Source organism: Apteryx mantelli, chromosome 2 (genome assembly GCF_036417845.1).
Source record: "Apteryx mantelli isolate bAptMan1 chromosome 2, bAptMan1.hap1, whole genome shotgun sequence".
Taxonomy (NCBI): domain Eukaryota; kingdom Metazoa; phylum Chordata; class Aves; order Apterygiformes; family Apterygidae; genus Apteryx; species Apteryx mantelli.
Window position 1 is genome coordinate 66,822,412 of NC_089979.1, and position 262,675 is coordinate 67,085,086.

A 262,675-nucleotide genomic window follows, 5' to 3' on the forward strand; every position below is an offset into this window, starting at 1 on the left:
GTTTATGTTGCTTTTTGTCATCTCTTGCTCTTGATAACTATCCAACTACCCAAAAATCAAAGATTTTGAGTGTGTATTCATTTCCTGCCACCGCTTATGCTGTTTTTATCACTTAGCAATGCTTCTCATGGTTCAAAAATAAGTTTTCATAGTTTGTTTTGCTTTTGGTAAAGTTACTGATCATTGTTTTCCAGGTGTTTTTTGCTAAGACTTGTTACATGTGCTGAGACAAAAGCCATTCCTGAGAATTGCTGCTTCATTTTGTTTCTATAGGGTTTTTGGATTTGTATTGATGTTTTAAAATACTAGTTCACTATTGCTCCTCCAACACTTTGCAAAGACCTAAGGGTTTCCCCTCTGCCCTCACAGGTACTACCACAGTTGCCAGTCTACGAAGCTAGGTTTCCTCTTAAATGGTCTCTCTGACCCCATGAGTGCTGACTCTTTAGACACTATTATGGAGTTAACGAAGAGGGCTGAAGAGCTCTTCTCACTCAGCCAGATGCAGAGCACCCCAACCCAGGACAGGCTGTAGCCTGAGGGGAGGTCAAAGAAGGGAAGTGCAGCCTCCAGAAGCTGCTGCTTCCTTCACTTTCCACAAGGCTGAGAAGTGGAGGAACCACCACATCCTCCTCTTCCTTGAGAGGAAAAGGTGACCCCAGGACAACATGTGGGAGGAACGTGCTCTCCTGCAGGATGGGAGAGGTTTCTGAGGAGGGGTCTGAGGGTCGCTTGGATTCTGGGCAGATGCTGCTTCTGGGCACATGCTGGTCCAAGGTAGCTCTCTGAACAGAGAGCTGGTAAATGTGCATAACTTCTCCCTAAGTACTGTACAATAATCCTATGGATACCTCCCTGGGTGCTGTGCACCTATACTCTTTGTTGAAACTATCCCTGAGTCTTTACTCTTCTATTATATAAAAGCCATTAGTATATGTATTAAATGCTTGGTTTTGCTTATTTCTGCCTGACTACACACATTAACTTTGTCTTCACATTTTAACTTTGTCTTACGTATAACACAAATCTATGCAAACTAACAATAAAACTGCTACCTCTGAACTCAGTTTCTCCCCCAGTGGTATAGTTCATAGGTCTTCCCTTATAGAAATTTTTATTTATCCTTCCATAAAGAACATTTTTACTTTCAACATTTTGTGTGCTTGAAGTGTCTAAATTTTTCATGTAATGTTTGGGAGGAACAGTAGCTATGTACTCTTTTTAAAAATGCCTTTGACAGTCTTCATAAGCTTTCTGATATATTTACTTTGAAGTAATTTTGGATTCTCTGTTTCTTACAAATCAAAGGCAATACAAATCATGTGTTGTATTAAGCACTTGATCTCCACAAAAATTTTTACTCAAGGGACTGTCCAAACAACGAATTAGTTTCTACATTAGCTAGATAACAAAGGCCAGCCACAGCATATTTTTTTCTTTTGAAGTACTCTCTTAAAAAAACAGCTTATGTTCAAACGTTTACTAGTTAAAAAAAAAAAGTTTCCTCTGAGTGAGAACTATCTAGGGAGTTTTCAAAGATTTTATTATTATCACTACTGTAAATTTAGTAACATGCAGAACTAGGAGCCCCAGTAAAACTTTGAAATTAAGAAAACTCAGACAGCAGCATATTCTTCTGTGTGTAATTCTTCATCATTCCCTGAGTTGTTTCATTAAAAAGTGCCTAAAATAATGACCTTGGCTACTAATGAGTGTTAGTGAATGCACATATCAAAGGTTTGGCTCTTTTGATCAGAATTTCAGTTACACAGAGAAACATGCAGAAATTTGTACAGAAATTAATAGAACTAATGTTGTTTTAAATGTAGTTGTAAAAAGTCAGACTCATAGACTTCAATTCTCTATTAATTCTCATAGGTCTATTCATGTACTGAAGTAGGAAGGTTTAATAATAGTACAGTGTATGATTTAAATATTGCCTGCTGTCTAAGGGTTAAAAATGTGCCACAAAAGGCACACTGTCAGTACCATAGTGCCATAGGTAAGCAGCTTGCTGACAAGGGAATACTTTATGTCTTTCTGTATACTTAAAGACTACGAAGATGTAAATGAGAAATAGGAGTTGACTGAATGGGAATGTTATTCCAGAATAAAATAGCATGTTAAAGTGCAACAGATTTTGGGGATATCTGACCTGTGACACACAGTTATGAAATGAGATTTTTTTTTTCTTCTGATTTACTTTAATACACATTCAAAGATTTTCCACTGTATTGTCAGCACGTGTTCAGCCATATCTCTTCCAGAGAATTTCTTTATGTGGGCAGCCCCTGAGCATTCTGAAATGTTCTCAGACCTGGTTTACCTTCCATGTGAAAAGGGATAATGAAAAGATTACCTCTTTTAAGTTGAAAAAGGGAACTGCTAAAGGTATATAAAACAACAAGTGGTACAAAGAAACAAAGTCCAGTGCTTGTGTTTGATCACTCATAACAGAAGAAGAAGAGAACAATTCACAAGATTGAAAGGCAAGAAATTTGAACTGCTAGGAGACTTTGTTTTTAATAAAATACAAAAGTGATATGTTGAAAATACAACCCTAATAATTTGTCTTACGATTGAACTGTGAGACAGATTAGTTATAATGCTTTTAGAGCTGCTCACACCACTTAAAAGCAAAATTAATGGGCTGGGTAAGATACGAGTCAGATATTATCTGTTGAGCCAGTTGGACGGTGGCAAAGGGCTTCAGCAATAATTTCTTAGAAGAAAGACACTGTCTTCTCTTGATAAACTGGCTGAATGAAGGGGGACTGTTGCACCATTGAGGTAGCTGGGACAGAAGCAATGGGTGAGGCGAGCCACCATGGCCCCAGACAGGACAGGGAACAGGCTACAGCATGGCATGTCTCAGTGCTTGCCATATGTATGTCCATACCAGCCTGTAATTTGGTAGGGCGTGACCACACTGCACCAAGGAGCAAGCCAAGGGCAGGCAGGGTCATGGTCACAGATACCCTTACAAAACACAGCACTGAGCCCACGCAAAGAGGCCAGTTTGGCTCGCAAAGGTGGAATCTGGGGCAGTCAGAAAGCTTCCTTTGGACACTACATATCAGTGAGGCAGAAAAAAGGGAACAGCTCTGTCGGCAGCTTGTCCTGACTCCACAGATCTTCGAGTCCTCTTTCTGCCCGCACAGCGATCAGTCAAGGTGTGTCTGTATCCCCTTGAAGGGCTGCTCTGTGGTGAAAGCTCCCATAAGGTGTGGTTTGCGCAATTCATGGTGCCTGCATGGACCTTTCTCCTTCCACAGAAGCAGCTCAGGAAATACAGCTTTTGGAGTCCCAGAAAATTGGAGGTCAAATTGCACTGGACAGACGAGGACCCTCCAAAAATGTAGGGAAGACGTGCTGCCTAATCCACTTTGGAGAGAAGAGGATGTTGTAGCTCTTTTCAGCTCCTTTTGGTTCGGGGGTGATAAAATTTCTGAGACTTATCTCAGTCTTCTCAAATGTTCCTAGGAAAAAACAGACATGCCAAACAAACCTTTATAACAGACTGGAGTAAAAGACATTTTAAAATGAAATTAAAAGAAATAATAATAGCCAAAGATGTATTTTTTACTACTTTCTTTAAAGACCATTTTTGCATGATAGCAAAATCATTTCTGATTTAGAGGATATTTTTTTCAGTATAGAAGTTCCTCTTATCCTAAGTTGAAAAGCTTTTATTTATCAGTGGAATAAAGGACTCCTAACATTTTGCTTTTGCAGTGCTAAGCATAATTCAACTCTGACTTCTTTTAAGAAGCTGCTGCCTTTCTATTTCCTTGTAGGTGTTATTCATTTTGAGGAATTACCCTTAATTTTAGGGAATAACTATGGATTTAACCACAACATAGAGAAATTTTATGTTAAATTCTTCCTTTGTTTGCAGTGGCATAATTTATATTAACCTCAGTTAATGTGGAAAAAAAATTAGGACACCTATTTTAGATCCTAGATCTGAATTTGAGATCTAAGTTTAGTTGGGTAGAAATTTAGTTAGGTGAAGGAATAATGGCTCACCAGGTGTTCAAAAATGAAACAAGATTTGAAACAAGATTTGAATGTTACAAGATATAGATATATAGATATATATAATTAGGAAGTGCACCTTTTCTCTCTTCTGCCTCAGGAGATGAAAGACTACTCCATGTGTGAATGCAAAAGCCAAGATGCTCCTTAATTGCAGTGCTTGGGCAAAACGAATTCCCATCTGTTTTAATGCTATCCCTGATAACAAATACCCTTTTAATGTTAAAAGAGCTACAGCTTATTTTCCATGTTATTCTTTGCATCATGAAACAGCCAGTATGCAAAGGCCTTTCAGAGTCACAGTGAACTTGGTTTTTTTTGTTGCCTGGCAGTTGGTATATTCCTGGATACCTGGGCAGAATAACGGCAAAGAGATGGCTGGTGAGAATGAAGCAGCAATGTCGCCACCAGCAGATGCCGGCCCCGGCCTGATGCCCAGCCAGCCTTGCTGTTCTCCTGAAAACAAGCTCACACTCCATGACTGAGCTGATAATGCCATGATGAAAAGATCCACAAGATGAGTTTAAGAGGGACACTGTCAAGGGTGTGCATCTGTGTGCAAGGTAGTTTCATGCTTTAAAGAGAACCTATTGCAAGCTAAACTGCTAACGTAAACCCACCCAAAGTGTGCAGAGAGGAAGAGAACTGGAGCCCTGGCTTCCATCTCAGCTCTCACCTGGAATAGTGGTTGCGTAGTCCTGGGAGACTCTGCCTGAGCCTTCAAGCCCTCTTATGTGCTTGTGACGCTGGTAGTTTTGGGTTGCCCTCCAAGGTATCTAATACTCTTCCCATGCGGGTGTGCAGCCTAGGTCCAGACCCTGCTTTAGGAGTGGAGCACCTTAAATTAGGTATTGTAGCACTCCGCACGAGACTGCCTAAAATGCTTCTCAGATTTAGCCCTAATATTTTAAATGTCATGAAGTGATAAGAAGTAATGTCAGCTGTGTTTTCTAGTTTTAGAACTTCATTTTTCTTTTCCTTGCCTTCTCAGAAACATTCTTTCCAGGTCTCAACGATGATGTACGTATGGCTTTCTAAGAGAACAGAACATATAAAGCTTCTTCTAGCTGTCTTGTTTTTGATTAACTTTTCTCAGAACTCTGTCTATAGATGTTAGATATTGGTACAGAGAAGCAAGAGGAAAATACAGGGATGTTGTGAGCTCTGCCATCACTGTCTTACGTTTTTCTGTCAGACAGCATTTGTAATAGAGAATCCATTAGTTCAGGTCTCTGATCTTGTAATGCAAATTGGTGTGAAATTTCAAATAGAGACATGTATCTCTGTTGTCCAGGGCCTCATTTACCCTGATGACTTTAAAGTGTCTACAGAGGAGCTGGACATGATGGCTTTCCATTCAAATGCACATCCAAATGCACTCCAATACAGTGATTTGCCTAAGAAGAGTTCCACACAACATCTCCCCCTTCACCACTCTCCACTATGACATCTACTTGAGTATTCATTTCACAGCCATTAGAACTGACAAGCTCTGTCTCCAAGGAAAGCTTTACAGGAGCTGAGCACAACCGGTGTTTTTGTATTGTTGGAATTGTGTCAGTGAGTAAAGCAGCACTGAAATCTGTAAATGTTCTGATTTTCTTAACCACACAATGTTTCTGATCCAGTCTAGCTCTGCTCCAGGCGGGACAGGGGAAGGCCCCTGGGGCTTGCTTGGGCAGGAGGTTCCCCAGCCATGTCTCTTCCAAAAAGCAGAGAGTTAAGAAAGCTGGAGAGGGAAGGAAGAAGCAAAGAAAGAAATCTTTTCCTCTGAGTGTTTTATGTCTTACAATCCCTACCTCTTCTAGGATCTCTTTAAAAAGGGTCATTGTTCAGAATCATCTCATTAAAAAAAGATCAGCATGCAGAAATTGAGGCAGAAACCAGAACAGAGATTCACAGGGCAGGGACAGAGCTATGAATGTGTCCCAGCTGTGTGGTGTCCTCTTTCCTTCCCCTTGTCCCTGGGCACATGGCCTCCTTCACACACAACTGGTTGTGTCTTCCTTGGAGGTAGGCCATCTTCATAATAACAATATTGCTGAGAAAGCCAAGTTTGCATGGTATAAATTGTACCTTTATAACAACTAGCAGTTCTTGGAGACTTGGTAAAGTTCTTCTTATTGCTTGGACTGCGTCTCTGCTGCAAAATAAAACTGGGCCAAAGAGTGTGCTTTAGCACTGACTTGCTGAGCTTCTGTGCTGCTTAATTTTTGCTGCCAAATGGCACTCTCTATGACATTGCCTAGGCATGGCACAGGGAAAGAATAGGGCAGAAATCACTTTCAATTGGGAGTATAGGTAAGACTGAACCAGGTTTGGCTCTTTTTTGTCAAAAGAGACCTCCAAGGCTATCCCAGTTAGCTTTGCACCTTCAAACCTTCCTGAGTCCTCATGCAACATATGCATCTGATTCATACAATGAAAATCCCATTCTGATGGACTCTCACATTACTTCAGGCTCACTGAACTGAAAAAAAAGCACACCAAAGTCATAATTATGTCTTAGGGTCACCTCACACAACAAAAAGGATGAGGGTGGAAGGACCAAGGCCAACCACAGTGGATGTAGCCAGACTTGGCCACTTGGCCTCTGGGCCAGGAAAAATCCGTGGTCCTGTTTTATTTAGCAATACTGACAGAGCCTTAGAATCCAGCACAAATAAGTTCTTCCTCCTTTAAAGTTTTACTCTAATAAGAGTAACTGCTCTTCTTTTATTATCTTATTTCTTTAGACATTTAAAATCCCTCTGTGTCATGACAGCAGACCTTTGTAAAATCTGAAGGAAAATGAACTAGAGTTAACTTAAAAAAGCAATTAACCCCTCCTTTCTTTCCACCCATGCAGAGTAATTTGTGTCAGGTTTTCAATTTTAAGTGCTTGTAATATTTTATTCAATATTAAATATTTTATTAATGTTTTGCTAGTATTTAAGTAATGACAGAGTCAAATTTAATGTCCTGACCTGTAATGATACAATATTCAAAGTCTTTTTAAGTCTCCTTAAGTTTCTCTATCTTTTTTTTTTCCCTTGGCATTATCACAGTGTCTTTAGGATCTCAGTTCAGAAATACATTAAATATATTTCTGAATATATTAAAACCTCAAGAAAGCCTATAGCAATTTCACTCTATTGATATATAATTTAGAAATATCAATCTTCTTTCACCATCCAGGTAAAGAACAGCTTTCATGCCACTGATTTATAGGTCGCAATGGATGTATATCTCATAATAGAAAACCAGCAGTGTTACAGATCTGAGGTGTCCTCCTATTATCCAGAATGCACCTCTAGAAAAGCTGTTTCTGTACTCACAGAATAGCTGTTGATTCCAAGACACATGCTCATCTTTACCCTGTACCAAAAGTTAGAATTGCATCCAGCATGCAAATCGTCCAAAATATTAGTCTGGTAGTATATTCATAGATACTGCCTTCAGAAGCACGTTCATAGGCTTGCTACTTATTGAAACCAGTAAGTTATTCATGTGCATCTGTAGGTAATTGATATTCTTTTCTGTGGGTTAGATCTTGGAAGCTAAAAAAGTTGCATGATCTAACAGGATTTTGTAAAATAGGTTCGTGTTATAGAATTTCCTCATCCTTTTGCCCAAAATAGCCCTATAGCTTCCTGAAACATGTTTTCACCATTTGGGGTTTAAAGACTGCCTTCTGCTTCACTGCTGTGTCAGAACTAATAATACATTAGGTTTAACTTTCTGTTCAATCCTTTGGTGGCCCCAACATCTGGTTCATGAAGCCCTTAGAGAGTGAGTTGCAGACAAATGCTGAGGACTTCATAGACCCAGGTCCAAAGAAATGTTAAAAAGCTGCCTGATCCAGCTGATTTGGGGTATAGTTAGGGGGCTGGTGTTCCCATAAAGAATGTTCCATAGAAACAAAGAACCTTTAATGGAAAAGCTTGGGAAGCCTGATACACTAATCAATTCTAACAATTTATAAGGGAAAAAAAGAAGGGAAAGTTTGGGTCTTAACACCAAAGGTTTTAGTTCCACAGAATTCAGCCTTTGCAGCTTGAAATCATACAAATCTAGTTACTAATGAGACAGACCTATTTGACCCAAATCAGTGTGTAAATTTCAGTTATATTTTTATTAATTCTATTTTTTTATTATTTAATTTTAGTTGTTAATTCTATTTATTATTAGGTTTCAAAATTATTTTTAATATTAATTGTTATGTTTCAAATACGGATACATTTCAGTCCAACAAAGCACAATGGATTTTTTTTTTAACTGTGAATTAATTTTTACATTAATGTCTTTCACATAAAGGGGCACACTTTGGTCAAGATCGTTAAAGCACATTAAGGATTAAAAGCAGTCTAATTTTATAATGAACAATGTTAGTGATCAGAATTTACCATCTGCAGAAAATATGAATCAAAAAGAATTTATTTTCCTCTCAGAGAAAATGTGCAAGAGAATTAATTTGTCTCCAAAATATCTTAGAGATGGAGCAATTTTAAATGAGGAGGAAAATGGCAAAATTTCTGGTTTTGTTTTTTCCTTTTCAATATGAACAGTTGAAAAGAGCAGGTAGAAAGAGTTTGCATGTTTCAAAAAGATCTTGCAATGCTGTCTGGTGCAGTAGGTTTGTTCTCTGTCTATTTACTTTTTAATCTGGTCAATACTAAATGTCACAAATGTGTTGGAGAAAGGAGAAAAGAGAGAGCATTTAGGCTCTTTGGATTCAATAGTACAAAAGTTTTTGTTTCATAGCTGCAGTTCAAGGCAAGCATGTATTTTTTTACAGTGCAATTAAGTACTGCAGTGACTTAAAACTGTATGCTTCACCACAAGATATTATACTTCCTACAAAAAAATGTGGAGTGAAATAGGGCTTCTATTTTGCAGCAAGACAGTGTGGCTGATCATAGCGTTGTTTTCTGGCCACAGAGTTTCAAAGTCTTGAAGGGTTTCAGCTTGATAAGTACAATTTAGACATTTGCACTCATTTCTCTAACCTGGCCTTTTTGTAAATGATGAATTCATGTGTAGGGAAAGAGCTAGGTTAGATTACGGGCCATTCTGTGATTGCAATGTTTTAGTCTGCTATGATGTACTTTTACATTAAGCCCAGATGTTATGTAGGAGATGTAATATAAATAAAATAAATGTGTTTCAGCTTGTCCAGTATTGGATTCCCTAAACTCTGCAAAGATGCCTCTACATAAAGAGCAAAGTCCTTTTTTGTGAAACATGGACACAATGAATGGGATTTTCAGAGTTTAGTCTTAGTTTAGTCTTATTCTGCTGACTCTGAAGTCCACAGAAATCTCCCATCAGCTTCAGTGGAAGCAGAAAGAGTTTCTGGGGACTAATCTTAAAGCAGGAGGTGTTTTTGTAAAGGTCTACCTTTTCTGCCTTTGGTCAGAACTGGTTGTCATACTGTGTTGAGTTGCATGCCTGTGAGCAATCTAAGGGCAGATTATTTGTGGGATATTCTGTGATACTTTGAAATAAAAAGTGCCATATCAACTCCATTGCTTTGCTTCTGTTGTTTTTTAAACAGAAGCTCTGAAAGAATGACTACTGCATATGTGAACAAAGATTTTCCTGGAAGTATTGCCCACTTTTATGGTTTGTTATTATCCATCCACCCATCCTGGTGCCTGTATGGCCATGTTGTTGTTTATTTGGGCACCTCCCAAGTGTTTGAAAATAGGAACAAAGCAGTATTTCTTTAGGTTGTCCCCAAACAGATCCCCAGTCAACAGAGAGTGTAGGTGTGCATGAGGACCAGCTGTTCAGTTGGTAATGTATATACTCAGAGTTCCCTCTGAATTAGAATGGGTGGAAAAATAAATCCATGTTTGAATTCAAATATCATGTAGTGTTAGTGCCACTCCTGAATAGCAGATTCCAATAATTGGACTCTTCCCACAGTTATCAAAATCAGACTTCAGTGATAATGCTCCTTCTTCAAAAAGCAAAGCAAAAAATATAAATAAAATAAAAAATATATACAAAAAGTAAACTATATATAAGATAGATAGATAGATATCTTCTAACCCTATCAACAGGAACCCCAAAAATCAGGGATCCATCCTGAATGGAGGTTGAATGCATTTTTTTATCAGTGCTGTTGGTGCCTACAAAATTGAATGTGTCAAAACTATTTCTGACTGTTTATGTTAGGTTCCCTCTACTTGACTGCATAAGCAGAGCGGCTCTTTTAGCTCCCTGGGTGGAGGTTAGTGTTTTGAAAGCTGAAGGCCATTATGAGCTCTGGTTATATACAGCTAGTTTGTAAATGTGGTGTCTGCTTGTACTATACGTGGCTATGAAGTGAGCCAAGTGCATCTTGCCCAAAGTGTTTTCCAAGCACAGATTATGGAGGCCAAAACATTTTTAGGTTAAAAAATAGAAGGTTAGAATACTTTTCAGAGTTGATTATACACCATACTTCGTAGTCATTCTCAATTTAGATTTTAATCACTCAAAACCTTTTTAAATATTGTGTAGAAACCATCTGAAGGACCAAAAGGTGTCAAGGTCTAGAAACATATCTTTGAAACCCCTCCCCCCACCCTTTTTTTTTCTTTAACTGTGTAATATTTTGATGTCTCTGAAAGGCACTGTTTTAAATTCGTTCTTCTTGCCACTCAGGCTTTCCTTGAAACTCATATGAGTCAGAAAAGTAATTTTGGAAAGTCTGGAAATGTAATCAAAATCTGGAAGAATGGCTACATACAGCATTCTGCTAGGTTAAGTAAGATACGAGACAGAAAATTTTCAGTGTGCCAGTGTGAGGAAAATGTTGAAATAATGAATGGAAGCTATTCTTGTTTTTTTATGATTATTATTTTAGTGTATGCACCTCTAGTTGCTGTTACAAAGGAGGATACATTCAAGATCTCCACAACATCCAGGCCTATATTGATGAAATATGGATCATATATGATATTCTCCAGCCCAACACTTTGCTACTTCACTAAGGGAGCCTTAGCAGAAAGGGCATGTCTTCATGAAACACCAACTTTGTATGCTGAAAAACCATCCTAGAAGTCATGGTGCTTTATAAAAACCTAGCAGTTCAGGAGCTATGATAATAATTTTTAAGGACAGCAGGTCTAAGTATTTTTTCTCTGTTTCTACACATTTCTATGAAATGTCACTGCCTCAGCATCCAGCAAGGACTCCTAGTTCTCTGTGAGCTATGGTCAAGAACTCCTACATCTCATGAACTATAAGGTACTGACTGTCTAGATATTCATGGAAAAGAATTTAGTCAATATTTTTAGTACTACTTTCCTGTATTGTAGGTAAGATAGCTACAACCAAGCACTGCCTTTACTATGCCCTTGTAACTCTCTGAAATGATGCTTAATGCTTATGCCCCATCTCATTTCAGTTCCTACAAAATAGTTTTTAAAGACCCAGGCCATTTCAATTAATGCAAACTGTTCTGGGTGGAATTAAAATAAAATCCTGACTTTTTTTCCACTCTGACATTATCTTTTATTATATATAATCCTATTTGTTAAAGTAAATACAAAGTTAAATTGTTACAGAGAGAAAATTTTCTGCCCAGTTCTTGTTCTGGAGAACTCCTTGCAGTGCCACTGGCAGGCTCTGCTTTCCCATTTTAACAGGGGCTGGGCAGGCAGTTTCATCACACAGTCTAAAAATGAACTTTACTCTGGCTGGTACCACCTGATCAGGGCAGAGGCTTTTGCTACAGACTCTTGTTTCTCTCCTGCCCTTTCCTGTTTCCCCAGTAAATCTGTGATTGCTCCTTGTCGCTGGGCCATTGTTTGCAGTTGTATATGTATTTATGTATTGGTTCTGTTGATATGAACTGTTGAAGTCTGTGTCATAATCTCCCACCTTTACGAAGTCATCTGAAAAGCCAGCACACCAGAATTCACTCCTGTTGCTGGTAATAAGTTTTTCAACCATTTAACACTGTTGCAGGTGGCTATCGAAAGCGCAAAGAACAGGAAAAGAGGGCTTTCTGCTACATTTTAAGTTTGTCTGGGTTCATATGGCTCTTTGTAACTTCTGGATGAAAATTTGTAAGTCCTTTTGCTAGGTCAGTGGTCTTTGCAAAGTCATTCAGCAATCCAGGCTGAGAATCCAGATCTGGTACCATGCCCACCTAGGAGAATTCTTGGAGTTCAGCTTGGGCATCCATCATCAAAGCACTGTTACATGTATTTGGCATTAGGTGCATCCAATTCCCAGCAAAGTACTTCTGCTGAAGTACTGCTGAAGCACATGAGTGAACAGGGAGGAATTATTAAGATTTCAGATGTGGTTAAGAATTTTGTTGAATGAGGTTGTTGCTTTCTATGTATTTTTCCTGTTTTTAAGGAGGAGCATGTAGGTGCCTCCTACTTTGTTCAGTTTGAGGCTAAGAGCCTTTTAGAGCCACTGAGCACTCCTCTTTGCAGATAGATTCAGTAAGAATAGCAAAAGCAAAGCACTTTCAGAAATCAGACCTTTTCCAGCGAACAGCAAAAAAAGTTGGCATTTCTGAAAGCATCTGACTTTAATGTATAAAACAGAAACTGGAAAAAAGAAATCTGACAAACGCCACTCCTAATGTACCAACATAGTATCTCTGATTTCAGCCAGATACAAATAAGCACAGGAGGATACACATTTCCTTGAGGTTGATTGAGGTGACTCGGGATAACAAGTGATTTATCACCATCTTCAAACAAAATGGATCTGAATGAGTTTCCATCAGCCCACTCATCATTTGGGCTTGACTCAGGGCCTGCTTAGCTCAGAGGAAGTCTTACCAACTCTTGCCAGGTCAGGTTCTCCTCCTACTAATGTTAACAGGAATTTTTCCCGGATTTAGCGGGGAGCAGGTTCAGGCACAGCCTTATCACCTATAGAAAAGCTCTCTCACACACATATATATCATACTGTAAATATAATATCAATATCAGTTATTAGTTTAATTTCAGCACATATTTCCCAGCTCTCAAACAATGGTCTCATATGAAATAGAGATAAAAAGTCTTAGTAAGAGACATATGCTTTTGTAAATATATACATATCATGCTAAAGTTATTTTTCAGTCATGCTTTAAGACTTGCCCTTTTTAGCCCTCCGACTTTCCAAGATTGTTTCTCAACTAATTGAAGAGAAGGGTGGGGTACAGCTCCGAAAGCCATTTGTCCACCGTATCCAAGTGCTTTCCACCATTTCAGTGGTAATCATGGGTCCCAGATGTTGAACTGTACTGGGTATGTTTCCCCAACAACAACATCTGGCTGCCTGGCAGAACCTCCCAGACTGTTTTGCTGACAGCTGTTAAGTCCCTTCGAGTTGCTTCATGCTCCAGTAGCAGCAAAGCTTTGCTATTCTTGGTCTGTCTGAGCAACCATGGTCACATGGATTCTGTTTGTCTTTGGTCTTCATGACTTAGTTCTTGGTCATATTCTAGTTCTTTGCAGAAGTACAGATATCTTGTTGGGATTCTTAGGCAGCAGTTTTAAGGCAAAAATGACCCCATCAGTCACCATGTGAGCATACCTTACAGTATGCTCTTTGGTGGGGACTCACACCTCACCCCTACAGCTGGGCTCTTCATACAGTACTGCCCCTTCACCTTTCTGAAGTCCAGATTGCCTGGGTAAAGGCACAGTTCCCTACCATACCGATGGATAGAAAGCGCTGGAGGCTGTCACAGAGGAAGGGTCTCTTCGTTTGGATGCCGGGAAGCAGATGTCAGGTCTGGAAAGGGGCTCCTCTGAGGAACACAACCAGGAGCATTGACAGCAGCAAAGGAGGGAAGACAAATGCGTCACCAACTTTTCTTAAAAAAAAAAAAAAAAAAAGTACACACACACATGCATACATGTATGTATGTATATATTGTTATCTGCTAACTCTGCACATTTTCTCTGGCCTCCCGGAGGTTTTGGATCAGCCATGTTTCCAGATGCTGTTGCCTTGAGCAAAAATGGGAGAGTAGAACTTGTTGAAATTTTCACTGTCTGAGACCTTGACTGAGATTTTCCTTTGACCATTTCGGAGGTACATTTAGAGCTTCTCTTTTCTCATCACGTCCTGGTTGCAACCAGCGATAGTGGGGGGGAGACAACACAAGGAACAGGAGAGGTGCTGGGTGTGGAAGAGAGAGTTAATGGAGTTCGGATCTGTGAGAGAGGGTGTAAGGGACTTGGAAGCATAGCAGCATGGAGAAGGGCCAACTGAGGTCTCCAGTAGAAGAAAAATCTTATTTTTGCCAGTAATGGCTGACTTCGCTTGTATTGCATTTGGAAACGTGGGGATATGGTGTGCAGTAGACAGAATGTGCTCTACCCTCACAGCATTGCTGTGACCAAGTAATTAACATAAGGAAAAAAAACTCTGTTCTTCAACCATTTAGCCACCTCCGAACCCTGTTACAAACCTTGCACACAGGAGCCTTGTCAAAATCTTGCTCTGGCAAAAGTTTCTAGCCTGGCTCTAGTCCTCCAAAACACAGACTCTGCTAACCAATTTTATTTGAAAAGTTCCTCAAGTTCGAGCAATTTCTTATGCAAACAATGATTCCCAATAAAGTTCTGAAGTTTCCCATAAAACACATCTTTCTAAATACTCTGGTCATGTCCCTTGTCTTTGATGGGAAAAAAGTACGATTGTATAAAAAAAAATACATGTCTGACTAGGAATATATTTGAACCAAACCGTGTGCTGGGATTAATCGGCACAACTCACTGAAGTGGCTTAGCCTTTTCTAGGAAAATATAACCTAGAACCTCCTTGCCATCAATCTTACCAAAGACTTATAGCAGTGCTTCAACAATATCAGAGAAATGGAGAGAAGCGGTGTTTCAAAGTTTTGCCTTGTAGCGCATGAGATGTTCATATTTTCTGCAGGGGTCAAGACACCTGAAAGCCACATTCTTCTTTTGGGAATTTGAAAGAAATTATTCACTGCCTTCATTTCTGTAGCTATGCAGTTCGTAAATGTCCACACATGCAATTATATAGACACGTCAAATAGGGAATGACTGTTAAAGAAGTTTAAATTTGCAAATATTACAGTGAGTTGGACATAACTTTTAAAAGTGATGTAGCCCCAACTTTTAATCTTTTAGATTTTTTTACTTAGTGTCATTAGCTTTGAACTCATGCCCAGTTTCAGCAGGTCAGTGTCTGATCCAATTAACCCCCTCTTTACAATGACAATTGCTGTATTGATAGAATTATGACTCTGTGAATTTTCTCCAGTCTTCTGCATGTTGAGAAATTCCAGATATAACATGAGCTGATTCAGGCTTAGACCACAACCATGACTCTTGGGGAAGAAGCAGGAATGTTTCTGAGTTATAGTCATTTTATAAGCACTCATGAACAAAGACAGACCCTGATAATAAAAGATGACCTCCAGATTATCTCCAGCATTGAAGTAAATAGCTCTAAAACAATTACATGGCTGTTTTCCTACTTGAGACAGAATAAAGCTGTAACTGTGCTTTAGATAGATACGATATTGCTTCATCTTGTATATACAAGCAGTACAGTGAACAATATTATGTTCAGAGGTAAGTAGTTATTATAACTGAAAGCAGGGAAGAAGGTTGAATGAGGAAAAGTTCTGTATGTCGCAGATGTCCCATAATATTTACTATCCAGCTGCATTTACTAATAAGAACTGTCTGTGTCAGAGCAGGAGGCAATATACAAATATTCTAAATTATGGTAAAACTTGCACTTAAAATGTTTTTCCAAGCTCAAGCTGTTCTAGAGCTGGTCAGAAAATTAACTGTATTACTGTATTTATTATTCTGATTTTAAAAATTGTTAGAAATGAATCCCTCCTCAAAAATTATTTATGTAATATATTTAAATATGTTTGTGGGTATGCGTATATGCATATATTTTCTTCATATGAAAAAGAAAACCAATGGAATATTAACTAAAATATCCTGATTATTAAAATGCTCTAATTATTACCACAGACACTGGCCCTGATTCAGGAAAATGCTTAAATACATGTGGGTTTATTTTTTTTCAGTCTCAGGGACTTTCCTGGGTTCTAGCATATGCACATAAGCATTCTTCCCAATTTCAGATCCTCTCCTTGAATTAGCATTAGAAAAATCTTGTCTCCACACGCTAAGAAACCCAAATTCATAATGCAGGTTCTGCTACAGTGCACGATTTCTATGTTCTGATTCTGCAGCTTCTAACTTAGAGCATATAAGACCAATATATTTTCATATTATGCAAAGCTGCACGTTTAACTCACTGTTGTTTTAACCCCCCTGGAAGCTTGAGGCTGAAGTCTGTTTCCTCGCTGCTGCAGAGGCTTTTCTTTTCTATTGTGTGAGTGTCCTGGGTTGTTATTATAGGGTTGTGATCTTGGGCTGTTTGGCTAGCTGTGTTTCTTTTTTATTTTTAAGTTCACTGAAGCATTTGATCTGAAACAAAACAAGCTATCTATGAGTTGAGTCAAAAGCAAGCTAAAGTTTGTAGTCTGGTAGCAAACATTTTGTGATACACTTTATCCATAATTTTTGGTTAAATTTTTGGCCATAGAAACACTTTCCCCAAACAATAAAATTACTAGCCAGTGGGTTGCTTTTCCCCCACTCAAATAGCCCAAGTCTCTGGCTAGAACTTGAGGGAAGAAATAGCCTGAAATGTATCATTCAGGGAAGTCTGAAGAAAGAAAGTAAAATCTGCATAGCTTTCTGGATCAGGTTGTAATTACTTTGAGCACAAGCTGAAACCCTTGTCCCAGACCTGGATGCACTCAGCTCATTGATTACTACATAAATGTGGAAAGAAATAAAAAGGAGTTGTGCATGCTCTGTTACGGTGTGTCTAAGTACACAAACGTCTGAGAAATACGTGTCGGAAACATTTACCAAATTTTCAGACTTGGGGGATGGCTGATTAAAACCATTTCAGGCTGAACAAGCCCTGTGCCTGATCTTGCACGGGGGAAGAAGAAATTTCCCTGTTCTCCTTTTATAGAGAGTTCTTGTGTGACCCCTGCTGGCTGCGCTGCTGCGGGCCTTGGGTGAGCCGCGATGCACGGCCCCTACTCTTCCTCGCAGGTGAATTACAGGAGACACTTTGGCATGCTTGCATTCCTGTTATTTTCTATGTTTCGTATGTCTGCTTTTTATATTGCATTTCACAGTCTCTCTCCATTATTTTAAACAATATGAAATCTCGGGCTCACAATTCATGAAAGACGACTTTGGATTCTTGTGTAGTTATTTGTTATTCTGATGGTAATAAAAAAAATTTAATTAAATACTTCTTAAAAAGAAGATTTTTACAAAGTTTTTCTATTTTAACAGGTAGTTTAAATACATACAAAAGTTTTTAATATTAAAAGGAATTTTGTGTCTCTAAACTGTGTCATAGAAGGTAGCAACATAACCTGTGTCTAGTCTTAGTAATTCCATTTATGTAAACTCTATTGTTGCCATTTTTCAGGTTTTCTTTGAAAATGAAGCAAAACTCAACTTCAGCACACCTAACTTTTTTGACTGTCCAAAGCAAATGCTTTTCAGGTTTTCAACAACTTTTTTTTTTTACATAAAAACAAAGGAAACATTGTCAGTAGAAGTAATTCAAGACAAAAAAAGGATTTTTTGAGAAGTCCAAATCACTGCAAGTTTTCTGAGTCAAGCAGACACTTGGTGCACAGGAAAGGAGGCGGCAGAGAGACATTCAGAGCAAGGAAGAAGAAATAAAAGAACTAACTGATACTAAAATTTGCTCTATAGATGTGTTCTGAGCCTTTCTAAAGAAAGACAATTTTATACTCCGAATCTGTCCTTTCTTGCCTGTGTAAATCAGGTATGAATGGAATTACCCTGTATGCTGTATACTGCTGCTATTATGCACATGCTTGCAGATTCAGTGTTGTTTTGGTACCCAAGATCTGAACACATCTTATGTATGTAAGGCTTGGATTTAGTCTAGCAAACACTAGCTTCAGTGAATTTGCCATATAACTTGAACGATGTCTGTATAAATGAAAGGGGAATTAGGTCTTTGGTTTAGTTTTGTTTTTAATAGAGAAAATCTGGGGAACATAACTGAAACCAGTGAAATAACAGTAGATTTGCATTGGTGAATGCAACAGCAGCATATGGCGTGTGCTGTGAAGAGCATTCCCCCTTTCCTTTTGTGTTTTCCATTCCTGATTGCCAGGATACATACAACATGTGTTAGGAAGCCTTGCTCATCTGAATTAGCAACATCAAATTTGTGCTATCAGCATCTCCTTCTACTTTTGAAGGGTCTTGCTGAAAAGGATGTCCCACAACCCTGTCACAAATATGGAGATAAGCAACATTCCTACTGGATTCGTGATCAAAGGGCTCAGTGCAGTTGCATTCCCACATTCTTATTTCTCCTTTCAATGTATTCCAAGATCTTTCTTTTTTTTTTTTTTTTTTTTTTAATCTGGAAGTGTTGTATATTTTTCACAGGACCTTTCTGACCAATTCCCACTAAATCAGGAGGGTGAAGTGAACGTATTTGGCTATGTTACAACCTTCTCCTCATGGGCCATTTGCAAAATCTCTGCATCTTTCATAAGAACCTTCGGATTATGTTAGAACCAGGGCACTACAGTTACCTGATTTCTACACTGACTGCATGCTGCCATAGTTGGCAGAGTTGTCTGGCAGAGCACTGATTATACTAAAGCAGCAACGGGCTCAAGCTGCAGACTGTGATCCAGAACCAAGCTTTCTCATCCTGTGTAAGCCCAAATCAGGTTTCCACTTAAACTGTTGGGCACGTGTTCCCGTATGAAGTGCCACCCACTTCTTAGGTGCTCTCCTGTTCCCTGGCCAGAAGTGCTCTAGGATGCCTTGTATGCACCCTGCAAGACCCACCGAGTACAGCTGCCTGTTACAGCGGTATAGCTGGCTTGAGAGTGAGACTGCCAGCCTTTGGGAGGGGGAGAAGCAGGATTGTGCATGCATTCCCACAGAGAGGTAAAACTGTTCAAGGAAAGAAGCCAAAATATCAGGCAAGGCTTAATTTTTTTTGTATGCAATTCTTCTACTCTTTTAGTCATTCTTCATACACATTCTTCATAGTTTCATGGCATCTGCCTGTCCTTTGAGTTTAAAGAATTATAATCTTTGATTTGAATTGTTGTGATTCAACTTTGGTCTTTAAGGTAAGCTAAAATCCATGACTCATGCCTTTCATTAGTGTAGACACCAGGTCATTTCATACCTGATGCAGACTAGTCTCTCTGTCCTGAGCAAATCTAGAGCTGCATTAGCAGAGGATTTGAGCAGCAGTGGATGTGACTGAATGTAAGTAGAATTAACATCAGGTCTTGTTAGGTTTTACCAAAAATCATGCCTGCTAAAACTCTGCATTGAGAAAAGTAGAATGAAGGACAGAACCAGAAACGACTGAGGTCTTTCTTTTTCTCCTTCTGTGCAGTTCTTCAAATAGTACAAGTGTTTTTCTTGCTTGTAAGTAGCAAAAGTGTTTTGGGACTTTAAAAAAAAAAATCAGATATTATTAGCCAAGGAACTATGATGTACAGTATGCAGAAAGTCAGACTTGGCTGACTAAGGTGATTCCCTCCTGGCCTTAAAAAGTGTAAAAAGCTGACTGCTCATAGTGATCCCTGATGCTGTTGATGAATAAAGTTAATAGAATTTTTAATAAAAGATACAACCACTGGAGCTGAACCCACCACTATTTTAAAAACATGAAAAAGATACTTAGCTTATAAAGTTAGAAAGTGTTTGGTTGGTAGCCATGGCAATTTACAGGTGTTAAATTAGCCACAACGGGGCTGCCTAATTCCCTGATGCAACAGAAATATTTTGAGACCTAAAATGAAAAGAATTAATAAAGCCCTGCAATATAAAGACTATAAAGTTCAAACAAGAATGGGGAGTGCAAACTTAGATCTGTATTTCTATGAAATTTCATAAAATGGGATTTTATACTGCGTAATACAACCTGCTGCTTCAACTGAAATGAAGGATTTGGTTTGATATTTTCATTAAATGCAAAGTATTTGTGGATACTGGCGGCAATTAACGGTTGCAAATGCAGTCATCAGTTTGAAGCTGAGCATATAAAAAGGTATTTTAATAAAAGATACAGTCACCTTGGTACCTGAATTCACCCTTATTGTATTGTATGGCAGACACTCTACCCATTAGACTGCAGTCACAGGTTAACAAGAAGGGGAATTTCAAGGGATAGAATTAGCTACAGAAAAGCTCTCCTATTATTGAATGAATGCAATAAAGACACAGCAAAATTTACAAGGAAAAATTTAATAAAATATTGACTATAAAGGCTACAGTATTCTACGTCTGTTCCATAGCTTATATCCAAATCTGTGCGTGTTCAAAAGCCCATGCAAATTGGACTTAATTTACTTTGCTTTTTCCTTCTTCAGGAATATAAAGCAAGCTCAATAATTTTCCTTTATTTTATCTATAAATGGTTTCCTAAGTGGGAGCTTATTAAAAAGAAGGCAGGGTTAGGCTCTACAGGATGTTAGCGTGATTATGTCTTGGCAGAACCAAAACAGACGGAGTCCAAGGGCCTGAATGTTTGTTAATGTCTAGCCAACACCCTGGATTCCTAATCAGCTTAAGAATCATATGGACAGTGACAAGCGGACTGTTTTCCAGCTTTATTTTTGCTACTGCTGCAACTGGCAGTTTTCAGGAAGTTACTTATCTTTGGCCATGCAGAAGGATATTGGAATTGCCACATCAAACTGTGCCAGGGCCCCCGAATTTCTCTGTCACGCTTCTACATAAAAAGACTTATTCCCACTGCAAATGTTTCTGTTGTAGAATATGAGGGGAAAAAACATTTCTAAGGGAGACTGTACATCCTGTCCATTTCTCTCAAGAAGAACTTGTAAGAGCTAGGGAACAAAAATGGCTCTCTGCAGACAGTTTTTAAGAATGTAAAAGTGCAATCCCCAGACACAAAAAGTAAACCAGTTTCATATTGTCCTTAGACCCATAGTAAATTTATCCAGCTGTAGCTTACAAGTTGGTACCACATTGCTTTTCTAATTGCATGACTATGCATCAGCCATGATTTGGAGTGGAGCTGGTTTTGGAGAAGAGAATTTGTTAACTCCTACCTGTGTGCATGTGCAGAACGGCTCTCTCATGAGCAGCTGTAGTGGCATCTTCTCCTCTCTAATGCTTTTAGGAAAGGATACAACAACACAATAACTAGTAGATTACACTATTACAGACACTCAAACCACAACTCTTTGTAAAGAGCAATATACATACTCCTCTTGAATGTCTGAGAGAATAACTGTAAAGAGTTGCAGATCCACCCAAGCTGTCCCAGAAAGATCTGGACTATCATTCACCTTTTTATTGAAAATTCAGCTCTTTCAGAGGCTCCGTCCAACAGCTCTCAACAGCACAGGAAGCCTTGCGGCATGAACTATTTTGAGGCTGTGCAGGATGAGCCTATACCTTTGGATTTGCAAGCTGTGCATATGCCTTATGGCTTTGAGGATCACAGCCATTTCCTCAAGCCCTTGGTTAGAGGTTGTGCTGTGATCATATTATTTTCTGGAGGCTTTCCACATCAGGGGACCTGCACCTAGTTCATACCAGTATAGACAGAATTTGCCAACTCAAGAGGAAGGATATGTGTCATGGATAGCAGTAGCACAGCACCATTCATGGGCCTAGGCTTTAACATCTTCTTCCAGCAAAACCCCATTGGAAGCCAAAGTGAAATTTTGGCCCAACAGAGGAACTCAGTATGAAGTGGTTTGGTTGGTTTTGTTTCTACGGTAGTTTACAGATGAATGGGGGAATCAGAACGATGACAGGGAAGGTATACTACCTTATCTACTGTTTCCTTGCTTCCTTGTTATCATGCAACCCGTGTGTTCCACATGGGGTTTGCCTATAACCTCAGCCACTAGACAAAGTGACTTCTGTTTACTTTAAAACCTGTGGTGTTGGTGTGCCAGCATTGTCAATGACTCAGGCAGTGATTAAACACAGAAGTATTTTTCCCTGCATTTATGAAACATAAAGATATTTGTTTTGATTTCATCACTGTCACCTCATTAGGCACCAGGAAAGTTAGGTTACACATTGAATCAGTTTTGCACTTGGTTTTGTTTACTTTTCATAAATTAACATGGTAATTCACTGTAATAAAATTCTTCGTTTACACGAAGATATCAAAAGGCATCGTCCATTATTCTCCTTAACGTTACAACTTTAGAATGTGCAGCAAAAAGCTCTGTTTATATTGCAGCTGGATGGAGCACTTACATGGAGCGTCACATCCCAGATACGCTCTGCTTTAAGAAGCAGCAGGGAAATGCCAAAACCGAAAAAGACCAAAACAAAAACCTCACCTCCTCCATTAAAACGTCTCCCATCTTACAGAATTATTTATCCTAAACTCTACCTCATTCCATTTTCTTGGTCCAGCAAGTAGCAATGAGGTACACTCCTGTAGGCAAGAGAGGATTGAGTCCCACTAACTGCAGGGTACAGAGGCCTGTTCACAACCATTACAGCAAGAAAGATCTGGAGTGAAAGCAAAAGAGAATCTGGACCAGCTGTGCACTTTTAACATTCCAAAGAACTGATCCTTTACTATGGCAAGGCATGAAAAGCCCATCAATCCCATCATGGCTTAGCAGGTTTCATATTCTGGGTGCTGTTGCCTACTGATCCAAATTACTTGAGTTCCATGGGAGAGAAAATGGTTTGTGCTGCCTCTCATTTCTGATACTGCTTGACATTTCCCATTATGCTATTTCATTCTGCTATATAATTGGCGCTGGAGTTGCAGGCTGTAGAAGAAATTATCCACCTTACCCACTCCCCGCATGTGGAAAAAGGAGCTACTGAGAGCAAAACAAAGCTCAGCTTAAGTTTCTGCCTCTTTTTTTTTTTTTTTTTCCCCTCTATCTTTCCTCTTTTAGGGCCGTTTTATGTTTGCATGAGCAGCAGGAGGAATGGAAGCGCAATAGCTGATCTAGCAAGGCACAAACCCCCACAAATACCTACATACTTCATTTGTGCCTCCTCTCAACTTTCTTTTGAAAATAAGCAGACAGAAAAAGGGATGTGTCAAAACCTCACTGCAGCGATTTGCACCAGATAACATTCTGCCATACTTGCAACAATCTCAGATAATTTTAATGAATGGAGAACACAGAGAGGCAGAGAATCTAGCCGCACTTTGTTATAGGGTACAACAAAAGCATCTACATAAAGGGATTTTATTCTGTGCAATGAGCCCATGATGATTTTTAACAAAATATTCCTCTCTGGTCATTAAAAAGAGCTTTCAACACTGATGCTTTAACAAGCAGGAGGGACATTTTGAAAGCACATTTTTTGTACAGTTTGGAGCATTTTGCAGAAGTTTTTTAAGCATATATGGAATACATTCAGTTAGGAATATGTCAAAAAATCTTGCAGGTTTAACTTTTAGGATTAAAGGCTAAATATTATCACACTTAAAATAGGCTAATAATTAAACCTCTCATCTAAGGAGGACAAAAAACTTGTAATTTCAGCTTACTGAGGGATGATATGATAATGAACAGTAAATATTATTAACATTAAGATTATCATCCATTCAAGATAAGTAAGTGGCAAAAAATTAGCTATGTTCTGGAAATCAGCAAGTTGTAGAAAGACTTATCTCAGAGTTTCCAACATATGGTTTGTGGAGAACTGGTTGTACATCAATCACTTGCTAGCAGTCTTCACTAAATACACAGGATTACAGTGGCTGCAATGCTAATTCCAGTTTCAAAATATGTGACTGACCTAATGCCTCATGGAGACTATCACTGTAACTGCTGTCTCTCTGCCTACCGTGGAGGTACCTGATTCAAGTGCCAAGGGGAGGTAGTCACTACAGACAGATTTGAGATCATTGGCCAAATTGAGTAAAATACAGAGCAAAGAGTATTGGGTTTTAGGGAAGAACCGTACCCCAAAAAAGCTTTCAGCACGGGAGCAAGGTTTGTGTTTTGGCGACATCCTCAGCAATGCTGCTCATGGAGGGAGTCTCCCTACTGAAGACAAGGATCACATACTTGGGTCAGGCAGAGGCATGTTAGCAGGTGGCTGGGGCTGTCTTCCTCTGCCCACATTGTCCCTTGCTGTACTCCCACTTCCAGAGAGATTCCTCTTGCCATGAAGGCTGAATTTGCTTCTCATTGGCTTTCATCCCAAATCCACAGAGTTTATGGAAAGGTTCCTACTAAGGTCAATGGCTTTGGTCTGAGTCACTGCACAGAGGCACTTGTGGGTTGCAGGAGTTCAGAGCTGGACCCTTTGCCTCCATCAGGTGTCAAGTGTGGTGGGGGGACAGTGACAGAAAGGGCAAAGCCTTTGAGCAGCCAGAGTCACTTGAACTCATTCTCTACCTTTCCCCTCCTGCCTTTTAGGGATTTTTATGGAAAACACATTTGCAAAGTATTCGATTGCATCTAGGCAGGGGAGAACTAGATTGGCATAAAGGTAAACAACTGGCAAATTATTCATAACTCAAAATCTGCCCGATGTTTTCTTGTTCCAAAACTTCAGAAATCAGAGACTGCTCACCAGATGTTATAAAAGAAATTACTAATTTAACTGCTAAACTGCTAAAAGGCTCACTCTGGTAATATTTTCCTGCAGAAAAAGTCTGTGTCTTGTTAAATGTTTATTGAATACTGTAATTATATTACATTTGCTGTTAAATGATATTGACATTTTTGAATAAAAAGTTTTGGTTTTTTTTAACCCAGGCAGGATCTATAATGTGAACATCTGGTTGTAACCTAATGTGTGGCATTGAAACAAGAAAAAAGTCTCCCCACCCTCAAAGAAAAAAGCCTTCTGCCAGTGTTTTTACTCTGTGTATTAATTTTTCAAAGTAGCTCAGGCTTTTGTAGCACTAGCTATGATTAAGTATCAGGACTTTCTCACTATCAGCAAATGTTTAAAGGCAAGTAACCAGCAAAGCTTCAGCAAGCTGATGGCTGGTGAAATAAGGATATATTTAGGAATGAAACAACTGTTTCTTGAGCAATAACCCAGCTGTTTGGCTTGGAGGATACCTGTTAGAGTTATTAATCATATTAAAAAGCAGAAAAAAAAAGCTGACCTTGGAAGGCATTAAACAGACTTTTAAAGTTTTTTTTTTTTTTTTTAAATAAAAAGGTGGCTTTGCCACTATAAGTAGTGTAAGAAAAAGAAACAAAAAAGGTTGGGGGGGGGGGGAGCCTTTCAGTAGTATATAGGTATTTCAGTTGGTACACTTAATATTGCTGCCAGCTACTGATCAAGTTTCCTTTCTTCATTCAGTGGATGTTGCTATCGTAGAACACTTGCAAAATGCTTTGCATCATAGTGTTTTCCATATCCATTCCCTCCCCTAAATCCTTCTGTTGAATTACTGTAAAGGGTTCAGATGTGATGTTGTCTAACTGCACCACTTAGCATACATTTATTTTTTCCCATTTCCCATTGGGTAATGGAAGACAGAAATTTGGCTCTGTTTGGCCTTGGGAACTATCCATAACTCAAAGAATGTGATTTCTACTGGAGGCTGGAATAGGAATACATATAAAATTCTACCATTTAGCTGGAATTTTAAAAGCAACCTTTCTTTTATAGGGTTTCCCTGTCACGCAGTAGATTTAATCAACAGAACCTGTCAGTTACGGTATGTTTGCACTGAACAGACTTGAGACAGAACTCAAGTTTTTAAACTGTAACTAGTAATATTGATAAAGGTGCTGCTGGCTGAGAATATCTTTGAAAGCAAAAGTCTCCTTGTATGTAGATAGGACACAATCCAGACTGCCATATTTGAACAAAGTAATTATAGTGGCTCCGTTGTTATCCCAGGTGGTCCTACGTTGCACAGCTAGAATCTCTACAAAAAAGATCTATATGTGTACAAAGTTTATGGTATTTAGACAATATATTAATTCCCTAAAAAGTGGACAGACCCATTTCTTATGGTTAGGTTTTGGGGATTTTCTGAGTGAAGGTGTTTGGATTTTCTTTTGCTTTATGTCTCTTTAAAGAATAAGAAAGTAGAATAAAATTCAGATATTTTAAATATCTTGGATCTGAGCTATTTTTTCAGCTGAACATTTCGGTGGTTTTTCATCAGAATATAATATTTTGACCTGTCAAAATGAAATGTTTCACTTAGGAGGATCTGAATCAGAAAATAAAGACAGTCTAGGTAAATCATACTTCTTCATGAATATCATCAATTTTCATAAAACCATCCATATGAACAGAAATGTACCTGTCAGCAATGAAAAAAGATCAGACTCCCATCAAAGAATAAATTCATGCATTGCAGACTACATGCAATATCATAGCTAAAATCTGCTCTCGTTTATCATGGATTACATTTTTTGTATCAGAGTAATCTGCTTGTTGTACTGCAGAATGGCTCGAGGGTCTGGCACCACTCCCTCTCAGCCTCATGTGATATAGTACGAACGCACACACTTTTGCCATAGGACTGGATGTACATGCCTTGCCTGACTGGCTATATGCTTACCCTTTTCCATGTGGTCCTGTTATTTGCCCATGTTTGAGAGACTTTTGGGAAGGAGGCAATGAAGACAGTACATCATGAGCCCCTGTTTGGCCACCGCCAGCATAAACCTGTTAACGACTGTATGGCGTGTCATAGATTTATTGTTTTATTAGCTAAGAATATCATAAAAATCTGCCTGGGCTTGGCAAATACTATGCCTAAGTATCATGTACACAGCTCACAGTAAGAGAAATCAGCATTAATACTATAAGCACTTTATAGATCAATGGAATCATTCTTAGCTTTTCAGAAAGTATTAATTTTACCTCAGAACAACATCATGACCTAGCTTGCATTTTTTTTTCAGTTCAGGGTTTTTTTGCAACTCAAATAGAAGGCAAAACTTTCGTTTCAGGCAATGGAAAGGACAACATTAATTCAAGTGCATGTGAATGGAGGTTAAATCTGGTCCTTAAGTTCAGGATGTTAAGGAGTCACTCTTTAACCTGTAGTGATTTATACACATTTGCATAACAGTACCTCACATAAAGCTAACATAAGTCCACCATGGAAAAGGGAGCTATAGAAAAGGAAGCAGTCAGTGAGGAACAAACCTTGTCTCCATCACACACTGTGTCAGTCCCCATCCCGTTTGAGAGATAGATGGTTTCATCTGAGATTTCAGGCTCCCCCTGTAGAGAGAACTGAGCAGGCGAGAAGATGAGCGTTCATGGAAGATACCAGAGCCCTTGCCTGGCCCTGGCAGGCTTACTGTGAGTCTCCCTCTGGCTTCTGGAAAGGGCTTCTGCTCCAGGAATAGCAAAATTGGTCTCAAGGTACCACCAATAACAACAAAGCTGACATGCTGGCTGTTTGTCAGTTTTTTCTCTCTTACTGAAAAATTAAACAGTGGATATAATTCAACACCGTACACTGTGGCTCTGGTGCTTTAAACAGATTATTGGAATGTAAGTGGCTTGGAAATGTGCCATTCATTTCTCCACAGGTAGGTGTCTGTCAGCACTGATGTTACAAAATGTTTTTCCTGGGTCGATATAGGAATTTAAAATGTGGTTTGCAAACTGAAATTTGTCATGCTGAGTGCTAACCAGAGAGATTTTGACAGCCACCTAGAGCTGAATGGTCTTAATAATAAAAGTAACCTCTGAGATATACTAAAGCTTCACAGACTATTCAGCAGCACATTGAACTATGAAGTTTCTATTCATGTGTGATGCCTCCAACAGGGCAAGCATGAGGATGGGTTGTGGTGGGTCTGAAGTAAAACCATGCTGACTGGATCGTTGGTAGCGGCATGCCAACTGAGAGCTGTGAAGCAGAGCACGTCACACTGCTGATGTAGATTTCTGTCCTCTGCATGCTCTGTTTTCATAAAACTAGCAAGAATATCCTTGCGAGATTTTTGAATTGGGTTGAAATCGGCCTGGGAGTTATGGGAATGGGGGAAAGAATGAAGTCCTACGAGATAGCTCATCCCAGAAGCTTCATTTCCTTGGGATCCCACACTAAAAATACCACTCTGAATTCAATGGCATATATTATGTATGTGCATACATCTGCCTGAATGCATGCACCTAAGTATAACTTACACAATTCCATAATTTGTTGGTGGATTTGTACATGTATAGGTTAAGATCACATTTAATTTATATACACATAAATTATTTTCATATATACATATAGATACACCGATACATGCACACTATAGAGATCTATATACTGTATATATATTTTGCAGAAAGAAAAATAGAAAAATCTTGCTAATATTTTCTACCTAAAAATGTACCCCAAAAAATTAATTCCCTAAGTATAATCTTTAATAAAAATTGTTGCTTGTTGTTTCTGAGCCTTCTTCACCAGCCTAGAGCAAGCATAGACATCCATTACTTTGTGGAGACAATACAGAGTGTAAAAAAGAAGTTCTCAAGAACTTTTTAACCAGCAGAATCCTTGCTGAGCAGCCATCCAAGGAAACAAAGTAGAATTAAGATCTCTGCCAGTATATAAAACAAATCTGAGGAATTTCCAGCCAGAGTTTCCCAAGAACCCTTTCCCAAATGTCCTTCAGTCTTTCTCTCCCATACCTCCTTGAAACTCATCTATCATACAGTTGAAGTGCAAGCATATACTGTCAAAAAAATGCGGCTCTTTGCTAGTCTTGCGACAGGTCCAAGAACTAGAGGGGAGTATTTGTTCTCATTGCCCATCCTGCAGCTGGATATTCTGTAATAATCTGCCTACATACTAGTCTAACAGGAGATCCATAGTAAAAAGTGCTAAAAGTTATTGTTATAACATAATTACTGTTTTTTTATCTATAAAATGTCCTCTTTTCTGAATTCTGCATTCCAGCAAATTAGCAATATAGCAGTCCTTGAGAATAATATGAAATGGCTGATTTATTTGTAATTTTAACCCTGTTTTTGTCCATAGATTTCCAGGCTGATTATGGTTGGAATGTTTTTTATAGAATTTTATATTTGCACATTGATTTCAAACGCACAACATGTTGCTATTCACATTCTGTTTTGCTAGGTGTTGCTGGCCAGTTGAGTGCAATGTATCCATTGCCTTGCTGTATTAGTGTGCAAGAATTCCTGGTGAAATACTTGTGAACACATCTTTAAGCACTGTAGTCTGTTAATTGCATTAGAATGGGAACAAAATAGTCTCTAAATTGTGCACATTTATTTTTAAAAGCCTGTATTTTAGTAGCACTTACTAGATCTCTGCCCCTCATCTAAATTCTAACAACATTTCATTAGTGCTTTTATTTATTTATTTACTTTTACTGAGCAAGGATACATAGTTAGGCTTCAGGACCCAAAACTTTATTTTATGTACAGTTCCTAAAGGAAGCTAAATCCAAGGAAAAATATACTAGTAAGTAGAAGGCGCCAACTGTTATGAGCTTTTTTGCTTGGATATTTTCTGTTCAGATATATTTTTCTTTTCATGCAGAGTTCAGATAAGCTTGTTTGATCAATGCCATCTGCAGGCTTTCCAAAGACAGCGATTTTGTTCTTTTGGGTCTTGATTCTTCTTAAAACCATCCTCAATTTTACACATTGAGTTTGGTTTCATTGACTTTGATGGGACTACCTGCCAGTCAAAGAGGTATGTTTGTTCATGAGTCTTCTAGACTGATGCCTCAGCATTTAAAATGTATTATCAAATACAAATATTCTGGACAACCAGCTAAAGACTTTCACAGGTATGCAAACTATTTCTCAGAATAAGGCAAATAATAGGATCCTGCAAGCAGATCCATTCAAAAAATAACTAGCTGCCATATAGAGCTCCAGCACCTAAACCAGAATGCTAGGTGAATATATATTCAATAGCAGGAATGGGGTGGCAGTGAAAAAACAAGTCTCTGTTTACCATCATTTGTCAACAGATGCATTAGGAAGATACAATTTGCCATACAAATGTGTATTGACCAACAAGAAGTCTGCCTGCTTCATATCTTCCAACTGCTGGAGTAAAAATAATGTCAAAAGCAGCCTGCTGCACACAAAACTGTGGAAAGAAAAAAATTCCTGTCCCCTTTGGATGACATATATCTCTGGGGATAGCAAACCCCAAATTTCTTCAGAATCAAAACATAAATGAGAGCTCCTCTTGTATGGTACAGATGCCAGACAAGTTTTCTGCCTCTTTCTTCCAGTAAACCTGCGCAAGGGGGCTAGCAGTTGTAAATTTGAAATACAGTTAAACTCTTTCCACATTTTAGCTTGATGCAAATAAGGACATTTTATTCTCTTTACCTGAAGAGGGATTATGTGCTCTAAACCTTGTCTATTTTTTCAACTATTTTAGTTAGTCTAATAAAAGACAATACCTCTCTCTACAAACCTGACCTTGCTTATATCTTTAGACCATCATAGCTACAACAACACTACTTATAAAACGTAATGCATCTAGAAAATAACACGTCCATTAGAAGACAGAAATAATTTTCTTATAAAGCTGAAGTGAAATGTCAACATTTTTATAATCCGTGAGCAAAAGCAGGAGGTAGAAATGCTGGTGGTCTGATCCCTAATTGTTTTAAAAGGCAATAAAGACAGATTGTTTCTTTTAAGATGCTGCAGTGACTTTTTTTTTCCTAACTCACAGGGGTAATCTCTCATAGCACTGCTGATAGTTCTGTATGGGTCTGATTCCTTGAAAGGGTCCTTATAAGGCTTTGTACCTTCAGAACAGCTTTCTCTTGGTACCTATTTCTTCTTGGAAGCATCTCTTTCATTATGTCATGCAAAGTAAAAGATTAAAGCCAGTTCCTCTTTTCTTCTTAACACTCTCAGCCATTATGTCTGTGAGCTAGGAAGACCAAGGCACGCATAAAGTGAGTATTGGTGGCATTAAAAATCATGACTACTCTCTCCATAATATTAATTGCATTAATACTGCAGTGTTAGAAGAAACATCAGATACACAACAAGGAGAGTTAGATACATAACCCTTGAAGTCAATGGAAAGACCACTGGAAGGCCAAGAAAGAAAGTCAAGTTGTTTAGCCATTTGCAGCTGTTATGTAGGCACTGTGACAGAGGAAGTTTAGAAGAGAACTTATAACAAGTAAGTATCTGAAACGAAATGAAGTTTATGGAATAAACATATGCCAGACATGACACGGGAAAACATGATTGGAAGCAATTCTTTCTGCTACCAAAGCTAGTTCTGGGAGAATGTCCTACTAAAAGTTCACCCTTAAGTTCCTTTAAAATAGAAGTTTCTTTGTTTAACATAGCATTTGCCGGGAAGGCAAAAACAATTCAGTGCTTCTGGTCAGTGATGGAAGTATTAGGATGTAGGTGGAGGATGTTTCTTTGAGGAACAGAATTCCATGAAAACAGGAAGAGAGGTTGACTGAAAGCATTGAGAGCAGGTCAGAAGAAACACTAATCTCTGAAACGCTTTCTGTTTTGGATGCAGTGGATCTAAACGAAGCCTATTGGAGTAAAGGCGATGTCATATCCAGAGTCTCTGGGTCAAAATTTTATCCTCTATTTGAAGCACTGAGAGTAACCTGAGGGTAGAATGTTAACCAAATTCTGTCTGTGTTGGTTAACGAACTTCAGGCACGAACATTAAATCTGCCCTACCATTAGCCTTCTTTGAGCAGAGGTTTGGGCCAGATGACCTCCAAAGTCCCTTCCAATCTAAACCATTCTGTGATTCTAAATATGATCTCCTTATGCTATAGTGCCTTTTGCAATAGCAGTGAGTTATAAAAATTTCCAAGTTACAAACTTTCTACATCATGAGGAATTGTTTTGCTTCATCAGCCTACAGGATCATGGCCTGAGCACTAGCTTCATCAGATCCTATTTTGCTATTTTATTGTGCATGCTTCCTGTTACAGAGTGGTTTTTAAGCCTTGCAATCTTCACTCTTCTCTTACTACTTTTACTGCAGATTGTATATACATATACAAAATGAGCACCACTTGCAGTTCTTCATTGCTAACATCCTCTACACATAGACATCTATCCGCCAGTTATGCCCTTTCTCTTTAAAAGCATAATTGTAGATTTAGAAAGCTAATGTTAAGCCTCATTTCTTTCTTTCAAGACTTGGAAGGACTTATAAATCATCATAATGACAGCTGGTAAAGACTAAATAAAACCAGTATCAGCCTGATGTAAATATTTCTTTGCTAGATCCATCAACCCTCAAACCATTATGTTCACTGCTAATCCTCTAGCCTTGTAAAGCTGTGTTGTCTAGAATATATGGCAAGATGTAGAAGTGCCTTTTACCTGATATTCTGAAATCTTCAGGCTCTTATGTAGAAGAGTAGTCTTGTGGTTACAGCACTGGGCAAGAAGACAGAAGAGCTGTCTTCATTCCCAGCCCTCACCCAGATTTCCTGTAGGACTTTGAACAAGTCATCAGAGCTGGTGGGACTGGACAGACAGTGGAGAGAGATACCCGGAATCCAGTATGCATAAATTCTGCAAGGGTAAGAAATAAGGGAGGCAAGTTTCTCTGCCTAAGGCAGCTACAGTCCTTGCCTTAAAGTAACGTGATGTACTTCTCTGCTTCTCAAGATGGTATTTAACTATCTCATAACTATCTCATATTCTCTAGGTGGTCCTGTATGGGTGGCTTTCTATGGATTTCTGTATATAGTTGTGTGTGCTTTTTCCTTGTCTTTCTTTGTTCCCTCTCCCCACCCCCCACACTTCAGGTTATCCATGAAGCTCTCAAGAATCTTTAGACCTATCTTTTGGACCTAAGCAATGCATTTTATTGTCTGACACCACAGAGACAAAATGGCTGAATCCGTCCAGTTGACACTGAACCACTGACAAAATTAATTGTGCCGGTATCGGAGATTCACATGCTTCATTCAGTGGTAATTCTCTCGTAAATATATAGGTGCCTTTTTGTCAGTGTTTTTATAAACCTCCAGATGAGGTTGATTCCTTTCACTGAGATATAATTGTTGGTGTATGTTTTCCATGTGAATGATGAAAGCCAGTTAGAATTACTGCTGAGTGGACTAGAGCAAACCAGGATTACGATGAATGTGAGCAGTGAATAATCAGTGACTGTTGTAAGTAAAACATTATTGAGCTTGAAGCGCCTATAATTACTGGTACATGACACTTCAGCTGAACATTTTCGCGTCAAACATGGGACAAATATGATATTCATCTTTACGAACTGAAAGCTTTTGAGTGAAAAATTAGTTAATCACAAAACGGTGTGTGGTTCTTACATAGCAAGCTAATTCACCCATTTTATAGTTTCAGTAGAATGGTGCTCATTTACATGAGGGCTGACTTTGGCAAGTGAGAACTAAAACATTGTGAAATGTTCCTAGAGGGCTTCAGTTGACTCTGGTCCCATGAGGTTCCATCCCCTAACAAAGTGTTGACCTTGTTGCTAATCAAGAAGTAACTCTTTTTTTTCCCTACAGATTCTCATACCCGTTAGACTCCTGCACTGATAACACCTCAGGAAACATTACTCTGTGCTCAGGCTGCTGCCTGGAAATAACTTATTTGGCCACTTGATTATAATCAATAGCTTATTTTCTGATTTTTTTGTCTGGTAGAAGCTATGGCTCACATCCTAGAGCTGTTTACATCAGGATATGTCTGGCAGCAGCCGGAAACCTTGCACTGTAGTATTTACAGAGCTGATGGTGACACTTAAAATGATGTGACCTATATACAGGAAATCATGGAGATAAAGGAACCTTGTTTTTCTACTAAAACACATTTCTAGTGAAATCTAAGAGTTTCTGAGGCATAGCTCAAAACTGAATGTGAGCAGACTCCCACATTCCCACAATAATAGAACATCCTTTCTGGAGATGAAACCAAGCAGGTCAAAGTAATTGACTCTAAAGAAAAGAGGTGGAAAGTAGACTGAATAGTGGTTTTTGAAGGCAGAACATCAGGAGTGCAGATCTTTACCTCCTGCACAAAGCAGCATAATCAGAGTACTGGCGGCATAGAGTGGACCTCAGGTTCACCTCAGCCCTCATTTCCTGAGGTTCTTTTGACGCCACTGAAGTGTGTTAAAGACAATCTTCTCTGGCAGTATTTCAAGAGAGAAGGGATTATAAATGCAGCAAGAGTGGAGAAAAACAAACGATCATCAGTAATGTCCTTTTAACATTTTATGTGTGGAGGAGGAGTGTGTGTGTGTGCACACATGTAAGTAATCTGGATCTAAACTGATTTTAGATTAAATGTTGTCAGATGCACTAAATGAACAGAAAAAAAAGTTTCTCTTCTGTCATGCTCACATTTGAGCAAGCTTGAGTGTTGCTGGTACAACTGTAGATAAAGACAAATATTAAAAGAGTGATTTTCATACTGGTGCTGCTCTTTTAGGAGAGGTAACTGATAACCAGTTGCGAGGTTTAATACAAGTTTTGTTTCATCTATTTCCCTTTGTATCTTTAAAGGAAAACAGAACAGGGCCAGCACACTGTATATATTAGCAGGTTAACATATTGGGCTACACTTGCACTTTATTGTAAATGTTTTTGGTACTTCTTCTAAGTCAGTGTTTACCTTGGGTATTTTCTTAGTTCACACATGTGAAATAACAGCTGGAACTTGCCAAAATATAGCAGTCAATGCTGTGTGTGTAGTAGCTTTAAAACTAACACAGGTGTCCTAGACCCCTCACGCAGAGTAAACAGAAGCACACGATCAAGAGTGGGTCTACCTCTCTCTTCTGGAAATGACTTGTCTTGAAATGCTTGATCTAACAATTGCTGTGGTCTCTGAAGAAAGACAGACGCATCACATGGTAAAATACTATTGATTTCTACAGGCATATGCACCATCTACCTTTTTTTAATAGAAATGTAATATCATAACCTGATTCTACTGACTTCCACCCTTTTTCTTTTTTTCAAAGGAAAGGCAAGCACATTTAATGAGTTCAGTTCATCCCTGGGTCACACCAGGAGAAGAAGGACAAGACCTCCATCACTGGAAAGACCACCCAGAGGCAAGGAAGTTGTGCTTGCCCAGGCTGGAGGGTAAGGCAAGAAGTACTCGAGCAGTCTCAGTGGATCCCCTCCAGAGCCCAGGCCATGAGTATCAGCTGCCTTCCTGGCAGAAGTCCAGGGGCCCCAGCCTTGCACAAAGAGCCCATTTCTTTTCAGTGTGAGTATGCCTCATTTCCTTTGTGCTGGCAAGGCTGTATGTAAACAAGAAAATACAAATACAATGAGTTGTTTGTTTTTTATGGCGACTTTTTATTTTGGGGGGAATTTTTCTTTCCATGATTTTACATTGTTCTGCTGTTTCTATATCTGAAAGAGACATAAAATAGGAAATAGTAGAGTAATGACAACTAATATACATGGAGAAGGAACTTGTCATGGGTTTGCACAGCTGTGGCCAACTGGGATTGAGTAAACATTCAAGAATCCCACTGATAATGCACAGGAGGCATGGGAATTCAGGACCTTGTTCTCAGAGCAGTTTTGGCTCCATAAAGATAACATACATAAAAATGGTATTATGCCCTTCGGAACACCTGTGCCATCTCGTTGCCTGTGTAACTGACTGGAAGTAGATAAACAAGCCTAGAGATGTACAAGAAAGAAGAGTAACTGGTTCCTTCTCCAAGGCAGTATTTCTTTGCAAGGATAACATTCAGAGTAGCATCAAAGTATATACGGAATGCACTCACTTGGCAAGTTGGCTCAACAGAAGGATGCATTTTGCATAGTAATTTCATGGATCTACACTTTCTAATGAAAATACTTAATGCATATTGGCTGTAAAGATAGAACTAAAGCTATCAGAAATGAAAACTGTCAATTCTCTGGAATCAATGTGCTCAATTTAAGAATTTGTGAGACTGGACAGAGGTTTCCAATATTAAAAGTATAGCTAATTTTGAAAAATGCATTTGCGTTATTATCTCTAGCAGATGAGATCTAGGGAAGTATCTGGGGCTTTGCTGACATCACAAAAATAAAACCCGGGAACATTTTTCTAATTATACCACGAAAATGTATTCCGTAAAGACTATATAAAATTTATCTTAGAAAGGGTAAGTTATGTAAATGTACAATGCCAAAAGGCTTGTTTTCACTGCAGGGCTAATCTATATTAAACTTCGGATGTTGTCCATAGCTGCACTGGGTCTCTGTGTCTGAAAGCTGGTCTGCCTTTTTCCAGCTGTATCAGTTGATCTGATGAAAGATATTACCTCTCCTTAGAGCTTACCTTGCAGTTTTTGTAGCTATCCCAGCTCCGTAAATCTCATTGAGTGTTTTGTGTTGACCTTTCTGTAAAAGTAAAAGTGTCTTGGATTCAGACCTAGATTCCTGAATACTTTTCTTGTAGATAATGTAATACATAGTTTTCCACACTGCGCCTGGCCAGGACAGGATTAATAAGGCATTAATCCATTGCATGAGGATCAAGGAAATGGATTAGAGCTGCTTCACAACTGAGAAAGTTGCTGATCCTGAAGGTAAACTCCCTACTTGGGGGCATGAGATAAAGAAAGCAAGATTTAATGAACTGCCTTGAGAAAAGGGTAAAGTAAGTCTATGTCTTGGTTTTCCAGTATATTCCAGTTATCCCTTGGGATAATTATGTTTTAATACAATGTCAGCTTTCTTTTTAATATGATCCTTGAAATTTCTTTTGGGCCACCTAAAATGTCATGGCTTTTTCCTTCATCAATCAAAACATATTTTTTTTTAACTACAGGATGTTTGTTCAGTAGAGCTTGCTGTTTTTCTTTCATTGATTTTCTTTTTAACACACAGTTGTTGAAATCTTAATTTTGAGTTTAGTCAGCCCTGTTCAAGATGCATTGCTATTCTGAGTAGAATTTGTGGTATGTTTTTTACTGTCCAATATAAGGGACGTACAGCATGATGGATGATGTTTGGAATGAAAAGTTGAATGAGTACAGGCATTACCAAAGCTGCTCTCTTGATCTGAAAAGAGAAATCTCTTTCTTTGTTACTTCTTGATAAGAAATTTACAGCCACATGTTGTTGGAAAAAATTCCCTCTGAAAAATAAATGCTGCTTTAAACTTAGCAGTAAGATGTTTCTTGGGTTCTGTCTTTTGTACAAATACGTTGTGAATATAAAAACATCTTGAAAGTATTTTTTATTTTGACTTTATGGTTGCTTGTTTTTCTAAGCAAAATTAACACTTTCTTCCCCCAGGAAATTTTGCTCCTATTTATATTTAGTGTTGTCCACCTAATGCTAGTAGCAAGCATTGGTTATTGCTACTTTTTTTACTCCTGCTAGCCTAGGAGAACACATACAGTCCTCTACTACCTGATTGACTCATTTGTTTCCTTAGAAAATTGAATATAGAAATCCAAATGCACAGTACAAGATTTTCAGCAAGGCAAGACTATACCATTACTGTCAAGTAATGTCCTGAAATTCAGCAATTTTGGAATGCTCTCTTACTCTCAGATGGGAAAAGAATGACCAATTTTTCCTACACTAGGGTCTGGGAGAATGTAGTCTGTGAGTAGAAGGGCTCTGTGTTGTGACAAAAACAGATTCTAGATGATACAAGACTTTCATGGGAATATTGTGCCACTAATTCATCCTCTCTGTCTCGTTTGGCTGCTGCATTCTTTTTCCTCTGGGGATAATTTAGACCAGGGAATACAGTTGATTTCCAGAGTGTTCGTTTTAGCAGTGGCAGAGGAACATATACTCCCAAAGACCACTAAAGTGTCTTACATTTGAGGGCTGTTTTCTTTATTTGTGCTGTTGGAAAATAAGCCATCACTGCCTAAACACCATTTCAGTTTGGGTGGGCTTTAAAAAAGAGGAACTGTGGGACCCAAACCACCTCTCGTACCAGCTGAAGAGAGCAAAGTAAAACATTATTTTAAAAGTTTTGCATTCTCTTGATACCCTTAGCAACTGGCATGCTTTGGAGAAGATATAGATTGTATTCTTTAATCACCTGATTTTTGGTCTGTGTTCCTAGATAACTAACAAAGCTAGCCTGGTGTCAGTAAGGCTAATGTCACCGTATCAGAGTCAGTGCATCCAAAGATGTGCCAGTAATGGAAAGGGTTGCAACCCACTGATTGGAAGGAATACAGTTCTGTAACAGTTGGGTGGTGACACATGGGAACCTGTATGCAGAGGTTATTTGGCCATGAAAAAAATTATTCTAATGCTTGAAAATGGAAGATATTAACGAAGAGGTGTCTTTCAACACCACATTGATTTGCATGTTTAATTTAAATACTGCAGTTGTCTGCCCAATGATTAATTAGTGTGGCCTGCAATTAGCATGAAAGGCTGCAAGTCACTGCTGTAAAACAAACAAGCAAGCAAACCATATAGCTCATAAGCGCATTGTGTGTGGCCTTGTCCTCAGCTAATGTTAAACTGTATAGCCACAACTTTCTAGATGTTGTTTTACACCATCTGAGAATCTGACCCTAATAACTTTCTGCTTCTTGCCCTAATAGACAGCACTGCTCTGTAGAGAAGTGATAATAACCTTAAATAAATATAGGCAAAGTTTTAGCCCATAAGGTCTCAGAGTTCCTGGAGCAGAAAACGTAGCCTTTCAAGAAGTTTCAAGGGTACAGAAGTCAAAGCATGCTGGTCCAACTACATAATAGCTAAAATATGGTGAAAATTAGGAGATTTAATTAATAACTTCATTTTAAGTTGGAAATTTAGTTACATACAGGCAGATCTGGCCTGTAGAATAAGTTGTTAGCCCATGTGATTATCTTGCTGATAACACAGAAATCTCCAGAGAACACACTGGGCCAGAACGACCATTCAAATGCGGATGTGTTCCCCCCCAGCCTCCTCGTCACAAGCACATACTCCTCCCCCTGTTTCTTTCCTCAAGTTTTTTGCCTGCTGAGGGGCAGGAACACATTCATTCTCCGTTTCACACAAGTGCCACAAACAGCCAGGAGCTCCTCACAGACCCAGCTTGGCTGTTTTGCTAGAGCACTGCCCCTTGCTGTCAATGATTACACTTTTGTTCTCCAAGTAATATATTTCTAGCTTGCATGCCTGTAGACAACCTTGTCGAAGCAGGGTCAGGGAAGAGGCTTAGCGCCGCTCTTAGCTGAGTGAGCACCAGCGTGATGGAGACCGCACAGACATGGCTGCATGCTCCTGACTGGATGTCATTGGACACGAGAATGGGCTGTTTTCCAGAGGCATTTTTGTCAGTAGATAAGTAAGCCGAATGCCCACATTTCAGAAACAGCTTTTAGGCAGGCTCAGTCATACCCCCAAAGAGGAAAAAGGAAGTTTTGAAAGGTGGGATCTGAGGCAAGGAAGTGACTCATGGGCTCAAAGAGAGATGGGCAGGGAGCAACAGCCAAACGAGGTGGCATCTGTGATCCCCAACTGTGCGGAGTCGTGGGAATGGGGGTGAGGGGAGAGTCCGAGCTGGAGGAGCTGTACTTCAGAAACAGCTACAGCCGCGCGTTTGCCTCCGAGATAGAGGCTTTTTAAAACAGCCCCCCGTAGCCTGCTCCAAGGTTTTCCAACATGCCCAGCTGCACCAGGCGTGTGCATTTGCGTGGGCAGGCGGAGGTGGCCCTACCTGCCTTCCAAGCCAGCAGGGTCCCCGCTGGCCCCGACTGGTGCCGGCGGCCTGGCCGGGAGCCCAGCACGTCTGGCCCAGCAGCGCTGCTTTCCCAGTGGGGCTGGCGCGTGGCCGGCCGGCCCAGGGGGCCGGGGGGGAGCTCCCCAGGCGCACCATCACCCGCCGCAGCGCTCGGGGGGAGAGACAGGTCTGAGGGGGACAAAAGGTGGCTGAGAGAAGGGAAGCCTGGCAGGGATTTGGGTGAAGAATGGGAGATTTTTGTCCTCGTTTTACATTTTGCAAACTGGGGTCTTCTGGCACTTTAAAGCCACGCACAGGAAAGGCTGAAGTGCAGAAAGCAGATGTGGGTTGGGTTTTATGAGCGTTTGTGAGAGACATGTCTGAGACTTTTGCACTGGCTCCTGGCAGAGCTTCTTTGCAAGGATGGACTTTACCTCACCTATGGGATGCCCTTTGTTATCAGACAGAGGCATGAGTTCTTTTCCTGCCTCGTCTTCTGCGCCTAGATACCTGTAAACTGGGAATATAATCTGTGTAGTCTCTGGCAGAATTAGTTTTCTCTCCCAGTGAGGAAGTCCTAATGGTCAGGGCTTTGAGAAAACTAAACGAGGAATTTCCTGGCTTTCAAACAATTTCCCCCGTAATTATGATGTTCTAATAATATCATTTTTTAATTAACTGATCTCTACTTAGTTCTTCATGTGCAGAGTACTCTAATAATAAACTGGCTGCAATTCTGTACTATGTTTCCTAGAAAGGAAGTGAGGACAGAAATAACATGATGTTACCTTTTGTTTCTTTTTTTTTTCTTTAATGAGTCGCCCCATGGACCAAATAAGCTAGATCAGATGGGAGTGATGCTGAATAAGACCCTTTTGTGCTGAGATCAGTAGTGTTGCAGGATTCACTCACCACTATAGCTGAGATTTGCACTGCAAGAATATTACCAGTTCAAGTGCTACAGACTTTTGCTTTGTGGCATTGACTAGGCTATTTGTATTGTGTGTTGGTGTGTGTATACAGATTTATATATTAGTTAAGCACTTCAGGCATTGTTTAAAGCATCTTCTTCCCCAGAGCACAACAGAGCTAGAACTGGGAAAGAACTATTTCCTCCATTGCTGAGGTCACAGCAGTGGAATTAAAACAAATGGTAAGAGATTGCTGTAAAAGCTGAAAATAAAGCTCTGTGATTACATCTGCAAAAGCTGTAGGTAATTACTTTCAATGTCCACCTCCAGAACCAAATTGTCACAAAGACACACAGCTTCTTACAGACAGCCTTAGCCAGTTATAAGCTGAAGCTTGATTTGAATAATGTTGCAATCAACACTTGTGACTATTCAGCAAGGGAAAGATATGTGCAAGATGTCTTTTCATCTGTGCTCAGAAAAAGTAGTGTGTTGTAGAGACTTCCCCAAGAGTTAATAAAAGTCAAGATTCAGTTCTTGGCTACAGCAACTTGAAGCTCATCTAATCTTGATTAATTTTAGTTGGTTATTTAAAAAAGCAGTGTTTTTATGTGCCAGGTTCCTCTATCTAATCTTACCTTTTGTTTGTCTTCCTTTTAGGCTTTTCTTTACCTTAAGCTTTTCAGTTTTGCCCAGATCCATAAAACTAAGACTTGCATCCTAAAGATATTGATCTAAGTGAGAGCAAACAAAATATATGCAGTGTGCAGTATCGTCAGGCCAAACTTCCTGGGCTTTTCCTACAATCTGCTTTTGTTCAATGTAAAGGGAGTCAGGACCTTATTGAACTTCTGCAAGAACCTATAGGTCAGGTAACTATGGTAAGGAATCATGACTTATACTTGGTATTTTTAGCCTTTTCTGGTAAAAGTGCCTAATCATTTGGCCTGTGGTAAGTTCAACTGGGCCATCTGCACAGTTCCTTATTTATCTAGGAGTAAATTCATTCACAATGACATTTAGTTAGATTAATCAATGACCAACTGAAAGCCAAATTGGTAGCAAGCCATGCAGTACGTCAGTCCAGATTTTGAAGTATTTCCCATGATAGTCATTGCAATCACTAACATTTAAGGTGTAGACGCTTGTAGTATTGCCTCAGTGCTTCATGGCACTATGCTCCTCATTCTTTCATCCAAAGAATCAGCCTTTCCCCAGTAATTGCCATAGCCCAGTGTCAGCTGACAAGGGAGCAGACACCGGCAGTTGTATGAAGAACCCCCTGATGCCACATCGTAAATGACAGAATTCATGTTTTTGTGCACTTCATGGTATTACACAGGTGCAATAGTGGAGCTCCAAAATATGTTCTTGAATGATTATGTATCAGATGGCATATGGTTGTGTATGTCATTTCATCCTTATCTCTGAAGTTTCTCTTCTGGCATACCAGAACTATTATTAGCTGTACTGATATACATCAGGACCAAAATTTCAAAGGTTATTCTAAAATAGTTCTATGTGTTAATGCAAACTACCCAAAGTAATTCACATAGATTTGTTTTCCTATTTGCTTGGATGTCATTTCCTAGATCAAACACAATATGTATAGAATTTTTGAAGGTGTGCAAAGTGCAGGAAAACAGCTACAAAGCACAAAAGTTTGCATTCCTTCTCTCTCTTCTCATTGTTTTAGCCGGATAATGCAAATCAAGTGTCACTGTCCAGAATTTTTGCATTTATGTGGATCTTGGTGAATCATGAATTGGTGTATCATTTTTTTGAAACCCAAAGTCAGCCTATTCTGTCTCCATTTTTTCATTGTCAACCTCAACATGTCTTTACTTACATTTATGAGAGGTTATGGGCTCCCTCTGGTGGTTTTTCAAAAGCCATAAAACTTGTAGAGAGGGAAAGTGTGTCTGCATACACAGATATATGTACCATAAATTTAAAAAATCCAGTAGTTTTGTGCATAAGAAATTGTTTAAATTTGTGCAGAAGGTTGCATGCTTAATTTCTTAATTTCTTTTATATCATGCCCTTTTACTGTGATGACTTATCTTGAGAGTGGAAAAATGCATATTGATTATCACAGAGCAATGAGGTAGCTAATTCTGCTAAGGGGCTGTGTTTTCATTAACAGTTTCACCAGTAAAATCTGCATTTGTCTACTGGTTTTTAATCTCCTTCTAGGAGTTCTTGATCTCCTTAATAATACTGCATCAGATTTGAAATGACTCTGTAGCTATTCACTGTAGAAAAATATCACTGAATTATTTTTTTGTGGTAGCTACTATGAAAATTAATGATAACGTAAATGGAGAGTCAGACTCCTCTCTTAAATAGCCATTTTTCTCACTGTAGCATTTATATGTGGAAACTGAAGGAAACCAGAAAATAAAACATTGATGTCAACAATAAGTTTTTCTTTCTCCCCAGAATGAAATATGCCTTTTGCTCAATATGACTCAATATGCCTTTTGCTGGTAAAAAAAGAACTTGTATAGGAATGTTCCACATTAATTCACAGCTAATTACAAACACACAAAACACGCAAGGTGAAAATTGCTCTAATCATGTTCTGCTTCTGCGGAAGTCAGTGCTAGCTTGCAGGCATACTGGCAGCTGGCTAAAATTTCAGTTGAGGTGTACGTATGGGGGGCTGAAGCACGAACTCCACAGTCAATGACACTCAGTTGCTGGTGTGCATTTGCTCCGTGATGCTGCCAGAGTGCTTGGGCAGCCAGGTGAGGATCCGAGCCCAGAAATGTCTGCGGAACAGCCCCCTCACCCTTTGCTGTGATCACATCTCATTTTTCTCCCAGAACTGTTGCATGCCAGACTGAAGAGGAAAATATGGAACTATCTTTCATCTGTAGGAGTCCAGAGACATCGTGATTAAAATTCCTATAGATTTTCTTACCTTCCAAAATAGAAAAGCTTTGTTTCCATTGTATCTGGGATAAACAATATTTGCAGGGAGGGAAGGAAGGGGAGGAGATTTAGAACTGAAAAAGAGTTTTACCTGTGCAGAGAGGGTGTATGGTTGTGCTCAAAATACCTCTGAATTACTGTAATTTTGTGTCTAATTAATTTGATCCTTCAGTCTCATTTGATTAAAATTCAGGAAACACATCAGTTGCATTAAAATAACATGACTTCCACCTTTTCTATTTTGATTGTATTAAGCAGATATTACTGGATAATTTGGTCGCTGGCCATAGGAACTGCCATTTAATTTAATATTAGAGTCAAATTTGGAGTTAGAGGAAGCCTCCAGATCAGGCTATGTTATGCAATAAGGACGAGCAAAATCCTGGCCCCATTACAAATATGGCAATATTTCTGTTTTGTTCCACAAGACGATGATTTTTACCCTAACGACGTAACAAAAGTTCTGTTGCTCAATTTTACACATACAAGTTCATTTCCAAAATCTGAGGGTAGGTCCCACCAGGTGGCCCACTACTTCTGGGAATGAGCATACAGGTGTTATTTACAGACTACAACTGCGGAACGCGTGCCCTTTTTTTTTTTTTTTTTTTTCCAAAATTATAACTTTTACTGCACCTAAGAAATTTGTTCAATATTCAAAGTCTGTAACCTCTGAGTGCCAGCAAAGGGCTCAGTCCTGTAAGGTGCTGAGCATTCTGGCTCCCATCCAGCAAAGTATTTAGGCATGTCCTTAATCCTAAACACAGGCTTTACTGAATAAAGGCTAAAGTGCTCAGCATCCTGCAGATGGGACCCCCAAACCTCTTCTTTGCTGGTCTTCTGCTGAGCTTCCATAGTTTTATTATAGTAATATGGTAAAAATTAAGCCAATGGCATTTAAGGTATTGTTTTAAAAATATTGCACAAAGATAATACATACTGTATTGTAGAAGATCAGTTTTCAAACCAGGAAAATGAATTTTTCTGTGAGCTTCAGCTCCTTTGTTTTACTGTACAATAGGGAACACTCCTGTAGCATCTTATGTGGTTTTGATTATAGTATTTGTGATTCTTTAAATATTTATTCTTCAGCAGTTAAGAAACTTGGTGAAGGGGAACTTTATAAACATTTCTCATGGATCAAGTGTTCACGTGGAAAGGAAATGAGGATTTCTGTTCCTATGGGGAAGAAGTACCTTTTCACAAAAGCTGTGGCCTCAGTTCAGCAGAGCATCTTGATTCAGGACAATGCTTGAGCATGTACCTAGCCTTACACATGTGTCCAGGTTCTGTAAAAGTTGTTCAGACTCATCTAAGCACAAAAATGTTGCCCTGAATTGGTACCTATTCCACTTCACTACCCATGGATTATTTGAGTGATACTAGATGCGCCATTCAGAGTTCACAGCTTACTGTTCCCCAGAAGACAGATGAGTAAACTATCCCTTCCCCATCTGAAGGATGTTTGCTTTGCAGTGATTGGCAGTGGTGTCATGTGAAATACCACGAGGCAAATTCCATTTGATTAAATAATTATCACATATGACCAAAAAATGTATCATTATGTGTGAAAACAAATTAAAACTCCCCCAATTCCCTTCACTTCCTTCCTTGTTCTGTTAATTGCTCTTTCAAAGGCAGTGAAACAATTATTGACTTTAAACTTAAAAGGTTCCAGGGTAGGTAAGGTCCTTGGAACTAGTGCTGATTAAAATTTTTATTAAGCTTATTTAAAACAGCTTCCCCTAGAAGAGGTGGAAAGTGCATCACTCAGCACCCAAAGCATTTTGGACCCAAAGTCGTTTTCAGTACATTCAATCCCATCAAACTTTTCCTAGGGGAGGGGCTGGAACTGGAGGGAGATTGTTTCTGCCTTGTAATGCATAAAATTAGGGTCTCTTTTTGTGGCCCAGTTTTTCCAGGTCCTATCTGGGCAGAATTCCCAGTGACTTTAGTGCAATTAGGACTGTTAAAAAGACTTACAGGAGAGCTTCCAATTATCTGAAGGACAAAAGACAATGAAAATGTTATAAACCTCATAAAGTAAATATGATTAATCAGGTACAGGCACAGCTGTGATTTAAATGGGAGCCTGGGGGCCGGAGCAGCACAGCCACCCACCACTGATTGCTTACCACGACATGGGATCATGCCCATACTGGCTGGCACTAGCAGTGAGTAAAAACATTTTTACCACTGCCTGTTAATATTAACATGTACACACTGAGTGAAATCTTGGCCCCGGAGGGGCTGGTGAAAGCCTCACCGTCTCTCCCCTGCCTTCCCTTCGTGGTTGTACTTATTTTTCTGTTCCTCCTTGGATGCCCCTCTGCAATGCCTGCAGAGGTAGCATGCAGGACTGGGTGGTGAGGACGGGAGCCTCCTGTGATGCTGCAGTGCCACCCTGAGCTGACAGTCGCAAAATCAGTTGGATAGTGTAAAATAGGGGAAGTACAACAGAGAAAGACCTGCTGGATCCTATAGCTAGCTAATTCTTTCTCTCCCTTTAGCTTCCTTTCCTTTTTCGTTTCGTTCTTCTAGTTTTAGACACTTCTTTTCAGAGTTAAGGTCCGATCCAGTTCCTTCTGTGGGCAACAGGACCCCTTCCTTTGACTTGCAGAAAAAGATGTAGTGTCTTCTTATGTGCTTTTTCAGTTTTGCCATTTCTGAAGTGCTTTGTCCAGCTCAGCCCTTAGATATGTTTAAAAAAAATGAGCATGCAGCCTTGTCTCAGGCTGCACTAAAAGTGTTTCATTCCTGGTTCTGTGCATGTCTGCTTGTTTGGGCACTATTTCTGGATTCAGCACAGATTTACTCTGAAAGTACACAGATTTACGCCACGTAACTCCATCTTGGTCAATACCTGTTGATGATGGTCTTACTCCAGTCAAGCCTGACCTGTTGAGGCACAATGTTTCCCATAGTAGTTTCCCAAACTAGTGAGGCTGTTGCTGTTTCAGGTGGCTTAAAAATATGTGCACAGTTTGTACTTTGAATGTTTAATAAGCTTAAAACATGAAATATATAATGCATCTTGAATTTTCTAGTGTTATTTCATCACCAAAAAAGCAAAGTTTTGAGGCTCAGCAATTGCCTTTGTCAGAATGTAAATTCCAGCATGCAATACCCAGGCTGTATGTTTCAGGAAATCAGTATTAACCTATTAGCATGCAGTTTTCCTTGGAGAAGAGCCATCTTCACACTGAGCCTGTATTCCTGCTTCAAACCTTCCTGTCACTGTTCCGTATCCACGACCCAGCCTAAGGCTGCCTTTGACGGTTCTCTAGCCATTTCCTGCATACTGCACTAGCATTAATTGAAAATTTGGGTGGCCTTGCTTATTTATTTTCATGGAATGTAGTGGGTTATATTTTCATGGCACTTTCTCAGCAGTGCAACGTTTCAATTTCAAAACCACTGCAATATGAGGAAAAGTACCCCCCAAAATTAAAAAAAAAACAATAAAAGCCAGCATACCTTTGATTAATTTTTACAGTAGTTCTTTTGTAAAATATATAATGGAAAAAGAATGTAGTGTTGCTTTTGTCTCTCAAGATCAGAGGCAGGAACTGTAATTTAAATGTATGTACAAGATGGTCACATGCAGACACAATGAGGCATAAAAGTTTAAATGTACAGATGCTGTGGGAATGAAAAGATAATATAATGTGTATTCTTTGCAAGTCTTGCAGAGTTCAATAGCTACATAATGTGTGTGAAGGGAAGAGATAAGAAACCCTCCCCCCTGCCCCTGCACCCGCTAGGAAAATTCCAGCTCTCCCTAATATGTGCCATTGGCACTAGCACTGTGCTGTGCCTCTCGGGACTCACTCCTGCAGGAACATCGTTCCACAGCAGCCAGGTTTGGTTGTTACCTTCGTGCATGTAGGTGCACGTGTGTGTGTGTGGAGGCATGTGTGCCTGTGTTAGATTTCAAGTTTGTTCAAATAATTTCCCCAATCCGTCCCCAAAATTTTAGATCTGCATCTTTTTTTTAGTTGTTTTGTTTTATTGCATCTTTAACTTTCATGCAAAAAATTAAGGCTGGTTCAATCAAGTTAACGTTAGCTAATAATGTCATGTTTGTTTTTTCCTAATATACTAAATAGAACTACTGAGGTCTTTTGGGAATCATGTTTTCTTCCCTGAAATACAGACATAAATAAATGTTTAATAACAAATATGCCATTAAGCTGCTGATTTATATCTCAGAAATTATTTGGAGAAAGAGTGAAGTGAAGATGGAATCTGTTCTTACTTAGAGGCACACACCTTAAAGATTATTCAAATATTTGAATTTCTAGATGAGATATTTCTGAATGGAGACAAAACTGGAGACCAAAAAGAAAAGCAGTTTTGAAAAAGTAAATGTCTGTTCCTGTCTCTGAATTTATGAGATACCATTCTGGAGTTTCATCTATAACTCTGAAATCTGGAGTTTTTTCAGTCAAGCACCAAACATTATTTTTCTGTAACATGAATAAGAAAAAACAGAATAAGTACTTTTTTTTTTTAATGGAGACAGTCTTGAACCAAGCCTTCAGCTCTAGCATTTCCCCCCATACGCACAGTTCGATCTCCTTCTTTGAAAAGTCTAAATCTCCGTGCTAGAGAAGTTTGGATTTGGAGTTGACTTCCCCAGGCTATACCAAATGCTATTTCCAAACTGCCTTGCTATCCATTTCCCAAACAGCTGGCTGATTTTGGCATTTAAAAATGCCCCAAGCTAGGTGTAGTGAAGCAACCCATCAAAGTGCATCTTGCTTTACATTCTTGTATCTCATATGTGCATATTGTGTCTTGTTACAATTAACAGTGACTTCTGGTTCAGCTGGATGTTATAGATTCCCTAACGTATAACAGAAGTGATAAAATGAACACTTCTCTTTGTATTTATGGCTGGTTAATTTTGCCTTGTGTGAGCAGTAATGAATTAGGAAAAAAGGAGTTAAAATGGAAGATCAGTGTTGTCCCCAGCCCCATCTCTCCTCACTGACGATTTCTGTCCCCTCACTGAGGATGCAGCCATACTGTCGCGTTGACATTTGGCACCACACTGGATGGGAGGGAACGTGTGGCAGAGGGCTGACAGTGAGCCATTTTAAAAGTGGGTTTGCTTCCCATAGAGAAAATTTATGTTGTATAATCACCAAAGCATAATCTGCTTTAGGGGATCTTTTATCTAGGCTTGTTGCTTACCCTGGTGAAAGCAACACCAAGGGGTGTTGGGTTTTGGTGGTTATGCTCTGGAGGAGAGACTAGAAACCCCATTTGCAGGCTGAACTTCTTAAAACCCCAAACAGTAACTAGCTACTGATTATCACCTTCACAAATGACCATCAGTGCACTTACAATTTCATATTTTTCTGTAAATGAGCCTTTAAAGAAAACAACAGGACTTCCGTTTGTCTGCGATTGATGTTGCCTTTAACTGTAGCTGACAGCTTTGGGAAACTATTCTAACAGAAATGATTCTAGCCCCTGTTTGCGTAACATCTTTTTGCTGTTGTTAAGAACACTCACACAAAACAAAATTACTTCTTCTTGTGATTCATCTAATCCTGCTGTTTGCTCATAACCGAATCATGACACCATTCCTAAGCAGCCAACTGAAAAGGTATCAGAGTAAAAGGGGAGGCAGTAAACAGCAAGAGCCTGGTATAAGTCTCACTGAAATTAATAGTTGCAAAGGGCTACAAGGCACCTTACAAACCCACCTAGTGCATCCTTCCTCCTGAAGGAATGATTGACTATAACATCATTTGTGGTAAGTGTTTACCTAGCCAGTTCTTAAAGGCTTCTCATGAAGGAGGTTCAGTCTGGTTCCTAAGCAGTCTATGCCAGTGCTTCATGGTCCTTAGTGTTATAGTTCTTCCTAATGCCTGACTTGAATGCTCTTTGCTGAAGTGCAAGACTTACTTATTGTCCTGTCCCCCTGTATATGGAAAACTGACTCTTATCCCCTACAATGGGACTTTTATCAGGCCTTCAGAAATGGGCAAATATTGCCCAAAGGCTGGACTTGGATTTGCAAAACACAGTAAATAATTAGTAACAAATAGACAGAATATTTTGTTATAATTATACTGACCAGAATGTGTGTTTTAAAATGTGTATCTCAAATTAGGTTCTGAAAGTGTGTATGATAAGCACTTGCCCCTTTTGAAAAAATAGCCCCGAAATCTGTAATGTGCTTGAGTAATCTTACTGATGTGAGTAATCCCACCACTACAACAGGACAAGTCATGTGAATAAAGTGAGTCAGGGTCTTAACTGTTGGCAGAATGGGAATGGGGGGTTATATAAGGCCTCAATTCAACAGATCACAGAAGTGCATGCTTAAATTTAAGTATCTGAGTTCATTTCTTCTGGTAAAGTGAATAATAGAACTAAATGTGTTTTAAAGTAAATGGGAATGAGTAAGTGCTTTCTTGGATCACAGCCAGAGTGCTCAGCACACTGGAGGGCTAAATACAGATTTAACAGTCTAAATTTAGGCCCTGAAGTTTTAAAACACCAACCAACACTCTTTTCACAAATTTCTGTGGAAATTGCTGTAGATCTGAAGTCAAGGCCAAATACTTCTCTTGCATAAATGTACTTCTCTTGATAGTCTTCTATGTCTAAGAATAAATGACAATAAGAAACATTAAAGTCTTGAGCTGTAATTCATTAAAATCAAATATTGCCACATATTTAATGGACTTCAGAATAAGCTGTCCAATCTGGTACCTTTGATCATACGTTTAAGACATAGATCAAAATTCACATTTTAATGTTAATTGCTTGTCTGGTATTCTAAAATAATTTTTGTCTCCAAAAGAAACATAATTATATCTAGCTAATGTAAAATGTAACCTCCTGCTAATAGTATGTAATTGTAATATTAATTTGAATGTAAATGATCTAAAAAGTTAATTTTTGAAAAAACAATTATACTTGGCCCAGATTGCATACTTTAGCTAACTACTTTTTGCTATTCTTGTTCCCTTTTCTCCAGCTCTATTTTTTCATTCTTCCTCCCCTTTTCACTGTGGGAGAACTGGAGGTCAGGAGGGTGGGAGGAAGGAGAGAAGAAAGGAGGAGACAGACAGACAGGGAAACTTAGGAGCTAAAAAAAAACAATAAAGAAGGGGTTTAGACATAGATGAAATGTGTTTGTTTATACCATTAAGCAAAAAAAAAATCCCTATCATTTCCTGTAAAATAAATGTGGTTTTGCAAGTATGTGTGTATGTTATATACCTACTGTAATTTGATCAGCCTTGATTATTTATTGTTATACATCAGTTGTCAAAAAAACTGTCCCTATTGTACTTCATATTACACAGTTGTAACAGCAAAATGCATCTGGCCCCAAAGTGCTTGAAAAATTAAGCTATGTTCCTGCAAGGAATTGCACGTGCACATGGTATTGCAGACTGATAGGCAGCCTGGCAAGCAAACACTCGTAGTGGCAAAACCCTCGCCAGCCTTGGGCTGCTTGTCACCTCCTCTCTCCACAGAAACGCTGCCGCCGCAGATGTGTCCGCAGAGCCATTTAAATGAGGCAAGTGAGGGAAACAAGTACTTCCCAACTTGGTTCCATCAAAATGAGCCCGGTTATTAAATAACAGAGACATATCAGGAAGCTCTGATTGCTACGAGAGCAGAGGTATGGTCGCTTCCAGTGGAGGAGCAGCAGGGGTGTGTGGGAGGCACTGAACTGTCCTAAATGTACAGTTCAATTCCGTATGGGAGATCTAATCTCTGCCCTAACTCAAAGCAATTTCAGAAGTCAGTGAAAAAATCTGATGAGAAGCTTTTCCCTGCTTATTCCTGAAAGCATGGAAATGAAATCAGTTGTACCAGAGTTTCGAACAGAATTTCACCTGAGATTCCAGCAACAGAAAATGTAAAACAGACTACTGAACTGATATTTTTTCCCTTGAGGGAGAAATGTGCCATAATTTTAAGCAGTTTTAGGTTTCAATATTTTTTCTTTGCATCTACTACTTTAAAATACATGCAGTAGAAGAAGGTTAGTTCCAAGAAGTATTTAAACTGATGCAACTTACTACTGACACCCTTGACAGAGCTGTAGTATACAGCATTCAGTATTTTTAGCTGCACAAAGTAAATTAATAATTTGTTTCATTGGTGCTGTTTAGAGAAACACTGCCTCTGGGTCAGTAGTGCACAGATTCCTTGGATAGGTCTTGAAAGGGAAGAATTAGGGTGGTGCTAGCCAAGAAAGTAAAACAGTGAGAGAATTTTGTGTACTGTTGGAGATGGTTTAAAATGCAAAAGACTATATTTTTTGTTTGATGTGGAAAATCTGACTGTACGTGTTCTGGAAGAAAACTCAAAATGTTGTATGCATTAATTTATATTTTGTTTCTCTTAAAGCATACCAGAAATCATCTGGGGGCAAACACTGATCAGTAAGTTGTTTCTCTCTCTCTCGCCTTCCAGCTAAGATAAATATATTTCACTTCATAATGAGGATTTCTGGCTTAAAATCCTAGATAAAGGTCAAAATGCTGCCAAGGTTAAAATGTCAAAAAGAATTTATTTCTGGACCTATTTATTTTAAAAAGAAATAAAAGCATAAAATTTACGTAGATCACTTCCTGGATGTTGGTTTCAGAACATATATCCAGGTGATTTTCAATTAGGAGGAAGCAGAAAGCAGCTGGTCTTGGGTACAAAATACAACACAGGAAATATGCCTGGACTTTGAAATATCTGTATGAATTTTGCATAAAATACATGACAACTGCTAAAAGCCAACATCTGCAAAAATGTTCCATCTATGGATTAAGGAAAAAAAAAGCAAAGTAGAACCAGTGAAGTGAAGAAACCTTGTGCAATGATTATAGATTTGTTAGAGCAGGCAAGGAAGGGTTGGGCTTCTTGGCTCTGCTCCTGGTTCTACTACTATGACTTTGGCAAGTTACCGATCTCTGATTCAGAAGACACCTCTCACAGGCATAAGACCTGTTGATTTCAATCAGGTTTAAAGTTAAGTACACATAGAAAATAAGGAGGAGCTAGAGAATTATAGATCCGATAGCCTCAGTTTGCAGAAATAATCAAGCAAACAATCTGTTAGCATTAGAAGAAAATGAGACAAGTAACAACCAACACAGATTTGTCAAGAACAACTCCTGTCAAACCAATCTGATTTCCTTTTACAATAAGGTAATAGGTGTTGTACACACAGGAGAAGTAGGAAAATGTCATGTATCTTCATTTTAGTAAGGCATTTGTGAATGTTTCCCAAGAGTAAGAAAAGACAGTATGTTCTCGACTGAAAATCCCACAGGGTTGGAAAAAGATTGGTTGGGGAAGAGTTAGCAAAATGGTGCATTATCAAAATGGAAAGATGTATTGAAAGAGGTTCCTACAGGGTCTATCCTGAATCTGATACTGCTCAGTACTTACTAAACATCTGAATAATGAAGAAGAGAGCAGCCAATAGTGTGTTAGAGAACAGAACTAGAATTAAGAGTGATTTTAGCAAACTAGAGAATTTTTTTAAAGAAAGCCACAGAAGATAGTATTCAATAGGTGCAAGTGTAGTATATTGCACATAGAATCATCCGTTCCTCAGATACAGGAAGGGGAAAAGTAAACAAGGTCGGAGTTGCACAGAAAAAGATGTAGAGTGAATCACAGGCCAAACATAAGTCAACACTGTTACACTGCTGTAAAAAGGCAAATGCCGTACAAGGGCGTAGGAACAGGAAGATAGCCTGCAAAATGTGCAAAGCAACTGTTTTGCTCTGCTGACCAATGGTGAGACTTCAACTGGAGCTAATTCTCCTCTAAATGTTTTTCACCTGTACTGTTTTACACCTTGGTTTTGGGGATTGCACTTACAGAATGACATTGAATGATTGGAGAAGAGTCCAGCAGAGATCAAGCTTGATTACCAATCTAGAAAATGTAAAACATGAGGGGACTAATGGGACTGTTTGGCCTACAGAGGAAAAGAGCACAGAGGCGACAGAGTCTTTAAACATATAAAAGGCTGGTTTAGGGAGGAAGTAAACAATCAGTTCTCTGGGTCAAGTGAAGACAGAACTATCAGTAATGGACTGAAATTGCAATAAGGAATATTCAGATTACACATTAGGAAAAAGACCTTTAATGATAAGGGTAGTAAAGCAGTGGAACGTATTGCCTGAGGAGATGGTAAGCACCATACCGAGAAGACTTTAAGAACAAGACTGAAAAAACATTTATGCTGTAACAAAGGAAAAATTGATCCTATCTTGCGGTAAGGAAAAGGACTAGAAAAGATGATTTCTCAAGATCATTTTCAGTCTTATAAGTCTTAGCTTTTTTTTGTTCCTTAGATTTCACTAGTTATAATATTAAACTCACAAATTCAAATAGAAGTATGGAGAGTTCTGTTTTTGATGTTCCCACATCAAGAAAAGAAGGGCGACAGCTGTAAGTTTGAAAGCATTTGGGAAGGAAAACAACAATTCTGGAATGGCTGTTACACAGTAAGGAATCAAAGCTTAAGCCATATAGTTTATCAAAAGAAGGTGAAGCAGTGAATCCACTGTATTTTACAAATAACTTCAAAAGTAAGATATTTCCATTAACAAGAAGCAAGCTAGGAGTAGAAAAATGCAACAATCAGATGCTAAAGCTAGCATCAAATTTAGCTTTCAAATAAAATTTATATTTGTGTCAGTTATTTTTTACACATTAGGGTAGCTAATCGCTGTTAAATCTTAGGAAGTGCAGTGATGCATTCCCCATTTCTCCCACTCTATAAAATCAAATGGAGATATCTTTCTAAGAAACAACCACACAAAGAGTTTAATGTGGGAATGGCTGGAGGAACATCTACAACTTTCGATATTCAGGTTAGACAAGTTGATCACAATAATTCCTCTTGGCTTTCAAATCTGTTTATCCAACTTTGTAAAGAGATGTAATGTTTACAGATCACTGTCAAATCTGCATAAATGGATTAGAAAAAGGCATAGATGAGCAATTACTCTTGTGACCTCTTTGAGGTATCATACTTACTATTTACCAGGACATTATATTACAACTCGTCATTTCTTTCCTCAATTTTAACAGCACAGATTAATCTCTTTAATGGTGCCTGGAGTTCCACAGAGTAATATATTTATATTAACAGCATTATATATGACAGCATATATATACTACATATTATGATCTAATATATATATGATATATATATATGGATGGATGGATGGATATAATAACAGCACTAATTTTCCTCCATTTGTCCTGAAGACATGTGAGGCAAGGTTTCTTTTCTCCAGTGGGTCCAATCTATAGTCAGTTATTGTCAGCTTTGTTCTGGAGACATCGAAGGGGTAGGTGGTGGTAACCACATGGTCACTGCACATCAGCTGAAAAAAAATACCCACTGTAGATTCAACGAAGTGCTGCACACAGGAAGTTCCTCATCGACAACCTTACCCAGGGCTCCTGGAGATCATAAAAGTCATGGATGCCACTCTTGGCAATAGGAGAATTTGTGTATGTGCATGCTTATGATGAACCTACATATACTATATGTAAGGCTTCTGTTGTTGCTGAGTTTAGTCTGGTTGTGCTGTTCTGACAGGTTCACTAGGACCAAGATCTGAATAAAAACACGACTAAGCAGCAATTCAGAAACAGCTTGTTTAAACCTCTAAAAATGAAGGGAAGAGGGCTACTAAATTCTGGTCTGTTTATTGCAAAATCTTCTGTGCAGACAGCTCCTTTACGGATCCCCACTAAAGTCAACATGCTTTTTTGGGCACAAATATCCACTCTCAGAGAGCATTTGGCAGGGCTGGGACCAAAGTATGTACAGTGCGAGGTGGGGCCATCTGTATTAACCAGACCTTTCAATTTAGTGGTTTTATTTGGCACATCTGCTGACAAGCTTTTAATGAGATAATGCTAACAGACTGTCATGAAGGAAAAGCATCATTTTGAACTGGGTGGCAAACAGTTACTTTTTTTAATGTCATGCCAACTTTACTTTTTGGGCCAACTTTTCCTAATCTCATATTAGCAAAAAAAACCTGCTGAGTCATGAGTAACAATTTTGGAGATTACTAGAGAGAAGAACCAAACACTGTCATTGTTCCCCAGACAGATGCTGTGTGCCGACTTAAGCAGGCTAGAAGAAAGAGTCAGAAAAGCACTGTTTGTTCATGTGCTGAAATATTACAACCTACTAATGTAACTTGGGCAACTCTCACCTCTGGAAAAAAAGTCAGGGAAATGACTTTTTTTGGCCATAATGCTTCTTATGGTGCTTAAGTTCTTTGAGGTTTTATGAAAGTTAATTTATTTTCCCACAAAGTATACATGTTAAGTCAAGTCTGGTGAAATTGAGCAACTGATTCTTCCTTCTGTGTTTCCTTTCTGTTTTTCCTCTCCTTTCCACTTAGATTCTGTCTGAACTGTTTTTTTTTTGCGGCTGAATTCCAAACAATCCCAGCAAAAATGGAAAAAGAGCAATTCTCCTGTCCCTTTCCAAAAAGGAAAAGAGCCTCTGGTGTCTCAAGCAGACAGCAGGTTTGGTAAAAAAAAATTCTAACCTTTTTCATTGGAAAATGAAGATTCATTTGTATTACTGATAGCATTGCCTGCCTGCTCGCATGGCTGCTGGACAGCCCAGGCTTCCCCAGCACCCACGGCAGCTGTATCCTGTTTCTGTCCAGCTCTGCAGAGAGAGTGGTCGTTCCAGAAAGTCGCTGCCTGGGGGGGCAGGTTAGCCTATTAGAGAACAACCTGAAAAAAAACCTGCTGTAAGTCTCCCAAAGCAGAATTTTACATGTGTCCCCCCTTCCGTTCTGAGGGTTTTTTTGTTTTTTGACAGATTGCATGAAAAATCTTGTTATCACTCCCCATGCTGAAATAAAATTTAATGGGAGGGAAATTCCAGCTTGTTGTACAACTCAGGCCATTTAGTGTTTTAGAGACTAAGCAACTTAAAGTGTACTCGGAAGGACCACGCAGCCAGCGCAGTACTGGTGTTAACGAGCTCAGGGCTAGATACGCTCCGCGCTTGGCTATATGCGAAGACCCTAGTCTCACAGAGCTGCGGGCCTAACTTGGCCCATCTGGGGGACAATGGGAGATCGGCCAGGCACAGCGAGGTTAGGCCGGAAACGCCCGCCTCAGCCAAGGCTCAAACACGAAGCAGCCAGGAGAAGCAAGAAACAGGGCCGCCCTGCCCTGCATTGCCACACACCGCCCCACGCCCGCGCCGGCAGCCGCCACGGTCTGCGCCTTTAAGGGGGCGGGGCGCGGGAGCTTCTCCTCGATTGCTCCGGGTGCCATCGATGCTCTCCGGCAGCGGCTGCCTGTGCCTGCCGGACGCGGAGGCACTGCTGGGAGTGGAGCTGCCCCGGGTGCCGGATACAAACGCGGCGGCGGCGGCAGCAGTTGCGGCCGGTGAGTGACAGTCTCTGGCTTCTCGCCTCCCTCTTCCTCCGCTGGGCTCTGTGGAGTCGGTGCTCAGCGGGGCAGCTCCGGCTTCTTCCCCTCCCGGGGCGGAGACCGTTTCCCGGCCGTCGGCCTCCCCCTCGCCTTCCTCCCCTCCCCCGCTTCCCGGCGGGGGGGGGTTGGGCTCGCGCCCGCCGGGCGGGTCTAGTGCGGCGTTCCAAGTTCCGCCCCTGCCGCAGGGACGGAGTTGTCGGTAACGGCCGTTGGGGCCGGGGGGGGGGGGGTCGTTTATTTGCTGCCTCCTCGCGCTTTGAGGCCTCCTCTGCCTCCCTCGAGGCATCTGCTGGCCCCGCTCTACTCCACCCCGGGGCTCCGCCGGTACCTGCCCGCCCCTGCTTGTCTGCCTGAGGCCAGGGGCAGGGGGAGGATGGCGGCCCCACCGAGCCGCCTGGCGAAGGAGGGAGGGAGATGGTGACTTCCCGGCTTCAGCAGCCCCTGTCCCACCCCCAGCCTGCTGACAGGAGACAGGGAGTCTGCCCTGCGGGCCCGCGGTGTCTTACTCGCAGCTCGGTGTTTGCTGGGGGACGGTGCCTGGGAGAGCTTACACTCGAGCCAGGTGGCGCGCTGTCTCGGCCGTGTAGGCGCTTTGTGAGGGAGGCCCTGAAAGCTAGCGGATAGAGGGTAATCCGGAGGGTCTTGCCCTTGTTTCATTCCTGACCCTGGTCTATCGGGAGCACTGTAAGGTGCTTCTGTTCCCACTTGGTTATATGCTGAAGCGAGACTTGTTTAGAACGATCTTAAATCATTATTGCGAGTGTGTTGGCAGGGGGAGTAGAGGAAATAAGCAGGAGAGGGGCAAGGTCTGACTGCTGAAGATCTGGTTATTCGAAGGTCTGATTTCTTAACTCCCCATTCAGTGGTACTGTAAATTTTCAGAAATTACTCACCAAAATAAATGTGCACTTGTGCAAATACAATAAAAAGAAAGTAAGAAAGTTAGAATAAACCAAAATGGCATATAATGATCAAGAGATAATTACTAGCATTGATAACTAACTGGTAGTGATACATCATCTCCACAACTTTATTTTATTTATTTATTTTTTTTGACCTTTCTGCCCAGGTGTAAATTTCTCCCTCACTTGGACTGCATTGCAGTCCAGAAAGGTCCATGAGCTGGTGACCAAGCATTTTCCCTCCCTGTCTCTCCAATATTTTAATTAGGAAGCTGAAAAGGATATATTTTCAAGGGGAGTGGATGTCTGAGCATGGGAACTATCCTATTTCCAAAGGAGAGCTTGTCATTCTGTCCAGCTTCACTGCTTTTCAAAATAGTGGACCGTCTATGTTTGTCAGCTTTTCCCTCTCTCTTATTTTTTCCAGCTTTTTCCATTTCCTGCAGCTTGCTTGCTCTTCGTTGGATTAACAGCTTTTAGCTGTATACTAGAAAGCTTTGAACTGAAAGCCAATGAAGTATTAAGCAATCTTAGCTCTGACAGAGCATCAGATTAAACCTAAACTATGAATATCCACACTTTAAAATTTAGTTTAAAATAGTAATCTCACTCTAACTTCCCTGGCTTTCTGGTTATTCTTAAAATAAGTAAGCATTCTTTTTTTTTTTCTTCAGTTAATGATTTGTGTGTGTTTCAGTACTGTAAACTTCTTGGTTTGGATTTGCTTTTGATAAAGTCATCAAAATAGTTAAAGGGCTTCTTTTTTTTCTGTAAAATGCAGGTAAATAAATTTGTGACTTAGGAAAAAAGGTTTATTTTCTTGCTCACCTGAAAAAGAAAAGCTGTTTGATTCTTGGTGTCTGTCACAACTTGCACTGACCCAGCAAGAAGCAGCAAAAGACATGCCCTGCTGCTGCTTTCTTTCCCATGGATAGCTTAGTTTACAGTTTTTGTGATTTATGCCCACCCTCGGACAATGATGTTTTCACTCAGATAGGATTTTTGTTGTCTTAAAATTCACTTAAAACAGGATGCGATGACTTTCTTTATGCTAGTGTGACTTATCTCAGTGAAAATACCATTAATCTACATTGTAATGGCAAGGTTTTTTTTTTTTTCTGTATGGGAAATTTAGCCTTTTTAGTATGTGTCAGAGGTGAAACTATTTAATTAAAGCATGTTACCCATCAAACTCGTACTGTCTTTTTTTTTTTTTTTCTGGTACAATAATGTAGAGTTGTCTTGTTTTCTTGGTTCAATAAATTACACTTTTTCAGAGACTTGATAATTCTTTTAATTTTGTATTTGCTTTATCAGGAATTAGTAGTAAATAGCAGCTTAAGCTAATGGACATTTTTAGAAATCAGTCAAAAACCTCTTTTAAGTTCGAAGTCATTAACTTAAACAACAAGAAATATTAAAGATATTCAACACCTTGTCCTTTGAGCAGTGTTTTTTTTGTATGGAGAAACTCATTCATTTTCAGTACAAGGGGTAATGTTCACAGAATATTTTTGAATCTGTAGCATTCAGATCTTAATGTTTTGAGTAGTAGGATTTCTTGTGATTCTGAAGCAGCATTTTTTTTGCTAACTGTTGAGACTTTTTGAGGCAAAAACAGACAATAAAGATGTAACATGTAATCTACTGATAGTTTGCCTGAGGTCCCATTAGAGAGGATCTGTATCCACTGATAATTAATGCAGTTTATTCTTATGCTACTCCTCCCAGTGAAGCTGGACTAAAGCAGTTAAGTGGGTAGACTAGAAAGACAGAGGGCATGGCCTCTTTTAGTGAGGAAAATTTTGAGATATGTTATGTTAAGCCTTAATTAATCAATTTATTTCAATGCATTTATTCATTTAGTTGTAAATCGAGTAAGTCTTAAGCATTGCACTTGGAACTAAACATCAATTTTGAGTTGCTTTAATTCTGTTCCTTCTGGCCTTTCTCCATGAATGTACTTCATTAAAAATAAAAAATATAAATTGCAATCGGATGGTAACAGAAAGCTGGATGTAAAAGTTGTTCTTAAAAACATGGGTACTGACACCTATTTAAAGAATACATGAAACAATATGCAGTTTTGTATTACAGCACAAAACAGGCCTGTGAAACTCAGATGGATACTACCTGCACATATTTTGAATGGCTGTATGTCACTATTTAGTTATGCAAACAAAGGTACATTAAAAAAAACTTTCACAGAAGAAATAAGTGGTACTTCATTTCAAAGTGAAGATTTGAAAATAATACTTAGAAGAGTGCAAGTGTAACAGGGAATTTATTTCTACGAGAGCTTTTCAGCAAGAGTGGAAAGTGCTGCTGTACTTAAAAGTAAGCTGGAGGTTCAAAATTTGCTGAAAGAACAGCTAAATTAATATATTTTAGCAGAAGTAAGACATTAGCTCTTCAGCTTTTCTTTAACCTGTCTTAGACTGTGTACTTTCTATAAATCTGTGGTGTGCAACATTGTGTTCCAAGTCGCTTTTCCCAGGGAGAGGTAAAGGGCGCTTGGCAGTGGGGGAGATCTTGTTTGCAAAGGTGCTTGTAGGACAAAGGATGTTCAGATAGTGCATACATAGTCCCTTCAGATATGTATTTCATCTTCCTTTTGCACTGTATACAAAGGCAAAGGTCTGTCTTTACAGCTCATAAAGTATCAATTCAGAGATAAAACTGATCTAAAATTGTACCTTAATCTGAAAATTATTTCCTATTGCTTATGTCTCTGTATTTCAATTCAAAAGCAATTGGTCTGCACCTTGTTCTCCCAATGTCAAAATTCTGTGGAGGAGGAGGAAAGGGCAGGAGGGAGAATCTCATTTTTGTGATCTCCTGAGAAAAGGAACCTGAAGCAGATTAAAAATAATAGTAATAATAATTATATAAACATCTGAAAATAAGGATTAATTGTGTGATTGGTATGTTGCAATTTTGAATAGGAAAAATAATCTTAAGTATTTAATGTTTTGAGCAAAACTAAGTTGAAGATCTCTCTCTCCACTGTATTTTGGATATACGGAGAAATTGTTTTTATGTATACTTTTTATATTATTTAGAAAGCTTTTAGTGCTTTTTCTTCAAAAGGAAATTGATCTGTCTAGCCTTTTTTTTTAAAAAGTGTTTACTAATCAGTGCAGACATTATGTTCAGCATTTTCATTAGAAAATGCTCTGATTACACCCAGAGATGGGTGTGAAATCCTGCATTTCCTTTCTATTTATGTTTGTTTTGTTTTTAAGGAAATCAAAAGTTCTGAGACAACAAGCCCTTAATGGGTCTGTTTTTCTGTTGCCCTTAAGGGGACTACAGATTTTCAGTTTAATTCTTAAAGGCAGACCTTAGGCTGTATTAGCCAGTGGAGGAGGTTCTGGCAATACAAAAATCTCTGTGAATCAGATAACAATATGAATTTTGGTTTATTTAGATTTACATTTTTTCTTTCACTTTGTGCAGAAGCCTAAAGAACGTACCCTGTATTTGAAAGTTCCCATAATGCGTTGAAAAATCTTTAGCAGTTATAAATTTAGTGTTATGTTAAGCAAAAGTTCCTTTTTAAACACCCACTTGTGTATTGAGGACAAACAGAATTTTTAAAGGTAATCCCCAAAATTCTCAATTAAAAAAGCAATAACCTTAAATTTTGTATTTTAGAATTCTGTGAGTCTTGTAACACTTTCAGTCTCGTTGTGTTTTCAACACATGCACCTTGCTTCTTGTTGGAAAAGTGAACAGAAGTTTTTTTGGCAAAAATCTAAGGAGCTACATAGAAAGATGATGTATTTTTGTCATTTTTCCTTTTCATCAGTATGAAAGGCAGTGGAACTTGCATTCCTCACAAGACAGCTTCAGTACTCTGAAAACATGGTAATTCTGTACAGGAGATGGGATTTTAGGTGGATGACTGCAAATGAAGTTTGAGAGTATGCAAGATAGAAACAGTCTGAAATATGTTAGAAAAATACCTGTGCACCCAGGCTGTCGGACAGTGAAATACTTGCATATGTGTTTGATAATATGAATAGAAAAAGATGCTATAGTGTAAGGCTTGAATACTTTCCTGAGCTGAGAAAGAGGTATTTAAGAGAGAACATGAAAAATACAAGTCTCAGTAACACAAGTGCATGTCTCATTCTTCTAAATATTGTTGAAACAAAAGAAGCTGCCAAAAAAATCACACTGCAGAGGTTAAATTTAGTGTTGCAGTCCTACCTACAAGCACAAAAGTTAAAACTCCAACCATGCATACTGTGTAATTACAGTGGTTATATAGTGTCTAATAGTGTTTTTATAAAGAATAATTTGTATAGTTACAGTGCTTAGGAAAAATCTGTGGTGTCTTGTTTTGTTTCTTTTCTGTGGAAAAAAAAAATGCCACCCCATTGGGATTTATTATTATTATTATTTTTTGGTGAACTTCTGGATCTTTCTGAATGCATTTGCATAAGCATATTTGAAAGTTTTTGAGGCTAGAAATGCTGTTCTCTAATTTCTGCCTGTGAATAAGATAGGATAGGGAGGAGGGATGATGAGGGTATTAAAATTCTTTACCATTGTCCTAATAACTAAAAAAAAATACAGAAAGTTATTAATTATTTAGAAGCTCAGAACAGAAGAGAGATGAATGGTTTAAGTGGATGATAGTGAGGGGAATGGCTTCTAGATGAAGCAAACTTTTACTGAATGTCAGAGGTAGAAGTGGGTGTAGGAAAGCATTAGTTTTGTGAGAATTTAGAAGTTAATGGAAGATTTATGACTATCTGCAGTATGTTTTTGTGTAAAGTTGAGGGTTTATATATATATATATATATGTTCATTTGTTTAAGATTTTTCTTCAAAATGCTATTAAATTGTAGTGATGCATCAGCTAATAAATATAAAAGCTCCTAATCAAGTAGGTGACTTAGTTTCCGGAGAGTTACAATGCAATTTATAATCGAAATAGAGGAAATTTTTGGAAGGAACATCTATGTTCAGACTTTCTTTGTTTACATATTCTTCTAAGCTGTTGCTCTTCTCTACCCAACTCAGTGTGACCAGAACAGACCTTCAAAAAACTTAAGTTGGTTTGACTTCAGTCTTGGTAATCAAGAAGGTGCTGTAACATTGAATATGTTAGTTAGTGTTTGATAATCCACTAACTGGTATAAAACGGTATGTAAGTTTAGTTAACCAAGTGGGGAAGTAATTTATTTTCCATATAAAGTTATGAAACTTCTAATCTAACTTTTTGAAAATGTTGTCTTTCATGACATGAAAGTTTGTTTGGAATTTTTTCTTCAGGTTTTCTGCAGCAAAAATATCCTAATCCAAGTTTATAGGGCTAGTATTGACGCTTGGATTATTGCAGTATGGATGATCTTGTTGAATAGTTGGCACATGGAGATTGTTATCTAGGTAAATAAATTTTGAGACATGGTGAAAATGTGACTGTTTGGTTCTGGACTGTTCAATTTTGTATCTGTATTAGGTTAAATAGGGGTGTGTGCTGATGAGTTTGATGGAGGAGGTATGTGTGTTGATGGTGGCAGAGTGGAGGGAAGGGGACACTTACTTTAAAGCAGGCTATGCCTAAAATAATTTTATTAAAGTACTTTTACTGGTTACTTCAGCTTTTTCTGTTTGAACAGGTGATACGATCAGCAGATGAAATGATCTTCGGAAAGAAATCACCCCAAACCTACCCCCTTTAAGAGACTCTATTAATCTATACAATAGATTAATCTCCTTTTTAATCTGTTTTTAGAGTTTGCTATTTTTAGTTCTTGCTGGTGAGTCACAAACTCAGTATTACACATAACCTCATTAATTTGATTGAATTTATTTATAGCGTAAGGTACTAATGGACAAAACTTCATTTTACAATGGAATGTTTTTGGAAAAATTCAATATTTGAATGTCATAATCTCACCTGTAGTTAGTTGTTGTTTGTGGGAATCTTTTCCCTCCCCCAAATAAATAATGTATCAAATTTCCTGGATTAAAAATGTCGATATACAAGTCAATGGTGTGCGTCATATCTGATATGATGCTGTCATTTAATATGTACAATGAAATGGATTTATGCTAATCTCTTTTTATTTTTGACGTGTGATAGATAGAAGGTTAATTGATGTTAAATGGGCTTTGTTAGCCCTTCATCAGCTACTAAACTAGTACAGGAGGAGTGCAAATCATTACTACAGAAGGCCAAGACCAGTATGTTTTCTTAGTGAGGTTTATAGGTCTTTTTGTTATCCCTCCCTTCTTTTCCTCCTTCCCAACCACACAAAACATAGCCAGCTGTAATGATAGGAGGAGAGAACAAGCAGCTTTTCTCCAGGTGCGTGCACACACACACGCACACACACACACGCGTGCATGCGTCCCCCCTGCCCCCCTTTTTCCTCTTCATACCTCAGCAGAGTGACAGCTTCTAGATGTTGCGTGCGAGTGAGTTCAGCTGGTGCTGTGTGGTCTGGGTGTGTGGTCTCCAGCTCAACCGAGAGGCTGCTAACAGGGTGGATGAGAGAGAGCAACACTGTTTACTTAAATTTATTTCGGATGCCGGAACTGTGCCCAGAGTTTCTCCTGAGCTTGATTCCACAGTTAGCGGTGTCAATCCCTCACAGCTGCAGTGCAGTCTGAAATATGCACTGAACTCCTCTACCAAGTGCTTTCACAGCATCTGCTTCGGGTCCAGCCTTTTAATCCCTTGTGACTCAGAAATGTTAATGATATTGCTGAGTGCTGTGATTATTTTGCTTTCACTATGTCAAGATATATGGCCATGAAGATGTCCTGCTTTACTTAATCCAGCAAGGTACATCTAAGATATTGATGAAATATGCAAGTATAGCCATTGTGAAAACAAAACTTACTCCTTGTCTACCCTAAAATGAAAATCTCTAGTGTAGGTTTCATGGCTGATTGGAATATTCAGTGGCCCTTTTAAACAGAGAAGGGCATCATGTCATTTAATACTCAGTCTTCCCCCTCCGTAGTTTGCCCCCTTCATCTCAAAACTTGTACACCTTCCCAATTTGAAATTGATTTTGGCGTGTAACATTGTTCTGTAGGTTAACATGTTTGACAGTGTTAATATTGGCTTGAATCAACATGCTGGATATGACAGACTAAGACAAATGAGGCTTTGTTTTTTCTGTGCAACAGTGAAATTACTGCCTTTTTTGTGTTTGTTCATCTTTTCATTATAAGTAGCTTAGTGATGTTTTGAAGAGTGTTGTTTTTCTCTAAATGTAAGATTCGTGACCATTTCTTGTTTAAATTGACAAGTCTTCTTTTATTATTTAAATAAACATGTATAGTTTCTTAATATCACTTGGAATTTCAACATTGTTTAGCTTATTCACTTCCCAGTCTTTTCTGGCAGGCTTGCAGGAATGGACTTTGTATTATTAATGCAGTGTTGAAGGCTGTGAAAATTCTAGGGCACTGAAGATCTCCAGAGGGGTTAATAAATGTCAGTTATTTTCACAGTGCTGCTTTTTGGATACTTTTAAATCTTAGTTTATGTAGATTGTCTGTCTGAATTTATATTGTTGGGAAGATGAAACACAGAAAAGATGCAATAGTGTTTTTCATCATTTTTGTAACGGTTTTGAATACAAACATGTAGGAAATTTTTTGCTTTGTCGTCCTTCTCAGGGTCATTTGCCATGTTGCTTCATTGACACTGTTGTAGTGTGTTGTACTCAGGGGACTCTTTGCATTTTCTAGTGAACACAAATTATTGGATTTATTTAGCAGAAGCACAAGTTTGTATAGTTTAAGGTGAAAAGGCCATCATCTAGGTTCTGGAATATGATTATTTATTATTTGTTTAAAAAAGAGTGTTTCATAAATCTGTTCATTCAGAGAACATTTAATGTTCTGATGTTGGTATGATAAGGTTATCTAATGTACTGGTTTCTGGTTTGTTTGCTCTTTAAAGGAAATGACAAGATCTGAGGCATATTGAGATTTGAACATGGAGGATGCTTTGGTAGTTCCAGTTATACCTGCATCATTATTTTGAAAATCATATGTTCTGTCATATATATCATATATGACTGATAACAAAAAATTCTTTGGTACCTGAAGACTTTCATTCTATGTGTATGTTCTTTTTAGATTGCTTATAGCTTAGATTTTCTCAGAAATGACAAATAGGCTTTTTCTTCACTTCCTTCTTCACAATTTACAATTCCCTCTGCCAGATGACTGCGGCACTTTTGTTGACCTTGGTTCTCTCTTCTCTGAATAAATCTTTTAAGTTCAGTGCCTGTGACAAAGTACCGCTGAAAACTAACTTAACTCAGTTTTCAGTCATTGCAACCAACTTACTTTCGTCTTTTAGAAGTTAGGAACTCCTTTTTAAAGCATCTCGACTGCTAATTTTTTCATTGATGAAACTTGTGAGATGCATCTGGTTGTTAATTCTCTTCCAAAGTTCATAATGTTTGTAGTTTTACTTTGTGATATGAAATTACTGGCCAATGTAGTATCCCTAAACCCTGAACTGTTATTCTTTACTTACTTCATATTTTGCTATTTCTTCCAGAGTAGTAAGCAGTACTCTGCTTTACAGAACTGATGTAGTAGGCAGTGGTGATTTCCTTTGTGTTTCCTCTCTACTAGTCATTGAAAGTTGAATGTGAAACCTATTTAAAAATTCTCAATTTAAACCAACTGAAGGCTTACAAAAGTCAGAAGAGCAGCTTGACTAGTATTTTTCCTTATGTTGGGCCTTATTTCATTTCTTCATTGCTTTTTCTTGAAGTGGCTTTTCTTAGGATAAAGAGTGAAGATAGGCCCTCTTTTACAACCTTGTAATGTTCAGAACTGTCTGTGTGACTTTTTGGAACCAAACCTTTGTGATTGGGCAGTTTATTTGAGAAGGTCATGTAAAGGCAAGGATTATGTTTATTAAAGACATTTTTCAAGATGACTTTGTCGTAGGTGGTCTTCACGGAGGCTTTCTAACTCCTTGCGCTTCATAACAAGAATTGTGGCAGAATAATAGAATAATATGGGCAAGATCATGGGAGCAAACAGATGTCATTCATGTTAAACTATTGAGGAGACACTGTGAGGAAATGAAGTTTAAAAAAAAAGGGGGGGTGAAGAAAGAAAGAGGCCTCTGTTAGTGGAAAGGAAGATTGTCTATTGCGAAAGAGTAGAGTCTTCTGAACACTTCTTCACTAAGCCTATCTCCTCAGAAAAAATGTCTTGTGTAGAAAGACTGTCTTTATGCAACTTCCCCTACACAATATAAAAACCAGTCTTCAGTAAGAAGAATTTAAGGGAAAAAAAAGTGTAAAATATGTATATTATGTATATGTATAAAAGAATATATATAAATATGTATAAAAGAATAGTAACTGCTGCTGGGAGGAAGCCTTCCTGGATGCTTACCATAATACATATTCTCCAGGACACTGTGTTTTTCAGGGTTTTAAAATTTGGGGTACTTGCAGAGAGGGAGAAAAAGTTGAAGCTCTGAAGACAACATAGGCAGAAAATATTTTCCACTGTCTGGCAGCATAGTTTGGGGAATACTTCCTAAAAAGACTTTTTTCTTTCTTTCAAATTGCATTTATAAAGCTGATGAATAATGAACTGTGTGTAACAGATTTTCAGTTTAGGGCAGTGTATAGAATTGCGACTAGAGTTCATAATTAGACTAGTTAGTATATTTTTTCATAATCGTAAATAATTGTTTTTTTAGAAACTTGATTTTGGGTCATAGTAATATGCTAGTTTATCTTCTTCTCTTTGCAGTACTTAAGGTTAGCAGCAAAATAAAATTGGTTAAGAAATGCTTGTCTGTGATACAAGTGGATGGTCTCAATGTAACTTGTAGTGGGTGTATTTTCCATGTGAGATATTCAAACCACACTCAGCAATCTGCACATACAGGATCTGCTTCCAAATAGGCAGTTCAGTCATTATGACTATTGACATATTTGTCAAAGAGAAGAAGGAGCGGAGATACTTTTTTTTTTTTTTTTCAATAGCAATCAGTTTCTTTCAGCATTCCAGTCATCTATAATAACAGAGCATCTCAGTGCCATAATGCTTTTGTAATGTGTTGAGATTTACTGTGGTCTCCTCATTCCAGTGAAAAGCAATTCTGCAATAAGTATGGGAATACTTCAAAAGAAATATTAGACTTGAGGAGGCTCAACATTTTTATTGAGTTTATTCAGCTCATCATGAAGAACAATCCAGTGCCCATTTCTCAAATCCAGTAAAATATGTTGTAATATTACTTCTGAGTTTTACTATTAATTCAAACCAATTACCTGTATGCCTAGGTATTTTAAAAGAAACAATATTTGCTATGCAAGGGAATCATCACATTGGGGGAGGGAGAGGGGGGAGGAGAGGGAGAAAACCAAATAACACCAAAATAGCTTCTATTTTACTACTTTTCCTCAAGAGTTCTTCCCCTCCATATTATTGATGAATTCCTGAAGTTTACTTTTTTCATCTGTGTTACTGATTAATATTCTATATAAATCTCTGTTAAAACATTGCTCAAAAGTAAGATGCTGTTGAACACCACTTTTGCAACATTTGCTGCTTCCTGCAGAGTGGCTACGTGTGGATATGGGGATGTAACTCCACTGGTTCTCTACAGCTGTTGCGCATCTTCAAGCTCTGCTGAGGATATGTGAGGAAAGCTGCAAAGACTATGTAGTTAAGACTGTGAGGGATACATGTGATTTATCCTTCTTTTCCTTGGCAAATTACGCAACTGATGATTCTTTTCTACTGATCTTTGCACATGATTACAGAGGAAACCTCGAATTCTGGAAGGTCTGAACTTCTGTGTGTATGCACCTTGTAATTGTATAGGAATAAACAAGACTTTCCCTGAGTTTCTGATTGCTCCAGGCAGCATTAGGTTTAGAAAGGGAGCTGGGAAGTTTGTTTGTATCGAGCTGCCCATGTTTTCGTCAGACGAGGTAATGTAGCAAAGGAAGCCGTATAAATCCTGTACAGGGCAGATGAGCTAGGCAAGCCTTGTGGTTCTGGGACTGAGAATCTTGAGCGAAGACTGGCTCCCTAGGTTTTGCCTAAAGAGAGGAAGCAGAGCAATAGGAGTTCAGGTTGTCTGTCTGAACAAGCAGACTGGAGTAAGAAACAGGAGATAAGGGAAAGGAATTATCAAGGTGTCAGGATTTGAAGAGAAAATTGGAAAATATTAGAAAACAAAACAACCCCCCTTGATCTTATGGATGAGAAGTCAGAAGGAAAATCTGGCAGGGTAGGGGCAGGAAAGAGTTCGGCTGCAAAACTAGGACTTGGTCTCAGATTTGAAATGAGGCAGAGAAGCACTGTCTCTGTGCGAGGAGGAAAACAATGCTGGGAAAGCAATAGAAGTAGGGCATAAGGAAGCAGGAGACAGGGAACTGCCTGGCAGAGCCCAACCTTCTCTGCTGTATCTGGATACTACTGCCAGCTCATGTCTTCGTAACCTGCTGGTATTGTCCTCCTCTCCTTCAGTGGTGTTCTGCAAGGTTACAGATTACATCTGTTGATTACTCCTCCAGCTCTGTTAGATATGAAAAGTTCCAGCATTTTACATACTGACTTAAAAGTTGTATGATACTATATTGTGGAATACTTTTTTTTCAGCATTTTGTTTGTGAAAACCTGGGAAATTAATATGATACTGAAAACATAATATACTTCATAATGTTGTGAAGTCAAAGGGTTTGGTAGTTTAAAAACAAAAAACACTGAGATCCAAACACACATCATGAGTATTATCATAGGCTCTTACCAGATTTCCTTTGTGTACTGGGTATTGCTCACATACTACAACTTTTCCAGTTTCTACTGGTTCAGCAGGAATTCACATCTCTTATTAATGGCACACTTTTCAAAGATAATCTCAAAAATTTCTCTGAAGAAATTAATAGTTCTGTGGTGTTCATAGTATCTGAATGCCTCCTCTGTATTAATGGATTTGTCTTCAAAATACCTTTTGAGATGTGTAGTAGCATTCCTATTTTAAACATGAAACTGAAAAACAGACTGTTAAGATTGACTGTGTTTATGTATCTGAGATCATTATTTAGGACTGGAGTGTTTTAGAGCATTGTATAGCACTTCCTATGTTCAGAGTACATTTCCCACTGACTTTAGCTGTGGCTGTGAGCTCTCAGCTCCTCTGATCTGAAGTTGGACACCCAGAAACTGAGAAGAAAAAATTGTTACTGGAGCATTTTATCATAAGCAACCCACTGCATCTGTGGTATAGACAGAGATAGAATCCTGTTCAGGGACAATCCTGTTCGGGGGGACGGTGTGGAGATTTTCCTTCTTATTCCTGCCTTTCCCATTTCCACCTTCATTTTCAGTGTGCCTTCTAACTTCAGAAGATGAATCAAGAGTCCTGTTGGTAACAGCCTCTTTCATCCTCACAGCAGGTCTATAGTACACTGAAAAAGGTGAAGAGGTTCTGTAGAAGCATAGTGTTTGATTCTACAACTGCTGTATTCTAGATATGCAGAAGAGGCTGAAACAAAGATAACTTGCTCTCTTAATTCTGGCATTTCCTAATGCAAGTGCTTCGAAACTGTGATTTTACTGTAGCATTTTGTTAGGGATACTTTACAGAGTTTCGTGGACTTGGTTATTTGCAGGTAGAAATAGAAAATATACCTTGATCCACAGGTAAAAAAATAAAATATGTTAGAGGTAGCTATGGTGCTTGGCTTATATTCCACATGTTTTGGACCAACTTTTAAAATTGTATACACTGAAGTGTTCTATTTATGCATTTCTGATTTTTGAATACTAAACTCTTCCATCATACTTTGGGGGGGGGGGGTTTAGGGTTAAGAAACATTTTTTTTCCATAGGTTATGTTTGATTATTACCTTTTCATGGCAGATAAATTCCTATCAGAAACTGTTTGTAGATCACTTTGCACGGTTCCGCATGAGATTTTTACTTAGAGTTCTAAAGTTGCTGTTGTGTCTCAGTAGAAGAATTCAGCCGTGGAATTACCATGCAAGTCCTTGAAAGAAATTTTATTTTGTGTCTGTCTTATGATTTCTGTAGTACCTGTGTCCCTATGGGCAGGCTCTATGTGCTAGAAGTATTATAAATGTGGAGAAGCTGGTGGGAGCTAATGTGCTTCAGGCTGTACTCCTCTGCTTCATCTGCTTGCAGAGCTGTACAAAGGAGACTGCTAATACGCAGCTGGAATTCATGATCAATTGCATAGTGAATTGAATGTAGGGCAGTGGGACGTGGGTACCATATTGGTGTTTCTATTGTAGAGATAAACTGTTTTGAATTGCCTTCTAGCTTCATATGCAAAAGGGAACTCTTGGAAATGCTTCTCTAGTAACTTTGTGTACATTTATGTTGACCTGTTGGGATATTATTTGTTTTATTAATATTCTTTGTTAGTGTAGTGTCTCTAAGTAATGTTTTACTTTTTTCAGCTTATATAAACATAATGATGCTTTATACAAACTAGTGCTGGGGACTCCCTCACTTGAGAATGTGTGTGCCAGTCAGTCCCCTTTTGATGTGGAGATAGTCCAAATGTGTAATCAGTCTCAGCTTAGCAATTCTAAATTTTCTAAGCAATACAATAGTAACTTTCTAATAGAGGACTGAATAACAGGCCCATTTGAGTTCTGATATCAGTTATTTGGAATATGTATATTGTTTCCTTAAGGATTGTGAAAGTTTAGGATTTTTTTTTAATTTTACAGGTCAGAATTAGAGATGTATATATTTTTAAAAAAAATAAGTGGAAAAAAAGGTGTAGTTATTATATTGTTTGGTGAATATGTGGGAAAAAGAGCTTTGAGAGTATTGCTTCATATTTACATTCATGTTTTTGCTTTATCATTTTATAAGAGCAGCTTAACATTTTTTATAATTTTTACATAATATATTTATTGTTTTAAATGATTGTATTTGTTTCTTGCTGAACAGGTGAACTAACGATAACTGAAGAAAGACATCATGTCTCGAGCACGGCAGCCCCCGCTTGTAACTGGCATCTCTCCCAATGAGGGCATCTCATGGACAAAAGTGACAATTAGAGGAGAAAACTTGGGAACTGGGCCTACAGACCTCATAGGTAAGTTGGAGAGAGGAGAAAAAAAAAGTGTCTGCTTCTTTTGAGATTGTAGAATGTAACCTTTGGGATGTGGTTACAGTTGTATTTTCTTTGCAAGTAACATTGTAAAATCTATGTTTCATGGTTTGAGAAATGCCCTTTTTCACAAATATGCACTTGAATCCATAAATTCAAGAATGGTCTCCAAAGCATAACAAATTAGAATGGCCATACTCTGTTAGATGGACTTGTCTGACTCAACATCCTGTACTGAACACTAGCTAAGAACAAATGCCTATGTGAGCATACAAGAAGTAGATGTAGTGATATGCTCCTTCATTATATTTTCAGGCATTGAGAATTTGCAGCTTGGCAGCTTTCCAGTCAGAAGTGTTTTCAGTGTATTGAGAAAGTCTCAGAGCATTACTATTACTTGAATTAGTGTAAAATTCAAGCAGCGTATCTGCAACAGTCTAGGATAAGAAGAGTAGCAAAATTTAGCTACAAATTGTGTGAAGAATGGTCTCCTCACTGTGTGATTTTTAACTGGGTAACTTAATTTCAATTGTCATAGTTCTTGCATTGGAAGAGGGAACAAGCAGTTCTCCCCTATTTATCAATGATTCTCATGTCCTTTTAGATCTTGTTCATCACTGCTCTCAGTTGCCTCTTTTCCAGGCTGAAGAATCCCAGTTTACTTTTTTTTTTGTGTGTGTGTGTATTCTGTATGCATCTTCGGGGGGGGGGGGGGCACAGTTGTTTGTTCATTGAATTTCAGCTGCTATTTTGTAGCACCTACACTAGTGCAGAACAGATCTAATGAGACCGAGTGCAGGGAGTTTTTTCCAGCTTTATTGTCTTAACTATCCTGAAAAGATTAATAGCATCAAGCTTTGTAACCTCTTTATTCACCCTCATTTCTAATCATTTATGAATATACTGAATGGCAGAACTCCCAGCACATGCCCTGTGGAAACTTTCCTGCATGAAAACACACCATTTACTCTACCTCTTTTTCCTATCTTTTAAGCAGTTATTTATCTATTTGAGGATCATATTCAATAGCTGCTCAATTTTCTTAAGCCGTTCAAGAAGGACTTTGCAAAACCTTTTGAAATCCAAGTTAACTATAACAACTGGAATTTCCCATATACCTTTTGTAAGTTAAGCATATGTGTACTCATGTTAGAGACAATTTGTCTAATCTGTTGTGGAGTCATGACTCCTCTGGAGAGTCTACTGGAATTTTGTTTGGCTTTGCTAGAAACAACATTTCACCTCATGACTGTAAACCAAGATTCCCAAATTCCATTCTTAGCCACCACAATGAACTTTATGGCCGAGGACAAGCCACTGTAATTTTTTCCTTTCATTTCAGTTTGCTGCATCTAGAAAGAGGAAATAATATTTTCCTCATCTGCTAGATAAGGCTGCTGTAGACTAATTGACCGTTATTTAGAAATATTTGAAAATCTGATGATGTTACAGGTAAGTATATTTCTAAGTATCTGAGTGTTTGATGTGCCTTAATATCTTCATTAGTTCATTGATACGATCCTTCTAGAAGTGGTCAAGTAGGTTCTTGGAAGGAAGATATCTCCTGAACTGTGTCTCGGTGTTACAGCTGGTTGACAACTAATATTTTTTCTCATTATTTTTTTTTCAGAGTAAATCTTACACACATGGCTGCTAATAATCTAGTATTTTGAGGTAAACATAAATAAATATGAATACAAATGCATAGCCTTTTTTTTTTTTCCTGAGCTCACTGAGTTCTTGGCTTTTTCTAGGAAGTGAGTAAGGCCTCAGACATGTAAAGATTTCTTTTCTTGGTTAAATTAGGCATGTAAATAACCCCTGTGCCTTGAATGGAAATACTTGCAAAAGTGACTCTTTGCAGGCATGACACTTGAGCAAGTTTGAGCAAGGGTTCTATAAAGTTTATAATCTGCTATTGAGATGCATTAGAGTAAAATGAAAAGCAAAAAGAGTATTTCTTGTATAAACAGAATATCATATAATAGAAGAATGTACCTTTTCATTTCATCTTGTTAAGAGAGTCGTCTTGTAATCTATGTGTGCCTTTGAAACTAAATAAATTATTTTTATTTGTAACTATAGCTTGTGGTACAAAAAGGCAAATCCAGGAGATACATGCAAAACCTATGCTTTCAACGTTTATTTTGTATTTTAAGGCACCTGCAGCTCTATTTTTTAGATGTTGTAAAATTGTCAATATATAAGCTTGACAAAAATTGTGAAGTTTCATGAGAATGTCTTGTGCCTATTCATTGAAATAGACAGGGGACTAAACCCTCCAAAATACCCTTTAAAAACTAGACCTCCAGTATGGCATTTTCAAAGATCTTTATGCTAAACAACAGATTAAAATAAATCTTTATTTAAAGAAAAATTTTCTCATTTTGTGAGGAAAAAAATATTGTATTGTCAGAGGATCTTTCCCAACATGCCTTTATTTGTTTCAAAAATTGGCCTGTGCCATTACCATAAGTAGTGAGGTATGTAAAATGTTCATGGAGACTTTGTTTCTTTTGTATTTTTAAGATACACAGGAAGGCTGTTTCCCTTCATTTAAGAAGTGTCAAATCTTATGAACTTGTTCTCTTGAGAGCTTTAGGAACCTTCTAATAAATAAAAAATGACTGATACAAGGTTCTTTAAAATGGTTGTTCAGTAACTTCTTTCCTACCAAATTGCTTAAGCTCAAATCTTGGATTTTAAAATATAACTTGATTTAAGCATGAATTCAGACTTCTCAAATTCTAGAGTGAAAATCTGTTTTTATGAATGGTTCAGACAATCTCCTTCTTCAGTTAGTCTCGAAAATTTCTACTGCAATCTTTTTTTCCTTCAGAGAACTTGGTAGCAGAAAACCGAGAGAGACTTGATACTGAAGTCTAAGGTTAAAACCCATGCATCATAAATGCATGTTCTTCCCCCACCCCCAGATAAATAAAAACTCTTGTTCTGGTTAAAGTGTTGCAAAGAAACAACAACCAAAAAAATGCCAACCAAGTATTCTTGATATAAAACTTTTTTTTTTTTGTCCCTTCTTTTTCTTGAGGTGTCTTTTAAGAAACCTACCTACTGCCCTTGCTCATGTAAAATTCCCTTCAGTTATAATGAGATTCATGGCCTTTTGTTTTTTTCTTTTGTTTTCATTTTCAAAATAGGTTTTGGCAGGGAATGAGGCATTATGATGTCTAACAAAACCATGAAAACTGCCAGATTTGTCTGCTGTGTAATGTCAGAGATTTAAATTATGAGGAAAAAGTAACTGTGGAGCTCTGGTACTGAGCCACATATGCTGACCCTTTTCGGTCTCAAAGTGTTTGTTAAATTGGTCAGAGCTTTCTAGAAACTGAAAAGTCAAGCCAATGGAGGAAGAACTGTTGTACCTGCCTAACTTATATTCCAGTACAGCCAACACACTAGTATGGCCTTGTTGTTTCAGATAATATGCCTTATGTTTCTACGTAATGGTGAGAGCGCCTAATTTAACCTAAATTAAGAACCTAATGAAGTTCTACAAATCAAGTCTGTTAGGGACTATTCTCTATTAGTAGTTTAGAAATTAGAATCTTGCTAATTCTTTAGGATAACAAAACTGAAATTAGGAATGTGAGAACTGCCCTTCTAGATCTGCCCATCTATTCCAGCACCCAGAGTCCTGATCTGACCATGATGTAGAAGATGTGTGAAGACCCAGCAAGCCTCATACCTCATATTAAGGTGTATCTTGACTCTAAATGTGAAGAGGTATTCTTAAGCTTGACATAGGTTAATATGCCATAGTCTTGTTCTATGAGAGAGCTTCCTGGCTAAAATATGTTTTATTTTTGTTTCATAGTATGTCATTTGTTCTTCTGTTGTGTGAAAGTTTAGTGGAAGAAACAGGTAAATGCTACATTGCCATTCTTTCATACAACAAGGGGAGTTTATTCAGCAGAATCAGTCTTGCATAACAAATTTTAATACAGGAGAAGGGAACAGAATATTTGTGAAGGAGTACTTCTTTGGCCAAAAGTCTCTTCTCTATCCCTAAAAGTATCGCTAAACAAATAGGCTTGAAGAAACATAGTTTCCTGTGAATGTTTTGCAGGTTTTCTTAATTTTTGATATGTAAAGTCACAAGTGGTGAACCTATCAAAGATTTTGCTTGCAGTTTTGACAGAAGTTTCACATAACTACGTCTTGCAGAGGATCTTTTGTACAACACGAAGTAAAATTGGCCAAGAAGACCAGTGGTATCCTGGGGTGCATTAGGAAGAGTGTTGCCAGCAGGTCAAGGGAGGTGATCCTCCCCCTCTACTCAGCCATAGTGAGGCCACATCTGGAGTGCTGTGTCCAGTTCTGGGCTCCCCACTACAAGAGAGACATGGCACTACTGGAGCAAGTCCAGCGGAGGGCTACAAAGATGATTAGGGGACTGGAACATCTCTCATAGGAAGAAGGGCTGAGAGAGCTGGGCCTGTTTAGCCTCGAGAAGAGAAGACTGAGAGGGGATCTTATCAATGTATACAAATATCTGAAGGGAGGGTATCAGGAGGATGGGGCCAGACTCTTTTCAGTGGTGCCCAGCAACAGGACGCGAGGCAACGGGCACAAACTGAAACACAGGAAGTTCTATCTGAACATGAGGAAAAACTTCTTCACTGTGAGGGTGACAGAGCACTGGAACAGGTTGCCCAGAGAGGTTGTGGAGGCTCCTTCCTTGGAGGTATTTAAAACCCATCTGGACACAATCCTGTGCAACGTGCTCTAGGTGACCCTGCTTGAGCAGGGGGTTTGGACTAGATGATCTCCAGAGGTCCCTTCCAAACTCAACCTTTCTGTGATTCTGTGAAAAGTTGTGGTAGCTGCATAACTGATGGGAGAGATTAAAATAAGCTTCAAGCAACACTGTGTTTGTCTCATGAAATGGCAATAGGACATCAGAGCTGAAGTCACCTAGGGAATATCTGAAAAATGTATCTGTGACTCTTTCATTCCATCTTGGCTGTTAAGGACTGGGGAAGAGTCATATATTAATGTGAAGTGTATGAAACAACATAAGCATAGTTGCCTTACAACACTTTAAAAATATTTTTATTCACAGTCATTCTTTTTTCAGGTTTAACAATCTGTGGGCATAACTGTCTGCTAACTGCTGAATGGATGTCTGCCAGTAAAATTGTGTGTCGAGTGGGACAAGCTAAAAATGATAAGGGGGACATTATCGTCACGACGAAGTCTGGTGGCAAAGGAACTTCAACTGTTTCCTTCAAACTGCTGAAGCCTGAAAAAATAGGTATTTTTCTTGTTCAAACTCATATCTGTTTTTTGCTAAGTATATGACTGAGTGCCTCTTTGAATAAAATGGATATTTAAAATGGGCCCACCTGGGAACAGCCTTTAGTTGTCTAAAAAAGTAGAATATATCAATAAAATATATATAAATTCATACTACATGTAAATTAAATTCCTCTTTCTAATATCCTGATAAACCCTCAATGAGTAATGAAAAGTGGCCCCTTTTATTGTTGGGCAGAAGCATTACATTTTTCAAAAAATTGATGATAGATCCAGTAATTGTTCATCTTACTTTTAAGTGTACTAGATAAATACAAAATATAAAAAAACCTCGTGAGCTTTATACCTAAATCCAGAGCTGACAGTTAGTCTTTTAAAGAAAGCTTAGTCCCGAGTGCCATTTCTTATTTTTAATTTAAACCATCCTGTAAGACAGAAAGTCTGAAGTGTTTTTCTTGTGGTGCTTAATCATTAAAATGATGTTGCCAAGCAGTCTAGGACCTCTGCTTAATCTAGAATCCAGTCTAAATACCTTCTGGATTTAAAATGCCTCTCTCAGAAAAACTCATTGATACAGTTAGATAGGCATCTTTTTTTTTTAACATAAGGGTTCTCACAAAAGGAACTGTTTTAGGCTTTTGTTCTCTCCCTGCAGTTCAGTAACAATTAAATAATGCATAATTTCTCCCAAGCTATATTAAGATCTCTTGCATAATTTTTCCCAAGGTGTTGAATTAGGGATGTTCAAGAATCTGGCTATGATTTCTTCCTGGGGTCCAAAACCATTGTGCCTCACCTTTGCATGTTGTTTGTGCTAAGGCTTTGGAAACAAAGCCAGTCTTATGTTCACTGGGATCTTGAAGGCGTCATCCTTTTGACATGTGGCCAAAGTTGGCTGACTTTGTGCTTAATAAGTGCCATAGAGAAAGGGATCTTTCTTAAAATATGCCCATAGGGAGACCTCAAACTAACTGATGGTTTTGAAAGTAATGGATGACAAAGTGGTGGACAGATATCAAAATACTTGAGGGAATGAAAAATACTGTTACATTGTGATCATAAGCAAGAGGACAATGCTCTTAATTTACATGGAATGGTGTACTCTTAAAGAGGTAGTGTTTGATGCCCAGGCATTAATACCTTTTCAGCAGCTATAATAAAATAATTTAGCATAATTGTATCCAGGTTGTTTTGCCATGTATCTTTCAAAATATTACCTAGGCATGCATTTTATATTTATTGGGATTTTTCAAATTATTTCAGTATGTTAGAAGTTGATAGTGCTGGACAGCCCTTGTTGTTTTAAGGATATGTTCTTTGTTTTCTCTAGGTATCTTGGATCAGTCTGCTGTCTGGGTGGATGAAATGAACTATTATGACATGCGCACTGATAAGAACAAAGGGATTCCCCCCTTGTCCCTACGTCCAGCTAATCCACTTGGTATTGAGATAGACAAGTGAGTACCAAATGTCTTTAATCCACTTTTTTAGTGGTTTTCTCTATATATGCCTCTGTGAATTTCAGAAAAGTTTAACAGTTTATAGGGCGGGGAAGGATTTGAAAATACATACGTATATTAGCTGATGGTATAAAACTTGATGCTTAAAAGAGCTGTTGGTGCATGCTCTGTTCTGCTTCATAATCCTTATTTTTGGAGCGTCAATTAGGACTGTAGATACTGGAAAAGCCTGATATATTGAACCCCTATGATGTTTAGATTTTGAGGAAGGCTTTGGATTTATACTTTGTAGCTATGGAATACTTAACGTTGCATTTGAGTTTCATGGGGCTTTCAAGGTTGTTTAGATAGCTATCGGTTGCTAAAATTGCACTGTAAAATATGATTTATTATACCACAGCAACTAGTTTATTTTATTGAAATCTAAATACTGTTTTCCAATCCACAGAATCCTTTACTTTTGTTCATAAATAGGTAGACTTTGTATCATTTTTTCTGAAATGGGGACTTTATAATAAGCAATAAACAGAATTAGAGGGCTTTAGAAGAGATACTGTTAGGGCTCCAAACCTGACCAACTCCTAGAAATAGTGTCAGAAACAATATTTCTCTTGATCAAGGTATTAGCTCTGCCAGAAACAAAGGCTATTTAAAATTAGACTGTTTCACTAGCGGGCGGTCTCATTCTCTGAATACTTGGTTTATTTGTGAGCAAGAGTACATACATGGTTTCATCTGTCTGTTTTTTAGAACAGTGGAGGCTGTGAATAATTTCAGTATTATTCCTTTTTCACAAGGTTGGGGTATTGTGGTTGTGCACTTCTGTAGTAAGAAACTTCTTGGTCTAATTTTTCATGTCTGAAATTTGCCAATGTCTCTATTAATTGTTGTTTGGGATTTAATTTAATCATTGTCTCTTATTACTTAGCACAATAGGCAAAATCTTCTATTAAATCATTTTTATCTGGACTTAATTATCTCCAGTTTTCTGTAATTCCTGAATTATCATCCTTTTGAAACCCTGACAATTAACAGCTTGGAGTCTGAATCCTTCTGACAAAACATGACAGACTTCAAGAAGTTCCTAAAAACATGAAGTTCTTGCTTTCCATTCATCTGTTCATTTGTATCCAGTGGCTAGAGTCATGTGAAAGGATTCTTTGAACTGAAGGCCAGAAGGAATCATTAGAATATTTGGTCTAAAGTCTTGTCAGCTCAAACTGTTAATTATTATTTTATTTTAAATACAGTTCTTTCCGCATTTATTCCAATGATTTGTGATTATTCTTAGTATGTATTTTCCCAGAAGGTATCCAGTCTTGATTTGGGGGAATCACATTGTAGAAAATCCAGTGTCCATTGTTAGCTTGTTCTGATAGGTAAATGAACATTTCCCAAAACCTATGTGATTTCCACTGCATTTGGCATCAGTTTCCAGCCTCTGGTTATGCATTTCTTTCCTAGTTTGAGTATGTCTTTTTCTTTCTTTTGAAAGTAATTACCCAGTCTTTTTTGTAATAAGCTGAGATTTTTGACTGATCTATATCCCTTCGTGTAAGTATTTTTCTCCAGCCCTTGAAATAACTTCTGATACTCTTCCTTCATTTCCAGTTTTCCAACCCTGTTAAATGCAGACTTTAGAACTGTGGGCAATATCCCAGCATCATACCAGAAGACTTCCTGTCTCTGCTCTTCTCCCTCCCCTGTTTGTACATTCAAAATAGATGATAATCCTTTTTACCCCAGCGTTGCACTGGGAGCTAGCAGTGAGTGTCTTGTTAGCTGATTCTCATCGGTTGCTACTTCTGCTCCTGATGTGGTCACCGATTACTCTGCAGGGATGACCTGGATTCCTTTACCCTAGCTGTGTCACTTTGCATTTGACAGTGTTCAGCTGTATGTTGTTTCCTTGACAAGTTGGTCTTCTCAGTCCGGATGACAGAATTTTTCTTGTTTACTTAATATTTTCTCCAACTATTTATAAAAATTATTGGTGATAAAACTAGTAGATGATTCAATTACTGATTAAATAGTATTGTGGGCTTTAGTAAAGCCTTACCTAAAGATAATCTCAGGTTTGTTTCCCCACTGATTGTTTTTTATTTTTTGCATTTAGTCAGCTGTGTGATATATACTACTGGCACTGCATAGCACTAAGTTTTTAATCAGTCTCATGTACCAAGTTTCCATTAAAAGGACGATATATTAAATTTGCTGGGTTACTTTTTTCAATGAAGCACTTAATCTCAAAGCCAGTAGAATATGTTTTCAAACATTTTATGAAACTTTAAAACTGTCATTAAAACTTTTTCTCTACTTTAATTTTGTATTAGTTGAACCCTGTAAAAGCTTTTCCATTATTTCTCCAGAATTTAAGTCAGAATAACCACTTCAATTTTATCAGACATCTGTGTGTTTCTCACAAGGCTTCTTTCAGTAAATGTGTTGGTTATGTCACAGTTACTTTTAAATTGGTCTTATTTTAAGAGAACTTTTAATATAAGATCTCAACTTCATAACCAAAACTAATAGTTCTTACAGTCAAGGCAGCTTGCATTTGATAGAATAAGAATTACCTTTTGGAAGCCTAAACAGTAGGAATATTTTAATTTGCTGGCATCTGTTTGGATGTTTTGTTAAATAGGAAACCAACAAGGTTATCTTTTAAATATTTTATCTCGAAGCATGAGTAAGTAGCATGTTAATGAACTCGGATTTTGTGTGTAAAAGAAATACAAAGGAAGTCAGAAATATTTAAATGCAGTTAGGAAAGAAGAACCCTTTTGTGAGGGGAAAAAATAGAGAAACATTTGGGGAACTGTCATATCAAGCCTAGGTGTTCATGCTGTAAACACACAGGTTTGCAAATACTTGAAGTATGGAGTGGGTGAGTAAGGAGAAGAATTGTACAAGGTAGTGAAGAAAAATGGCAATTATAAATTAAGAAAGGGAGCGTACAAGCAAGCATTAACCATTACTAGGTACTGGAATAGTTTCGCACTAGAAGTGATAAAAAGTGCTGGAATTCTGGGATGTTTTAAACTAAAAGAAAGCCTAGTGCAATAAAGAACAGTTGTGTGTTACAAAGAGGAGGAACTCTGCAGCATAATGGATCTTTCCTTTGTTAACACGTTGGACTTGTTTAGACAGTTCTTAAATGTTTACAGCTTGGGACATATTTTAGTTCTGAAGCTGAAATGGGCCATAAGCTTGTGGCACTTGGTGGGATTTCCAGCCTTTGTAGCGTGTCTTCCAGCGGTCTGGTGGCAGCTGAGGAAAGGAGTGTTATGCATTGAGCATGCTAACAGTGGTAAACAAAAGAAGCATTTAAAGAGGCATAGTGTGGAGAGAACCAGGGAGAAAATCAGAGAGTTAAACAGATTTGAGAAAATAGGAGTCAGGATAGGAAAAAGCTAGAGGGGAGCACACTGTGGAGAAAACGGGAAATGGGTAGACTAGGGATAGAAGGAGAGGAGAAAGTCATCCTTCTAGAAAGTGCTTGTCAAGCATCAACAAATGATGCAGAAAAGACAGTCTGAAACATGGGAAAGGGTTAGTTCACCTATCCTTTGTGATTTTTTTTTTTCTTTTTAATATAGGTTATTCTTAGTTCTAAAAAGTCGCATTTGTGGGTTTTTAAGATAATTGTTTATGATACTTTGTCCAATTAAAACACATTTAAAAATTAATCATAGCTTGTGAATCATTCAGCTGGGTATTTTCAAGATGTTGCAGATGGGACATTTAAATACTAAAAAAACCCTTTCCATAATGAAATATTGTACTAGAGTATTTCTAGTCTTTAAACTGTTGACATGCATGGAGACTGAGTTTTTTATTTATTCTGACTCAGTAGATGCAAGATTGGAGTTTAATTAGAAATGACTGGGATTTAAGTGAATAAAGCCTTTGAACTGTGAATTAAGGTAAAAAATAGTGGGTCTGATACTTTCTAATAATAATTAGAATACCACACGTAGTTTGACTTATTTTGAGTATATGTATTACACCTATGTGCGTTTAGAAACTGGAATTTTCTTTTCATATTCGGATGTTGCAAGGATGTAAAAGTAAGAACTACGGATATCCACTGTTCCTCCTTATCGCTTTTAGTCAAGACTAAGTTAAGTGTTACAGGTAGACATTGTGTGCAAGCCATCATCTTTCAGCCTGAAAGTTTAACAAGTAATACATACTTGTAACTTCTGGCTGATAAGTCCTTCATATTTTTCAAGACTTAATTGCTGTTCTTGTATCACACAACTTTTTTTTGAAGTAGAGTTCCAATTGTGAAAAAAATAAATCGAAAATAAATCATCCTGTAATGAAACTAGAACATGTTGGCTAAGAATCACTGTTGAAGCATAATAAAGTCACAAATATATTCATAGAAGAATGTTTGTACATGTTTTTCTGCCTTGCTCGTAGTTGTATGTTCATATTTTAAAACAGAACTGCTTCCAATTAGATTAAACTTGTTACATAGTTAAAACTTGGTGCATATTGTGTGTGTGCTATGAAATGTTTCCTTCACACAAGAAAACAGGTATTTAAAATAGGTAATCTTTCTGAGTTCTAACTTATTGATTTTCAGGAAAGAATAGAAATTGAGACGGAGTTTTAGTTTTCTATTGCCATCTTTATAATGCCTTGAAGTGCAAAGCAAGTCTAGTGTCCCCTTCACCCCCAACAAGGGGGGATCAGGGGGGAAGAAGGAATATTCCTGGCTGTGGTATTATGGAGATGCAGCCAGAAACCATTACAGGAGGCTATTATATAGCTTGCAGGAGGAAACGGATTTCCAAATGGTCACCAAATAGAAGCATCGAAAGTTGTTATGAAAATACTAACAGTAACAGTAATGTTATAGTATTTATGTTTATTTTCACATTTTAAAATGGTTACAAGAACAGGTTGGTAAGTGATGTAGTGACTAGAATTTGGAACAGTTCGGGGAGAGAAAAATGTTATTCTTGTTTCATGAGAGCACTGGGCAAAATCTGTTCGTGAAAATTTAGATCCACGTAAAACTTGTTAATCAATTACTTGTTCAGATGTTTCACATATACTTTCTCCCTCCCACGCAACAAGTCAGTGTTTACATCAGGTGTACTCTACCTCCCCTATCTACTCTGTCACACTAAGAAAATCTATTCTCTGCAAAGCAGTAACTGTAGTCAGACCTAGTGGTAGTTAGAAAGTTTTTGAATAGTGTTTGTTGTTTTGCATGTAGCAGAGGTCATTATGGTGGATCAATCTCGTACATGAAAGCAAATGCTGACATGCTAAGTACATTCCACATAGCTCTATATCCACCCACTCAATACAGATTCTGGCCTCTTCCCACGCCAGCTTCCAAAACATTTCAGCTGCGAAGATTTGACAGACTGATCTTACACTGCCACCTAATGGTAACTGTCAGCTTGCTACCGTGAGCTAGGACTTTCTGTTTTTTTTTTTTTTTTTTTTAAACGGCTTGTATGGAAATTCGTTGGGTAATTGCATACTTGAATAAGATAAACTCCTGCAGAATAAGATAAACTCCTGACAGCAGCAGACACTTTATGGCAACTTATATCATAGGGACACCAGAGAAAAAATTGTGAAACCTGCAAGAGAGAGATCCAGTATCTGTGTCCCAGTATTATGATTAAAAATATACTAAAGCTTATGATTAAAAATATACTAACGCTTACTGCTTGTAAGACTGGTATATCAGTTCAGGTGCCTGCTTCTATTTCTTAGTAGATTTCTGTTATCATAATTTTCCATTTATCAGCGATGGTTAATCATTTTGTTGACATATCTCTCATTAGCCCAATGCTACTAGAGAATAATGGCCCAAGTGCATCCTTGTCTTGTTGCTGTTGCAGAGAGCTTTGTTAACGCCTTCCAATTGGTCTTGTTTAGTCTACTCCAGTGTCCTTTATGCTGGTCTTCTTGCATGAATGATTAACAAAGTACAGCTGGTACAAAGCCTGCTTCTAAGAGTCTGACTGGTACCAGACAGCGAGAGAGTATACAGCAACTCTAGTTTTAGCTTGTTTATGCTGGTTGCCATTCAGAATCTGTGTTTATTTAAAGTTGCTCCTTTTGACCTGTAAACTCCTGTGGAATTGAGGTTCAAGTTACCTTTTGGTGGCTGCATCCAGTTTTGGTACCTGACTTTAATCTGTAAATACTGTCACGTATGCTGAAAATCATACTAGGAGATTCTGAAATTTAGGGGGAAAAATAATCTTTACAGAAAAATTATAAATTGCTAAGTTGCTGTCATAGCCAAGCTCTGTTCAGTAGTATCCGCTGCATTCTGTTGCTGTTACTCTAGAATTTTGTCTAATATTAAATTGTAAGTCCTTGGGGGCTGTGATTTATCCATGGAGATCATAGACTAATCTTAAGCCTCTGGCAAATATAAACACTCTGTGTATGCATGAGTTCTGTAGTAGAATTTGTAAGATTGATATGTGCTGTAATGTTAAATTAGAATTATTGAGTACTAGGTTATGTTGTACATAAAGTATGAGGTGGTGGAGTGGTGCAGGAAGGACTTGTATTGCTGGACATGTGGCACAAGTGAATTGATTGTACATTATGTATTTTGGATCTAAAGTAGATGTGCATGCCCTATACGTGAGTGCAAGTACCATTGAGATACTGCACAGTTGTATTAGATATACTTAAAATATATTTGAGGGAAGTGAAAGTTTGTGGTGGTTTGAAACCAAATTTATTTACAGTATATGAGATCTTAATTATTTTTATATTTAAAAATGTTGCGTGATAGTTTTGATGGATAAGACTCTTCAGTAGTTAACCAGAGCTCCAGTACCAGATCTGTTTTTGTTTTAATAAAATAGTCTTGCCTAGCAGAAAGTACTACTTTATCAATTCAATACATTTACCTTTGCTTAGATTGTAAGGGTGGAGAAACACACAGAGTCCTCAAAGATGGTAAACTTGTCTCTTTTTCTGAGGTTCCCTGGATTCCGTTTCTGGTTCCCAATTTCTTTTACAGTGATGGCTTTTTAATCAATGACAGAGTTTTAAGAGTTACTTCTTGCAGTATGTAACTACTCTTACATAACTAGCGAAGCACCAGAAGAATGATGATCAGCAATGTGTAAGTGTGATCTCAGCTTTTGCTACTAGTTCATGTTCAGCCTAAAATTAAAACGAGGAAAACAGAAATACTTTCTCAAATCACATATGTGCCTGTTTACAAGTAAACTGTAAGTCAGTTTTCTTTGTAACAACTTCTAAGCACTTATTTATCTAATTTAATAGTGGAAGTTAACAAAACCCAAGCTTGTATGGATGTGGAGTCAGTCTTTCTTTAGATGCATCTGGCCAGACATTTTAGAAATGCGGTTGCTTTCACTTTGAACTTTTTAGTGAGCAGCTTGTTGTGGAGATAGTTGTAGTAAGTCATTTCAAACTACCTGTATCTATGTTAGTGGAAAAAGTACAGGCAAAATGCATGATAAAAATGAGGATGCTACACCACAGAGTATACCATATTCTTAATGTACCACACACATTCACGTTTGTGTTTCTCTTGTGTTGTGACCATGTGAAATTTCTCCACACAGATAAGAACACCCACAAATGCATTGCTAGCTTAGGGTTCCCCACAAATACGTCTGTTTGGAAAAAAGCTCCCAAGAACTTTTCAAAGCAGCCAAACATTGAACTCAAAACAAAAAGAAAAAACACAACCAAACAAAAAAACCCTTCATTTCTGTCAAACTGTCCATGGGCAAAACTCATTTGCAGGAATTTATTACATCCCTAGCTAAATGATTGGTCTTTATCTCAGTATTTTTTTCTAGGAGTTTTTTGTTTTTGTTTTTTTTTAACTTTTTTTTTTTTTTTAAGCATTAAATAAATGTAGTTGACCACAAAGATGCCACCATGTGTGGATTTAATATAAACTTTTCTGGGCAACCATGGTATATATCATATGTGAGAAACTGTCTGGTAAATTCTTCATGCCTACTACGCACTTTTGAATACTTTAAAAAAAAAAAAACAACAAGATATTATCTTAAAATGTCTTTAAAGAGGGTTAAAATGGGACTGTATCTTATGACTGTCAGCATTTTCTGCTCACTAGCTGGCACTCACAAAATTCAAGATCACTGGTAACTTTGAGTCTCAGTACTGATGTTTATAAATTTTTATATTGCATTCTCACTTTTTTCATCAAGCATAGAGAAATATTGTGACCTTCATTGTTAACTGCTACATTTGTTTCTTGTACTGTTTTCCTTGTCTCTCTCCTTTTCATATCTGTCATTGCTTTTCCTTGCATCTCATTTGATGATTTTTTTTTTTTGCTGTTTTTTAAAAATATTGTTATATACCCCTGCTGTAATCCGGTGCTACTGATGAATGACTTCTGTGCCATGTCATTATGTATGTGGTCCTTTGTACCTGCTTGTGCTAATGGTCCTTCGAATATGAACAGAAACTTGCAGAGGGCAACTTTTGTTGCTGTATAATTGCTTTTATTAATATGTCTGCCTTAAGATTTATTTCATTTAATCTGCTCTTTGCTTTTCAACATTTTATTTAAAAATGTGGAATAAAAACAGCTTTAGTGTCCTTGAAACATCTTTAGATTAAAAAAAAATTAACAAATTATCACTTCCAAGTCCATTTAAAGGGCTTTTTATACATTTTAAATCTCCATTAGCTGGTTCTGGATCATCTCCTCCCACCCCCACCCCCCCCAGTCTGACCTTAAATGCAAGGTACTGCAGATTTGCATCTGTGTATAATGTATTTGGTATAGAAACAGTTTGTCTAGTTTGTGAGCATCAGAGAGGGATTTTATTTTGAATTCTGAGTCAGACTTTGTGGTCCAAAAATGAAGAAATAAGTTTTTAAATTTCTTTATCAAGATTAGTTTCTGTAAATGGGATGTGCCTGGGTCTAGAGACCTGAGTGGTGAGTGCACCTGGTGATGTGCTGGGGGAGCATGGCGGAATGAATATGGCCAAGTGTGAAATGCCTGTCTGGACTGAGAGAAGAATATTGTCATGTTTTCTTTAACAAGTGGATTTAACTGTTTTTAGTATGTTGATTTAAAATAAATGAAATACATTTTCTGTATCAGTATGTTAGGAAATACTTTTTAGTTTTAAAAAATATTGTTGCAAACAATCTGCTTGCACAAGCAATTCACTCGCTTGCTATCTTTATGCAGTGAAAGACTGAATAAAAATAAACAGAGCGTGCTGTTTCCCACTTGGGATATGCCTACTTTTCCTTTGTATTTTGTGTCACTATTGACAGACAGGTCAGTGTATTCTGTTTTGCAGGAAGATGATTTTTAACTCAGGATTTCTTTCTGTGTCTGTCCATAATGGAAGTATGCTCTGCGTTTCTTCCCCCATGTGTTCATGGGACTTCTGCTGCACGTGGAGCAGTAAATAGACAGTGTTGCAAGATCACCTAGAATCTATCAACGTGATGATGTCCTGTAGTCTTAAAGTTGGACTGATATCGATTCAAGGATTAAAAAGAGTATTCTCACTTACCTATTTGGCTTGATGCAGTGGTTTTCCTTTTTAAAGGGTAGAGTTGACTTTGAGTATATTCAATGTCAGTGGCCCTGTATTTGGATATAAGTGGTATCATAGTGAGTCTGTTTAGTCCCATTTTCTGAAGGCAGCACTTCTTTTTATTTAGAAACATTTTGCACAGGCAACGCTTTCTTCCTTGTAAAGTGCATAAAGCCCCCAATAATCTAAGGCCATCAAGCAAAGAAATATCAAACCAAATCATTTAGACTTTTTGCTTTTATAGTGTCAGTCAGATACACTGAAACTTCCTTTTTAACCTTTATTTTTCCCTGGATAAAGATTTGAAACACAAGGCCTGTTTCGTAATATTTTTTTAAAGCCTCCATATTACTTCTTTTGAACAGAGCATTTCAAGCACATTTGCTCTGCTGATGAAATGAGAAGATACTTTAAATAAAATGGTATTGGTGATCTCTGCATGCACATACAGAACTCTTAAGACTGTTGTAAATTCCAAGTATAGAAGTTTATAGAAGTCTGTTTAGGCTTAAAAAGACAAGTCATGGCACTTCCTCTTTATAAAGATATAAAGATCAGTTCTTAAGATTTTAATTTTAAATATGAATTTTCAGTACTGCTGGGGAAGTAAGCTAGAATGTCTGTTTTAGAATAGCAGTGTGCAGTTAGTTTTTCTACCTTCTTTGTGTATGTGAAATGCTGTAGCAACATGTAGCTTGTACAGTATGTACTCAGTTGTAGTTATCTGAGCTCTGTGTAAGTACATATGATGCATAAGAGTGATATGGCAATATTTTCCCAGTCATCACTGTGAATAGTAGCAGACCCTGTGAGAGTGCCTGACAGTGTATATCTAAATGATGGATTCAGCAAAGAAGGCTTAAAGCAAGAGCAACTTTGCTCTTGTTTGTATGAGATCAGCTGTAGGAACTTTACAACTCTTATGTCTTGTGAGCAACAGAAATAAGAAATTGAGTGTTTTTGCATACCTACCTCATAGTTACTCAATGAATGTATTATGCACTAATAAAAATTAAATAACTTAATAGTTTTAAAGACTGTATATTTAATAATGTAGTATTTCAAAGAAAGAGATCCATCTGTCTACATGTTCTGATGCAGTATTATTAAGCTGAAATTTTACGCTTCAAACACTGTGTAAAAATTATCGAAAGGTAGTTAACTCTTATGGAAACATTCACAGTGATACTGTTGACTGTTAAAATTAGTGCTAACATGTTTTATCATTTTATTATATTACTTCACTGTGTAGTACTGAAATCAAAATGATAAAACTATTTTTATTTAGATTAGATTTCTTTTCCAGATACACTAGGTGTGTCTGTAATACCAGATTTAGTTTCATGACAAGTTACAAGTTTATATTTACATTTTGTTGGAACACGAGCTGTTGTGCTATGCAACACTTTTAATTGTAACCTGTTTACTAGAATATGTCTCACTGAAGAAAAGAATATTTATTTTTCAGAGGCAGATTTCCTCAGAAAGATTTAGAGGCACTGTTTCCTGGGATGAGTGCTGATTTCACTAGTGAAAACTTTTCTGCTGCCTGGTACCTGATTGAGAATCATTCAACAACAAGGTTTGTTGCTATTATATTGTATAAATAGTTTTAATAACATCAAATATACTTGCATTTTCATTATACGAGATGTCGGTGATGGTTGACATTGTAGTAACAGATCTATTTTTCTATGTGAGGAGGCAGTTGTCTTGCTTTAGGCTAAAGCCCTACATGAACTGAGAAGTTAGGCAGCATGACCTTAAGCAGGAGCTCCAGACGATAACTTAAGTCATGACTATAGCCTCAGGAAAAGGGCACTGAACAGACTAAAACTGTTATTGGTAACAGTTAGCTTTTAGCCAGCAGTTGTGGCAGATGTTATAGCAGAAAAAGGTTGGACCTGTGAGTAAGATCTTTGGGGTGAATCTCTTAAAATCTTGACCACTAACTTTTAAGTCTGGTTCATAATAATGTGTACTTGCATGGATGCATTACATAAATATATTTTTATGTGTATAATTGAGCATGCTCAGTTCTGAAACTTTAACATGCTTATGTTTGGATAATACTTGACATCATTTTAGTGGAGAGAATAAGTCTTCTTTTGACTGATAACAGTTTGAAGAGAAATACCATTTTGCCAATTTATTTAATATTTTTTTATAATCTAATAGTAGAATCAGCACTTTTGGGTGTGGCAGGGGCTTTTTTGTTTGTTTGTTTGTTTGTTTGTTTGTTTTTGTTTTTGAGACAGAGAGACAGAGAGCATGAGCTCCAGAACATAACCCTTAATCTGCCTGGGAGATGCTTTGATTTTCTCTCAAAGTGCTGGTAGATTGAGGAGCCAGAACAACAGCAAATCAACATTATTACCTAATACACATGTAATGACAGCATCTTTTGAAATAAAGTGACTGGAAGGGAAGTGATTTAAAAAGAATTGTCTTTATCACAAACTGAAAACTACTTTGGGATCAGTAGGTTTTTTAAAAGTCTAGAAGATGATAGAGTGAGAAAGGACAGCTTTCGATTTTTTAAGTTTGTTCTAAGTTTGGCCCTTGGACTGTTACCCATTTGTTGCTCATACACATGGGCATCAGTGACACTGCCAAGAGAGATGCAGAATAAATCAAGAGTGACTGCAGAGCCCTGGAGACAAAGGTGAAGAGCATGGGCGCCCAGGTGGTATTCTTTGACCTACAGGTGAAGGTTCAGGTAGTAGTGGATTCATTCTGTGAGTTCACAGCTGGCTGTATGGCTGGTTTCAAGGGCAGCACTTTTTACTTTTATGACAATGTATCCTTTATTGAAGAATGAGAACTGCCAGTGAGAAATGGGACCACTGAAAAAGTGGGGCAGGAGCATCTTTGCCAGCAGACTTGCAACCTGGTGGCAAGGACTTTAAGAATATCAGAGGATGGTGATAATTGCTTGTAGTTAAGTGAAAGAATAGAGGTCAGATGCTAAGTATATGGTCCAGCGATGGGATTGAGAGAGCCCTTAGGAAAGACAAAACCAGTCAAAAGGGGGCCTACCTCAAGCACCTGTACACACATGCTCACAGCCTGAGAAACAGATAAGGGGAGCATATAATAATCTGCTTGTGGATTTAGAATATAGCACCATTGGAATAAACTGGGATGTGGTAGGATAGCTCGTGTGCTGGAATTCTGTGATGAATGGGAACAGGCTTTTGGGGAAGGACAAGCAGGAAGAGGAAAGGGACTTGCTCTTTGTGTGAAGGAGCAGCTTGAATATATGGAGCTCTCTTATGGAATGGGTAGCAGGATGGTTGAGAGCTTGTGGATCAGGATCAGAGGAGGCCAAAAAGGATGACATTGCAGTGCGATGAGGAAGTGGACGAAGTCATCTTCAAGCAACTCGAGAGAGTTTCCAGATCACAGACCCTGGTTCTTGGAGACTTTAACCTCCCTGACAATTGCTGGAAGGGCAACAGAAAAGGATGCAAGCAATCCAGGAGGCCTTCGGAGTGTGTTAGGAATGACTTCTTAAGATAGATGCTAGACAGGCAACCAGAGGTCATGCTTTCCCGGGTCTGCTTCTCACAACAAGATCAGGGATGTGATAATCAGTGGCAGCCTTGGCTGTAGCAATCATGAAATAGCTGAGTGCAAGGTCATAAGGGGAGCAAGGAAGGCAAGTAGCAGAGTATAGACCCTGGGTTAGGCAACAGTAGTACAGAGGAGGATCAGGTGTTTGTAACATGCCATAAATTTCAGTTGGCAATCTAGTACAAATCATCTTCTGGGATGTATCACCAGAACTGTGTTATGTAAGATATGGGGATAATTATTCTGCTTGGCATTATTAAAGCTGCAGTTGAAGCGCTCTGCCCAGTTTTGGCTACCCTGCTTGAAAAAAGGTACTGAGAGCTGAGCCACTAACATAGGAGTATTTAAATAGCTGGTTCAGTTTGCAACAAGGAAGATTTAGGTTAGATACAGATTTAAAAATGATATTAGATTTCTTAAGCCCTGGAACCAAGTAACTTGGAAAGCTGCAGAATCACCATCGTCGGAGGCTGTTGAGAATTGCTTTGACAGGTATCCATCATAGATGACCTAGGTATGTTTGACAATGCCTTGGATCTAAAAAGTAGATTAAATGACTTCTTAAAACTGATGACTAACCGGTTTATCAAAATTACAGTGGAATATGAACAACAGCATGATGTGATGATTATCTTATATCTCTAATATGACAAGGTGGCAGTAAAAACACTGGTCATCAGCGCTACCAAGCAACTGATAATCTAAGTAACTATATTAGCTTGTATGGACCCTTTTAAACTTGTACTATGCCAGTGCTATGCCATTGGATCAGTGCCTGGAAGTCAATTCTCATGTACATTTGAAGCTTCCTATTAAGAAGATACATTTCTAACATTTTCCTTCCAGTATCAGCTCGCACTCTTTTTCTATTCTTGGAAAAGAAAAGTTCCATTAATTTGTGTCTTTGTGCATCAACAGATTGAAGTCATGGTCCCCTCAGTTCAGTGGAATAAAAAAAGCTGATTTTTGTTCTTAAATGGAAACTGCATGTTTTTGGCATGTTCATATTGATTTAGAAAATCTGAATCTTAAAGCGCTGAAGGTGCAAAAGTTGTGTAAAACTGTCAACAACAAGAATGGCTCAAAGAATAGGACGAATCTGATCATGTTTGGAATCTAATTGTAAAGAGCTTTAAAAAAAAAAAAAGAAAAGTTGTTTCCTTTTTTCGCTCGGAAATGTTTAGTTTTGGAAATAATCTAGAATTGCTATTAATTGTGGAATTATCTTGGCCATATCATTTGAGCTCTTTTTCCAGAAACATACAACTACTGTTCAGTTTTTGTCCTCTGTGTAACCTCAGGTATTAGGAGTGCTAAATATGTGGTGCACTGATGTTTTGGTTAGCTTAGGTATGTTTTTTCCTTGAAGGAAATTCTTTTTAAGCAATCAAAATAATGTCTTTTTTTTGTCCTGACAACAGCATGACAAATATAAATAAACTATTTAGACATACTATTAGTTCATCAGATCAAATGAAACTACTTAAAAAGAGAACAGTACAGATTTTTGTTAGTTTGAAAGTGCTGCTGGTAAGTACTTCTTGTACACCCAAGTAGGTCAATCCAGCCAGTAAATAATGTGATTTCTGACCAGCAGATCGAGAGAGGAAATAAAATGTTGTGGCATTGTGTCTATAACAAGGAAGCTGTCTGTAAGTGCACTAGTATTTTTTGTCTCCCAGCAGGTGGTGATAGCCTTCTTACTGCCTGATGTAAAGTTTGGTTTGTTTTTGTAAAAAATCTTTTCTACCACTAGTTAAAACTGCCAAAGGCTTTTGGTGGAATTGCCTTATGTCTTAATTTCCTTACTTAACTGTTTTCCCTTGCACTTGGAGGTGTGGTGGAATTTTTCATTTGATTTTTCTGTATTAGGGGGAGGGGGCTTGGCCTGCAGGTAGGAGGAAGGACTTTCCTAAGGACAAAAATCATGTGTTATATTTATTATTTCTGAGTTACTTTATGGTAGCTATTTTACAGTGGATCCAGTAACATAACTAATGAGGCCATATTCATCATCAACAACAAAAAATGGTATGCAAGTCAGTCATGAATGCAGTTATCAGATCACTTTTAAAATAATTGCAGCTGACTGCAAAAAAAATATGAAATCAAATATAAACTGGCAGTGATCTAGAAATATTAGGAAACTAACACAAAGAAACCTTCCATAGACATGGTAAGTTGGACATGAGTATTCCACTTTTTTGAAAATAAAAACAATCCAATGGATTGCATTGAATGAAAAGACAAGACTTTCATGAAGTAGGAATCTGTTCAGCTTCTCTTTGTTTTGCTGTAATACTCTGTTTAATTCTGAAACTTATGTCCAAACTAACATAAAAATATTGAAGGAATTCAGAAACTGAAAGTGAAAAAGGATTGTGGGCTAAACTGAAGAATGAAATATTGGAATAGTAGAAATCTCTTTAATACTGACATTTGTTTAATCTAGTGTACTAAATGTAGTGATTTAGCATTGCCTATTTAATGTAGTACAAGCACTTAGCTAAGATTAATATTACATATTTAGAAGAAATTTCTTGATTGATTTAAACTATAACAAAGTCTCTTCCAACACAAGTGATGGGAACTCTCTATATAGGATTTAAAAAAACTCCAAAAATTTAGTTCTCTAGACATGTAATACTAAGAGAAAATCGTCATTATCAGGAAGCAAACTGGATAGCAGTCTCTCTTTAATAGTTCCTGTGACAATTTTGCAAGTATGGGGTTCTGTTTATTCATTAGTTGAACCTATTCATTGTAAGAATGTCAATGGTATTTTTGTTTATTTTCAGTTTTGATCAGCTCAAAATGGCAGTTGTGAATCTGAAGAAACAAGCCAATAAGAAGAATGAGGGGAGTCTAGCTTACGTGAAAGGGGGTCTCAGCACTTTTTTTGAAGCACAAGATGCTCTGTCAGGTAAATTGGACTTACGTTTCTTCTTTTATACTGTATTTAGTATCAGCATGTGTGGTTGACTGCAATATTAAAAATATCCTATTGTTGTTCTATGTAATATTTTCTGGAAGAATCTGATGAACCAGAAATCCATATTATGTTGGTCACAAGCTAGGACTGGCTAGTTGATAGTTGTGGTATATTTGCAAGAGATGACACCAAAAGTATCTGACAGGAATTGAAGGCATTTGATGAAACTGTATAGCCCACAAATTCAGAAAGGAGAGGAAATGTTGAATTGGAGATGATATCAAGATGATCTACAAACCATAGCAACATAAAAACTCCTATGTTATGATACTTTATCCCATAATCAGTCTGTAATATTCATATTCACTACACTCTTATTTAGGAAGTCAGGCAGATTTTTTATTCTGCTTACCAAGGGGAACATGCAAACACAGTTTGTAGTGAGATTACATTGGTTGTCTGTACCATTTGTACATGTACTCAAAGCATAAGATGTGTCTCAGGTAAAAGCTCATCATGGGCCATCAAGGTTCTGTCTGGTTAGATACTGTGCTAGATAAGAAAGTGACTGTGTTGGGCCATTCCCAATAGCTTTGACATTTACTTCTGTGCTGTACTCCATAACTGCTGTATGTTGTAGGATAACCACTCCTGATCACTGATTCTGTGTTACAGGTACCGTGGAGTAAAAGACCATAGCTACTCATAGCCTTAGCCAAGCTAGCGCTTTTGTTGTTTTTAGGAACACAGCCTTGGCACCAAGTGGTGCTCCTAGGTGCTTCCCTTCCAAAGGGAAGTTTGCTGTTGACCCCTTTACAGGCCAATCACTAACTATCTGCTGGTCCCTTCCATGTGGCAGGGAGAAGAGAAAGTAGTGTTGTCTCACCTGGTGCTCCACCTGTACTCCTGCCCCAGGCAGATTAACCTGTGACCTGCCCTCTGCTGCTGTGACAGTATTTTCCAGTGGTTTTGGCTACCTAATTCACTAATTTTTAGTTTAGAGAACTTCTTTTCCAGAAATGTGGACATACATGCTTTGATAGGGAAGACCTCTTTTAAAGACCTGAAGTTCATCCTAGAAAGTAACTGAATTTCTAACTGTATTTCCCTACCCAGAGTTGACCTATTACTGATCAGTTTTGAAAACCTTGGCCTAAATCTGAATAGGACTTCAATACCAGAAAAGAAGGATTGAAAGATTTAGTGGAAATACTGAAGAAAATGATTTTAGTCATATAAAAGATACTATGAAGAATCAGGATCTGACATTCCTTGACTTTTTTTAACTGAGTTTTTATTACATGCCAAGAATGCAAAATGATAGGCTATTTTTCCCGAATAGTCTTAAATATCCTGAAAATCTTGAAATCCTAATTTTATAAATAGTTTGAAATCCTCAGTACTTCTGAACAAATATTGAAAATGTGACTTCTTTTTCACATTCAAATCTGCTCTGCAGGTAGAGCAATTAAGTACTCCCGAAGGTTCATAGTTCTATTCCCTAATTGTTACTGTTATGGATAAAAAGTATTGCTGGTGGGCATAGGTGTTATCTTGTAAAATTATTTTTTGGCCTAGCAAAGGCTTAGTAGGGTTTATAGAAAGCTAATGCAAATCATAAATGTTGTGGCTTTTTGGAAACCCTAAAGGCTTTTGACACTGTCTCCCAAAGCATCCTCATAGGCAAGCTCAGGAAGTGCAGCTGGATGAGTGGACAGTGAGGTGGATTGAAAATTGGCTGAATGGCAGAGCTCAGAGGGTTGTGATCAGCGACGCAGAGTCTAGTTGGAGGCCTGTAGCTAGCGGTGTCCCCCAGGGGTCAGTACTGGGTCCAGTCTTGTTCAACAACTTCATCAATGACCTGGATGAAGGGACAGAGTGCACCCTCAGCAAGTTTGCTGACGATACCAAACTGGGAGGAGTGGCGGATGCACCAGAGGGCTGTGCTGGCATTCAGAGAGACCTGGACAGGCTGGAGAGGTGGGCGGAGAGGAACCTCATGAAGTTCAACAAAAGCAAGTGCACCTGGGGAGGAATAACCCCATGCACCAGTGCAGGTTGGGGGTTGACCTGCTGGAAAGCAGCTCTGCGGAGAAGGACCTGGGAGTGCTGGTGGACACGAAGTTAAGCATGAGGCAGCAATGTGCCCTTGCGGCCAAGAAGGCCAATGGTATCCTGGGGTGCATCAGGAAGAGTGTTGCCAGCAGGTCAAAGGAGGTAATCCTTCCCCTCTACACAGCCCTGGTGAGGCTGCATTTGGAGTACTGCGTCCACTTCTGGGTTCCCCAACACAAGAGAGACATGGAGTTACTAGAGCGAGTCCAGCAAAGGGCTACTGAGATGATGAAGGAACTGGGGCATCTCTCTTATGAGAAAAAAGCGAGAGTGCCAGGATCGTTTAGTCTGAAGAAGAGAAGACTGAGGGGGGATCTTGTCAATGGGTATAAATATCTGAAGAGAGGGTGTCAAGAGAATGGGGCCAGACTCTTTTCAGTGGTGCCCGTGATAGGACGTGAGGCAACGGGCACAAACTGAAACACAGGAAGTTCCATCTGGACACAAGAAAAACTTTTTTACCATGAGGGTGACAGAGCACTGGAACAGGTTGCCCAGAGAGGTTGTGGAGTCTCCTTCTCTGGAGATATTCAAAACATGCCTGGATGCAATCCTGTGCAATGTGCTCTAGGTGACCCTGCTTGAGTAGGGGGTTTGGACGAGATGATCTCCAGAGGTCCTTCCAACCTCAACCATTTTGTGGTTTTGTGAAACACAAAGTGGTGGATTTCTCTTTTTCCTTCTTTTGAAGTGTAAGCTTCTTGCCTTTAGAAACTAATTTCCTGATAAAGGGAGAGGCCAGAGAACTAGTTAGAATGTAAGAAATAAAATAATGACAGGAAAAACCAACTCATTTATTTCACTAAATGTTCTGTTCTGTATGTAAAAAATTAATAATAGCAACAATAGGGTTTTGCATTTCTTATTTGTAAGTGTTAATTTTGCATAAAATTAGAGATTATCTGTGCTATCCTTTAGCTGAATTATGAACTTAAAATTTGGGATGAATGATGTGGGTCTTAGTGACACTTCATGTCTGCAATCAAAATGGCATATTTTTATTTTCCTCCCAGGGATCTCCTGTAAGTATTCAAAAGGAAAAAAATGTGTAGCTTGTGTCATTCTAAATAATGAATTAAAATATTACTGAGAAAGAATGGCCTTGATGTTATTGTCGAAGAAAATTAGAGACTTCAAGTCTTAATCTCTTATACATATAAATCAATAACACTGGAGTTCCAGGGACTTGTAAAATCAATACAGTAGTTTACAATAATTAATACAGTATTTATTTTTAACTTCTGAAACCACACTGTTAATGAGGATGTAGTGCAGGTCACAGCTGCCTTCTGTAGCATTTTGATTTCCTTTTTCCTGATGAAATTTTCTATTAATTGCATATACAGAAGTGCTTTTGATTCTTTTCACTCTAAAAAAAAAAGTATATATACACATTTCAGCTTTATAATGCAGAGCTTCTCATTTGTCCCGTCTTCCCATATATGCAGAATGTTTTTAAGGGAGTCTAGCTGGAAAAAAAAAATGCTTATCTTTTGAAAGACTTGTACCTATAATAGTTGCAAGGAACAGCTAACTTGCAAGGATATGGAGAGAGTTTCGGTAGCAGCAGCAAAAAAGCATATTGAACAAGTCAAGTTTTTTCTCCAAAGCATTTGATTACTACAGTTTCCTCCAAAAAAAAAATGACAAGTATTCAGCATGAGCATTATTAGTATTGTTCTGGAGAAATGGCTCAGATGTCAAAACTTGAAAAAAACAAAAAGCAAAAAAACTCACGTCACACAACACATGAAATCTAGGCATCCAGTTAGGAAATTTAAACTCTTTAACAGAAGAGCTCTCATTAAATTAAAAATCCCATTACACTCTGCTGCTTATACCATGTTTGTACAAGGTGATATAATGCCACTTTTCTATTCATATACAAGTAAAGGGGAACTTGTGTGTCTTATTTTCTCTTTTAGAAAGGTTCAACTAGAACTTGTATGCATTTAAACAAAGTCACATCAAGAACAGTTTGTATTTGAAAGCTGAAATGTGGTTTCAGCACAAATTCTTAGGGACATGGGATTGGTTCTGCAAACTGTTTCATTTATAGTTGCTAAGCACAAGTTGTCACAGGCGAAAAGCAACTTAAGAAAACCATAATGGATCACATCTAGTTTGTTAGTCTTTCAGTACAGTTTAAATGTCCTGAGCTTGTTGAATTTTTTTGCCCACTTCATCTGGGAAGGTGTTCCAAAATCTAATGTGTTCTCCAAAGTCACGTTTTTGTTGATGGAGAAAATTTAGGCTGTCAGTCTTTCCCTCCAAATATCCCAGAACACTTCCTCCAATCCTGATGATTATTCTTTGCAAATCATAGGTCTGTTCCATTTCCATGTTGGCATTTTTTGTTGTTGTAGAGCAGAGCTATCTGTGTATGGTTATTTCTCCTAGCTCTCTCGAAATTGGTGTGGGATATTCTTTTTTGTAGGAAATTCATCCTAAGAGGTATTATCCTTTACCAGGTATTTCATAGCTATTTCTTTAACATGCATGTCTACCTGCTTTTTTAACTCATAAACTTTTAAAAATGTTTCTTTCAACTATATGAACTTGATCTGGGAAACCCTTAATTGCTCATTTTGGTGTTGCTTTTCTCATTAGCAGGGATCGGTAAGATCAGCTTTATTTTGCATGTGTTATCGGACTGTATCACACATTTAAATTAGTTACAATCTTTTCACCCGTAAGCAACTAAAACCATAAGTTATACCAAGATGCTTATTGTATTATGTGATTTAGAAAGTGTTTACTGAGAAAATAAAAGGCCAGATAGGCCAGAACCCTTGCTGCTTGGTTTAATTTCTTGGAAAACAGAATTGCCTTATCAGATCCTCATGTCTCTTTCTCTGTTAGCTTGGCTGACAGTTTTGACAGTGACTTTGCTGCAGAGGAGATGTTCGACAGGAAGTTTGTTTCATCAGCTGAAGGGAGCTGTAAACTGAGCTGAGGGGAACTGGGCTCACCTCAACTTGACCTGCTTGTCAACATCAGGGACTTAAACTGATTTATTTCCCATAATTCTAATTGCAACCTAGAAAGCAGCATTCCCAAAAGGGCTGCTGTTTATAAGATTGCAGAGATGTAATGTTTTATTGTCGTGAGCAAATGATGCCCCACCCAGAAGTCTTTGGAAGGCTAGGAAATAAATTTACTTTGAATATACTTATACTTTTTCTTTTACTATACTTTTACTATATACTTTTTGAATATAATTGTTTTGGAAATGTTAGGCTGCGGAGTTTCTTTTTATTTAATAAAAGGAAAAAAAATAGGGAAATGGCCACTTCACTTGCTCAGTTATGCAAAAACATGCAAATATTTGAGAATCATATTGGCCAGGAAGGAAGATATTGCGTTGTTTTTTGAAACATGGATATGTTGAACAAATTTGAGGTTTGTATTTGATGCTCTGGTTTGTCATGGCAACAGTTCTTCTGGTGCAGTGCAATTAAAAACACCTTTTAAATGATTTTCAGAAAAACTCTATAGGAAAGAGGCACTGCTAGCTACCATAGCTCTGTTCCTTTTCTCCTTTCCACTTGGAAGGCCATATGGTCTTTGTGAAAGCCAGTATAATGGAGTACTTTGACCATAACTGGCCTTTTGTGCAATATCTTGCCTAATACATAAGGTGGGATAATGCTTGCCTGGGTGGGATGATCCTCTGTCTGGCCAATGCATACTTCTGCTTCCTGCAGAGTATTTCTGCATGCCATCCCATAAGGCCAGTTCTAGGATGAGCATGTCAATGATCCAGGGTCTGGTTCAGTATGAGTAAACATGTTGTGCTGGCATTATGTCTGTTTAATGCATTTTCTCTAAAACTAAAACAAAAGAAACCACTGCATCTTTATTCAATTCTGAGTCAGATTAGGAATTTGGGAAACTAAAAGCTGATGTTTGTCTGTGATATAAATGTTCCTTTGCTTCTGTTTCTTGTGTACTTCAAAAACAGTTTTTGATTCGACTTAACATTTTTCTTGAACTCTGGGGTGCAGAGAGGAATGAGAAGTTATGTTTGAATTTAAAGAGAATGCATGCAACTAATTCTTCGTTGGTGATTCTATTTGCAAATAAATTAGCCAATGACGACCAGCTAATTTTAAAGTGCTTTTTTGCATTGTTACTCTTATCTCAGTTCACAGTCTCTTTTATCTTTTTGTCTGTTTGTCCAGCGAAATGTTAGTCCATGACTGTTTCTGCTAGGTACTAAGGTGTCAGACTGTTTTGCCAGCTTTTGTTCCTGTCACGGTTTTGTTTTTTAATATATCTAATTTATATTCGATTGCTCATTTCATTTTCACCTTACTCTACAGTCTCAAATGTATTTTCTCAAATAGTATGAATTTTCATTAATTGTATGGATTTGAGTAAATCAAATTCTGACATATGATTACTACTTACATGTTATACAGCTGACTTGAAATAGCTAGAGTAGTTCTTTGTTGAGTGCTCTCAGTGGTGTGTGTCCATTAATGTTGTCTTTCTCATCCTGCTTCAAGCAGTAGGAAATAGTCGTCTTGGGGTAAAAAAACCAGTGCACTTTTATTGCTAGAAATTTTCATTACAGTAATTCAGAGAGGTCAGAAACAACAGGGCCACAGGAACAAGTTGCCCCAAGATAAATTAGGATACAGCATGTATCTGACATGTATTTTACAGCATGTTAGCCACCTTAAGGTAACAGTTTGTATGCATGTATGTGCCCCACAGTAGATGCAAGGTAGCTTACTTCAGGTTGAGTTAAGATCATGCCTCCAAGTAGTCATGAAGGAATATGCTCTAAGCTCACTGTCCAGCTTTCCAAGTGGATGCTCATGTCTGAAGCCTCAAGATATCTTTGTGCTATATTATACAGAGAAGCTGAATAAGAAGCAACTGCCCCGTTGTAGCTACATATTTTATCCTTATGTTTATTGGCCTTCTCACATATGCACAATGACGAAAGAATAGCCATGCTGATTTAAGTTTGCTTATTGAAAACCTGTGTTCTGATATTGCACTGCTAGATGGCTAGGAGAAAAAGTGTTTGCTACGAGCAATATATGCTGAAAGAGAGATGACCTGGTAAAGACTCTCCAGTGAAGTATGTAACTGGGTGGTAGGTAGTATACTCTCAGGTGGATGCTTCTTCTTCATGCAATGCCTGTGATAGTTTCCATAGCAGACCAATTGTTACTGTAATGCAACTGTAAATAAATAAAATTTATGCTACCCTGATGGACAAAAGACTCAAACTTTTCTTTCATAGATGTTCTAGGATAGCAGTTTCTAATGTTTTTTTTTTCCCAGTGTCTCAAGCAAAAGATGGTCTAATTTGAAAAAGTGGAAAACTTCTCAGTAAAATTGTCTTGGTCCATGGTGAAATTTCTGTGTCCAGGCCTGTATCTGTCCTAATGCTAACTGCTCATGTGGTTTCTTTTAAATCAGTAATCATCTTTACAGATGTCAGCTGGTGACTAACTACTAGCAGCTTTCAGCTACCACATGCCTGTCATGTTTTGTGACTTTGTGTTTTTTCAAATATATTTTATTGGTATTTTACTTGAAAAATACTAAAACATCAAAAAGAAAGATTAGTTTTGGAATTAATTTTCAAATAGCAAATAGTGCAGTTGATGGCAAGTGTGCAAAAAAAGACCTAAGAGTAAACTTGACCCAGATTTGACCTACACACCATCTAAACGGCTTAGTTTCGTGTTGCATCATTCCATTTTGATTTCAATTCCATTTTTAGATTGCATGCAATGTTTAAAAGCTGCTTTTATTCCTACCGTTAGCTTTCACAGATCCAAGAGGTTAGCAGTGTGTAGGTAATAAGGGAATAGCATTTCCCATTCTCTAAAATTCTCGTGTACCCTGGCATAGCCTCAGTCCAACCATGGAATTTTTAGTGGATCCATAAGTGGATCCACTATTTTTATTGTCTATTTCTGAGATATTTCCCTAGAAATGTCACACTTGCTTGTGTGCTCCATGAGAGCAAAGTATTAAGGCCTCACAATTTTTTTAGACTATGATGTTTGGTCTCCTATTTCCATAAAGCCTTCCCTCCCAGTATTGTACTTTAATTTTTTATACATAATTTTAAGTCTCTTTATTTTATTAGGTTTTTGCCACTGTGCTGGGGAAACAAACTTGAAAAAGTAAAAGCTAAAGAAGTAAAACACAAAACAGTGATTAAAGGGAATACAACATTTACTTCAGTATTTTATAATTTTTGCTTAGCTTGGCAACGTTTCACAGAGTAAAGCCACCTTTACCCTGCAGTTCACAAAAATATCCAGAAATCGCTGAAAAATTAATACTTAGCAGTACTGTTTATTGGCCATAGTAACAAACTTTTAGGTCCGTTAGGTTTTTATAGTGTAATGTATTATCAACTCTGATCATGACTAGCTGTCTTTGTGTTGCTTTGCTCATCATAAACAGTTATGCACTCCTGTGGAATTCAGGAAGAATTCTCAAATTCATTGAGAAGAATTCTCAAATTCAGAAGACTTCTCTTCAAATTACAGAAAATATTTAATATTTTTCACCAGGAAAACAAAGGCATTTTCATTCATGCATTTGCTGGAATCCTGGAAGCATGTTAACATGTGTTGTTCTTCCTTCCATTACTATGCTTTAGTGCCAAGTTCTTCATGGTTACCACATTAACATCTTCAGAACTACTTTGCTGAATCAATCTTTCCTTTTTGTCCTTTTTTTCCTCTTGTTTTCTGCATCTGATTAAAAAGGTTTGATATGTTTTGGGTCCCTTTTTTTCTTTAACCATATTTCTGTGCAAATGGATAAGATTTTTAGATATGCTAAATGCATGTCTATCCCTCTTCTCATTAGAAAATGGTAAAAAACTCACATCTGTTTTGCTTTGAGCAGAGTTAGGCAGAGGAAGTTTTGAGAATACCACTCCTTGGTGCTTATCTCAAAATGCATCTAAAAAAAAATCCAATGAGTAAATCAAAATGAAATTTGCAAGTCAAAAATTGCCTGACCCTGACAAGTGTGGTTTAATTTGTTACAGATTTACAGTTGCCCAAGTAGCAAACCATATCCTTCCTTAGAAGAAATCAAATTGTTTTCTACACAAGCAGCAATGAATTTAATTGCAGTTTATTTTACTACGAGCCTATACTTTGGTTTATTTGCCAGATTAAACTATTGCTTGTGTTTTGACAAAATCCTGAAGTATTTGGTCACAGTTTAGAGCTTGTGAGCTCTAAGCTTAGTATCTTGCCTATCAAAAGTTAGTGTTTCACTGAAGCTGTGAAGTTTGCAAGCCTTCAAATACTCTGACTTAGCTGGGAAACTGGAACACCTATTGACAAGGATAGTACAAAAAGCAGTTAATTTTCTGGACATGGTCAAAGTGTGTAGACCCAGACCATCTTCACTTTATTTATTGTATGCTTCTTACCATAAAGCTTCTTGTAATTGTAAATGGGCTCTGCTAGGTTTGGAAATGCTGAGAAGTGACCTCAACTGCTGTTCCAACTTGTATAGTTCATATCAAGTAAGTCCAGGTGACTCACAGTTCAGGAATAAAGTCCTTCCCATCTCTCTCTTTTTCAAGCCTTCAGAGGGAACCCTAAAACTTTCTCCTTGCTCTTCTTACCCTCGGCTCATTAGTGGCTGCCGTGTGAAGCTGCAGCTGAAGTTAATCTAACTACTGGCTGCTGACAGAGATGTAGGCTTGCTTTCCACCTGTCCTTAGCCATACACTCCTTTCTCTTCTGTTGCATTGCAATGGTGCTGCTGTGGCTTGGTTTAGACAAACTCACTGATGAATAAAAAAACCTCTTTTCTTTTGCTGAGTTAGTTTTCCACAAGATCGGCTCACTGCTTCTGCCCTGCATTTGTGTGATTTCTAGATCCAGCACAAGGAAGCATGCAGTTTGGAAATGGTGATGAGAAGGCGAATCATCCAAACTACAGTAGCCCACCATTACATGGTTTTAGTCCAAAATGAAAGAATAACATCAGTCACAGAATCACTGAGGTTGGAAGGGACCTCTGGAGATCATCTCGTCCAAACCCCCTACTCAAGCAGGGTCACCTAGAGCACATTGCACAGGATTGCATCCAGGCATGTTTTGAATATCTCCAGAGAAGGAGACTCCACAACCTCTCTGGGCTATCTGTTCCAGTGCTCAGTCACCCTCATGGTAAAAAAGTTTTTCTTGTGTCCAGATGGAACTTCCTGTGTTTCAGTTTGTGCCCGTTGCCTCACGTCCTATCACGGGCACCACTGAAAAGAGTCTGGCCCCATTCTCTTGACACCCTCTCTTCAGATATTTATACCCATTGACAAGATCCCCCCTCAGTCTTCTCTTCTTCAGACTAAACGATCCTGGCACTCTCGCTTTTTTCTCATAAGAGAGATGCCCCAGTTCCTTCATCATCTCAGTAGCCCTTTGCTGGACTCGCTCTAGTAACTCCATGTCTCTCTTGTGTTGGGGAACCCAGAAGTGGACGCAGTACTCCAAATGCAGCCTCACCAGGGCTGTGTAGAGGGGAAGGATTACCTCCTTTGACCTGCTGGCAACACTCTTCCTGATGCACCCCAGGATACCATTGGCATTCTTGGCCGCAAGGGCACATTGCTGCCTCATGCTTAACTTCGTGTCCACCAGCACTCCCAGGTCCTTCTCCGCAGAGCTGCTTTCCAGCAGGTCAACCCCCAACCTGCACTGGTGCATGGGGTTATTCCTCCCCAGGTGCACTTGCTTTTGTTGAACTTCATGAGGTTCCTCTCCGCCCACCTCTCCAGCCTGTCCAGGTCTCTCTGAATGGCAGCACAGCCCTCTGGTGCATCCGCCACTCCTCCCAGTTTGGTATCGTCAGCAAACTTGCTGAGGGTGCACTCTGTCCCTTCATCCAGGTCATTGATGAAGTTGTTGAACAAGACTGGACCCAGTACTGACCCCTGGGGGACACCGCTAGCTACAGGCCTCCAACTAGACTCTGCGTCGCTGATCACAACCCTCTGAGCTCTGCCATTCAGCCAATTTTCAATCCACCTCACTGTCCACTCATCCAGCTGCACTTCCTGAGCTTGCCTATGAGGATGCTTTGGGAGACAGTGTCAAAAGCCTTGCTGAAGTCAAGGGAGACAACATCCACTGCTCTCCCCTCATCTACCCAGCCAGTCATTCCATCATAGAAGGCTATCAGATTGTTTAAGCATGATTTCCCCTTGGTGAAGCCATGCTGACTACTCCTGATCACTTTCTTGTCCTCCACATGCTTGGAGATGGCCTCCAGGATGAGCTGCTCCATCACCTTTCCAGGGATGCAGCTGAGGCTGACTGGCCTGTAGTTCCCTGGGTCCTCCTTCTTGCCCTTTTTGAAGACTGGGGTGACATTGGCTTTCTTCCAGTCCTTAGGCACCTCTCCTGTTCTCCATGACCTTTCAAAGATGATGGAGAGCGGCTTAGCAATGACATCTGCCAGCTCCCTCAGCACTCGTGGGTGCATCCTATTGGGGCCCATGGATTTGTGGGTGTCAAGTTTGCTTAAATGATCTCTAACCCGATCCTCCTCAACCAAGGGAAAGTCTTCCTTTCTCCAGACTTTTTCTCTTGCCTCCAGGGTCTGGGGTTCCTGAGGGCTGGCCTGAGCAGGAAAGACTGAAGCAAAGAAGGCATTCAGTAACTCTGCCTTCTCTGCATCCTTTGTCACCAGGGCACCCACCCCATTCAGCAAAGGGCCCACATTTTCCCTAGTCTTCCTCTTGCTACTGATGTATTTGAAGAAGCCCTTCTTGTTGTCCTTGATATCTCTTGCCAGATTTTATTCCAAACGGGCCTTAGCCTTCCTCGTCACATCCCTGCATACTCTGACAACGTTCCTATATTCCTCCCAATTGGCCTGTCTCCCTTTCCACTTTCTGTATACTTCCTTTTCCTGGTTGAGTTTTGCCAGGAGCTCCTTGTTCATCCATGCAGGTTTCCTACCTCCTTTGCTTGACTTTCTACTCATAGGGATGCACCGCTCTTGAGCCTGGAGGAGGTGATGTTTGAATATTAACCAGCTCTCTTGAACGCCCCTTCCTTCTAGGGCCTTAACCCATGGGATTCCTCCAAGTAGGTCCCTGAAGAGGCCAAAGTTTGCTCTCCTGAAGTCCAGGGTTGCGATCCTACTTAGTGCCCTGCTGCCTCCTCGCAGCATCCTGAACTCCACCATCTCATGGTCACTGCAGCCAAGGCTGCCCCTGACCTTCACATCTTCCACCAGTCCTTCTTTCTTTGTTAGTACAAGGTCCAGCAGCACCCTTCTCCTTGTTGGCTCCTCCACCACCTGTGTCAAGAAGTTGTCACCAGTGCTCTGCAGGAACCTCCGGGACTGTTTGTGCCTAGCTGTGTTGTCTTTCCAGCAGATATCAGGGTGATTGAAGTCCCCCATGAGAACCAGGGCCTGGGATCGTGAGGCTACTTCCAGCTGTCTGTAGAAGGCCTCATCGACTTCCTCTTCCTGATCAGGTGGCCTGTAGCAAATACCCACAACAGTATCACCCATGCTAGCCTGCCCTTTGATCCTTACCCATAAGCTCTCGACTCGCTCTTCATCCACCCCTAGGCACAGCTCAATACATTCCAGTTGCTCTCTCACGTAAAGAGTATCTCTAAATTCCTTCCCAGCAGATTAGGTCAACAGATATTTTTCTTTACTGCATATAGTTTTATTTGTCTAGACTTATAAGTCAGAGGGTCCTGTGTGGAAGGAACGCTTACTTAACTTTCCAAAAATTATTTCATGCAAACAAAGTTTAGACTTTCTACTAAAAAAAATTTTTCATAACATTTTTCACTCTGAAAACTTAAAATCTTTTTTTCGTAGCCCAACTTTGGCATACATATGCATGCCTTATTGCTATATCTGAATTTAATGGATAGAAGTAGCATCAATACATGAAGAAAGAAAGTAGCTTGTTAAATATGTAGTAAGGAATTCAACAGGTCCTTTTATGTGTATCGAGAGTAATTTAGGTAGGTCTACACTTCTTCATTATGTCCTAAGATACTTTAATTGAGACAGTGGTCCAAAAATTCCTTTTGGTTTACCCTACCTGTTATGTATGTTTAAGATGCCTTTACTTATATCACACAGTGCTTTCCTCCTTCCTGGAACTTAACACCTTATTGAAAAAAAAAAAAAAGCATAAATATTTTCCCCCTTGTAGACATCTTGTTCTCTTCTGGAATACCTGTGCGCTGGCTTAATGTGATAACTCTTCCTGGATTTGCAACAACACTATTTTCAAGCAGAGAATCTCAAACACTTTATGCCAATCCACTACCTTTAAAACCTACCAGCGTGAAAAATGTAATGTTCCATTTCCCAAAAGGAAGAGGAGGGAATAGTATGGCTATTGTATCTTCTTATCTAATGGAGATGATGAAGAGAACTGCTTTGGAGAAGATGCATTTTAAAAATTTCAGGAACTGATTCATGATCATGATACAATTTCTGAATAAGCTGCTTTCAAAATTAAAAAAAATGCATTTCATGGCTTAATGTTATTTAAACTGGTAACATGTTAAATGACAGTCTTTCAGAACTTACTGTTCAGTCCATTAAAGGAAATCTTGATCATGTTTTGCATATATTTTACAATAAAAACTGTTTCTGAGGGAGGTTTAGATGTTATGGTTCAGTTGTGGAAATTTTGAGTTGTCTCCCCTTCAGGAGTAGCATTTTAATTATTTGGTCAGCAATTAATGCTATGTAATTAATACTTACAAAGTATTGCATTTAAAAAATCTTTGAGACAATAAATAACTTATTTTTATCCACAGCCATGTAGAAAATATCTTTTGAAAATACACTTCAGAACATGATTTGAATATATTTAAATTCAAATAGTTACCATTTGACAGTGTTCCAATAATATTTACAACACTTGGTTTAAAAATAACTGCTTATGTTTTGGTTGCTGTTCTGATGAACTTGTTGTTCAGTATGTAACTTAGATTGCAGTACTGTAACTGTGCTACACATGACCAGAACTCATGCATATAAATGGAGTTATATCATTAGAACCTGTAATGTTTTTGTTATAAAATTATGAAGATATATTCTCAGAAGTAAATGATGTCCATGTTATCTATAAAATATGTGCTATGATTCAAGAATACGCAATCTTTAAAATAGTTTTCTATTCCTGAACATATGGAAGAATTTAAATGTGGATTATCTTAAGAAATATGGTGTCCTAAATCAGATTTTTTTTCCTGTAGTGATTTTAATAAAAAAAATAAAGAGGCTCTGTTGCATTTTTGAGAAAACAAAGCTTCCTGAAATTTTGTGTTTAGGCTCCATTTGAAGGGTTGTGTTTGTCTGAGAATAACGGAATTTTCTCTCTTTTCTTTTGCCCTCTCTTTTTTGCCTTTTTTCTTTTTAAATGAAAACTCCTTCTTTGAAAGAGGCTGGATACTATCATAAAGCACCAGCCGGTTTCAGAATAGCCGCCATCTCTCACTCTTTACAGTAGGATTGAGGCCACAGGCTTGCCTTACTAGTTAGTTTGTCTCTGTTTACTTGTTGCTCTTAGGCTGTGTCTGCGTAGCGGGGGCAAATAGGAATAGATTTGTAGAGGAAGACAGTTGGTGATGAGAACCTGATGTACCTGTTATTCACCCTCCAGGGTGCTTCTTCAGACTAGCTTGAGTATCACCCTGTGGACTGAATGCCGAGTACCTGTTGGAGCACTTTAAGTGTGCTCCTGGGGTGCATCTTCTCAGTCACTTTCATCTTAAAAGAATCCAGCTCAAGCACTCCAAGATTGCTCTGTCGTGCAAACCAAGGCAAGATAATTGGGGACAATTGGGAGATTGGTTTCAAGAATGTATTTGTGTTCTGAACTAAAATGTATCATTATTCACTTTCTTAAAAGCACAGAGCACCACTGTCTGCATGGGTAGCTTCACTTCATTCTGAGAACTAGTGGGAAGGAATAGCAATTTTTTAGAAGACCTCTCAGCTGAAACTGATGGGGAAACTTTTTTTTTTTAAGCAACAGAAGCTGATGGTTACTTGATAGAAAATTTTATGTATGTTAATAGATTAAAAATTTTAAAAGAAATCATATGATTTTAAAATAATTATTTTATATATGCAGGATGCAAGTATGCAAGATTACTAGTAATCTTTAAAAAACAAAACAAAAAAATAATGATTTCTGCCAGTTGCACTCAACAGAGAGGAAGAGGAAAGGGAGACTGAATAAGAGACAGGAAGTAGAAGAAAGCAATATCTACACTCCATTTGCTGCCTGTATTTCCAGAGTGGTATAGTGTAGTCAGAGTCTGCTGGTAAATCTGTCCCTTCCTTTCAAAGAAATTATGAGGAAAACAACAAATTAATGCTGATACTAAATTTTTCCACATCCATTAGTAATACCACGTGGAAACAAGAATTTGGACTCTGGGCATTTTAGCACAGGAAAAAATAGCATCTTCTAAAAACAAAGCAACCCCTCCCCCCACCCCCCATTTTCATGTGGTTTTCAGCAAAAGCACCACAGTGCTTTTGTGTAGTGGTTAATGCAGGATGTTGCTACAAGGTACACTGAAATTGCACAAGTGCTTTGTGATTGCATTCTTACAGATGAAAACAACTTATTTGGGGAGGTTTCTAACACTTGATTTTGAGGTCACTTGGATTCCCTATGGCTCTTTTTCTACTCTTTAATTATTGGTAATACCTTTTCTGAGAGATCAGTCTAAAAGGCCAGTTTTGCCCCACAAAGCAAAATTATTTTGTGTTTGAATGATGCTTACTTTTCAAAATACTGGGTAGAATTAATACCTGTACTACACGATAGCTAATCAGGATTATTCTCCCCAGGTTTTATTTTTTTTAAGGGTTGTACGTACAGGAAGTCTGTTAAAGTAATGGTTAAAGTTCTGCAGCATCTGGCTCTCAGCCCTGTGCTCCACTAGACTATGCTGCCATGAAACATGTTTGTATTTTTTATGTCTAACAAGAAAAATAACACTTTATTTTAAATATGAAAAAATGTTTAAAAGTGTCACTTTGATGTAATGTATTCCCACCTATTAAAATGTTCTGCATTTTAACTAGACACTTTATTTCAGCAATTCATCAAAAACTGGAAGCGGATGGAACGGAAAAAGTAGAAGGATCCATGACGCAAAAACTGGAGAATGTACTGAACAGTAAGTTTTGTCTGTCTACCAGCAACTATTTATGGACTTTGGACTTTATAACAAGTTTTAATATATTTCTTGGAATATGGTAGAAAGCAGAAAACAGTACACTCTCTCTTGCCATTTCCCTTTTGATGGTAGTGGTTTTAGGGTGTGATACTACACTTTTTGAAAAAAGTGGCAACTTCTGCCCTGAATTTCAGTGGACAAAGGATTGAGTTTGTGTTAACAAAGAAAATAAAAAGAAGCCTACAGCGTTCAATTTAAATGAATTTTGGTGGCATCTCAATTTTAAATGTACAAAGAAAACAAAAGACATAGATAGAGCTGTAGAAGGATGAGCAAAACTAAATACCAAGATTGTAAAAACTTTTAGCAAAGGAGAAAAATACAAATTCTGTTTGCAGTAACAAGGTCTATTAATAGGATATTTTTCATTTAATGTGCTGTCATTCAGACTACTTGAAATTAGTATTCTTTTAGAAACTTCTGAGAAGCTATCAATACCTTCTTTTCTGTGTTTCTGTGTATTAGTTGTAGGATTTTGTTGAGAAAGATTACTTGAATTTACTGCAGTTTGGTATGTGTTTCATCAGATCAAAAAGTTACTTTTTTTAATTCTGGGAATTTTGCCAAGATAATTTTACTTTGTTTCATTGTGATTTTTTTCACAGAGGAAGGGATGTTTCCCTTAGTGCTGTATCAATAAGCAGGAATGACATCCAGATAGCTGACTCTGTGTTGGAAAGTCTGAGTGTATTTTCTGAAAAAGGGAAAGTGACATGGAAGTTCACTGTTTTTGTTCTCTTGTATGAATAAAGCGGTGACTGTTCGTGTGGAGCAGAAGGAAAGCAGGTTTTTTTGTTTATGTGTTTGTTTTTTGTGAACACCCTTAGTTTTGCTCATTAGTAATACATTAACGTTCACAGCAAAGGTGTAGTTTTGAACATTGTTCTTCCCCATCCTGTTGTCACCTGGAATGCAAAACCTGACGTGCATATATTTGCTGTCTGAATGGCTTGTGTGCCAAAATCTGCTTGATACAAATAGGGTAGAGGAAAAAAGCAATTAATGACATTCGTAGGTGCAGTCCCCAGTACTCTGTATCAATACTAGGCCACGCACCAAGCACAGATCCTTTGGAGAGCACTTTCCCTTTGACAAAAATATGTAACAGATTTTAATGTAAATGAGTGAAGCTATAAAATCTTGCAGGGTCACAGACTAATATGAGACAGACCTACCTGTAATATACAATTACTTTTTCATTTGATAAATGCTGGCTGAAATCTGTATGCAAATGATGAGGATCATCTTTTGCAAGCTGGCCCTTTAGAGGAACTTGTGCCAGCCACTTCAGAGTGGTATTAGGTTTAGCTCGGCTGTGAAAAGAATTGGCTCCTTTTCCTTCTGATACTTTGCAAGTCATGACTGGTGGGAGGCAGGGGGTAGGAATACAGGGATTTAAAAAGAGTAAACAATATTATGCAAAGTAGTTTAGGATGAAAGCCTTGTTTTTTTTCTGGCCATTCAAAAGTGTCCTTAGTTACTATTCTATAAAGAATTGACTTTCAAGTGCTTCTGTAATCCATGAGTTAAAGGGCCTGTTTTCAAAACTGTCCTCAAATCATTAATGAAATTTTGCATTTTATTTACTGTAGGTGCATATTTTGAGAGACGTATTTTGTGAGCCTGATTAGAGAGTCCTAAGACTAAGGATGTTTTCTACAGCATCTGAATACATTAAAATAGTTTGCCAAATTGTTGGATTGAAACTGCATAGGATAGCAGAATCTGGTGTTATAGGTGTAATTATAAGTGTTTGGAGGTGCAATTAAATATGTTAAATAAGATATTAAATAGATATATATGTGTATTTATTTATAAAAATATGTGGTGTGGTGTAATTAATTTCACAAAGAATTGTATCTTAAAGGAGGTCAATTCTCTCCATTATGTGGTGTTTCTATCAGGCTCTATGAAAGACAATGTTGGATAATTAGAGCTTTATTTTGAGGTAAAAAGAAAATTTGTACACAGTACAAATCCTCTATTGTGAAAACACAGTTAATCAACATAGGACTTGCATTATTTATGTTTAGATTATTCATCAGTAATCAAGAGATAAAGGTTGTTAATGTAGAAGGGATTTGGAAGAGAAGAAGGGAGGACATGTTACAATTTTTTTTTTAATCTAAAATGAAAGATCTTTCCTGCAGAGTAATGAATTTGATTAAGATGTTTAGAGATTCAAACAAGTTATTTAAGTAAAACAGAGTCCATAGAAAAATTTGCAAAATCATTTACTTGAACTGAGGATTTATACAGCAAATTATGTCTTAAAGAAATCAAGATGTATTTTCTTTTAAACTAAAGATGGATGTCACTGTGCAATTTCTGCAGTTCTCAATTACCTTTTAAAAAGTTTGTCTTGTATTGAGTAAAGAAAAATGCTTTATGAATATAACTGTAATCACCAAAAATAGTACGTTGCTTGTTACTTGGCTGTTAAAAGTATGGACAAGAAACATATGAATTCAAACAAAACAAATTTTGTTTACTAGAAGGATTTATGAAACAAGCATCTATTATAACCTCAAGAAAAAGAAAATCCAACTTTATCTGTGGTCTGCATTTAAATGTCCAGCTAGCTGTTTCATTGTGTATTTCTACTTAATAGATTAAAGTATTTTACGCTAAATAGTATGTAGTAGAAATAGCAATCCTCACAAAACATTTTTTTACATCAGGGCTTCAAAATTTCAACGAAGTTTAAACATTATTTAGATATAACAATTATTTCACAAAGACTACTTTTAACATGAGCAGGCCACCCACAGTGTTGACTAGAGAAAATGGCATGCACGCCACCCAGTGAGACTGATGTAATTTTTTTCATCTTTGCTTAAAGTATAGTCACTAGACCAGATAATGTAGAAACTTTTACAGGCAGCGATCAAAAAGGCTAAAACAGTTCCACTTTTTGTTTCTTTGACTAATTAAAAATAAGCCACAAGTTGAAAAATGCATTTATTTGCATGCGATGTAAATCTTCTCTACTATAAATGAAATTCTGTTATTCAGAGAAAGGAAATTATGGGGAATCTTTAGTACAAGGTAGTATACTTTGTAGTCTGAATAAAAAAGGTTTTAAGAATGTATTTATTGAAGAATATTCATACATAATGTAGAAACTTTGTTCCATGAAATTGTTGACCAAGAGCTTGATCCTGTATGCAATGAAGCCAGTAAGAGATTTAAAGTAATGTGAAGACAATTTATGTTTATTCTATTACAGTGCCCAGCTAGTTATAGTCTCAATAACATTATTGTCTATGATTTAATCATTGGTACTTTGAATAATGACTCATTTAAATATCAAACAGTTTTAATCATTCTATAGATTTAATTTAAAAACACAAAAAAATTATGTTTACAAAACCCACAGTGATAACTCTTGAAGCTATGACACTAATTAACATTATGAAATTATACTATTCTAAAAAGAAAACTTTGTATGATTTTTCTATATCCTGAAATGCATAATTTAGCTGTAAAATGTAGATCAGGAGCCAAAGCAAACTATAAAATATCTGAAAAGAAGTTAAGCATTTGAAATAGGGGAGTGTGATTGTTTTTAATTGCACAGGGATCTTACCACATTAAAATGCTAAGTGGTTCACTTTGAAATAGTATTTCATAAATTGCAAAATGTTAACACAAAAAAAGAATAAAATGTTAGCAATAATTTTTCACTTGCTCTGAAAAACTTGAATGAATGTGTCAGTCATTAAAATGAGGAAAATTTGTGTCTAATTTGTACTGATTACCTACTTTACTTTTCTTATTTTCATCCTTTTTAAAATAGGAGCCAGTAACACAGCAGATACCTTATTCCAAGAAGTGCTGGGTCGCAAGGACAAAGCTGATTCAACGAGAAATGCACTTAATGTGCTTCAGCGTTTTAAATTTCTTTTCAACCTTCCCTTAAATATCGAAAGGAATATCCAAAAGGTATAATCCTTTAAAATCCTTTAAAACTATGTTTCTGCTTCCTGAAATTAGTCTACATTATCTTTTTCATGACAAATACAAATTTTGTTTGTTTGTTTTTAAGGGTGATTATGACGTGGTCATTAACGATTATGAAAAAGCCAAATCGCTTTTTGGAAAGACAGAGGTTCAAGTATTCAAAAAATGTAAGATATGAGATTATTTACTGACAGTATTTTAACTGCAAGGCTATAAACGCATAATAGTCTAAGGAGCTTTATGTGGGTTTCAGTTTCTGTTTATATGGAGTTCTCTTTAGATTATGAACAATTACTCTAAACAATATTTCTGACAGGTTTCTGACTGAGATATGTACTAGAAAATAATAAGTATAACAGGAGATTGCAGCCAATTTTATTTATTTGTTATTGAGGCTTTGTGTTACTGGACATGTAACAGGTTTCAGTAACTAAAGGATATGGCTTAGAGTGTCCTTCACTGACGTATTTTGGAAAGACTTCAAAGTCAAATTTTCTGTTTTGTAATACTGTTGTATTCCAAATTTTCAGGTGTAACTTGCTATAAAATGAGTTATATCAATTCTGCATTAAGTCCAGAAGGATCCGATGCCCTAGAAAAATAACTTAATTTTCAGTTCCCACTACTGCTCACGGCACACATTGGATTTATTTCCTCTCCCTGCTCCTAGATTACGCTGAAGTTGAAACCAGAATTGAAGCTTTAAGAAAACTTCTGTTGGATAAGCTGCTTGAAACTCCATCAACATTGCATGATCAGAAACGTTATATAAGGTAATCATTTGACTAATATCTTCTTCAGACGTATGATGTTGGATGTATATCTAAATCTGTTTCCTAACAGTGTAGTGAATATTCTTACTATGATTTAAACACAAATGTTTTAAAGCTATAAATATAGTATTTTAAGATTTTTATAAGTATATAAATAATGACAATAGATAGTTCTTGATGGTTTATTGAATAATAAAGAACACTTCTAGAATGAGAGCAATTTAATGAAAGATAACTGGGATTTAATTTGATTTTTTTAGTCTTAAACTCACATTTAGATTCTGATGCTTCCTCCAAACCATCACATTGCAAGTCTAGCCTGAAATGATCACTCATAAGTTACAGATCTCAAAATAGATTCTTTTTTAATGTGTGTTATTTCATTATTTCATCTTGACTTGATGTTGAAATGGAGTCATCGTGAGTCAAGTTATATTAGAAAGGTTTTAATCCAGACTTTCATTCAAATTTGGTTTTGGCTGTTTTACTACTCATTCTAAATAATATAGTTAGTTTATGTTTCTGGAGCATGAACCATTTCCCCAGTTTTCATTGAAATTCCCGGTTTTTCCATCATCCTTAAAGCTGATGTTGCAGTTTGTTTCAGGCATACTAACATGAGTTGTTTGGATCTCCTTATACCAGTAGACCTTAGTCTGCCTTATGATCCCTGGCACCAGACTTGTAAATGCTTTGGAAGATTTGATGGCTTTACTTTCAAAGCCTTTAAGTCTTAGACATTAGTAGGAATCCTGTTGTGGTTCAAGATTCCCAGTGTTTTTTTCAATTATCTTAAAAAATGTCGACCAAATGCAGTACTGTGTGAGGCATTCTTAAAACTCTCTGACACCTGTTTGAAGTCCCTGGTGTTTTGTGTGCTAGCCAGACCCATCCATACAGGACCAACTGCAGTATTGGAGACTCAGGTCCCATTACTTACGAGGCTAGACGATAACCAGCATACGTGCACACAGAGTGTCTCTCATTCTTTTGGGTGCCATAGAAATATCACATAATTATTACAACTGTGTTTTGAGATGAGTAGTTAAGCATTTTGCACCTCTGAAGAATGTGTTACTGTTTGGGGTTTTTTGTTTTTTTTTCCTATATCAATCTATATCAATCTTGAAAACCTTAAAGAAAAGCTTGGACGCAATCCTATACAATGTGCTCTAGGTGACCCTGCTTGAGCAGGGGGGTTGGACTGGATGATCTCCAGAGGTCCCTTCCAACCTCAACCATTCTGCCATTCTGATTTGTTTGAGCCAAGACTTACAAGCTCTTCCAAGAATTCTTTGGAAGAATTGGAGCTGTATCTGTTTAGGATTCTGAGTTTTTTTAGTTTTTCTCCAGCTCCATGCCTGGAGAAGCATTGAATCATTAACAATATCCCAGCCTACATTAAAGCAGTTTGTGCTAATGTAACTCCTTGGTGTATTCCACATCTAGAACACTATAACAAAAGAGAGCAAGGCATGCACAGATCTTGAATAATTTGAGGCTAATGAATTAACAGAAGCCCTGCATACAAAGTGTATACTACTGTAGCTGTTCTAATGGGGTTATGCTTGTGTACATTTCCTGGAGGCAAGGTGTGAAGAAAGCTTTCTTCAGAGCACTTTAGTTAAAAACAAATTAACGAAATCGTCTTTATAAAATAACTTCCATAAAAACTGCAATATTTATAAGTTGTGAGGTTTTTTTCTTCCTCTGTATGTTTGTTTTGTATGTCTACAGTGTCTAAGACTCATCAAGACCTGAAACACCATATCTTTCCACCTCAAAAATTCGGTACATATCTTTATGATTAGGCTTCAATCCATACTCTCCCTTTATTTTATTACACTATTTACACTGGTAATTATATTATACTCTTCAGAAACAGTTTACCATATCACTTAACAGCTAAGGGGATGCATTTTTTCCAAGGCCAGCAGTATTTTTTTTATTATTTTGTGTCTAAACAAAGACTAAAGTCCTCCTGAACTCTGATGAAGGACTTGAGCTCATAATTTATAAATATCACGGTTTCAAAATGGTTGGTTGTGTAATCTCATCATCCATCCAACTGATCGTACTTTGACAAACAGTTTATTTTGCATGTTCAAGTGCTGTAGACAGTTCTCAAGAAAGTCAGAATTTTGCAATACAGTCCTAATTAACTAATTAAGTGAGTATTATAGTAATACAGCTTTTTTAAAGGGGTTATACACTCCCTGCACTGCTTAAGATCATAAATCAGTGTACTTCATCTTGATCATCTTGAATTTTTGAATGTCTTATGTCTAGTTACTGCAGAATGTAATGGAACACATTAAATACTTAAAAAGCAGTAGCTGCTCTACTATTATTTTGAAAGTACTGTTGTTGCATAGTCTTGAATACCACACATTGGACTATACTGCTGGGTTCTCTTAGCAATCACAACAGCTGGCTTCTGAACACACTTCTCTCCCCAAAGACAGAGGGTGTTTTTGCTTCCACTTGTTAGAAATTCCATTAAGAAGAAAAGCCCCAATCTCTTGCCTTATTCTGTATATATATTCACACTATGTGTGTACATCCTAATGCAAAAAACAAACAGGAGCTTCATTTACATTTGTTTGTGCATGTGTGTGCTAAAATGAATGATCATCCAAAAATTAATTCCTTCTATACTTGCCTGTTACAGTTACATGATGATACAATCAGGACATATAAAGTGGGATGAAAAATATGATATTTTACATGCTTGAGATGTTATCACTGATTCCAAATGAAACATGAAGTGCTGAACTGTGACCTTGGCAGATAAAGAACTTGGTTTCTCAAGTACTTAACTAGAGACATAACTGAAAATATATATTAACATGATATTAAGTGTGTATATATATATATTTGTTTATTTCTGCAAGGTGTTTTTAGATGGAACTTTGCTTCACTAAATTAGGAAGGGAGAATGCAAAGCTTGCCTTTGCATTGAGTATGAATGTGTCTTAGCAAGCATTCTTGAATTTTTAAAATGATGTAAAAAGGAGGTATTTCTCGGTACATCTTTGGTCTGTTTTAATGAGGCCTTCAATGTGTCAAGTCAGAGCTGTGATTTTTGGACTGGGTTTTGCAGATATCTTTCTGATCTTCATGCGCCTGGGGACCCTGCTTGGCAGTGCATTGGTGCTCAACATCAGTGGATTCTGCAGCTCATGCACAACTGTAAGGAGAGCTATGTTAAAGAACAAAAAGGCAAGGATATGTTTTTGTTATATATATTTGACACTTAGGAATTTGGCATTGCCTTTTATTTGACAAGTTTTAGTGCACAAATGATATCTGGTTTTTTTTCCCCTCTCGATTTTGATGGCTTTTTACAAAGTTGAATACTGACTTGTATTTTTTTTGTCCACTATATTATAAAAACGAAACAGTGGTTAGAGTTTTCTTTTTGTTTAATTTGTAACTTTTAAACTCTTTACATGGGAAAAGCATTACATTTCAGTCATTCATCCAAAGTTTACTCTCATCTAGAAACATTTCTGTAGGGTCACTTTAAATTGAGATTGTTGTCTGAATCCACCAGTTAGATTTCTTTGTCAGAGGATTTTGCAGTAGTACAAGGATACGCAGGACACTGGAGCATTGTGGAATAATGTGTGTTCATCTCTTGTTATGCAGTGAATGGTCTTTTCTTGTTCTTTATGGTCTTTTCTTGTTCTTTGTTCGTGTGCAGTTTCAAAACTCAGATTACACTGTTCAGGCACAAACCTGTGAGGTTGTCTCAATATCCTGTTTACCCATATGGTATTTAGAGCCATATGAATACATAGTTGTGTTCCATAATTGTTTTTGTCAGTGTTGCTCCTGGAAGAAATGCCCTCATAGTACTGCTTTTAGGTGTTGTAGCAACTTAGCAACCAATTAACAAGGTCCATCACGTTGATGTATTTTCAAAAGGGAATGGATGGGAGGGCTACTAGCCTGACATTTCTAATAGTAAAATCTGAAAACTCAATTTTTAAATTAGACAAGTAGTGCCTTGTTTCTCAAGAAGTCTTCCTGAATTTGCTGATATTTCCAAAATTCAGTAGGCATATTGGAATCTGGCCTCTCTTGGCTTGTAGATAAGTCCCATGTTTAGTGTTACTGCGTGTGTATCCCAAGCCAAATAAGATGATCTCTTTTGAGAAACCACAAGAATTTTACTGAACTGGAGCTGCTGCAGAAACATGCTAAAAAATTGCTGCAGGATTCTTAGACTTTTTTCTTTAGCAAAGGTTATGACATCAGGTATAGAGTTCACTGGGTGCTTAAAATATGACAGTGATGTCAATCCCACATTTTTAAGTTGTAGCCTAAAGGGTGTACAGAATATGTTTGTTTTACAAAATGATGTTGAGTGCTCTGGGACCAGCTGGAATGCCGGGTTGGATTCTTAGAGTCTTGGTCAAAATTCAGAACAGTTCCAAAACCCTCCCATATCCCTCCTTCAAAAAAAACCTGAGTGTCTTCTCCCTCCAACACCAAATAACTGTCATGGAGCAAAACTCACTTGTATAAATGGCCACATTAACAATTCTAAGCTTTCTTTTTCTTCATTCCACTTGCAAAATGGTATATAGACATCTCAGCTTCTTATCAAGAAAAATAAGAGCATGAAGATACTAATTAGTCAATTTTTTTTTGTTGTTGTAATAGTCCATATACTTCTGATAAACATGTTCCAGTAAATTAATAGAAGATGTGTGCCTAAATTCTTTAGCTTGTCTTGAAACTCTCAACCTGTTTGGTGTTTTTCTTGCAACAGTTCTGATTACCTTAGGCTTAATATTAAAAGGACTTACTGTGTTGTCAGCTTTGGTTAGTTCACAGCAAGAGCCAACATAACTTTACATCTTACATAACTTTGCCCTCTACAGTATGTCTGTTAATGCATGTATGAAATAAATGCCAACATAGTGCTATTTTTATTAAAGAGTTATTTCATTTAAATAACTTCCTTTCATCTTTTTTTTTTTTCGGTGCCTACCAATGCAGTTTTTCTACAGATTGCAAAATACTCAAAAATTGATCCTAGTTGATGGAATTTCTCACTTAGTATCCAGTGGAGCAAAGAAAGGTTGCTAAACTCAGTTTCTCCTTTCCAAAGAACCTCAATTTTGGTATACAGCATATGGGAGAAGTAAAAAAGAAAACTTGGAAGAAGTGGTATTAACTGCCAAGTAGAACAATGTTGATTGTGATCAGAGACGTGGAGTGTATTTTAATCTATTTTAGTAGATGTACGCTTTTCAAACAGGAAATGCATGTTTTTTCACTCATAGATATTGAATCGGTTATGCATGACTTAGAGAAATCTAACCAACCTAAAGAAGTCAGAAATGTGGTTTATCTAATTATAAATTCAGAGGCTATTTTTTAAGTGAAGATAGTAATTTTCAAACACTAAACTCCTCCATTTAAAATTTGCTTCTAAAAAAGATTCCTTTATGTATCAAGCATTTGGCAGCAAAGGTGGGTCATAAGGTTGATACTTCCCTGAAAAGTGCATTAGATCTTTTTCTGGGTTTCCCTGTTGAACAGGAATAATATATATTGTTTCTAGCAGATGGAAGTCTTCATATTGAAAGTGCTGGAATATACAGCCGAAGATTACTGTTCTACCTTGAACATCCCGATAATTTCTGGCTAGTCTTAACTGTTCTTCTGCTGACTGTGAGTCCGTAGGTTCAAACTGACTGAGTGAAAACTCTTCAGAGTAGTACATTTAAACCTCTATAGCAGGATCTACAGAGAGTGTGTAGAAGAAAGCTTTTGCATATGCACACAAGCTTTATTTCTCAATTTTCAACTGAGTTTGTGCCAGAAGCATTTTGCTTCCAGCTTATCAATTTCAAAGCAGACCAGTGCTCTGAGCTGTTACACCTGTAACGATTTTAATACCTTAAAATCGTATGAAATGGATTGAAAATTAGACCAAAACCTTTGCTTTTCTTACCTTCCTGGAAAAGTCTTTGGTTAGTCCTCTATTGATATTCCTAGACAGGATTTTGTAGCCAACTGTCAAACAACAAACATTCTCAAAGAATTTATTTGCAGGTTGTGATGCAGATGAGATGGGAGGGCAGTTATTTGCTAAACAATATAAAAAGCAAAACTAAGTGAATGCAAAGAAGTTCCTCCAAATTCAGTTGCTGGCAACAAGCCAAGAGTGTATTCTCAGTGAGACAAAGTTGTTCAAGTTGTGTCTGCACTACTAGAAGGCTGTCTCTTTAGTCATTACAACTTTATTTTCATTTTCTTATACATAAATAAAATCTTCTCCTGTCTTATTTAAGAGGTTCAGTGGTGTACCATCTCTTCCAGACCACTAGCTGTGGTAATCAGGACAAATCTCCAGTATTGACAAAAAGTATATCTACTTTTCTACATCTTCCAAAGGCCCTTTTTCTTTGCCCGATGATGCCCTCTTGTCCATTCAAAGCTTTGTTAATCATAGTTGAAAAAGGGAGTGAGCTGCTATACATTCTGAGGTAATTGGAAGTTCTATACAAAAATTGGAAATTAGATTTTATATATAATATATATATATATTCTTTTTTATATATAAGTATATTTTTGATCGAAATGTGAATCCTTCATAAGCCTGTCCTAGAACTGTGAAGCATCATAGTACAGTACGGTCTCTGATGCAGCTCAAAAGAACAACACAGGGCAAGTTTACAGCGCTGTAATGGTCTTGGAGTTCACTCCTGGAATTTGTTTCTAGGACTAACAGAAGCCCTGTGGGCTTCAAATACTCCTTTTTTTTTTTTTCCTCAGTTTACTCAGCTTGTGTTAGTATTATTTCCAAAAATTGAAAGGTACATGAGGCAGTGCTGAATTTTGTCAAATAATGCGGCAGCCTGAAGTAAAGGCTGACAACTACAACACCAAATTGTTCCATCAGAAGTTTCTTTTGATTTTAATAGATACTAGTCATAAAAAATATGGTAATCTGATTGTTAGCTAATAGATTGTGTTTATTGTCAAACGGTGTCCAGCAGCTACCTCAGGTCACCCACTGGAAGAATTTAAGGTAGGTAGAGCCACTTTGCTGCTGTTATTTAGTTATTTGTTAGGGAGAGGGAGATGCATGAGACTGAATAGACAGGAAAAAGAACATTTTTTGATGGCTATGAACATAAAGCTTAGCATTTGGAAAAGCACTATGTTCACTCAGAAAGGTGTCTCCTAAATCTCTAGCAAGAGATAGCTGAATAATAGATTGTGCTGATATTTTATACCTTGGATTGTCTATACTCTGAGCTGCTGCTTCTGAACTTTGAACTTACAATTTGAAGAAGTCTGGGAACTTTCAAATCTGGTACCTGGATACTAAAGTGTTACCTTCTGTTAAAAATTTATAAATTTTTAATTTTTAACTTTACTTGGCAATTTCCATAGTACATGGGCATCATTTTAGTTTTTCACTATGGTTTAGGTTTCTCAGACTTGTTGGAGTACAGGAAACATGGGGGATATAATGACGTAAAATGGCATGAAAATAAATGTAAATAAATGAGGTTTAGTTTAAAATTTGCCTGGAGCACTGGGCAAAGAGCCAAAATGAATTAAGCAATGGAATTCTTAACATGAGTATGAGGGAAAGAAGCTACAGAGGTTAAGACTATTTTCTGTGTGGCCAGTGATTATTGCTTAGGCTTAATATTAGCTGTGTAGATTTCATAAGGCTGCGAGCTAAAATGGAGATGGCCACTAATCCAGTTATCTTTGAAGTGACTGAAAACTATCTTCATTTATTAACACATCTTTTTGAGATGTTATGTAATACCAGGGCAAATAAGCAATCAATTAATACCCTTTAGAAACTAAAAGTGTAAATGGAAACACTAACAAAGTTGTAGTATGATCTTTCTGCTGCCCTTTGGGATACAAAATATGTAGTACACAGCCTATTAGTGCTCCTGACACTGAAACGGTTCTTGAAACAGGAGTGTACTAGTTTGGTCAGAGTGATTTTTGTTGTAGTTCTAATTACTGAAAAAATCCAAATCCAGCACTCGGACTATGATGCACAGCTCTCCAGATATTGTAGAAAATATGTATTCTTGTGGTGCCAGAGAAACAGCAGCTGTACGTAGTGTGAGGGAAGGAGATGGACGCTTAGACCACAGTGCTCTTTCTTCTGTACCACACTAAGATTCTGTTCACCTTGCAATGAATGATCTATCTTTGTTAGATCAGACAGGCCAGCAAGGCTTGTGTCAAAAGGGCCTTTTCAATTTGTTATCCTAGCAGCTGGTTCTCTTCCATTGCCTTTGCTTACTGTACATCTGGAAGAAGACTTCTTGCAGCTGGGAGCCATTTCATGTCTAAACCACATCCCCTGTCCATAGCAGAAATACTCTCTTGACAGCAAATGTCAAGCAAACCCTTAATGGGCTATTAATTAAGAAAATTAAAATATGAATTAGTACAGAATTTGTCACTGGATTTGTTTTGCACTTTTATCCCCTGTACTTGTTACTTTGCTGTTTATATTTTAGTAGAATCTGACATCTTGGAAAATGCAAGAACCATTGTTCTTTGTATAAGCCTTTAAAAGATATGAACCCATCCCACAGACAGTAAATACTAGTGATTAAAAAGAGAAGCGCAGGTAGCTTAAAACCAAAACTGTAAAGCTGGTACCACTGAAGATAAAGTGAAACTCTCTTCTATGGCCATAATTTTACCTTGGTGTGTACTATAGTCTTTTAAATCCTTTTTCAAGTGATTGAGTAGAAGTGGGTTCTTTTTCAAAGCTGCTGAAAATGTTAATGTCCACTGAAGCTAGTGCTAGTAAAATGAGGTCATTTTTATTTACCAGCTGGACTTGAAGTATTTGGCTTTTGCTTCAGTATGTTTGGCCTGCAGGACTGACGATAAGGTTTATCCTGGTTGTGAAATACTTAGAATACCAGTAGAAATAATAATAGTCGCAATTGTCCTTTTCGTATTAAATGGAAAAATAGTTTCATTCTAAATACATTTGGCATAAGGAAAACTAACTTTAAGATAAAAAGGCCATTCATTTTTAAGTGTATTCCAAAAATGTATTTTCCGTAAGTGCAGCAATTTTAATCTTCTGCACTCATCTTTTTGCTAAAAATATAACCCATTTTCTTATTGATCATTTTAAAATGTCAGTTTCTAAATAAATGTGTATATAAGGTTAGCAAGAAAGATTACTAAAGAAAAAGAATAAAATGCAGCCATTCATCTGTTGAGCAGGTTAATTTTGAGGTAATTTATTCTACTCCCTTAATTTCTTGCCTAGACAAATTGAAATTCTCTATGCGGTGTCCTTGAAAGGAATCTTATCCCAGTTGTGTCAGTGCAGGCTCCAGGCACTGTATGTTTGGTCAACAAGCAACAGTGGGTGGTCAGGCTGTAGCACAGGACAAGAGCCCGCTGTGCACAGGAAAAAATGTTCAAAGGTGTTTAAGGGTGGTAAGGAAGTCTGCCGCCCTTCAGAGAGTCCGGAGGCTATAGATCAGTGTTCTCTCACTATTGTAGCCTGTGAGAAAATTCACTGTAAGATACATAAAGGATGAAAGAATACAGTAACTGTATTCACCTGATTGCACATCTGTAGATTCTTTTTTTGAATCTTGCTCATATACAAGCTGTGTATATACATTTAGTCTGTGTAATGACTGGTGTTTGACTTACCATGGAAAATCTTATTGAAAAGTTACTCAGACTGAAGTTTGTGACTTGTCATTAAAATGTTTTTTTTTTGTCATTCCAAATATATTGGCACTGTATTATCCCCTGTTCAATCAGTATCTTTTGTCAAAAGCCTTTTCAAGACCTTTAGCTGAATGTTACGTAAATGATGTGACAGGCTTATGGAAGGGAGGTGAGATAGGCATGACTCCCAAAAGAAACCTCATTCTGTTAGACTGCGAGGAAGAAAAGAAATAAGCAGAGTGCAGAGCTGTGGAGCAATGGATAGTGCAGAACAATTTGTATGCTCTGTTTCCGAATAGTTTTGAAATTTGAAAGTAATGCTACTTTTAAAGATTTAAATCGTTGACTGGTTTGCAGATCATGGCAAAAATTGTTTTAGACAAATCTCATGTTAGCCTTATTTTTCATTAAGGCTGTAACATGCAGCAGGCCTAGAACATACAGATAACATACACAAAAAATGGGATCAAGGTGAAAATAAAACCTGCAATTAGGAGCCAACACAGGTGACTTTTTTGAGTTATATACTAGCAAGTGAATGCACAAACTGAGTAAATGACCTCCAAACCCATTGCTGGGGGGGCAGGGGAGGGAGGGGGCAGAACTTATTCTGGTGAGATCTTACTGAACTAGAACAGGAGACCTGAACAAAACCACTGTACTATTTATATTTCACATGGTATCATAATGCTTTTATTTCATTCTACACACCTTTAAAATATCTGCGTACAAAGGAAGTTGAAACCCAGTAAAATCCTTTAAAAATTTTTGAAAGCAATGTTAAAGTCCTTAAAACTGCTGCTTATTTGATCTTCTCATGGTTTTACAGTTGTAAATGTAATAAGGATTTAATTATATTTCTGGTTTGTCATGATTGTTTGGTAGATGGGGAGAATGTAGTGCATTTATTTTTCCAGTGTTTCTTTGATTAAATATACACTTGGCCCTAGAGTCACTGAAAGATATGCTCCGTGTAGATGCTGCATTTTGGGAAAAAACACTTCTGTAACATCAAAGATGCACTGCATTTTTAAAAACGAGCTTGTCAGAATGTATTGTTCATACTGTATATAGGGTATTGTAAAACCTGTAAGCACAGTAAGAAGTTAACTTGTTGAAATTTGAGATTGTTGATATCCTATATTCAGATTAAAAATGTAGAAATAGTATGCAAATCAAATCATAAATAAACAGTAAATTATTATTTGTGGTAGTTTATGTACCTTTATAAATATTAGTATGGGCTGTAGGCAATAATATTAATTCATTATATTACATTATGTTGCTAAACGTAAGCTCTTGGCTCTAGAGAGGGAATGAGTTGGGGATGGGAGAAAACTTGTTTGTAAGTTAACTCTCACTTCCCCCTTCCCCTCAAGATTTATGCTTTAGTGTGCAGTCTTCAAGCGCTATCTTCTGGTCAGTTGAGAGCAAGATCAGCTTTGCTAATGTAGTCCAGATGTTTATTAGTCCTGAGGGTATATGTGCTGTTGTAGTTCCCTGCTGCTGTGTTATACTTGCTTGTAATGCTAGACAACCAATTAAGAAATTAGTTCACGTTAAACTTTCTTTTCCTGGTATGGCTGCAAACTGATGATGTGTTTTTTTCTGGTGGAACAAGAGAGTATTCTTTACATGTTTTCTGTTACTGGTGAATATATAAACCATTTGGGCAGCAGGGGGTTAGTATATCATCAGCAATACAGAATTTTCAGGTTTTCAGCTACCTCAGGCAAATGGTTTTAATTGAGCTAATTGACATTAAGATGTTTTTGTAAGTATGTCTGTTTTTCTTAATTCTGAGGTTTAATGGGTACTGTCATTTTTAGAGACCATCTGTTTACAAGAAATTCCTCATATTAACAAGGTGTTTGAAGGGTGAGGGCATAAATTCCATATGTGAACATCAAAGAGGGAAGTTTTGGTGTATCATGGGGTTTTTCTAAATGTAGTTTATGTGAAAACAGCTTTGTTATTTTTTTAATATATGTTTTAACCATCAAATATCTGTGTCTTTTATTTCTTTCAAATTCTGATCTTTATCTTTTTTTTTCCAACCAAATAAAATGCAGATATATTGAATCTCAGAAATAGTTAAATTCTTACGGAAGCCACAGAACTGTGCGAAGAACTTAAAATTTCACAAGGTCTTCTGTAAAATCTGCTTTTTACTTTGGGTGGAATCTCTGTAACATATTTAATGCATGCTTTTTTGTGGGCCTTTTTTTTTTATCCTGAGAGGGAAAAATTTGTTTTGTTTTTACTTCATTCTGTAAGATTTCTGGAATGTTTTTACAGATGTCAATTATTGCAAATTTGCAGCATTTAAGATGTGTCTTAGAAGCCATAGGCATTTAATTTGTAAATGCAGAAGATGCATGCCCTTACACAGATCTCTGTTGAGTGGACAGTTGCATAATACTTGGTCATAATTAACTATCTGCACTTGGAATATGTATGCCTACTTTAAAAATGTTTGTTAGTTTTAGTTTTTTCTTCCTTGTTATTCTATATCTGTTTCATTTATTCAAAAGGAAAGGTCTTTCCCCAAATTCCTATTCAAACTCATTGTAGAACTTGCCCATGATGATGGTGGATAATCTGCCTAAATCACTGCGGCACATTCTATATTGCTGAAAACTTGTCAGTTTTAAGGGTGTCATAAAGATAGGTTTAATAGTTAGGTTTAATAAGTGATGTAGGGATTAAATATTCAACAGACTCTTAATACAGATAAAAGGTAGCGCAGATGAGTTCACCAAGTCAATCAATGTAGTGTTCTGTCACCACTGTTAACTATGTACTAACTGGATCTATTTACGTCAATGTTTTATGGTATGAACAGTAATATGATGAATGTAGGAACTAACAGTTAGCTCTGTAATGGCAATATCTCAGTGAGGCCACAGTGAAAGGCCACAGGAAATTGCTTTAAAAAAACATAGAGGGATTATGGGAGGAAGAACTCCTTTAGAAAAGAACCAAACCCCAACATTGCCACCTTTCAGAAGTTTGCATGTATTCCGTGCACTTGTATAGCATTAAGAAAAAAAGTGGAAACTGAGATGGACCAAAGAATGATGTTTTCCATATGGTACTAGTGGCTTTGGCTTTGCTACAGGAGTCAATAGCAGTGTTATTGAATAGCATTGGCATAGGTGAACAAATACTCTAATTAACCAGGATTAAGAATGTTTTAGCTGGATAACTTGGACTTGAATCACTTCTGAATTAAAATAGAATTCCATATCAATATGCAATTCCTCATCAATTTATATGCAATATCTTTTTTTTTTTCTTCCCCCTAGGCAATTCATTGCTCCACAGCCCAATGTTAGACCTGGATAGTGATGTGCGTCCATCTCCAATTGGCCATCTCAGTCAAACTGCTTCACTGAAAAGGGGCAGCAGCTTTCAGTCTGGCCGCGATGATGGTAGTCACTTGTTTTATTTGGAAAAATAAATATGCAATTCCTTATGTCCAGTCTGTGGTGTAGTCAAAAAACAAACAAACAAACAAACAGAAACCCAGAGTTTCTGTCTGTTTGTTGTTTTGGTGTGTTGGTAGACAGCAAATCTCCAGTCAGCAGCTGGCTAACATTACTCATTGCTGTAGATTGTCTTAGTCTTCTGTAAAGACAAAGTCTTAGAGGTGAATTCTGAAACTTCACTCAGATCTCTTGATAGGATCTTAAATAAAATTCTTTTTTTTTCTCATGCATTATCATTACTTACCAAAGGGATCCTCTGCTTTTTGGAGGTAAAGAGCAGTTTGTAACTGAAATTTGCTTTGTAAAATATAGTCCAGGTAATAAGAGATATTCCTCCTCCCCACCCCCCAGAAAAAAACAAAAACAAAATAATTTTTTTCTCATATATGTAAGCAGCTACTTTTCCTTTGCTGTTATTATATCTTTTGTGTATGCTTTAAAGACACATCTGCTGTTGCTGCTGCTTTGCAGATTCTGTAGCCAGCAGTTAGAACCAAGTTTCAAAGGAAAGCTATAGGATCAGAGCATCATAATCCCTTAGGAGCCTAATCCACTAGCTCCTTTAGAAGTCACAAAGATCCTAGACTCAGGATGAGTTGCCTCTGCCTTGAGTTCGTTGGCCCTTTTGTGCACCTACCCACTTAATGCCTAGAAAGAGTGAGGTCTCCACCGTCTTCACTTTCTCTGGGTGGAACACCAAAATAAATCAACCACTCACAATACCCATGCAGAAGCTTCAATTCCAAATATGCCATGATGTGTTCTCTTTTCAGGCTGCTTGTGCACCGGTTCATTTTTCAGCAAATTTGGGAAGTGAAATCTCCTTCCCCCCCCCCCCCCCACTGTGATTCACCGTGATTGTCCATGAGATCGTTTGAGCAAATAACTTTGAATTCCAAATTGTAGCATTCAAATAACATTCAGCTCTGGCTTGAGCATATGTTCATGAGGAAATGCGAACAATAACTTTAGTTTCATCTTCAAGATGTATGCATTAAGATGTTACAGTACAGATTATAAGAATTTATCATAATGATCTTGGTTATATGGCCTAGCTAGACACTGTAAAGATACCTAAATGATTGATAATCATAGTAATACTAAGCGTGTGGTTGAGGGAAGTTTGACAGTTGTTTGAAATATCCTAGACTGCAACAGAATTTACTTATTGAAGATTGCTTTTCCTGAAAGATTGATCTCTACTCTTCCAGTTTCTTGCCCCCAAAATATACTTCAGATGGTAAAGGGTATCACTGGAATCTTAACAACAGAGAGCAAGTTTCAAACTGGTGAGCATATTTCATAAGTCAGATACCCCCATGAAATTCTCATAGATTTCACAATGATCCAGACTCTCTTTTTCAAGTGACTGGGTGGTTCAACACAGGGAAACACCATGGTGATTATTATCTTTATACCCTCAGTTTACAAATCAGTGGTCTTTTTACCCTGGCTGCTGTTAATTGCTGAAGCAGAACGAGGATTTGTAGATCATTAGGTATAAAATAAAGGAAGCTCTGTGCTGACTACCACGACCAGGGATCAGAACAGTTTAAAAGCCTGTTGCCTTTTGCTTTTCCAGCTGTCAGGTTTCTCACCAGCTTTAATATGGATTGGAGCTTTCTGTAGCTACACAGTCAAAATATCCTGAGGTTATGGCCAGAGTGTCCTTTTGATATGATGTGCAGTAGCTTACTCCACCAAATAACTGCTATCTGCCGACTCAGGATTGAGGCAATCTCTGAAATAAGTCAAAAGTGTGCTTCCTGCAGAATTAAAAGAATTTCATAAGTGAAATAAACCTTGGCAGTGTATTTATAGTTGGGAACGTATGTCCCTTGTTATAACTTTAGGTGGGTGCTGGAGCATGTGGCAAAGATAAGATGTTTTCTAGAAGGAGTTGACGTGTTCTGGTTAGAATTTGGGATTTGTTGGCATTATAGCGCTTCTGTTGCTCTAGCATCATTGGCACAGCTTCCGAGCAAAGTCACAGCCTATGTTAGTAGGAAGAGCTGTTTTACTATGGGGTCTAGACCATTTCTTTAACTGTCAGAAACCAAGCTGGCAAAAGTGTTTCTTGGTCATCCTAGCTGTATCCACACCAGGAATTATACTGATTGAACTTCGAAGTTTTCATGTTTCTCAATTGATGCATCATTGTCAGCAGAGTTACATTTTCATTACGCCAGAGTCTGTCTCCATATTTTAGGCTTTTATTGTGGGGTTGGTGGGTGGTAGTTTCTTTTGTGAGAGAAGAGGGCGTGGGCGGGCACGTGTTGTCCAAAAACTAATCAAGAATTCCCTAGCTTCTTGGGTATGAGAAGAAATTATTTTGGGTAGTGGAGATGTTTATCCATCCAGTAAACAAGTGGACCAGTAATTGAGCTGCAGCTCTATAAACGGATGTCACAGAAAGCATGCTGTGTTTCAGGGAGATTCAAGATTGTCTGCCAACACAACAAAGACACTGCTGAGGTTCTGGTGAAGCAGGCTAACCACCTAATGGTCTATTAAGCAACCACATTTGCCTAGCTGGCGAATTGTGTAGGAGTCGCATGTTTTTAATTTTGTCATTTATAAAAGACCTAAAAAAACAAACAAACAAACCTGGATTCTCTTTACACATTTTGTTCAAAAATCTGTGATTTCTTTTTATCCACATTATAAAGTGGGCTCTAATTTTTAATATGAAATATAACAGTCTTAGACATAGGAATTACTTATATATCCTGTTTTGCTAAAGCATCATAATCATGAAAGGTTTACATGGAGAAGGCAGATGGTTATAGAGCAGTATTTCCCAAAGCTGCTGTTACTTTACGTATTCATCAGCACCTTTCCCCTGCCTCTTTTCAGCTTTCACTTTACTTTTCCCCCAACCTCACTTTTACCCTCAATAAGAAACTGAGAGAAGTTAGCTACTGTCAAAGTTTAAGCTACTTTCCTGATGTGTTTTGATAACCAGTGTACAAGGCGTGGAAGCAGGTTGGTGAAGAGAGAAATGCCACAGTTTTGTATGTTAATCCTGACTGTGTTCTTTGTCCAAGAATCTCAGTGTATACTTGGTACTAAGTTAATTGAGTTTTAACAACAATGTTGCAATCTGCCCTGTTTCTTGGAGAAAAGACTTTACCAAACAAATGGAGATGAAGATGAGAGATTGGCAGCTTGTGTCGCGTGAAAGGGAGGGACAGAAGGCCCTTCCTTATCTTTATAACTTATGTTTGCCTGCCAGAGCCCCCCGTTTGAGGACTTTCCCTGAGACAGTTTCGCAAAGTGAAAAGAATAAGATTTTATTAAAGCGACAGATACAACAGGTTCGGAATTGCCATTGATAAATGCATTTGCTGCTACAAATTTTCTTTCTATGAGCTCAAACTAACAATTAAGCGCTTTCAATAACAATATATTTTCCCGGGTAACGTCCAACGTTTGTCGGAGGCACAAGTCTTACCAAAGAGGCGTCCCTGTTTGGGGGAGGGGAGAAGGAGGCTCGCTCGTCAGCAATCTCCGGTGAACAGGTCGGCGGTTCAATTTTCTTCCCTTCCAAAAACTTTATTGAGCTATCCTCTGTTTTATAGCTGCTGAAGGTGGGATGTGGAAGCGCGGCAGACGTACTTCATTGGTCAGATTGCCATTTGCGCGGTTGTTGGGGGTATGCCCCCCTTATTTACATATCATTATGCAGCAAAGGGCATGATTTTTAATATGGTAAGCAGGGATAATGAGGCTGGGGGTACTATAGGTCAACAGTTAGTCTGTGAGCAGCAATTATTTTTTGGGATGCAACCCTTTGTGGTCAGGGGCGGACCGTGATACCTCCATATCGCTCCCTCCTCCGCTGTGCAGCTGGAACAAACTGTCTGGCCTTCACCAGCTGGTTCGTTGCTCATGTTGCAAAAGGGTGATGTGCTTTGGCTGCCACGTACTGTTTTTCCCGTGTGCCCCCTTATCTTTCTCCTTGAATTCTCTCTTGTTCCCACAGCTTGCCCCAGGCCAGGATGGAAAATTCTATATGAGCTGGAAATAAAGCAGATCTTCCAGTTCCCATTGTTTGCCTTAATCACGAACCTATCCTACTAGGTCTGTTTCTTCAGCATCACCACCTCATCATCTGAAACTTTTAATGTCTTAATTGCTTTCATGTTTCCTTTCCAGTTAGACTGGTTGGAAGACAGAAGAACAGTTGAATGGATTGTTAGGTGGATTGCATTAGATACCCCTGCAGAGAAGGCCTGTTCTATATACTATCATAGTGCTGGCACCTTGTAAGCATATGAGAAAAGATGAAAGAACTTGTGTCTACTAATTGTGTATGTGTATATGGACCAGGCTGTTCAGTTTTTCCACTCCTACCTGAAAGGTTTTGTGTGTATACAGTATAGTCACTCATATGCTACAAAGTGGCAGCAAGCCAGTTGTAGATCTTTTATTATTAATTCAAAGTTACTTACCTTTGCTTCTCCCCCCACCTCTCCTTTTAGCTTGGCGATATAAAGCTCCTCAGCAAGTTGTATTTGTTGAAAAGTTGACAAAACTTGTTGTAAGCCAGCTGCCCAACTTCTGGAAGCTCTGGATTTCTTATGTGAACGGAAGCTTATTCAGTGAGGTATGGGTTCTTGCATATAAATGACTTCTAAAAAACCAAACTCCATAATAATTATCTGTTTGAAGTATTGTATTTCACTGGAAGAAGTGGCTGGACTTTTTTTGATCAGAGAGGCTTATAAAATGATTTGTAGACATGTAGACATTTGAGAGCTGCTAACTTTGGGTTATTACAACATTGACTAGTAACCTGTCTGGCAATACTGACCTTTAGAAGTGAATTCTTAGTTTTATTTTTAAAAGAACAAAATCATACACTGGAATTATTTAGAATTCTGCCAGTGGTCTGTGTGTTCCACACACTGGAATTAAAATCTGTGTAGTTTCACTTCTTACTCATTGCTGGCCAGCTGCCCTTGCTTGGTTGATCTGAAGAAATAACAAACTGCATGAAGGGTAGAAATATGTAAGAGACTGTTGTAGAGAGAAAAAATTTGTTTCGTTTCTTTGGAACCAGAATATTCATTTCTTGAGCTTTAAAAATTTGAAAGTGAAGATAAGTTCAGCACCAGAGTTGCAGAATGACCAAGGCCCAGAGTGGTGCACACAGACACACTCTAGACAGGCCAGTCTGAAAGTAAAACAGATAGTCACCTGTGCTTCTAGTTCTTCTTGTTCAGATGGTCTGAGTTTTACACATTCTGTAAATATAACGCCAATACTCACAGAAGCAGAAAGTATAAAAAAAAACAAATTTAATGATTCATGCCATCATGTGCCATTTTTATGTGCATGGTATTAACAGATTTTAAATGGACACATTTCATAATTAACTCACTACAGGTAATATACAGCCTACTGCCATAATCATTATCAGATGAATACAATAGCTTTTGGTTTTGTCTTACTGCTAGAATTTGGTCACAAAAATACAGTATGTTTTGCAGAGAGGTTACTTCCAGTACTCAAGCCATTTTGTTTCTTCTCCAGAAGAACTGTAGCTGTGGGATATTCCCAAGGAGTCTTACTAGGAAAAACACATGATTTAAATGTGGGGAAAGGTAGCTGTGCATTCCATCAGCAGATTTCAAGGCATTAGTTAACATGCAATCTGCATAGCTATCCCTGAAAATTCTTGCTGACTGAAAGTTGGGGTCATTGTACATCCTATAAAACTGTGAAGACAAGATCTGTAAGGAGAAGTAATGTCAATTGGGATAACAGGAAACACAGATAGAAAGTAAGCAAGCTTTTGGACACACATGTTCTTAAGATCAGCTTCTATTTTGAACCTATAAGTTTGTGCAACTAAAACCTCTCTGTTTAATTGTAGCTGTTTCACTTAATCTGTTAAGATAGTCTTTAATTTGCCATCCTTACTGTAGCCAGCTGTGCTTACATCCTTAAGTCATCACAGCTACATCATCCCACCAGAAAGTCATCCTTAAAGCAAAGCTATAGCCACAATTAACTGCTACTCTTTGCAGCTTTAGTAGAAAATAAAACAAATTCACATTGGGGAAAGGAAATTTAGAAGCTTATTTTGTCATTGTCCTTGTTCTCTGGCTAACTAATGAATTAATTTTTTTAAGCTATCATTCTATTTATTGCTGCTGTCTGTAAATCAATATAATGTTTTCATTTAATGATACTGATAAGTACTATAACCCTGTGTATGTTGAATGCAATATACAGATCCTTATAGCCTCAGTGAATAGATTCTGTTCATTATCCTCATTTTACAAATGATAAAATTGAAAGATACAACATTTATGGATAACATCCAGTGAAACAGGTAGAATCAAGAATAAAACTTGGTACTGTTGATTTTCCCAACAATCCTTCATTTCATAAGGGAAATGACAGCCTTTATGTTTGGTAATAATACTATTGGAAATAAAACTTTATAAATTCACCTGTAAGTTACTGTGATTTTTTTTTCTCTGCAAGTACAATGAAAAAGAAAGCAATTTCTAGAGAAACTAAAAAAGCATTTTGAACTGTAAACAAAGTTGAGAAGTCCTGCTTGTGAACATGAGTGCAAGTGGAAAACAGAGTGATCTTATGTAATGTCTGATCAAAACGTTGTTTCCATGTAAAAAAGTAGGAGCTGATTTTTCTGTTGGTCTCTAAGATACATGTACTCTACTTCTGTTGGGCTAGATTCTGAGCTTTGAAGACATTCACCCCCAGCCACTTGACTTCTTCTGTTCCTTCTGTCGCTATGGAAGACCTAGCCAAAACCTTGGGAAAGGAAGGAAGGGCTGTGCCCTCAGGTCCTTTCAATTGCTCTGCATTCCACAAATCAACTGAGAAAGTGTGGGAGGAGGGGCTGCCATAAACTAGAAAACCTCTTAAAAAGTAGCTAAGAATTTCTGTCATAGCATATTATTCAAGACACAAGGTTTATATGTATTTCTGTAAGAAACCGTACAGATTTTAATTGTCCCTAAAGAAATTCCTTTTAACATTTTTCTTGCTATTTGTTGCCATTCTGGAAGCAAAACAATTGCTACTGTTTTGTGAGAAAAGTCCTGTGAAAATGACTTAGAGGGTCATTTCGGTTAACTTCAAATGTCTTGAGGACTTGAATAAAAAAATGCAGAAAGAAAATCCCCAGTTATAAATAATAAGCTGTATTTATTTTCTTTTGTTCAGGTTGTAGTTTTTTGTTTTCTGGGGATTTTATTTTTACTTCTGAAAGGTTAGCTGTATGCCTTAAAATATTGTCAGTTAAAGATTTACGTGATATTTCCAACAGTTTAAAAAGTTTAGTTCTTTGAATCACTCTAGGTGAAGTAGCATATGCGAATAGTAACCGTTGGTCTTACCACAAAATAGTTTTGGTCTGTCTGTGCAGGAAAGGTTTAAGATTGGTCTTCAACGAAACCACTAAGAAAGAAAAAGAAGATATCAAAGATCTCTGTACTTTTTGTTGTTCTTTAATCCAACTATAAAACAGTGTGAATTTTAAGTTCATACCTTAGGTTTAAAGGAATACAAGCTTTTTTATTTTTTATGGCATTAAAAGAGAGAAGTAGGTATTAGATGCAGCAGTAATTTTCGAGCATTGTTCTGCTTGCCTGAAACTGTACTATTCAGAGCTTTAAAGTACAACAGACAGTTTCATTGCTATGTATTTTCCAAAACTGTTATGCAGTTGTAGTTTTGTTTTTTTCTCTAATTTATGCTTGCTAGAAATTATTAATTTTACCTTAAAAAACAAAATGTTTTAGCTGAAGAAGTAATCGGAAAAATACAGCATTTAGTTAATGACTCCGAAATATATTGGTTCTCTTTGAGGAAAATAAATTTAACTACAGTTATGCTATTGCACCTCTTGTCCAGTAGATGTTGCTGTACATACATAAAATTAGGAGATATTTTAACTATAAAATTTTACATCTGCATGTAAACCAGTATTTTAAACAACTTTTTCGGTATAATTTGCTTTGTGTTCTCAGTAGACTCTGCAAAAGGTTAGAACTACAAACAGGAAGACTATTAGTCAAACCATGTTTTTCTTCAACTGTAACTGTCTTATGCAAAGTTTACTCACGTTCCTCAGTTTTCAAAAATGAGGACTGTCCATCAAGATGCTGGTTAGTTTGCAGTCTCTTTTACAGTTAATTGAATTATTTAAAGAGAATTTTCAGCAAAATGCTGTTCCTTAAAAAACAACTCTCCCACGTACATGTTGTAACTCCAAGTTGCCCTCTTTCCAAGGCATGTCTTTCACTTTACATCAATGTCCTTCTCCAGGCAGCTTCCATGCTGACAGCATAATAGTTTCTTCATACAAACTTGATGCACAATTGAATGATACAGTTTAGATCTCATTAACACTCTAATGAGAATACTTTAACCTCATGAAGTTCCTACTATTTGCACTGCTGTTATGCTTTTCTCTGTCTTAAATGGGTGTTGTTCCTCAGGATTAAGCATTAGCAGACTGACCTGCCATATGTGAAATTTGTTGATGTATATTTTCTTTGCTTATTGAAATGTCATGAGTTTTTGTAAGTACATTGCAAAGTAAGTGATCAGTTTTCACTTCTTCGCTTTGAAACCCCTTTTTTCAGAATTATTTTCAACAGTGGTTATGAGATACTTACACTTTTCAATTTTCTCATTTTCACAAGACTGCTGAAAAATCTGGCCAAATGGAAAGATCAAAGAAAAATGCTAGGCAAAGACAAAATGATTTCAAGGTAAGTTAAGGGGGGAAAACCTTGCTTTCTTTTAGTGGTCCTTCATAGAAAGATTTCCAACTTGAAGATCAGATTTCTTAAATTGTTTCATGCTGGACACCCCAAGTTATGGGTCTTTTCTCAAAAATACTTTTCACCTCTGCCATGAAAAAGCCACAGCCTTCTCTAAATGGTAGCTCTCTTGCAGAGTCAAGTGTATGCCCTTAAACCTCCTTCTCCCCTACTCTCTGTCATGTGGAGCCCCATCTGTTGTGTATAGTAAGTACACAGCTGATCAAGCATATTCATACAGCACTTAATTGATTTTTTTCCCCCTTAATCTGTTGCAGAAAATGATTCAGGAAGTGATGCACTCATTGATAAAACTTATCCGTGGAGCTTTGCTTCCATTTAGCCTCAGAGAAGGAGAATCAAGACAGTATGGTGGCTGGGAGATGAAATCTGAACTTTCCGGCCAGTGGTTAACACATGTTATCCAGACTGTAAGGTAAATGGAGCTGTTTATCTATGGTCAGATTGTCTTAATTACTGCATTAAAAATAGTAAGAATATTAATGCTTTCAAAAGTAGGGTCAGAAAAAATAGCTTATGGCAGATTTGGGATTCTGTGTGCAAGTTTAATTCACGTTAATTCACGTTCTCATGTTGTATCCTTACTACATAATGATCCTTTTTTTTTCAGAACCTCTCAGGAAAGATTTTGAATAAATGATTTGTCTGACATTGCATAGACACTTCATGAATGAGAGGGGATTTGATTCTTTAGGGTAAAATTTAGTGGTCAGCTTTGCAATTGTCTGCTTTCATTTCATTTCTATTGCATCTTCCCATCTCTGCAATAGTGTCATTCTTGAATCATAGTTTAGCTTACAGTTGTCTTATGTAAGGTGATACTCTTGCTTATAATGTCATTCTGCTTATAATTATGTAATTTTGTTCATAAACTTAGTAATATGTACATCACTAATTGCAAAATATCTTAGTAAATGTAAAGAATTGGCTTCCATTTGTCTATTGAGGATATAAAGACTGTCAATATCTTTCAAAAAATTGTATAATAACAGTAATACCTGGATATGGTACAGCACTTTTTATCTGCAGGTTTGAAAGTAGATAACAAGCAAAGCACAGAGAGCAAAGAGAAAGGGGTATAGTCATGTACAGATAATTCCTGTTGCAGATGGAGCTGGCAGTGATACCTCTTAAGTCTGTCTAACATTTTTCTGAACATTTAACTGAACATTAACCATTCAGAAAAAAAAATTCAATGTGAAGTTTCTTACTCTGACTGAGTTTTATGGAAACCTTCCAGTTTAAGAAGGAATGGATTTGCCATTTGATGGAAAGCTGTAAGGGGGAGAGGGAAGAAGCTTTGACATCAGTATTGCCCTTTTATGAAAAGCAATCCAATTTCATTCAGATTACAAAATTCTAAAATTTGCTGCTTGCACCGGTGTGGTGTTGGCTTGGAAGTTTAACCAACAGATTCTTTGAATGTTGGTTCTGCTCTAGAATCCTGCCATCCAAGGTATGAGCCAATTTTAGATGATAGGATATATAAAGGCTTTTTTCCAGAGGTTCCCCACTTGTCCTATGGCCACTGTTCTGGTGACAAATACCAGAACTGAGAGTTGGGGAACTTCTCTCTTCCTTGCACTCTCTTTTCCCACCTCACAGTGTTACTAATGCCTGTGCTGGCACTTTACAGGAATGAGCTATAAATGAAAAGTAGTCAAAAGTAGAGAAGAACAGGGGCAATCTGGAAAGGAGGCACTGAAGACCATGATAGGGTACAGAACAACGATGACAAGGTCTGCAGGTAATAGAGCTCTCCTTTTCAAGCCCTAGTGTTCTTTGACAAGCTAATAAACTCCTGTGACTCCCACTGTCAAAGAAGGTGGACTGTTCTCATGAATCATCTATTTTTTGCAAAGTTATGTAATAGCTCAGGTCTTACCATTATAACTTCCAACATATAGTCATTATGAAGCACATGATAAGATTTTGCTGTTTTCAGTTATCTCACAAATTAATTAGTGTTTTCTGCTTGTATTCAAGAATGCTAAACTTTACAAAATCAGATAACAAAAAATTGGAGTTAGGGCTATACAATATTAATTTCTCTGCTTGTATATATGTATCACACAGCTTTAAGCGGGGCTGCGCTTTCACTTGTACCCCACTGTCATTGTGCAATATGGGTAGGTGCTAGAGGATAATTTAGAGTAATAATATGTAATAAGGTGAAGATGTTATTTGCAAGACCTCTGCTTCATTGTAGGAATAGAAAGACATGTATTTGGTAGGGCAAGTGATATTAGAAAAGGAAAGTCTGAAGGTTGTGAAAGGTGAGTGCTCCCCTGGGAAAGAAATCAACTCTACGTGCAGAACTTTTATGCAGTCTGAAGTCACTTAAACTTCTCACAGGTGGCTGTTGCTTACATCCTGTGTTTCTTGGCTGTCTGAGATAATGCAGATTTATATAATCTACTGATTCAGTAGTTGTGCTGAGCAAACAGCAATCGGGATCAGAATAACATTTTTTGGAGTTATAACATTGCAGAGTTGGAATGCAGTTAGGTGGTTTTTTGATGGTTTATGCCCAACAGCAAGTGTAAAGAACTAGAACCTGCAGGTGGATGACTGAAAACATTCCTACTCCTGTTCTTTGGCAATTTCTAGTACATGTACCTTGCTTGTGTTAGCAGCAGAAGAAACAGCAAAGGCTTGCTTACATATTCAAGTGTTAGATAAAAGCAGTAAACCTCACTTTGTGTCTCTACCTAAAGGCTGAACACAACTGCAGCCTTTTAGTTAAAAGCTCAAATGCTATTCCTTGTAAGCAATGATTGTGTTACTATTCCTGCATGAAAAATAGAAAAGAATGTTTCCATCCTCTGCTACAATAGCCAATGATTGGGATCCAGTCAAAGTTGGGAGCAAAACAGTGAATGAATTCATTTCTCATTCTTCAGGTGATGCAGGGGCTTTATTTCTTTTTAGCACCTTAACTCTGTATACATTTGTGATCTGATGTACCTCCGCATCACTGTTTATTGCAGCTTGATGACTGTTACTGTTCTAGTATAAGTAAACAATACCTTGAAATCCCCATTGTAGACCTAGGATTTGATCTAGGCATTTATATAAATATAGCAAAAAAGCTGCCTCTGCTCCAGAGGGCTTATTCTTAGTTCATAAGAAAGTAGATGGACGCCAGGCAGGCAGGTGCGGAAGGGCAAGAGAGTAATGGGAAAAGTTGACCTGTTTCTATGGTGACATTATTGTAATGTTACAGAAGAAAAAAACCTGTATTTGCATGTTTTCAGCATCTGAATTAAGCAAATAATTTATCTTCTCTTATTAGGATAACAAGTTTTCAAAGGCTTACTGCTGATGCAGCTACTGTATTCACATGCACAGAAGACTTACAAACAAACAAACAAAAAAACCCCCCAAAACTTTATGAAGTCTTATAAGCTTAAAAAAACCCTGCAGATTTACACTTCAGCTTCATTTTATTTGCTTTTCAGGCTTAGTTCTGAGTCTCTTACGGCCCTTGAGATACCCAATGATATGCTTCAGATCATCCAGGATCTTATTTTGGACCTTCGTGTGCGTTGCATTATAGTGACCTTACAACACACAGCTGAAGGTAATAAAGGCTGCAAGTCTCTGTGTTTACTCTTCTGACGGCGGTCTGTATTATGAGTCTTTTCTTCCCTTAATCTGATGCATATGGTAGTTAGATCTGTCTGCTCTGGGTTGAGACAGTTTTAAAATGCAGGTGATTTATCTCCTGATGGAGCTTTTCCATAGTGGAAACATTTTCTTTTTTTGAGTTCTTCTATAAAATGGGGGGGAAAAAAAAACAAAACACAAAAAGTTCATGTAATATTTTAGTTGTGGTTTTCCCAGGGCCTTTTACTAATGATTTGGTCCTGAACTTCCTATCATTACACAGCTCTTGCCATAAATATCTAGATTTTCAAGGCCAATAACACATTCACTAAATCTAATGTAACCTTGTGTGCAACAGAGGCCATGCTTCCATTTATTTTATTATATTTTATTCTCGCCCAAAACTTGAATTGAATGAAGTAAATCTTCCAGAAATAAACACATGTCTAAATTCAGGGCAGAGTAATCCACTAATTCACCTGGTAGGTTTTGGGGTCCCCCACCCCCAAAGCTAATTACCCTGGCCAAAAGATTATGCCTTTTTTTCATATTTGCATGTCTGCAGATTAAATTTCCAGCTATTCATTTTTTTGCTGGAGCCAGTACTTTCATTAGCCAGTGTTTCATTATATACCACAATCAGGTGTCATTTTGCTCCTCCTTTTGACACATCCCAGGGAAATATTCTTTTCCAAGCTGCAACTTACTTCTGTGTACTATTCTTCACCTTCCTCAGTTTTTAGTGTGGTATAAAAGTATCTTTTACATTGTCCAGTATCTGTTTCACCACTAACACCTACCAAGATTATCTTCTTTTACTCCCTTTTCTACATTTAACATTAGCTACCTTGAAACTCTAGTATTTTGTGCTTTACTGTATTTTAAGAATGATCACTAAAACTGGCTAGGTTATAGATTTCCAGGGTACAGTTTTTTGTTCTATAATACGAACCTCATTCTTTGTTTCTGAGTGTACCAAGGCTGGATTATAACATTCTTCGTCTGAATGGACCCAGGTTATATCTCTCTGTGCAAATGCCCTGTACTCCTCATTCCTGATCACTCTGGTAGTCTTTGTCTGCTAAATTTAATTGGGAAAAGCTGGGGAACTTTCACTTCAACTGTTAGCAAAATATTGAATAATATCAGGCTATTCTAATCCCTGTAGAACCTAGTTATAAACTCGCATGTTTCTTGGTCATTCTATATGGACAATTCCTTTTTGGGATCTTTCAATATAATTTTTAATCTATAACATATGATTTATCATTATATTGAAGGGTGACATATAAAGCTAAGTGCTTTACTCAAGCCTTAAGTGTACAGGTGGCTACATTATTTAACCAAACTTTCAATGACAAAACCCACAAGACTGCTATGATTTATTTGATAAAATGGACACATGTTGATTTGAGTTGTATTCTTGTCTCTCTATTTGTCTCTTGTCTCTCCTGCATTAATATCAGGCTAGTTGGCCATAAAAGTACACAGGTTCTCGTCTTTTTAAACTGTAGGGAAAGTCTTACCACTGTCTCAGATTTCACTTGAAGTGTGAGGACACCTATTTTGTCCTTGCTCATCAAGCACACTCGTGATTGGCTTTCTGTTTTTTTGTTTTTTTCTACGTTTTTTTTTTGTTTTTTTTGGCAGGGTAGGGGGAAGAATTGTAAATAGTTGGTGATGAATGTTCATTTTTCGTCCTGTTGGACTGATCTGCCCTCTTTCTAGGAACTGTGAATGGTTCCTCAGTTTCAAGACTGTTTCAGAGAAAGGAAGTATCTAGCTCCAAACCAGTTTGCTGACAATCCTGGTGTATCAGATCCCTGGGTGCTATGCACCTAGCTTCTCCAGTATGGGCCAGAGAGCTCTGGTATGTGATTAGGATGAAGTTCTCAGCCAGAAAGCCTGTTGCCTTTCTAGTTCTGCCTAACTTTTTGTATCATAACTATAGCCCAATTCTTTATTCAGATCCAGAACTTCTGCATCTTATGTCCTGATTGCTGGTCACATTAGTTCTGTGGAGAAAAAACTCTTGTAGTACTCTGTACCTTAGCTTTTTAATAAAGCAAACTTACCAGTGTGAATGTGAATGATTCTCCATTTGGTCTGGATATCTTTACTCACACTTTTCTTTCTTGAATCCAGAAAGATCAGAGCCCTTAGTATGCTGGTATTTTTTGCCTGGATAATGAATATTTCTCATCTAGCCAATATTACCAGCCTTCCTTAACTGCTTCTTCCATTTCCTGTCAGTGAAGCAGTTCTGTGTATTGGCCATACCATCAATCAGGAGAAGAGAAAAGATGCATGCCTATTTGGTGATTCTGACTTCATGTTGTTGCATTGTGTGTATTTATCTGCAGATCTCTTCTTTTGTTCTTCACCAACTAAAGCAAAATTGCATAAGTTGAATGTGTTTAGATTTTTTTTTTTCTGGACAGGGCCATATCAACTGGGTCCTTGGAGAAGCTGTTACTTTTAGGGAACCAGTGAAAGAACAGTTAATGGATATTTTCATGAAGCTACCTAATGGATCGCAAATATAATAACCTGTAATATATTAGTCAAAAAGACTCCTTCTGGGCTTGAATCTCCCTCTACAGTCTCTCTGAAATATGAGCTGCATAGACTGCTGATACAAAGTTCAGTCTCATCTCTTACAGCATGTTATAAGTTGGTAGAGGCATTCAGATCAGTTACAGTTTTTAATAGTACACTCTGCCATTAGCTGCTTAAATAGGACACATCTGCCCACGCACCGGGTTTTCTTGTTGTCTTATGATAAACACTATATACTCATGCTGGCCCTGAGAAGCTATCTATGTTCTTTCCATCTCGGGTATGATCACCAGTCATAAAGGTCATGCAAGCCAAATTATGTGAATGCTAGATTAGGCAGGGGGTTTACGTGAATGTGTTTGACTGGAATTTGGTGAACAGTGACATATGAGAAATAAATGTAATATGTTTCTTTTGTGTTTGTGTTAATTCAGAGAAGGAGGAATGGCAGCAAAAGCATTAAAGGCTGGCCAGTGTAATCTAAAGCCTCACAAAATTATCAGTTGAATAAGAGGTTTACTAAATAGGAAAATGAGCAGAGTAATTGTTCCATGCAACCCTTTTAATGCTTTTTATCCTCACTAAGACTGTACTTACATGGGATGTAGAACTGCAGGATATTACACCTTACCCAAGCTATCCTTAATTTAGCTAATTAAAGTATCTAGAGCAACAAAAATGCCTTTCAGCATGCATTAGTTAGCCTCTTTTCTTGGGCTTGGGGGAGAGATGATAATTCACCCGAATTATTTCATATTTAAAAGGGAATTTCAAGAAGTACATACAGTTCTGATGCGAAATCTGTATGTCAAAGCCCCTGTGAACTATGCACAATTCATCACAGTTCTGTTTAGAAGCTGATTAAGCCAAAACAAGGGATGCTGCAAAATAAGTATGTCCACAAAGGAACTTTGTTAAAGAGCATAAGCTTTGAATTCACATCCTGTCTTAACTCCAGCTAGCTTCAGTGTTTAGGTAAGCCTGTAGAAGTTGGAACTTTTTGTAGAGCAGAAGAGTGCTTTCTGCATATGCTCTTATACCATGACAGGGGCTTTTTAAATATAAATAAATAAATAAAGCTTCCAGTACAGAATAACCAAGTTCAAGGATAAATGAGGATATCCTGAAATATATAGTTAGATACAGAGTTTATATCTTTGATAAGTGCTTCCATCTCACCCTCTTCTTTCATTTTCTTTCTATTTTAAGCCTTTCAGGACAAACTAGTACATACAGTATGCCTTTATGTATTTTTGAAGAAAGTCTAGCATCATGAACCCTTGACTCTGAGTGGGGACTCTAAGCCTCTTTATAGATATTAAATATTAATTATATGCTGTCCTTTTTTTAGTTGCTAAAAGGCTAGGCACTTGTACATCTATTTTTAATTAAGAGCTGCAATAAAATAGTCTAGGAACCAAAAAAACAAAGCCTTTCTCAATAGCCTTCACAATATTTCTTTAACTTAAAGCTTTCCAGTAAAGGTGGGCTTCGTGCAACCCTTGCCCTGATATGCTTCTCTACATGAAGTGACTAGCATGTCGTGTAGATGTTCTGTTCTTAGTCATCTGAGAAGGCTGAAAACTTTGAAGCTATTTGCTTGTATGCCTAGTCATTGCAGTCCCAGTGTCTGTGGTTTATCTTTTCAAGTTCAAGGAGTTTTCAATAATGAAAATGGACATTTCTCTCTCTCTTTCTTTCTCTCTTTCTTTCTCTCTCTCTTTCTCTTTTTCTTTCTCTCTCTTTCTCTCCCTTTCTCTCTCTTTCTCTCTCTCTTTCTCTCTCTTTCTCTTTCTCCCTCCCTCCCTCTCTCTTTCTCTCTCACACACAGATATAAAGAGGTTAGCTGAAAAGGAAGACTGGGTTGTTGACAATGAAGGTTTGACATCTTTGGTGGGTATACTTGCATGTCTTATAGGCACTTTTTTTCACGAGTGTTACAAAAGTGTTTCGTATATTTTCCAAAAACTTGCATTATTTGGGACTTTGTCTCTATGTGTTCTTAGAGGTGGCTGTAGTTTTATTAAAATATGATGAAAATGTAGAAAGATACAATGGTTTTTGTTTAGATAGTTATACGCTTATAGATCCCATCACCGAATGATCAAATGCAAAGTCATTTTTTCTTTCTTCCTCTTTCAAGATTTTTATTTGTACTTCTTAAACTGTTATGCCTGAAGTCATTTTAAAATTGCATGACAATGATATTACTATATAATGTTATTTTCTAAAGTGCAAACAAGAATGTAAAGTTACTGATAAAATAACTCCTTAATTGTGCTAGGATGATCATAGAGAACATTATTTTGAGGTAGATGTGCAGTATTGACATGCTACCAATAAAATGAAAACTCATATCCTACTACGTTTTTACTTCCACAGATGGCACGAACAGGGAACACAGGAAACTTTTGATTTTGGTCTTTGAAATGCATATTGTCTTGTCTTTCAAAAGCAGCACTGTTTTACTTGGGGAATGGCTCTAACAGAATTGTAAAAAGAGTGCTTTTTAGCACTACTTATTGCAAAGAAATTCTCTGAAGTCTATATTCTAACCAGTTCCCATTCATCTGGAGACTTTGCCACTTCCCCTCCTGAGTGGTATCTGTGTTTCTTTTCACACTGATGGTACATACTCTGTGTGTGCAAGGTTCGTATTGAAAAACCCCTTGATGAACTCCATTTTCTATGAGTGAAACTGCCCAAAACAAATAGCAACTACTAATAGAATAAGACAGTCTTTTTAGAAATTGCTTTTTACATAGCAGTTTATTTTCATGTGTTTCATATATGGTACAAAATCTCAATAACCCTCACTTTCCCAAACCTCTCATTTTAATTTTTTAAATTTTTTAGTGTTTTATCCCTACATATCAGAAAATTTTTTAAGCAGACTTCTAGAATGAGGTCTGTATTTGCAATAATTCATTTTTTTAACCAAAATTTATGCAATATATTTCAGTCCATGATGAATTACTGGATCTAAAATACATTATATAAAAAATAGACAAAGTACTTTTTTTTTCCCCTATCCAAGCTCACCTACTCATTGATTTATAGGGGACCCTATTCATATATTAAAAATATATGCAAAAATAAAACCTTTGTGGATTTCTGTCACATATTGAGAGATAAAAAGATTAAATATGGGCATAAAGATATGTACCATGACTTTCTGCCTTAAGTGAGGTTATTTAAATGTGTCAGAACAATTATTGCTAACCTTTAGTATGATTTTGCTGAGATAAACAGTAATAGCTTTCATTGTTAAGCATCTTATTTTAGGGATGGTTTACTGAAGTAAAGAATTTGTTTTTAAGGTCACAACAAGTTCAGTTCACATCTAAAGCTTCATAACTTAGTAGGCACACTACCATGGAATTGGTCTGTAGCTGAATAAATAGGTCACTTATCTGTTATAATGAGAAATTGAACTGAAAAGCAACTAATTTAGGAGATTTCCTACACAAACAACAAATAACTTGAAACCAAATTCAAATAAATTAGTGAGATGCTTTCTGGAAATAAACAGTAATGAGTAATGGCTAAAACACAGCAAGCACATTGTAAGTGTGACTTAAAAACAATCTGCGAAAGCAGAGAGGGCCAGTGGGAGGGAGCACAGCTTTGTGTATATTATCTTAGAGAATGCTCCACAACCTTTTTCTTTTTTTTTTCCTGCTTATTTTTTCTTATTTGCTACTATAAATATATGTTTGAAGTTGAGTAGGAGGGAATGAAACAATCATAATATACATATTGTAGGAAGGAGTGTCGCTGGGTAATTAGAATATTACAACCAGATTCATAACTTGCAGTCTTCATCTCAGTTGCCACTGTCTTGGGCAAGTCCCTTAATCTTTCTGTTTTTCACTTTATTCTTCAGTAAAATGGAAGGGGGGGGAGGGTCTGCCAAGAAAGCTTCTGATTCTTTATGTTTTTGCTGTATCATAACCTATCTTTGCAGAAGGGTGCTTAACAGCCTCTTGTGTATTTGGAAATCACCCATGAATTCCTTGTGTACAGTATTTTAATAGATAACTCTTTTAAGGCACTGCATCAAGTTGCCATGATCAAGGCATGCCAAATTTTGTATGGTGGCAGGTGGTTAAGTTTTGTAGTAACAGTTTTGTAGTCACAAGATTATTATGGCCTACTAGAGCAGAGTTGATTGTAGTAATATTGTAGCAAAAATTAACCAATATAAACAAGGACGAGGGAGTCCCTTTGGAGACATTTTAGGCTTAAGATAGAAACTATATTTTAAGATGCTTAGGAAATACTGGCTGCTAACCTGCTCAGCATTTATATTGCAGGCAACAGAACACTAAGATACAGAACCAACTTTCCTGTAATTCATAGTATCCAAAGTCTAATGTATCTGAACTGCTTCCTTCTCCTGAAGTGTGATGTTTTATTATGTGAAAACAAAAATAAAAGAAGCAGCACTCAACTGTTGGATTTTTTCTTCTTTTAAGCCAGTCCTAAAAGTAATAAATAGAGATTATCTTACTGGGTTTTATTCAAGATTTTCAGGTTGCCCTGCAGGCATCAGTCTTGTGCACCTCCTCCACCCCAGCATTTACAGAAATAAAAGTTTCTCCTTAGCCTCAAATGGATGGCATTCAAACAACATGCCCGAAACTATCTTCTGGATGCAAACCAGGTTGACATCTAGAATGACTTACATGCTTTTTGTCCATCTGTCTGACCCAAATCCAGTAGAATGATGTGCCTTTTTCCTAGAACGGTGACGCCTCTGTGTTTCACATTGCCCTGTTCAACAGCTTCCGGCCTAATACCAACAGACAGTCTCAGAAAAAAGAGTGACTTAACAGGGAAGAGAGGAAGGCAAGGAAAAATTGACTAATGAGTCTAATGCTGTGAACTCATTTGCACTTTCATAGTGAAATTGGTGCATGCATCAAGACCTTTGTACTTTAGGTTTGGAACCTGAAGATAAAAAAAAAGCCTCCCTAAACAGTGCTTTCTCTTCCTCCATGTGAGAGCAATTTTCTTTTGTTTTTCTTAAAAACCTGGTGCTGAAATAAAATGCAGAAATTTCAGATATCCAAGGTGAAATTCTATCCCAACTTAGATTAAAGGGGGGTGTCATGGGTATCTATAATGTAGTTGTCTATAGATGCTACCACAAACAAGCTATAAAAATTTTTCACAGCACTTTTAGAAGAGGCTGTTCAGTGCAGAAGTCTCTCAGAGAAAAATGTGCATTGATCTATTGTAATAATTTGGTTGTTGACTTAAGGATGAAAGTGCATCATTACAGAGGGATCTTCTTGTAATATATGAATCGTGATTTTTCCTTATTTGGAGTAAGCTGAAAATAAATAGCTTACTGTATCGGATGGGAATTTTTATATGTTTGTATAGTATACATTTTACATACCATGCTCATCTAGGAGCTAAAAAGTTGTTTTCTTTCAGCCATCCCAGTTTGAACAGTGTATTATCCATTCCTTACAATCTCTTAAAACTGTGCTGGACTGCAAACCTGGAGAGGCCAGCGTAAGTATTGGTTTATATTTTTATTTTCTTTTTATGTAAATTATTACTAGGTTTCAGAACAAGAACTTTTGCAGAATGATACAGGGTTCCTTCATGTACACTCTTTTCTGTGCTGCTAGCTACCAGAATTATGTTCGTATTTCCTTTGCTTGGGAGGGAATCGTGTGTGTATGGGGCAGATGAGACTATACTTAAATCTTTAAAGCTCTTCTTATAGGAAAATGCTACTCATGTAATTTTCAGATAGCAGTAGATGTGACTTTATTAGAAAAGTTAACTATTCTCAGGAGCCCAGTCTTAACTAAATATTGCATCCAGACCACTTGCAGAACATAAATCTGGATTTTTACTTCTGTAAATTTTATTCTAAATTAGTAGTTTTGGTAGTCTCTATCCACTTAGTACCTTGAGACCCTGATTGTATGCGATACTGACCTTTTCTTTCTGGTTTCAGTGATGTGAGGAAGCTTAACAATTTCCAAAGTCTGTTGGGCCCCTCTGTATGAGTATTGTTTCTCCCTTATTTTAACCTTTTATGACTAGTTTATCCAGTTTCTTGATGAATATTTTTCAAAAGAATCTGCAGTGTGTACTTCATGGTGAATCCTTCCTCTCAGGCTGCAAATATCTTTGAATGCTCTGGGAGCTTTTGCTGTAATTCCATTATCCAACACTGATACTTAACAGGTGTGCTCGGTACTAGGGCTTTTTTCCATTCAGAATTTAATCACCTCATTTATCACCTCATGCTTGTCAAACTGCGCATGTACTCTCTTTCCCTGTTTTCCTTGTTTTTAGGGTAGGGAAAAATCAAAACCGATCAGCTAGGAGGCATCATGTCCCAGCAGTCATTCCCATAACTGTGTCATCTCTTTAGGAATAGGTTGCTCAGGGCTGCTGTAAATTGCTTTTGCATGACTTTTCTGTATGACTGCTCTCCTGATTCCAGGGATTCTGACAGCCAAATTACAAAAGGAAGGAACTAGCTTTAATAATGCTTTTCTTTCCTCATTTCCTTGGAAAGAAAGCCATATGAAGCTGTTCCAATGAAATAATATACTTGCATCTTCAGGTTTTCCAGCAACAGAAAACACAGGAGGATGTGTGTCAGCTAAGCATTGGGATCACGCAGGTAACTCAAACATTTCAAAATATGGAATTGTGAACACAAGTGAGCAACAAAAAAGTGCGTTTTGCACCCTGCCTACCTCCCAAAAGGTAGCTTAAGGTGATGACAGTATGTTGTTCCTCCAATACACCCTTGGATCCGGAGAAATGTTTGACTATAAAAATATGTACATCTTACTAACTGAATCTGATGATATCAAATTGTCAAAGGGGGATAAATCACATGTTAAAGAAGTTTACTGAACTGCAGTCATCATGATTTAGGGACACTTGCTGAGCTGATGTAAACTAACACTGATCCACTGTAGTGAAAGGGACAATGGCAGTTTTCATCTGCTGAGGATCTGGCTTTTAATTTTGGTATTAGAAACCAATGTTTGTTTAAAAAAAAATGAAATGATTTATTTAAATATATTATAAATAAGGTAATAGAATCTTTTAGTTTTATGAACTATTATTATAGTATTGTGAAATTGAGAAGTCACGTTCCAAAGCAAAAAATGGGTTCTAGTGATGCTTCTATGGTGTTTGCTTGGGATCTCTGTTTAGATTGATCACTTGAAATTTGTTAATGATCCATTCTTTGCAAATCAGCAGATTATCACCGCATAATTTTAGCGCTGTGTGATGGAGATCACTTAGCACGATGAAAGATAGTACCAAAACCCCCCCAATTTTTTGCCACATGTAAATGGAGAGTAGCAAAATAAATGCATTTAGTATTTAAAATATGCATTCAAAAGGCATAACTAAAATGTTTCTCTACCAATGTATATAAGCTTTAAGGCAATGAAAGATGATGATGATCATTCTGCTTCTGTTGACTGTAATAAAAGTGAATTTGAGATTTTCATGGGGAGGGTCTTGCAGAAAATGTAGAATGTGTTTTATTGTTTCCTAGGTTTTTATAGACTGTTTGGAACAACTGAGCACGAAACCTGATGGTGACATAGATACAGCACAGTAAGTAAAATAAACATGAGCCAATGGTAGTATTCTGAAATTGTGAATGTCAATCTCAAATTTTTTTGTTGGTAGTGTTTTCCCCCTTTAATACTAAACATTTATTATGAATATTTTTGCCTCTGGCTAGTGATGCTTTGAAATAAGAGTAGATGCTTTTTATGCCAAAATAGAGTGACATCATGTACTAAATATTGCCCAAAATAATGAAATATAGTATTAATTACTCCATTTTGTTCAGTGACAGGAGTTGTAGTATTCTTTAGACGTGGGTATGTTGTTTTTGGCATTAGCTTACATGGAATGAGTTCTCCTTGTCACTAAGTAACGTCTGCTCATGGAGGAACAGCCTCTGCTTTACACCTCTTCCCTGTTGTTTTGACTGGATCTATCAGTAGTTCTGGTAAATTCTTGAAAGTTTAGCTTTGTTCCATAATTGCACATGAACCACTTATTTCAGAGTCAGAAGCAGTCAGAAGAGCCTGAGTTTCCAAGAGCACCAGTCATTTCTTTGTTAAAAGCCAGAGGCTTGGCAAATACTAGTCCCCGCAGCATGCATTAGAGAGAGGCAAATTAACTGTTCCCCTAAGGCCACTTTTATTTTCTGTTTGGATGACTCTCTGTTGGCTGGATAGGTGTAGAAAACAGATCAGAATCTGCAGCAAACCAAAGAAATTAGACAAGGTGAACATACTTTGAGAAGGGAAGGTCTGCAGCTGAAGTAGTACTGTCTGTCCACAAAGCGCCTGATGGCTTTCTGGACATCTTAGAAAAATTGAGCAGCTTGTGCTGCTTTATCATCTGGTGCGAGAGAGTTTGAAACAAGATTCCAGTCTTCTGTTCCAACTGTTAATTCGAATCTACTATGTATCACATAATCAAAATCACTATACTACTCACTTTTTAAACAATATTCCTAGTCTTGCAGTTGATGTTTCATCTCCAGATTTGTTTGGAAGCATTCATGAAGACTCAAGCCTTTCTTCAGTAAGTTTGGCTTCTGTTCTTAAAAGCTGATGTGAAACTTCTCGAAGTTCCTAGAATGTGGTCCGTGTTTTTATTAAGTGTTTGGGGGTTTTGGTTTGTCTTTTTTAGAAATCAATTGTGTATTCCAGAGGCATTTCCTAGATACACTGTGAAAATGTAAATATATAAGGCTTGAATATAAGGCTATTTTAAAAAAACATTGTTTATTTATGGTATCTTAGTATGCTATCTTAAGATAACTAATGAAAACATTTTTTGAAACCAGGTCCCCTCAGAAACTGAAACACCACGACTGAGTTCAGGAAAATAGCACTGATTTTAAAACATAGGAGGATTTGACTTTTGATGTATCACTTAAGTTTTAAATGATAAGACCTGGCCTGATTATTAGTTATTTTTTAAAACACATGAAGATACAGATATTCAGTGTAATGTAGTTTTCATCCAAAACTCACATTATTGATAGAAAGTATTAATTATCTGCATTTTTTAAAGTTATTTTTAGGAAATCAAAAAAAGGTTCTTAATATTCTTAGCACTTTGATTGCTAAATGGTGGTTAGTGTGCTTTCTTCCAACCCAACGACTGATGGAAAAAATGCACTTGTTCCCTGCAAGAAACCTAGTGAGAATCTCTTGTGTGGTTACTTATACAGATTTTAAATCTTGTCAGAAGTCCAGCTTTGCCACATTTACAAAAACAGTTAGCATTTCCACTGCAATAAATAATCACAGATTGCAAAATTAGACCAAGTTTCTGAGTTCCAGATTATAATAGTTTGCACTTTGTGTCATTTTATTCTTACAATACATGAACTTTGAAATTAATTGTTCACAAAGTACCTTTTTGTGGCTATTCCCACCTTTCTCCCTCATCTCTAAAGGTGCAACTTTTTTTAAGTAAAAAAAATCAGCCAGTTAAAAAATATTTAGTTTCTACAGTATCATATTAATTTTCTTCTGTAAATGGCAGAGCGCTTTATATTCAGTTTCCCAGTTGACTAATGAGAAGAGAGGAAGTAAGTGACCCATGTAAGATTTTTCACTGTACTTTTAAAATGCTTATTTTTTGAATACTCTGTATACCAATTGATAATAATTTAAAAACGTAGGCAACACACATCTTTATACTACTCATCCAGTTATATTACTGGAAGACAAAGCTGTCGGGAATGCTTCTGGGTGAAAACAACTTATCATTCTTAATCAGATCTCCACTATGATTATGATTATTTCATTGCCAAATAATTTTGTTTTCAATGTATTTGCTATAGTTGATCCTGAACTGCCATCTGAGGTAAAAAAAAATTTTCCCCATCATGGGGGAAGGAGAGGGAAGAGAGAAGACTGAATCTAAATAGTTTGTGCAAAGGTTCACAGAAAGTCATTATTAAAATTAAGATTGTAGTTTGGGTAGTTCTAACTTTTTATTTGGTTGTTTGTCTCCGGTTTGGAAACTACACCTTGTTGCACCAAAGTCAGGGAAAGGCAGTTCTGGTATCTCAACTCCAAAACATATTGTGAAATACATTGATCTTGTGATTAAAAAAAAAAAAAAAATCAGTGAAGAACAAAGATAAGTTAGAGTAACTTAGAATTTTTCAAATTAACTGCTGAAATTATATCAGTTACTTTTGAACCCTCTAATATTTCAGAATGGGCAAGTACATTTGTTCAGTACCTGTTTTGCTTCCCTTGTTTTAGCCAGTTTCATATGAAAGTGAAGACGGTATTTGGTTTCATTTTATGATGGTCATAATTCTTAGCGTATTTCTAGAAACAAAGTAAAAGCCAGAAACATCTTCCTGGAAAGCCATCCAAACCTTATTTTTGTAAAGGAGTCTTAACCATGGTTCTGTATTAGTCACAGATATTCCAGTGAATACTCCAGATCTCATAAGAAAGAACATACAGGTTTAATCATTATGCCTGATGTTTGCTCAGTTCTTAGAATTTTATTGACAAAAATATTTGTCAGTTCCGCTTTATTTATATGCATGTTTATCATACAACTGCCCCCTGTCCCTCGTCTGCCACCCTGTCAATAAAATTGACACATTTTTGGTATTGGCCATTCTGATAGTTTTTGTAATCATTATACTTTTCTTCTTTTAAAACACACTTTTAGGAACAAAGGCTTTTAATTGCACTCAGTAACTGCCGCTATCTGGAACGTCATACCTTCCTAAATATAGCTGAACATTTTGAGAAACATGGCTTTCAAGGAGTTGAAAAAATAACTCAAGTAAGTAAGAGCACTGAAATAAAGTATCATTACTTGAATGAAACAGTTTTTATTTGTTTTACTTTCTGTGGGAATTAAGTGCAAGTGTTTAAACAGCCAGAATGACTCTTGAGTAAGCCCTCTACAAATGAGTGGGATTCCAAGCATCAGTTGAGGGACACAGCAACAGTGATGATATGGCTGTGTGTGCTCCTGTATGGCTGAAATAGCTAGTACAGAAAATGCAACCTCTTATTCAGGATTTGTATGCTCACTGGCAAAGCTTATCAGATTTCTAAGTAAAGCGGTTTAATGTCACTGTGTTTTCTTGATGCAAAGAATAAAAGATTATTATCTCAAAAATATACATGATAAATTATTTCATCTGGCAATCTGTATTACTGATAGCTGTTGTTCATAAACCAGATCTTTTTTTCTTTTTTTCAAAGAACGAAAATGTCAAAGTGGGCGGCAGTGGCTGTCTCATTTTCCTTCCTTTTTGTAAAGATTAATCATTTTTTATGAGAAATGTTGTGACTTAATCCTTAGGATCAAAACTTAGTTTATTTTCAGAAACTTTTGTTGTTTGGAAGTAAAATGTTACCTCTTCCAGTATAGAATAAATATTTCACTCCAAACTGATGTTTCTACTTTATAGTACATCCTTAGTCTAATTCTGTGTGAATACTGTTTGAATTTCTGTGGCTGAAGTAATTTTGAATAGCATTTAAGTGGAGTTGATAGGATTTGTATTGTTAGTATAGCATACAAAATTATTCTGGATATCAGCATTCCTTGCTGCTGGGCAATGAAGAGCTGAGTTGGGTTAGGTGCAGATAGTATGTTGACTATAAAAGCAAGCGTTGACTGTATAAGCAAATGAGGCATCCGTTATGTATTAAGCACTGTCTCTTGTACAGCAACATCGAAGTATTGCCTTTAAAAGTCTGGTAGGTTTATAAATGACAAAATTCTAATGTTGAAGTTGCAGAATAATTTGTGACTATGTCAAATCTACGTTAACCCTTTGAAAACTGTGACCGATGCACTACTGCCTGTATGGTACATATCAATCAGTGATTCCAGCTGGGAGGATTTGGGTAGCTACACAGTCATCTTAAGATGGCCATTTTTGAATCCTTTGTTAATTTTAAGGGAGGCTAGAACTTCACAGGGATAAATGTAGGATTTAGGGGGGCTGGGTGATTGTTTCACTGTTTCTCCTGTCACGTAAATTTCTGTAAGTTTCCTTATTTAGTTAGTTATTTATCAGATAAAAAATTTTGCAAAAAAGAACTGGCAAATTTTTTGAAAAAAGAGGATTTGCTTTTATCTAACAAGACTGACCCAAAACTATAATTTTAATTCATTAGATTTATAATTTGAATTTTAAGGTGCAACTTCATAGTGTGTGTTGGTCAAAACTATCTTTTGGGGTTTTTTTTCCAAGTTGCATTTGTTAGCAGAGAATTATTCTCTAGATATTCTGGAAATAAAGAAAATGTAAAATGGTAACTAAGAAGATTTTCTTATATTCTAAGTATTTGTTATTACCATCTTTTTCTTAATGTGTCCAAATATTAAGTTACATAAAAATGGCCAAATTATAATACTTATTCAGGATTAGTAATTATGTTTCATTTCTACATTGCTCTTTTTAACATGTTTTTTTGTGGAGATCCTTTAATAAAACTTATCATCACTTTCTTTAGTCAATTAGGAAGTAGAAAAATGCGGGTATCCCATAACATTTATCCTAGGTTGTTGATTAAGCTTCTGGATAAAAATGTCTCCAAAGTTCTGATGTTCAGATTAGGCAGATGTAACATACAGAGTTGTTGCTAAGATAAAGGCTCAAAATGGCTTTAATGCAAAAATGGAAAACCGTAATTACAGGGAAGTTCACAGCAGAAAGATAACAATGAGAAAAGTGATTTTTTTTTTTAGAGTATTTACTCCACTTAGGAGTCAGGAAAATGGGTAAAAATAATGGATGTTGTTGAGGACATGAGGACATATCCCCCCACCCCTCTCCCCAATCCTGGGCTCAAAAGAAGATTCAGATGAATTGTTCATTCTTTCTTGTAATCTTTCCAACAGCTGAAAAACAATGTTACCCACCATTACACAAGTGTGCATTGAACTCAAAACAGTTGAAAGAGGACTAACATGCAAAACAACTGTACTGACTATGCAGATGATCTTTTGTATTGAATGACTGCAAAAGTGGAAGGGAGAATTGATTAATTCTAAAACACTTTGTTCAGGACAGTTGGAGCTGTGGTTTCACAGGTATTCTTCAAACAAGTGTATGTTTGCAGGGATTTCCCAATGGAACTTCCATTTTATTTTTCCCACTAGCTCCAACCTTAAACAGGAATGGTCTAAGGACAGTTATCCTGCCTAATCATAAGAAAATGAACTGAATAATCTCTTGAAATCCATCCCGGTTTACATTTCTGCGATTCTGTGTAAGGAGAAAATGAGGGTTTCATGAGATTTTTGTACATTTTTGGTTGTATCCTTCATTTTCAAATGTGATGTTGGCATGTTGTGAGGTGGAAGGGAAAGGAGAAAAATACAGCCGTGGTCTTTGCCCAGGGCAAATTCTCAGTGCCTCATGAAAATCCCCTCTTTGGGATATAGATACATCTTTGCCAAAAGAGAACAAACTTTAGAGATGTCCCTGTAATGAATATGATTCATCCCTTCTTCTGCGGCTTGTAGAATTAAACCTTTAGTCTTTCTTTCACAGAGAAAGCAATGATAAGGAATTGGTATTCTTTTCTTTTCTTTCTTTCTTTCTTTCTTTCTAGCTCTGGAACTGGTCTAGAACACGGCCTTCTTCCCCCCATTTAAACCACTTTGCTTCTGGAAATTGTCAGACCTTATATATCTGCTTTCTCCCTAGTGTTTGAGAAAAATGAGCAACAGTTTAAAAACTTTACTTGCCTATCTCTTAGTCTCCTACTCATAAACATAAATACACTTAAGCAGAAATTACTTGACATTTTCAGCATATTTAATTTGCATTTCAAATCCGTAACAATATTAAGATACTGACTTTTTACTTGAACATTTTATGATGTGCATTGTGTCCTGCAATTGTTTTAGAAGCTGTAATAATATAGGTAAGCAACATATGTTTAATAAAATAGAACTGTATAAAATTTAAAGTTGTTCAGATATAATGATAAAAATGTTCACATTTCCTCTGGCTTTCAGTGTGTTCAAGTTTTGTGGAGTATTGAAAAATCGTGTTGAGATCTGTTAAATAGACAGCTGTTCATGAGCTGCAGCTTCTGCACCTGTTGTACAGAGAGACCTTAAAGTAGTGTGGGGAAGTTCACATGGACAGTTTCAGAAATCAGAGGTTATTTAATAAATCTATGTATTTTCAAGTATAGAGCAGAAAATGATAAATTGTAGTATCAGAGTTGGTGGACTATAATTATTTTAAGTAAACTGTCATGTTTCATGACAAAATTATTATGGGCATGATCGTATTTAAAGCACTGGCAAAATTCAGTTGTTAAGCTGGTGCAAGATCTATACCTCCTGACAGGCAGAAAAAAATCCTGCCATTAGGCAATTATAATTCTGTCTGCCAACTCTGGCATTTCTTGCACCTTTCCAGAAAATACCTGTAGCTGACCACAAATCGAAAAAGGATTTTGGACTGGCTAGCATGGAGTGATAATATGGAAATGCCTACATTTTTATATATGTTAATTATGAATCGAATGTTTAAGTAATTGCTACTTTTTGCTGAAAATCAAAGAAGAAAAACTAAGTTTTGGGTGTATGATGCAATTCTTATAATTAATGACTATATATTCTGTTCTTTCTTTGGATTTTCTTTTAGGTTAGCATGGAATCCTTGAAAGAGCTGGACCAAAGACTTTTTGAAATGTACATTGAATCCAAGGCAGATCCTATAGTTGGGTCATTAGAACCTGGCATTTACGCAGGATATTTTGATTGGAAAGATTGTCTTGTTCCAGCAGGTAAATATCTGCTTATTAAACTCTGAAACTATTTTAGCCATGATTGCTAGGAGTTAAAATATACTGTACAATTTAAAACTTTTTTCTAGTCTGTGTTTTTAACTTTTGACAAGATCTTATTATAAATTCTTTCTCAGTGATTTTACTTAATTCCTAAATCATTTTTCAAATACCCCAGATGATTAGAGCAGCTTTTATCATTGATAATCTCTTTAATGCTTGTTTTTTGTGATTATTTTGCTTCATTGCTTATATATAATAGGAAGAATTATGAAAGACATCTTTGCTATTTTCTTATGAAATTCATTGAGATTGTTTGGATTTTTTTCCAAAGAATCTGGCCACTTTTGTAATAGATGTAATTACAGTTCTGAAAAGGTAAAATTATGAGAAAATATGCATTATAACAGTGGTTCAGCAACTAATGTTAAACCATCAAAGAAAGGGCAATTATAAAGTACTTAGAATGACTGAGATATTTAGTCATTAACTAGTTGCTTTAAGAGCCTCCATTTTAAAGGTGCTTAATATAAACGAGACTGATTTTTCAGAAGATTAATACTGTGCACATTCTTAACTTTTAGGTCTCTTGAACATGTAATTCATCATATCTAAAACTAATACTGCTAAATCACTTATATTTTGAATATAGTACTTGGAATTTAGAAAGTGATCTTGTATTCATTTCAACAAATCAGTGTTTGACATGACACTTTGTACTTTCTTGGTCTATCGATAACTTCATAGAATTGTATATGGCAAAGTTAGTAGAAATTATGCAGTACTTTAAAATTTGTTAGGAGGTGATTACAAGAAAACACAGATTTGTAATCTGAATCAAGAGCTCCAGTACTTACTCTTGGGGCCCTAAAAACACGAAGACCTTAGGGTTTATTATGCTTGAGAAAAGTGTTTCTTCTGTCTTTCGTTACTACTTTTGTGCTTGGAATATATGCTCTAACACAGTTTATATATAATCTTAATATAATTTATATAAATATTATATATAATTTTATATAATTCCTCATTATGTTTGAAGTATGTTTGTGCTTGGCATGATTGTATTCCTACCAGCTAACAAAGAGACAGAGAAAAAGGTTGTTGTGTCAGCATTTTATACGCTCAGTTCTTGATTTAGTGCACAGGGATCTACTTACTAGGCTCACGTTGTCTTTAGGATTGCTCTGTAGTATCTTTTCATTTAGAGGGAATGCTGAATTTCTATTGGGGAGTGCCTTACTCTGCTTGTTGTCCAGTTTATTGTTGGTTTTACATGTTTTTTCTGCATCTTTTGGACAAAATTCAAAGTGAAGCTGGTGAACGTTAAAGATCAGAGTTACATATCATACTGTTGGCCAACAGGTGTGAATATAAAGTAATAAAAAGTTTCCCTGTTTATCCACAAGCTAGAGGTGTTAAGGGACGTAAAGTCACTTCTTTGCCTCTCCACCATGATGATCTGTCCTTTTGTTGGATAAATCCTGTCAAATGTACCATATTGACTATTAGTATAAAAAGTGTAACTTTGAGTACCTTAGGTTTGTTTGCTTACAGCAATGCTTAGTTAATCCTGAAAATATTTGGGGCTCTGAAGATAAAATTAGTAAGTGACTGGGAAGTTCTCCTTCTTGGAGATGGATGAACTTCATTATTGAAAAGGACTGAAAAAGAAGTACTCTTCATAGGACATGTGAGAATTTGATTTTATCCAGTATTCAACAAGAAAAATCATTCAACAAGCACATTATTGATTTTTTTTCAATAAAATAGAATTCACAAACAAAATTTAAGTGTGCACCAAGAATACAGTTGAGAAAATAATACCCTTAAGTAATCTAAAAGATGCAGTCAATATCTGTAGTGCTGCTACAACATGCTATCTTTTCATTTTTTTCTTAAAAAAAAAAACAAAAAAAAACCCTGCTTTCCAGCTCATCTCCAAGTGTAGTATGAAAAGTGTATACTTTATTAAACTAAAATAACATACAGATGACTGGTAGTAGGTTACACTGTGTCAAGCTATTAGGTTTTATTAAAATGATCAACTCATTGATTTGGTGAGAAAAATGTATTTGTCCAGTTGAAATTAATATCTGTTCTTCAGTAATCTTTGACTGCAAGATTTAAAGATTTGATCTGAGTCTTTTGACTGATGTAGATCTTGAATTTTGTAACCTCGTTTCTATAACAGAAAAAAACTTGAGGGCATTGGCAAGGCAAAACATTTAGTTCTCATTTGTGTTCCTCAGTGATACTATCAATGACATATAATGTTGCATAGTTAAAGTTACTTGATGGTCCTTGATGGAAACTACTTCTGATCGCCAAGCCATAACAGGCTGAAGTTTTTCATCTGGTGTTTCCACATTAGCTTTCAAATAGTGCTAGTGGTAGTAAAAAGGGAAATTTTGGCAATAACGGTTGTTTCAGAAAAGAAGGCTGAGGGAAAAGACATTGATTTACCCATATTTAAAAGACAAAAACAGGTAAATAATTTCATAGATAGTCTGATATTTTCAAGCTTTCCATCTTGAGATAGAGAGCTTGACCAGAGTGGGGTCGTGTTGATATCATGGATATAACTTTCGCAAAGGATAATTTGGAAAAGTGTTAAGTATGAAAACACTCAGGAATTGGTTAGGAATAATATTAAGATTTTCTGATCATTCTGTGCTGCTGCCCAGCCCTGAGCTTCAAGATGGCAACTATTTTGAACAATTGTATTGTGTGAGGTCAGGCGTTAGCAAGTAGACTTTCTCTCCTATTCTTGATGCTCCCCCTGCTGTTTCCTAGAATAATGAAGAGATTGAAAGCTTGAATAAAATGCAGATAATACCAGATCTAGCATATCAGGAATATAGTGCTTTGGGGTAGATGCAATTGTTCATGGGGAGAAATAAAAATGTGAGTAGAAAATAAGGAAACTAGAAGGGAAGGAACAGACTGGAAATGAAAACTTGTGGACAAAGACTGAGATCAAGCAAGGAGCCAAGGTGGGACAAAGCGGGAATCCAGGACTGGCTGAGCAAGGTGGAAAGGTAAATTAGGACAGGGTAGGATTTAGAAATAGAATTAACACAGGAATGGATTGAAAGGTATAATACAAAAGAGAGACAGGCTTGAGTTGAAAATAAAAGGACAGAAAGGACTTGTACTCACTAGACCATTAAGCTTTCCAGAAACTGAAGTAGAACCCTACAAAATCCCTCAGTCTTCTGCTTTCAGCAAGTATTTGCAAAAGGCTTTAGTGAAATGTGTCCCATTCACACTCTAGGGATGACAGCCTGTTAATGTTACTGATTACTTTCTTTGCACAACTCACAGAAGGTTTTATACATACATACTTACATACACACATATATATACACACACACATATAGTATTTTTTATATATATGTGTATGTATGTAAAATATAATAAGTAACACTATCTACAGCCCTAAGTAACATTGATAGTACCACTGAGGAACAGAACACAACCATGGCCTAAATGTTTTGCTGTCAACATTTCTTCTGTTTTAGAATCAAGGCTACAAAAGTCAAGATCTACAGCATCAGTCAAATGACTCAAATAAGTATAAATCTATTATACAGAAGTTATGTATATTACCACCAATCCTGCTGTTGAGCAATATAGACAAATGCAATAGAAGGATTTTCTGGTTTCCATTCTGTATGATTCTGCCTTTAAATAACAGATTTTTTCCCCACAAGGCATCACTTCACTCGCTTCACAAAACGGAGCCTGTTTCGGAGATGAAACTGGGTTTTGTAGTAAATCAAACTGTTACAAGCAAAAATCTGTCCTCAGCAGTTACAGGTTTTGAAAAGTGAGTGAGACATAATCTGGAGGAAGGAAAAAAGGTGAAGGCAGGATTCTGCCCCTGCAGTGTTCTTTATGTCAAGTGTTAGTAACTCACTGAGCATTTCTTTGTCTTCATTTTTAAAGTGCCTGCTTTGAACCCTGCCAATTTTAACATTCATATTTAATTTGACTACCTGAAATCCTATAATATGCAGAATATTCAGAAAAATCTTATCTAAGCACCTTGACTGGCTATACTTTATATCACTGATGCCTTTGCAGTCTGTAAGTACTTGGGGGAGGTACTTCCTCATCTCATATTATTGATGGGAAAATAAATGAATGAGAAGTACTGTAATAAATGATCAGTTCTGAAGAAGAAATCAGAATGAAATTCTTTGAGCAAGACTTGAAAATCATATTATGTTAAGGTTTGGTACCATGCTTCTGTCCATGTGGAAAAAGCATGTGCCCTGTTCGCTTAGGCAGTTGTCCTATTATAAGGATTATTAGATACTTACTTATACATATGTTTTTTGTTACAGTTTTAAATATAAGGAAGGGCAAGCTGTTTGCATTGTGCAAATTTTAATTTAGACTATGTGCTAAAACTTTTATTGCTTAGTTTTTCAACATACGTACTCTTTCAATATGGAAGTTTTGAATGTCATTAAGAACTTGTGCACAATGTAATTATACATTTGCCCTTTTATTTTGATCTAAGGTGTGACTCACTGCTGGTGTTTGAAGGCAGTCTGATTTATAGATTTATTGTTAATAAATGACTTTCATTTGAATGGTTAAGTTGACTTTTGAGTCTTTACAGCAAAGATTTCAATTTTAACATGCAGCAACAATGAAATCTAGTTTATATACTTTTTTCCTGTTCAAAACATTGTTCTCATTTAATCTACCGTACCAACAGAATTAAAAAAGATGAAAGGGATTACAGGAAAACATAGAGTTAATCAGTTACCACATGTTGTTTTTAAATGTTTTTTATTTTGTGTATACTGGTCAATCAGCCAATTCTGCTTAGAAGAGTTTTTTTCCTGTGTTCAGTTCTTCTCTTTTGATAGAGTTGTTTTGCTGTTGTTTTGGTGTTTTATAATATTTTAAATGCTTACCTTTTATCTCGGCCCCCTGACCAGTAATGTTAGGCTCTATTTTCTCCTTTGGATTCCTAGAGTCTTCTGCAGAGTTACTGAAGTGGTGGTGTTGCTTTGAATTTGGATTGAAAAGGTCCTCATGTATTGAAGTTTGTGCAATACAAGCAAAAATAGTAGTAGTATGTGGGCCTTCGGTCTTTTAGATGCTTAATGTGAACTTTTCCATACATATGTCAAATTATTTTTAATAATGTGGCAAGGTTAATTTATATTTTATTTGCTTAGATATACTATAACTAGATCAATCTGAGATTATAGTCAATGTGGATTTGTTTACCTCATAAAAGGGGGGTGTTCATTTATTTTTTGAAGTATTCAGATATGGTGATCTCTCTTCATAAGTTATTTTTGAAATGCCAGCTGCTGTGCAGTCTAGCCAACATTCAAAATTCACAGTATACAGTGTTGCAGAAGTTAGTCTAATAAACTTTTAAAATATGATTCTTCTGTGTTTCACTGGTATTGTTGTCAGATATTGGGTATTTTTTGTAGTATTTAAAATTTCACATTACATTGAAAGTTTCAGGTGTTTTTATGCTTTCAGAGGAAGTTGGTTGTTCGTGTTTTTAGATTTTCTGTACTTGGTATAAGCTTTATATAGTAGAGTTAAATCTGAATTTCTTCTTATTTTGCATGTTAATGGCACATTGTTTAAAACATTTCAAATATAAAATGCCAGCCTTACAGTAAAAGATTAAGTGCGTCAAATCTGCTAAATCAGGTTTGATATACTTGTCACATGTCTTATCTGTTATTTGTCTAATTTAAAAATCTAATAAAAAACTTCTAATGGCAATAGCCTGATGAAAAGGTACTCAACAGTTAAGTATGCCTTTTGATATTCCACTTTTAATTTGTAGTTAGGCAGCGACATACTTGTCAACCCTAACTTGTCTTCTTTTGTTTAATTTGGGGCACCGGCACCCTGCTTACATTTAAGATGACAAGTGCATTTACATCTTAAAAACATTTGGATATAGTAGAAAGAATTTTTTTTTTTTTTGTGAAGTCGGCAATTACTTTGACTGAAATATACAAAATAGTTTGGTTTGAAATCTCTCTAACGCTTTAGACTACTTCTAACTTTTCAAATAGGTTGTTTTAGAAATCTTACTAGGCTTAGATGGTTTTGAATTCCTGTAGATCAAACTATTGATGTCCTGGGTTTAGGAATTTCCTTTCATTTTATGCTTCAGTAAGGCCAAATTCTGCTGTTTTGAATCAGGGGTATAAAGCACCAGTTATACTTCATATTTGTATGTGAAGAGGGAAAAAGTGATGATGCTTTTGCAGTTCTACTGCATATAAAAAATAGATGACTGGTAGAGGACATGTCAGTGCCTGTTGCCTAACTGTTCATGGTCTATTCATGGATATATTCAGTCAGTTATTTTCATCCAGGTAATGGATTCCCCCAAGCAGAGGGTACAGGCTGAAGCCTTACATGGCTCATAGCCTGCACATTTGTGCATTGTATGCCATTATATTTAATTCTGTTGCAGTCTTTCTCCAGCTGCAGTTGAGAACACATGAGGTTCAGAGACAGTGACAGTACTTATATTAACTACTGAAAAGGGATCTTACCTTTAACTGCTAGCAAATGCAGCGGCAGAGTGATTATTTTTTTCAGCTGATAAGTATAGCTGGCTCTTTTTTCCTTCACCCTGGAAAAACTGAGCTGCTGCCAGCTCATCTGAGAAGTGTGAAGGGGAAAAAAGAGGAGACCACATAAAGACAGGGATGCACAAAAAGGAATCAACACTTGAAAAAGCAACTCTGTGTGTGTGTGCACGTGTGCTGTGTACATGTGTATGTGAAGAGCACTGGAATGTTCGTACACACAGTACTCCAGTAAGTATGCTCTTTTTCATTCAGAATAACTGGTTTTGCAACATATGTTAGTAGATTGATGCTTTGTCATTATAGCAAGGAAATATTAACTACGTTCTGTAACAATCAAATTTTTATCAGGATGAGTTGAATTCAAGATTCTTAAGTGACCCATTTAACCAGCAAATGTAACAATCCATACGCTGCGTGACTGCTGTTCCTGCATTTGGTTTACTGTGTGTAATTCTTCACAGGAGAATCACATACTAAACTTTCCAAGTCAGTGATAATCATATGGTAGCTTTTCAGTTAATTTTGTAAAAAAAAAAAAAAAAAAAAAAAGTAAGAATTTGCTCCTTTAAATATAAGCACAAATTTCACTCCATGTGTCAAAATACCTTCATTTGGGTAACTTCTTTTTAATCTCAGTTTTTTTCTTCAATTTCACTTTCAGACTTTCAGGTTTCCTTATGTTTCTAACTTCTGACAGCAGTGAGATTTCTTTAACATATTATGTCTGTCTTCAGTGTCTGAACTATAAATATTAAGGGCCACTCCAGCAGGTGTAGTAGAGTGGACATCCTACCTTCTCATCCGTGGGAACAGACAAGATGAGAACAGGGGAAGGAACTGTTTCTCCGCTTTTCTTTAGCTTCTGCCAGGAGATTATCTTTAATGTCTGACTGTTATAGAAATCCCAATGGAAACTATCCTGGAGAGGCATTGCATTTTCCAGGTCTCTCCCTCCCACATGTTGTGTTGCACTTGTTTGTAGACTGTATTAGGTATCTTCTTGTGCCTCTGCAGACATCTTGCATGCAAGATTTTCTGCTGCTGAAGATTCTGAATTAGGTTTCTGGCTGGCTGGTCGTTTCAGTGGACTGCAGGCCTTACATGTGCAGGAATGCATTAGAAGTTCATCTGCAACTTTATTATTTGTTATGCTGCTGCTTGTTTCACACGTCTGCCTTCACTCACAGTTCTGTTTTTTAATGTTTTCTGCTATTAAACCTACCGGTAGTTATGTCATCCATATCTCTCCCAACTTCTCTTTGGCTTTACCATCAAACCCCTTCCCACAATATCTTATGACATTTCTCTCTGTGCTCTCACAAAGACTGCAAATTGGGAATTAGGCTCCCAAAGCATTTTAACTGTAGCATTTTTCTTTAAAAATTGGAGAACTTGCCTTCTTCTCAAAAAAAAAGTGAAATTAAGTAGTCAGCAAATTGTGTATATCTCATTTTTAAAGCAGGATGTATTTTTAAAAGGAAAATAGTATGGTAAGGAAAAATCTTTTTCATATTTGACTTTGACAACCTTCTGAGGCTGGCTTCCTTTCCTGTACTGGCAGAGTAAGAGAGAACACAAAAGCTTGTATGTCTAAAAAGAAGTCTTGCTGTGATTCCTTGGTCAGACTGTACCCTAGTCTTCATTGTTGTGGCTTGAGAATTCTTTCTGTTCACATACCCTTTCTATCAGCTGGTGGTATTAGAGGTTATTACCGTACCTAAATAAAAGGATTGTTATCCAGATGATTAACTTACCAGCACAGTCTGACAATGCAGAAGCCTGTTTCGTTGTCTGGCCAGTTCTAGGAAATTGTCCCATATTTGTCTCCTCTTTGGCATTTCAAATGCCAGCTTATTTTTACCTGTGTAACTTTCCTCATCATTTCAGTGTTTTCTAGTTCACACAGCGTTAGTTTACAGTAATCCATCTCAGGTAGTTGTGTGTATTAATGTCAACAACCTTTTTATTGTTACAATGAAATCTAAAAATTTTTTTGGACTTCAAGCATGTTCTTTGAGAAACATTTAAGCTATTGTAATATTATTTAATATTTTTGTGGCTGTCTTTGATAATTGCATCTGATTTGTGCATTGCTCAAAGCAGAAAACTAATTCAGGATTTGAATCTGTGATAGTACTACATGCATGCATGAGAGAGATCTGCACAAGGTTTATACTGTCCCAAACCCCTTCAATAGAGCGTAAGTAATACGAAATCACATTGTCAGTAAAGCAATATTCAGAGTGGTCTAACTTGTTGACATAGTGAATGCTTTCATGTGTGCTTTCTGTTTGTCAGGCACAAATACTATCTTAATATTTACTGTAGTTCCCCCTATTCTGTTTCCTTAGCTTACTGTATGCACTAATTGTTGTGTTCTAAGATCTAGTTCAGGCCTTCAATCCTACAGTCACTTAGGTTTTAGTAGAATGTAGGGATAGTTTCATCTCTAAAATTTGGCATGCGCTTTATTGTTTTCAGGATCCAGACACCAGATTATAATCTCTTTGTATCTATTTTCCTATAAAACATCACTGAGTCTTCTCCATTCTACCATTCTGTGAATCGTTACTGTTTATGTAGATCTGCATTTTATCAAACAATGCAAAGGTGTTTTCAATAAGGTGATCTTATTACAAAACATAGTCAGTTACTCATATTTGTGTAGTGGAAACTCTGGAAGGTCTTATAGATCTTTGGTGGGGAGGTTGCGGGGGTTTCTTTTTCCTTTTAGTAGTATTGCAACTGTTTGCAACTAGAAAGCCAATTTTCCATTTTTCCTCCAGATTCAAAAGCCTATTTTTATTATTGACTTGCACATTTTTCTTAAGAGCAACTGTTTGTGATGTTGAGAGCAACTAGATTTGCACTCAATTTATACACCTGCTTTGCCACAAGAATAAAAAGGAAATTTATTGCTGAAAAGCCTTGTCTTTGCATAATATCACACCACACTGGATCTGACTTGGATCTGCTTAGAACACCAAAACATTTGCTGCTGAAAATCCCTCAGGGAAACTGCCTTCTCCAAAGAATGAGGGGTTGTGAAATCAGACAGCTTCTTTAATACTGTCTTTAGGGTATTGTATCTTCCACTTGTTAGACAGTTTAAATGATAGGAGGCCAGTGTAAGAACTCTGATCTTCAGGATATAATATGTAATCGTTTATTTCCCAGAAGACCTTAAACATAATTTAGCTACCTGTGTTCATAAATGCAATATTTGTAAACTTTGGTTTTTAAAGGGATATTTTGTGAATTTTTAAAGGTTCCAATACACTAGGTTGCCATCATAAGAGCATATATTCTTGTCATTTTGAGCCTCTGAAAGTCTGTGAAATATCTATCTAACAAGAGAGGAGGATTGTTTAGAATCATCTCCTTTTAGGGACGTTTACCCATAACTGATTTGTATATGTTAGTTTTAGAAAATATTTAAAATAATTAATCAACTAGAAAATATTTCCCAAAGTTGGAGGTGTCTTCAAGGCTTAGAAAGCATTCTGGGAGCATGAAAAAAAACCTGCTGGAAATGGAGAAGAGGATCTTTTGTTGGAAGGGATGCAATCCAATTGCAGAATGTTTTCTCCAACCCCAGACCTTTGTTCAGATCAGCCTTTCCTGGACGCTTCTCCTACAGATCCTTTGGGTGCCCCAAAGTCACTGGAATGAGGCAGGAAACAATTTTGGGCATGGGCAGGTCAGATTTGCAGGTCTGACAGGTGAGTGGGGGTGGATGGATGGAGTTTGGATAGGTTTGGGAGCCAGAACTGAAGAGCTGGAAAGGTGAGGGAGATAAGGTGAATGCATGCATAAAAAGGCAAAAGCTTAGAACTCCAATCCAATAAGCACTATTACTGTTGTTTTTATTTGATTACTAGTTCGACTATAAACTAAAAAAATTTAAAACCTTGATTTTGAATGAGGTGTTTGAGTGGGCTCAGTAGTAGACTGCTCCTTCAATAGTTACCTTTAGAGACTGGATTTTTATTCACTTCTTGAGAATGTTCAAGGTAGTTTCTGCAGCAAACTCTTACAATCTGAGATGTAATGAAACAAGCAGAGTGGGAAAAGAAAGTCATAAGAAAAGTAAAGAAAATGCATGTAGTCCCTAGCTGTGGTATCAGACTCCTCACTTAGGCATTTTATCTTGAGCTTATTCTCTTCCTGCAAAGATTGTTTACATAGGTGTGCTCACAGTGGATGTTTTGCTCTCTCTCATATAATATCCATTAGGGTAATGCTTGCTGCTAAAAGAGCTTGGGGCTGCTCTCTTCTTGTACCCTAGCACAGTTTTAAAGTCCCTTTGGTAGTCTCTATCCACACTCCATAGGCATTCCTCCTTGCACTGCATAGGCAATCCATTGTTGCACGGCCATGAGATAGCGTACATGCCTTTTGTACTGATGGAACCCATTTTTTACTATATAGAGCTTATCTGTATACCTAATATTACTGAGAGATTGTTTTCTCAAGGTTATCTTTTTATTGCATGTTTAAATATATTTGCTCTTTTAAGCAGCTGCATTTTTCATATTGTATCTGCTAATGCATGCAATTACATTTCCCATTTTGAGGTTGTCACTGCTGCAGGCAAAATCCTGTTGAAATCAAGGCATCCATTTTGAAAGTTGGGTCTAAGATGGATGACATGCTGCATAAACTGTGGAACATTAAACTGAGGAGTGGTTTATTAGGTCATATTGAAGTCATATTCACAATTTTAGAAGAGTGTACACTGGAATACTGAGATGTCATGAATCATTTACAAGTCACAACCCATATTTGGGAAACTTCAATGTGGTATTGTTACTTACTCTTAGGTGACTGTGGCTCTCATTTCTTCTAATGGTTGGTCTGTAGCAGAGGTTTGTGTCTGCTACTGCTTCTAGCTAAGTCATCGTTCTCTAGCTCAGATTATAAGGGTTCAGAGTTTTGTATCTGTTATTTAAATGGTAAGTCCCAAGTTAAAACTTTGCTATTGGCCCAAGTAAGCTCAGCTTTGTCAAAATTACCAGGCCTCTCTTGCAGAGAGCTGCCAGGCAAGTGAATAATGTTTGTCATTATTCTGTCTCCATATATGGCTCTTGTGCTTCACGCTGTTGTGCTGAGAGAAGAGCTTTGTCATTTGAACCTTTGGCATGCAGGTACTAGTTAGAAACAATTCATAACACCATGTGCGTTCTCCCCCAATAAAGATGCTTAGTGTCTTGTAGCAGAGTTTCTTAAAGGGCCTTGCAAATGTTAAGCATTACAGTACCTCTTGTCCCAACCGTGTAGTTGCAGGGAGCCCTATATTAAAAACAGCTGGATTTGCCCCAGACAGCTCTGCAGGGAAGGCCCAAAAGCTTTGATATCCTTAGGAAGCCCACTGGTCAATTCACTTTCCTGGTTACAATTTGAAATGATGCATAAGAGGATTATGGTCAAGCATAAAACAATACTGAATTCAGGACAAAAGAGGCATGATAAAAACAAGTATTTTCAAATCTCTGAATAAGTACAGTAGTTAAGGATGTTGTGATTTTTAATACTTAAAAAAGCTAATGAAAATACAGTCCCTGAAATGTATCTTGCCTCTGCACAGCTAAATAAACTAACAGAGTGGGAAAAAGCTGTCTACTCAATGGTTGGGTAACATTTTCTGATGGGGGGAGGGAAAGTAGGAGGTGGGGGTTTTTTAATTGAAAATTTTAGTGTGAAAGAAGTCTCAGCTTTCTGTACAAAATTTCTATACAAAATTCAGCTTGGAACATATTTTCTCTATTTCCAAGTTATCAAGCCCTTAAACTCTTACTTTTTAAGTGGGAAGATATGATAGACTTCTAAAAGTACAGCAGATCCATTGTAATAACAAGCATTTCATTAACTTAAAATTTCTTTATGCAATGAATGACAATTTAAATTTAATGAAACACTTAAAAATTTTATTGATGTTTGGATGAAATTATAGTGCTGGACTTGTTCACTGGTTGAGAGTAATTCAAAATTATTAAAATCTTCTACTTCGAACTGTGAAAATTCTTAAGCTTTCCAGTTATTGTAGGTCACTCCTGAGTCCAGATAGTTTCCAAATGTTAAATTTGGACTTGAACAATTTTTAAGGATCTATTGTTCAGGTCATGCAAAGGCATTCTTCATTTCAAATCCATACCCTTTTCAAAATACAGTGGGGATTCAGTGAAACTTGGAAGTGAAAAATTATGAAATAGTAACATCGTAACTCAGTGCAAATTCTCGTCTTCACTCTAATAAATAGGAAATATGCAGTCTCACTGAATACTGTGTGTGCCTAGCAACAATTTGTATCACTTTTTTTTCTTTTCCATGTATAGTGGAGGGCAGTAAGCTATCTTTTTACTGCGGTAACCTCTCTAAAAGCTGTAATGGCCTGGTTCCAAGTCCCTGCTTATTTAAACACACAGATAAATAGAATTCTGCAGGAAGTTCAAGTTATGACTTTTTTTGCTATAAAATATAAGGTACACTGTTACAAGTAATTTTTCCTGATTTGCTGGTCTACATGCATTTGACTGCAGAAGACGCTGCATTTTTAAATACGTACATTGGTAGAAATAAGGACTGGCTGAAAGTCAAAATGATGGCTACCTCTTCAAGGTCATCACAGGAGTTACCAAGTTTGTGAAGGAGAAACTAGATTTTACCATAGAACTCAAATTTGAGACTTTAGTGAAATGAAGCAAAGCATAATCTGCTACTGTGTCTGCTGAAAAGAACACCATATCTGTGACCAAGGTCCTTTTCTTCCTTCAGATCTTTCCCATGACTCAGTACTTCCACAGTGTCTACAGAATATTTACTACTAATAAATATTTCCTTGTAAACTAATACTCCTGGCACTGATTTGCTTGCCAGTTTGCTGGATTTAGTTACTAAGGACAAATAAAAATTCCATGTATCTACAAATGGTACACAAAGCCAGTTCAGAAGAGAGTATTTAAAAATATTGAGAGTCAGTTCTGTGGTTTATTTAAGTGTGTTGATTGACTGCTTGTATTTTTGGACCTAAGAACTTTCACAGACCTGTGCAGAATCAGGATCCAAAAGTATGATTGTTTTCTATATCATATCTGTGCAGCATCTTAGAAAAAGTTACTTTAGCCTGCTTGTTATGATTATACCACTAATATCATCCAATAACAATAGTACAACTCATGAAATCATTTTTAAAAGTTGCTAATAAAACTATAGAGTAAAAGACAGAGAAAGCTGTATATCTTATGGCTGCTAGAAATATTTTTGCTTAAAAAGTGATGGTTTCTTATTTTAAAAAAATCTTTTTTAAAAAGTCCATACTGTACTTCCTTTTTCAGTGTTTGCCTTATCTTTTACTGACTTACATATTGTCTTAAGTCACTGTAATAAACATAGAAAATGTTTCAGGTGAGTAAGATTTTTTTTTTTATATAGCTTGAAGGTCAGACAGATGCAGTCATAACTGGACACTAAAAATATTAGTCTCTGTCTTGTTCCAAATACTTTCTTTGTGACATTGGTTTCTTCTGGATCAATTGGCTTCAGTTTCCTGATTTCTTATAATAATATTCATAATGTTTGAGTGACAACCAAAGTAAATTCATAAACATAGTATATCTCTAAACCCATACTTCATTTATGAAATTGCTGTCATTTTAAACATGACAGGCTATTATTACAGTAACAGTGACTTCAGGAATTACGAGAAGAACACACAGTTTCCTGAGTGAGTCTGTGTTTTGAAAGGTTTTAATAATTTTAGGTTTTATAAAATCATGAAAGGACACCTTCAGGGTGCCTTAAGAATGATGTATTTGAAAGAAATAAATGAATATTCTTGTAGACTATGCTTGGTTTGTGCTAATGAAAGGAAATATTGCTTGAGATTTTGGGATTCAACTGTTCTCAGTTTTGATAGAGATGTTGATTTTTAGTATACTTTACGAATAAAGAAATTACTTTTTCCATTGAATTGGTTGTTCTCTGTCTTTATGGTGGATATAGCTAGACTCTTTTATCCATGAAATACACTTTTTTTAACTGACACTTCTTGTCATTGTATAAATCTTCCTGTACTGGGATATTTGGGGGCAGTGTGAGGGGTTATATTGTGTTGCTGACTTTGTTTACTTGTCACTGTCATCACTGGACATGTGACTGTCCTATACAACCTACGCTTCTGTAAAATGTGAGCCACATCTGTAATTGGCAAGAGCCACCAAATTTGATGAATTTACGCATGGATGCTTTTGGAAGCTCGTATCTAAATTAAAGTGAAGGTATACAATGGTTTCTTTTTTTTCTAAATGAATCAGTTTTCAAGAACTTAGGAAATGCTGTAGGTAAATGACAAACAGGTACTGCACTGGAAACTATATTAGTATCATGTTTTTAAAGAACCTAGGTACTAGTTTTACAATATAATACAATATGATAATACACTAATATTGTCCATCACCCACCAGCTGCTCTGTTCCACAGAAGCTGATTCTATATTTTTCTGAACTCTAACTAATCCAAAGAGAGCTTTTAAGCAGCAGAGCAGTTTCCTGATCAGCCAGCTCTAGCTTTATTTCATGAGGAAAGTGTTGATGCAAATTGTGCTTTTGAAAATATGTCCAAAACAGGCATACCTTGGAGATATTGCGGGTTCAGTTCTAGACCACTGCAATAAAACGAATATTGCAATAAAGCGAGTCACATGAATTTTTTTGGTTTCCCAGTGCATATAAAAGTTATGTTTACACTATACTGTAGTCTATCAAGTGTGCAATAGCATTATGTCTGAAAAAAAATGTACATATCTTAAATAAAAAATACTTTATTGCTGAAAAATGCTAACCATCACCTGAGCCTTCAGCGAGTCGTAATCTCTTTGCTGATATAGGGTCTTGCCTCGACGTTGATGGCTGCTGACTGATCAGGGTGGTGGTTGCTGAAGGCTGGGGTGGCTGGGGCAATTTCTTAAAATAAGACAGCAATGAATTTTGCCACATCGATTGACTCTTCCTTTCACGAAGGATTTCTCTGTGGCATGTGATGCTGTTTGATAGCATTTTATCCACAATGGAACTTCTTTCAAAATTGGAGTCAATCCTCTCAAACCCTGCCACTGCTTTATCAACTAAGTTTATGTAATATTCTAAACCCTTTGTTGTCATTTCAACAACGTTCACAGCATCTTCACCAGGAGTAGATTCCATCTCAAGAAACCACTTTCTTTGCTCATCCTTAAGAAGCAACTCCTCCTCCGTTAAAGTTTTATCATGAGATTGTGGCAATTCAGTCACACCTTCAGGCTCCACTTCTAATTCTAGTTCTCTTGCTGTTTCCACCACATCTGCAGTTACTTCCTCCACTGAAGTCTTGAACCCCTCCAAGCCATCCATGAGGGTTGGAATCAGCTTCTTCCAAACTCCTGTTAATGTTGATATTTTGACCTCCTCCCATGAATCATGAATGTTCTTAATGGCACCTAGAATGGCGAATCCTCTCCAGAAGGTTTTCAATTTACTTTGCCCAGATCCATCAGAGGAATCACTATCTATGGCAGCTATAGCCTACGAAATATATTTCTTAAATAATAAGACTTGAAAGTCAAAATTACTCCTTGATCCATGGGCTGCAGAATGGATGTTGTGTTAGCAGGCATGACAACAACATTAATCTCGTTGTACATCTCCATCAGAGCTCTTGGGTGACCAGGTACATTGTCAATGAGCAGTAACATTTTGAAAGGAATCTTTTTTTCTGAGCAGTAGGTCTCAACAGTGGGCTTAAAATATTCAGTAATCCATGCTGTAAACAGATGCGCTGTCATCCAGGCTTTGTTGTTCCATTTATAGAGCACAGGCAAAGTAGATTGAGCATAATTCTTAAGGGGCCTAGGAATTTCAGAATGGTAAATGAGCATTGGCTTCAGCTTAAAGTCACCAGCTGCGTTAGCCCCTAACAAGAGAGTCAGCTTGTCCTTTGAAGCTTTGAAGCCAGACATGGACTTCTCCTCTCTAGCTATGAAAGTCCTAGATGGCATCTTCTTCCAATAGAAGACTGTTTTGTCTACACTGAAAATCAGTTGTTTAGTGTAGCCACCTTCATCAATTATTGTAGCTAGATCTTCTGGATAACTTGCTGCAGCTTCTGCATCAGCACTTGATGCTTCACCTTGCACTTTTATGTTCTGGAGACGGCTTCTTTCCTTAAACCTCCTGAACCAACCTCTGCTAGCTTCAAACTTTTCTTCTGCAGCTTCTTCATCTCTCTCAGCCTTCATAGAGTTGAAGAGAGTTAGGGCCTTGCTCTGGATGAGGCTTTGGCTTAAGGGAATGTTGTGTCTGGTTGGATCTTCTATCCAGACCACTAAAACTTTCTCCATATCAGCAAGAAGGCTGTTTCGCTTTCTTATCATTCGTGTGTTCACAGGAGTAGCACTTTGAATTTCCTTCAAGACCCTTTCCTTTGCATTCACAGCTTGGCTAACTGTTTGGTGCAAGAGACCAAGCTTTCAGCCTATCTTGGCTTTCGACATGCCTTCCTCGCTAAGCTTAATCATTTCTAGCTTTTGATTTAAAGTGAGAGGCATGCGACTCTTCCTTTAACTTGAACACTTAGAGGCCATTGTAGGGTTATTAATTGCCCTAATTTCAATATTGTTGTGTCTCAGGGAATAGCGAGGCCCAAGGAGAGGGAGAGAGACGGGGGATGGAGCAGTCAGAACACACACAGCATTTATCAATTAAGTTCGCCGTCTTATATGGACCCGGTTCATGGTGCCCCAAAACAGTTACAATAGTAACATCACAGATCACCATAACAGATATAATAATAATGAAAAAGTTTGAAATATTGTGAGAATTACCAACATGTGACACAGAGACATGAAGTGAGCACGTGCTGTTGGAAAAATGGCACCAATAGACTTGCTCGACGCAGGGTTGCCACAAACTTTCAATTTGTAAAAAACATAATATCTGCAAAGTGCAATAAAGTGAAGCGCAATAAAATGAGATATGCCTGTATATATCCAATATATATGTACTAACCAGTCTGCCCCCTCTTATGTAGGATACTGTATCTTGCCTGAGTGTTTTTCTTGCTCACATATACTGGAAACTTCAAAATGATCTGCAGCCAGAAAATACCCATTGAGTTCCCACTCTGTCAAATGTTGCTTTCCTGGACACACACAGGAAGAATCACAGTGCTGCCTTACAAATGTCCACTGAAATTAGTGGGAACCTAGTCATACCATGGAAGTGCACCCTCTTGATTTTTCAGCACCTTACTTGTTAACTAATAACACTCCCTGCTTTATCAAAAGAAAATCCTTCAGCATTAACACTTTTTCTTATAGCAGAGATTCAGTGACAATAGAACTTACATACATAATACTTTGACTATTATATGCTGAAAATGATGGGGGCGAGGGGGAGGAAGAAATTTTAAGAATTTAAGAAGCTCTCCATTGGGTATAATGAAGGAGCACTGGAAGAAGGTTAGGAAGCTGTCCTACAGCTTATGGATTGCTAGTAGAAAAAGTTCAGATAATACTGGGGCATGATCAGATGTAATCATTTTCATGCCAAGAAGGAGGGGTTGTTCTGTCTAAGAATCTTATATGTTGATTTTGTTCTTCAGAGGATATGTTTCCCACTTAGGGAGAACAATGGTTTTGTTTTGGGTGGTATATGTCATGTTGTAGCTGAGTGAAATATCTTCTCTCATAGTGCAATTTTTTCATATACCTCAAATCAACTACTTTAAATAAGTTGGGTTTCCACTTGAGTCACACATAACTACTTATATTCACACACACACACACCAAAAAAGACCACAGCCCTAACACTGTTAATGCTGAAGTAGATATAGTAAGTTTTTATGTACTGCTAAATCTGTATGGTAGCACACTATTAGCTGTGAACTGTATGTATTCTTACTCTGTACCAAGGTAGTGTTTATGGATTACAGCCACATGTTGATGGGACGACTGTACATGTAGAGCATTGTTTAGTGGCTGTACCTGCACCAGGCAACATTGTTAGTAGTAAAATGATGACAACAACAAAAAGTCAAGTTTCCATGGGTCATGTATCTCAAGCCCTGTGCTCACCTAAGGAGTGTTGATGTATGTATAGCTGTAAGTTTCAAATTAGGTAGTTTTTTTTTTTTAAATCAGTGCATAGTCTCTTTGTTTGGTGTAGGGTTTTTTTGGTTATTTTTATTTGTCTTTTGCCATTTCTACTTCTTGTTACCAGCTTAACAGATTGAAATTTGGTTTATTCTACAGTATTTGAGTAATTTGAGAGTCTTTTTGGTTCAGTTCTCAATATGGTATGGAGCATCCTTACTCACAACCTTCAGGTCTGGGTTGTTACAATGCCCTTTGAACCTTACCATGTTTGATGAAAGAAATGAAAGTAAATCCACCTCCTAACAAAACTCGCATAATTAAATCCATGCATATTAAATTGGCCTTTAGCAACCTGCACATCTTTCTATTATTAGATGCTAGCAATCATCTCTTCTTCCCAAGTGACAGCACTAAAGGACTCTTCATTTTATATTGTAGCCTTTGGCCTTTACAGGTTTTTCTCCTCAATGATAAAGCAGATTATGTTCTGTCCCAAGAAGCAGAGGATTCTAATGTGAGTGGTAAGGATCTGTGAGCAGGAAGCGTTCTGCATTGCAGACTTCTTCAGCTGTCCCTCAGACACTTTTGGCAGGTTTGAGGGAGTAGCTGATAGCCCAGATCAGCACAGGAGCTTCTTTTTTAAAGACACCTTGGTATGGGCTATGTACAAGGGCAGTGGTGGTGCGTGCTTCCAAAGCGCTCTCTGTGTACCATTCTTGTCGACTTAAGTTCATGCGTAGACAAAGGTATTAATCACAATATTGACAGGCTTTAAAGTACTTGCTGCTCCTAGCTAGCTAAAACACAGAAACTTTCAGGTTCTTCTTTGTACACCATGACATAATTTCTATTGCTGGAATTAAAATAGTACAAAAACTAGAAGTAACAAGTCATGAAAGCCTTCATGTTTTATGCTTTTGGAGGATGGTTTTCTGGCTATTTGTGTCAAGTCTTACAATTAACGTTCACTGTGTTACATGAACACAGTGTCATGGCTAAAAATAAGATCAAGGCAACTAATTCAAAGAAGCAGTGCTGGCTGCAGGTCTCAAAACAGTTGGCTAGGTTCTGCATTCCTGACTCTCAAAGATTAGGCTCTGTCCTCCCTTGCTTCAGAACTGCACTTTTGAAAAGCATTTTCCCAGATAGTCTACCAGTAACTTCTCCTTCATTAAATTTCAGTTATTGGTAGCAACTTTTTAGGTCACTATTAGTTCTTACAACATTTTCTCTCTGATTCCTGAAGGACCATATACTTATAATTACCATGAGTTATGCAGAGAAGGATTTAAAGGAAGCACCAATTCGGTTTGCTATTTAATTAATATGGAGCTAGTATGAACAATAGATTTTTTCAAAACATTTTCAGCCTTACCAAGAAAGAACTGTTAATGTGCTATTTATAGCACGTTTTTATATCTATTTTTGTCAGTAGTCTAAGGACTGACTTAGGACAAACGGGTTAAAAACAGGAAATGTGGTTAAATAAGTGGGTAATCTCTCCAGAGAGTTTCCAGTTTGCCTACACATTCACATTTTCTTCTGAATGTACTCTCAAAACAACAGTGAGTACAGTACCTTGAAATCCATCTCTGTTTAAAGGAGGGAATGTTTCCAGCAATAGCAGGAAGTGGCCGATAGAAAAGTTTTACAGTCTTGGTTAAATTCAAATGATGTTCTGGAGTCACTGTCTGTAAATGTATTTTCTGCTTTAATAACATTGGAACATTTGTACGACATTTTAGTTGATTCAGGTGTGTCATACAAATTCATGTCTATGAACACTGTAATTGTATCTTCAGTTCTAGATCAGTTTTAAGCAACAGCTTTCCTCCAACTTTGCCCTTTCTTTTACACTGGGCTATGTCTATTTGTTAATATATTGTGTGAATATATTTTAAAATATGTGTTACCATGTTTGTAGGTAGCAAAAGTAGTATTATGAATCAGACTGTATAAATCTTACTGTGAAATAACAAATTTATTGAACATGATGATGATTCTCCTTTAATTCTCTAAAATAGTATTGTCCATGAAAATAATACAACAACAGAATTAATCATTGCTTGTTAACTTACTTTGGAGGTAATATAGTCCTGGATCTGTTCTTAAACATAGATTTTGTGAAAAATCAGGTGAGACTTGTAAAAGTTTTTGCCTCAAAAGCGTATAATTTAGAAGCACGAAGTTAAAAGATGTAAGTATGTTCATGTCTTTTTGCCTCAGTAGAAGCAACATTTCCATTTTCTTTTTCATGAGCATTTGTTCCTTAGTGCTTTTTTTTCTCTAATAATTTATAATGGTGTCATATTTGTTCCTTAGCAGAAGTAATACTGTCTAAGTGAAAGTTATTCTTTGCACTGCTCGTTATTTGTTGTTTGCTACTAATTGTTGGCTTTTTAAAATCAAATTTAAAATGTTTTGTGAGTCAAAAGGAGCAGGAAATATAACAAATAAATAAAGCAGCTTTAGTTGTGGTAAAGGTTATGACTTGGTGGAATTCTTGTATTTTTAGAGTTACTGCCAGATATAGATGTTCCACTCTTAGGATCCTACTAAAGTTTTCTAGAAATGTTTTTATCCAGAGTAAACAACAAAATGCAATGACAAATGAGCTTTTAGTAATTAAGATGAAACAGGCTTATCTAGCTACCTTTATTTAGAAAATAGGCCACTGGTAGTACCGGTACGTGAAGCTGATTTCCTATCAGCCGTCTTTGAAGGGAGAAGCCTGTATGCTATTGTAAAGAATAGAGGTGAGCTGCTTTGTTATGTCCATGGGGAATTTCCAAGTCACATTTCTACTTTTTTTTTTTTTTTTTTTAACATCTGCAGGGGTGGTGGGTTAGATGATATCACTGTGTAGGTGGGGACACTTCAGTAAAATAGCATGACATACTCATATACAGGTGCTATAGTTCATGAAAGACTCGTGCCTGTAAACAAGTTTGGTATCTTTCTATTCCACAGTTTGGAGACTATCTTGAAAGGTACAGGCTTCTTGGAAATTAAAATACTACTTTTGTATATGAGGTATTACATTCACTATACTAATTGGAAATAGTACCTACCTTTTAAAATTATTTTCCAGAAGTTTTAAGTAATTAGGGCTTCTCTAATGTGGCAAATAGAGTTTGTTGTTTTAGAAGCATACAAAGTTTTCATTTAATAATGGAATATTGATTTTTTCTGTTAATACCTGCACTTGAATTAAACAGACTGGCAGACACATTAGACTTTCCCTGATTTTAAATATTAGTTTTCTAAATAGTTTAGGTGGACAACACCTTCCTTCCCTGTAGCCTAAGATACTGTTCTTGATCCTCATTGGTGGCACGTGCCACCTTCTTCTTTCACATCATGCTGGACACTTAATTCTTAACCAAATTGTTTCTGTATTTTTTTCAAATCCAAGACAAGTGTTGTGAAAGTCAGTAAATAAACTTAACTATTCCAAATTGTTTCACAAGAGCAACATAATATAAAACAGTTTTTGCTATACGTATTTCATAGCTCTGTAGCCTGCATCTCTGAAATATCTTACATGTAAAGTATGTTATAAATCATGTTTGTTCAAAATGCTACATACTAAATAAAAAAAAGTTTTAGCATTCATTTTTCTTTTCACTTTTAGCATGTCTAACCTCTGGTTCATTTCATAGGATAGCATAGCTAACTACAGTAAGAATTTACTTGCTATTGTAGAGGACACTTATTTACGTATGCACGCATACATATGTACCTATATACATATATATGTACATTCTGTTGATTTAAAAGAATAATGTATAGAATCAAGTGATGTTGGAAAGGATCATTAATGAAACGTGATCTGGTAAGAAAAGATACTTCTCACTCTATCTGCACACAACACACAGAAAAGAAAGATATTTGCCACTAGGTAGGTATACTAATGATGGCAGCAGAGTTTTGTTTTCTTCTGTGTGTTTGTGGGTTTTTGCATAATACTGCAGACAACTGTTAAAAGTGTATCTTTTTTTTCCCCCCAATATTATTTTAACCTATCTTTCTATTTATAGACAGTGCTGGATGAGTTACTTGCCTGTTAATTGTAGTGGGGATCACTTTTATTTAAATGCAAGCTACCACAGTATTAGATTCAGACAGATTTCATACTTCTTTTAAAATGAAGGTTTTTTAATTCTTAAACACACACTCAACTTATTACTATATAAATTGAGTGCATCTGATTTAACTTGATATATATATTTTTTTTCTCATGGGGGATGGAGAAAGACTAAAAACAAATGATCCTTGATCTCTGCACACTGTAGTGTCAAAGAGTTGATAGAGCTTCATTGTTCTGTATGTGTGAGGTGACGAACAAAGTCATCTTTAAGTATGGGAAACTTAGAGTTGTTCTGTAGATCTCCTAAAGTTCATGTACCAGGGTATGTCCACACTGATTTATTTAAAATTCTTCTAGCGACTTCTGCATGCAGGCAGTGCTAACTGCTCTACTGACCTGCTGTGACCTTAGACAATGTTTCACTTTTTGATGCCTCTTCCCCCTCCCACCCACTCTGTTACCTGTTTATATTTTAGTTTTCAAAAAGAGATGGCTTGATTGTAGTCGGAAGTTATGGGTTTGATACTAGAGTTGAAAAGTGAAATTCTGTGGCACGTGTTGGGCAGTGGGGCAGTCTGGCTGATCAGAGTGGTTCCATCTAACCTTAAAATTTTTGAGTGGGCTCCACAGGGCACGATGATTCTCACTCGGTGTATTGCATAGTACAGTAAGGGTTTCCAAGAACTGCAGAAATAAAAATAATATCCTGCCATCCTACGGGGCATCCTGCTAGCCCATAGTACTGTTTTTGTGACATGAGTTTCATGAAGGGAAAAATGCCCTAACCACACGGGAATCCTGCTAGAGTGATTCTAGTAAAAACAGTTGTTAAATATTGCTATTGCTTGAACTGTGATGCAGCCAGAATCTAGAGGAAATTCAACAGTTAAAATCAGACTGTTTAAAGAAGTTACATGGTTTCGTGGACACCATTCATTAGTTTCTTTTTTAATGTGCACTACACGGCACTGATTAACGACTTGCAATAGTTATGTGCAGTTTTTTCCAGCAGTTTCATATAGCACATTAAAAGCTTAGAGCAGAGCTGCAGGAACTTAACTGACATGCTGTTCAAAACACTCTATGTGTGACTTGCTGTAAAGCTATAATATATATCTGAAATTTGGAGGTGAACATTTCCAATGTAGATTCAATTAAATCTGGTAATAGGGCTTAATGTTATAGAAAAGAATATCAAATAATTAAAAAGAACAAATGCTTTCCTTAGAACAGAGCAGATGAAAACATAATTTTTTTCAATTTCTCCTGTTTTGTGGGATAAATATATAAATAAATATATATATACTCTAAATATAAATATACTCTCAGCATAGCAAATGAAACATCCAGGAACAGTCAAGTATCAGCACTGTGCAGCTAGGTATGAGAAATGTTCTCTCTGGATCATCAAACTCTGTTTGTAATTATTTGGGGGGAAAGCTTTTATTAAAAAGTAATTGCGCAAAAAAAATTGCAGACTGATTGACTGTTACTGGCATAATTCACTGAACAGAACAATAAATTGTACGATTTGAAATTTCAGAGTCCCAGGCATCAATTTTCTTAGTTCTACCAAGTCATGTTCAAGCCTCTAGGCCAACAAGTTCAGCGTTCTCTATTCAGAGGCACTGAGCAACATTGCTGCTATCAGCAGCATTGCTTGCCGATGCAAACAGCAGCCTCCTACAGGGGCCAGGATGCTCTCTGTTGTTTCCTAAATTGGTGGCTCTGTGCCTACCCAAGGCTTGTTTCTCTTTCAGTCCCTCAGAGGTTAAGTTCCTAATAAGCAAGTCAACTCAGTCTTGAAACAGGACTGGTAGCTTGGTCAGCATATAAAGAACTGTTCGTTCCTCTTTGGTGAATCCTTACCTTTGCTTTTCAAAAAGAGCCGGAACTGAATGATAGCTATCAAACTGTCGGACTTCCAAAGAATGGCTTTTCTAACTCCTCCACAGATGAGCAGCAGCTGTTAGTACTCCTGTCTGTTTTTATTTGACTCTGAATTTGCCTCACAACTTTTCTCTTTCTTCCCCTCATATCCTCCCATCCTCATAACTGGTGTGGTTTATTGCCAATGAACAGAGCTACCACCTACTTTTTCTGAACAGTTGTATGCTTTAACCCCACAACTCCCCGCTTTTTGCACAACAGGCAAACTGAAAGGCCGGTTCCGCAAGAAACTACCATGAGGTTAGATTCCCGCTCCTGCCAGTGTTGCCCATTTCAAATGAAACTCAAACCTCACAGGGGTTGAAATATATCAAACCCAAACTGCTTGGGTTAAAGTTTCCTGTGTGCTTCTGTTGTCCTAGCTGAACTTCAATTTGTTCTTTGAAATTTTGAGTTTTTAAGGCTGCATAAGCCTTAACATAAAAATGTTTGATGCTCGTATCCTCTTTCTGTGTCAACTTACTTTTGAATGACTGGGGATGTTTGCAGAACCTTGTTGGCTTCTGGCACAGAAAAAGCATCCTGATGAGTTCAGTTGAGTTGTACTGTATGTGCAACTTCTGCTCTATTTGTGCATACAAGTTTGGTGGGGGAGGACATGTCTTAAAATTATGCATATGGTATTGCAGTTCCAAGCTTTTGCATGCTTATTCAGTCACTTTGAAGGTTTCATAGCAGAACGCTGTCATCTGAGTAGTAGGGGGAAACATAGCTCAAAGGGCTACATATGGGACAATTGGTAGCAGTCTGAACCTCTCCTGAATGACCTGCATTGGGAAACTAGAAATTTAGTTTCTGTTTTCTAACAGAAACTCCCTTTTTCCATAGTTCATACAGTTGTCATTGCTACAGCTTTACAGTATTGTTAAAATTGTTTGTAAATATAAACCTTCTGACAGTTTTCATTTATAAAAATATTAATAGGTGACATAAACTGGAAATTAAATTTAATGGATAATCTTGCTAGATGTTTCATCGGTACAAAGTACAGTGGAGGGCCCAAAACTGGAATGTGCTATCTTAAAGTTTCTGTCAGCCATTGTGGTAGTTAATGGATAAAGCTGTCCTTCAGTTTGTGTCTTAAGTCTTCCTGTCTGTTTTTCTTTAGAGCATTACTGGGGCTTTGTTAGTGGAAGCTAGAATTTCAGCAAGTCAGATTCTTCAGTGTTAAGAATAGAGTGGGAGTGGAATGTATTTATGCTGTAACAGAATAATAACATTTTCCTGAGAGAAATTGCAAGGACTTGTTGGGTTTTTCTTTAACACATTTCTGTCAGAAGCTATGGAAAGGTATTGTATTTGTGCTTCAATATGCTAAATAAGAGGTATTTTAAACTTAAGAATGTTACGTTTCACTTGATTAGGCTAATAGTTGCAACCTACAGTTATATGGTGCATTAGCTTTCAGTGCTGTATAATAGGACTGGCAGCATGGTGTCCCAAAAACTGTAATTGCGTGGGCTGCTGAACGGTCATAGAGAAAGCTTCACAAAAATTCTATTCTAGACAGAATTTTTTCATTTTGAAATGGATTTCACAACAAATTCACAGTTGGATGCCACTGCTTATATTTCCAATGAATCGTACTCCAGAAAAGTAATACTTTGCTTCAAGAAAACCCGCCACAAACAGTGCAGCAATATAAATCAGAAATTGGATATTTTTAAATTGTAATTGTTCAAAATATAGTACAATTATTAAATACGCTTGCGGGTCCTGACATTCAGATTTGTTTGGCTTTGTCTTCACATGCAAAAGTAAAAAATCTTTCATATATAAGAGAAAAGAGTGGGGGGAAATACCCTGTTTACTTACGCTTTATTCATGATAGGAAAGTGACTTCTGGACAGCACTGGTTGTCACAATAACACATATTTATTAGCATAGTGAGAGCAAACCTATTACATGGGAACATAGCCTGAAAGGGACCTCCTGGGTCATCAAATTCAGTCCCCTGCTATCTCAAGCTGTCACATAATACTAGGAAACTGGGAGATTTTCATTTTTAGAAGTTTAATCTTTTGCCCCACTTCCCCCACTACAATTCTCGAAAGGCTATTTGGAATCACCAAGTAATTTTCTCATGGTTAGAAACCCACTTTTAATTTCCAGCCTAAGTTTACTGATGGTCACTTCATTTATACCTTCCTTTCTTGTGCCAGTATTGTTCTTAAGCTTAACTAGTTCTCCCTTCTCTCTCTCTCTCTGGCTCCCCTTACTGGCATTTGTGGAGGGCAGTTGCATCCCATCACCAACTTTGGTTTGTTTAGCTTAGCAAAAGAAGGTCTTTTAGACTATTAAATGCTTCAATTAAGGCAACTGCAGTTTCATATACATGGGCTTTCTCCAAACTGCATAACTTGTACTGATGTTTATGGTCTTAAACTGCAAAACCTGTCTAAGAAACTGGATGAATACCTGAATTTGTACTTAGCCCCCAACCTTGCAGTCATAACAAAACCTCAGGTACATATAATTAGTGCTGTTGCAACTGCAGCAAAGAAATAGTCTCCTTTTCTCAGTTCACCCATTTGTCCTTGTATGTGGCACAAGTGCTTTTGGTGTGGTGGGATCTAGTCTGCAGAGTTGCAGTGGCCTAAGGAGTCATGTGTTAGCTGTCATGCTTGCATGCATGTGCATAGTCCTTCAAAGATGCAAGACAAAACATGTCTGCCTATGTCCTTTCACTGAGGTTTAACTTAACCATTTTACCTGACATTTGGGATGGACTAATGATGTATGATACTAAGCTACTCTCACTTCATTTTTACCATAGGTTCCATCTCAACTCCATTCAGTCAATTCACTTTGAATTTTTCAGTTGAAAAATGGTCATTTAAGTCATCTATCTCAGCTGTGCACCCACAGATAATAATGCTTGACAGCTGTTACTGATGTTACTGGCATTAGTATTTCTGTTTGTACGCATTAATGGTACCTGGTTTTAGGCTGTAAAAACACTGTAACTGTATTTTGGATGCTGCCAGCAACAGCAGACAAAATTAGCAGGTCCCATCCCTCAGCCAAGTTGCATAAAAGCACAAAAAGAGGCATGCTACCTCAGGAGCTTAGGTGGATGGGTGGGAAAAGAGGATTCTTCAAACCACATCAGCCTCTTATACAAGCCTCCTGATTCAGTGTCTATAGATTCCAACTTTTCACTCATCTCCTTGATAACACTTCTCAGCTCAGTCAGTTGGCCTCCTCTCTTAAGGACACACACCTGCCCTCCCTGATTTACATAGCAGCTCCCCTCACTATTCCCATTACACCTCCGCAGCTGTACAGGAGTTTGAGTTTGTGAGAGTTGCTGCATTAGAGAAGAACTGGTCTTGGTAAAGAAATGCTGCTCAGTTCACCAGTAAAATTTTCGTTGAATAACATGTAATAAACATGCTCTGGCAGTGCTCAAGTATCCATAGAGAAGGAAGTCTCTGTAAGACCTAATCTTGCCTGGTGTTTGTGCAGCAATAAAAACACAGTTTCCACAGGAAGTATCCTACGAGATCAGTAGACAGCCAAGAGCTGAATACCACATAGGTTTGCAGACTGAAATCGACACTTTGCACCCTGAGGTTAACTGCAAACCAGCTCCCAAATCTGCCCTGTACCTCCTTGATTTGATTTACATACCGCTGTTTGGAAACCTCTGTGCCTTGTCAAGTTGTATTTGACTGGGAGATGATACAAGTTTTGTCCTCTGCAGTATGGAACCTGTGGAAGATTTAAATTGCAGCAAGGTGAAATAGAAGGAAAACAAAGGAGACATGAATAGGAAAAAGAGAGATGGTGTGATTCCACACACACGCCTGTGACCTTTTAGTGCAGCCCAAGTCCTGGTGTGTAACATCCTTATTTTGCTTTGCAGGTTTCACGGGAGGAAAAAAAAATGCCAGTTTCATAAAATTTCTGGTATTGCTCTATTCTTCCCTCCTTTCTTTCTTGTTGCAATAAATCACTAAGATAAACATGAAATTATAAAAACATTTGCGACCTAGTGTATTATGCTCTTTGATTTAGTTAGTTTAGTTTAAATGAAAAAAGTGACTGGAGATTTTTCGAGGAAAAGAATAAAGACAGAGACAAAAAGCTTTAGAGACATTTTGGAATGTGTGAGAAAGACTTGTATTTTTCTTCACCTTTTTCAGTTATTTGCATCTCTTCCAAATAGTGAAAATCGAATGTTCTTTCTAAAATGATGTTGATTGTTTTGTATGTTCAGAAACCAAACTGTTTTTAGTGAGAGCAATAAAATCTTCTTTGGCGCTTCCCACTTGGCTATGAGCCTTGAAAACAGAGACTGTCTCGATACTCAGGTATAGACCGCAGCTACATCCTGCCTGCATGTTGGACCAAGACTCATTGATCAACATCTCTCCCTCTGCTTTCCCCCCTGCCGAACAGCCCAGTTTTCCAACAGGAGAGCTGTGGTGCATTTCAGTAAGCACCCTCCAATCTGAACTGTAGGCTGTGTCACGTCACACAGTGTGAAACACAGGCAATGAAAGTGTTCGTACCTCATGCAAGGGAGTGCTGTTTTCCTTTTGCCCTACTCTTATAAAATGTTTGTCCGTAATAATTATCTAAGTGAAAGAGAACAAGCATCTCCTTTTTAGATCTTGGGGTAAGTTGCAGGACCAGCGATTAGTCTGATTTATATCAGTGAACGCAACTGAGATGGCAGTGATGAGACACTGTATTCTGTTCTCCCAGAGAGTAATTCATTTTAATGAGCTCAAGTAACTCCTTTTAAAGCTGTTTTTCGTAGTAGGGTTAAGTTGCTGCATCTATGTTATCTGCGGGAGGGTAGAGCAAATAAGATGAACTGATGAAAAGTTCACTGATGTAATTTTTATAACAGCAGCATTAATCACATTTCAGTCTCTGAGCTACATGGCCTCACTCATCTCTCTCCAAGATTCTGACTTCTCACTGTAGACAGAATATAAAGAAGGGAGTGGTGGGGTCATTGCACTTTGTCTGATTTACGCTAGAGTAATTGAAATCAGACATTGATCTGTCATGTGGGATGGTAACCCTCTTTCACTACTCTGCTTTGCACTTTAAACATTTATGCATGCTTTAATGAATTAAATGCTTTCTGTATTGCCATCACTCATGAAGTGAGGTCCTCAGAAAAGCAAATGAGGCAATTTTAGATTTTTGCCTGTTTTAGATTTTACACCACTGTAGTCCAGTTCTGTGAAGTTACTCCAGATTCACAGCAGCATAGCTGAAAAAGAGGTTGTTCTAACTGTCAAGATTACACTGCTGAATGTCCTCCTGTTTAGAATTTCCTTTTAGTATAAATTGATAAGCATTTTATGTGCTGGGTAAATAGAATGCTTGCTTTACTTTCCCACCCTCCCCAATAGGAAACTTCTACTAAGGCATGACATCTCCTGTAAGTCGTCATGAGTAATACCCTCTAAACCACATTCAGAGAGACAAGAATCCTTGCTATTTCTATCTATAATAATAATTAACAGAGGGAGAAGCTGATAAAGTACTGAGATATTCTTCCTGAAGACTATTGTACTTAAACCCTTTTTTTCTCTGGCTCCCTAGAATTTATCGAGTTGTAGTGCATGTTCTGTGCTATGGTACATATATTCTAGCAAGACATCCAGGGTGTTTTGGTTTTTTTTATAATGCTAGATTTTTATTAAATTGCAAAGCTGGTGAAATTGGGTTGTCACAGAAGAAGAATACTGAAACAGGAACCTGTTGGCTTTTGCTGTAAGGAAATGTGCCTTTCTCCATTTGATTTGAAAAAGGAAATAGACTGTGGTAGTGTGGCTATGGAACTTTCTCTTTCTGCTTCTGATTGCAAAAGTGCTGGTAAAAGAGATGAAAAAGTACAGTATTTAACAGTAGAATAATTATGGCTTTGTCAAGATAACAGAATGAAAGTGATTAATTATCCTTTTTGTTTTGTTTTAGGTGTCAGAAACTATTTAAAAGAAGCATTAGTGAATATCATTGCTGTGCATGCAGAGGTGAGAAAACTTCAGATTGTTTGATGCTTATATTCTTATGAATAATTTCAGTGTACTTTCTTTGGTAAATGCTGACTTTTATCACACCTGAAAATTGTGCCTCTTTTGAAGTGTCTAATTATGGATGTAAGTGCTTTGGATTAGGTTTAGGCACCCAAGTATGAAACTGCTAACTTTTTTAAAGGCAGAAGGAGATTAACAGTTCCTGTTTATCCTCAGTAACACCCCATTGCACATTTTGGAGTGCTTTTTATTCTTTCCACAATCCGATGAAGAGGAAAGTCAAAGTCTAAAGCTCAATTCTTCCCTTTCCATGAAGATTAAAAATATATATTATGATACTCACTCTCTCTGCTAAACTTTATTTTCCATAGCATATAAAAATGAGTTTGTGCTTTAGAAGAAATGTTCAACATATGCCACTTGGAGTGAAAAGGCAATATATGTCATATCCTTGTATATAGGACAGAAAGTGGAAACCTAAAAGCAGAAAGTTTTACAGTCTATATATAGCACAAAGAGTTTTTGAAATCCTTGGGTAGGCAATGGCTTACAATAGCAAGTGTTTCTTAAAATAAAAGTAACTATTAAAATAATCAGTTTGCAGAGCTACAGTTAGTTGGCCTTTTGTTATTATATGCAGGAATATTCTGCAGTACTTTAGGTTACAGCATCTAGTCTACATATTCTTTCCTCTTAATCACCAAGGGTTTACTAGATTACTATTGCTCTGGTATTAGTGTTAGTAATAGTGTCAGTATTACTTTTACTTATATATTACCAAAGCTACCTTTCAAAATATCACAAATATAACTGTTCTACCTCTTGCATTCATTTAAGACCTTAGAATGTTCACTTGAGACCTTTGTTTATTTCACTGCTCCTTAAATTACTATGATTAGTATAAATTAAACTATTTCAAAAACTTCATCAATCACTTGAAATTTTTTGCTTCAGTTTCAGTATTTGCTTATAGTAGTTTTCACACAAGCATTGCTGCATTTTACACCGAATGCTTCAGACTGAGGAAATAAAATATATACCAACACAATATTCATCTGTCTAATGTTGTTTTTCAGTGTAGTCAAAATTAATAAAAATGAAAATGAGAGTTTTCAATTTAAATGAATTCAAAGGCATTTGTGACTTACTGACCTAATCCTGTAAATGGGTATACTCATTAAAATTCTGCTACAGAAAGGTGCACAGCCTTGCTGATTTCATTGAGACTGATACTGATTTTGGCCCAAATAGTGTTGTCTCATAAATTTCTACATGTGAATTACTGCAAAGATATGAAAACGTGTGTCAAGATGAAACTCCCATTTCCACTGTTTTCTGATGAAATTCTGTAAGCTGGGTCAAATTTAAATTTAGCTAGCAAGGCTGTAAGTTTCTGTAGTTTGAAACAGCAGAAATTAACCATCAGCTGAACGGCCATGGACTGAAGTGGAACGAAAATTGTTTCTCTACCTTAGAATACAAATCTAACTGAAATCAAAATAAGGCTTCTTATTGCAAATTTGTGATGATTCACCATTGCTGAGAATGTTTTTTTCCTGGATTCTGTATAGTAACATCAAGAGTACTCGTTGTGGGTATAAACATTTTCTTCTCAGTAGAAGATTTTTGAGTGTATTCCTGGTATGTTTATGTTGAATTGCTCAGCAATCTTTGCTGCTGAATAAGATGACCCTTCACAGATTTTTGCCGTTTGTTCTTTTTTTCTTACTGCACAGCTAAGTATGTCAGTTACCTAGCTTTTGTGGGTCAAAACAGTTAAAGTAGGCTGCGTGTTTGAATTAGCAATGTGAATGACTGATAGCCAGTATATTATATGTGATCAGTGTACTTAACTTGTGATGCAAATCTGCCTTTTTTAATGGTCAGCTTTATAGGATCCCTGATATGTAATTCATTTCTCAAATAACCAAAAACTGGGTAGGAATCTTGCATTCATATTTGTTTCCCTTAATTCACCTTTACATATTTGTATGAATATATTCTGTTAATTGCTACATTTCCTTGTCAAACCTAAGAGATCTAAACTTCACGTAAAGTAAAGGTCTCCTAGCAAAAAAATCATTCAACTTTTTAATTTTTTAGGTCATTTTAAAGTAGAATTCTGAAAAAAGTGTTTTAAAACTCTATTCAGTTTCATTCTCCTTTCACCACTCCAGTCACATCATCTTCAGTTCCTTGTGTCATCTTCCCCCTGCCCAACCCCATGCAATTTTAGTGCAGCTTTGTCATCACCTTTAAGTCTTGACACAATTTTGATCTGCCTAACCTATAATCTCACTTCCTCTGTATTCCAACCTCTTGGCCTGCATTTTCCCCAGTTCTGTGCAGAACATCATATATATATTTTTTTTTTTAATTCACCAACAATTTTTCGCTTCCTTAAAGCTTACTTTAAGGAAGATTGGTTACTTCATGCTGTTCTTCAGGCGTAGATCTAATGTTTAATTTTGTTTTCTTCTTATGTTGCAGTCACTATTCTGAACCTCTAATGGAAGATCCAAGTACTACTTTAAAAAGTTTTACAAATAAGTAGTTAAAAAGATAGTCTTGATGCATAGGAAAAAGTGAGATGTGATGTTTTTGCCCAGGAACCAATAATTAATAGCAGTGGAAGAATCTAAATGTAAATCCTTTACACCACCATACCCTCAAACCCTTTCAAAGGCTTGTCTCTGCCATAGAGCATAAAAATACTTGCCATTTGACAGTGGTTTGACAAGTGTGCAGCCAAGTCTTTGCCACACGTAAAGAACTCTGAAAGAAATTGCAAAATGCTTGAGTAAAAAGTAGCTGAACATGTAATCAGGGTGGTGTGACTTACTTATCTGAATTAAAGGTGCTATTCACAAAACAGCAGTCTGTGTGTGACAACCTGAGTACCTGTATTCATCAGGAGAGAGTAGATACTTTGGTATCTAGCTGATTTTATGCATTGCAAGAAAAATATCATTATCACACATCACTTAAGTCATGTAGCTAACACTGCTATTAACAGAGGTGATTGGTCAAAGTACAGGACAAGTGTCAAGTCTTCAGATTCCAATTGTTTTGAATTTTTTTGTCCATTGATAAAAACAAAGTGATCCATTCAGTGTTTAATGCTTTTTACTAAAATGTTAATATATAAAATTTTTCTGTTAATAGATGCCATGCTCATGGTTCTTACTTTATAACTATCAGGTATTTACCATTTCCAAAGACTTAGTTCCTCGGGTGATGTCAAGGATTGTAGAAGCAGTCTCTGAAGAATTGAGTCGACTGATGCAATGTGTTTCATCCTTCAGTAAAAATGGAGCTTTACAGGTAGCTGAATACTTTGTACTGTCAAAGATCTGAATTTAGAAAACTGACAGTAACAAAGAGAGAAGTGTAATCTGTATAATTGTTGAATTTATTTTAGCACTGGAAACAAACAAGGAAGTAAAGAGTGTTAGGATACAATGTATTTCTCAGGTATATGAATCAATATCATTTGGGATGCTGGAACTGAATAATAGTAAATACAGTTCCAATTTTGGAGTTTGATTACATTTTAGTGAAGTCTGCATCTGAGTGCATAGAAGGTTACTATATCCCATGAGATAAAAAGCATCATAATGACATTTGTTTGAAATGTTATTAAATACTGTCTTTGGCTTGTCACCAAAACATTTATTTTAAAAGAAAAAACAGTTTTATGATCTTTAGAGAGTTATGACCTTGAAAATGTGATGTGGTAGGATCTTGCAAGTCTTTGCCGAACTTGTAAGTCACTTGTTTAATATGCTAATTCTTTGTTAGCACTCTGCCATTGCATGGGTAGGACAGATACTGTTATACCGCCCTCTTCATTTGTGGTTGGACTGGTTGTATTCACTACTGAATAAGTTTTAAAGGAGTCTGTAAGAAAAAAAAATCAAAAAAAAAAAATCACACTGACTCAATGATTGCTATGACTGTGCTAGGCAGGCAGAACCAGCCACCATTTTTTACTGTCTGTGACAGCACTCTTACATTATGATGGGAAACTAAGTATCTAAATGCAAGCCTTATTTTCCAATTGCTGTTAATAATTGCACTTGACAGAGAATAAGGTAAGAAGATTGCAGCCATAAGACCTCAGCAATAAGATTGACTGGCATTTTAAACCAGTCAATGACCAGCAACAAAATTGGCAGTATATCAATTTTTCTTTGTCTAGACGACCCAGCTTGTAAACTTGCTGCCTAAACCTGTAGTTGAAAGGATCTTCCCTCCCTGCTGTAGATTTCTCACTCATGGTTCTTTTCTGTTCCTCTGAACATAGAAAATCCTGTATAATTTGAGGTAGACAATAGCAGTGTGAGAATGGTCTGGACTGGCCAGACTGATCAACTATACATCCCCTATATGGAGAATCAGACTTTGACGAGGGAAGCCCGAGTCTGTTTTCCTGCATTAGATGATCCATACTTATGCAGGCTTTGCTCTTCCACTGTGTTTGTTTAAGCTGTGGCACTTGAGAATGTAACATTCCCACTGTACTGTTACCTCCTAAAACTTAGAGTCCAAAATCTTATATGTAGGACTTTAAGAAATCATAGACTATTCAGCTTGAAAGTATACAGAGAAAGGTTAAACATTCTGCAACGAGAAAAATATTTCTTATGAGTATAAAATGGGTGGTTAGCTACGTTCTATTTTGTGCCAGAAAGTTCTGTACAAAGAAAAGCATAAATCTCTGCTGGCTTCCTACCTAGGAGAAAGAGAGATGATAGGAAGATATAAAAGCCAAAACCTTTCATTAGTATTGGAATCAAGTTTCTATGTTGCATTATGAAAAGTTTTGTTTTAAAAAATTGTTATGGTATGAATTTTGACTAAATTTATATCAGTTTCTGTAATAACTAGATGGATTAAATTGTATATGGTGAACAAGAGCTGAATCTGAACTGGGGTGAAGTTCGCTTAATATTTGTATGGAATAAGTTATTTAAGTATTGATCACATTCAGAATGTTCTTGTTTCATATAAAACCTGTGATGATAATGATTACATGATGACTGGAGAAAGATATATGAACTTTGTGTAGTCCCTGAGTTCATTCTCCATTATAGTTTGCCTGGGTGGAAATCAATACCTAGACACACAGTACAGTGTAAGGGGTAGAATCCCCAAGCTTGTGTGCCCACCAGGTGACAGACAAGAGAAGTAGAGCACTACTTCCTCATCTGATGGGAAAAAAAAAAAATCAGCAGCAAAACCAAGAATAAAACGTGTATTGACAGATTTTTGTTTGCTTCCTCCCTGGCCAAGCCATGCTGTGAGAAGTTAAGCTTACTGTACTTTAAAAAAAAGCAGGGGGGGGGGGACAGAAAATTTAAGGTAGTGTCTTTCTGTCTTTTTATTGCAGAACAGAAAAGATGGAACAGAGTTCAAGATTTATTACTGTTACTGAGAGACAAACCAATGTTTTTAGACTGCTACATAGTCATAGTGACTGTACAAACAATTTGACTTGAATCAAAAGTATGAAATTGTTCCTTTTAGTGCTTTCCTAACTGACATGGCAGCATGGCAACCAAAAATACATGAAACAAACTGTTAAAGCCAAGGCTGCTTAAAACTGCAGCATGTAGTATTTTCTTCTAAAAACAGGTGAAGCTTTGTGATACTAGTATTCAGTTGACCAAAAGGCACTGTAAGGTTGTTTCAATATTTGTATTTCTGTCTTTAGGCAAGACTTGAAATCTGTGCTTTGAGAGATACAGTGGCCATATACCTAACACCAGAAAGCAAGTAAGATTTGCAGTAATTTATATTGTTTTATTGTAATCTTGGTAAACATGCAAAAGCACATGATATATATTAAGTGTTTTCAAGAAACTGTGCTTCAAATGGAATATGTGATACATTAAGCAAATATATGGGAAGCAGGTTACCATTAAGGTTTTATCAGTTCAAAGAAAATTGTTACTTTCATTTAATTTTTTGTTATTAATTTGAAATTGTTTGCTCATACAAACTAGATATTTTGTACTGTTACCTTAAAAAAACAAAACAAAAAAAAACAGTAGTTCAGCTGCTGAGGAAAATAGTGCTAAAACAAGACAAAGGCAGGTGTCGCTGAGTTTCATCCAGTTTCTCACAGGGGTCCCATGCAGCATACTGCAAAAAGCCTGCCAGACAATTCAGAGAGAATGTAGAACCAGCCACTGGCAGGATCCCCTCACAGGGATGTGGAAAATGAGGGCTCTCCACAAGCTTGCACAGTACACTTCTCCTTTTCCACATGCCTGATCAGGGAAAGTGAGTTCAGCTTCCCTCTGTCTCTTACAAGGAAAGCCTTTAAAAGGCTTTCAGCAATTTAACATCTTTCAGTGGGGTACAAAATTGAAGATAAATATTGTGGGGCACATACAAATATAAAGCGAGAAAGAAAAGCACTAGCAGCATTTGTGGCTGATGAAGTCAAGACATCCAAAAACACAACCTATGATAGCTGTCAGCAGTTTTGAGTAATGTTGACTGATTGATTACAGGTTGTTAGTTGATTATCCTTGGGATTGGATATGAGCATATTCATTCATTAGTTTAGATTAACTACATTTTTGTTAGGCCTGGCGTTACGTTATGTTCCCACCAATTACAGTTCAGTCATGTTACATGATCAACATTTTGTAGGGGAAGTTGTAAGGCCTGAGGCTCTAATGTATCTTCATAATGTCACATGTGATATTCTGTGATATCACTGCATTCAACTTGGAAAGGCTTGCTTCCCTGTTCTGAATGTCTGATGGTGGTGAAGGCCTAGGTGAAAACTACTTGGCACCAGCTCAAATTGGACAAAATTAAGTGCTATTGTTTCCAATCAGCATATGAGCAAAACAGAGTGAACCCCAGAAGCTGAATCTTCTTAGATGCCTTTTTATTCCTAGACTTGTCACTAATAGTTGCTACAAGTAGCCATATTCATCTTTTGCTGACAGAAGATTGTATGCATCTGTGCAGGTCTTGCACCGTTCCCTGCACATGTGCTTCAGGTTGCCAAGAAAGGTGTGGAATCTCCATCCTTGGAAATATTCAAACTTGACTGGACAAGGCCCCAAGCAACCCTCTCTAATTTCAAAGTTGGACCTGCTTTGAGAGGGGGGTTGGACCTGATGATCTCCGGAGGTCCCTTCCAGCCAAAGCTATTCTATGATTCTATGTTACATCAATGCAAACCTGCTGTAATTTTGTCTGTAAGCCTTCTCCTGTAGGAGAAAATGCAGTGACCTGTCTGCTGAGTGCAGAAAGCCAAGATCAATATTTTACCTGTGCTTCATACTCTGATGGTCACTTAGTTCTAGGCAGAAGACAGGCTGGCAATTACTGTAACACCTGAAGAATCCAGGACATCAAGCACTGTCTTAAATGAGCTGCTGATTTAACATTTCCTTTTGGCCTCTTGTGTATATCAGATTAGGACTGTTGAGAGACCTGCCTGAGCCCATGACTACTTTATATACAATTTGCACATAAATGTCAAGTGTTGAGTTGATATTTTGTTAATTTATTGAAATAAGAAGAATGGATAAAATGTATCATGTTTCTATGAACTATATAGAGAGAAACTGTTATTGCTGAAAGGGGAAATAAGTATTTTTGCTTTCCTTATAGTTCGAGCTTTAAGCAAGCTTTGGAAGCCTTGCCTCAGCTCTCAAGTGGAACAGACAAAAAGTGAGTATACTGCACTGTCTCATCTCCTTTCTGGTTTCTAGGGCCATTTCTTTTTACTGTTGTATCAGAACTTTGTTACTAGAGGATTAATCTTCACTGTATTTTACTCTTCTGAGTCACAGAATGAAAGCTTCTTTGAAGAGTGCTGAAAATAAGCTAGACCCTTGCTCAATGTGCCCTATTAAATTATACAGAAGAGCCAATGGCTTTGTGGCACATCTCCCCTTTCCCATCCTAGGCTTACCAGTTCAATATAGCTTTGTTTTTATTTTTTTAATTTCAGTCAATTTTAGCCTTCTACGCTAATCTTAGTTTCAATGAACTCCATTGCTGATTTTAGCAGCAATTAAAAAATGGCCAAGGAGCAAAGTCTGAGTTTTTGCCAGCTGATATTTGGGGAACTTTCAAAACTGACTTGTTTCATTTTAAAAACAAATAAGAAGGGTCTGTGGTTCTTCCTTAACGTCAAGAGGAGGAGTTCTGGGTTCCTCCTTGCACACCATAGGAACCTTTGACAACCAAGCTGCTTTTTGGCATCCAACCTAGCATTTGATAGTCTATGTTATAAGCGTAGCTTCATAAAGTATAGCATGGTAAAAACAGGCATGATTTGTAATGAGTATATTAGTATAAATATGGCTATTTTGAGACTGGTATTATGGTATCTTTAGGAACTGAACTGCATCAAATACTTAACATTCAGAACTCAGAATATTTTGTAGACACATCTAGATCCTGTTTGTACAGTCCATGAAGAAGGCAAACCTTGCCTTCTTCCAGAAGTCCTCTGTCTGTTTATTCAAACCTGTTGTTCACTAGCCCTCCACAGAAAGTGTCAAGTTATCTTCTTGCCTTATCTCATGTTTTATTAAAGATAGGATCAGTTTTGAGTAAGGAGGGTTCTTCAACTCAGACTTTCCAAAACACCTGTTGGATTTTGTTGACTTAGTCACCAGCATCTGAGCTTCATGGGACAGATGAGAATCAAGAACTGCATCGTTTTTACGTCTGTCTCAGAGTTCTGAGCCCCAGACAGTGCCAAACTTTGTTCTATTTCCTGGGTTATTATCACTGCGATTGCCAGCACTCCAAACAGTTCATTATAAAATACACATATTTGTGTTAAATAAAACATATTTATGCACTGATTTAGAGCTGTTCCTTTCTGTTTAACCGCAGTCATTACTACGACATTGAATGATGATTGTGGCTATAGTCATTTTCCAGAGGAATTCCTGAGGAAGCAGATACTGATTTTGTGGTTCAAGTTGTTGTTATTGATTTTTATTTTTATTTTTTACCATACAGTATAATTTCCTTTGTTACTGGCTGTTGAATAATCACAGCTTGCCAAAAGCTTGAGATGATGCATATCTGCCCCATCTAGCTTGCTTTTGAAATAGAGCAAACAGTTCTGAGAACATTTTCTTCCTCAGAATACACATGAAACATACAGGCAAGAATGTAAAATTTAATAATGTGTCTCCACTGTTATGATAAATATCTCCTACAACAAAACCATCAATACACTTGATCCTATACCTGTATTTTGAGGATTATAATAAACATTATCCACCACACCAACTACCCTCTTGGCAGCTATGTAGATGTAACTGAACAATTTTTATGCTAAAGAATGAACTCATACATAGTTTATTATCTGTAAAGGACAAAACTACATAGCTGCAAATGAGTGAATACTTCTTCCAGAACAGTCATTCTACCTCTAATCTCTCAGACATGATCCCAAAGAGATATCCCTGAAATACCTCCCAAAGACAAGTCTGAGAACTAAAATTCGCAATTCAAATAGACACCAAAACCACAGCCTTGATAAGGGATACTGGTTTTATGGCACAGTCTGGCAGTTTCTAGATTTTCTTTACATGATAAGAATCTTATGATCCTTCACCAACAGTCCTGTTGCCATTGTGTTTTGCGTATTTTTTTCTTTCAGGAGATGGTCTTTATATGGAAGGAAAGGGATATAAAGGTGTATTTTATTACCTTGATAAAATCTCTGTGCCTACGTCCTCTTCTGGCCATAGATCATCCCTTTATAAGATACACTTACCATATTTCTAAATGTCTGTAATATTCAGATATCTAAACTAGATCCAATTTTAGGCCCTGTATTTAAACAAACAGCATATTTGAAGTTACATACGGAATAGCTAAAATGTTTGATAATTGTTCCCTTTTCAGAATCTGCCAAAGTTGTAAATATTTACCTTTTACAGGTTACTAGAAGAGCTACTAAACAAATTTAAAAGTAGCATGCACTTGCAGCTGACCTGCTTTCAAGCTTCTTCATCAGCAATGATGAAAACATAGACAGCAACACAATGCAAGGAACTCGAAATGTGAATGCGGATAAGCGTCACCCATTTTCCTGTACTACTTCTACTCCTTTGAGCACTCTGAAAAAAAACAAAAGGAATTTCATTGAAAAAGAAGTGATGAGATACAACTCAGAAAAATGGTATGTGGTATCCTGTTGAATGAGAGTTCCGTTCATATATATCAGGATAAAATGATTTTCTGTCTACTATATTGCATTCTGTGGCGTGGATTAAGCCAGTTTTGTTTACATACACTCTTCTTGGCTGTAAGTGTGTGAGGAAATCTTCATTTATGTGCTGCAATGTCAGTTTCATTTGTTAAAATACATTTAAATATATTTTTAGCAAATGTCACCATAATTTTGTGTAGTTACACATACTGCTCAGTGTATTAATTCTTAACTTCCAGATGTAGAGCAATCCTGATGTAAGTGATTGGAAGAGTCAACTTCTATAAACTATTGAGAAGCATGCAATAAACATTACTACTTAACAAATGACAAATAAATATTCAAATACAATATGCAAAAGGATACTGCTTCTTTTACATTAAAAAATTATCACTTTTTTCTGCTATCATCTACAGTTTTAGTGGTCATAAGTCTGATTTCTTGAGAGGCTTTTATTTGCTTACTTCTTTCTTAATTAAACAGATCTGTCTATATTATTTTTCCTTCTATCTGAATATTGATGTTAACATTCATATCTGAAATAAACTCTCCTTTCACTGGAAATTAACAGAAAAGTGCTCTGAGTTTATAAATGTAAGATTAGTAGAATTTCTTTAAATGTTTAAGTAAAATATTATTTGGTGTTAAGGAGTAGAATAGCAAATAGCCTGTTGCATAGTCAGAGGTAAGTAGAAGGTGTCAGGAGGAGTACGTTGGTTTTACAGCTTTCTTCTCTCTTGTCTTGTCTTGTCTCATTCTTACATACATACTACCACTGTCTTCCTCTTCCCTCTTGTTAGTCAGTCCTCTTTTCACCATCAATTATTGAATTTGTTTGGCGGGGAATAGGTATTCAGGAGGAGAGAAGAAAAATTTTGCTGCCCCTAACATATAATTGCAGTAAGGTCAAGAACTGCCTTCCCAGCTAACAGGTGGGACCAGGTTCAACACTGACTTGCATTCTGGGACTTAATATAAATACAGGAAGCTATAATAGAGAGCAACTAATACAAAATTGTTTTGTTTTGGGGAGCTTTTTAATTTTTTACCCAAAATTGTGACTCACACATTAAATAAATTGTGCAGTAACAATGTATTCTTTCTGTACGTTTCAAATATGACTTTTCAGAAGCTGTGCACTGAGTTTTCATACAATTTTTTTTTAATGTCAGCTTTTTTCTTCAGCCAGTCCATTCAGATGCTTTAAAACATAGTTGTTTTTTTTTTTTTAAAAAGCATACAGTTGTACTAATTATAAAATACTGCAAGAAACATGTTGATGGACATGTATTCATGAAAAATTGTGTGCAAGCAAGTGGTAGTAGCATTTTGAATGGAAGTTTGAAACTTGAAATACATGTCATTATTGGCTTAACAGAATCATTAAACACCTGAAACGATGTTTTGTTCGATGTTACCCATTCTAAGCTGGTTGCAGTCACAGTTTCTGGTATTAACTGAAATCATTGTCCAGTTCAATCTGTAAAGCAGCTGGCTTCAGAATAATAAAGTAATAAAAAAGATGGTCATAAGCTTTTCCCTAATTCCTCGTTTTCCAAGAAATGTGATTTCTTTATGATTTTTGTCGGGGCTTACATTTGTATCAGAAATGTTCATAAGTATCGAAAACTTATTTTATAGTCTATACTGAATTAATATTGATTCAGGTGCTTCTTTATCATAACAGCATTCTCTTAGCCGTCTTGTGTTACAAAAGCTTGTTGCTTATCTTTCAACACTGAAATAAGTAAGTTGTTTGTGTTTAGTTGCCTCTCTGAAGTAATACTTCAGAACACTTCAGTGATGACAAACAAGTGAATAATATGAAAGGGATCAAAATATTGCTTGAATTTAGCCTGATATGAAATAAATATCCGCAATCAAGTCAGAGCACTAAATTTCAAGAAATCAGATTTGGTGGCATTAAGGAAATCAATGAACATCATGCGGCAATGGATTTATTAGAAAACCTTTGTGTGAGAAAGAGACTTGGGACTGCTGAAACTTTATAGCCAAGGTACAGCAGGCTGCAGTTCCTCTGAAAAGAAGATTACAAAAAACAAGAAGTGGTCAGTTTGGCTTTGCAAAATACTGTTCAAAGATACAATGAGGTTTAAAAGATACTATTGGAAGTAGGAAAAGATGGGGAGGCCACACCAAAATACACAACCAGTTAGGGCTTGCAGAGAAAAGAGAGACAGCAAGGAAATCAAATTGAAGTAACAGAAGTGAAAGGCTTTGACATTTAAAGCAAAGATAAGAGCTAAAAACAGTACAAGGGAAAATAAACTGAATTATTACATGAACTTTGAATCTTTAGTAGAACTAAAAGCAATACAGACTGAAGAAAAAAATCAACATTGACAATGAAATAGAAACCTGGAGAGCTTTATTTCTCATTAGGAGAAAAAATTTAGGAAGTAATAAGGTTATAAATTGTGTCTTGCTAAAAATAGGTGAAGGGCTTGCAGGAAAATTCAACCGTAATATGCTGTGTTGAGATAATCAGCCTCTGGAGATGTTGAAGCATTTTCCTATTACTGTATTTCTGAATATTTATTTTGAGTCGTTATGGGTAGTTCAGGAGGTAAGCAAAGAAGAAATAAAAAGCAAATACAATATCAGTGTAATAAGATGTTGGGGGGAACCAAGCAAGAGCAACAGAAAAATTACTTAAATCCACCATTAAAATGGTGAAAAAATAGGGGAACGTTCATTAAGTATCTGGATGGTAACTTAACGAAATAGATAAAATAAGCAATAAAACTAGCAATAGTACATGTGTTTATTGTACCACCTAGGCATATGTATATGTTTAGTAGGACACAAATACATTCTGAAAGTGTCAGGCTTCCAGATACGTTAGAAATGTTTGGGCATAGATTTGTTAAATGTGATGGTAGACTTCAAACAGGACTGTGGTCTGGAGTCTCTTGGCATTTCTGGCCTAGCCATGTACCTGGAGGAGTTTTGCGTGCTGATCCTTATCCTTAAAAAAAAAAAAAGAAAGAAAGAAAGAAAGAAAGAAAGAAAGAAAAAGAAAAAAAAAGTTATGACTTGTAAATTTGTTTAAAATATTTTTAGTAGAGAATCAGTTAATTTACAATCCAAGATAAAAACAACAAAATAAACATAATGCTGGAATACCTCTTGTACGCCTTTCTCGCGGTGTTCAGAAGCCAGTCATTTAAAAGGAAAGATTCCAAGGTGCTGAAAGGCTTAACAGCATTTAATAATTGAATTTAGACTCTTGAACATTTGTCACTAACTTACCTTCCAGCCTGTCCATATACTGATAAAGAGATCGTTCAGTTTACCTTCTATAGCCTCTTCAGCAGTAATCATATTCTTGTGTTTTAGATGTTAGTATTATCAGGATATTCATAGACTTAAGACTGCTTCTGCAGTGTTAACACATCACATGGTTTCTTTTAACATTGCTAAAGGAAACCATCAGAAATGCTACATAGTTACAGGCAAAACAATTTTGAACTAGCTGTGTTACCTGTTGGCGTGTTTTGACTTCATGGCGTTGACAGCTTGTTTTGTGACTTTCCAGTACCTGCTAGTTTTTTTTGGCATGGAATGAAAGGGAAAACTGGGAATAACAGGGTAAACTGTTTCATTAGGCAACATATTAGCCATTTTTGTCTTTAACTTTTCTATTTTCATGTAACGTTGCCATAGGTCAAAGAGAAGATTCCTGCAGTCCAACCCCCTTCCTCTTTGTGCTCTTCGAGCTTCAGAGCTCTAAAAGCTCTGTCTTTAATGAAGCTATTAAGAAAACACGTCCTAAAATGGTATATTTCTTTCAGTACAAGGTGTTTATCATGTAGATTATATACTTCTTTCAATATTACCTGATGGCCTAAGAGGGCTTTCATTTGGAGAAACACCAATGTATCCTTGAAGTCCATTAAAAGAATGTGTGTTGGTGAATAACTTAAATGACACACTTTGCTATTTCTTTCATTGGGAGCAGAGAGGAAAACTTGCTGCTTTTAGAGTAGCAACATTAACAGTTCTGTGGTTTATTTTTGAGATCAAACAGTTGTTGGGGGTCATTTATTGCAGCTAATCTTTTCTAGTCTGAACATCCAAGGAAAAGAAAAGTCTCTGTTCCTTTTCTCTCACGCTCTCATTATTTAAAAGCTTCTAATAGATTTTGTACAGCTTTTCTGCAAGCAGTCCTGCTTGAGGTCAAGACCAAGTAAGGAAAATCTTCAGCCAAATTCCTTTTGAATTGGAAAACTTAAACAACTTGAGGAAAAAGGAGTAAGACAATGGAAAGTGGAATCCAGCCTTATTTGTAACAGATGCTATTAGCACATGCTTAGTTTTATAATCTATTTTGGCACCTTTTCATCTCTTTCTTATGAAATAACTTTAGTATAAAATATTCCTTGCCAGTCCCAGGCAAAAGGGCCTAAATAAAATGCAGTGATAGTCTCGGTGCAGTTCATTAAAATACATTAAACAGAAGATAAGAATTAAACTGAGAAGAAGAATTATCTTCACCTTCATTCCTGAAGTGGGCCTGGGTGTGCAGGTAGGGAGTAGGACAACTTTGGTTAACACTTCCTGTGCTGTCATCTTTCTGTGCGTTGAGGACACATATGCAGTGAAATTAATGCAGTTCTGATGTGAATGCAGAAAACCAGGAGATTCAAACCCAAAGCGCAGCTTACCCAGCTATTTCTAGATGTGTGATGGTCTAGAAACAACCGTGAGTGTCTTCATTTTAGTGGCATGGGAGTTTTTATGCTGCAGTACTAATGTAGAAAAATTTCTGCGGCAAAAGATTCTGCTTCAACCAAGTGGAGTACATCCTTTGGTTTTCTTGGTTCATAAGCAGATTTTTAGCACAGAATGTCAAATCAGATAATTTATAAAGTAAAATTAGCAAAATGAGACAGTCTTCCTCACTGCTCATTACTCACTTTTTCTGATAAATTTCACTCATTTAACTAGATTGTACTTCTGCTCACAGAGGGGGTTCCCCTTCCAGCTTATCTTTTTAGATATTCAGTAGATAATTAAAATTCAGAATGTTAACGGTGCTACTTATTTTTAGAACCCGGCATAAATATGGGTAGACAGAGATTTGAAAATGAATTAATAAAGACCAGAGAGCTCTGAACCATTGTGGTAAAAACGTTGTTAGACACCTGTTGTAACCTCAAAAGTACAGCTGGCACAGGGAAGAAAATGTCCAACCATTGCTCTTCAGACATTTCAGTCCACCAGGACTGGAGAGCAAGAGAAGGTGATACTCTGTACAGAAGGCAAGGTGATTCTCTGAATCAATTAAAATGCTACAAATATATACAAATGTTAAGTGTATATATCTCTATCTGTATATATAGATATAGATATATACACACACACACACACAATATGTGACAAAATAGAACAAACCCCAGCAAAATTTGTTTTGCAAAGATAAAATCTATCCTACATTTCAAAAGTTATGAAGTTAGATAAATTCTCTAAGGAAGACATCTATTGTAGGCATGTTTTACAATTGTGTCCTTTACCAGCTGTGTCCAGATTGTGCTTTTTGAACAGTTATTTAAATAATATGTCCAAATGGAAAGCTGATTTCTAGCTAATGTAATCAGTGTCCACTTTAAAAACCTAAGTGCTTCATGGATTAGTTCTTGAGCAAACTATAATTTTGCTGAGAGTTTCGCATGTGTGAATGTCTAATTTCTTTTTGAAGCTCAATAAACTCCACTCTTCCAGGACCCTTTGTCTAGGGTCCAGTATAATACATTCTCTCTGTATTTTTCTTCTCCTAAAAGTGCTATACAGATCCATCTGAATTGTGTTAATCCCATCATATTCCAGCCCAATGTCCAGAATGTACTTAGGGGCACTATATTCATAGCACATCAGAGTTCATGTGTTTACTTTTCCAGGACCCCTTTCACATAATTTTATATGCTCAGTTTCACAAGCAAATTATGGCACCTGAAATGGGAGGTAGGCAGACAACAGCAGTTGAAGAGCAGAAGTGCAACACCGAAGCTCTTTGCCTGTGCCTGTGACTCCTAAACATAGTAGGCAAGTGCTTTGTTACCATCGTGTTTGCAGCATGCATGTGTGCTTGCCCACAGATGCTCCCAGCTGAGTAGTGCTGATTAGCTACAGGCATCTTTCTCATGCCTAAAGTGTAATTGCAGTCCTACAATCAAACTTTCCTGTGCCCTCCTATAGCCAGGAGCTCCATACGGATGCAGCCATTGGGATCTTCAAGAGAAGACCCTGGGTAGAGTATCCTCTCGGGAAGAGGGACCTGGTTTTGTGTCCTCCCTTGCCTTTCACAACCACATCATAGATTCTCTGCTATAGGCTGTGCTGGTGATGGGGAGTCTTCATCTCTTCTGTTTAAGCTCTGCAGAAAAGAATTCAAGATTCCTTGGGTCAGAAAGAAGGAGCAAAGCAGTATTTGGTTGCCTAAGGTGTTGACTGAGAACAGGGGAAGACCTAAGTTGCAGTTTTGAAGGCTTCTAAAGTGTTGTAGGTAATGAATGTTTAAAGACGAATGCCTGGCTTTTCCTAACAGCTAGTGTAGGTGGCTTTTAATGCAGCTCATGTGCTCTTGAGAAACCTTTTCGAGGTGCTTTGCTCAAGCTGTTAAGTATGAATTCTGCTGCAGGACTGAGATATTATAAAGTTGGGCACAACACTCCAACACCCAGTTCAAAGAAATTTAAACTAAGATTGCTGCCTTGCCACTCTGGCCCTGCCCTCCACCTTTGGATCAAATTCATCACTAATTACTCAAACTGATTGCTGGCTGATCTCCAATTCAGGTTCTTGAAGAGATGGTTGCCAGAACACAAGTCCTGGCGCAAGGAAGAGGGCAGGAACACATGGTCCAGGGCTGGATGGGACCAGAGCAGCCCTGCCTGAAAGTGGGCAGAGTGCCACAGGACTGCACTTCTTGTATAAGTTCAGCCTCAGTGCCTTGCCTGTCTGTGCAAGGCATGCAGTCTATGCCACAGCAGAGACTTGAACCTGGATCCATGAAGTCCATTATTAGGAAAGTGATGATAGTTCTAGACTTAATCTGTGGCAAGCCTATGATGCTTTAGTGAAGTCAGCATTGTGCTAATTTAACTGATACCCTAATGTGAAATCCATTGGTATATTGCAAACTCAGTTTACAAATCCAGAGAAATTTCTAGTAATACACTGGGCCTTTGATATCTGACTCTTGATGCATTTTATACAGGCAAATATCAGAACCCATGGAAGTCAATGCAAAAGCCCCCATTGGCTTCAGTAGTCTCAAAAATCACATGCTTGGTACTTGCTGAATTAAATAACAGAGCTGTCCCACCAGGTATGTTGCAGTCTCCCTAGCAGAGCAAGGTGAGGAAAGCAGAGGCCAGGTGAGTCACCCCCAGCCACCCAGTGAGTCAGTGCCAGTGGCATGGAAGTGAGATATGCAAAGGCTTGAGTCTCTCTTCTACCCATCACACCACGCCTTCCAAAATTTCCTGCCAGAGGTGAATGGTGTCAAATTTTATCTGTGAGGTGTGTTTAAAAGAGGAAAAAAAAACAGGTTCTCATGAATGAAAAATAATACAGACTTCAAAAGCTTTCTCAACGTCTCTGGAAGTCACATATCACTAAAATAATTGAAGAAACATTGTGGGTTCTATCTTATGACCTCAAGTCACACTAACTAGCTTCCACCAAGGGTAGTAACTGAAAACCATATTCACTGTTAAAAAGGCTCAGCCTTTTTGGGGAGCCTTTTTAGTCAAGTTGACCACTTTAGGTTGAACAGCCCGCAGATTTTGGTCTGAGTATGACAGCTCTGGTGTGTCATACAAACGAACGGCTAGTCAAAAGGCCCCCCATATGTGCCTATATTTAAAGAAAAGTAAAACCAACACTAGGGCTGCAATAATCAGACTTGTGCACAATATGGTCAGCCTTAACTGACCACGTGGTAGTAAACACTCATCTGGAAATAGATGTTTGAGGCTTGCTGGGAGGTGTTATCAGTATTCATAATGTTACATTCTATGTAGCAGAGTGTTTTTCCCATCAGTGGGGTCCAAGATGAAGTGTGTTTGCAAGATCAGTCTAGCTGCTTTACCAATGTTGTTCCTTTTTTATTTGAGCTTATACAAGTATGAGTGAATCTCACTAAATGACTCCCCTTTGAAAGTGGCTGGTGGCCAATCTGCAATCAAACATCCTTCCTGTTCTTTTATCAAGCTGCAGAGAGCGGGGAGGGGAACAAAGCTGTGCAGAGCTGGTTGAGAATCCTCTTCAGTGGCTTGCCACACCACAAAATGTTAGGATTTCTGGAACGATGCTCCAGGCATTTCATTTCTTCTGTTTTTCATCTTGGTTTCCCCCCCCACACACACTCCCCCTATTTGAGTTCTGCTTGGGTTTTCATCTACTAAATTCACCACATTCCAGTGAAATCCAATTTCTCTTCTTTTGTGAGAGTTTCGGAGTCGGTTGTATTTTTAGGTTTTTGAGTTTCTTTTGGTTTTGACTTGGTTTGGTTTGCTTGGATTTTTTGGGGAAGGGGTTGTGATGTGTTTTATTTATTTGGGGATTATTACTTGAGGGGGATTTTGCAGTGCCAATGTCTTCTCTTTCTTTCAAATTGCACTTCTCACCAATATATTGTTTCAACCTTAACCTCCATGTAGCAAAGATTTTCTCTTTGGCCAAAGAGACTCTGCTATACACAGTCTGCTACGTGTTATAAGAAAGTGTGCCATTTTGACCCTGGAATAGAAGAGGGCGTGCAATGCTAACACCTTGACAGTGATGCCAGCAGGAGATAGGAGCTAACAGAGAAAGGCTCAGTCTCCTCAAGCCTCTTCCCTGGTAGATCTACCCTGCTCAAAGACACAAACACACACTCTCTTGCTTTTATATTTGCCCCACAGGGTGAAAACTCAGGGAAGGACTGCTCTGCAGAGCATGATCCCACTCTGAGTATGAGGAGGAATAAGTGCTCCAGCTTTAAGTAATATAGCCTGTCCTTCTTGTGTACCTGGTGAGTTCAAGGAGGAATATTTCACTGCTGCTTCCCCTCAGTATTTAATGTCTGTACAAGATTGCATCAAGATGGATTTTTTTTCCTCTGCTGCACTGCTATGCTTTTCCCACAAGCCTTATGGAAGAGCAGGAAGGGGGGTTACATTTCCAAGCTTTTAATTTTTCTGTTGAGTTATTGCCTCAGCAATATCTTGTGGCAGTGAATTCAACAGGTTAATGTTTGAGTGAATGGCTAGGAGTTTTTTCTCCTGTGCTTGTATGTTATTTAAAATATTTATCCTAACACATGCAAAGAGCAATAATTGAAAATAGCACATCACATACAATCACATTGCTCTTTGCTCATGTGGGGGATATTTGGTGCCCACTCTATGAGCTAAGTGTACTGGGGTGCTATAACTCACATACCAGAGCCTCCCTCAGTGGGCATCAGCTATTCCTTGATAAAGCCATGGAGGATCTGGCCTGAAGTCTCCTACATGTGCCTGAAGGTTCCTGTCTGTGTGACTTGGCCATGGAAGTTGTGCATGTTGGGCTGTATTTCTGCAGGCAGTTGTTTTTTCTCACTCCACAGGAAAGAAACTTCTTGTGCTTCCTTACTGCTTTCTAGCCTCCCTGGCAGTGTCCCAGGCAGTAGCAATGAACAAGAAAAGAGAGACTGGGCTACAAAGTAAGGTAATTGAAGGGAAAGAGAGAGAAAAAAAAGGCCTGGAGGAAGGTGATGGAGATGAGTCAGAAAGCGCAGGGGAGAGTAAGAATGCCAGCAGCCCCCAAAGGAAGTCCAGCTCGTCCCTGGTGAGCAGTCTGGGGAGACCTTCCCTGCTCGGGTTCGTGCCAAGTGAGCCATTTAGTGCAGGACAGAGGGCGGACAACATTGGAGGCTGCCCCACTGCACAAGCCTGTCCCAGGGACATGAGGGGGGTGCGCACAGGACCAGATGCTCCTGCAGCACCCAGCTTTTTCCCACCCTCCAGCCAGCACCATCCCCTCCCTAAAAACCCCCCAGCCAAGGCCCATGAGCCGATGCTGGTAGCACATCCACTCTGCCACGTTCACAGATTTGCATCGGCTGCGGGGTTGTTTGCAGCTCCACCGTGCAATGGGGAGGCAATCGTACCACAGCCAGCATCTCCCAGCGTGCGCACTGCTACCCTGGAGAAGGACAGGAGAGGGTCCTTTGACTAAATGCGGGGCAGGCAACGAAAAACGTGGCAAGCAGTTTTCCTAAGGCTGCCTAGAACTTTCTCATAAGCTCTGCAAAGTTGATGAAACTCAGCTCTTCTCACTGCTCAGCCTCCAGACCAGTGACTCACTTTGCCAAGCCAACATGGACAGCCACTTGCTACCCCCCCAGCAAGTTCAGAGATAAGCACTGGAGGTTCTCAGAGGCATTTCATGGAAGCCAGCTCAGAATAAAAGGCTGCCCTTCATTTCAGGAAACCTCATTTTTCGTTTGTAAAACACTTTCATTCAGAAAAGGGGAAAAAAAAAAAAGACAAGCAGAGTGCTACTTCTCTCCAAGCATAGCAAATAAACCTGCAAAGTAGCTTTCATTCTATGAAAAATGTAAAAAACATATTTTAAAGGGACATCACCAGTTCCAACAGTTGCCTGTTGCTTCCTAATTACAATTGCTTGTAACTTTGTCAAATGGCAGCCATTTGGGCTGGAATATTCCAGGTTGGAGTCTGCCTCAGTATATTTTCTCTGCCTGGAAATTTTAAGTGGTTACTGATCATTTAGCTGGAAAATAATATGTTGGTTTTTTCCCCATGTGTCAAGAAATCTGGTGACCTTTTCTTCATGCCCCCAGGCTTTGGAAAAAAGGACTTGAAATGTGGCAAGATTTTGGCCTGTGCGTCAGGAATGTGCCGCCTGCCTGAAAAAAAATCTCCATCCAAATTTTGCCAAGTTATAAGCCTCTGAAGAGATAAATCATCTCGCTCACAAGTGTTTGCTGAAGGGGACAGCAAAAAAAAAAAATTCCTCCGTAACTGCATCCTCAGGGCTCCCTGTGCTTGAAAGTCTGTACCTGCGGCCCTCTGTGGTGCAGCTGGGCGGTGCAGCCCGGGTGGCTGGGCTTCGGGCTCCAGTAGCATCTTGCCTGGAAGGAGGGTCCCTCTGCCATGAGTGCGGATGGGGCCGGGCAGCAGGAGCCAGAGCCCCGGTGGCAAGGGAGAAGGAACTGGAGTCAGAGGGGAGGAAAGACATGGACTGGGGTGAGACCAGGAATGAAAGACGAAGGGAGAAATTGTGCCTTTGAGTTGGTGGGGATGGGACAGGGAAACAAAAGCGGAAATCAGTGAGGGAAATGGCTCCCCAGCCCCTCACCAACTATTTGGGGCTGAGGGTGGGAGGATATGGAGTTGGGCAAGAAAACATCTGAGCAAGAAGTGGAGGAGGGAAGGGGGATATGGGCTCAAAGGAGCCGGGGACCAATGGCAAAGAGAGACAAGGGTGTGAGAGAAGGGAGAGGAAAGAGAAACTGGGAGGAACTAAGGAGCAGTTAAGGAGCAAGTGCCTGGCACATATGAGGGACATGCTGGGTGAGGACTAAGCAGAGAGGATGCCAACCTGCAGTAGCGCTATGAGCTGAAGCAGCAGGTGTCTAACACTACAGCCAAAGGGTCTCAAATAACACTACCACACGTTGTTGCTTAAGTTTGCCGTCTCCCTTCCATTTTTGTCTCCTTAAGCCAAAGAAACTGCACACCCCAGGCACAAAAAAAACCACACAGACAAAGCTAATGCTGGTATTTCTTAACTTTGACTATGTAGCCTCTGTGTGCATAATATTGCACATGAAGTGCAAAAAAAAAAAACACAACACCCCAACCCAAAGCAAATAAGAGATGTGAAACTTGTGTGATTAAAGAAACTTCCTACGAGAGTTCAAGGCAACACACTTTCAGCAACAGGCTTTGTAAATAAGTGGGCTTGTAAAGTGGATAGGTTTGTAAATAAAGAGTTCACTTTCTGACAAGCTGAACACCCACCTCTTTAGTCAGAGCAGCAGAGGTGACCGACACCTCTGAACCACGGGTCGTGAGGCCTTTCTAAATCCTGAGACCTGTGCTGAAACCATCCCTTATCAATGCTCTTCTTTCCCAGCTCTACAGTGATGCAGTTCATGTGCTCCAGTTGCATCCTCCAACTCCTTTTGACCCCTTTTGTACCCACTGAGGTACGGGTTGCAGGCAGGAGATGGTGGGTAATTCTCTCTGTCCAATAAACCCTGATCCTTGCCAAGGATTCTGGGATTTCCTTCCTATTTAGGATAACAGACACAATTGCTCCAAAAAATTGGTTGTTGGGGGGGGTTGGTTGTTTGTCTTACTTTAGATAGGTACATTTTCACCACTGCCACCCTGGTTCCTACATGCGGCCCCATCTCTCCCAAGCCTGGTGCAGAAATCTTCCTCTTATAGCACTGAAAGGATACAAAGGAGCTAGGTTTAATTCCCAGCTTAGCTGCCAGTTTTTCTCTGTGATCATGAGCAAGTTGCTTGCTCCCTTTAAAAGCAACTTCTAAGGTAACTCCAAGCCCAAACCTACCTCTCGCTGCTGCCACGCAGCACACTGCCCACCACTAGGCTCAGTCCCTGCCATCAGTGCATCCACAACACAACAGCCCATGTGAAAGTCCCAGCTTGTGAACTGGCCCCACGGGCTCCCCCATACCGCCCCTGCAGCTTCACATGTTGCGCTGAGGCCTTGCACGAGTGCCGTGGGGCTGCAAGGGAGTCCCAGCAGCCCTGCTGCAGTGGCGCGCTCCCGCTCCTTCCTCCTGCCACCATCGTGGGAAACAGGACCAGTGCCTTGAGATGCTCCCTGAGCTGCCGACATGGACATCCACGCTTGGGTGAGGGCTGTGAGTTCGTGGGGGGAGTTATGGGACCCCTGCACTGGTGCTGCCTGAGACAAAGCACCCAGAGGTGCTGGCCGCAGCAGCCCTGGAAGCCAGCAGAAGGTGACCTTCGGGTGCCTAAGAGTGCAAAGGGGTCCCCAGTGGGACTTCCAGCCACTTCTAGGCATGTGGGTGACTACGTTTGAGGAATGTCATCCACATTTTGAGTTGTTTTCACTTATTTTTTTAATCTAAACTTTGATCTTTCTGTTTTCAACGCTTTCTCTGTGTAATTTTTTTAAAGGTGGCAGTGGAGGAAGGATCTGGCTAGTACTACTTCCATTCTCCTGCCACTTGTCTCTTTGATTGAGACAGGAAGCTTCTGAGGACAAGAAACGTCCCTTATTACATGCTACTGCACTGGGTAACCTCATTTTGGTTTGATGTCTAGACAGTAATGCAGAGGAGCGAATTAATAATAAAAACTAAATACCCAAATGTTTGAAAGTTCTGTCTGACAGCCTCAAGCTTACCTTCACTGAAGGTAAAGCCTAGTCTTTGGGTTTTTTCAGGGTTTTTGGTGGTTTTGTTGCATTTGGCTCTAACATGTAGATAACCTGATTAGTGTGTGTGTGAGTGTCTGTGCGCGCACGCGTGCATGCTGATCATACACTGCTTTTATTAAAATGAAATACGAAACTCTTTGGAAAAAGACAAGCTGTTTTTTCAGAAGTTGCTTGGTACAACTGAAGAAAGAAAAATCAGGTCGATTCTTTAAAGTGACCATAATGGAAAGAGATCCCTCACTTTTAAATTCCCTAACTCTGAACAGAGCAGCCTAAGTGTCTAAAAAGAACAGTTTTGTTTATCCCTACTTAAAACAGTCTGGGCCAAAGATTCGCGCATATGTGTATCTTCTCTAGGAAGACACTTCAGGCTCCTCTAGTGATCTGTGTTGTGGCTGTTATGAGTCTCTATTTACGTTGCCATAGCTTTGTAAAAGTGCCAAGAGAGAAAGAGACTGGCCTCCTATTTGTGTGTGCTTTGAATTGCTTTCATAAGCAGAGACCTTGATTCATCATTTTGGGAATCTCCAAAGTAAATGCAGCTCTAACTGATGTCACTGCGAGGCATATTGAGGAAAGGGGTGATGGGAACACTGCGGTTCCTCGAGAAGTTGAGTTGATGTTTCTGGGGTTCTTCTAACTTGCATGACAAACTGAAAGGAGCCTGTTGTGGCCTCCAAGGTCAAGGTGCTTAAATGTAAGGTCAAACTACCACTGCTCTCTTCCCTTGGTTTTGAGCCAGTTTGGTTCCTGGAGCTGGCCCCGGGCACGTCCCTTGAAAAGGCTTAAGGCTAATCCAAGCATATATTGCAAAAGCTCTGTATCGTCCTACATTGCAGGAAAATAAAGCTCTTGGGTTTGCAGCTTCACTATGCTGCTTTAAAAAAAAAAAAAAACAGGAAGGAAAACAGTAATGAAAAAGTTACTGTTCTATTCTCTGGGGGGAAAAAAAAGAGATTCAGGTTTCATTTGAGATAATATTAATACCCCCCCCCCCCCCCGCCACTGACAACAACCAGTATCAGTTGTTTGATGGATGAAGGCTAATCTTTAAAAAGGCTTTGCAGAGGGAACTACCCAGCCATGACCTCCCTGGATCCATTAAACCAGCAACTTCAGCTCAACAAGTGAACACAAGTTTATCCCAGGTCCCCTCCCCACCTCCACACCACTTCTAAGCTTCAATTCATATATTAACTGCTGAAGTAAAATCAGGAGAAATAGGGACTATATATAAAAGGGCTGGAGTAAAGTCAAGTGGCACCTCTACTCTATTTCTGAGTAAGTGTTCTGTTTTTAGAAAACCGGGTTATGCACATAAACTCTGAACTGTGCTTCAGCCCTCCCAGTGCTGCCGTGCACGCTTGCTGCAGGCTATGAAGAGCCGGGTGCTTGCAAAGCATGTTTTTCCCTGCACATGCAGGGCCTCAAAGCAGTCCAGGCCTTTCAGAGAGTCAACTGAGCACCTAAAACCAAACTCTTGCTGAATAACGAAAGACGAAGCCCAGCTCCTGGTGGGGATGCTCCGCTTGGCTGTCCTCCAGGCAAACATGGGGCAGAGCCCCTCGTCCTGTGGAGCTGGGGCTGTGGAGCTGGACTTTGCATTTGGTCAGCAGGTAGGAGCAATGACAGAGGACCCAGACATCTCACGAGCAGGGTGACCAGAGCCAAAAGGCATGTGCCACCAGGAGAGCCTGGTAGCAGGGATTCAGCCCACGGGTTTAAGCGTAATAGTAGCAAATGTAGGTGGGTGAAAGGAGGTGATCCATCTGGGTTTGAGCCTCTCGTCTTTCACCTTCCCTTGAGAAGCTGCTCCTCTTCCACCACTGGCTCTGCTTCTCTCTCCACTACGCTGCCCTCTCCCACTACCTCTTCCCTCCAGCCTTATTTCCAAAAGAAAAAAAAAAAAAAAAACTGCAGAAATGCAACTTTGGCACAGAGGTGTATTGAGGCAGTCACACAGTACGTTTTCCCAACCCCAGCCCCTCTGCTGAGAGACCCAAGGAAGAGCTTTCACCCCAGCTCCCAGCATGCTCAGCCCTGCCAAGGCCAAGGTCTCTCTGTGACTGCCCAGAAACGCCTCGCGCAAGCCTCAAAGTCGAAGCCTGTGCTGGGCATGGGGGAGGTTTTCCCAGCAGACTTTATTTCCCACTTGGCTCGCCATCACCTGCAGCACATGCTGGATGCGCTCCCACCCGCTGGCTCTGCCTCACAGTCCAGCGGGGCGAGCGGCGGCGCTCACTTTTGGACCTGGCGGCTCATGTCGTACCTAAGTCCTTCCTCTGGGGATGGAGCTCTTTGGGTGTTCAGCTGGTGTCCTCTCACAGCGTCAGTGTTGAACTATCTATACCAATCATAACAGCTTGAACTGAAGGTATTCCTGCCAGATTAGACAGGTGACTGGGGAGATTAGGTTGAGCCAGGACTTACTTCTTTATTTCCAACTTCTGTAGCTGTTAGTAATGCTGTGTGGATTAGTGTCTATAGTTTTTGAGTGACTGTTGTTTGTTTTTTTTCTCAATTTTTCTATTCTTTCTTTTTTTTATTTTTGCTTGTTTGTTGGAGTTTTTCCACGGGAAAATTTTAAAGAAATTCTACTCCCCCCCTCAGAATAAAAAAAACGAAAACAGAAGACCAAACCCCAAATGTCAGAAAACTGATTGCTTTTTTTGCAAAACAGGATTCTTATTGTCCAGCAGCCCCTACTTATTGACAGACAGAAGCAAAGCAGACAGACCTGTGACGGCAGTGGAAAAAAAAAAAATACAAACACCCTCCCACACGGGATGCAGCTCAATTCCCAAGAACGATGCTGCTGTCATGAGCCCAGCTTGAGCCAAGGGGCTGCGACAGCCCCACCTCGCTGTCCCGCCACGAGGCCATGGCACAAGCAGCAGAGGAGGCTGACGGGCAGCTTAGTTTCACTAACCCCCCACAATGCCCCTCTCAAAAAAAAAAAAAATCTCCCCTCCAGAGTCTAATAGCATGCTTTCAGTTTTGCTTCCATCTATTAGTGCCCCTTTGGCAATTTCCTGCCCTTGCGCTCGTGGCAAGCAGAGCGTGAGCCAGGGCTGCATGGTCGTGCCATGCCCCCCTCGCCCCATGCCCCTCCACGCAAGCCTTCCCCTGCCCCACATGCCCTCCCTCAGCGCATCTGCAGCCCCCTTTCCTCCAGGGCTGCAGTGGGCTCGCAGCAATACATCGCTTTTTGCCGTCTCCCTTGCGCTGCCGGCTCTGCCCAGCACGTGTTTTGGCCCAGCCAAAAAATGGGAAAGGGCTGGGAGGGGATGCAAATCAGAAACAAATAATAAACGGGTGGTTATTTCTGCCCTCGCCTTTCTTTGTCTAGGTGCGAGGGTGCCCCTGCTCCCATCTGGCCCAGGACGCACCGTGAGGCAGGCGTCTGCGTGGTGTCATCTGAAAGGTCAAAGCTAAATGTCAGCTCCGGCTCTGCTGCTCCGCTCCCTCAGCACCAGGGCTCGCTGCTGGTGGCCATCGTGCACCTCCTGGCCTTGCGCCTGCTGCCTAGCCACCACCTGCCCCGTGCCAGCCACCGCAGCGTCGCGAGCTTGAGGGCCGCTAGCTGCAGCGCAGCCCGCTCCCGGGTCTTGCCGCAGCCGCCTGGGAACGGCGCCTTCACCCGCGACGTGGTGGGGGGTCTGGTCTCGGTGGCATGTGGCAGCCATTTAAAGTGGCGCGGTGCTGTGGGTACCCAGCTTTCCCTTTTGCATGAAACGCGAGCCCTAGCCAAGCCGGCAAAGGCAGTGACAATGCAAATGCTGCAAGCAAATGAAAGGCAGCAAACCACCTTCCTTCCCTCCGCCTGAGCCCTCCCTCCCTCCCTGCAGCATTTCTCAATTACAAAGAGGCAAAACTGTAGGTGAGAATATAAAAAGGTGGGGGTGGAGCAAGGGGAGGCAGGGAGGCTCGTTCAAACAGGATAAGACAGCAACTTAAAAAAAAATCACTGGCGTGAAGTTCCTGATGCCAACCACAGAACAAAAGGAACTGCCCTTTTACGTAAGTAAATGCAGCCAACTAGCTGCTGTTTTTGTATGGCTGATACACATTAAGCACAAGAGTTTTACCTTGAGGTGAAGTGTGCTGGTCCCTCCTCAGCAATGCCCAGCTCATGTAAACCCTGTTACTGAATTGTGGGAGTGGGAAACTGCAGAAGACCATTTTAGAGACAACTAAAGATTTTGCCATCTGATGCCATCAGTGGCCACCATGGCTTGAGAGCACAGGACTGAAATGTCCTGGGCTAGCTGGAGCTGTGCAGTATGCCTGTGTGTTTGCCAGTGCACACTCTGCTGACTTTGCTTTGTGCATATCCTTGGGTTATAATTCTTCTTTTCTGATTTGAAACCAGCTCAGGGGATCTGGACACTCATTTCAATGGCATTAGGGCATCTGCTAAGGCACAGGAAACTCTCTGCCTCTCCTCTCATCCCATTTTTGGGGGATGCCCCCTGAGACTGAAGGCAGCAGAGGCTCTTTCAGGAAACACTTGGAGGACATCACTTCCAGGGCACCCAGCAAGTCGGTGAGGACTGTGCTCGATGTCACGCCAGCAGGTTTGGGACTGGTAAATTCCAGCAGACCATACTATAGCAATGTTATTTCTTGACTGCATTTGGTATACATACCCTGCCTTCTCATCATGAGTGGCCCTTGTAGCACACATAGTGCCCAGCTGGGCCTATGATTTCATGGCACTTGGTAGTACAGAAACACGCACACACTGTGCCAAAGAGTTCACAGGCTAGATGATTGAACAAAGATGCAAATAACAAACCACTGAAAACAATATGGAAAGAGTGGAGTGGGCAGCAGGGAGACTACAAGTAATGTTAGTTCAAGCCTACGCTTATATATACAGGAACCACTAACTGGCAACGTTCTTTGAGTGTTAAAAACCACTACCAAAAAATCTTTCCCATATAACCTGAGGAGCCATGAAGGGCCAGCTGTGTTTTCTTGGCAACATGGCAGAGACTGTTCTTAAGGAATACAAAGGGGGGAAGCAACCTTACTTAATTTTCCAGATTTACTCCACTGTATTCATCGTTTAAATGACAGAGGTAAGTTCAGAGCTTCTCCCTTCTGTTGAAATTGCCAGAAAACATTAGCTGGGGAGGGGAAATCTATGTAGTTATTTTATTTATTTTTACTGTTACACAGCTGAGGAGAAAAAGAAAAAAAAGTAGTACAAGGCTGAGACTGAACCACAAAGATGCGTTTTGCAGCAGCAGGCAGTGATAGTGTAGGACTAAGCTAAGAGCTGTAAGTGGGAATGCACAGCGGCAGTGCCCCTGCGCTAGTACTAGAGGCATCACACTCTTGTCAAATGATGCCTCATCAAATGTAGGCCAAATTTCTGGGCTGTGAAGCTTCTGTGCCATCCTCTGCATGTACGTTCTCAGTTCTCCGCAGATGTGTGGCGGAGGCAGCTATCTCCCCAAATCCTGTGGGCTATTTCCATAGGGGTCTCCTCTGTAAAAGCCCACAGAGGAGGGGAGGTTTTGCTAGTTCCCACTTGCACTAGCCCTCCTTGCTGCAGGTACCTGAGGAGGAAGGCCCAGACCTCTAGCAAACGAATCAGGACGGTGTCTAGCCCTCCCTCCTGTGCACTTTACACCGCTCCGTCATGGTAAACTTTCATGTAACTCCACGCATCACCAAACCATATCCCTGCCAAACCGAAGTTACCTCTGGAGCTTCCTCCCGGCTCCTGATGGAGTGGGCCAGAGAAACGCCCCACTGAAGGGCCAGGGCTGCTGGCAGCACTTGCTGCCGCCCTGGTGCACGCAGCATGCAGAATCCTTGAAGGGTCCATTTCTATACTTCATTTTAATTCTGTCTTTTTCTCTAGATGCTGATTGAAAGGTCAAGCCCCTGAAATGTTGAAATTAGTTACTTACAGTCTATTTTCTTTTAAAGTGAGTTTTGCTCTTTTTTTTTTTTCCCCCCCTCCTTATGCAAGCTCATCTGGTTACTTGGTGAGGTGGTCAGAAGGGAATTAACATCCTATAGATTATTCAGCAGGCTGCCAATCACCATTGGAGATGGCCTTTTTACCTTAACTGTGAGGTGAAGCCACAGACATACACAAACACACACAGGAACATGATACTACACACTGTTCAGTTACAGTGTCTGATACGGCCATCAGGCAGAGTCTGATTCACTTCTGGAATTACTCTAGTCTGATGCCGCAGTCAGACTGCTGAGTCCATCGCTGCAATGTGGGCCCACAATTGCCGCAAGTCGGGGGTGAATCAGCCATGCCAGGCTGGCCTTTTCCTAGGTATAACGTGCCACTTGGCACCGCGCAGCACAAGGCGTGCTACGGCACAGAGAACAAGAGCAGGAGCAAGTCAGCACTCCTGACAGACAAGGTCTCATCTCCAGTATACTGAGTGCACAATGATGTTTTTTCTGTTTCACCCACAGAGAGTTTATCTGAGCACCTACAACACAAGCGTACGCTTGCAGACAAAGTGCTGTCTGTACAGCAGGGCAGCCAGATGTTCAGAGTTGTTCCCATGGAGGCCACTTATCTTTTCTTGTAAAAGAACAGATTCAAGTAAATTCTGACTCTATATTCCCACCTTTACTTGACAAACATAACAGGGAAATGCCATTAACACGCAAGCGTTCCTCAAACCACCTTGTTTTTGCTAGTCTTTCACTGCCAGTCACAATGGAAACAACACCACTTCCTCCCACATGCTGTCAGTGCCTAGACTGTAACTGTTCGCTTTTAATTGAATTAGCCAGCCCATTGCTTTTCTGTTATCCTAAACAAAGCAACTACGTTCTGCAAACACCTTGTTGAAGTGACTAAATCAGACAATGAGATAATTATTTCCACTGCATAACTTACTTTGGTTACAAATTGGCCATCAAAACACAAGTGGCTTTGCTCACAAACTGTCAGGTTCATGGGATGTCCTCTGCAGTTAAGTAACGTCATAGACTGGCTCCCAAATGACTAAAGTTGGCTCTGTTTTTCAAACAGAGACTTTACTATATGGGATAAAATCTTAGCCCACAAAGTCAGTGGAATCAGGATTTCAAGCCCCCACCCTAAGCCCTGCCCCAGTCCACCTTCTAAGACTATAAAGATTACATGAACACCTCAGTTTCCACTGAAATACTTGCTGCTGTTGTTGTTACTGCTATTACTAACACAACTGACCACAGTTCACAATATTCCCTAGAGAGGAAAGATAATCTTTGCTTTAATCATCACCATAAAAAGTGGTAGCATTTTTACACTGTGAATAAATATTTCCTTTGTGTCCATCTTAAAAATCCCCTGCTTCCAATGTGTTTAAAAGCAGGTCTAAAGAAGCTCTAACAAATAAACACAGGGCCATTTTAGTAGTGGAAGGATGGTTTTGGGTAGTCTTTGATCATGGCTTTATCCTGGACCTACCGGTAGAGTTTTTAACTGCCCCTTGGCAAACCTCACAAACAGGTTTCCCCACCCACACTCCCTTTCTTCTGGCTTGCCGGGCAGAGAACCTTGCCCTGTGCTTACACAAGGCTCAAAAGGCAGGGGTGCAAGCTTGGAGGGGCTTTCTAGGCACTGTCACCAGCCTGAATCCTTCTCCAGCATTGTGTAGACGCCTTTGCCTGGTTCACATGGCCTTTTCCATCCACCCATGCAACAGAGAAGGGGACAGCTGGTTCCTGCAGCCAGACATGCAGTGTGGCTATGAGGGGCTCTGCGGGCCAGGAAGATGCTCCCTGCACAGGGTTGACCACCCGCCTATGGGAAGGGAAGGAGCTGAGATGCAGGAATGGCTGATTCAAAGCAATGCTGTGCACGCTGGGCACACGTGCTTCCTCGCACACCTGCAGCTCACTGACATGCCTTCTGCTGGGAACAAGGTTGTGGCATTGTCAATGCAACAGCCTGACGCTTCCCAGAAGAAAAAAGAAGCATTGACTGGTAATGGGAGGTGGTACCTCTTTATCATTTGTAACAAAATAAATGACTAACTAGGATTAATCACTGCTTAAAGTCAGCCTTGCTGGCCCATTAGATCCTTTACAGTCTTGAGACTCCATAGTATATGCAGCAGGAATTGCAGTCTCCATTCCAAAAATACTACCCTTTCATGTCTCCCTCTGAACATGTAGCTGCAGAGACCTGGCCAGGAGCATGAGCGCGTGGGTAGCTGTGGGAAGACTCTTACATGAAGCCAAGGAAGCTTTGCTTGACTTTGTTGAGGAACTGAGGAATTATTCAACATCCCACTTTCACTAGGGCTTCACCACATCAGGACCACTTGTTAACTTTTGCTCCTCTTAAAAATGTTTTCAGTCTACACACAGCTCCTTATCTGATCTCTGGGCTCTCAGTTCCTTCTCTGTAGACACCTTCTCATCTCCCTCAGCATCATCTTCTTGTCTCTCTGTCTGGCCTTTCCATGACCTCGGCTGTGTTGCCGGCCATGGCTTCTCTGACATTTGTAGCCTCCCCATGTTCCTTCTGCACTGCTGAATTTCTTTGGGACCTCTCCAACAGCCTCTTGCTTTTCTCTCCCTTTAGCATTAAGTCCATCTCAGCAAGATCTATCCCGGTTCAGTATCTGCTTTTTCCCATTCTTTCAGTGTCACTGAAAACCTTCTGGCAAGACCCTCCAATAACCCCCTCCTCCACTCTCCCTCCTCCTGTAGCCTTTGCCACACAGTACTGATTCCCCTATATACAACCAGCTGCACTGCTTATTTCTGACTTTCACCATCATTTTTGTCTTCCCTGACCTCCCTTCCTTCTTCTTTTCAGAGAACCAGTGGCTGCAACATCCTTCTTGTTGTGCCTTCTTTGCTCTTTCCCTCCCTCTCACCTCTTCCTTAGTCTCTCTCTCTCCTAATTCAAGCATGACATATTCTCCAAACTCTCCCTTGACCCCTGCTTATGCCTTTAGTGAGCAACCCTGCTGCCACCTTCCCCTGCAGTTAAAGGGGCAACTTCTGCCCCTTTTGAAGCCCTTTTGCTCCCTGTCCTCTCCTCCACACTCACTTGGTGTTGCCTCCAGGCTTGCTCCTGCACCGCTCCCTTGCTGCTATCCAGCTTGCCTGCTTCCCAGCCTTTTGCCAACCTGCTCCTTAGCCGATGGCTGGGCTGCTGCTGCCCATTCCCCCTGCCAAATAACCTACTTTCCCTGTGCAGCCACAAGCAGCAGCTTATACCTACCCTCCTCTTCCAGCCATTTTTAGCTTCTCTCTTCCTCCTTTTTTGGAGGAGGTGGGGGGGTGTTACACATTGATTATATTTTTCATGCCCTTCCTGCTCCCCCGGTCTGCCTGTGCCGCCTTCTTTCTGAGAAATAGCCGACTTCTCCTCCTGGCCAAAACCCACTTCTCCACTCCAGACCTGCTCCTCCCTTCCCTTATGAAAATCAAGGCAAATTTCAGCTGCCAACCCACCTACCCCAGCATTATGCCCTAAATGGCCATAATAATTCCCAGCTAAAGGACTCCTGGCAAACATATTGTCATCAGCCTGCTTTACTCCTCCACACTTGCTCTCCACCTCCTTCTATCCACTGGGTCCACTCCTGTAGGCCATGGTCTGTCTTGCTTGTCCAAAGATGGAGAGTTTCCTGGGAAAGACATGGTTTGGCCACTACTGGAAAGAACAATGATGTTGATAACCCTCATTTCTTGACAGACTAATTTTTGCATATTTTCGGTACCAGCCTCTTTGTAAGAGCACACCGGCAGCCCTTGGAAAGGCTGAAAGGAAAGATCACACACGACTGCTCAGTTACCCATTTCCACCATCATAAATTGAAACTACCTCCCCAAGCTGGTAGCCAGAGGAAGGGGACGGTGATACGAGAATTACTGCCTTTTTGTTCTGGAAGCACTGAGAATGTGGAAGAAGGAGGAGGAGATAGGAGTGTGCAGTTTGTTTTCCATATGATCTTGCAGGACAAATGGGAATGAAACTGGTCAACTGCAACAAATGTAATTTTGGCAGGATGAGGGTGGCTTGCTAGCTGCGCACACACGTGCACAAACACAAACATTATATGAAAAACCTTCATTTTTCTTAATGATCTAGGTTTTAAAAAGAAGAAAAACTTTTCAAAGAAAACAAGAATCAGTCTTCATAATTAAAATGAAGCCAAGTAGAGATTTTTGTTTTTCTCCTTGCTGAGTATCTGCACCTAGCAATCTGCAGACGGTAAGCAGCACAGAAACCTCTCTTCCAATAAAAAAAAAAGCAAGAAAGAAACCTTTCCCCCTAACTTCCTGCATAAATCCTCTTCACAAACCCTTGTGCACTGAAGCAACCCCCACCAACACCTCCCAGAAATGAACTCATCAGTTCCAGAAAATGCAGTGCCATCCCCTCCGCGAGACAGGGATTGTCAGATACTCAATGTCAAGGACTCATTCAGCTTTTCCGAGCTTAGTGCCCCCACAGCACATGTCTAGACCACTAAATGTGGGCCAGATCCTTGGCAAATATATATAGACATACGTGCAGAGAAGCTGATGATAGTTTCAAACCAAGTGACACCGGCTGAGGAATCAGGACCCGTGGGTTTGATTCAGTTGTTATGTTACTGCTGGAGTGGATCATGAAGGTTAGGCAGGTTCCTTCGGCAGGAGTCAACCAATCAAAGTTTTGGGCTGATTTCAAACTTCCTTTTTGTGGTTTCTGTTGCCTCGATTTATTCATTTCCTTGTAATTTACAGATAGACATCACTGCTTGCTATATTTAAATAGTGCCTGCATCTGTGGGGATTGTAGGTGAGCCATTTTATTTGTAGAAGTGATGATTTTAAAGAAAGTGAGACTTCAGAGTCACCCTTGAGGCTGACATTGCCTTGTGTGCAGATACGGGTGACCTGCATCTACTTCATTGGAGGCCTTTAGGCTGCCAGCCAAATATCCACCCCAGCCCAAGCTAATTCAGACTGAGATCTTGCTCAGGCTGCCCCAGACTTCATCTTCCTTCTCCACTGCTGTGGAATTGATTTGTCCATTTTTTCTCCCCTCCCCTCCAGCCAACAGCAGTTGCAAGCGTTAGATGCACTGATCTGAACTCAGGAAGACCCAACGCACAATGACAATGTGAAGAACAAGCAGGCTGGAGGGGCCATGTCATTACTCTCATTGCGTCCACCTGTCCCAGGCACGCTGCTGCAAACTAGAAGGTCAGAAGATGAACAGTTGGCTGGCAATGCCTTCTCCTGAGACACAGAGCAAAATCCAAAGATAATTCACGTTTATCAGTCAGAATAATAACCATTGTTAAGACAGGGCAATGAAAACTTTCAGCTATTTTGGGAGTGGGGTGGGGGGAAGGTCTGGGAAAAAATGTATTTCATTTAAGAAGAAAAAACATTTTGCACTAATTCCCATGCACATACCTGTCTTCTGTTTCAGTTTTCTTTTGGAAAGTCCATTTCACTTCCTGGTCAGCTCAAGTCTGGCAAAAGCTACCGTGAGCAGTGCTCAAGAATGGAACCGAACAGTAAAAATCACAGAGCAGTAATTCCTCTGGATGGAGGATCTCCACATATTTGGGGAAAAGAAGAGATAAGGGAGAAGAATGGTATGAATTCTTCAGACATGGCTTGGGTTTTTCAGCTGTTTTGTGAAAACCCCTTGCCCTGAACACCTCTGACCTTTCCTATTTCTTGGAGACTGACATCTCTACAGTAGATACATGATGATGTCACTCACACTGTTTTTGAGGTCTTTCTCTCTCACTACTCCTCACATGGGTTTTTCTGTGGGAGGGGACAGTCATGAAGAGGGTTAAACATCTTGATCATGTGTGAAAAGAGGAAATGAAAATGAGTTATTGGAGATGTAACTAGACCTGACCCATAACTTTGGTTTCTGAGGATACAAAAATTTTGAATCCCAGCAGAAGTTTGAAAGGACAAAAGTAAGGGATCTACCTCTAAAAGTGATTTTATCTGAGCCTAGATGCTCTGTGCTAGAAACTGGAAATACTTAGCCTCCACCTTTACAAGAGAATTATGAATAGCTGTAACAGGAGCGTGAGAAACAATTGTTTCAATCACCTCCTTGAGAAAAAGTAATTTGAATGTGGTAGCTCAGGCTGAAATAAGCTTCATATCAGTTTCCTATGGGAAAGCCTAGTATAAATGATTGCCACGATTATATTCTGCTGAGCATTTTATGGGTTCTAGGGTGCAAATCATAACCCATGAGACCCAAGACCATCTTACTCATGATTATGAGAAATGTGGTGCTGTCTAGAGTTTCACCTTCAAAGGCAGTGCCCTACTGTGCTTGGCAATGTAAAAATACATAGTGAGAACTATACCCTGCCTTTAGACCTTGCTGTCAACATAGGGAAAGATTGAGAGAAGACCCAAGGGAGAGATGAAATTTTTAACTATAACCACAAGATACTTAGCAACCCACATGACTAGAGAACTGCAGCCACCAGTAAAGAAGGAAATTTCTTGATGAGCTAAGGCTGGTACCTATATCAGACCAGGAGGAGATTCTGGATCTTGGGGAATGGAAAAAATTAGGGCATTCCTCTAGCTGCCTGATTTTGGGCAGTCAGATTTGAACATCTGCTCTTGGAGAAGAAAGTGAGAAGGAGCAATGTGGACAACATGGTGAGGATGTGGTGAGGTGAGCTTGATGCGCATGGTGATACACATTTTGCACTAATAATACTGGTGTAGCAGAGAGAGTTTGACAAGTGTATTTCAGCCACTAAGGTGCAAGTATCTGTTATAAGCTCCTCACCAGGGTTCACACATGAGGACATTCACAGGACAGCTTGCCCTGGTAGATGGAGTTTCTTTGATGCTACATGGACATCATTTCTGCCTGGCTGGGAAAGAGATTAAAAGCTGGGGTGAGCAGCCAGGCCAACCTCAATCCCCAAGTCTTTGGATTTCATACCTTTCCAGAGCAAGAATGCAGAAGTCAGGCTTGAAACCAAGACAGACCAAGCCCAAGGTCAAAGATGGACCATTTCCAAGGAATATGGTGGAGGACATGCATTATCTGCAGTTTGTTCAAAAGAAGCCACATAAATCTCTCTGTTCTCTTGACTTTAGAGACAGAACTTGTGCATATATATATATATATATATATATATATATATATATTTTTAGGGAGCAAAAAATGATAGCCAGAGCTTGGAAGACTAATTTCAGAAAAAGTGACCAGAGCACAGTCCCAAATCTAGCCTTAATCAATAACATTGTAACTAAACTGGCAGGAGATCACCAGCTGGCGTGCATAGACATCCGAGACAACCATGCTGCGCCAGCACTGCAAAAATGCATTTTCAAAATACAGTCCTGTGTTTCATCTCCATCGTTTTCCAGGTCATGAACCTCCTCACATCTAAGAGCTGAAAAAAATGGACTAGACTCTACCCTTTCTTGACCATTCCCTTTTCACAAAACACCACCCTGTGGAGGGCCACCAGAGCCAGGACCTTCCTCCTTTGATTACTTACACATCAGCTTTTGGGTCACAATCCACCAGTGCAAAACAGAAACCCAAAGCCAAGCTCAGAACCGAGGTATCTGACCTGTTTTTTGGTTCACGTATGATCGTAGGTGATTGCCTTATCCTCTTGCTGATTGCCAAAAGGGCAGGTTCCCATCCTGCAGTGCAACACATCCTATCCTAACCCATTGTATTCTTTGGTTATTTAGCTGTTTAGTCTATAAGGCAGTTCAAGGAATTGTTATTTTAAGACTCCTGTAGTGTCTGTGGATTTGTATGGGGTAGTGAAGGTAACTATCCCACTGGGATTCAAAGATAATGTGCTTCCTAGACACACATTTGAAATATAAATGCATATTAACTTGAGAAGAAGCTGCATACAAACTATGTTTAAACTGGTTCCAAGTTAGAAGGGCCTTTCAGCTTCTCTTTGGAGCTGACCAAACTCACATGCACTTGATATACTCTTTGATATCTACTAGCTAGATCAGATATTGAATTTAGATGAAAACACTCTGGCAATCTTTAAAATCTTGCCCTCCAAGTTCAGCTAAATTTGACATATACTTCTTCCTGGGAAATAAGCTATTATGATTGTTTCAAACTACTTCTTTTTTTAAAAAAAAGTACTCTTTTTCTCTCTCTTTCTCCCTCTATATATGTATAAACAGACAATGATCTAAAAGTGTGCAACAGAGAATGCTTTACTTTTTCCTGAAAGCTCTCACTGAAGGTGGTGTTTCCCCACCTCCACTCTGCTGACAAACGCTGATGTAAACAGCATACATATGCCTGTTTAAAAGGCCACAGGGGTTTTCACGTGAATCCTGTGTTTTTTCCACAAACCGTGTTACGTTGTATTTCAGCTTAAAATATATCTCCTCATTTCTGGTTAACCTACATCCCCTCTAAGACAAACACAGTTTTCAGTAGTAGGCAGAACCACTTAGCAGAACCAAATTTTAAAAATACATATTTCATTTGCAGAACTCTGACACAAAGCCCTTTCAAGAAATAATTCTGATTGTGGCAATATTAACATAAGAGAAACCAATATTGACACAAATGCACACTGAAAATTCATTTTATAAAAACATCAGCCATGCCTTCGGTATTGCCAGGAGTAAAGCATGTCATTTATAACGCCACTGAAATCATAACAGGAAGGAAGTAGACCTCAGAAACTATAAACAGAATTTAACAGAAGTAGGAAGTACCTCAAATGCTGTCACGTAGTGACTGTAAAAAATACTAAAACAAGAAAATGTTTTCAGGGTTTTTCTTTTATTTCTTTTTTCCCCACTTTATGGATCCATTAGTTATTTTGTACAGTAAAAGATTGCCACACAAGTCAAATACACCTTTAAAATCTTCCTTTACAAAATATTCTATTCTATTCAACAGCTTGATTTTTCTTCCACTCTCCCCCCTACACACACTCCCCAGTAGAAATATTTGGACCTCTTTGCTTGTTTAAAATAAACCTTTCACCTGGAGCTAATCTACACTAATACTAAGCAAATTGTGCTTGGCCAGAACTTAGATGATCTTCTTCTTCCCTCTTCATAGTTGCTGACTTTAAATCATGCTTTTTTTTTTTAAGGAAAAGCCAAAAATGATAATGTACCTTTGATACTCAAAAGGAGATGATACCACATAAAGAAAAACATGGCTCCCCATCTTAAGATATTTTACAGATCTCTTAAATAATTTTCAGTTTTCTCTGTCTGCAAACTACTGAACCCTTCCAAGGACCCCCATTTCCAGCGACGGCTGCTCTGCAAAATGAATTCATATAGTTTTAACTTAATTATTTCAGTTACTTTACTATCCTCCCTTTCATCCTCTCCTGGATTTCCTCTCACTTGAAAGCACCCTTAAAACTACAGCTACTCCTGAAAATCACCTCAAGGTCCAGGCCCCAGCTCGGCAAGGGTTGGGCTAGAGCACGTTGCAGCCCAGGGCTGCACGGGAAGGGGCACGAGCCCCTGGAGGCAGCGAGGCACTGGCAGAGCACTGAGGTGCGCGGCAGCATCCCGTCTCCAGCAGCAGGACTTGGCTAAACTACGCACAGCACAGGAACTGAACAGCCGTTGGCAGCCAAGCTGCAATCTCTCCGTTTTCCCTTTTTCTACTAATTGAGCTAATATCGCGGACATTTTTGTAAGTAAAAATCCTTACCTTATGACCTTTCCCTGCACTTTTGACTTAAAACACAGTTCCCCATAGGCTTAGCCAGTGGTCTTGCCCAGGTTAGCTGTGCAGAACTGAACCCGTCAGATGTGCCCCACTACTGAAAACACCACATACGAATCAAATTGGTAGGGAATAAGGATTTTATTCTAAGATGTGAGCTGAAGCAAAGAGCATATGAAGCAATGACCACTAGAAAAAAGTGAAAACCACATCAAATAATTGTATCGTATCAGTGCAGTTTGAACGCAGAATTCCCATTCAGTAAAATGTATGCACAGGCCAAAAGTATACACAGAAGCTCTGAAGGTCACCTACAGCAGTGCTTTTAATGTCTAAGAAAGAGGTCTCCCTTAAGAAAATCTGTAAGCCAAGAAAACATTTCAAGTAACAAAGAACACAAATACAAAAATGATCCATCATTCTGCTTGGCACTGTGGAGAAGGAGTGGGATAATATATCCCAAAAGAGTATGCATCTTTAAGATGTATATATTAAAGGTCCCTAGAACACAAGTCTGCTGCCAGACCAAATACCATTTTTTCTTCCTCATTTAGAAAATCAAGTGAAGTATGTTTGCTAACCATAGGTAGGATCATGTTCTGGAGTTAAAGCTAGTAAGATCACCTGGTCTGATCTCCAGCATAACACAAAGGAAGATTTCACCAAGATACATACCCAACAGACCTCTTCTCTTTATCTTTAAAATGGCATCATAGCTTAAGAACTGTAAATCGCATGAAATTATACTTCTGTAAAACTTTTCAAAACAAAAGTATGAACAAATATTTACTTGACTGTCTTAGTATGGGAGGCCAAATTCTGCTCTCCTTGAATTCTTCCTTCATATTTACTTCAGTATCAATGGAAGGGAGCTCTGAGCATACAGGAAGAACAGAATTTGGCTCTGTACAATGCAGAAGTGGTAGTTATTTTAACTTGGCTCATGCGTGTGACATGAAGAAATGTTAGCAGTACCATTTTTGTGCTGTTTTTTCAAGGTCTATCACTTAATTCTAATGCATATATATATATATAATGCATAGTAGCTTGCAATCATTAGAAAAGTGTAATTTATTTTTAAACCTGCTTTTCGGGACTCTAGAATTTTAGTGGTTAATACACTAAATCCACAGGTAATCTGAGTTAAATGGTCACTTTTCATAACACAGTACCATAAATTCACCACCTTAAAAACTGCTGTTATGGGGCCAATAACAGTGGCAGCAACAAAATCCATTGTAAAGAAAAATGTCAGTCAGGCATTAAAAAAATATGTCTCTGAAGAATTGCATTGTTTTTAAAAAATACATGGAAATTTCTATACAAGAATATAGGCATAAAATGTCTACCACACTTATCAATCTAAATTTGTAACAACTTACATGTATAGCTATTCTCAATAAACCATCTACATTTGCTACCCATCTATAGTAGCTACAGTTTCAAACTGGGAATACCGCAAATTTATGTACCTTCCCTGAGATCATTAATCCAAAATAAATAGCCCTGTAAATGTAACAGTGTAAACTATGAATTTAACTCTTTGATAAGAATCAGTCCTCAAAACCAAAGGAGAACATTAAGCAAACGTAAACATAGCAATCATTTTGTCAGTTTTGAGTTATTCCCAGCAACAGGGAAATCTATGTGGGATGTAGCATCCAAATGTTGAAAACCCATCATTTGTATTGTACAATATTGTTGTTCTAGTTCACTTTCCTATCATTGAACCCTTGATTCCCTGAACGCATCCAGTGGTGATTCAGATCTCCAAATTGCAATGCAGATCTGCTCCTCCATTCTGCATAATCTTTACAGTGCCTTTAAAAACAATCATTCTAAGGATCTTATTCTTGAATAGAGGAATGGCGAATAGATCTGTGATAATCCTCTGGACTAGTCACAAGTTCTGGTAAATCATAGCCTCTCAGAAGATGTCCACTGTTTTGTTGAGCAAAGTAATACAGCTGCCTGGCAAACATTGGTTCAACCTTAAGAACAGACAAAATGTTAATCAGACATATGACAAAATTTCATGCTCTTCATGTTAGTTATTTATGGTGTTTTTAAGTTAAGCACAAGATCAGACAAAACAGTTCTGCTTGCCAGAATGGGAAAATAATTTCTATATCCTCACTAATCGCTGTTTTAAGACGGGGCTTGCCTGTTATGATGACAAGTGCTTTGCTTACTGTATGCATGCCTTACCTGCATGACAGGTATTTAGAAGGACATGTATCAATAACACAAATGATGTATTTGCAATTGCACACCATTAGCCAGTCTGTAGGACTGCACACACCAGGCATGTCTATGGCCAAGCTAGACACATTCAAATGCACACCCAGGGCTTTGAAAGCCTAGCCTTCGCTCTCAGGAACTTTAAGCACTTAACTTGAAATGCTGGAGCCCTCAGCTACACTTAGACGTGTTGCCAAACAACTGTGTTTTAAATTAGACCTCAATATAACTCCAAAGTTACTCATTTCTATTCATTCACACTCTAATAAGAAATCTATTCAGCCACTGACATCGTCAAGAGGGATTCATATGATCTAGCACAGCCTTCACTTCTCTCTACTTAAAAACCACTATTCCCACTCAGGGCTTTAGGCACTGTCTGTAAATATTTAAGTTGCACGCTAAAAAATAGCACCTGAAGCTCTCCTTCGACTTGAGGACTGAGCAGATTTTGAGATTATTCTCCACAACCCTCTCTTCTCAGTCAGCCAGCCTCTCAACATTAGCACATGGGCACCATTTTGGAGGAATAATACATATGCTGTGGATCCTCCTTCCAGAAAGGGACAGATCCAGAAAGACAACACTTTACTGGAGCAGCTCTATCAATCCCCCTTCCCTTCCTCACATCAGCTTTCGGAGGCAGCTGAGCATCTCACATCCTGCAGCAAGGAAGACGGGAGGGCAGTGCGGCCAGCAAGCCAGCCAGCTCTGGGACACCCGCTGCATCCCCACACCACCCAACCCTGGCATCACTGTGTGCCACTCCACAGCAGAGCCCAGTAAGAAGTTGAGCAGATTGAGGAGCAATCGATACAGGGGGTGCAAAGCTCCCCAAAAGGTCACGGGGTCAGGAGTTGCAGGCTCATGGAGATGCTGCCAGGATAGGAGATGGAGGGAAGGAGGTGCTAGGAAAGAGGGCTAGAAATTTGGAAAGCTAAAAGGAGGATGGCACAGAGTTTAAGGAGAGAGAGGGGTTTAGAGCCCCCTTAAATAGCTGTTGCATATCTCAGGATGGATTTGAGAGATTCCCACCTTCCACTCAAGAGATTCAGAGGGCAACAAGCAGCAGTGTAGCAGTACAAAAGCCACACAGCTAAGGGAAAGCCATGATTCATGACAAGTGTCTGATCTGAAATCCACAGTATCCAGGGGCTTTAGAAAAATTAAAGCAGACACCAGTGTTCTTCCCAAGGATGCAATAAACTAAATCCTGCCACTAACATGTGCATTATCACTCTCTTGTGGGTTTATGGGCCAATAAAGCCAATAGAGAAAGTGCCTTGTCACAGCCTCCATCATCACCCTCTCTCAGACAGCATCCTGAAACACTAGCTTTGAGTGTGTGTGAACTGCGGTCATCCAGCTCACTTGCTTGCCAGCTATCTTAACACTGGAGCGGCACAGGCAGTCCCTGTATCACTGTGTAGGAGAGCTTTTGAGGTCTTTGAGAGGCAAAGGTGGGGTCATGGAGCACCTCTAAACGCAGCAGTTGTGAAAGCACCACATCTTGCAATGGCCTTGCAGCCCAAGGCACTGCTCTACTGGGCCTGTAATAACGACAGTGTCCAGCTCTCCTAGGGCACTTCTCAGCTTGAGGTCTCAAAGGGCTTTGCAACAGAGGTCACTCATGACACTTATGTCTTGCACCGAGGGAAATCAGGTGCTCTGACCTTCCCAGGGCCACCAGTCAGTCCTTGGCAGATCTGGAAATTCAACCCCAGTTGCGATGGTGCTGTATTTTCAAGAATTTGTCGCCTGCCTCACAACTTACATGAAGCTGAAAAGCCTGACTGGCAGATTCACATCCCCCAAGGAATATGTTTAATTAGGTAAGGCAGAAATCCTACTTACATGGGCTGTAATTAGTTTCCTCTGCCTCTGCGGATCTGGAAATTCCTCCCCAAAGCATAGAGCAACCTGGTATCTCGGCAGTGGACGTCCATGGTGAGCAAAAGCTTGCAGCTCTGGCAAGAGAGAAAAGACTGGTAAGAAAGTCTTTGTGGGTGGCAGAGTTCCAAGTAGAGGACCTTGGAGCAAGGTGGGAGAAGATGAAATGACTCCAGTGGAGGATTAGAGAGGTCAGGAGAAAGGCAAGGGGCAAGGAGAAGAAACTGAGTCTGGAGGCTTTCCCACAGAGGAGGGGAAGAAAGTTCTAACATTGCATTTTTCTGTTTTTTCTAAATTTTTCTATTTGCCTTGCCTCACAAGTCATTTCATATGCACAAGCTGGGGTGTCTTCCAATTAATATTTATATTTGGCCTTAACATCAGAAACTTCTGGAACAGAAGAACGACCCTGTTGTCGTTCTCCTGTGTGCATGTGCACTTTGCAGGAACGATACCACTTACATATTGCATTTCTTTTCTTTTTTTTTTTTTTATAAACAGTACAGGCTATTAAGAGATGGAAGGGATTATTGATACATTATTGAAATGAGCCTACGGAGTCCACATTGTCCATCTTGACAGGCCAAGTCTCCAAAAAGCAAAGGGATTATTTCATTCATTTTCTAGACAGGCTTTCCTTTTGTTTGCTGCCAGAGCTAAGTTTCCAGGCTTCACTCAGTTCCTTTTGTCCAAAGCCCCAGCACCTCCTTTCATCTCCTCCATATGCCTGATGCCATTTCTTGTTGTTATATCCACTTTTCTGCTGTGGAGCAGGCACCAGTGATAGCCTGGCACCGCTGAAGTGAACATGAATTTTACCACTGACTTAAAAATGCAGAAGGGGAAAACTTTGGGCCATATCTGAAAAACTCCCAACACCCAACAGTAGCACTGAAACCACTAAATAAGTAGAATCAGATTCAAAGTACTGCCAGCACAAAATTCAGCCTTAGCTAGACATAGTCATGTAGCCATTATTATCATCACTGTTCCTAATGGGGGACAATGAGGCACAGAAAGGCAAAGGACCTTATTTAAGCCGTGCAGCAAGCCAGGGAAAGAGCCCATGTTTTCTGCGCTCCTGTACTCTCTTCACTAATCCACACCCTCACACAAAGGCAAAAGATAGGTCAAGTTATATATTACCTCAATAGTCAAAGTGTTCCCCACAATAGATAGCTAGGAAGGTTTTTATAAGAGTTCCACTTAGATCAAAATCACTATGTTGTACTTTAGAAACTGTATTTCCTTCAAAAAAAAATTGCCTCTAATACAATATCCCCAGTAAAGTCTGCATTATGTGAAGTCTTTCTATGTAGTTGATTGATAGAGAGTTCATTTTAACTTATAACCCTGTTCGTGCTCTCTGGAATAAGTTGCAAAGGGAATTAATATTAAAATCAATGTCTTATAATGAAGTACCCCCTGCTACACAGGAAAACAGACTGTGAAATGGGGATGACAAATACATCTCTTCCCAAAGTACTCAGTCGCCATTTCTACTCCAGTTTTTAGGACCAAGGTGTGAATTCAATGGCCCTAGCTGGGGGATACTGGCCTTAGTGGGAGGGTCAGTTATAAGAGTGAACAATGGTCAGTTCACTTTAAACACAAAGTAAAGCATAGTTCTCTCCAGAGTCTCCCCCAAAAACCTTAAAAATGCTCTGAACCTTCTAGAAGATTGTTAGGAGAGAACAGAGATTTTCTATGGGATCCTGCTTTCCTCAGTGCTGCTACAGGACAGGGAAGGATGATCCATCCAGGGCCAGTCCAACTCCTGATACACTTTCATTTGCTAATGGAGAACTTTGCCCATCTTTCTCTTTCCTGCCAGTTTTACTTAGCCTCAGCAATTCTCCAGATCCTGAATACCTGTGGGAGTGTTACACAGACATCCTTGACATGGAAGTGGAAAAGAAAACACTTGCTTTCTCACCTGCAGGATAATCAGGCCTTGAGGTCCACCTCGCACTTCTTCCAAACCATCCACTTACTCTATCTTCCTGCCCATGCCCAAGTGCCTTCCCCTGCGCCATATGGCTCCCCACACTCCTACCCAAACTGTTGCTCACCCTGGCTCCAGCTGCCCGTCTCTCTGCTGAGCCAGCCTTCCTCTAGCTTTCATCTTCACACTCCCATATTTTCTTTTCATACCCTCCCACTCTTCACCCACCCTGATATACTACATTTATTACACAGAACTCCCCAAACATTTGTTTTCTGAGTTATTGCCATTTTAGTACAGACTACTTAAGACAGGGCTTGATTGCCCAGCACAGTCTGCATTGCAGGGTCTGGCTCCTCAGTAGGACCCCAATAACTGCAGCCCACGGCAGTTCTGCTTCTGCCCCTTTCTCTTCTGTTCAATGTATCCCCACTTGGTAGAAGTCTGCTCTGTCTCTTCCCAAGGAAAGCCCAATTTCCTAATGGGGGAATTCCCAAACTTGTCTGGGACCTCAGTATTTTAAATTAACCTGCAGACACAATAAGCTCACAACAAGTCACTTATAAACCTAGCTCAGCATCAACATATGCAAAAGCTCACTTTGCCCACACCGCAGACTATGACTACAGCCACATGATTGGGTTTGCACAGGCATTGGTGCATAAGTAATTTGGGGAGGGGGGGGAAATAACTATTGTTTAAGCTTATCTTTGGGGTTAGGCTGCTAAACAGAGATCCATCCTGTGAACCGTTTGGAAGAACCCAGATTACATCTAAAAAACTACCTGAGAAAAGGGAAAGGGATTTCCAAAACCATCATCACAGACAGAATTATACGTCTTTAAATTAGCATGTGATTGAAGCTTAACCCGACACCTTGACCTCAAATTCCCCTTTTTAACTGTCAATTCTCATATCCATAGGAGATTTCTCTTTAAATGCATTTCTTGCTTGGTCATTTTGCTAGGATGACACGTCAGCCCTGGAATATAAAGTATGCTAAAGCTGTTGGTTTGGGTTTGACTTATCTTGCATGGCATTATCTTCCTGAGAGACTCATGCCAGTGCTGACGCTCTGCCCTAATAGGAAAATAGGCCAAGCCATAGTCACACAGGCCACCTGTAGCAATGCCAAACATCTCAAACAAGGGGCAATGTGCATTCCTGCTTCACAATCTCCCTTTCCATTTCTGAGAAAGGTAAATGACTTGTTCCCACTAGTTTATCTGGGTGGACAGTTTTCCTCCCTCTCATTGCTCCAAAGTGCTAGAAAGCAGGGTTGAGGTTCTGCCTTTTCTTTTTGTGGGCTGTAAGGAAAAGACACAGTCCTGAAGCATGCCATTGCCCCCTCTGTATCAGTGCTCACAACTGCCCTACAGAAGAAAACCTACCTTCCTACAGAGCTCTGAAGAGGCAGAGCAAATCTTGGCCTAGAGCATTAGGCAGATGTTGAAACTCCAGAGCTTATTTAAGCTTTTTACCCCCCAAGATATCTTTTAAACACCAGCACAGAACCCAGACTGAAAAGATCTCTGCTGGAATTGATGCTGGTATTTGAATATTCCAAGCCAAATTTCAGACTCAGTCCGGGTCAGGTTGAGAGCAGCATGACTGCAGATCACAAACTTACTCAGGACTTAGACTAGCAGGTCTGAAATCAGGATCCACTTTCCTCTATTACCCAATACTTGGAAAGACTATTTTGTTAGGTTCCCCCTCATGCTTCTTAAAGAGATGTGGGGTTTTGGGGGTCCCCAGGTGGGCATCAGTTCTCTCCTGTTGGTTTGTGCAAGAGCACTGGCTGTGCACAGAGAGCAGAGTTTGATGGGGCTATTCAGAAGTTAACTACTTCTTAACTGTGCTTGCTTAGAAGTAGTTTGGGGTAACTCTTAAGAGGTGCTGAGCCCAGGCTTCTTCCAGAGGCCTTGGTGACATAAAAAGAGCACTCTCATAAGGCCAATATGGAGAGCAACTGTGTGACATCTGCAGAAATGATATTAAAGCCATAGTGAGAATTACCTGCTAAAAACTGCTGAGTGTCAAAGAGCTTGCATGTTTGATCCCGCTCCAGTTTGTTGGGTCTGTCACTGCAGAGCGCCAGGGGCCCGTCCCAGTAGATCCTGCTCTGACAAAGTCTCTTAGCATAAAGGCCGTCAGGTGCCATCCACAGTATTACTCCTCGTTCCAAGTGGTTCAGTAGTTTTTCTATGTTCTTCCTCTGGCCGTTATCCTCAGGATAAGGGAAGATAACTTGCTCCAGGCTGCTGACCTCATAACTTTGGCCATGGGATATCCTACAGCCTTCAGGACTAGAAGTTGTTACCTCCTTTACCAGTATTTCACGATAATACAAGCAGATGTGGAGCCGGCAATCTACAAGGAGGAAAAAAAATCATTGTGATACATTAGTATGAATGCTTTACAGTACAAATATATATTAAGGCCAAGAGACAAATTTTTGTGAGACTTCTGAGCCTCTATAACTATTAGCAGTCACCACCACTCAAGAGACAGGCTCACATTAGTAAAAATCATATAATGAATCTTAATACTAAAATATTTGGGGCACGGTAACATGAACATTCACTCAGATTTTTTTATGAAGGGCTACTGATATGGAAAGTCAGTAGTCCGACAAACTTCACATTTCCATTTAATAGGAAAAATACGTACAAGAAAGAAGTCATTCGTCACATTTTCCAAGCTCACATCACAATTAAACCCACTGGCTCAGTACACTTCCTCAGATTTAATCAGGAAGTAGCTGTGTCTCTCCCCAGATTTTGCATAAAAGAGGCTTCTGCACAGGGGATTTGCAAACTTGCACTTGGTTGCCCTAAGAGAAGCTACTGCTGGTTCCAGCTCAAGCATCACCGTAATGGAAATCCCAAGCCTTACTTTCAAATGGCCATTCAGTCAACACAGCTCACTGCTAAGAGCTCACACAGCGCTGTATGTATAGACCCTGATTCAGGAGAATAACCCCAGTCAAGAAACCTGCCTAGTGCCATGTTGCAGACTTATCCATTATTAGTTTAAAAAACACACTCCCACAGCTTTTCCTGGAGTTATTCAGAAAGTTCCCCAGTATCTGGATTTCTGCAAACCTGGCTGAGATTATTTCTTTTTTTTCCCTAAATGTCTTTTTTTTTTTTTTTAAACAGGAGTAATAAAACAGAGCAAAGCCAGATGGCTCCAGCAGAAGCACAGTAAGGTACCCAGATAAGACCAGTCTTTGTGGGAGCTCCTCCCAAATAAAAATTTAAGCTAAAATTTTCTGACTCCCAAAACTTCCAAACTCTCCCAGGGAGGCCTTCTTTGATGACTCACCAAAGCAACCCAGCACTAATGCCTTGATCCAGCAAAGCACTTTCATTAACTTTAATCACAGAACAAGTCCCTTGGAGCTCACGCTACAAGTGTTTGAATATCCTGATGAACAGAGGCTCAAGGCTGTACACCAAACTGATTCATTAGAGAGGTTTCTTTCTTTTTTTTTTTCCATAAGAAAGGAGAGGCAGTGCCAGGGCAAGTCAGAAATGGGAGTCTCCTGTAAAGCTCCCCAGAAACCCCAGAGGGTTATAGACCTTACCTGACAGTGCGAGGGCTTCACCAGACCTTATGCTTGGCTCAATCGGGATGCCAGGAGTCTGGGATTCAGGAGGGGCACAAGCATAAAAAGTTCCTGTCACCTGACAACCTGTTTTCACAAACAAAAGTCAGTGACAGCTGCCTAAATTCTAAGAGAAAAGCTTGGGCAAAGATAACAGCTATGTAAGAGTGAGGGTTTTTTTGGCCCCACCAGAAACCCTCTCTCTTCCCCCTCTTCTTCCTAAAAAGGTCTCACTTCCCATTTTTCTAAATGTGCCAACTCTACAAATCTCTCTAGATGTTATCTGGATTGTGTTTTTATTTGGGTCTACATGAAATGCTCCCTTAGCATTTCAGTACTCCCTCTAGTACTTTTTCCTTGACTAACAAGAATGTGCTATTCTATTACAGAAATAACCTACATTTTAAGTAGACTGTAGTGCTCTTAAATTTGCTGGCATAAAATGAGCCATTTAGTCTAAGGAATTTTATTAAAGACAGGTGAAACAGTAAAGCTGGAATTAACACTGGTAAAAAAGTAGATAAAGAACATTGTCCAGCAAGAGATTATTAGGGTTTTATTACCAGGACTAGTATTAGACAGATCCCAGCGATGCCTACCAGTGAATGGATTATAACATGAGCAACTGAAGTTTTTCTCTGTTTTTTAATGTCAATACAAATCTCTGCAGAAAGATGCAAGCGACTTGCAGACAAGCACACACAGCCTTTCCCAGTGAAAAAACCCAAGGGTTGGAGCTATGCGAATCCAAAGCCTCAGCATGTCTTGACAAGCCTGAGAGCCCAGTGATAAACCCAATACCAGCCACTAACAACGGCCTCCAAACTCAGTAAAGCACCCAAACGTGTGTTTAACTGCTGCAGAGGATGCACTTCAGGGCAGAGTTCATTCAGCTTAATAGCTCAATTATTAGCAATGATTCAGCCTAACAGTTCCACTAGTCTACCAGCAAATGTTGCAGAGTATTTACTTTTTAGCAGATCCAAAGAAACAGTTTATTTCTCTGCACCAAAACTGCTAGAGAATTGTCCTATGAAGACTTAGTATCTCCAGCGCTCTGAGAAGTCCCTCCTTGCTTCACACCCTCTTCTGTCCTTCTGAACTAGCTGCTTCTGCTCCTCATGAAGCAAATACCTGCCCACCGAGGTGAGTTATCCTGCAAGTGTCTATGACACACAGGAGATACACGACTATGGCACTCAGCCCCTGCTCAGAAGATCTGGGTTCATCTTCCAGGTTTTCTACAGACTTGCCCTATGTGAGACATTTAACCTTTGTGGCTCTATTTCCCACAAAGGCACTGATCATGCTTCCCTTTCTTTCACCTTTTATCCCCTGCAGATTTTAGCATTGCCAATTTTCACATGATTCAGGATTTTTCCTAAGGATGCAGAACTTGGAAAGCTATGTACATTAGACTCTTACAGTGTAAGATCTGTGGGGAAGGGAGTGTCCCTTTATTCTGTTTGTTCTGTACCAGCACCAAGAGAGACTCATTCCACAACAAGTTGTCCTATTGCCACAGTACTAGAAAAAGTAATAATCGCTGCTTTCCTCTTAGAAGGATACCATTCTAACCCACAAGTTTAGAGGGAAAACCTTCATGAATGTACACCTCAAAGGGTCTGGAATCAGAAAGCAAAGCTAAAGACCACATGTTCCCATGTTATTTTTGGGGTAGTGGGTCCTTTCTTATTGCTCAGGGCTTTTAAGACAGCTGAGGTTTTTTGGGAGTTGACTTGAGGGTTTTAACTCAGGTGACTGTGTAACCCGCACCCTGCACCTATGGCAGCACTGTCAGCAAGAGCCAAGACAAAGGTTCATGAGGGTAGCTGGACCCCGTAGCTCTCTGTGAAGGAAGCCCAGCACTCTGTCAAGCTGCCTTTGTTAATCCCAATTAAAGCCATGAGTAAGAAACATGCAATCTGTCATCCTTCTAGGGCGACCAAATACTATCTCTTTTAACCAAGGTGAGCAATTGACCCTAAACAGGATCATCTTACCATTTTCACAACCAGGCCCCTGCCAATGATGACTGCGAGCTGCAAAAGGGATGCTGGCGCACTGGTAGGGAATATCGGGATGGGGCTGCTCCGGGGCAAATTCTCTCCAGTTCCTTTCATGGGGCCCCATGTAGTTTTGTACCTATTCAGTTTAACAAGATATTCTTTTATTTGGCAGTCATCAAAACTGATGCCATGTGTTGCATCAGCTTTCACATTTCAGCTCTTTGGTATTATTTGCTCTGCTAAAGCTCACAGAGAGTCTAAATGTTGCACAGGCTACATGAATGGCACTTTGCCACCACCACCAATGAGACTTTCAAATGAACTTCTCACCACTGGTGTAAATAATAAGCAGGGCAGAATAACAAAAGGCAGTCAAAGCTTTGCTGGTAAATGTCTGCTTGCAACAGCAATGCTTCATTGGGTGCTTACATTCTGGCATCAACAGGATGACAGTACACTAATTTCTATCACTGAACAGAAAAGAGCTGTTACTCTTAAAGAGCTGTTACTTTGATTAAACAAAACCAAGGGAAATTAGCTGCCCTGTGGCCTCATATGACATTAGAAAAATTGCTTCTCAATTTCTCAGTTTTCATAATAAAGTGCCTTCCCAGGCAGAACTAAAGAGGGCCATACCAGAAAAGAAAGACATACCACATAGTACAAAAATGTTGCTGCTCAATGTACAAGCACCAAGTAAAATACATAACTAATGTCATACCTGAGACGGTAGTGAAGTGTAAGGAGAAGTTATTGGAAAGGGGTGATTCATCATTAATGGCTGTTCCTCCATGCTGATTTGTTTTGCACCTATGGTCACCAGACAGATGAAAATAAATGATGTCAACTATATCTTAAGGAAATCTGAACCTGGCACACTGAAGACAAATCCATACAGCCCATCCTTTAGCAAACACAGGACTCAAACACCTTCCAGCAGCCCGTACGGGGAAGGATTGCCAGCCCTCCCATCCCAGGCAGCTCAGGGAAGCAGGCTGTCCCGCCAAGCTTTCTAGTGTGTGAAATGCCCTTCAGTCATACGCCAGAGTGCTCTGATGCTCTCCCCAAACCCTGCCAAGCCTTTGCCTCCTGCAAGCCCTTTGTGGTGCCAGGGGTTCCTTGGAGAGCAGGCGGCGAGCTTGCAGCAATGCTACACTACCACGGTTCCTAGCTTTTGTGCAGGAGACCACAGGCGAAGCGTCTCTCAGCCCCAGCTCTTCCCCACAGCAGTTATGTACTGCCTGGCTCAGAACACTTCCGCTCTTCCCCTTATTCAAAATCTAGATCCAAAAAGCAATTTTTTTTTTGCCTGTCCCTTGAGCTGCTTGCTTAACATGGGCCTCTCCCTACAGAGAACTGGAAGGGAGGCACCAGGTAAAAGAGCAATTCCTGCAGCGACATAGATAAAGCATCTTTTACAAAGGGCTCCCTTTCAATGCTCTGACTCAAATGCTGACAGTCCTCCTACAGACGGAGCCTCTTATTTTAGTCATCAGAATAAGATGTACTTGAGCCCTGCACTTCGGCTCCTTGCATTCACCGCAACACTAACACACTTAAAAAGACTGCATGGCCACTCCAGAAAAGCACACTTCAGTGCTCATATGTTCACAGTGAGACAGATATTCACACTCCATTACACAGGGAATTTGAGACGTTTTACCTTTTTTAGCTCCTTCTGGCACTATTCTGTACACTTTATAGGGATCTGAGATGTCCAGCTGGCTTCTCTCCACTAGTTCTTCAAAGTCATTGCTCTTGTTCAAAGCACACCTTAATCTTGTCTTCCAGGTAGGGGGATCTGGTTTATCAATGCCCTCTCTGAACTTTCCTTTAAAAAGAGCCCAAGCCTAGAAACATTTCAGATAATCAAAAGAGCAAAGGAAAAGAAAAAAAGAAGAATCAAACTACAAGGTACAAGATCACAATGCTTGAAACAGCATATATATGTGTGCTTATATGCACATGAATTTACAGAATTTTGCAGGTTTAGGCTAAGAAAAAAGCAACATTAGGAACATGGTAAGGAACATGGTAAGGAAAAACAGTTTCAGAGGCACAAGAAAAGGGAGAAAATGATCCAGAGTTGATATGGAAATAGATGTGCTGCAGTCCCACAACCATTTAGCTCCACATGAGGGAATGGGGAAAGGAAGGGCAGTCTCACCCCACAAACCCAGACTGCGATGGGGCACAGGGACACAGCCAGGGCCACCAGGCAGGCAGCTGGGGGCAGCGGGGCACTGAGCAGAGCGAGCCTCCCGGCATGGAAGGGATGACGAGAAGCCACCACGGTGGACAGCTGGCTGCACCCCTGCAGCCCCAGCACCGGGCTGAGCCCTACCTTGAAGAGGGCAGCGTCCTCCTCGCGGTTGTAGTCCTGCTTGCCGGCATGCTTCCAGGGGATGCGGAAGATGCTCTTCTCGTCATTTTCCCACACCAGCCCCGGGTACTTGCCACTGTCAATCTGGTCGATCAGCCACTGGCGGAGCTTCCCGTTGCCACAGCTCACCGAGTTCATCCCGCACTCACCCGGCTCCAAGTTCATGCCACTCACGTTAGGGGTCGGGATGGGGGGGGTTGGGAGTGCTTCGCCGAGCCCGCCTCTCTGCACACACCTGAGCACCAGCTCTCTGGGGGCTGCAGAGGAGGGGGGAGAGGGGTAGGACGGGGAGAGAGGAAAACCCACAGGTCAGGCGCCGGCCAGAGTCCCCGCGCAGAGCCCTGCCGGCAGTGCCGGTGCTCGGCGCTACATACGCCGCGCCAAGCAGGGCTGCGGCATGCAGGGGGCCTGGGAAGCACAGCAGCGCTGCGGTGCAGAGCCCCGGGAGGCTGTGCACGGTCCCTCACACCCTCCCCAGGCACCACTCAAGCTGCAGACTTCGACAGACTTTCCTCCCCCTCTCGACACTGTTTTGCATGAATACATGCCAGTTGTTGAAATCTTCAGCACAGAGTGACTTAAGACACAACCCCCCTGACCTGCTCTAAGTTCAGCTGGGATTTTATTCTTCTAACCAAAAAGAAAAAAAAAATGCATAAAAATGAAGTTGCACATGACAGTGCACATATATACTAGCAGACACATGCATGCAGTTTGGAGAGCCTCACACACATTTACAATTTATATGGTATCTAACTATAACGTTGAAGTAGCTTTTCAAGCTTATTTAAGCAAGCCACATCTGAACACATGATGTCCTATACATATCTACCCCTCCAACTGCTCCCACCACACATGTATAATAGCATTCAAATCTATACATTGCAAATACCTAAAAGTGGAAATACACGAACCTATGGAGTCTGGCATAAGAACGCTTTCCCCAAAGGTGGGCGAGCTTGCAGCCAGCTGCAACCAGAGCCTTTGCTACACGCAGAGCTGTATGCACTTGCCCGGAGCGGCAACGCGCCACAGAGTGGTGGGTGCCCACTGGAAAGGTCCTAAGGTGAGGAAACCAACACCAGTGACGGGGGACCTCGAGTAAAGTTTGTCCCCCTCGACCTGAAAAAGTGCTTGTATGCCCAAAAGCCGAGGGGGGGGGGGGAGGAGTCCAACTGTATCTAATGAAAAAGTGAGTCCTCACCCACAGTCCTTGTCTCTACACACAGGGAGACCTTCGGAGCCCCCGCTTAGCCGGGAGCACGCCAGCGTGGGCAGCTGGGCAGCTCCGCACCCCGCACTCCCCTCCTCAGGTGGCAGCTCCCACCATCGCAGCAAACCTGGGCGCCGAGTTTCCCCCCGGGGCAAGACGTGCCGGGGGCCGGCGGGGCTGCGGCTCCCCCGCCCGCGGCCCGGCGAAGCCCGTGCCAGGCCCCCACCAAATCCTCACCCCCGGCAAGCACAGCCTGAAGCGGAGCCCCGTCCACGTCCCCCGAGCTGTGACAAGCTTTCCACGACCCTCTGCGGCGCGGGGACGGCGCGGCCCCTCGGGGCGCCGCTTCCCCTCGCCTCTGTCCCGGCCAGGGGCAAACGAGGCGGCGATTTCATATATATATTTTTTTAATTAGCAAAAAAAAAAAAAATCGATCACCAGCTCCAGGAAAAGACCAGACCGAGGGGAAGCGAGGCGACCCCCAAACGCCCGTTCTCCCCCGGCCCCAGCCCGCCGGGCCCCGCCGCGGGGCTGCCCCCGGGGGCGGGCGGAGGGGAGCGGTGCGGAGCGGGGCGCCCCGGCGGGGCCGCAGCAGCAGCGCCGCCGCCGCTTACCTCTGTCGCGGCGCTCGGCGCGGGCTGGGGCCGCCGGCTCCCGGGCGGGCAGCGGGCACGGGCGCACCTCGACTGGGCCGCCGGGCTCGGGGAAGTTTCTTTATATGATGGAGGGCTGCGGGGCCGGGCGGGGGAGGCGGGCCGCGGCCCGGAGGTGGAGCCGGCGGAGGGGAGCGGGACTTTGCGAGGTGGAAAACATCTGAGGCAGTGACACATGCCCATTACTGGTAAACACACGCCGGGGGGGGGGGGGGGTCGGAGCCCGGCGCCCTCTGTGCGGCCGCGTTTTTTTTTTTTTTTCTTTATACAGACACACACGTATATATATAGCATGGGGAAACTCCTACCTATGATAGCCAGACGGCTTTTACTGTAAAAGACCCAGCCAGCTACACCCACCAGCAAAGTACTAGACGGCGCCGGCCGGGCCCGCGGGCAGCACCCACCCGTCCGGCGAGCGGGGCCGCCGGGCCCCGACGCCCCCTCCCCGGGGCGCCCCGGCCGCCGCAGCCGCCTTTCCCCGCTCCGCCGGGCGGCCAGCCCCGACGGGGCCCGAGCCGGGCCGACGGGCAGCCCGGAGGCTCCCCCGGCCGCCTGCCCCCTGGTCTGTAGCCCCCAAAATGACAAAGCGGGGGGCGGAAACCCTGCGGGAGGCGCGGGCAGCGCCACCGGCCCCCTCGGGGCGGCGGCGACCCCGTCCCGGGGGCAGGGGCGCCTCTCCCCCGGGAGAGCCCGTGTTCAAAACCAGCGCAGCAGCTTGGACGTGGGGCACTGAGCACAAGGGAGCGCTGGGGACGTTAACAACTTGCTTTCTTGCTCGGCGGCGGAGTCTCCTGCTTTAACGAAGTGGGAGCTGGGGGAAGGAAGAGCAAGGTGCGGACTCGTATGAAAATCTTTCTTACCGTCTTTCAGGTTTCAAACACGTGTTTCATGCCACGACACTTTCTTGTTGTTGTTCTGTTTTAACGTTTCCAACACACATCCACATCCTTTCTGCTGTAACGTATCAGATCAAAAACCAGTCATCACGCACTGTTCTGGCAGGCTGCCGGTGTGGAGGGTACATGCAGAGTTTAGAATATTAATTGCAAATCTTCAACGCCATCTTCTGAAATTTAAATGTAATTATCACCACATTTTGAGGGGGAAGTGAGAGGTACAGGCATTTCTAGATATTTAGTTTATAACATACACTATCCTCTAGAAAAAGATTTGGCAGTGCCTGTCAGAAATTTTTTCAGTCACATGTTAAGGCACCTTTAAGACTAAAACATGTCATGGACATTGGAGGTGACTGCCATTGTAAATCAAGACAAGAGCAACTATAGCTTTAGCCATAGGTGTCTGAAATGTTTTCCAAAAATTCAAGGTATGACTCCTCGAAGCAAGACTAGGTGGTACTCAGGGCTCCAACTGCAATTTCTTTAAATATAAAAATGTGTCAAAATGTATTACTATAAAATGAACACTTCTAATGCCTTCCCTCTTTTGCAAATTTTAAGACAGGGAATTCTGTGTCAATGTGAAACATGCAGATTTGATCTGCATTAGATCACATCCTTCAGGATAAAATTAACAGCTTTCTCAAATTCTGGAGAATATTTTGAAAAAATAATTCTGTTTGTGCAATGAATTCCACGTACAGTTAGAGAGGTAAATGAGTTATAAATTCAAAAATCTTTAAGGGAAGACAGAGTCAGTCAAAACACTTAAAAAAAAAAAGGCAGTACATGTATGGGAAATTATCTGGTTGACTAGTTTGTCATTGTCTCAGTGCAAAAAGAACTTGATAGAAAACTGTCTCCAGTTGCCTAAATTTTTAGAGTGGATGCTTAAAGCTAGACTGCTATATGCATAATTAGTTTTTACAAATAAGTCTTTTTCATGAGTAAGATGGGCTAAGTCTCATTAGCTTTACCAGCTTCATTACTCAGAGTTTCTGGCGCCAGCCATTTCCATTTAGATGGCAAAAAAATTTAGGACCACCATTTTCACTGTGCAAAGTAGAAAACTCTGATCAATAACGCAACTGTGTTATCTGCATTAAATGTTGCAGTGTTGCACTGGTAAACTTTCGTAGTGTGCTTTTTGCATATGGTAAGAACCTATTACTCCCTAAATGATCCAGCTCATGATTTGAACACTTACAGCACCTCACAGTCTGTTCTTCTTTTCTAGTGATTTCCACACCATTGTAAGTGCTTAACCCAAGCTGTCAAACCTTACCCAAAAGCCCCACTTGTCTTCATGGAAGTTTTCTGTGTCAATACCTGAATTTAAGTCCTTTTGTGAAAACAGTTGCTGCTGCTTAACCACTGCATTCACCACTAGGCCCCTTGCTTTTCACACTCTTAAGGTCACACTGACTAAAGGCATACCAGGAAAAAAGACTGTTTCTTCTTAACAGTCGCTCACAAATGTTTAAGGCATAGAAAGCTGGGTTCTGCTTTCACCAAAAACCTCTGAAGTTCCAGGTGACTCGCAGGGAAATTGCACCCAGGGCAGAAGAACAACAAAGACGAAAGCTCACACTAGCTACCAGGAGATGAGTGAAGTGAGTCCTTTAGGAAGAGAGCAGTGATGATTCAAAAGGCACGTGTTTCAAAAGTGCCAGTTTTGCACTCAGGAGTTTATTCCTTGCGGTTAATAACTAATCCTTCTGAAAGGCTGCCCTACGCTTTCCCTGGGTGCAGGAGCAGAGCTACCCGCTGTAGTGGCAGGGCTTGCCTGCCTCCCAGGAGAGATGCAGGGTGAATCCAGTCTTGAAGTCAGAAAAAGCTGGTGGAAATATGCCAGAGGCAAGATGCAGCATAACAGAGGCCCTCCAAGGGCTGCCACTCACTCAGGGCTTCCCCCCATGCTGGAGACCATGAAATCCCCACAGCACCAGGGCAGGGGGAGTTCCTCGTGCAGAAGAGGAACCTGCCTGGCACGACCGCAGGGTGCAGGCTGAGCACACCTGCTCACTGCTCCCGTCTTCTCTAAGACAACTTCACTGGTTGCGCCAGACATCCACCTGCAGCTCTGGTGGGAAGGTGCATGGTACGGCAGATCCTGGAGACTGGTAAAGGTCGAGCTTCCCTTGCACTAGGTGCAGTCCAAGCAGTGAGCGAAGCGCCGCACACCTGCAGAGCTCGCAGCCGCAGCAAACCTGCAGGTAACAAGGCGTGCATCAGCGAGCGTCTGCATCAGCAGTCAAGCTCTAGTCTTGGATGAAGACAACAGGCGCCTGACCATGGCTTTCAGCCCAAAAGGTCAAACTTCTCTTTTCCTTACCTGGATGCTCAAGTCCCTGAACATACTCTGACCAGCTTGGTGCAACTTTCCCTTTGCCCCCGGAAGCAGAAAGGGGCACAAAGCTCTCCCCTGCTTTATTGCTCAGCAGCCAGTTCACCCAACTGGGAACACAATGCAGCTGCACAGAGACTGGGTTTCAGGGGCCTGCCGGAGCCCAGAGAAGGTTGTATTGAAGCCCTTGACAAACGACTTGGGCAATGCATTTTCAGAAGTGAATTAAGCTCCTAACAGTGGTTTTGAAAAGCCCACAGTTGCCTGTCTGCATCTTCAGGTGCCCCCAAACCTCCTTCCTGAGATGGAGATATTTGAAGGGCTTAGTAACTTGTTATGGGCACCAATTTCCTTAAGGTACCTTCTTCCCTTAGAAATCCTCGAAAATCCCTGTTTCTGCATCTGCGAGATAATGCCTTCAACTGCCCAAAGCAGCCACAAACCTCAGATCAAAAGTAACAGCACTATTAAAGTTTCACAACCCCATGCTTGAAGTAGCAAAGTTGGGACATAGAGCTGAGGAAACAAATCACTAGACAGCCATCCTTACACTACAGAAAGACCTGCTGGTTGGTATCAACAGAATTCAAAAGCACACTGGAAATCTGGGGACAGATTACTGATTACTTTGATTTACACCAGAAAAGCACCTGCTCTTTAACCAGGTCTAACACTAGTCTTAACAGCCAGATTTTAATCGCCCTTTGCTGTGGTGACTTCTTGTGTCATAGGCACTCCCCTTGCATTTTGGAAGGATACTTGCAGTTCCTCCATCTAAAACAGTGACTCATGAAACAGTATTATTCTACCATAGCTCTTCCATGTTACTAATTACAGTCATTTTAAACCATTAGAAACAAAGTAAACCAGTGAAAAATCTCACAGTCTACTTATAATTATTTTTGGTGGATTTGGTGTATGTTTTGTTTTCTTTTCACGTACTTTTCCTCTGCTTCATAACCCAAAATATTTCAAACCACCTTTCATAAGACTGTCTTTATATCTCCATACATCAGTTCATGTCTAAGATTAAAATAGCCTTTCACTGTATGTAGTAACACCTGAGACATTCTGCAACTTTCCTCTGAAGAAAAAAGTGGACCTCCTCCCAGTACCTGAACACCTGGTATCCAGACTTTCTCCTTCCCAACAGACTGACGTGCTCATCTACTGAAATGGGATAGAAGTTGCAAGGTGAATTTCCCAGCTCTGTGCTGCTTCCTAATGCTGGGTCACCAGGCCAAGAGCACACCTTAGAGACCCCTGGGTTGAAACCTTCCCCTGCAAAGCCAACAGCAAAATTCACATGGATTTTCCACTCCTTGGGGCATCCTGGTTGAGCCTCAGGCTGTTTGGGTAGTTGGTCTTGTTCTGATAGTGTGTTCTTTATAAAACAGGCACTTATGTGCTAGTCTTGCTGTTGGCACTGGGAGATGAAAGGCTTCATCTCCATAAAGCATCACCGTCCCTTCAGTGTCTGCCAGCTATGCCCAGAGAGCTCGGATTCTGTTTAGGTACCTAAAAGAAAAGGTCATATGGTCAACATTATACTTCCAGAAGTGAGAGCTCCACTGTGAGCAACACTATTTGCTGGATGCTGAAGATTGTTTTGATAGTAATAAAATCACTACATTCACATCTAATGACACGTCTCAGTATTAATTTACTTCTTCTGAAAATCAATAGTATTTCCATGTTCTCTTTATTTTTTTTTTCTGCTTACTTATCTTACTCTTCTCTGTGTTTCCAAGAATCCTTGGTTATTATTGGATCATTATTAAACCTCTTCCCACCAGTACTGCAATAACGTTCACATTTTCTCAAGTGCTACACTGAATTCCTGAACTAGGATACAAAGGGATATAACTAAGCCTTTTGTTGGCTTAACAACTCGTTCATGAACTAGTTCTGATGCTTTCTGACACTTCCCACTTTAGCTGGGAAAGAAGATACAAGTAAAGTTTTGCAGAGTGTTACTTACAAACAGATTTTTGAAATGAGGAATAACTCAGATTTATGGAATGTTTTCGTCAATATGCAGAAATGTGTAAAAATCAGCATGACCTGCAAAGAACAATTTTTGGATTGCATATCCTTGATGGCAAAAGTTGCTGGAGAGTTGCGAATATGTTTTGGTTTCTACTGCAGTGACAACAAATGATTAATAAATACCACTGTCATCTGAGGAAAATGAAAAGTGCCCTGAGAACGTGCAAAGAAACAGAATGGTAAAAAAGGAGGTTTCCTCTGGGAAACCAAAGGAGTAAACAGAAGTACAAAAGGATAGAATTTGGGCACTACTCCATCATCTAATCTGCCTATCATAGTACTGCCGTCTAGAACCATAAAACATGAACATTTCCAGTATAAAACTAATGGGAGGAATGGGCTTTATGTGCTCTAGATTTTACTAATTCCATAAGGGAGTGAAAAGCTTGGATTCTGTGTGTGTGCATGTGTGTGTGTGTGTGTGTGTGTGTGTGTGTGTGTGTACGTGCATTTTGTGGGATATTGGTTAAAATGCCATATTTGCTAAATGGCCTTTTTAAGGCTCACCCTGCACTTCTTGAAAAGTCACAAAGCATCTCTGTATCACTACCTATGTGTCAACAATATGAACAAGACACGGTGAAGCTTTCTGAAACTCCAAAAAATTTCAGTTGCATTTGTGCTGGATACCTGAATCTAACGATTTCACCAAGTTAAGGAAATGAAAATACATGAATGAGTGATGTAGCTAATCAAATCATCCAACATTACAATTAAAGACAATATTGAGGGAGATGATTGGTGAATGAGCAAGAAATTGAACTTACTGTAGATCAAAGTAGAATTTAAAGTGCAATGGTTTACTCTAGAATGACATCCTTTTCCCATTCTTTTTTCTGCTTCATCTTTATTTCAAGTATGATGCTGTTCTTCCTCCTCATCTCCCCAAAGCAGTTCAAGCTATGATAGTCCAGTCAGCAAACAGCAGTTATTCATCCAATTGTTTAGCTACTGGAAAAAAATGCAAGTAGGCTTTAGGATGTGCTTGAGCAAATAAAAAATGAGGAAAGTGTTGTTGTGTTCACTTAACAAAGTGTTTGTCCAGCTTTGTAAAATGCACATTAAGATAATTGTAGAGGTCTTGTATACTTTTAGCTGTGGTGAATTTTGAGATAATCAGACCTTCTAGAAATGAGGCGGTGACCACACAATAACACCTTGACTTTGATTATCCAGATTTTTTTTTATTATTATTATTTCATCTGATAATGATGTCATTGTCTGCTGGCTGAGGCAGCCAACTTGCTGTTACTCTCCCAGCTGTCAGAAACCCATAATACACCTGTGTATGGCAACACCCCTGTGATCCAAGGGCCCTGGCTGGAAGTTTGCAAGCCACCAGCAGGGCACACCACGGCAGCCACAGGGAAACATCTCTGTAGTCTAACAGTGCCTTTTTTTTTTTTGGATTCAGGAGATGTGACAAAAAAACAGCCCCCTCTAGCTGCTCTCTGTTGTCTACATAACGCACTGGTGATTCCTGTGTCTATCATTTCATACCATAATCCGTCAATATTATATGTTCAAGTCAACAATTTCTGAAAATTTCTAAACAGAAATATGCATCTCTGAGACTCCCAAATAGCTAGAGTTGGGTGGAACTGGTTTCTCAAATACTTCTTCGTGAGCAATACCGTCTGCAGCTTTGATTTTACCAGGAGATATTTTGGGGTCGGCTTTTTGAAGAATATATCCATTTTGTCTTGAAAGAATGCATTCAGTTCACAGGCAGTCATTGCATATGATATGATATTTACTATTGGTGCCTGAGTAGTTGATGTGCTGTCGGCCTTCACCTCTCCTCCAGCTTCCCATGCACAATTCCAGCAAGCCACAGAGTATCTCTTCAAGATGAGCATCGTGCCGCCCGTTCAGTGAACATGACCACTCACCTATTACTGAAAGGAAATCTCTGTTCCTGTCTGCTTTCTCTCTTTCTTGTTTCTTTGCTTGCTGCTATTGGGTTGAAGAAACCAAAAGCTTCCAATTTTGCGTAAAGTGGGAACACTCAACTTTTTGAAACTTTCAAATTGTTACCAGTTGCCGTTTCCATTCTAAAAACAGTGTTCTATTAAATAATAGTAAGTACCAATACCAATCCCTTGTTTTTAAAGGCTCACTCCCAAAACAAAGGCTTTGGAGGGGTAACCTGTCCTGATGAAGCCTGGGGAGGCCTTATGGCCCTTATATAAAATCAGAAAGCTGAACATAATGAATTTCCACAAGAATTTAAAGTTTACCACAAAGAAAAATCTGCAACAAGGACAGCAGGTGGAGAAATAAGCCAAACTTTTTCCTGCCTAGTTTTAAAAAAAGAAATTTAGAATTTTTTTAGAAAAAGAAATTTAAAATATTGTTCAGCTTTCATATGAAAATTCAGAACCTTAAGTGTTTGATGTTTGGCAAAACAGGAAAAAAGAAAAAATCTGTTAAAATTCCTCTTTGGGGGGCTTTTTAAAATTGTATTTTTTATATACTTACCACAGACAGAAATATTTTATCAAATTTTATTTGGACTTTCTTTTTTTAAAGTACAAAAAAATTTTACGTTCTAATGACTTGCAGGAAACAAATCAGCCAGCTCTAGCGCATGTTATGGTGTTGGTCACAATGTGCTAAGAACAACTTCTCCATAACTCAGGTAATTTGTGTTGAATCTTTACAATCTGGCTATCGAGGACAGCCTGGGATTGCCAGTTTCAAGCAAAGGAAACGTTATTCTTTGGCAAGTGCCATGTGGCACAGCGCAGCCATGTATCCCCTGTTCCTGGAAGTAAATGTGTCCATCCCGCTCCTGCTGGTTTGTGAATTCAAGCTACACTTTATCTTGCAGTGGGTGGTTCTTTCCTAGACCCAGAGCACCATAATGCTAATTTTTTCTCCAGAGCCAACATCCTTTGTTTGGAGGTAAAAGACAGGGTGCAAAGAGTCACTGCTGTCCCCAAAAGATTGTCATCCTGCCATGCCACTGCTGTCCCCAAAGGCAGCCACACTACCCTGCCACTGCTGTCCCCAACAGGATCCTCCGCACAGGCAGGGGTGAAAGGTGTGCAACCCACCAAGCCCTGCTCTCCCACGGGGTCAGAGAGAGATCCAGGCTGGGCCAGGCCCAAAACGCGGCCGTTCCCCAGCTGCGTCCACGGCACTGGCACCAGCTGCTGGGGAGCCCCAAAGGCCTGGCACTGTGGCTGGCGGCTCCAGGGGCTGAGCCAAGAGCGGATCTGGCTCCCACATCTGGCTGGGGATTACTATCTGCAGCCCCTTCCTCCAGCAGCGAGCAAGCAAGCAAGGAGATGGGAGCAAATGGCCAGGGATTTCTGGAGTACACTTTAAGCTTGTCAAGGGTCCAAGGTTGAATAACACCCCAGCTAGTGGGCTTCAGGGCACATTGTGAGCACCCAGTGCCCTGGAAAAAAAAGGTTGCCTGTATGGACACTTCAAGTATTCTTGCTTTTACCGATCTTTGCCTGCTTTCATACCAGCATAAGATGAGAATTGTTCTTCTGTTCATTTGTATCTAACTCCAAACTCGCATCATTTCCTGGGTTGGTTCAAAAGATCAACTTGGTTTTGTGCATTTCTGGGTTGAGGTTCCGCTTCAAAGAGCCTGAGCTGAAAGGAGTTACATTAAATCAGAAAATGACTTGGAGAGGGAAAGGATTGGGGTGGTGCAAGAAGAAAAAAAACCACTGGGAAAAAGATAAACACTGAACACTAAAAACAGTCCCTGAGGTCTGTACTACATATATGTTGTCCTTTCTGCTCCCACTACCTACTACAACTTCTCATTAGTGAGGAAAAACGCCTGTCTAGGTTTTCTGTCCTTTTGAATTAAAGCACCTTTGCGAAAGAAAAATTTAAATGATAGGAAAAGGCCTGAAACTTGAGGAGGGAAGTTTAACAAAAAACATAGTTCCTGCTGCCACTGAGGTTTCCCTGCTTTAAAGAGGCTTTCCTCTCGTCTGCAGCAATTCTGTGGTGGAAATATTTTGTGACACACTCTTCCCTTTGGAAGGAAATGTTCCAGAGATGATAGGGATAGCACACCCTGTACAATTTAAAACATGACTTGGTTTCATCCTATCTTGATTAATGAGGGGTAAATCCTCAACCTGGACTTAATGAGCAGATGGTGATGAGATGCAGATGTCTGTGAGAAGGTGATGGTGCTGATAGTCTAGTAGCTTGTATTACCTTCTTCTTTTTGATAGGCAAAAGAGGAACTCACAGCTCCAAAGAAGCAAGGAGGAGGCAAGGAGGGATATAATCTAAATTATTTAAAGAAAAAAATCCAGTTATTAATTGCATTTCCTTAGGCAACAGAAAAAATATACTGCTTGTGTTTTTCTGTTGAGTAGAGATCTGACTCTCTTCATTTATGCAAGCATGATGCAAGTTTTTGGCTATATTCTAGAGGGAGTGCATGTGAGACCTAAATGAATGTACAGTGGTATTTCACTTTGAAAAGAAGTGATGCAACTGTATTACATGTACAGAATAATGATTTAAAAAGAAACAAGTCTTTGTAAACAAGGATTTTGGTGGAGGACAAGAATGGGAGATGGTGGGTATGTGCAGTCAGAATTTCTCCTGCTATCAGTGATCAGTCTGGCAAACACACAAATCAGTGAATGCTTTCTGAAAGTTCTCAATAACACATAACACCTTCACTAGCTGCAACACACAACGCAGTCAAACTTCAGTTTACAGCCTGATGAACCACCAAGATCCTCAGTGGTTTCACCTCCAGTGATCAGATCGCAGGGCAGCCCAGACTGCTCCGGCAGGCCAGCTGCCCTGGTGGGGCTGAGGCACAAGCCCTGGTGGGAGGGAAATAGTCCTTCCTGAGCCAACGGTGACAGTTGTGCTCACAGTCCCCCTTGCTGGGTGTCTTTCTAAATGACAAGGAGTAAGAGTATGGAGAGAGCCAGACTATAAAGTTTTGCTAAACTGCTTAAAATCACCTTTCCCTCTGAGGATGTCATTGACTTTCTGTCTCATGCAGTTTTAGCACAGGTTCTCCCTACCATGGAGCAGGGTGGAAGAGGCAGTGTAACCGTAACCTCCCTTGAGGCACCGGCCTCCTCCACTCCCCCGAACAATATCCCCAGCACCATCTCACACCTGGTCACAGTGCTGGGTGGAACAACTAGGGGGGCTCACCTTGCATGGGACAGGCGAAAGCTAGAGGCACAAATGTGCTCCAAACAGCAGACTACTGCCTGCGGGGGGCATTTCTCCGCCAAGTACAGTAAAGCCTGATGGAGTGAGCTTGGCTGCTTCGCCACCTTTGGCGAGTCTAATGGCACAATTCTCACAACACCTTATTTCTGAAGGCGCTGAGAACCTGCATTTCCCTCTGGAACAGAGTAAGTGCTTGGTCCCTTCGGAAATCAGGGTCAGAGCTCCCAAGCTGAACTCTTCAACAAGGCTGGCATACGTGGGATGCCTTGGTATGGGGATGCACCAGAATAAATCCTATCACCATCTACAAAGAGCAAACACAAATGCCTAGCCAGTCTGGGATAAAACTGTGAAAAAGTGGTGAAAATACACAGGAGTTAAGATGTCATCAGAAGTCAGTGGGAAACTTCACGATGCTGTGACCACGTTGAAAAAGGAGACTTGGCTGCTTTTGGAAAAGAATCCATGAATAGTAGACATGCTAAATAATAATAACAATATGTTATTATTTCTCCTCCCAACTTTCTCCACTCCAGATCGCAGCAGCTTTTGATGTCTCTATGTAAGGTCAGGCCATGGCAATTCTACAGCTGCGAGTCATGACAGCCTTTCCGCTAGACTAACACTCGGCACTTGGTGAAGAAACTAGACTAGAACTACAAGAAAATCTTACATTAGACAGCAGGTGTTAATCTGTATAACTGCTGCCAAGGAGAATGTACAAGTGCGAGTGTGCGTGCATGCACGCATATGGAAGGTTTCATATGGCTAGTAGTTGCTTTTAAAATACTTGTTTCACAGTGGCTGAAACAAAGCGCTCTGAACGCCAAGGGGAGATTTGCAAAGGTAGGAAGGGAAATTTTCAGTGACAATGGAGTGTTTCAATCCTTATAGTGACATGGAAAAACTCCCCTTTTAAAATACATTGTCCACCTCACTTTGTTTCACTTTATCTCAGGAAAATTCTGAATATTCTGTAAATTTCATCTGACAGTTGATGCTGGCCCACAATATTTTTTGATGAGCTAACAGCTGCAACGACTGTTGACAGCTGATAGTCTGGATGGCCTATTTCATTAACTTTAGTACCAAGTTGCTCTTTTCTAATGGTGAAAAAAAAGAGATCTCTGCATGCATGGTTACTCTTGGTTAACATGAACAGGAAGGATACTCTGAAGGATGACTTACTAACATGGGCGAATGTTTCTCTTTTAAAGCAAAATAAAGTTTTTCACATTGCCAGTGATGCAAGCTTAGCCATGCACACATCTACTGAAGGCAATGCATACTAGAAAACACCAAGAATTTCCCTCACCCACTTGACATTACTCATTTTGTTACATAATTCTTTTTCTTTTCTTTTTGCTGTGGATTGGGCAAAAAAATATAGTGCCTGTTAAAATAAAAATCCTGCCTGTTGTGTTTGTTTACAGTAAGTGCAATTCTGACAGTGACTGAGCAGGAAGGCACCATGGGCTAATGCTTAGAGCAAGAGGTTGGGCACAGGCAGCCTGTCACTGGTTTTCCTGCCCGTCACAGGACAGTGCATCCCTCCTCCTCGTTATCATCTCTGGATATTCAGACCCACAACATTTACAAAGGCTTCCAAAAGCCTCTTGTAATGTTCCATGGCTCTTACTGCTTGAGAAGCATACAAAAAGCTGTCAATGTTTGCTCTAAAGAGTAATAAATTGTCAAAACTGGGTGTTTTTTTTTTTTTTTTTTTTTTACTCTAACCATTTGCTTTCACAGACTTTTTTCCCTTGCAGAGGGGAGAAATTCTTTGTGATAGGACAGGATGATTAGAAGAAGAGAAGTGATGTGATTTCATCTGATGTAAGGCACATTAACTCCCTTTATTACTGACTGTTAGTCTTTCCTGACACGGTAGTGCTGCACTCTGCAGTGTGGCTGTTGGACTGCCTTGAGAAAACAAGAATGAAATGGCCACTTGGTGGCCTTAACAAACTGTTATTCAAAAAGGTAAAGATAGAGCTTTCTTTCAATGAACTCAGGAGGAGTTTTCCCATTGGCTTTACCAGGAGCAAGGGTTCTGAGGTTTGGTCTACAGGACGAGGCAAACTGCTGCACAGAAACAGATGGTCTGTGTTGTCAAAATAGCATGCTGCCCACTGACTGAGATACTATGCATCAGTGTGGCTTCCCTCCCCAATTGCATGGCAACAATTTTTCCTTTTGAAAAGGACAGGCATCAGTATTTAAAGGCACATAGGACAAAATTCTTTACTGGTACAGTGGTTCTTAATGGTAAATGCTCTACATAAAGTTGCACATGTATTAACGCTTTCAAGGCATTTTTCAGGTAAGGACTTTACTGGCATAGTTATTTCCTAGATCTGAAGACACCATATTGCTATATATCCTATGTAGCTAATGGCAGTCCCAGGATATAGTTTCAGTGATGTTCTCTATCCCCCTAAACTTTAGCCTAAAGCCCAAGGTAGTACCTGTTTAATGTGTAATGTATCTGAGTATGTTATCATTAGCAGAGAGTTTGGAAACTCTAGCAATCTTACATTTGGGATAGGATCAAAGGTGTCCATTTCACACAGGAGAGTCAGATATAGTCCTTGCTACTAAGGACTGGGAGAGCTTCAAGGATAGGTGCTTACTTTTCATAGTGATAATGAGTCAGTTGTTGGAGAAGCAGCAGTACTAGCTGTCTGCATTAGGGGAAGAAAAGAAACCTTCAAAATAGACAAGGAACCAAAATAATTAGTTTGGCTAGTCATCATATTTTCATCATCATCTTTCTTTGTCACATTAAGATACAATAGTCAATATAATTCTTGAAGAAGAGTCTTTTTCCTTTCATCTTTCTGTTTACATGTAATTTTAGACACCTTTTCTGCTCTCAGAAAATCCAAACCAAAACCTGACTACACCTAATGGCATCCTTCATAAGAAATTTACACAGCTCCTTAAAGTTCCTCCAAATTTTCCTTACAATTCCCACAGGTGCTGCTATTTGATTGTTGTGCTTTCCCCTAAAGATAAAGCAAAAGGAAGCTAACAGACCAAAATCAAAGCCCTAAATGGCTTTCATCTGAAAACATCATTATGCTGCTCTCTTGCCTTCAGTGATCTTTCACTGAGCCAGCCCTCTGCAAACCTCATTCAGATCTCATTATCTATTATGACTGTTAACCTTCAGGGTCTTAACAGCCATGCACTGTGATTGTCCAGCACACCAACAATGACAGAAACTGAGAGTCATTGGTGTAAAGCTTTAGAATAGCATAGGAAAAAGAGAAACTTAATGACAACCATAAGTCAGACAATGACTATATGATCTCTTCTTTTCCATTACATTTTGTATGTTAGTTTCAAAGATGACCACAGTGGACATCTGCCTAGCTCAGACAACGGCCTTGTTTACTGCTCAGGCCATCAGACGCTAGGAGGATTTTAAACACACCATCTTGTGGGAAATTCTTTGGAAACCTTAAGATCAGTAGTCTTGTATAAATCACACCTCTCTAGGATACAATCTTATAAAATCTTCTCACACCTAGCTATTGCTGACATGTGGAAGGGAAGGCATACCATAGTAGAGGTCTTCCTTTTTCTGATTGCTACATCCTTCCCTCCAGGCACGACTTTCCATCTGCAGAGGCTGACAAAAATCGTTCCTGAAATATGAAGCTCCTGTTTCCTAAAGCTGGCCAACATGGGATAACACAAGAATATTGATCACCCTCCTTTGAAGGGTAGCTAAAAACAAAACTGCCCAAAGCATTAGTGACTTCAGAAAACATGCACTACAGGCTTATCTTAGGATTGCACCCAATGTCTAAAGCTTCCCCTCAAGGTCTTCAAGCTAATCATCTCCCAGACAGAACACGTTTAACGCTACCAACACACAGTCAGCTCCCACTTACCTGGGTACGGCTTATCCCATTTGTCAGTGAACCACGTAGTGGGGCGGTGCTCAAGTCCCTCTGAGCCGGGAAGGGTCATTAACTTGGACCTGACCTGGTTCTGCGCGCTTGTCCCTTGCTGCAGCCGAGCTAATGAGCCCTCTGGGAAGCCAGAGTGTGCCATGTGTTGAAGCACGGGGCCAGCTGGGACATGCAAGCAGGGAATATTGGCTGTGCAGGTTTTATCCTAGATGATGGAGACATGACCACATTTATTATGGTTTCCTAGAAGACGATGGCCGTTACAGGCAACTTTATTGCCAAATATTTCCTTCAAGCACAATTTTGACAGCTTCTATTGAAATGGCATTGCCGGTGTGTCATCCTGTCCCTTCTCTAACACACGCACTCCTTAATTGCAATGTCTAGCACTTGTTATCAAAACTCTTGCTTTTTTTAAATTGCAACCTCTTGCTTAAAGTATCAACCACCCAATGGTCCGCCTCTCTCCCCCCTGCCCTGACACACTGGTGGAAATTCTGTGGCTCAGCGGTTCACGGGACTTCATAAAATGTGAAATTAGAATATAGCTTGTTTAACACAACAGCTACTAATGCCTTTCTTCTGTTGCCCACAAAGTGTTCTTGTAACCAAAGCCACAAAAAAGGAGAGCCTTGTGGATTGATTCACTGGTTACCGTCCCCTCCTCCCCATTATAGTTTCCCATCAGAGCTGGCAAATTACTATCAGAATGCTCACCAGACCTTGCTCTCCCCACGTTTGCCTCGAGTATTTACAACCCAGACCTCACATGGGTTGTTTTTAGCTAGGTAAATCATCATTTAGTTTCCAGTCATCCTCGTATATGCACTTCAAACAAATTAAAAATGGATAAAACCGTGTTTGACCTTATTGAATGAATGAACAGCACAGAGTTCAGCTACCATCTTCATTCAGTCCTGGCGGAAAGGAGAGCTAGGGGAACTAAGTCAGTCCTAATCACCTAGCTTGGTGCTGGAGGTAACCAGAAAGAGAGACTGAGGAGACCTTGGCCATCAACAGAAAGAGATAGGCTTCTCTGGAGTGCAGGCTGGATCTGCTCTGGTTCAAAGTTAAAGAGAGTTTTCCTTATTAATTGAGGTGCCCACAGCAGGCACTGCAAGTGCCCCAGCCTCTCTCGAAGTTCATTGTGCTCCCAGATCACTTGAACTGAAGAACAGAGAGTCAATCCCCATGCACTACCTTCACCCAGAAATGAACTGAGAAGTGGTGCTGACTGCATTTCACCCAAGTGCAATACATTCAGAGAAAAACAGCTAAGTCAAGGGGGAGTCCCTTTCTTTGCTGCCTGGAGTTTCCAAGTCGCCTTTGGAAATTAATCAAATTCATGTCTTCCATGAAACCATCCAAAAGCAGCAGAAGCACCATGGCCAAGGAGGCACTATTTTTGTTCCTCCTCCAGTTCTCGTCCACCAGAACAACTTTTATTAGATATATTCCCCATATGTGCTTTCTTTCTGGAACAAGCCTAGGAGAAAAACATTTTTTTTCTGGACCTGTAGTCATACATCTAATATACGGGAAATAGTGTAGATTCTCTTTTAATTTTTCCACCTGCCAATGTGTTCCTGGAGTACATAGAACATAGCAAACATATCACAGGGTCCTCACCCTATTAACTTCAGCTCTACCAATGTTTTCATTTTCCATACGCCTTTTCCCCTCCACTTGCCCCATTATGATTCTTGACATCACAAACAGTGTTATACATTCTTATCATTTTATTTTTACCTGTGGTTTTATACTCAACAAAAGCAGTTGTAGGGTGAATTTTGCCCAGGGTAGTCGCAATCAGTATTGCTCTGGAACTCTTTCACTTCAGTCCATCATTTCCCACATGGTAATAATGATATCACCAGTTTCGATAATTCATGCTGAAATACAGCAACAGGTACGCAGGGAATCCGACCTTGATTTTTCCCTATTACAGTCAATACTGAACAACCTGCCTGGGCAACACAGTCCATCTACATAGGAAGTGCTGATGTGCATACTCTGAGGTCCTAAGAATTAGCAAGAAACTATCATAACTCCATGTCCTGCTTCAGAATCTCTTTATTACCGAGGTATTTGAGCACCCCTCAGATCTAGAGCAGAGATTTGATTTAACAGTAGACAACCAACACTGTCACAGTGCTTTCCAGCAGTGGGTTTCACAGAACTGTACCAGGGAAAGTCATAATACTTCTTTCTTCCCCACTTGCTTGGGAAATGAAGCAAAATAGAAATGAAGCAACTTGCCTAATCACACAGCAGATTGTGGGAGATGCAGAAACAGAATCCCAAATGCTTCTCAGTCCAGTATCTTATAGTCTGGGCAAAGGTGATGGCCTCTCAGCATGTCTTCTTGATCAAACAAAACCACAAGGCTTCTGACCCAAAGATGACTAATGGCCTTTTCAGTCTATCTTACTGCTTTGCAGCCACTTGTATAACCCTATTCATGTTATTTTGGAAATTCTACATGCACATTAGGGACACCTAATTTCAAGGGACAAAAGCCCAGCTAGATATATGAGAGTTTGTAAGATGAATGTTTGTTCCAGTGCAATCAACTTTGATGTAAGATAACCAAATCAGGAAAATTAAGGTCAGCTCTAAATTTGTAACAACTCCACTTCTGTCCCTTGAAAGAAAAATATGATTGAAGGAGATAAGGTGTATTTAACAACCTTCCACCGAGAGCAAAGTCCAGAGGACACTTGCAGTGAATTAGTACATTACTACAATGTATCTTGATGGGTTGTGTATTGTGATATACCTCTTCCTACTCCTTCCCCAAACTAATTGCCAAGGGTTACTTTTAGAGCCATAAGGCCTTATGTAGCTGAGAAAAGATTGAGAAATGCTTGTGTAGCCCCCAAGATTTGCAGAAATTCAAAAGGTTTTCAGTAGTCTCAAACGAAAGAGCCATTTTCTTTCCAGAGTAAATGACAGTGCTGGTCAGTAAAAGCCCAACCAGTTCACTTGTGTACAACACAGGCACCTTCAGCATCTTGTGAATAAACCCAGATTACAGACTTCTGCAAAAATGAGGCCTTACTCAGAGGACACAAGTTGTTGCATGACATACCACATCTTCCAGATGAATGGAGATCTTTATCAACTTTAATAAGAATCCTACTGCAAAACAGACATTGTCAAGTAATAAGCTACTTAAGCACATAAGAATCTCATCTTTAAAATCTTCATTTTTAAAACCTAAGGATTTGACCAAAACTTGCACGGCACTCACTGAAG

The 262,675-nt window shown here is 38.9% G+C and overlaps 2 protein-coding genes and 1 pseudogene across 2 annotated transcripts; 1 reads left to right on the top strand and 2 right to left on the bottom strand.

Moving 5' to 3' along the window:
• Nucleotides 1–56,852: 56,852 nt before the first annotated feature.
• EXOC2 (exocyst complex component 2) lies at nucleotides 56,853–200,276 on the top strand. Its single transcript, XM_013942074.2, has 28 exons — nucleotides 56,853–56,932; nucleotides 71,833–71,980; nucleotides 77,094–77,270; nucleotides 78,603–78,729; nucleotides 89,770–89,883; nucleotides 94,676–94,800; nucleotides 111,036–111,116; nucleotides 114,976–115,121; nucleotides 115,225–115,306; nucleotides 115,810–115,912; nucleotides 119,016–119,134; nucleotides 128,932–129,057; nucleotides 133,599–133,723; nucleotides 137,805–137,873; nucleotides 138,203–138,360; nucleotides 141,407–141,528; nucleotides 145,945–146,006; nucleotides 149,559–149,639; nucleotides 150,712–150,771; nucleotides 151,669–151,730; nucleotides 152,651–152,717; nucleotides 154,845–154,961; nucleotides 158,806–158,947; nucleotides 189,654–189,709; nucleotides 192,914–193,036; nucleotides 195,429–195,490; nucleotides 197,354–197,413; nucleotides 199,654–200,276. The coding sequence occupies exons 2-28, from the start codon at nucleotides 71,863–71,865 to the stop codon at nucleotides 199,745–199,747; spliced, it is 2,778 nt and encodes a 925-aa protein (XP_013797528.1). The 5' UTR covers nucleotides 56,853–56,932; nucleotides 71,833–71,862; the 3' UTR covers nucleotides 199,748–200,276.
• Nucleotides 174,378–176,158, bottom strand: LOC136991432 (tigger transposable element-derived protein 1-like; annotated as a pseudogene).
• Nucleotides 200,277–230,865: 30,589 nt separating the features above from the next.
• On the bottom strand, nucleotides 230,866–243,311 carry IRF4 (interferon regulatory factor 4). The gene is made up of 8 exons (XM_013940217.2): nucleotides 243,108–243,311; nucleotides 242,427–242,613; nucleotides 241,485–241,573; nucleotides 240,758–240,899; nucleotides 238,734–238,841; nucleotides 237,161–237,514; nucleotides 233,161–233,273; nucleotides 230,866–231,056 (listed from the first exon to the last, which is right to left on the bottom strand). The coding sequence occupies exons 1-8, from the start codon at nucleotides 243,309–243,311 to the stop codon at nucleotides 230,913–230,915; spliced, it is 1,341 nt and encodes a 446-aa protein (XP_013795671.1). The 3' UTR covers nucleotides 230,866–230,912.
• Between the last annotated feature and the right edge of the window lie 19,364 nt (nucleotides 243,312–262,675).

What these genes read in the sequence shown, in the direction of transcription:
- IRF4 (XM_013940217.2), bottom strand. Translation starts at nt 243,311, where the DNA reads ATGAACTTGGAGCCGGGTGAGTGCGGGATGAACTCGGTGAGCTGTGGC. An exon ending in AGGACGCTGCCCTCTTCAAG is followed by an intron (nt 242,614 to 243,107) that starts GTAGGGCTCAGC and finishes AAATGTTTCTAG; the next exon opens with GCTTGGGCTCTTTTTAAAGG. An exon ending in CACTCAGCAGTTTTTAGCAG is followed by an intron (nt 233,274 to 237,160) that starts GTAATTCTCACT and finishes CTCTCTTGCCAG; the next exon opens with AGCTGCAAGCTTTTGCTCAC.
- EXOC2 (XM_013942074.2), top strand. Translation starts at nt 71,863, where the DNA reads ATGTCTCGAGCACGGCAGCCCCCGCTTGTAACTGGCATCTCTCCCAAT. An exon ending in GAGTTGAAAAAATAACTCAA is followed by an intron (nt 154,962 to 158,805) that starts GTAAGTAAGAGC and finishes ATTTTCTTTTAG; the next exon opens with GTTAGCATGGAATCCTTGAA. An exon ending in TCATTGCTGTGCATGCAGAG is followed by an intron (nt 189,710 to 192,913) that starts GTGAGAAAACTT and finishes TATAACTATCAG; the next exon opens with GTATTTACCATTTCCAAAGA.